The sequence below is a fragment of the Bombina bombina genome, chromosome 3 (assembly GCF_027579735.1).
Source record: "Bombina bombina isolate aBomBom1 chromosome 3, aBomBom1.pri, whole genome shotgun sequence".
NCBI lineage: Eukaryota > Metazoa > Chordata > Amphibia > Anura > Bombinatoridae > Bombina > Bombina bombina.
In genome coordinates, this window is record NC_069501.1 from 1,091,520,011 (window position 1) to 1,091,808,368 (window position 288,358).

The 288,358-nt window shown below is 38.3% G+C and overlaps 4 protein-coding genes across 9 annotated transcripts in view; 2 read left to right on the plus strand and 2 right to left on the minus strand.

The window, feature by feature from the left end:
• Positions 1-3,563: 3,563 nt before the first annotated feature.
• NHLRC3 (NHL repeat containing 3) lies at positions 3,564-82,739 on the minus strand. Of its 4 annotated transcripts, none has more exons than XM_053708410.1 (8): positions 82,718-82,739; positions 81,588-81,720; positions 61,691-61,843; positions 47,946-48,096; positions 45,575-45,775; positions 45,405-45,496; positions 6,614-6,726; positions 3,564-4,698 (listed from the first exon to the last, which is right to left on the minus strand). In XM_053708410.1, the coding sequence occupies exons 2-8, from the start codon at positions 81,681-81,683 to the stop codon at positions 4,440-4,442; spliced, it is 1,065 nt and encodes a 354-aa protein (XP_053564385.1). In that variant the 5' UTR covers positions 81,684-81,720; positions 82,718-82,739; the 3' UTR covers positions 3,564-4,439. The 4 variants fall into 4 exon arrangements, with proteins under 4 accessions (XP_053564385.1, XP_053564386.1, XP_053564383.1 ...); XM_053708411.1 differs by lacking the exon at positions 82,718-82,739 and adding an exon at positions 82,107-82,125; XM_053708408.1 differs by lacking the exon at positions 82,718-82,739 and adding an exon at positions 82,081-82,107.
• PROSER1 (proline and serine rich 1) lies at positions 82,629-167,959 on the plus strand. 3 transcript variants are annotated; one of them, XM_053708405.1, is made up of 15 exons: positions 82,629-82,761; positions 88,166-88,509; positions 89,483-89,548; positions 93,637-93,705; positions 100,076-100,170; positions 102,445-102,538; positions 109,398-109,508; positions 117,709-117,789; positions 118,639-118,717; positions 128,630-128,782; positions 148,497-148,589; positions 148,687-148,731; positions 152,854-154,489; positions 158,171-158,297; positions 165,310-167,959. In XM_053708405.1, the coding sequence occupies exons 2-15, from the start codon at positions 88,465-88,467 to the stop codon at positions 165,430-165,432; spliced, it is 2,817 nt and encodes a 938-aa protein (XP_053564380.1). In that variant the 5' UTR covers positions 82,629-82,761; positions 88,166-88,464; the 3' UTR covers positions 165,433-167,959. The 3 variants fall into 3 exon arrangements, with proteins under 3 accessions (XP_053564380.1, XP_053564382.1, XP_053564381.1); XM_053708406.1 differs by having other exon boundaries at positions 82,721-82,752; XM_053708407.1 differs by lacking the exon at positions 128,630-128,782.
• A 42,440-nt stretch (positions 167,960-210,399) lies between these two features.
• STOML3 (stomatin like 3) lies at positions 210,400-256,119 on the plus strand. The gene is made up of 8 exons (XM_053708412.1): positions 210,400-210,601; positions 213,713-213,800; positions 224,909-225,012; positions 225,089-225,161; positions 232,029-232,111; positions 234,801-235,004; positions 252,193-252,327; positions 255,175-256,119. The coding sequence occupies exons 2-8, from the start codon at positions 213,743-213,745 to the stop codon at positions 255,367-255,369; spliced, it is 852 nt and encodes a 283-aa protein (XP_053564387.1). The 5' UTR covers positions 210,400-210,601; positions 213,713-213,742; the 3' UTR covers positions 255,370-256,119.
• Positions 256,120-271,864: 15,745 nt separating this feature from the next.
• Positions 271,865-288,358, minus strand: part of FREM2 (FRAS1 related extracellular matrix 2) — a 305,213-nt gene continuing 288,719 nt past the window's right edge. Inside the window, exons 20-24 of the mRNA XM_053708413.1 lie at positions 286,642-286,776; positions 286,183-286,309; positions 283,387-283,574; positions 282,658-282,804; positions 271,865-280,176 (exon numbers count right to left, since the gene is read on the minus strand). Of these exons, the coding sequence (XP_053564388.1) occupies positions 279,664-280,176; positions 282,658-282,804; positions 283,387-283,574; positions 286,183-286,309; positions 286,642-286,776 (1,110 nt within the window). The 3' untranslated portion in view covers positions 271,865-279,663. The remainder of the gene's footprint in view (positions 280,177-282,657; positions 282,805-283,386; positions 283,575-286,182; positions 286,310-286,641; positions 286,777-288,358) is intronic.

Consider the following 288,358-nt stretch of genomic DNA (forward strand, 5'->3'; position numbering starts at 1 on the left):
TGATGTTGGATGAGTGGTCATTAGTCCAGGATTTGAATGCGTTGTGCCATTTTTTTTTTTTTTTTCATTTTTCGAAGAGGCTACCATAATCACATAAAACAGCAGGCTGTAAAAAGCCTTTATAATCAATATAGTTTCAGCATCATCTCTTTTCCAAACGGTTACTGGATCTCTGTATAAATACTATGTAGGTATGACAAACCCGATGCAAATCTACTAACAAATCCATATTTAATGCACAAGTAACTGTGGCTCCCTATTACTAAAGCTCAGTTATTACAAAGGAAGTAACTAAGTATGCAAGCAATAGCATTCACTTACAATCTAATGTTTGCTGGGTTTGTGTACACAGGATAACTATTCAAAGCTAGAAAAATACATCATGTAGTAACAATAGCAAGCAGCTGATGGCTTATTAGGATATAATTCCACAAACCAGCCTCAATTATTGGTATATATGATCAATACACTCTGCAAATTCTGTTGCCGATTTTTACCAGAGCTGTAAAACATTCTGCTTGCCAAAGGCAGTACAGGTATATCTCGCTCATACAGCGGGTTAGGGACCGGCGTCCCACTAATAAGTGAGAATCGCCTTAAAGTAAAACAAGGTGGTTTTAGCTTTCTTTTCACTTCCTATTGTGTTTAAAAACATGTTTGAACTAACATATATTAGGTTTGCAATAGCGCTAAGTTTATTTTAAGACTTGCACAGTACAGTATTCAATTAGTATTTAATGAAAACTGTACAGAACCTATAAAATAGTGACAATTACTGTAGTGAAATTTGCCAGACTACGACAATGAGAAACTGCAATGCTGTAAAGAGACCAAACTGTGCATAACAAAATGCTGCTAACCGCCTTTTTTGAATTCTCACGATAAGTACTGTACTGTTTAAAAATCCTTGGAGGTTGAACTTCAACGCGATATTAACGCTGTATTATTAAAGCTCTCTAAATGGAGGTATACCATATCTAGGACTAGTTTTTAAATGTAGTTAATTAACTTTAATTATAAAGATAACCATAATTGCCCCTAAAACATACCATATATGTTTACAATGAAGCCAAAATTTGAAGGTGAACCAAAATACAGTATTACTGATTAGTTTGCATCTATCTTAAAAATTCTATAAGCCTGGAGGGGTTTGTAACAGTTCTTTATATATAAGACTTTTTGATACATAGCTATTAACCCCTTAACGACCAAGGACGTACGCCATACGTCCTCAAAAAAAATACAGTTAGTGACCGAGGATGTATGGCGTACGTCCTTGGTCTGGAAAGCAGCTGGAAGCGATCCTGCTCGCTTCCAGCTGCTTTCCGGTTATTGCAGTGATGCCTCGATATGGAGGCATCCTGCAATAACCCCCCTTGGCCATCCAATGCAGAGAGAGCCACTCTGTGGCCCTCTCTGCATCGGACATCGATGGCCAGTATCGTTGGTGGGTGGGAGCTTACGTGGGAGGCGGCCATCGATGCTCTGTGTGGAGTAGAGGGGGCGGGACCTACGGGGGCAGCGGGCGCGTGCACGGGGCGGGAGCGGGTGGGAACCACTACACTACAAAAAAAAAAGTAATAAAAATTGCATCTAACGGATCTGGAAGGGGTGGGGGGTTGGTCTTGGGGGAAGCTACACTACAGAAAAGGGCATTTTTTTTTTTTAAAAAGGCAAAATTTTTTACTAAACTGGGTACTGGCAGACAGCTGCCAGTACCCAAGATGGCGCCCATTAAGGCAGAGGGGAAGTGTTAGAAAGCTGTTTGGTGGGGGATCAGTGAGGTTGGGGGCTAAGGGGGGATCTTACACATCAGCATATGTAAATATGCTAAAAACAAAAAAGGGCAAATACCTTTTATTTTAGTACTGGCAGAGTTTCTGCCAGTACTTAAGATGGCGGGACAATTGTGGGGTGGGGGAGGGAAGAGCTGTTTGGGAGGGATCAGGGGGTCTGATGTTTCAGGTGGGAGGCTGAGCTCTAAACTAAAGCTAAAATTAACCCTGCAAGCTACATAATTAACCCCTTCACTGCTAGCCATAATACACGTGTGATGCGCAGCGGCATTTAGCGGCCTTCTAATTACCAAAAAGCAATGCCAAAGCCATATATGTCTGCTATTTCTTAACAAAGGGGATCCCAGAGAAGCATTTACAACCATTTGTGCCATAATTGCACAAGCTGTTTGTAAATAATTTCAGTGAGAAACCTAAAGTTTGTGAAAATGTTTTTGAAAAAGGGAACTTTTTTTTTTATTTGATCGCATTTGGCGGTGAAATGGTGGCATGAAATATACCAAAATGGGCCTAGATCAATACTTTGGGTTGTCTACTACACGCAACTAAAGCTAAAATTAACCCTACAAGCTCCCTAATTAACCCCTGCACTGCTGGGCATAATACACGTGTGGTGCGCAGCGGCATTTAGCGGCCTTCTAATTACTAAAAAGCAAAGCCAAAGTCATATATGTTTGCTATTTATGAACAAAAGAGATCCCAGAGAAGCATTTACAACTATTTGTGCCATAATTGCACAAGCCGTTTGTAAATGATTTCAGTGAGAAACCTAAAATTGAGAAAAATTTAACTTTTTTTTTTTATTTGATCGCATTTGGCGATGAAATGGTGGCATGAAATATACCAAAATTGGCCTAGATCAATACTTGGGGTTGTCTACTACACTACACTAAAGCTAAAACTACCCCAAAAAGCTCCCTACATGCTCCCTAATTAACCCCTTCACTGCTGGGCATAATACACGTGTGGTGCGCAGTGGCAGTTAGCGGCCTTCTAATTACCAAAAAGCAACGCCCAAGTCATATATGTCTGCTATTTCTGAACAAAGGGGATCACAGAGAAGAATTTACAACCATTTATGCCATAATTGCTGAAGCTGTTTGTAAATAATTTAAGTTAGAAACCAAAAACTTGTGAAAAAGTGAACGATTTTTTGTATTTGATCGCATTTGGCAGTGAAATGGTGCCATGAAATATACCAAAATGGGCCTAGATCAATACTTTGGGTTGTCTACTAAAAAATATATATATATATATATATATATATACACATGTCAATGGGTATTCAGAGATTCCTGAAAGATATCAGTGTTCTAATGTAACTAGCGCTAATTTTGAAAAAAAAAAAAATGGTTTGGAAATAGCAAAGTGCTACTTGTATTTATGGCCCTATAACTTACAAAAAAAAAAGCAAAGAACATGTAAACATTGAGTATTTCTAAACTCAGGACAAAATTTAGAAACTATTTAGCATGGGTGTTTTTTGGTGGTTGTAGATATGTAACATATTTTGGGGGTCAAAGTTAGAAAAAGTGTTTTTTTTCCATTTTTCCCCATATTTTATAAAAAAAATTACAGTAAATTATAAGATATGATGAAAATAATGGTATCTTTAGAAATTCCATTTAATGGCGAGAAAAACGGTATATAATATGTGTGGGTACAGTAAATGAGTAAGAGGAAGATTACAGCTAAACACAAACACCTCAAAAATGTAAAAATAGCCTTGGTCCCAAACAGACAGAAAATGGAAAAGTGCTGTGGTCATTAAGGGGTTAAAGCAGAACTTTTTTTTATTTCTATTTTGAAGTTTATTAAACTAATATTGTAAGTAAATATATTTCCACCAGAATTATATAAATTTTCAGAAAATTATAATTTCTTTGCAATTTAAATACAAATTTTATTTTGCTATTCTTATAATAAATAGATTATACTTTACTCTGTAAGCTTTGTTGTGCAGTATTTAAATGCGTCAAATATTTATGTAAACACCATAAAACAATCTCTACTAGGAACTCTTTGGAAACTGGTATAATGGGTTTTCCTTTGTTGTTAGATTTGGTTTCCAAAAAATCATAATGTAACAAGTATAATGTAATGTCACTCACAATCTTTTGTAAATAAAGTATAACATTCTGTGCTTGTGTCGCTCTAACAAAACAATGGCACTGAATTGTCCAGCATGGCACAACCTCATTTACACAGGCAGTAATATCTTTAAGGCAAGGCGTACTGCTGAGACTAAAGGAAAGTGTGAGCTGCGCAAGTACAGAGCTGTCCGACAGGACATTCCACGCCCAAATCGGACTGATAGGTATCCTTCGGACACAGAGAGCCTGGTTAACAAACTAATGATATGTTGAGGTCTTCATCGACAACGATGGATGAACATCAGATTTGGCATCCAGAAAATCATAATGTAAAAAGTAAAATTCAATTTCACAAGCTTTTGTATATGCAGTATAACAACATTCTATCTGCATGTTTTGCTCCAACAAAACACTGACTACCAGTCTCCAAAAGAGGCAGAAGTTGTAAGATTAATTCCAAACACGCAGCAGCAGTTACAAATTTCTGAACCAGAGAGATATCATTTCGATTACTTTTGATTTAGTTATAAAAATAAATAAAAAAATATGATTATGTAATAAGAGCAGTTTTAATGTCCCCTCGTTTATATGGCACATATTTCTGCACTTGTTGAGCACCAATTTCAGCAACGTAAACAGATCCAGTTTTTACATTGACGTCTACAAGATGTGGTCGGACTCCTTCTGCCATTTGAATGCTGCTTACAATGTGACAGTCTCCTATATTCCCAACTGGCGGTAAAGCTAAGAATATCACTCGACTTATATTCAGCTGAGCCACAACAATATACTTCTTGTCAGCCGTAAGCCTAAAAAGGGATACATTTAAATGATAATGAAAATCAGATTATAGTATAGCAAAATACAAGGCTTAATGAGACACAAAGGGCTTGATTCTCTAACGTTCACTGGCATCGAGTGTGAAATCATGACTCTGACTCTCTCTTTGGCAGACCTTCCTAACTTCTCTATATGTTATAAAAAATAAAAATAAAAGTGTCTGAACCTGTATTTCTGGCAAACGGCAAGCTGCCTCCCATATAAAGAAGCTCTCTGCAATGCAGAATGTTAAATGGAACATGATTAAAAAACATAGTTTTAAGCAAATACAAATCATATGACCATTTTCAACATACTTTACCTTGCATTTGCTTCTAGTTCCACATATATGTGATTATCTAACACTGCAATAAGTGCATTGCATATTTTGAGACATATTTGCCATATTACATTTGTTGGTAAACCTGCAAGGCGTAACTTGCTTAGGGAATACAATGTATAAATTAAAAAAAAATAAGAAAAAGCAGTCACACTATCTGGCACTCACTTATAAATCCTGTTAGGAATACCCAAATGGTTAGCACAGAAATAAAACTTAACTTCTAATAATTACATTTAAAACACAGTATCAAAGTACCTATAACATAAAGCAATTAAAAAGAAATAGTCACTACTGAAAAAACTCAAATTATCTCAATCAATTGCATACAAATTACGTTGCATTCATCACTTGGTACACACTATAGAACTGTAAAGCCCATTGTGGCACAGCCTTTGAGTAAAAAAAGCCCCAATTCTTAATCAACCATAATTAGGTGAGCAATGTGGATACTCAGTTGGGCTTATCCTATCCTCTCGAGAGCTGTTGCCACAATTATGGGGCGCAGTTATACCTTGTTTGTAGCCATGTAATCACATTCAACTATGTGAAACACTGAGCTATGAGGTACAAAATACATATTAAGATGAGGGTTTTTACTGCAGGCGAACGCCTGATGCGCATCAGCTTTATCAAAGATATCTTTGAGAGATAGATATGGAAATTTCCACTAGTAAGACATGTAAGAGATTTCCTATCTTTAACATTTAGTGAACTAGTACATTTTCTCTTCTGCCTAGTAAACTATAGTATATATGCACATATACAAACACATATATATATATATGATAATTTTTTACTTTGTACACAAGTGCTGCAGTTAAAAACCTTGTAAATTACATCTTTCTGCTGCAGTGCGCACTCGGCTGCTATCCCCCTTCCTTAACAGCACTTTTCTCCTGACTGAACAACTCAAAAGTCAATGGACCTTAGCAATACTTGACAAATCTTTCCCTGAGACTTGTGAGGACTACTCTACTGTCTGAACCTCTCGATAACGATCTGGAAATAATCTCTGGGCAGGCCTCATGCTTCCTGTCTAAAGTTGCCTCCTGGACGGACTTCTCTAGTAGGTATGTTTAAGATTACTTCTGTAGTAGATGAGAAGCCTTAGACAGTTTTAATTTAGGCAGTTTTAGTTTATTTTGTTATAAAATGCAAGATTCTCATGTGGAAACAACGCCACAATATGCTTTGGTAACATCACCTCAATGTATTTCTTTTGAAATGTACTTACATTGTTACTATATTACGTCATGTAATGCGTCCGTTTTTCTTTGTGGTTCCACTTGGGTGATTGTTTAGGCTTTAGACAGGTTTAGCTTATTTTTGTTAGTCACTTTTGGATATAAAATGTAAAATTCTCAGGTGGAACCTACACCACTATTATGTCTTGGTAATATCATCTGCCATTTTCTTTTCTTTTGTAATGTACCTATATTTATACTATATTATGTATGTAATATATCAATTTCTCTTTGTAATTCTACTTGGGGATTTATAAATAGACACATTTTTTGTAAAATATTAAAACAAAATAATTCATTTTAAGCATAAAGCCCTACCTGACAGAATAAGGGCCATCTTCCGTGAAGCAGGAAGTCCACATTCCAATCCATTCTCCTGTGTCTTTGTCAAACACCTGAATCCTTTTGTTTCCTCTGTCTGCCACCCAAACCTAACAAATGAGAAAAAAACAAATTGTTATATTGTACCACAAATATAAGACAAGTATCCAGAATCACAAAATTAACACAGAATGATAAGTACTTAAAAGGACATTTATTAATTTGTTGCATCTTCACCTGAGAAAAATATATTTTTTGTGCACAAATAGAGCTGTGGGACCAGCTGTGAACAAATTTAAAGGGATGTGAAATTATATGCCCTGAATCGCAAAAGAAAACAATTGGGTTTCATGTCCATTTAACTGTAATATATATTTTTGTTAAAAGATTATTGCATTTTTACAAATATAAACTGAACATTAAGTAAATACACTAGATATATGCAACAAATATATATATATCCTAATCATGGCTACCTCTGGCACATTACTTCTGCCAATTATTGAAAACATAACAATAACTGGAAACATAAAGGTTAGCATAACACATCTTAGAAGCAAAGATAAAATTATCTGCATCTTAATAATATAGTCCATAAATACAGTCTCTTAAAAAAGTTCAGGTCTCCAGTGAGATATGTAACAAAACAACAAAAACTTGAATAAAGAAAACAAAAAAAAAGGAAAAGGAGAGCAGACAAAGGAGAAAGACGACAAGAAAATAACAGAAAGACAATGATCTGCGCATTCATTAGAAAAAATACCAGGAATAGTGTATAACAAAGATCTCACACATCATTCATGTCACATATTCAAACTATTTCTATTTTCCATATTCTTCCTGTCCTCCCAAATGACCCAATCTTCCAGTATTAGCTACTTATTCATCTCTCTTTTCTAGAAAGTTAGAACGGTCAGACATTTGATGATTAGACCTAATTTTAATGAAGTGAGGAACTTGCGTTTTCCAGTACTTGGCAATACAATTTCAAACTACTGAGCATATTAAAGCTACTAAATTTATGAGACTTTTTGGGTAACACTACTTATAGGGATATGTAAAAATGCTTGTTCAGGAGTGAGGACTATTCCCTATGAAACAATTCACTAAGCAACAAAGATGTTGCATACAAAATCCCTTTGACCTTTGGACATGTCCACCACATATAGAAGAAGGAGCCTCCCTCTGCACACCTTCTAAAACAATGAGAACTAATTTGACAATCTTTAGCATCCATGGAATGCTATAATCTAGATAGATGGAGATATCACCTATAAACTACTTTAAGATAATTTTCCTTTAGGTTAGCATTGCATGTAAATGCAGATACCCTTTGCTTATCATCAGCCCATTCACTCACTGACCTATATTTATGTTTCTACGGCCCTGACATTAAATTGAATACAGTACTGCTATTGCACCCTTGAGTCTACTTAAAGGGCCACTAAACCCAAAATCTTTCTTTCATGATTCAGATAGAGAATAGAAATTTAAACAACATTACAATTTACTTCCATTATTTATTTTGCTTCATTTTTTAAATATCCTTAGTTGAAGAAAAAGCAATGCACATGGTGAGCCAATCACACAAGGCTTCTATGTGCAGCAACCAATCAGCAGCTAGGGAGCATATCTAGATATGCTTTTAATCAAAGAATATCAAGAAAATAAAACAAATTAGATAATATAAGTAAATTAGAAAGATGTTTAAAATTGCATTCTCTTTCTAAATCATAAAAGAAAAAATGTGGGTGGAATGTCCCTTTAATGACATATACAGCCCTTCAAAAGTGACACTATCTCACGCAACTGCTGTATCTCTTTTTCTTACGAAAGTACCTGAAGATAATGGTACCAGGAATTTGAGATGACCGGAGAAAGGGCATAATATTGTTCAAATGTATGTATGTAGATATATATATATATATATACACACCTCTCTACCCTCATACATATGGGCTTAGTGTATATAGGTTTTAAAATATATCAACTTTATTAGTTTTATTTAAAAAGGGTTACACACAATAAAAACAGTTGCAGCAAGTAAAAGTGGTTTTCAAACTAATGTAGTGAAAAGGGTGGATAGTTACAAATTCTTATCCTGAATTGATATCATGGATAGTAACTCCCACCTTAAGAGGATTTGTGGTAAATCTTAATGGTAAGGTATGTTTGTAATCTGCTGTGGGCTAACATCCCTGCAAAATGGGGCCAAACTTATTAGGGGCCACTATTCAGTCGAAGTGTGTACTAATATATTGTATACCTGGAAAAAAGGTTAACACAAAACAGTGTAAATAGGGGCACTATCACTTTAAAATTGTGCAATTCTGTAAAAGTAAAGACTCAGATGCTTGGTGTGAATAGATACTCAAAGTGTCTATTAAACACAATAAAGTGTAAAAAGGGCACTATCACTTTAAGATTAACCAATCTGCAATGACTGGGGAAACAAATATTTGGTATAAATTGTTACTCAGAATTGCAATAAGTGATATGTAAATATGTAATGTGCAAATACAAATTACAATAATGCATATAAAATATAACCTACATAGATATACTTTAAGGTGCAAAAATTAGAAAAAAGGTATATATATATATTTGTTAAATAAAAGTCCAATTTAAAAACAGAATTTATGTTTACCTGATAAATTTCTTTCTCCTACGGTGTGTCCGGTCCACGGCTTCATCCTTACTTGTGGGATATTCTCATTCCCTACAGGAAATGGCAAAGAGAGCACACAGCAAAAGCTGTCCATATAGCCCCCCCTCTGGCTCCGCCCCCCAGTCATTCGACCGACGGTTAGGAGAAAAAGGAGAAACTATAAGGTGCCGTGGTGACTGTAGTGTACAGAAAAATAAAAATTTTTAACCTGACTAAAAGCCAGGGCGGGCCGTGGACCGGACACACCGTAGGAGAAAGAAATTTATCAGGTAAACATAAATTCTGTTTTCTCCTACATTGGTGTGTCCGATCCACGGCTTCATCCTTACTTGTGGGAACCAATACCAAAGCTTTAGGACACGGATGAAGGGAGGGAACAAGTCAGGTAACCTAAACGTAAGGCACCACAGCTTGCAAAACCTTTCTCCCAAAAACAGCCTCCGAAGAAGCATAAGTATCAAATTTGTAAAATTTGGCAAAAGTATGCAGAGAAGACCAAGTCGCTGCCTTACAGATCTGTTCAACAGAAGCCTCATTCTTGAAGGCCCAAGTGGAAGCCACAGCTCTAGTAGAGTGAGCTGTAATTTGTTCAGGAGGCTGCCGGCCGGCAGTCTCATAGGCCAAACGGATAATGCTTTTTAGCCAAAAGGAAAGAGGTAGCAGTAGCTTTCTGACCTCTCCTCTTACCAGAATAGACGACAAACAAAGAAGATGTCTGTCTGAAATCCTTTGTTGCTTCTAAATAGAATTTTAAAGCACAAACTACATCTAAATTATGTAACAAACGTTCCTTCTTCGAAACTGGATTCGGACACAGAGAAGGAACAACTATTTCCTGGTTAATATTCCTATTGGAAACCACCTTTGGAAGAAAACCAGGCTTAGTACGTAAAACTACCTTATCTGTATGGAATACCAGATAGGGTGGAGTACACTGCAAAGCAGACAATTCAGAAACTCTTCTAGCAGAAGAAATAGCAACCAAAAACAGAACTTTCCAAGATAATAATTTAATATCTATGGAATGCAAAGGTTCAAACGGAACCCCTTGAAGAACTGAAAGAACTAAATTTAGACTCCATGGAGGAGTCATAGGTCTGTAGACAGGCTTGATTCTAACTAATGCCTGTACAAACGCCTGTACATCTAGCACGGCTGCCAGACGTTTGTGCAACAAGACAGACAGAGCAGATATCTGTCCTTTTAGAGAACTAGCTGACAAACCTTTATCCAAACCCTCTTGGAGAAAGGAAATTATCCTAGGAATTCTAATTTTACTCCAAGAGTAACCCTTGGATTCGCACCAACAGATATATTTTTGCCATATCTAATGGTAAATTTTCCTAGTTACAGGTTTTCTGGCCTGAACCAGAGTATCTATAACTGAATCTGAAAACCCACGCTTAGATAGAATCAAGTGTTCAATTTCCAAGCAGTCAGTTGCAGAGAAACTAGATTTGGATGTTCGAATGGACCTTGTACTAGAAGGTCCTGCCTCAAAGGTAGCTTCCATGGTGGAGCCGATGACATATTCACCAGGTCTGCATACCAAGTCCTGCGTGGCCATGCAGGAGCTATTAGAATCACCGAGGCCTTCTCCTGTTTGATCCTGGCTACAAGCCTGGGAAGGAGAGGGAACGGTGGAAACACATAAGCTAGATTGAACGACCAAGGCGCCACCAATACATCTACTAGTGTCGCCTTGGGATCCCTGGATCTGGCCCCGTAGCGAGGAATCTTGGAGTTCTGACGAGACGCCATCAGGTCCATATCTGGAATGCCCCATAGTTGAGTTAACTGGGCAAAGACCTCCGGGTGAAGTTCCCACTCCCCCGGATGGAAAGTCTGACGACTCAAATAATCCGCCTCCCAGTTGTCTACTCCTTGGATGTGAATTGCAGATAGATGGCAGGAGTGATCCTCCGCCCATTTGATGATCTTGGATACCTCTCTCATCGCCAAGGAACCTCTTCCCGAGACCATAGACCCTGAGCTTTCAGGGAATCCCAGACCGCGCCCCAGCCTAAGAGACTGGCGTCTGTCGTGACAATGATCCACTCTGGTCTGCGGAAACTCATTCCCTGAGACAGGTGATCCTGAGCCAACCACCAGAGGAGTGAGTCTCTGGTTACCTGGTCCACTTGAATCTGGGGAGACAAGTCTGCATAATCCCCATTCCACTGTTTGAGCATGCACAGTTGCAATGGTCTTAAATGAATTTGAGCAAAAGGAACCACGTCCATTGCCGCAACCATTAGTCCTATTACCTCCATGCACTGAGCTATGGAGGGCTGAGGAATAGATTGAAGAACTCGACAAGCGTTTAGAAGCTTTAACTTTCTGACTTCTGTCAGAAAAATCTTCATTTCCACAGAGTCTATTATTGTTCCCAGAAAGGGAACCCTTGTGGACGGGGACAGGGAACTCTTTTCTATGTTCACCTTCCACCCGTGAGACCTGAGAAAGGCTAAAACAATGTCTTTATGAGCCCTTGCTTTGGAAAGGGACGACGCTTGAATTAGAATGTCGTCTAGGTAAGGTGCTACTGCAATGCCCCTCGGCCTTAGGACCGCTAGGCTAGAAGGAACCCTAGCACCTTTGTGAAAATTCTGGGAGCAGTGGCTAAACCGAACGGAAGAGCCACGAACTGGTAATGTTTGTCCAGAAAGGCGAACCTCAGAAACTGATGATGATCTTTGTGGATAGGAATATGCAGGTATGCATCCTTTAGGTCCACGGTAGTCATATATTGACCCTCCTGGATCGTTGGTAAAATCGTCCGAATGGTTTCCATTTTGAATGATGGAACTCTGAGGAATTTGTTTAGAATTTTTAAATCCAGAATTGGCCTGAAAGTTCCTTCTTTTTTGGGAACTACAAACAGGTTTGAGTAAAAACCCAGACCTTGTTCCGCTGCTGGAACTGGGTGTATCACTCCCATCTTTAATAGGTCTCCTACGCAACGTAAGAATGCCTGTCTCTTTATCTGGTCTAAAGATAAGCGAGACATGTGGAACCTTCCCCTTGGAGGAAGTTCCTTGAATTCTAGAAGATACCCCTGAGAGACAATTTCTAGTGCCCAGGGATCCGGAACATCTCTTGCCCAAGCCTGAGCAAAGAGAGAAAGTCTGCCCCCTACTAGATCTGGTCCCGGATCGGGGGCTACCCCTTCATGCTGTCTTGGTAGCGGCAGCAGGCTTCTTGGCCTGTTTTCCCTTGTTCCAGCCTTGCAATGGTTTCCATGCTGGTTTAGGCTGGGAAGCGTTACCCTCTTGTCTAGAGGCTGCAGAGTTAGAAGCCGGTCCGTTCCTGAAATTGCGAAAGGAACGCAAATTAGACTTATTCTTAGCCTTGAAAGGCCTATCCTGTGGGAGGGCATGGCCCTTTCCCCCAGTAATGTCTGAAATAATCTCCTTCAATTCTGGCCCGAAAAGGGTCTTACCTTTGAAAGGAATATTAAGCAATTTTGTTTTGGACGACACATCCGCCGACCAAGATTTTAGCCAAAGCGCCCTGCGCGCCACTATTGCAAAACCTGAATTTTTCGCCACTAATTTAGTCAATTGAAAAGCGGCATCCAAAATAAAGGAATTAGCCAACTTAAATGCGTGAATTCTGTCCATGACTTCATCATATGGAGTCTCCTTTTGGAGCGAATTTTCTAGTTCATCGAACCAAAAAGACGCCGCCGTGGTGACAGGAATAATGCACGAAATTGGTTGAAGAAGGAAACCTTGCTGAACTCTATAGGAATAGTTGTGCGCTTAGCTAACGTTGAAACTGCCCCCTCTACCTTAGGGACCGTTTGCCATGCATCCCTTCTGGGGTCGACAATGGGGAACATTTTCTTAAATATAGGAGGGGAAACAAAAGGTACACCTGGCTTTTCCCACTGCTTAGTCACTATGTCCGCCACCCTCTTGGGTATCGGAAAAGCATCAGCGTGCACTGGGACTTCTAAGAATTTGTCCATTTTGCACAACTTCTCTGGAATCACCAAAGTATCACAATCATCAAGGGTAGCTAGCACCTCCTTAAGCAGAGCACGGAGATGTTCTAGCTTAAATTTAAATGCCACGATATCAGGTTCTGCCTGCTGAGAAATTTTTCCTGAGTCAGAAATTTCTCCCTCAGACAGACCCTCCCTCACTGCCAACTCAGATTGATGTGAGGGCATAACAGATAAATTATCGTCAGCGCCTACTTGCTCATCCTCTGTATTTAAAACTGAGCAATCACGCTTTCTAGGAAATGCTGGCAGTTTGGATAAGAGAGCTGCTAGAGAATTATCCATTACTGCTGTTAATTGCTGCATAGTAACAAGCATTGGCGCGCTAGATGTACTAGGTATCCCCTGCGCGGGCAAAGCTGGTGTTGACACAGAAGGAGAGGATGATGAACTATCCCCACTACCTTCATTTAAAGAATCATCTTGGGCAACATTATTAAATGTGACAGTACTGTCCTTACTTTGTTTGGACGCAATGGCACAATTCGCACATACATTTAATGGGGGAACCACCTTGGCCTCCATACACACAGAACATATGCTATCTGAAGGTACAGGCATGTTAAACAGACTTAGGCAGGCTTTTAATGCAATAAAAACAATTTTAACCAAAACCGTTACTGTCTCTTTAAATAATAAAAAGGGCACACTTTATTTCTTAATGATCGAAAAACTATCAAAGAAATATCCGATCTTTATGAAATTTATACCCCAGTGTCTTAATGCTTTGAAAGTATTGCACACCAAATTTCAACTCTCTTAAGCCTTAAACGACCAAACCGGAGCTAATAATCCCAATTGACCGGTTTAAACACACTACAGTCCCTGCCACAGACTTTGCTGCGGCTTTTACCTTCCTTAGGGGTTATTCACCACAGTAATAAGCCTCTCTGAGTCCTTTTCTAAGCCACTGGACCCTCTCACGTGAAGCTGTGTGCACTGCCTAGAGAAAGTAACTGCGCAACTGAGGCGCGAAAATGAGGCCTCCTCCCTCTGCATTCCAGAGTGAAGGGGCCTTTCTGACAAGATTAGGCGTCTAAACAACTGCCAGGCGCAAATAAACGTTCCCAAAAGTGTTTCAAAGGTTGCAAAACACTCCAAATGTCATAAATATGATAAAAGTTAATCGATTTAGCCCACAATAGTGTCAACCAGCATAGAGCCCAAGTTATAAGCCTTAATTCTGTAACTGAGTCTAAGAAAATGGCTTACCTATCCCCTAAGGGAAAAACTGACAGTCTTCTAGCATTACTAGGTCTTGTTAGAAAAGTGACTGATCATACCTGAAGCAGATAAGCCTGCAAACTGTTCCCCCCAACTGAAGTTTTCTGGTTTCAACAGTCCTGCGTGGGAACAGCAATGGATTTTAGTTACTGTTGTTAAAATCATACTCCTCTTTTAACAGAAATCTTCATCACTTTCTGTTGTAGAGTAAATAGTACAAACCGGCACTATTTTAAAATAACAAACTCTTGATAGAAGAAATAAAACTACAACTAACACCACATACTCTTTACCATCCCAGCGGAGATGCTACTTGTTCAGAGCGGCAAAGAGAATGACTGGGGGCGGAGCCAGAGGGGGGGCTATATGGACAGCTTTTGCTGTGTGCTCTCTTTGCCATTTCCTGTAGGGAATGAGAATATCCCACAAGTAAGGATGAAGCCGTGGACCGGACACACCAATGTAGGAGAAATGTGTGTTTTTGGAAACACACACAGAGTTTAACAGGCTGCTCTCCTCATGGTAATGGCCATCCACTTCAAAACAGATCTATAGAAAAGGAAGAAGGTGCCTTCTCCCTTTTCTATAGATATATTGTATACCTCACTGAGTATTATATGGATACTAAAATAAATTGTACCCATATGTACTCTGTGATAGAGCATTGCAACAGTAGTAGAATGGCTAGGCATTGATACCTTGTAAGTATTTGTCCACAGTACAAATAACAAGCATATGATATGATATTTAACAACTAACAATAAGAATTTTTAGTGGCAACACTTGACAAACCTGGGGAAAAATGTACTGTATAGTGCTTAGATACACAGCAGTGCCCTGAGTACAATCCATATAAACAAGTTTAATTTACGCATACACAGGTTAAACGTTGAGTTAAATTTATAGTGGCCTCTGTATTCCTTAACTTGTGGAACACTGCACAATCTAAGTGTGACCTTAAGGCATATAGCTATTCCTTATTTATTTGCACTTTCAATACTAAGCGTTTACAAATCATAGTGTGGTGAGAGGCCTCTCTATAGGAGTCTTGCTGTTCGGGCATTTCTAAAACCAGCTGATTTAGGTTACTGCTGCCTGGTGGCAAGCTTTAGTGTTAAGCCTCCTCGCCAAGAATTACACTCCTTTGTAGGTTGTTGAAATTTTTTATAATAAAAGTATACAATATGTAATTTTTTAATTAATTAATAGCAATCGATACATAGTTAGTTGTGAGTCGTTGGTTACACTGTAACTTAACGTTTGAATACACGGTAACTCCTGTGGTTTCATTTATATACACAGGCTCCATTTTGGATATTGGGCTGTACAAATGACGGCGGAGAAACCAATATTCCAATTGTGACCCATAGGCACACTAACAAGTAATTTGTATATATAGGTCTAAACTACACGTAACTTACAAGGTATCAATACCCAGCCATACTACTACTGTTGCAATACTCTATCACAGAGTACATATGGGTACAATTTATTTTAGTATCCAAATAATACTCAGTGAGGTACACAATATTTTAGTACACACTTCGACTGAATAGTGGCCCCTAATAGGTTTGGCCCCATTTTGCAGGGATGTTAGCCCACAGCAGATTACAAACATACTTTACCATTAAGATTTACCAAAAATCCTCTTTAAGTGGGAGTTACTATCCATGATATCAATTCAGGATAAGAATTTGTAACTATCCACCCTTTTCACTACATTAGTTTAAAAACCACTTTTACTTGCTGCAACAGTTTTTATTTTGTGTAACCCTTTTTTAAATAAAATATATTTAAACTTTAATACATTTGAGACAGTACAGGCATGTATGAAAAATATGACAGGTTACATCGTATTACATGTTACATTCATAATATGAGTGAGGTTACATCGTATTACATGTTACATTCATAATATGAGTGATACATTTAGTAAGACTTATGCAATATCAATAGAATAATGGTATATCACAGTTTTGAATTGATGTGTAAATAAAGGGTTTACCCGTCTGTCTACCTTCATGTGTCTTTCATTTTTCTATTATACATAAAGCAAACAACAACAAAACAAACATAAAAAGAACCATATATAAGTAGGAGAGGAGGAGGGCTGAGAAGAAAAAAAAAAAGGAACTCAAAAAAAGGATTCAATATTTATCTCATTGTCTGATGTATCTGGGCATGCAAGAGAATTACGTAGTGTCCCCCATTCTCCCCTTAATGTTGCCTCTATCATTATCTCATGTTGCATGAAAGGTTTGAGGATTTATCTTTGTTTCCCCTAAGGGGATCTTTATATAAGAAGTTGTTTTTTATATGTTGCGGGAGGTCTCTTAAGGAGCAATATGGAAGTAAGGCCAAGGCTAAATGTGTTGTGACCGACTTCTCTAATAATTTGTCATAAAAATGTTACGTATCTAGTTGCCAGTCCATGACTAGCCGTAATAATGTTGCCCAATTGTAAAGTCTTATATTTGGGAGCCCTAATCCTCCATCAAGGTAAGCAAGTTGGAGTCTGTAAGCTGCCATTCTTGACTTTCACCCTCGCCATATAAAATGTTGAATAGCTTTCTCTATTTCCCTGATGCCTCTCTTAGTCATCACAAAGGGTAGCATAAGCAGCAGATACAAAATCTTCGGTAAGAGTGACATTTTGAAAGGATTAATGCGACCCAGGGGGAAATTTTCCATCCTCTCAGCTGGGAGCACACTGTGTTACACTGGGCCTCAACATTTAACTTGTACAATTTGTTGGGGTTCTTATTCAAATGCATGCCCAGATAGTTAAGCGAGTGGGACACCTCCACAAAAGGGTAGGTCGTAGTTTCAGAGTTATTTTTATGTAGCCATAGGATTTCCGATTTGGAGTTGTTTATCTTATAGCCCGAAAATTTGCCAAACATTTCTAGAGTATCTACAATTTTAGAAACATATAGTCTTGGGGATTCGACAAACAGCAGCATGTCATCCGCATAAAGAGCTAACCGCTGCTCACTGCTCCCGATCTTAACACCTGGGAAAGTCTGTTTCAGTTTCACCGCCAAGGGTTCTAAAGCCAAATCAAAAATTAAAAGGGAAAAAGGGCAACCCTGCCTGGTACCTGTCTCAAGGACAAAGTCCGGAGAGAAACTGCCATTGACCAGTATTCGGGCAGTAGGAGTTGAGTAAATTTTACGCTATGTTTGTATAAAGGGTCCTTGGAAATGAAAACGTTCCAATGCATCGAAAAGGTAGGGCCACTCCACTCGATCGAAAGCCTTTTCCGCGTTGAGGGATAAAAGAAAAGCTTCCGATTTTTTTATCATCAGGTGACATTTCCCCCTTCCCAATAATGGTTTATAACTTGAAGTACACATCTTAGATTTGTCACAGAGGAACGCTTATACACAAAGCCTGTCTGATCAGGATGCAAGAGAGTGGGTAAAATGGTTTTTAAGTGGTTTGCTAGAATTTTTGTAAATGTTTTGTAATCCGCATTGAGGAGTGAAACTGGACGAATGATTCCGGGGCTGAGTGGTCCTTACCCGGTTTGGGGATTAAAGTTATATGCGCGGAAGAGAAAGTGTTGGAAAGAAGAACATCTTCCCGAAGAAGACTGGGGCATCAGCATCCGATAGAACTCTATCGGTAGGCCATCAGGACCCGGTGCCTTACCCAAAGCTATTGATTTTATTGTGAATTGTATCTCATCCATCGATATGGGCGCATTAAGAGAATCTAACTGGTCTCTGCTCAGTTTAGGGAGTGTTATTGTACTCCAAAACTGCTTCAAGGTCTCAGCCACAACCGTAGGTTGTTTTGTGTAGAGATTTTTGAAGTATAATGCGAAACATTGTGCCACTTCTGCTGTTTTGCATGTAGTGCCTTTATATTGCAAAGCTGCCACCTCTCGTCGTGTCTCCTTTCTGTTTACCAATGAAGCTAAAAGTCTACCTGATCTATTTCTGAATCTATGGAATTTGCCTACTGTTCTCAAGAGCCCAGATGTTGCTTTCTGCTTTAAAAAGGTATCCATTTCCTCTTTAACCATGAAAAAGGTGTCATATGCCTCTCTAGATTTGTTGACACTGTATGCTTGGTAGGATTTCTCAAAATCCTTATGTAGATCATTATATTTCTTTTGGAGTTTATGTTTTAAAGTTGCCACATAAGAAATTATATGTCCTGTGAGGACTGCTTTAGCAGTATCCCAGAACAGGTGAGTTGTTTGTAGATGTTGTTGGTCATCAGTAAGGAAGTCGTTCCAGCAATTAATTAGATGCGTCTGAAAGGTCTCAGAGTGCATCAGGTAAGATAGGAATCTAAGTATGTTTCTGTTCGACTTGGGTCTACAAAGTCCCAGCATCAGTTCAATAGGAGCGTGATCTGATAATAGAATTGTGTGTATTTTCTCCTGTCTGATACATGGGATCAAAGAGTCCGATACCCAAAACATATCTATTCTAGAGAGAGTGAACCCGCAGTTTTTGAGAGACATGTATAATCTAATGTCTGTCGGGTGTCTCCTTCTCCAAATATCCCACACTTCTAGGTCTGATTGCAACTTCTGGAATACTTTGTGTTCAAATTTGCCCTTATATCTCTGGAGCCTGGGATCGACACTATGGGGTTGTAGCCAGGACATGTCCAGCTGAAGATTAGGCGCTAAATTAAAGTCCCCACCCAATATAAGTGGGAATCACATAAATGGGGTTAAGGCTTGATTGAGCCTATCCCAAAAGGGGAAGTCTTTGTTGTTTGGTGCATAGATATTGCATAGTATATATACTGTATTATGTATTTTGATTTTAAGAATTAGGAACCTGCCTTCGTCATCCCTGCTTGTGTGGAGGATATCCACTGTGTGTCTTTTCCCAAACAAAATGGCAAGTCCTCTGCTTGAACTTGTGTAAGAAAGATATGATAGTGATCCCACCCAAAGTCTCTTAAGTTTGTCATGTTCTGTATCTGTCAGGTGAGTTTCTTGTAAAAATGCAATGTCAGAGTCAAGTCTCTTCAGGTGAGTCAGAACCGAGCTTCTCTTCACTGGGGAGTTAATGCCCCCCCATATTCCACAAGGTTAATTTAAGTGTCATTTATTATACCAATAAAGGGAGAGAAAAAAAATTCCCCTCCTCCTCTCTCTCAAGGCAGAGCAAATTCTGGTTTCATTGAATAGCACACAATATCTTTTTTGTCTACACATAAGAGTGAGGTCGTAAGGATACTGAGACCCACATTGGGCAGGGCTCACATACGATTCATCTAGGGGGGCATGATGACTCGTACCTTGAGGTACACTGCATGTAGGCAAGAAAGGTACTCTTTAACAGTTAGTGAGTATAGATTATTTAGACTGTAGCCTCGGGATAACACTCTCCCTGGTATCCAAGAAATTATTAATCTAAGGGAAATACCTACCGTTAAGTAGGTGTAAATCAGTCTGGGGTTCCTTCGCCCGTTACTATTAAGGCGTTTAAAGAGAGGCACTTGCGGTTCGATAGCTATGTGAACTCGATCTATATGGGGCACCCACAGCTGTACTGGGCCTCTGTGTGTAAGGATCAACCCCGGGATATTGAAGATATGTAGAATAGGTAAAATATGCATTACGTTACCATATGATGTCTCTGAGAAAGGTTGAACATAAACTCTGGGGTAACATATTAATTTAGTTATCCCATCTGGTATGTTGCTATTTTTCGTATGTCTGAGGGTATTAATTGTTGATGGCTTGGAATCCGCTACCTGGGTTGCCCTCCCTTTTGTGTTAGTATATGTCAGAGTCAGTTCCCCAGGGGTCATATTAATGTTCAGATGGTGTCCCGTCGACCTCTGCCCTTTTAGAGATGAGTATATACATGGGATACAGTATGTGAATACGTGTGAACTAAAATCAGTAAATAACAGAAGATTAGAACTAGCACAAAAACATTTTCTTGAATAGACCATAGAGCATTCCTAGCTATTAATGACAGATTTTTAGGACAGAGATCCTCTTTTTTCAATGGTTTGTTTGACAAATACTTGCAGAGTGAAGCCAACCCCGCAGACCCATGATATTGAAACAAACATAGGCCTACAAAGGTCAGCAACACATTGAGAGGGAGAGTCACTACCCCCATAATATAGCCGGCACACAATCCCACCTCATTCATGGTTTGGCAATGCCCACTCCACAACCACCCATCTATTCTAGACCAGCATGTCTTCAGAACAGTCATCCCCCGTAACTCGCCACTTGTTGCATGCTCAAGATTAGTAGGTGCTATTACCCCAGGGCACACCACCCGATGTGTAAACAGTTTTCTGTGATCATGCTTCTGTGCCCATTCTCTACGGTTCATATCAGTAGTTGGAGTGTACTTATTCAACTTTTGCGTATGTAGACCCATAGACATGTATGGCAGACAGTGTTGGAACACAACTAAACCAACAATAACAGTTAACAATATAAAGATCAAAACAAAATCTCTTGTGTAATACCTGTTACACTAGTAGTCGCTGAAAATAGTTCTCGAGAACGAGAGTAGAAACTTATCGGTTTTTTGTCTAATCCATGCTTATGAAGTGGAGCTGACCCGACAGACCCACTATATTGAAACAGACGCAGGTCTGTCAAGGCCAGCAACACAAGGAGTATAGAGACCGAAATCCCCACAAAACAGCAGGGACAAAATTTAGGCTTCATCAAGGGTTGGTAATTTCCACTCTGGACCCCTTTAGTCCATTTAGACCATTGTTCATCTAGCATGAGCTGCTTCTGCAAAGTCAAGGTTATTTTAAAAGTACATTGCAATAACAGATAGAGAACATTGATATAGCTACGTGATGAATAGTGTGGGCGGTCCTCAGCCTGCCTCTTGTTTTTCCGATGCAAGGTAGCTTTCCACCGCCTGACGGGAGAGGAACAATTTGGGGCCATGGGCTGTTTGTAGTCGTAGTTTTGCAGGAAACAATAATGCCACCTGTCGTCCCTGTTCGTAGAGACGGGAGCATATAGGGGTGAAGTCTTTACGTTGTCTAGTGACTTCCGAGGAAAAGTCCTGAAATAGCAAAAGCCTGCTTCCATCATAGACCACTTCTTTTTTTAATCTGTAAGCCCTCAGAATTCGCAGCTTCTCTTGAAAGTTAAGGCATTTAAAGATGACTTGGTTTTGTATTGTTGATCTCCAAGTTGCGCTCCGGGTCTATCCTGTGTGCCCTCCCTACATCCATAGGTAGGATGTCCTACGGGATACCCAGGAGTTTTGGGAAGACCAATGCAGTGAACGCCAGAAGATCTTTACCTTTAACCTTCCCAGGGAGGTCCACTATGCGTAAATTATTACGCCGACTGCGGTTTTTGAGATCCTCCACTCGTTCCTGCAAGATTTTATTGTGGCGCAAAAGCTGTTGCATTGAGTTTCCGGCTTCTGCTTGTCTATCCTCCACCTCCGATATTCTGTTTTCAGCCATTGTGAGGCGAGTTGAGTTTTGTCTGACTTCGCTCATTAGAGTGTCTAAACCGGCTTGTATTTTGGGCAAAAAGAAGGCTTTAAGGTCTTTCATCAATTGACCCCTATCTTCAATTGAATTAGTCGTCTCAATAGAGTGCGGGGAGATCTCTGCACTAACTTCAGATTGTTGTTTGTTCTTTTTGTCGTTAATTTTATTTCTATGGCTCATGCTGCCTTCCCGGGGAGGTGTTAGCTTTTGAAAATATTTATCCACTTTCATGGATGGGGGTCACCGTGAAATGCCTGACTATAAGTGAAAAAGCCACACTGCTGTGGCGCTCAGTATCCAGATTGCACTGTATGTCTACGTGTTTTAGAAGCAGGTATCAATGTATCAGATAGTCCCCCACTTCCCCCAACACGTGGGGTGTATGGAGAAAGAGAAAAAAAAAAAATCAGCTGTACCAACTGTGCATGCATACAATCTTTGGGTTATAAAAGGGTGTGTAGATATATCAGCAAGAGGGCACCATAACCTCTTTCATTGGCAATAAGACATGTGCAATATTTGTCAACCAACTGTATGCTTCTTTTCAGTCGCTGATTCCAATCAGGGTTGTTCCAGTCAGGGTGTATAAGATTAGGTATGTCAGAGTGTAAATATCCTCACGTCTCTTGCCCACACTCCCTCTGCTCAGGCCTACTTCATGTGCTGGTAATACTATGTAGGTAATAGGGTGTAGGCTGCTTCAGCCCCCAGCGCTGTGACACCAATATTATAGTTATCTGTAAGCTGTATTTAATAACGGTATGAGTGACAAAGAGCCATGTCTACAGCAGATAGGAAGCCCATGCACAGCCGTGCGACCCAGTTATAAAGCCATGTAAGCTAAATGATCTGTAGGGGTTGCTTATGCCAGGCTCAAAATGGAGTAACGTTATGTAGTTTCCAAAGGCGTGCCTAATCAGTTATGCATCAAACACTGAGGTACTCACTTAATTCTGAGTCAGACACACATCAGATCCAGCTGTGGCGATGCAGTACTAGGAAATGGTCCGCTCCGTTGATCCATGCCAGGCCTCTCTGCTCTGGCAAGATGACGCCGATAGAATGGTGCAGTTAGTTCTGTAGGGTTCCGGAGGCCAGGGCCGATTGATAGTGCCCTTCACACTTCAATGAGCAGTCGGCTCGATGCAGTAACACAGCGTCCAACAAGCTCTGCGTGTGGGGGGGCAGATGGGGTAGCGTTAAGTTATTTTTTCCACTTTGGTGTTGCGGAGCTCTTCTCAACACCTCCATCTGCTAGTCCCGCCCACCGTAAATCTTCGTGTAACCCTTTTTAAATAAAACTAATAAAGTTGATATATTTTAAAACCTATATACACTAAGCCCATACGTATGAGGGTAGAGTGCTTTTCCGGTTAGTACCCTGTCTAGCTCTCTATACACAATTACATAGTATAATTATATATTAGATTATATTCCATACATTTAAATATAGTGTTCCCTCAAAGTAACAAGAGTGGTGCCATTGCTCATCTCTCAAATTATGAATCAAATAACCTTTTATTCAAGTGAATGTTTTCAGGTATTAGCCCGTCATCAGACATGAAGACATACAGTGTACTTACCCCATTTATTAACCAGATATCCCCCCAGTGACTAACAGCTCTGTCGGTTCAATTTGAGTGCTGCGGCATCCATTCTGCGCAACAGTAGGGGCAAGCCGCCCAGACCGTGGAGAAGAAGGTGAATACAAGCATAATAATGAATTTGAGTGATCATCAGTTGACATCTGTAGAAACAAAGGTACTTGAAAAAGGTTTTTCCTTTGTTCCAACAACTAAGGTTGATGATTTCTCTGTACAAGTTGATTTGTTCAAATTCAAAAGGAATTTACAGGTAAAAGAGCTTTGGTAATGACAGTGGAGATAGGGATTTATTCAAACGCAAGTCTAGATATGACCCCAAGTGTAATAATCATAGCATATATACATTCATGAGACGGGTGAATCAAGATTTACATGGTTTTATTCAAGAACATACCTCAAAAAGTCGCAATAATCTCAACAAGTAGGTGAGGAAAGCCCTGGAGGGCTTGATGAATAACCCACACCTTGCCATAAGGGAGGCGAACAAGGGGGGAGCCCTTGTACTGCTAAATTACAAAGACTACCGGGCTGAGGTTCAGTCACAATTATCGGATGTTAACACCTATCGCAAACTCCCAGGAGATCTGACTAGGATGATTAAGAAGAAAGTGGATATGTATGTTCAAATACTGCTCAGAGAGGGTCAGGTCTCAAAATCACTTGCTGAATACTTAAAAGTTGAATTTCCTAAGGTTCCGGTCCTATACACATTACCAAAGGTGCACAAACATCCCACTCAACCTCCTGGTAGGCCAATTGTCTCTTACAGCCCATTGAAGTATATCTGGACAGTCTCCTTCAACCAATAGTGCTCAACTGTGCTTCATTTCTATTGGTCTCTATGGAACTCATCAAGCTTATGAAAGATTAGAAAAACGTAGGGGCTGGTGACATCTTAGTGAGATTGGATGTCACCAGTCTTTATTTAGTGATTCCACACCAGGAGGGCTTAAATGCTGTACATCAATACCTACAAAGAAATCCATACATAGGCCCTCCCAGTGATGTCATTATTGAGTTAAGTTTTTGTTTAACCAAAAATAATTTTAAATTTGAAACAAACTTCTTTTTGCAAACTGTAGGGACGGCAATGTGGTTCAATGTGGCCCCATAATATGCCAATCTCTATATGGCATATTTTGAGGAAATACAATCACACTCTTATAAGGACAACAGGATCAACGTATTTAAAAGATACATTGATGGTCTCTTCATTATCTGGGGGAGTAACGGAGGACAACTTACAAAAAACAGAATTTATGTTTACCTGATAAATTACTTTCTCCAACGGTGTGTCCGGTCCACGGCGTCATCCTTACTTGTGGGATATTCTCTTCCCCAACAGGAAATGGCAAAGAGCCCAGCAAAGCTGGTCACATGATCCCTCCTAGGCTCCGCCTACCCCAGTCATTCGACCGACGTTAAGGAGGAATATTTGCATAGGGGAAACCATATGATACCGTGGTGACTGTAGTTAAAGAAAATAAAATATCAGACCTGATTAAAAAACCAGGGCGGGCCGTGGACCGGACACACCGTTGGAGAAAGTAATTTATCAGGTAAACATAAATTCTGTTTTCTCCAACATAGGTGTGTCCGGTCCACGGCGTCATCCTTACTTGTGGGAACCAATACCAAAGCTTTAGGACACGGATGAAGGGAGGGAGCAAATCAGGTCACCTAAATGGAAGGCACCACGGCTTGCAAAACCTTTCTCCCAAAAATAGCCTCAGAAGAAGCAAAAGTATCAAACTTGTAAAATTTGGTAAAAGTGTGCAGTGAAGACCAAGTCGCTGCCCTACATATCTGATCAACAGAAGCCTCGTTCTTGAAGGCCCATGTGGAAGCCACAGCCCTAGTGGAATGAGCTGTGATTCTTTCGGGAGGCTGCCGTCCGGCAGTCTCGTAAGCCAATCTGATGATGCTTTTAATCCAAAAAGAGAGAGAGGTAGAAGTTGCTTTTTGACCTCTCCTTTTACCGGAATAAACAACAAACAAGGAAGATGTTTGTCTAAAATCCTTTGTAGCATCTAAATAGAATTTTAGAGCGCGAACAACATCCAAATTGTGCAACAAACGTTCCTTCTTCGAAACTGGTTTCGGACACAGAGAAGGTACGATAATCTCCTGGTTAATGTTTTTGTTAGAAACAACTTTTGGAAGAAAACCAGGTTTAGTACGTAAAACCACCTTATCTGCATGGAACACCAGATAAGGAGGAGAACACTGCAGAGCAGATAATTCTGAAACTCTTCGAGCAGAAGAAATTGCAACCAAAAACAAAACTTTCCAAGATAATAACTTAATATCAACGGAATGTAAGGGTTCAAACGGAACCCCCTGAAGAACTGAAAGAACTAAGTTGAGACTCCAAGGAGGAGTCAAAGGTTTGTAAACAGGCTTGATTCTGACCAGAGCCTGAACAAAGGCTTGAACATCTGGCACAGCTGCCAGCTTTTTGTGAAGTAACACAGACAAGGCAGAAATCTGTCCCTTCAGGGAACTTGCAGATAATCCTTTTTCCAATCCTTCTTGAAGGAAGGATAGAATCTTAGGAATCTTAACCTTGTCCCAAGGGAATCCTTTAGATTCACACCAACAGATATATTTTTTCCAAATCTTGTGGTAAATCTTTCTAGTTACAGGCTTTCTGGCCTGAACAAGAGTATCGATAACAGAATCTGAGAACCCTCGCTTCGATAAGATCAAGCGTTCAATCTCCAAGCAGTCAGCTGGAGTGAGACCAGATTCGGATGTTCGAACGGACCCTGAACAAGAAGGTCTCGTCTCAAAGGTAGCTTCCATGGTGGAGCCGATGACATATTCACCAGATCTGCATACCAAGTCCTGCGTGGCCACGCAGGAGCTATCAAGATCACCGACGCCCTCTCCTGATTGATCCTGGCTACCAGCCTGGGGATGAGAGGAAACGGCGGGAACACATAAGCTAGTTTGAAGGTCCAAGGTGCTACTAGTGCATCCACTAGAGCCGCCTTGGGATCCCTGGATCTGGACCCGTAGCAAGGAACTTTGAAGTTCTGACGAGAGGCCATCAGATCCATGTCTGGAATGCCCCACAGTTGAGTGACTTGGGCAAAGATTTCCGGATGGAGTTCCCACTCCCCCGGATGCAATGTCTGACGACTCAGAAAATCCGCTTCCCAATTTTCCACTCCTGGGATGTGGATAGCAGACAAGTGGCAGGAGTGAGACTCCGCCCATAGAATGATTTTGGTCACTTCTTCCATCGCTAGGGAACTCCTTGTTCCCCCCTGATGGTTGATGTACGCAACAGTTGTCATGTTGTCTGATTGAAACCGTATGAACTTGGCCCTCGCTAGCTGAGGCCAAGCTTTGAGAGCATTGAATATCGCTCTCAGTTCCAGAATATTTATCGGTAGAAGAGATTCTTCCCGAGACCAAAGACCCTGAGCTTTCAGGGATCCCCAGACCGCGCCCCAGCCCATCAGACTGGCGTCGGTCGTGACAATGACCCACTCTGGTCTGCGGAAGGTCATCCCTTGTGACAGGTTGTCCAGGGACAGCCACCAACGGAGTGAGTCTCTGGTCCTCTGATTTACTTGTATCTTCGGAGACAAGTCTGTATAGTCCCCATTCCACTGACTGAGCATGCACAGTTGTAATGGTCTTAGATGAATGCGCGCAAAAGGAACTATGTCCATTGCCGCTACCATCAAACCTATCACTTCCATGCACTGCGCTATGGAAGGAAGAGGAACGGAATGAAGTATCCGACAAGAGTCTAGAAGTTTTGTTTTTCTGGCTTCTGTCAGAAAAATCCTCATTTCTAAGGAGTCTATTATTGTTCCCAAGAAGGGAACCCTTGTTGACGGAGATAGAGAACTCTTTTCCACGTTCACTTTCCATCCGTGAGATCTGAGAAAGGCCAGGACAATGTCCGTGTGAGCCTTTGCTTGAGGAAGGGACGACGCTTGAATCAGAATGTCGTCCAAGTAAGGTACTACGGCAATGCCCCTTGGTCTTAGCACAGCTAGAAGGGACCCTAGTACCTTTGTGAAAATCCTTGGAGCAGTGGCTAATCCGAAAGGAAGCGCCACGAACTGGTAATGCTTGTCCAGGAATGCGAACCTTAGGAACCGATGATGTTCCTTGTGGATAGGAATATGTAGATACGCATCCTTTAAATCCACCGTGGTCATGAATTGACCTTCCTGGATGGAAGGAAGAATTGTTCGAATGGTTTCCATCTTGAACGATGGAACCTTGAGAAACTTGTTTAAGATCTTGAGATCTAAGATTGGTCTGAACGTTCCCTCTTTTTTGGGAACTATGAACAGATTGGAGTAGAACCCCATCCCTTGTTCTCCTAATGGAACAGGATGAATCACTCCCATTTTTAACAGGTCTTCTACACAATGTAAGAATGCCTGTCTTTTTATGTGGTCTGAAGACAACTGAGACCTGTGGAACCTCCCCCTTGGGGGAAGCCCCTTGAACTCCAGAAAATAACCTTGGGAGACTATTTCTAGCGCCCAAGGATCCAGAACATCTCTTGCCCAAGCCTGAGCGAAGAGAGAGAGTCTGCCCCCCACCAGATCCGGTCCCGGATCGGGGGCCAACATTTCATGCTGTCTTGGTAGCAGTGGCAGGTTTCTTGGCCTGCTTTCCCTTGTTCCAGCCTTGCATTGGTCTCCAAGCTGGCTTGGCTTGAGAAGTATTACCCTCTTGCTTAGAGGACGTAGCACTTTGGGCTGGTCCGTTTCTACGAAAGGGACGAAAATTAGGTTTATTTTTGGCCTTGAAAGGCCGATCCTGAGGAAGGGCGTGGCCCTTACCCCCAGTGATATCAGAGATAATCTCTTTCAAGTCAGGGCCAAACAGCGTTTTCCCCTTGAAAGGAATGTTAAGTAGCTTGTTCTTGGAAGACGCATCAGCTGACCAAGATTTCAACCAAAGCGCTCTGCGCGCCACAATAGCAAACCCAGAATTCTTAGCCGCTAACCTAGCCAATTGCAAAGTGGCGTCTAAGGTGAAAGAATTAGCCAATTTGAGAGCATTGATTCTGTCCATAATCTCCTCATAAGGAGGAGAATCACTATCGACCGCCTTTACCAGCTCATCGAACCAGAAACACGCGGCTGTAGCGACAGGGACAATGCATGAAATTGGTTGTAGAAGGTAACCCTGCTGAACAAACATCTTTTTAAGTAAACCTTCTAATTTTTTATCCATAGGATCTTTGAAAGCACAACTATCTTCTATGGGTATAGTGGTGCGTTTGTTTAAGGTGGAAACCGCTCCCTCGACCTTGGGGACTGTCTGCCATAAGTCCTTTCTGGGGTCGACCATAGGAAACAATTTTTTAAATATGGGGGGAGGGACGAAAGGAATACCGGGCCTTTCCCATTCTTTATTTACAATGTCCGCCACCCGCTTGGGTATAGGAAAAGCTTCTGGGAGCCCCGGGACCTCTAGGAACTTGTCCATTTTACATAGTTTCTCTGGGATGACCAACTTGTCACAATCATCCAGAGTGGATAATACCTCCTTAAGCAGAATGCGGAGATGTTCCAACTTAAATTTAAACGTAATCACATCAGGTTCAGCTTGTTGAGAAATGTTCCCTGAATCAGTAATTTCTCCCTCAGACAAAACCTCCCTGGCCCCATCAGACTGGTTTAGGGGCCCTTCAGAACCATTATTATCAGCGTCGTCATGCTCTTCAGTATCTAAAACAGAGCAGTCGCGCTTACGCTGATAAGTGTTCATTTTGGCTAAAATGTTTTTGACAGAATTATCCATTACAGCCGTTAATTGTTGCATAGTAAGGAGTATTGGCGCGCTAGATGTACTAGGGGCCTCCTGAGTGGGCAAGACTCGTGTAGACGAAGGAGGGAATGATGCAGTACCATGCTTACTCCCCTCACTTGAGGAATCATCTTGGGCATCATTGTCATTGTCACATAAATCACATTTATTTAAATGAGAAGGAACTCTGGCTTCCCCACATTCAGAACACAGTCTATCTGGTAGTTCAGACATGTTAAACAGGCATAAACTTGATAACAAAGTACAAAAAACGTTTTAAAATAAAACCGTTACTGTCACTTTAAATTTTAAACTGAACACACTTTATTACTGCAATTGCGAAAAAATATGAAGGAATTGTTCAAAATTCACCAAAATTTCACCACAGTGTCTTAAAGCCTTAAAAGTATTGCACACCAAATTTGGAAGCTTTAACCCTTAAAATAACGGAACCGGAGCCGTTTTTAACTTTAACCCCTTTACAGTCCCTGGTATCTGCTTTGCTGAGACCCAACCAAGCCCAAAAGGGAATACGATACCAAATGACGCCTTCAGAAAGTCTTTTCTAAGTATCAGAGCTCCTCACACATGCGACTGCATGTCATGCCTCTCAAAAACAAGTGCGCAACACCGGCGCGAAAATGAGGCTCTGCCTATGATTTGGGAAAGCCCCTAAAGAATAAGGTGTCTAAAACAGTGCCTGCCGATATAATCTTATCAAAATACCCAGATTAAATGATTCCTCAAGGCTAAATATGTGTTAATAATGAATCGATTTAGCCCAGAAAAAGTCTACAGTCTTAATAAGCCCTTGTGAAGCCCTTATTTACTATCTTAATAAACATGGCTTACCGGATCCCATAGGGAAAATGACAGCTTCCAGCATTACATCGTCTTGTTAGAATGTGTCATACCTCAAGCAGCAAGAGACTGCTCACTGTTCCCCCAACTGAAGTTAATTGCTCTCAACAGTCCTGTGTGGAACAGCCATGGATTTTAGTAACGGTTGCTAAAATCATTTTCCTCATACAAACAGAAATCTTCATCTCTTTTCTGTTTCTGAGTAAATAGTACATACCAGCACTATTTTAAAATAACAAACTCTTGATTGAATAATAAAAACTACAGTTAAACACTAAAAAACATAATTTATGCTTACCTGATAAATTCCTTTCTTCTGTTGTGTGATCAGTCCACGGGTCATCATTACTTCTGGGATATAACTCCTCCCCAACAGGAAATGCAAGAGGATTCACCCAGCAGAGCTGCATATAGCTCCTCCCCTCTACGTCAGTCCCAGTCATTCGACCAAGAATCAACGAGAAAGGAGTAACCAAGGGTGAAGTGGTGACTGGAGTATAATTTAAAAGATATTTACCTGCCTTAAAACAGGGCGGGCCGTGGACTGATCACACAACAGAAGAAAGGAATTTATCAGGTAAGCATAAATTATGTTTTCTTCTGTTATGTGTGATCAGTCCACGGGTCATCATTACTTCTGGGATACCAATACCAAAGCAAAAGTACACGGATGACGGGAGGGATAGGCAGGCTCATTATACAGAAGGAACCACTGCCTGAAGAACCTTTCTCCCAAAAATAGCCTCCGAAGAAGCAAAAGTGTCAAATTTGTAAAATTTGGAAAAAGTATGAAGCGAAGACCAAGTTGCAGCCTTGCAAATCTGTTCAACAGAGGCCTCATTCTTAAAGGCCCAAGTGGAAGCCACAGCTCTAGTGGAGTGAGCTGTAATTCTTTCAGGAGGCTGCTGTCCAGCAGTCTCATAGGCTAAACGTATTATGCTACGAAGCCAAAAAGAGAGAGAGGTAGCAGAAGCTTTTTGACCTCTCCTCTGTCCAGAATAAACGACAAACAGGGAAGAAGTTTGGCGAAAATCTTTAGTTGCCTGCAAGTAGAACTTGAGGGCACGAACTACATCCAGATTGTGTAGAAGACGTTCCTTCTTTGAAGAAGGATTTGGACACAAGGATGGAACAACAATCTCTTGATTGATATTCCTGTTAGTGACTACCTTAGGTAAGAACCCAGGTTTAGTACGCAGAACTACCTTGTCTGAGTGAAAAATCAGATAAGGAGAATCACAATGTAAGGCTGATAACTCAGAGACTCTTCGAGCCGAGGAAATAGCCATTAAGAACAGAACTTTCCAAGATAACAATTTTATATCAATGGAATGAAGGGGTTCAAACGGAACACCCTGTAAAACGTTAAGAACTAAGTTTAAACTCCATGGCGGAGCAACAGCTTTAAACACAGGCTTGATCCTAGCTAAAGCCTGACAAAAAGCCTGGACGTCTGGATTTTCTGACAGACGCCTGTGTAACAAGATGGACAGAGCTGAAATCTGTCCCTTTAATGAACTAGCTGATAAACCCTTTTCTAACCCTTCTTGTAGAAAAGACAATATCCTAGGGATCCTAACCTTACTCCAGGAGTAACGTTTGGATTCGCACCAGTATAGGTATTTACGCCATATTTTATGGTAAATCTTTCTGGTAACAGGCTTCCTAGCCTGTATCAGGGTATCAATAACCGACTCAGAAAAACCACGTTTGGATAAAATCAAGCGTTCAATTTCCAAGCAGTCAGCTTCAGAGAAGTTAGATTTTGATGTTTGAATGGACCCTGTATCAGAAGGTCCTGTCTTAGAGGTAGAGACCAAGGCGGACAGGATGACATGTCCACTAGATCTGCATACCAAGTCCTGCGTGGCCATGCAGGCGCTATTAGAATCACTGATGCTCTCTCCTGTTTGATTTTGGCAATCAATCGAGGAAGCAGCGGGAAGGGTGGAAACACATAAGCCATCCCGAATTTCCAAGGTGCTGTCAAAGCATCTATCAGAACCGCTCCCGGATCCCTTGATCTGGACCCGTAGCGAGGAAGTTTGGCGTTCTGGCGAGACGCCATGAGATCTATCTCTGGTTTGCCCCAACGTCGAAGTATTTGGGCAAAGACCTCCGGATGAAGTTCCCACTCCCCCGGATGAAAAGTCTGGCGACTCAAGAAATCCGCCTCCCAGTTCTCCACTCCCGGGATGTGGATTGCTGACAGGTGGCAAGCGTGAGACTCTGCCCAGCGAATTATCTTTGATACTTCCACCATTGCTAGGGAGCTTCTTGTCCCTCCCTGATGGTTGATGTAAGCTACAGTCGTGATGTTGTCCGACTGAAACCTGATGAACCCCCGAGTTGTTAATTGGGGCCAAGCCAGAAGGGCATTGAGAACTGCTCTCAATTCCAGAATGTTTATTGGAAGGAGACTCTCCTCCTGATTCCATAGTCCCTGAGCCTTCAGAGAATTCCAGACAGCGCCCCAACCTAGTAGGCTGGCATCTGTTGTTACAATTGTCCAGTCTGGCCTGCTGAATGGCATCCCCCTGGACAGGTGTGGCCGATGAAGCCACCATAGAAGAGAATTTCTGGTCTCTTGATTCAGACTCAGAGTAGGGGACAAATCTGAGTAATCCCCATTCCACTGACTCAGCATGCATAATTGCAGAGGTCTGAGGTGTAGGCGTGCAAAAGGTACTATGTCCATTGCCGCTACCATTAAGCCGATCACCTCCATACATTGAGCTACTGACGGGTGTTGAATGGAATGAAGGGCACGGCATGCATTTTGAAGCTTTGTTAACCTGTCCTCTGTCAGGTAAATTTTCATTTCTACAGAATCTATAAGAGTCCCCAAGAATGGAACTCTTGTGAGAGGAAAAAGAGAACTCTTCTTTTCGTTCACTTTCCATCCATGCGACCTTAGAAATGCCAGAACTAACTCTGTATGAGACTTGGCAGTTTGAAAGCTTGAAGCTTGTATTAGAATGTCGTCTAGGTATGGAGCTACCGAAATCCCTCGCGGCCTTAGTACCGCCAGAAGGGCACCCAGAACCTTTGTGAAGATTCTTGGAGCCGTAGCCAATCCGAATGGAAGAGCTACAAACTGGTAGTGCCTGTCTAAGAAGGCAAACCTTAGATACCGGTGATGATCCTTGTGGATCGGTATGTGAAGGTAAGCATCCTTTAAATCCACTGTGGTCATGTACTGACCTTCTTGGATCATGGGTAAGATTGTCCGAATAGTTTCCATTTTGAACGATGGAACTCTTAGGAATTTGTTTAGAATCTTTAAATCTAAGATTGGCCTGAAAGTTCCCTCTTTTTTGGGAACCACGAACAGGTTTGAGTAGAACCCTTGTCCTTGTTCCGACCGCGGAACCGGATGGATCACTCCCATTATTAACAGATCTTGTACGCAGCGTAGAAACGCTTCTTTCTTTATCTGGTTTGTTGACAACCTTGACAGATGAAATCTCCCTCTTGGGGGAGATAATTTGAAGTCTAGAAGGTATCCCTGAGATATGATCTCTAGTGCCCAGGGATCCTGAACATCCCTTGCCCAGGCCTGGGCGAAGAGAGAGAGTCTGCCCCCCACTAGATCCGGTCCCGGATCGGGGGCTCTCGATTCATGCTGTCTTTGGGGCAGCAGCAGGTTTCCTGGGCTGCTTGCTCTTGTTCCAGGACTGGTTAGGCTTCCAGCCTTGCCTGTAACGAGCAACAGCTCCTTCCTGTTTTGGTGCAGTGGAGGTTGATGCTGCTCCTGTTTTGAAATTCCGAAAGGAACGAAAATTAGACTGTCTAGCCTTAGCTTTGGCTTTGTCTTGAGGTAGGGCGTGGCCCTTACCTCCTGTAATGTCAGCGATAATTTCTTTCAAACCGGGCCCAAATAAGGACTGCCCCTTGAAAGGTATATTAAGTAATTTGGACTTAGAAGTAACATCAGCTGACCAGGATTTTAGCCACAGCGCCCTACGTGCCTGTATGGCGAATCCTGAGTTCTTAGCCGTAAGTTTGGTTAAATGTACTACGGCCTCCGAAATGAAAGAATTAGCTAGTTTAAGGACTCTAAGCCTGTCCGTAATGTCGTCTAGCGTAGAGGAACTAAGGTTCTCTTCAAGCGACTCAATCCAAAATGCTGCCGCAGCCGTAATCGGCGCGATACATGCAAGGGGTTGTAATATAAAACCTTGTTGAACAAACATTTTCTTAAGGTAACCCTCTAATTTTTTATCCATTGGATCTGAGAAAGCACAGCTATCCTCCACCGGGATAGTGGTACGCTTAGCTAACGTAGAAACTGCTCCCTCCACCTTGGGGACCGTTTGCCATAAGTCCCGAGTGGTGGCGTCTATTGGAAACATCTTTCTAAATATTGGAGGGGGTGAGAACGGCACACCGGGTCTATCCCACTCCTTAGTAACAATTTCAGTTAGTCTCTTAGGTATAGGAAAAACGTCAGTACTCGCCGGTACCGCAAAGTATTTATCCAACCTACACAGTTTCTCTGGTATTGCAACGGTGTTACAATCGTTGAGAGCTGCTAAGACCTCCCCTAGTAGTACACGGAGGTTCTCCAATTTAAATTTAAAATTTGAAATATCTGAGTCCAATCTGTTTGGATCAGAACCGTCACCCACAGAATGAAGCTCTCCGTCCTCATGCTCTGCGAGCTGTGACGCAGTATCAGACATGGCCCTAGCATTGTCAGCGCACTCTGTTCTCACCCCAGAGTGATCACGCTTGCCTCTTAGTTCTGGTAATTTAGACAAAACTTCAGTCATAACAGTAGCCATATCTTGTAATGTTATCTGTAATGGCCGCCCAGATGTACTAGGCGCCAAAATATCACGCACCTCCCGGGCGGGAGATGCAGGTACTGCCGCGTGAGGCGAGTTAGTCGGCATAACTCTCCCCTCGCTGTTTGGTGAAATTTGTTCACATTGTACAGATTGACTTTTATTTAAAGTAGCATCAATACAGTTAGTACATAAATTTCTATTGGGCTCCACCTTGGCATTGGAACAAATGACACAGATATCTTCCTCTGAGTCAGACATGTTTAACACACTAGCAAAAAACTTACAACTTGGTTATAATCTTTTTTAGCAAAAAAACGTATTGTGCCTCAAAGAGGTACTAACGATTAAATGACAGTTGAAATAATGAACTGAAAAACAGTTGTAGCATCAAACTTTAAAACAACACAACTTTTAGCAAAGGTTTGTTCCCACTAGTAAAATAACAATAATTGAATTTGTACATAAAAATACAAAGCAACGTTTTTATTCACAGTCACTATAAGAATTCTCACAGCTCTGCTGAGAGAAATTACCTCCCTTCAAAGAAGTTTGAAGACCCCTGAGATCTGTCAGATATGAACCGGATCATGCAGGAAATATAAAAGTAACTGACTGGAATTTTTTGATGCGTAGCAAAGAGCGCCAAAAACGGCCCCTCCCTCTCCCACACAGCAGTGAAGAGAAACGAAACTGTCACAATTAAAGCAAAAAACTGCCAAGTGGAAAATAATGCCCAAATATTTATTCACACAGTACCTCAGCAATGTAAACGATTCTACATTCCAGCAAAAACGTTTAACATGAGAATAGTTATTAAAAGGATTAGTGACCTTTAACAGAGTAGTTCCGGTGAAATACCATCCCCAGAATACTAAAGTGTATACATACATGTCATTTTAACGGTATGGCAGGATTTTCTCATCAATTCCATTCAGAAAATAAAAACTGCTAAATACCTCAATGCAGATTCATCTGCCCGCTGTCCCCTGATCTGAAGCCTTTACCTCCCTCAGATGGTCGAGAACAGCAATATGATCTTAACGACTCCGGTTAAAATCATAGTAAAAATCTCTGTCAGATTCTTCCTCAAACTCTGCCAGAGAAATAATAACACGCTCCGGTGCTATTGTAAAATAACAAACTTTTGATTGAAGTCATAAAAACTAAGTATAATCACCATAGTCCTCTCACACATCCTATCTAGTCGTTGGGTGCAAGAGAATGACTGAGACTGACGTAGAGGGGAGGAGCTATATGCAGCTCTGCTGGGTGAATCCTCTTGCATTTCCTGTTGGGGAGGAGTTATATCCCAGAAGTAATGATGACCCGTGGACTGATCACACATAACAGAAGAAAACTCTAAGCCATCTCCGTGGAGATGTTGCCTGTACAACGGCAAAGAGAATGACTGGGGTAGGCGGAGCCTAGGAGGGATCATGTGACCAGCTTTGCTGGGCTCTTTGCCATTTCCTGTTGGGGAAGAGAATATCCCACAAGTAAGGATGACGCCGTGGACCGGACACACCTATGTTGGAGAAATAGTTTACAACTTTGAACACAGAAAATAATAATCTTAAATTCAATTGATTTCCTGGACTTAAGGCTGTTCAAATATGATGATGTGATATGTACTACACTGTTCAACAAACCAACGGACAGAAATTCCCTATTGGAGGGTACCAGTTGTCATCCGCGGAGTCTCAAAAGGGCATTGCCAATCTCTCAGTTCAAACGGGTGGTCAGGAATAATTCAACTAAGCCACTGAAGCGTGAACAACTGGGTGAGATGTATGCAAAATTTGAGGATAGAGGTCACAAGAAGAAACAGTTAAAAACAGCTATGGAGAATTGCCTTGCCCTCTCACAGGAACAAGCACTGATTAAAAAAAAGAGGATAATAAACAAGCAACCAGAATGACGTTCTATACAACCTTCAGACCAGCTTCGCTCGATTTTCCATGGATTATAAGAGAACATTGGGACATTAAGTTGGATACGTAATTACCCTTTGGATCCTATGAAGCACCTATGATTGGGTATAGGAGGGGACGTTCCCTAAAACACTTGTTACTACGACCGGATTACACACCAAGTTACATCCAGAAGACCTGGCTGGGGACAAGCAGAAATGGTTGCTATAGATGTAGTGGCTGCACCACATGTGGGGGACTTACCCAGAGAAAATATTTCAATCATCCTCTAAGAAACAAGAGATATGAGATACGTGCTAGGGTTACCTGTGCAACTAATTATATTGTATATATGTTGCATTGTCCCTGTGGGAAGTTTTACATTGGTAAAACGCAAAATGACCTAAGAACTAGGATGGCTAACCACCGGTCTGCTATCTGGACTGCTATCAATTCTGGCAGTTCGGAGCAACAGTGTCTGACCTGCGCTACATCATCATTGACCATATACGACCTCTGTCTAGAGGTGGGGACAGGGGCAGACAACTGCTACAAAACATAATTTATGCTTACCTGATAAATTTATTTCTCTTGTAGTGTATCCAGTCCACGGATCATCCATTACTTGTGGGATATTCTCCTTCCCAACAGGAAGTTGCAAGAGGATCACCCACAGCAGAGCTGCTATATAGCTCCTCCCCTAACTGTCATATCCAGTCATTCGACCGAAAACAGAGAAAGGAGAAACCATAGGGTGCAGTGGTGACTGTAGTTTAATTAAAATTTAGACCTGCCTTAAAAGGACAGGGCGGGCCGTGGACTGGATACACTACAAGAGAAATAAATTTATCAGGTAAGCATAAATTATGTTTTCTCTTGTTAAGTGTATCCAGTCCACGGATCATCCATTACTTGTGGGATACCAATACCAAAGCTAAAGTACACGGATGATGGGAGGGACAAGGCAGGAACTTAAACGGAAGGAACCACTGCCTGTAGAACCTCTCTCCCAAAAACAGCCTCAGAAGAAGCAAAAGTATCAAATTTGTAAAATTTTGAAAAAGTGTGAAGCAAAGACCAAGTCGCAGCCTTGCAAATCTGTTCAACAGAGGCCTCATTTTTGAAGGCCCAGGTGGAAGCCACAGCTCTAGTAGAATGAGCTGTAATCATTTCAGGGGGCTGCTGTCCAGCAGTCTCATAGGCTAGGCTTATTACGCTCCGAAGCCAAAAGGAAAGAGGTTGCCAAAGCTTTTTGACCTCTCCTCTGTCCAGAGTAAACGACAAACAGGAAAGATGTTTGACGAAAATCCTTAGTAGCTTTTAAGTAAAACTTCAAGGCACGGACTACGTCCAGATTATGTAAAAGACGTTCCTTCTTTGAAGAAGGATTAGGGCACAACGATGGAACAACAATCTCTTGATTGATATTCTTGTTAGAAACCACCTTAGGTAAAAACCCAGGTTTGGTACGCAGAACTACCTTATCTGCATGAAAAATCAGATAGGGAGAATCACATTGTAAGGCAGATAGCTCAGAGACTCTCCGAGCCGAGGAAATAGCCATCAAAAACAGAACTTTCCAAGATAAAAGTTTAATATCAATGGAATGAAGGGGTTCAAACGGAACTCCTTGAAGAACCTTAAGAACCAAGTTTAAGCTCCACGGGGGAGCAACAGGTTTAAACACAGGCTTAAATCTAACCAAAGCCTGGCAAAATGCCTGGACGTCTGGAACCTCTGCCAGACGCTTGTGCAAAAGAAAAGACAGAGCAGAAATCTGTCCCTTTAAGGAACTAGCTGATAATCCTTTGTCCAAGCCCTCTTGGAGAAAAGACAATATTCTAGGAATCCTAACTTTACTCCATGAGTAAGTCTTGGATTCACACCAATAAAGATATTTACTCCATATCTTGTGGTAGATTTTCCTGGTAACAGGCTTTCGTGCCTGTATTAAAGTATCAATGACTGACTCGGAGAAGCCACGCTTTGATAGAATCAAGCGTTCAATCTCCATGCAGTCAGTCTCAGAGAAATTAGATTTGGATGATTGAAAGGACCTTGTATCAGAAGGTCCTGTCTTAGAGGCAGAGTCCATGGTGGAAAGGATGACATGTCCACTAGGTCTGCATACCAAGTCCTGCGTGGCCACGCAGGTGCTATCAGAATCACCGATGCTCTCTCCTGTTTGATTTTGGCAATCAGTCGAGGGAGCAGAGGAAACGGTGGAAACACATAAGCCAGGTTGAAGAACCAAGGCGCTGCTAGCGCATCTATCAGCGTCGCTTCTGGGTCCCTGGACCTGGATCCGTAACAAGGAAGCTTGGCGTTCTGGCGAGACGTCATGAGATCCAACTCTGGTTTGCCCCAACGATGAATCAACTGAGCAAACACCTCCGGATGGAGTTCCCACTCCCCCGGATGGAAAGTCTGACGACTTAGAAAATCCGCCTCCCAGTTCTCCACGCCTGGGATATGGATTGCTGACAGGTGGCAAGAGTGGTACTCTGCCCAGCAAATTATTTTTGAGACTTCTAACATCGCTAGGGAACTCCTGGTTCCCCCTTGATGGTTGATGTAAGCCACAGTCGTGATGTTGTCCGACTGAAATCTGATGAACCTCAGTGTTGCTAACTGAGGCCAAGCCAGAAGAGCATTGAATATCACTCTTAACTCCAGAATATTTATTGGAAGGAGTTTCTCCTCCTGAGTCCACGATCCCTGAGCCTTCAGGGAATTCCAGACTGCACCCCAACCTAGAAGGCTGGCATCTGTTACAATTGTCCAATCTGGCCTGCGAAAGGTCATACCCTTGGACAGGTGTACCCGAGACAACCACCAGAGAAGAGAATCTCTGGTCTCTTGATCCAGATTTAGCAGAGAGGAAAAATCTGTGTAATCCCCATTCCACTGACTCAGCATGCATAATTGCAGCGGTCTGAGATGAAGGCGCGCAAATGGCACTATGTCCATTGCCGCTACCTTTAAGCCGATTACCTCCATACACTGAGCTACCGAAGGGCGCGGAATGGAGTGAAGAACATGGCAAGCATTTAGAAGTTTTGATAACCTGGACTCCGTCAGGTAAATTTTCATTTCTACAGAATCTATAAGAGTCCCTAAGAAGGAGACTCTTGCGAGTGGGGATACAGAACTCTTTTCCTCGTTCACTTTCCACCCGTGCGACCTCAGAAATGCCAGAACTATCTCTGTATGAGACTTGGCAACTTGAAAGCTTGACGCCTGTATCTGGATGTCGTCTAGATACGGAGCCACTGCTATGCCTCGCGGTCTTAGAACCGCCAGAAGTGAGCCCAGAACCTTTGTAAAGATTCTTGGGGCTGTAGCCAACCCGAAGGGAAGAGCTACAAATTGGTAATGCCTGTCTAGAAAGGCAAAACTTAGAAACCGATTATGATCTTTGTGAATCGGTATGTGAAGGTAGGCATCCTTTAAGTCCACTGTGGTCATGTACTGACCTTCTTGGATCATGGGTAGGATGGTCCGAATAGTTTCCATTTTGAAAGATGGAACTCTGAGGAATTTGTTTAAGATCTTTAGATCCAAAATTGGTCTGAAGGTTCCCTCTTTTTTGGGAACCACAAACATATTTGAATAAAAACCCTGTCCTTGTTCCGTCCGCGGAACTGGATGGATCACTCCCATAACTAGGAGGTCTTGCACACAGCGTAGGAATGCCTCTTTCTTTATCTGATTTGCAGATAGCTTTGAAAGATGAAATCTCTCTTGTGGAGGGGAAGCTTTGAAGTCCAGAAGATATCGCTGAGATATGATCTCCAACGCCCAGGGATCCTGAACATCTCTTGCCCACGCCTGGGCGAAGAGAGAAAGTCTGCCCCCTACTAGATCTGTCGCCGGATAGGGGGCCGTTCCTTCATGCTGTCTTAGAGGCAGCAGCAGGCTTTCTGGCCTGCTTGCCTTTGTTCCAGGACTGGTTAGGTTTCCAGGCCTGCTTAGATTGAGCAAAAGTTCCCTCTTGTTTTGAAGTGGAGGAAGTTGATGCTGCACCTGTCTTGAAATTTCGAAAGGCACGAAAATTAGACTGTTTGGCCTTTCCTTTGGCCCTGTCCTGAGGAAGGGTGTGACCCTTACCTCCAGTAATGTCAGCAATAATTTCCTTCAAACCAGGCCCGAATAAGGTCTGCCCCTTGAAAGGAATGTTGAGTAATTTAGACTTCGAAGTCACGTCAGCTGACCAGGATTTAAGCCATAGCGCCCTACGCGCTTGGATGGCGAATCCGGAATTCTTAGCCGTTAGTTTAGTCAAATGAACAATGGCATCAGAAACAAATGAGTTAGCTAGCTTAAGTGTTCTAAGCTTGTCAATAATTTCAGTCAATGGAGCTGTATGGATGGCCTCTTCCAGGGCCTCAAACCAGAATGCCGCCGCGGCCGTGACAAGCGCAATGCATGCAAGGGGCTGTAAAATAAAACCTTGTTGAATAAACATTTTCTTAAGGTAACCCTCCAATTTTTTATCCATTGGATCTGAAAAAGCACAACTGTCCTCAACCGGGATAGTAGTACGCTTTGCTAAAGTAGAAACTGCTCCCTCCACCTTAGGGACCGTCTGCCATAAGTCCTGTGTAGTGGCGTCTATTGGAAACATTTTTCTAAATATAGGAGGTGGGGAAAAAGGCACCCCCGGTCTATCCCACTCCTTGCTAATAATTTCTGTAAGCCTTTAAGGAAAAACATCAGTACACACCGGTACCGCATAGTATTTATCCAGCCTACACAATTTCTCTGGTACTGCAACTGTGTTACAGTCATTCAGAGCAGCTAATACCTCCCCAAGCAACACACGGAGGTTCTCAAGCTTAAATTTAAAATTAGAAATCTCTGAATCAGGTTTCCCCGATGTCACCCACAGACTGAAGCTCTCCATCCTCATGATCTGCATATTGTGACGCAGTATCAGACATGGCCCTTACAGCATCTGCACGCTCTGTATTTCTCCTAACCCCAGAGCAATCGCGCTTGCCTCTTAATTCAGGCAACCTGGATAATACCTCTGACAGGGTATTATTCATGATTGCAGCCATGTCCTGCAAGGTAATCGCTATGGGCGTCCCTGATGTAATTGGCGCCATATTAGCGTGCATCCCCCTGAGCGGGAGGCGAAGGGTCTGACACGTGGGGAGTGTCAAAATTTGAAATAACAGTGAAAAAAGGCAGTTACACTAACAAAATTTTTACAGTGTATGTAACAAGTTAGCAGAGCATTGCACCCCCTTGCAAATGGATGATTAACCCCTTAAAGTGAAGGTAAACTTAGCTTGTGTTGATGCTTGCAAATGTAAATAGCATTAAAAATAATGGTAGTTTAAGTCATCAATTTTCGTATTTCTCAATATTTACCTATTTATCCGCTTTTCTAATCTTGAAAATATTCGTTGTGTAATCTGCCCGTTTTTTTGTTTTTTTTTCGGAGCCAGGTCACGTTTTTCTAGTACCCAATAATATGTCTGGCCGTTAGGCGGCCGTCATTTGACGTCACTGCATTAGTATAAATTGTGCGCATGCGTTAGTTTCACTTATGTCTTGTGAGCCGTGCTCGTTCCAGCTTAGCGCATGCGCAAATCGCAGTCAATCAAGCTACTCGCCTGAACGCAGTGTGTTTACACACATTTGGCAACAGTGCGCATGCGCAAACATTCAGAGAATCGAGAACGCGCAAAGACAGTACGTATAGAGCGGGTGGGAACGCTCTATACGTAATACAGAAGAAAAACCAGGAACTAGATGGAGGGAGGAGCTATAAGCAGCCGAACAAGGAGAAAAAAAGTATTTATTTTATATTGATATGTATACAAAAATGAGTTAAAAAATTAGCGATCTTGGTATATATCAACTAATTAACAAACTACTGCTTTCACTTGCGCTAAACTTTACCTTCACTTTAATACCCAAAACTGAATAATAAAAGACAAAAACGTTTTTTTTCAAACAGTCACAACAACTGCCACAGCTCTACTGTGGCTTTTTACCTCCCTCAAAAACGACTTTGAAGCCTTTTGAGCCCTCCAGAGATGTCCTGGATCATGCAGAGGGAAGCTGAATGTCTGTCAGTATTTTTATCTGCACAGAAAAGCACTAAAAAAGGCCCCTCCCACTCATATTACAACAATTCAAGCCAGCCATGTGGAGAAAAACTAGGCCCCAATAAGTTTTATCACCAAATACATATAAAAACGATTAAACATGCCAGCAAACGTTTTATATTACATTTTTATAAGAGTATGTATCTCTATTAATAAGCCTGATACCAGTCGCTATAACTGCATTTAAGGCTTTACTTAGATTAGTTCGGTATCAGCAGCATTTTCTAGCAAATTCCATCCCTAGAAAAATATTAACTGCACATACCTTATTGCAGGAAAACCTGCACGCCATTCCCTCTCTGAAGTTACCTCACTCCTCAGAATATGTGAGAACAGCCATGGATCTTAGTTACTTCTGCTAAGATCATAGAAAACGCAGGCAGATTCTTCTTCTAAATACTGCCTGAGATAAAAAGTACACTCCGGCACCATTTAAAAATAACAAACTTTTGATTGAAGAATAAACTAAGTATAAAACACCACACTCCTCTTACGACCTCCATCTTGGTTGAGGCTTGCAAGAAAATGACTGGATATGACAGTTAGGGGAGGAGCTATATAGCAGCTCTGCTGTGGGTGATCCTCTTGCAACTTCCTGTTGGGAAGGAGAATATCCCACAAGTAATGGATGATCCGTGGACTGGATACACTTAACAAGAGAAAGAGAGTAAATGGATTTACATCCTTGAGACTCTGATCCCTAAGGGGCTCAATAATAATTTAGATCTACAATGGTATCTTTAATGTTATCTTTAATACTTTAACTTTAAAAAAATTGCCTCAGGATGTATTTATATTGTCCAAATGTGACATACTACTGTTACGTTTATGTGTTAGTCTGGACATTATCTATAAAATCAATGCGACCAATGATTGATAATATGTCCAACTTAGATAGTACTAAGTCAGTGCTTTCCAAACTGTGTGTCGGGACACACTAGTGTGTCGGCAGCAGTGTGTAGGTGTGTCCCTGCTTCAGCAAAAAAAAATTTTATATTTTTTTTTGGTTTCTGACTTTCCGCATGGTTGACACGTGATTGATAACTAGTGGGTCACAGATCATCTTAACCTATTGGCGCAGCTCAGTGGGAACTGAAACTATTGCCATTGGTGGCTTTGGCAGCACATTGGCTCCTGACTGCACATGTAGTCTCCTCAATCGGCTCGTGACTGCATGTGTAGTCAGTGAGTGGGACAGCAGTGTGTTTGCAGTGTGGGCAGTAGTCAATCGGACTCACCGAGCTCTGAGGGCGGCAGCTTAAATGCTGAGCTGAAGACAGAAGTCAGTGGGGTTTTTTTTGCAGCTAGCTACCAGTAGTGCATTGCTGCTCCTGCTTTTGATATATGGATAGGAAGTGGAAGCTCAAAAATGCTTGATGATGAAATGCGAGTGTCTTTATCTAATATTCCACCAAATATTCAGAAATTGTGTTCATCCCATCAACCTCATAACATCCCATTAAAATAGTAAGTAGTTATTGGTGTTATTAAACTTTTTTAAATTCTTGCACATACTTACATACTGTTACTTATACATAAATTATATAATAACTAAATGTATTTACGTGTCCATATCTCTTAAAACAAGTTAGTGTAACCTCCTGTTTGCTAGTACAACTGAATTACTGTGTCGTGAAATGATGTAGGTCTAAAAAGTGTGTCACCAACATGAAAAGTTTGGAAAGCTCTGTACTAAGTTATAGGCATGTTTCTATATGATGTTAACAGTTACTTTGTACTAGGGGGTTGCACTGATCAGTATTGTACCCTTTGCCTTGTTTCATCTTAACCTGTGTTCCTCGCTAACTTTGCACTGTAATGTTTACTGTTTTGATTTTTTCCTATAGTTGCCCGGAACGGGTTGCCATAGTTTACTTTCGCGCATGGACGCCACGGCACTCAAATTGAATCGGCAGAGCTGTTAGTCACTGGGGGGATATCTGGTTAATAAAGGGGGTAAGTACACATTATGTCTTGATGTCTGATGACAGGGTAAAATCGGAAAACGTTCACTTGAATAAAAGGTGATTTGATTTATAAGTCCAGCGAGTGTGTTTCCCTGTGGTTAACTTGGATATGCCTTGGTGATGCACCCCTGCAACTGATCGCTTAGTAAGTGTATGCCAGCTTCTCTGTGGGATTATATATATATATATATATACACATACATACAAACATTTAAGAATAAATATTGAACCATAGTGGATAAATTAGTTTCTAGCACAAATAATTGATACTATTACCAGAATGTTCAATTTTTTAGGAAAACACAAGACGTTTAAAATTGCTAATAATGATAAATTGCATATTTCTAAGTACATAGTGCAGACATAATCTTACACGTGCAAAGTCATCCACAGTCACACTGTGCGGTATATAGAACTGCCCAGGATTTGTGCCGTTGCCACCCATAGTCCACAGAAGCCCTAAATCTAAACATATACAATAAAAAAAGATTAATGAATCAGAAACCAAAGCATTTCATGTTATATTGAGAGCATTGCATTTACCTTTGTGAAGCTTGAGAATTCTGTTGTTAAGTCCACCATCCCCATCCACAATATATACCTCCCCAGTTCTTTCAACAAATATTTCTGCAGGTTGATCAAACTGAAGTGGATTTATACTGGAACCAGATTTACCACCCATGCCAAGGACTTGAAGAAGACTTCCAGAAGGAGAATATTGTTTTACTGTGTGCCCATAATCTCCTAGAAATGACATTACAGCACAAAGATTAAACAGCTGTGTTGTACAATAAAAAATACACTCTTAAAATTAGTTTAAATGTAAATTTCTAGGCCAGGGCGGTTAATCTATGACTTATTGAAACACATAGCAAGCAGATTTCTAGCGAAAAATGTAAAATGCTCTATAGACTACTGAGTAAACCATACATTAAAAAGATCTGAAAATGTATTCACAAAATCCAAACAATTACCAGTACAACTGATATCATTAAGATTTCGTTGTTACCCTTCTGTATAAAGCCAAATCCACAGCTTATTTAGTGAAATCAATATAGTATAGTATAGTATAGTATAAATTGAAATTTTCCTCCCTTAGTCTAAACCAGGAGTAGTTTCCTTGTTTGTCTCAGGAGTTCTCGCACACATGCATAGTTCAGCTTTACCAAATACACTGAAACCAGCCTTCCTCCTTACTTTCTGTATTGTGATTTTGACAGCTGTAAACACTGTTGATACAAGTAGCTGTCAAGCTCACACTGCAGAAACAAAACAATGCAAGGCCGCTGCTCATAGCAACAAAAATATGTAAGTAAAAATGTGTACTGTTGAGCGCTATGGTATCCGACATGCATGCACTATTCTCAGGGACTTTAACTCTAACCTACAAAGCACTCAACTACCTCATTGATCTCCAAATACTCCCTGACCCGCCCTGTTGGATTAACCTCTGACCTATGTCTCTCCAATCCTATTACTACTTTTCTCTTTCACCTCCAAGACGTCTCACATGTTGCTCCCATCCTCTGCAACTCTCTATCCCATTCCATCAGACTGTCTCAAACATAGTTTTAGGTGCTCTTTAAAAAAAAAAAAAAAAAAAAAAATATTTAGAGAGTCTTACCCTCTCTCCTTTAATTGTTTCCCTTCATCCTAACCAAAATAAAATCTTGAACATCCTTGTCTTGCCGAGCTACTCCAAACCTTATGTCTCTATCCTCAACGTGTAGACTTTCAGCTCTTTGGAGCAGACCTCTCCTCCTTCTGTTTTGTATAGTCTTTGCTGTATCTTTATTTTAGCACATATCTTTGTCATTGTATACCCCAGCTCTATAGAATTAGGTGGCACTATACAAATAATTATTAAATAATTATTGCGGCTTTACAAGCTAGGTTATGCAAAATGAACTACACCATGTATTGCAACCCAGCATAATATTAGACCAAAAAATAAAAATAAAGAGTGCCTGGCACTTGAGTGACTCTTACCTGCCTTTTAGTAATGCTTACTCATTGTCTAGGACATGGTTCGTGCTGTAGGAGAGTCTGTGTGGTTTGTGTGTGTTGTGTGTATGTTGTATGAGAGTGTTTGTGTGTTACCACCTTTTACAACACTTTCAGGTTTGACTACAATCACGACTAAAGTATGCACACATTTTAGTCACTTTGACAAAAATTGCAACTATCTTGTTATATATTACTTCAGAAATTCTCAGACCAAGCATAAAAAGGGTCACAAATGTATGTGGTATCATGGCACTATTTTTATTTTTATGTTAATATTTCAGGGTAATACATAGGACTGCTTGTTACAATATTCTTTAAAATTACACTAAAGTCAAAATCTAAGTTTCTTAATTCATTCATTCAATTTACTTCTATTATCAAAAAATGTTCAATATATTTATGTGCACACTTTGTAAAGCACTAGCTCCAACTAAAAGCTTACAGTACTATATATGCCTTTTGTGATTAACTGTTATTACATGGTACAAGGGTAGGGAAAATAGAAGTAACTTTGTCAGAAAAAAATCTACTACTCATTTGCCTTTTTTTAGAATTGTATTGTAATGTATGTGTCTTTCCTTCAAACCCAGAATTTTGCATAGCAAGATAAACAGCTCTCAAGCTAAAATTTGCCTTTCTAATTTTTTTTGAGGGATCTTGCATTACTGATGAGGCTTCTTAGATAAACTCACCAGAGAGAAAAGCTTTAGATCATCAGGCCATGAGTGTTATTGCATTGTTTTTTTATTGTGCATTTGTTGATTATGCAGATCTATTTTATTTAATGGTCCTTTAAATATATATAACAGTGTCACCAAATACATCACACTAGTAAAGCACTTTACGGTTTTCTCTGTCATTTCAGTTTAGGGCTTAGAAAATGTGAATATATGTTTCATGTTCTTACCTTGCCCAACATCAGTTATCCATATAGAATGTTCATTAGCTATGTTGACTGCAAATATACCATGAGGCATCTCAATTGTTTTTGTATTCCAGTGTTCTTTAAAATATCCATCTTCTGTAAACACTAGGACTTTGGACACATTGTCCCCTCTCTGACAAAGAACATGTATATTTATATTATATTGTATTCATAAACTTTCAAGACAATTTAAAAACATATAAAAGAAAAAAAAAAAGGATGCATTAGATAAAATGTCAGTAATACAGAAAGTTTCCAGGGTTGGGACTTTTAACATAAGGCAGATGAATGAGATAAAGTTAGTCAAAGACACAATATAATATAGAGAATTAAACATGGAGGATACTAAACATTGTTAGAAATATTTTGCAAGGAAACAACATTCGAACAGCAGCTAGGCAAGATGACATTGATAAGTGATTAGCATTTATTCCAAAGAATCATCAGGACATGGCAAATGGATTTTCAAACAATACCCATACATACTATTTAGCGCTATTGATACTTAACTTAATTTTTAAGTTTACATATCAGATTAGGAAATAAGTGCAGTTAGGCATTTAGCTGTATTATTTTTATTAAGAATTGAGACCAAAATAATTGTATTTGTGGGCAGGACCACTAAATGTGCAATAAAGAACCTGTGTGCCTCCAACGTCTTGAACGGAGGTCTCAGGTAATAGAAAACAACCTACTCGCACGCAAACCTGATCACATATACTCATGTGCGCTAACCCAACATAAAAATATGAATATTTCACATTCCAATGTTCTTCACATAGAAGAATATGTTCTATTTATTCAGAAATACAGAGAGAGAAATACACAGAGAGAGAGAGAGAGAGAGAGAGAGAGAGAGAGAGAAATACACACAGAGAGAGAGAGAGAGAGAGAGAAATACAGAGAGAGAGAGAGATCTATTTAAAAATACTAAGAACATATTTTGCTATGTGCAAAACATTGAAATGTGAAATATTTACAGCAAATACATAGTTAAACATTTATTAAATATGAACATTACAAAAATATGTTTTTTCCATCTACTTAATTTCAAAGGGCTCCAATGCACTTATATATATATATATATATGTGTGTGTGTGCATATGCATATATGTGTATGTCTGTAAATACATATATACACATAAATACATATATACACAGACACATACATTCATCTCTATGTATCTCTATTTTAAAGACCTTTGACTGCCTTTTTTTCTAAAACCTGAGACCTCATATCTTTGAGTCCTTATAACTTTTTTGTGCAATATTTTGAATATTTTTTATTAGATGGTGATATTATGAGTTTAACTGTACTTTGTCATATATTTTTGATGAGTTTTGTGACACTTTTTTGTTACGTGAAACAGTTAACCAGAGCTGAGGTTGCACTAACCAGACGAGCGTGAACTTCAATTACGTTAGCTTTCAACTCGTAATACGAATGATAAGCACGATGAGCGCAATAAACCCCTTATCGCTCGTGTGCAAACGTTTGTGCTCCACTCATAATCTGGTCCATAATCTTTTTTGAGCAAGGTACTATTCTGCTGAAGATATTGTATTTGGTATTTTAGAAGAAACAGAAGATTTGTCACTATGACAGAAAGTAGATTACCCCTGTTTGTAAATAAAAAGAAGAGTTCCATGCTTTACCATATGAAGTTGGGTAAGTAGCTCTGTAAAGTTTTGGAATAACAGTTTAAATAAGCAGAGATGGATTGCAATGTGTAGGTGAGATGTTCCCTTTTATCTATATGTGGAGACAAAATTATTTAGTTGAGGTTTTCAAAGCCATGGTTTCTAGAGGTCAGCACTTGGAATCTCAATGTAACAATTTTTTATTTGTACCGGACTCCAAAAGAAAGAGAAAAGTTATGTTTTAGTGATATTGTGGAGGAGATACAAGGCCCACAGAGAAATCTGGATTGTGTAGTGTAGGTTATAAGGGGGATAATTATGTGAGGTCTGTTAAAGGGATATAAAACCCAAACTGTTTCTTTTGCTATTCAGACTGAACATACAATTTTAATAATGTTTACTTCTATTATCAAATTTGCTTTGTTCCTATGGTATTTTTTGTTGAAGCGATACCTAGGTAGGTGTCTAGAGCACCACATGGCAGGAAACAGTGCTGCCATCTAGTGCTCTTGCAAATGGATAACATTATTGCTGCCATATAGTGCTCCAGACATATGCATGCTCCTGAGCTACATCCCTGCTTTTTAACAAAAAGATAACTAGAGAACGAAGAAAATGTGATAATATAAGTAAATTAAAAAGTTGTTTAAAATTACAATCTGAATCTATCTGAATAAAGAAAGAATAAACTTGGGTGTTATGTCCCTTTAACAGATTTAACAGGTGTTCTTCTGATTCAAAATCAGCAAGAGTCTACCACTCAAAAAAGTTGCAAAATTAATTAAATGAAGATATGGGAATATTCAAAACTTGAAGTACTAATTTGGTGGTATGTTTTTATTTGTTGGCAAAGATTTTGAAGGTCATTGTTGAGGAGAGAGATGAGGTGTCTGGGGAGGATGGTGTGGAGTGTTGTCAAGTGCAGATGTTGCAGAATTTGTGCAATATCTAGAAATACATTTTTCTGGGCTTTGGATTTAACCAAGCTTTAGTCAACGGAGAGTGTCCAGAACTTCTTGCAAAGATATGGGAGGTGGGGTAAGAGACTGGATCCTGTACTGTGAAAGAGTGGGAAGATTTCATTGATCTAGGTAAGTAGTGCGCTTGGCAGCATGTGATTTTCTTTATAGAACACTAGCTAGAAATTCCCATGCCATATTGCCCTCATAATATGTTTGTTGGAGGAAAAAAAATAATTTTTATGAATTTTGATATCTAGTACTTCATTCTTTTTGCAAACTCTCAGAAGGTTTTAGTTGATCAGAGACGTCTAAGTTTTGTATCGATTGTTCAAATGACTGAACCATAAGAGGATCATGAAAGACTTTATATGAAGGGGTAAAGTAGAGCTTCTATTCAAGATAGGACGCTGATGACTACAGAATGTGAGAAGGATAGAAGTTTGTAAGCCAATATTCAAATAAGTCCAAGTAATAAATGTTACATGACCAGGCTGTATTTAGAGTTGATTTAGAATTTTTGAGGTTCAAATTAGAACTGTCCATAGGAGGGAAAAAAGGAAGATTATGATCTCCTCCAAGAAATAATGTACTTTTTACAAAGTCTATTATTAGGGGGTTTGTATATTTGATGGATTTTATATGAAAGTTTTATAAAATTGTTGTTATGAAAATGTCTCTCGATATGTTAATATTTTCATTGGTCAATGTTCCTATATACTAATGGCGTTTCTTAAAATATACATAAAAGTAAATTGGAGTAGGAGTCAAATTTAGTTATTAAATGGAAAAGGATAAATGATTTTAAATATCTGAGGATGGATGACGATTATTAGATCCTATAAAAGCCTGAACTGATCCTTGAAACTATCTTCACATCCCCAGGAGAGGTTGATCACATGGGACTGAGCCCCAATGCAAATTGACATTTAACCACAAGTGAGTTTTAAATGTTTTTCTTACATATTAATAAAAATAGGTTCTAATTTTTTTCATGAAATGTGGAAAACACAATAGAAAGCCTTTAACATTTTTTGCATTACATAAATGGGTTGCATAGGTAAAGAAGTAGGTATGCGAGGGATACTGTGTTTGTAATCAAAATTCAAGGGTTAATTTATTAGTACTTATTGCCCACAACTCAAATTGAGTTGTGGGCAATAAGTATGCATAGTTATGTACTGAAAATGCAAGAAGAATTGCAAGAAAGAAACAGGTTACCCAACTATATAAGTATATATGTAAGGAAACAAAATTACATTCAAATTGGCACATACATACTAAATAATTTTATTATAAAGTTGCCGATAGATCAGAGTCCAGCCGGACTTCTGCACACACGTAAACATACACTGTTAAAAGTAGCTTAAACTCAGTACTGTAGATCTCAGCCTTCTAAATAGTAATATTGCAGAAAATAATGTTTAATACGATGTACTCCAGTGGTATTGGTGAATACCCCTCTTATAAAGTTATGCCATTGAATACTGTATCAAGTGAAATCATAGGCAGATTTTGAGATTTGCATTTGGTGAGAACAATTGAGCTATCACTTACTACCAATATATCTAATCCAATATCATGAATAAGGTAATCACTCAACAGTGGTAATGTGAGTGAACATACAATGAGAAATACTCAATTTCAGATATTATATATGTATCGGTTCAAAAGAAAAAATGTTTTTATCTCAATCAAACTGCAGATTTCATTCACATACTTGCAATAGCAAAGCTAAGTAAGATACATATCTTGTGCTTGTAAATAGTAGCTGTGATATAACAGATTGTAAAATTTAAGTATCTTAAAATGTACAGCAATACCAAGGCTAGAAATAGCCTACCCACAATTGTTTGTATATTCAATCACAATGACATCTATTATAGCTAAGTGGTTTGGTGCGTCTTAAATATAGCGAATATTGCTAGTGCTGTCAAGACAACCAACAATTTCTAATAGCTATCAGTGCCGACAAATCCCACTGCTAAATTGTATCACAACACACACACAAAGCTGAAAGAAGTCCCTTCTATAGCGGGGACTTGTATTACTTTTATGCTAACTGCAGATGCATTCAAATTGAATATTAAATTAAAGTACTGAGCAAGCGATTTTAAAAGAGAGGAGGTACTATGACCTCATGAGAGTGCCCCTGACGCGCGTTTCACATAACGATTCCTCGGAGGAGAAGGGACTTCTTTCAGCTGTGTGTGTGTGTGTTGTGATACAATTTAACAGTGGGATTCGTCTGCAACTTTTTAATAAAGTTATTTAGTATGTATGTGCCAATTTGAATGTAATTTTGTTTCCTTACATATATACTGATAGAGTTGGACAACCTGTTTCTTTCTTTCAATTCTTCTTGCATTTTCAGTACATATAAATGGATTGCATACTGGGCTTTACATAAGAGATAGGCTGGTACGTAGTGGCTGTGTGTGTATAAAATTAAGTAAATGGTTTGTATCAGATAAAATTTGAAGATCTTTAATAAGAACCAACAAAAACAAGAAATAGCAATAAAAAGTCAGGTAAAACATGAATAAAACAATAAACAATATACTAAAATAATAAAAAAAAAAACGTATGAGTAAATATTTTCAGAGTTTAAAAACGCAATATGTGAAAGAAATAGATCTTGTATAAACAGAGATAACTAGCCCCTTTGTGTGTTTTTAGGTTCAAATTACCTAAAGGAAGGGAAATAGCTACAACCCACAGAAAAGACCAATAAAGGTTATCATGATTCACTAGCATGACGTAGTACAAGTGTATGCTTACAACAAACAGAGCTGACTCATCAATTCTGGGGAAGAAGTCTATAAAGAGATGAAGGTTAGGATTCTTAAAGGGACAGTAAACCTTAAAAATAATGTTATATAATTCTGCACATAGTGCAGAATTATATAACATTATTTAGGTGCTATAGCCATAAAAGCATTTTTTTACCGTTTAATTTGCTAAAATACGGCGCTTTTACAGACCCGCTCTCTGCCCTCTGCTGAGCGGGTCTGTTATTTTTAGTCAGCGCATCGGGCCAGCTGTATAGTCACAGCCCGGCCCGACCGCGCCATAGCACTAAGTGCAGCTCGCTCCTGTCACAGGAGCGAGCTTCACTTAGTCTTATGGCGCGGTCGGGCCGGGCTGTGACTATACAGCTGGCCCGATGCGCTGACTAAAAATAACAGACCCGCTCAGCAGAGAGCGGGTCTGTAAAAGCGCTGTATTTTAGCAAATTAAACAGTAAAAAAATGCTTTTATGGCTATAGCACCTAAATAATGTTATATAATTCTGCACTATGTGCAGAATTATATAACATTATTTTTAAGGTTTACTGTCCCTTTAAAGTAGGTGGGCTGCTGCACCCTAGCCTGCTGCATGGCTTTCTATTTATCCTTTTAGTCTTGGAATTTAACTATCACTTGCTGGGCATATTATATGGTTTAAAGAAACAGTAAAATCAAATTTAAACTTATGATTCCGTTAAAGCACGCAATTTTAAACAATTTTCCAATTTACTTCTATTATCTATTTTGCGTTGTTCGCTACATATCCTTTTCTGAAAACCATACCTAGGTAGGCTCAGAAGCGGCAATGCACTGGGAGCTAGCTGCTGATTGGTGGCTGTGCATGTATGCCTCTTATTGGATCACCAGATTTGGTCAGCTAGCTCCCAGTAGTGCAAATATGCTCCTTTAACAAAGGATACCAAAAGAAAGAAGCAAATTTAATAAGAGTACATTGAAAGTTGCTAAAAATTGTATGCTTTATTTGAATTATGAAAGAAAAAAAATGGCTTTCATGTCCCTTTAAGCCATATAGCCCTTTCTAGATAGATTGGGGATCCATCAAGCATGCTCTTTAGGTATTAAAAGAGGTTTTGCAGGTAGGAGCCCATGTTAGTAGTGGTAATGGTTTGTGTTATCCCTTTGATCATGAGATGCTTACAGCAGCTTGTTTTAAAGATGCAGCTTATTTTCAAGATCCTGAAGAGATGGAAGTAGATTTTGACATTTATATTGAGCAAGAAGGTCATAGCCCCTCTCTAGCAGATTTACCCTTAGAACAAAATTGGTGGCCTCTCTTTTTAGGTCTGATATTTATTCTCTAATGCAGAAGTGAAGTGGGAGACATTTGACGAGTCTTGCTTAGACTTGAGGGAGTCAATAATGGTTTTAGAGTTTTGAATGGTGTCATGCAAAGATTTGGTATCGAGTTCAGAGTTAGATGAATGAGATCTTGGATGAGTGGTAGGAGTAGAAGAGGAACGTGCTGGGATCCATAAGTTAAAAAAGGTATTCACTGAAGAAGTAAATTTATTTTGGCACTTACAGGTTTTCTCTGATTTGGCTATGATATGAGAGCTTTTACATACCACTTTTATAAGTAATAAGAGTATTTTAATCTGTTGTTATGATGAGCCTAAAAGGTATTAGGATGGGTTCCAAATGCAGAGAAATAAGTGTGTACTGAAGCAGGAGCAGATAGAGCAACTAGATTGCAAAGGTACCTCCTGGATGCAGGTAACTCAGTAAAATAGCAGACATCTGTGATACATAGACAAGGTTTGGCACTACTACCCCTTTAAGAGGTGCCTAGGACACAGTAAAGGGTAAGCTTCCAAATATACCTGGGGAAACACAGATAGGTAAACAATGTGCTGCATTACCCCTATTTGAACACATTCTTGTACACATTTTAGATTAATCTATATTTAAGAAATGGAATGAAAGGCATTAAAGTGAAAGTAAATTTTGATGCTAATGTGCCCGGTTTTTAAAATCCGATTAAAAACAGGGGCACTTTAATTCATCAAAATTTAAATTTCCCTCCTGTTGTGAAAAAAAAATTACCTTTTAAACTTGACAGCTGCTCCAGCTTCTCCCGGTCGTCGCAAGCCATTTATGTCAGAAATTATGGATCGTTCATCTTCCAATCAAGGGTTCCCCCCGGGGAATCAGTGTCTGATGCAACGCCGTGATTGGAGGAAGTCGGATTCATAATTTTAGACCCAGGAAGAGGCTTGCGACGGGCGGAGGAGGCTGGAGCTGCTGTCAAGATTCAAAGGTAAGTTTTTTTTTCACAACAGGAGGGAAATGTAAATTTTGATGAATTAAAGTGCCCCTGTTTTTAATCAAATTTTTAAAAACCGGGCACTTAAGCATCAAAATTTACATTCACTTTAAGTTCAGTTTTTCCTTCATTAATGAAAATAGTCATCCAGTTTCTATACAAGAGGAACCTAATTTGTATACTATAATCAGTCTGATGGCATTATTTGATAGTGAAGTACATTTGGAATTCTCAGACACCTTAATAAATGTAACGTCAACATGTATGAAGTTGCCAATTTGCTTTATCCTTTTCTGGGGTGAAACCACGAGTGCTACTTTAAATAAATAAAAAACAAAATTTATGCTTACATGATAAATTTCTTTCTCTTGTAGTGTATCCAGTCCACGGGTTAATCCATTACTTGTGGGATATTCTCCTTCCCAACAGGAAGTTGCAAGAGGACACCCACAGCAGAGCTGTCTATATAGCTCCTCCCCTAACTGCCACCCCCAGTCATTCGACCGAAGACAAGCAAGAAAAAGGAGAAACTATAGGGTGCAGTGGTGACTGTAGTTTAAAAATAAAAAACACCTGCCTTAAAATGACAGGGCGGGCCGTGGACTGGATACACCACAAGAGAAAGAAATTTATCAGGTAAGCATAAATTTTGTTTTCTCTTGTAAGGTGTATCCAGTCCACGGGTTCATCCATTACTTGTGGGATACTAATACCAAAGCTTTAAGACACGGATGAAGGGAGGGACAAGGCAGGAACTTAAACGGAAGGCACCACTGCCTACAAGACCTTTCTCCCAAAAATAGCCTCCGAGGAAGCAAAAGTATCAAATTTGTAGAATTTAGAAAAAGTATGAAGCGAAGACCAAGTTGCCGCCTTACAAATCTGTTCAACAGAGGCCTCATTTTTAAAAGCCCTAGTGGAATGAGCTGTAATTCTTTCAGGAGGCTGCTGGCCAGCAGTCTCATAAGCTAAACGGATTATGCTTCTCAGCCAAAAAGAAATAGAAGATGCCGAAGCCTTTTGGCCTCTCCTCTGTCCAGAGTAGACAACAAACAATGCAGATGTTTGACGAAAAATCCTTAGTAGCTTGTAAATAAAACTTTAAAGCACGAACCACGTCAAGGTTGTGTAATAGACGTTCCTTCTTTTAAGAAGGATCAGGACACAGTGACGGAACTACAATCTCCTGATTGATATTCTTATTAGATACCACCTTAGGAAGAAATCCAGGTTTGGTACGCAACACTACCTTATCTGTATGGAATATCAGATAAGGGGAATCACACTGTAAGGCAGATAACTCTGAAACTCTTCGAGCCGATAGCTACCAAAAACAGAACTTTCCAAGATAAAAGCTTGATATCTATGGAATGCAGAGGTTCAAACGGAACCCCTTGAAGAACTTTAAGAACTAAATTTAAACTCCATGGCAGAGCAATAGGTTTAAACACAGGCTTGATTCTAACTAAAGCCTGACAAAACGCCTGAACGTCTGGAACATCTGCCAGACGCTTGTGCAGAAGAATAGACAGAGCAGAAATCTGTCCCTTTAAGGAACTAGCTGACAATCCCTTCTCCAATCCTTCTTGGAGAAAAGATAATATCCTAGGAATCCTGACTTTACTCCATGAGTAACCCTTGGATTCACACCAATGAAGATATTTAAACCATATCTTATTATAGATTTTCCTTGTGACAGGCTTTCGAGCCTGAATTAAGGCATCAATGACCGACTCGGAGAAACCACGTTTTGATAAAATCAAGCATTCAATCTCCAAGCTGTCAGCCGCAGAGAAATTAGATTTGGATGTATTAAAATTTTCTTAAGGAGACCCTCCAATTTTTTATCCATAGGATCTAGGAAAGCACAACTGTCCTCGACGGGGATAGTTGTACGCTTAGCTAGGGTGGAGACTGCTCCCTCCACCTTAGGAACCGTCTGCCACGAGTCCCGTATGGTGGCATCTATGGGAAACATCTTTTTAAAAGCAGGAGGGGGAGAGAACGGCACACCTGGTCTATTCCATTCCTTAGTAATAATTTCCGAAAACCTCTTAGGGACTGGAAAAATATCAGTGTAAACAGGTACTGCAAAGTATTTGTCCATTTTACACAATTTCTCTGGAACCACAATGGGGTCACAGTTATCCAGAGTCGCTAAAACGTCCCTAAGCAATAAGCGGAGGTGTTCAAGCTTAAATTTAAACGCTGTCATCTTAGAATCAGACTGAAGTAACGCCTTCCTTGAGTCTGAAATGTCACCCACAGATAGAAGCTCACCTGCCTCGGCTTCTGACCATTGTGAGGGTATATCGGACACAGGCAATAAAGCGTCAGAAAGCTCTGCATTAATTCTAGCCCCAGAGCTGTCTCGCTTTCCTTGTAGCCCTGGCAGTTGTGATGGTAGCATTCATAACTGCCGCAATGTCCTGTAAGGTAAAAGAATTAGACGCACTAGATGTACTTGGCGTCACTTGAGTGGGAGTTATAGGTTCTGACACATGGGGAGAGTTAGATGGCATAATCTCCCTCTTTTCAGTCAGAGAATCCCCTGGAGATAAATCTTTAAGCGCCATAATATGGTCTTTATAGTTTATAGAAATATCAGTACATTTGGTACACATTCTAAGAAGGGGTTCCACAATGGCTTCCAAACATATTGAACAAGGAGTTTCCTCTATGTCAGACATGTTTAACAGACTAGTAATGAGACAAGCAAGCTTGGAAAACACTTTAATAAAGGTGAAACAGCAATTAAACAAAAACGTTACTGTGCCTTTAAGAGAAAAAAAATAGCACTTAAACTGCAAAACAGTGAAAAAATACAGTAAAATCTTTGAAATTTTTACAGTGTGAATAAGAGACTAAAGCAGCATTGCACCCACTTGCAAATGGATGATTAACCCCTTAGGCCCCAAACCGGATTGAAAAACGTTAAAAATCAATTGAGCACCATGCCACAGCTCTGCTGAGGCTCCTACCTGCCCTTAAAAACGATTTTGTGCAGAAATAACCCCTTTGAAATGGTTCTTAGATGCCAAAGGACTCTTCTAGGGAAGCTGGATGTCTCAGTCTGTATTAAAACTGCACAGTTAGAGCACTAAAATAGGCCCCTCTCACCATGTACTGGATGTCAGAGGGGCCTTAAGAAAATACTCCTAGGAGTATCTGACTAGCCATGTGGAAACTAGGCCCCAAATAAAGACTTATCTCCCTCAGAGAAAAAATGTCCTATTTATTTGAAATCATATAAATGTTTTGTCACTAAGCAATATGAATATTAACATGAGTATTACCCTGTTATGCAAGCATGATCCCAGTCGCTGTTAAATCACTGCATCAGGCTTACCTCAAATATACAAGGCTCTGTCAGCATTTTCTAGAACTTATTCCTCTCTCTAGAAATAAAAATACTGAACATACCTCAAAGCAGGTAATCTGCAGGCCGTTCCCACAACTGAAGTTTTCCCATATTCATCAGTTATGTGTGAGAACAGCAATGGATCTTAGTTACAAACCGCCAAGATCATCAAATCTCCAGGCAGAACTCTTCTTCTAATTTCTGCCTGAGAGAAAAACAGTACAACGCCGGTACCGTTTAAAAATAACAAACTCTTGATTGAAGGTAAAACTACACTAAGTCACCACATATCTCTTGATACTTCCTTTCTTGTCGAGAGTTGCAAGAGAATGACTGGGGGTGGCAGTTAGGGGAGGAGCTATATAGACAGCTCTGCTGTGGGTGTCCTCTTGCAACTTCCTGTTGGGAAGGAGAATATCCCACAAGTAATGGATGAACCCGTGGACTGGATACACCTTACAAGAGAAAGGATATTTTAGATATATTTATAACTAACAAATGTGTATTCACAGGTGATAATGCACCAACTTAGTTTTAAAATCAATATAAGAACTGCCAATAATACATATAAAATACATAGGAAGTTGTGCTGTTTAAAGGGCCATTATGCACTCATTTTTTCTTTGCATAAATGTTTTGTTGATGATCTATTTATAAAGCCCATAAAGTTTTTTTTTTTTTTTTTTTTTAAATGTATTATTTTTAAATAACATTGCTCTGATTTTCAGACTCCTAAACAAGCCCCAAAGTTTTATTTGAATACTGTCAGCTACCTTCTCCAGCTTGCTCCTGTTTGTGTAAAGGGTCTTTTCATATGCAAAAGAAGGGGGAGGGGGAGTGTCTTATTTCCCACTTGCAGTGGGCTTTCCAACTACCTTTTTAACAGAGCTAAACTGAAAGCTTCTAAGTAAGTTTTTAAACAGTTTTATACTGGATTTTTATATCAGTATCTGTGCATCTTATTCTTTATAGTAGTGTCTATTACATGCAGTTATATGAAAATGAGTGTATACTGTCACTTTAAGGACTGATACAGTGTACCCCTTACACTGTTAAGGAAATCAAACATAAAGAGAAAATCAATAACTATATAAGCGCACAGAAATAGTCTCTACGTGTAGTTATAATATAAATTCTGTAGATACTATCCCTTTTTTTACAAAAAGTGCAGGAAATCACAAGCAGGTGAGTATAATACTGCTTACCAGATCTCACCTCCATCGTATGAGGTAAGTTTGAAGCTCAGTGTAGGAAGAAAAATACGAATCCACCCTTCAATATCCTTGCTGTGGTATTCTTTAGTGGTGATCTCTGCTCACTTGGCTCTCGGGTGTGGACAATATAATCCGGAAAAGTGGATGAAAAATTAAAAAAAAATTTAAAAAAAAAATCACATAGCGTAACACTGTATAGGATTTATTTTAAGACAAATACACACTTACAGCAAGAAACCTCAATCCATAATGAGGTAAGCTATAGGGCATAGAAATATCCCAGTTATCTCCCAATCAACAGAGTAGAGAGATAGATATATAAAGTATAAAAGTAGACTCACCTATGATGAAGAAGTGAATATAATACTTTGAAACGCGTAAGGTTATACCGAGTGGGCTTTCAGAACCATATGTACCGGCAGTTTTTATTCAAAAAGCGACACAGCTTATTTTAACAGCGATTAGTTTTTATACTTCATATATCTATCTCGCTATTCTGTATGAGGGACGATTGATTGTGAATAAGTCTCTGTTGATCGGGAGATAACTGGGATATTTCTATTCCCTATAGCTTACCTCGTTATGGATTGAGGTTCCTTGCTGTAAGTGTGTATTTGTGTTAAAATAAATTCTATACAGTGTTACACTATGTGATTTTTTTATTTTTCATCCACTTCTGCGGATTATATTGTCCACACCTGAGAGCAGAGATCACCACTAATAAATACCACAGCAAGGATATGGAAGGGTGGATTCAGATTCCTCTGCCCTACACTGAGCTTCAAACTTACCTTATACGATGGAGGTGAGATCTGGTAAGCAGTATTATACTCACCTGGTTGTGATTTCTTGCACTTGGAGTTTTTTGTAAAAAAGGGATAGTATCTACTGAATTGCAACATTTGGACTTTATATTATAACTACACATAGAGACTATTTCTGTGCGCTTATATAGTTATTAATTTTCTCTTTATGTTTGATATATATATATAGATATATTAGATATCTCAAAACAGATCGCACTCCAGACATCCAATAGGTAAAAACACAGGGTGCAGCAAAAGGTTATAAACAATCAGCAAAAGACGCGCACTCCAATAGGGATAATGTTATAATCCTGTCACTTTTATTGTGAACGTTTTCAGACCATAGGTCCGTCCTCAGACAAATAACAGTGTACACTTATTTGTCTGAGGACAGACCTATAGGTCCGAAAACTTTCACAATAAAAGTGACAGGATTATAAAATTATCCCTATTGGAGTGCGCGTCTTTTATAGATACATACATATACACATGCATACATACACAAACATATAGATTTGTTAGCTATATATAAAGGTATGATTCACAATTTTTACTGCAACTTCATGGTTCAACATGCAACTGTATAACTGAATAAAAATGACACAAATGCAAATGGTAAAATTAAAGAAAAGAAAGTCTGATAAAATAAAGTGCAGTTAATAAACAACATACCTGAGCTACATAAATTAATGAATTTAATGGGTCAACAGCAACTCCATAAGCTGTACCAGTAAACAGTCCAGGATTTCTGGGCCAACTAACATCCAGCTTATACAGGATTGTAGGAGGCTCCCAAAGACTATTAAAGGCTACCACATGAAATATCTGCAAAACAAAAAAATACATCAAATATCATGTGTGTTTATATTTCTTTTATTTTGCTGAAAAGGGTATTAAAAGCTCTTTTAAATTTAAATTAATACAATAATGGAATACAGGTTTCATACTGCAGCATTTACTCCTTTTGGCAGAAAAGGTCAGTTCTTATGGCAATATTGGTATAAACAATTTAGGAAAATAAATATTTCCCAGAGACCTTGAATGTGTATGTTCCTGGAATGCAAATCTATGTAACTTATGCTATCAAAACAACATGTTTTTAATATGACTAAAACATGTATTGTGTACGCAGATATGGCCCTATAAGAAGTAACATTTTCATAAACAGACCTAGCACATTCCTTCAAATAGCAACAATTTATAGTAAAGCCAATTTCTAAATACACTAAGGGCTAGATTTATCAAAGCTGAGACGGAGAGGGGCACGTATACACGCCCCTGTACATCTCAGCTCGCCTGTGACGGGGCAAAATTACCCGCAGGTAATCACCATTGCACACGAGCGCCATTTTGGACTAACCCTAAGAGGTTAGGAAAGCGGCGGTCTGGTGACCGCTGCTTGTTAAATTACGGCGAGCAAGTTCTTGTGAGAACTTGCAGCCGTAGGGCTTTGATAAATCGAGCCCTAAGGGCAAGATTAAAATAAGAAAATTGTCACATTTGTTTTCAAGAACACCTCACAAATGATATCACCATATTTATGAAAGGTTATGCGCCAATAAAGTCGCAACTTTTCATATGTGCGAACAAATTGACTCATGACCATTCACAAGTCTTAAATATATGTTAATAGGTTGTCTGGAAATGCCTAATTCTTGTATTAATCTCTATTAGCATTTTAAAATGCCTGTATATATTCGCAGTTCTCATATTTATGAAAAGTGGTGCATGCAATATTCACTGTTTTTAATCTCGCCAATTTGTAGGTTGCGAGGAGTGAAAAATAAAGAATGATGTTTGTCTGGAGGGAAAATGGAAATATGTATTTTTCTTGCTGTATCTAGGGTTAGAAATTGCCCACAACAAGGCGCAGAACCTGAATAATATTAATAATTAAATAACAAAAAGGTATACACAAATTTATAAAAAAGTAAATTAATTTAAGTGCAATTGAAATAAGTATTAAAAAGAACGAAGATAAGCTTCAAATAACGGCAACTTTCCTCAATGAAAGAGAGCCAAAGAAGGGGCAAAATAAAAATAACTTTTATATAAAAGAAATAACATTCTTACAAATGATTAAAACAAAAAACCATTTACCGGTGTCTAAAATTAAGATTGATAAAGTGTAAATGAACTTTTCGCAAGAAAACTAGGACGAGCCATTCGCTTGACATCGCAAAAAATGTTTGCCTCAAAAATGTCTCTAGAATTTTGATAAATACTGGCGACATTGTTGACTTTAATCGCATTTTTTGGGGCTTGATCAATTTTGCCCTAAATGTTCTATGCGGAAGCCTGGGAACTGTCCGATTCAGATAATTTTTACATTTTGCTCCATCAGTCTTATGAACAGGAACACAGTTTTGTAATTTGACAATTTTCATTCATCCATAATCAAATATCTAATGATGCTGGTCAAGGTATTTTTTTTCTTGGACAAAAACAAAATTGGTAGAACAAACGTGGAGGAACACATCAAGATCTAATCTGCCTTAGAAAAACATAATAAAAAGTAAACTGTTGCAGTTGTAAATGATATTCTTTTCTACCATTGGGTTAAACACATAGGTAAAATTGTAAACGCTGTACAGCTTTTCTGTCACTGCCAGTCACATAAAGATATGAGTGGATCAGTTAACCAACAGAGTCTCTCAACAGCCATTGATTGGCTGATCTGTGCGTATCCTTCCTGGAGCTGGATTTTTATTATATATATTTAAATAGTTCATATGCTAATCTGAGATTTTGTATAAAAAAATTATACCAATAATCAGCTTCTAAAAGCTTAGACAAATCTACCCCTTCATCTGACCTTAAAGGGACACTAAACCCAACTTATTTCTTTAATGATTCAGAAAGAGTATGTAATTTTAAGCAACTTTCTAATTTACTACTATTATCAATTTTCTTGGTTCACTTGCTATCTTTATTTAAAAAGCAGGAATGTAAATCTTAAGAGCCGGACCATTTTTGGTTGAGAACCTGGGTTATGCTTGCTTATTGGTTTGCTAAATGTAGCCACCAATAAGTAAGCGCTATCCAGGGTGCTGAACCTAAAATGGGCTTTAAATTACTGCTTTTTAAATAAAAATAGCAAGAGAAAAATTGATAGGAGTAAATTAGAAAGTTGCATGCGCTATCTAAATCATGAAAGAAAATATTTGAGTTTAGTATCCCTTTAAAGACGGATAAAAATCTTGTCCTACCTGGAAACACTATTTTTCAGCAAATATTCTGACTATGCCATCCCTTTTAAAATAGATGATGTCATTTCTTTTATAACTATACAAAACAATCAAATGCCTCATATCAACAAATATGTCTTTTGGCATTGTAATATCTATGTTGCTAAAATACTACAAAAATTAAATATGGGGATAACTGTTTAGGATTAGGTTTATGATAAACACTTTCTTCAGTTGAATGTTTAGATTATTCAGAAAAAAAAAATACGTTGATAAACATAGCAACATCTTAAAAAGGATAGAAAGGTCAAAATTGAATTGTGCATGGGGGCATTTAAATTTGAAAAAGAAACTTTTTGCAAAATACTTCCATTAGCAAAAATGCTTCAAGAAAAAGTTATTACCCCTCCCCCGTCGGCATATGCGCATATGCTGTGAGTGCCTGTGGACCAGTATTCAAACACCATACCTTCTCACAAAGTCAGTGGTGGCTTGTATGGCACAAATTAAAGGGACAGTCTACTCCAGAATTTGTTATTTAAATGCTCTGCACTATACATTTATAGAGATATTTTACTTGGAAATGCTTATTGTTTAAAAAGATAGATAATCCCTTTATTACCCATTTCCCAGTTTTTCAAAACCAGCACGGTTATATTAATATACTTTTTACCACTGTGATTACCTTGTGTATAAGCCTCTGCAGACTGCCCCCTTATGGCTTTAGCATTGCTTTTTGGTAATTAAAAGGCCGCTAAATTCCGCTGTGCACACTTGTATTATGCCCAGCAGTAAAGGGGTTAACTAGGTAGCTTGTTGGGAACTTGAAGGGTTAATTTTAGCTTTAGTGTAGAGATCAGCCTCCCACCTGACATATCCCACCCCCAGACCCCTCTCAAACAGCTCTCTTCCCTTTCATATCTCACAATTGTCACCGACATCTTTAGTACTGGCAGAAAGTCTGCCAGAATAAAAATAAAAGGTTTATGTTCTTTTTTTTTATTTGAAAAAATGTAAATAATATATTTTCCGCAGTGTAGGATCCCCCTTATCACCCAACCTCCCTGAACTCCCCAAACAGCTCTCTAACCCTCCTCACTCTATTTGCCTCCATCTTGGGAACTGGCAGCTGTCTGCCAGTACCCACTTTTCAATAAAATTGGCTTTTTTTTTATAAATCCCACTTTTTCTGTAGTGTAGCTGTCACCCCTCAATACCCCTCCCAGATCCCTTTTTCCAACATTATTCCCCCCTCCCTCTCCCACCACTTGTTGTTAAGTGTGCGCGTGCATGACTCGGCCCCCCCAACCCCCCGTGTGCTCTCCCGCAAGTCAGATCCCCCGCTGGCTGGAACTTCTCCAGCGATGGGCCACCCACCCGCCTCCTTGCAATGGCCTCAATATCAAACTTCACAGCAATACCCCAAAAAACGTCTGGGAACAATCATGATCACTTGAAAACCCTGAGGAAGTACAGGGTACATCCTTGGTCATTAAGTGACAGTTTTTGTAGGACGTACCCTAAGGGGTTTATTATCACATTCCCCAGAAAAAAAAAATCCTAAAAGGTGTTCATTGGCATCCTGATTCAGCTAAGGCCACATTTTTTGCATTATTTTTGATCAATAGTGAGGTCGCGAACCATTTGGGTTCGCGAACAGCGAACTTCCCCAAAAGTTTGCGAACCGGCGAACCGCCATTGACTTCAATGGGCAGGCGAATTTTTAAACCCACAGGAACTCTTTCTGGCCACAATGGTGATGGAAAAGTTGTTTCAAGGGGACTAACACCTGGACTGTGGCATGCCGGAGGGGGATCCATGGCAAAACTCCCATGGAAAAATTACATAGTTGATGCAGAGTCTGGTTTTAAGCCATAAAGGGCATAAATCACCTAACATTCCAAAATTGTTTGGAATAACGTGCTTTAAAACATCAGGTATGATGTTGTATCGATCAGGTAGTGTGACACTGTGCCCTGGCAAGCAGGCCCTGAAACGCACATGTGTGAAGGAAACTGACTGCTATTATTTAACACAGTCAAAAAAGTGTTGTTTTTTTTTAAATCTACACTACTGTTACACCAGATATGAGTTGCACTGGGGTGACACTGTGCCCTGGCAGGCAGACCCTGAAACGCACATGTGTGAAGGAAACGGACTGCTATTATTTAACACAGTCAAAAAAGTGTTTTTTTTTTTAAATCTACACTACTGTTACACCAGATATGAGTGGTGGCACTGGGCAAGTAGGCACAGTATACGCTGTGAGACTGACACACACGCTGGCAGGCAACTGCAATTAGATTACACAGGGAAAAAAAAAAGCAGACTGATGTTCTAGCCCTAAAAAGGGCTTTTTGGGGTGCTGTCCTTACAGCAGAGATCAGGTGAGTCCATCAGGACTGTAGTGGACACTGAATTGCCGCTAATTGCACCTGCGCACCACACTTCTGAAAGAGGCTGTTTAGACACGTTATGCCAAAGGATGCAGGGCCCAAATGGAATAGCATAATAGCTGGAATTCTCAAAACTGAACCCCTAAACTATATATTTTTAAAGTAGACAACCCAATGTATTGATCTAGGCCCATTCTGTCATTTAATGTGACCAGTTGGCAGTCAGTAAAGTAAGCTGTAAAGCTATTGATTTCCCAGCCTTTATCTTTTGGAGATTAGCTGTTGTGGCAAACATTTTTGTATTTTTCTTACTGTTCCACGGGCCAGTGTGTCACAGCACTATAATATTTTAAAGAGTGGGATGCTGGGCTAATAATTGTTAACATACAGATGGTAGCCATAGCCTAATAAAAGCTGAACAAGGTCCCATACAATTTTCTCACTTATACCTAGATGAGGAGGACAGTCAGATGGATCCAGTTTACAATCTTTCCCTTCATAAATCCTGGAACTGTGGATGTATCCTTTGAAATTCTCACTCATTTTATAATATGTAATGCCATAATGTGATCTTTTGGAGGGGATATACTGTTTAATAAAGTAGTCTGCCTTTGAACAGCACCAGGGCACCATCTTAGATGGGGTATAAACTTCTGGAAATAATTTATTTAAATATTCAATATGGGGTCTGAGTTTATATAAAAAGTCCAAATTAACTCACATGTAGGGCCTGTGAGCTTGTAAAATGCAGAAAACTGAATTCATATCTTTTTCCGGGCATTACTTCTGGGAAGAGAGGCGTTGAATATATAGGGTGGGTAGGATATATACATTTGAACTCTTTACAAGCACTGTGAAGAAACATTGGGGTATTGAGGCGGTGATTTTGGCCCTAAAATTGGGATTTATAAGACGCTATTATGCCAATACTTTTGTCCACTGTTGTTGTGCCTCTCAGAGTTCTTTTTAATATATGTTTTAATAATAAAAGCTTTTAACGGGGGTGGGGGGGGGGGGTGGAGTCTGGCCACACAGGGAGATGGCCGCAAGCTAAGAGGGCTCCTAATACCCATGTTGGCAATCATAGCTTAATCCCAGTGCTATTCCCTTGAAAGCTCTCCCAAACCAGGGGATATTTCAGGCAGAAGCCATAACGCAACAGAGATTGTGTGGGAAGTTCCGACGAAACGATCGCTGCACATCAGGAAGCTTGACATACCTGCTACGCAAGGACGGCTTTAAATGGCGGCGGCTCCGACTGCAGAATAATACGGCACACAAAGCTACAACCTTCACAGGAGTGACTACCGCTCTACTCTAATACTCCCCAGAGCTGAAGATCAGTGCCTATATAGAGCAGAGGGTGGCAAGTGGAGAGTGGAGGCACGGTAAAAGAAAAAGTGAACAGCGCAAAGTGTCATAACCGGATCAGATACTACGCTGCAGACCAAAAGCGAGTCCTCCGGAAGTATAAGTCCCAGATTGGGGTAAGTAGCTGGTCTACAACACTCGGACAGCTAGCATACTCTGACATAAAAAAAAAATTCTTCTATTGGAACATTGGGGCAAGGGGCCTTGGGGCAGACACAGAAACATCCACAACAGGATACAAAACATACTGCATCACCGGTACAGGCTGCAAACAGGCTCTAGATTTGCCAGTCTTATAAAAAGACACTAAAGATCTGTTGGTTCTGATAAAGAAAAGGCAGGTACAATATTCACTTCTGCAACCCTCTCCTTTTGAATATCAGAAGTAATAAGAGACAGGATTTCAGTATATTCTGGGGCAAGGAGATATTTCAGTATTTCGCTCAGGAGCTTCGATGAGGAAAGGAAGCAACTACATCAAATAGAAAGACATATATATATATATATATATATATATATATACCCCCAAGTGACTGCCCCAAATGTAATGCCGTGTAAGAGACACAATAAGTCTGGGAAGACTAATCCCTCTAGTTCACTCAGCCAATATTTAAAACCAATTGAGTCCAGGATAGACACTGTTAAGGATAACATGGCTAGCAAGCAGAGTGCCACATCCGCTCAGATTACCCAAGCTGACACCTTACAATCCTCATATGTCACAAAGGATGATATTCAACATCTATCTTCAAAAGAAGACATACAAGGCATACTTATGGAAATGAGAAATCTATTTGGGGATCTCAGAAAAGATTTGAGCGCCTTAGACAATAGAGTCCTGGCCATTGAGGATCAACATAGTTCCATCAATGAAAATATAAAACACACCTCAGAGGAATTACAGAGTCAATCAGAACAAATCTTCTTCTTAACAGACAAAATGGAAGATCTAGATAATCGTTGCAGACGCAACAACCTCAGATTTAGAGGCATATCAGAATCGGTTCATCCCCCTGCGATTGAGGGTTATCTTCAGGCCCTATTCAGGGTAATAAAGGGTTCCCCCATAGCAAAAGAGGTCCCTATTGAAAGGGCCCACAGGGCACTCAGACCCAAGCCCCCTCCGAAAGCTCTACCCAGAGACATCATTGTAAAATTCCTGAGTTTTAAGGACAAGGAAGAGATCCCTAAAGGTGCCAGAGCTAAACATCCCATCACACACGTGGGAGAGGAAATACAAATATTTACAGACCTGTCACCAGTCACCCTTCAGAAACGTTGTGAGCTGTCACACATAACCTCTCATCTTCGCAGAAATAAGATCCAATACTGGTGGGGCTTCCCAGTGTCGATAATTGTTAAAAGGACACTGAACCCAATTTTTATCTTTTGCGATTCAGATAGAGCATGCCATTTTAAGCAACTTTCTCATTTACTTCTATTATCAATTTTTCTTCGTTCTCTTGCTATCTTTATTTGAAAAAGAAAGTCCAGTACCTTGGACAGCACTTGTTTATTGGTGGATGAATTTATCCACCAATCAGCAAGAACAACCCAGGTTGTTCACCAAAATGGGCTGGCATTTAAGCTTACATTCTTGCTTTTCAAATAAAGATACCAAGAGAATGAAGAACATTTGCTAATAAGAGTAAATTAGAAAGTTGCATGCTCTATCTGAATCACAAAAGAAAAAAACTGGGTTCAGTGTCCCTTTAATCACAACAACAAAACATGTTATCTACAAGCCTGGTACCAAACCTCAACTCTTCTATAAGGATTTGGCTATGCCGAGCAACAATGAAGAGACTCTGTCCCATCCTCCTGAGGAGAAGAGGCCCAGACCTTTGGCTCCTGCAGTAAATTCTTCCCCAGATGCTTAGATAAGTATAATGTCTTTTTTGCAAAGCGGGGAAAATGTTGTTGGCAAACTTGAGACTGTAAATCAAGGGGAATATATTGTAAAACAAACCTCTCAGGTTTCTCTTTTCGCTGCAAAGGGAGGTATGAAAATTTGATACTATTGGACTTTAGACAGCTTTAACCCCTTAATGACCGAGGACGTGCAGGGTACGTCCTCAAAAAAAAGGCAGTTAATGCCTGAGAACGTACCCTGCACGTCCTCGGTTTGGAAAGCAGCTGGAAGCGATCCTGCTCGCTTCCAGCTGCTTTCCGGTTATTGCAGTGATGCCTCGATATCGAGGCATCCTGCAATAACCATTTGTAGCCATCCGGTGCAGAGAGAGCCACTCTGTGGCCCTCTCTGCACCGGACATTAACGGCTACGTTCGTTGGTGGGTGGGAGCCGGTATGGGAGGTGGGTGGCGGCCATCGATGGCCTTTGTGATGCGGAGGGGGGGCGGGATCGGGGGCGGGGACGACCGGGGGGACGCGCACGGACGCGCGCGCGTGCACGGGGAGGCCGGGCGGGCGCGTGCACGGGGAGGGAGCGGGTGGGAACCACTACGCTACAGAAAATGTTTATGTTAGAAGTGGGGATCAAAGGGGTTAATATGGTTTTTTTGGTGATCGGTTTGGCTGGTGGGGTATTGGACTGTGGGGGGGAAGCTACACTACAGAAACAAAAAGTAAAACATAAAAAATAAAACATTTTTATTTGCAAACTGGGTACTGGCAGACAGCTGCCAGTACCCAAGATGGCCCCAATAAGGCAGAGGGGGAGGGTTAGGGAGCTATTTTGGGGGGATCAGGGAGGTTGGGGGCTAAGGGGGGACCCTACATAGCAGCATATGTAAATATGCTTAAAAAAAATTTTTTTTTTTATACCTTTTATTTTAGTACTGGCAGACTTTCTGCCAGTACTTAAGATGGCGGGGACAATTGTGGGGTGGGGGAGGGAAGAGTGCTGTTTGGGAGGGATCAGGGGGTGGGATGTGTCAGGTGGGAGTCTGATCTCTACACTAAAGCTAAAATTAACCCTGCAAGCTCCCTACATGCTCCCTAATTAACCCATTCACTGCTGGGCATAATACACGGTTGGTGCGCAGTGGCATTTAGCAGCCTTCTAATTACCAAAAAGCAAAGCCAAAGCCATATATGTCTGCTATTTATGAACAAAGGGGATCCCAGAGAAGCATTTAAAACCATTTGTGCCATAATTGCACAAGCTGTTTGTAAATAATTTTAGTGAAAAACCTAAAGTTTGAAAAAGTGAACAATTTTTTTTTATTTGATTGCTTTTGGCGGTGAAATGGTGGCATGAAATATACCAAAATGGGCCTAGATCAATAATTGGGGTTGTCTACTACACTACACTAGAGCTAAAATTAACCCTAGAAGCTCCCTACATGCTCCCTAATTAACCCATTCACTGCTGGGCATAATACACGGTTGGTGCGCAGTGGCATTTAGCAGCCTTCTAATTACCAAAAAGCAAAGCCAAAGCCATATATGTCTGCTATTTATGAACAAAGGGGATCCCAGAGAAGCATTTACAACCATTTATTCCATAATTTCATGAGTTGTTTGTAAATAATTTCAGTGAGAAACCTAAAGTTTGTGAAAAAATTTGTGAAAAAGTAAAATAATTTTTTTATTTGATCGCATTCGGCGGTGAAATGGTGCCATGAAATATACCAAAATGGGCCTAGATCAATACTTTGGGATGTCTTCTAAAAAAAAATATATACATGTCAATGGATATTCAGAGATTCCTGAAAGATATTAGTGTCCCAATGTAACTAGCGCTAATTTTGAAAAAAAGTGGTTTGGAAATGGCAAAGTGCTACTTGTACTTATAGCCCTATAACTTGCAAAAAAAGTAAAGAACATGTAAACATTGGGTATTTCTAAACTCAGGACAAAATTTAGAAACTATTTAGCATGGGTGTTTTTTGGTGGTTGTAGATGTGTAACAGATTTTGGGGGTCAAAGTTAGAAAAAGTGTGTTTTTTCCATTTTTTCCTCATATTTTATAATATTTTTTATAGTAAATTATAAGATATGATGAAAATAATGGTATATTTTGAAAGTCCATTTAATGGCGAGAAAAACGGTATATAATATGTGTGGGTACAGTAAATGAGTAAGAGGAAAATTACAGCTAAACACAAACACCACAAAAATGTAAAAATAGCCTTGGTCCCAAACGGACAGAAAATGGAAAAGTGCTGTGGTCATTAAGGGGTTAATTCTATGTGTAATTTTTTTTTAAAAAAATTCCAAATGGGAGTTTAGAAGAGTAAAACTCTATAGTATCTGAAGAAATATGAGATCAAAGCACTTCATCACTCCTCCTAAACAAAGCTGTCTTTGTGTTGTTTTCTTAGTTCACTTTAAATAAGAGGTTATTCAACTACTACAGATCACAATATACCCTGGTGGATCTTTCCTTCTAAGCCTATCCCTTTCTTCCTTCTTTAACCTCTTCTCTCTCCCCCCCCCTCCTTTTTTCATCCCCTCTTCCTCATCCATCTTACCCGCCCCTTCTTCCCTTCTCTTCCCACCCTTATACAACCCCCTCCTTTTAGTCCTACCCCTCCCATTACCCTCCTTTTCTCGCTTTCCCTTTCCTTTCCCTCTCCCCCCCTCCTCCTTTCCTTTTTTCCTACCTCTTGTCAAAACTGGGATTTTATCTCACATTATGTTACTATTTATTGCTTGCTATACATGGGTGTACTACCCCCATTTGTCACATTTGTTATAATTGATGTTTGTTTGAATTAATATTGTTCAAAGACCTTTGTTTTACATTTTTTTGTTTGTTCTTAACAACTTAAGATTTACTCAGTCTACATCTAAAAAAGCGCTACTACTCGCTCACTCTTCTCTAGATATCTCTTTTTTCTAACTTTTCTTTACAACTTTATAGTTCTCGTACCTCACCCCCCCCACACACACACACCCTTAGCAGCTTTTTTTTTTTTTTCTCTCCTTGACCTACATCAATATGCAACCAAAACCCAGCAAATTTCAATTTCACTCTATAGAAATAACCACAATTAATGCTAAAGGCCTAAATAATCCCGGTAAACGCTCCATTGCATTTCGAGACCTGAACAAACTCAATAGCCACATCCTAAAGCTCCAAGAAACCCATTTTCAGAAGGGAAAATAACCCAAATGGTACAATACGCAATACCCCATGGCCTATTTTGCCTCCGGACCCAATAAGAAGGCTGGAGTTGGTATTTTATTTCACCGAACCCTACCTGTAAAAACCAATCAAATTATAAAGGATCCTGAAGGTAGATACATCCTACTGACAGGCTTACTCTATGGTCATCAAATTACACTCATTAACATCTATGCTCCAAACCAGACACATATTGGGTTCTTCAAAAAAATAGCTAACTTGATTCTTGACCACTCCCAGGGAGTGGTATTCATGGCGGGGGATTTTAATGTCTCCCTAGATCCACACTTAGACTCCTCAAGGGGGACTTCCAGTATCAATAAAAAGAAACTAAATGTTATAAAAAATATATTTCAAAATCTCACACTTCATGACACATGGAGGACATTACACCCTCTAGACAGGGATTATACCTTTTTCTCTAACCCCCACAATTGCTATACACAGATCGACCATATATACACTGATTCACAAGGCCTATCTATCACATGCGAATGTGATATCGGATCTATCACTTGGTCTGATCATGCCCCGGCAACTTCTAGAGTGTTATGGCCGGATGTCCCGATCTCTCACAAAGTCTGGAGATTGGATGATTCCCTATTGAACGACACACTGTTTCTAGAGACGGTTCAAAAAAACATTGCCGAATATTTTACACTAAATTCTCAGACCTCCTCATCTCGACAGATAGAATGGGAAGCTCATAAGACAGTAGTTAGAGGATTACTAATAAAACATAAATCCAAACTAAATAGGATAACAAGGGAAAAACATACTATTACAAAAAATCAGTGCATTAGAAACTGTCCATAAGCAAAACCCTTCTGACGAAAAGACCACATCCGAACTTAATGACACTAGACTTTTGCTCAAGCAACACCTGACTGAAATACACCAACGTAAGGCTCTTTTCCTTAAACAATACTATTTTGAAGGGGGAAACAAACTTGGTAAAATATTAGCTAGAAATTTAAGAAGGAAACAATTGAACACTTATATACACTCTCTTGACACTCCAGACAGTAAAACAGTAAAGGATAGTCCTGCAATTGCTGCCACTTTCAGAAATTATTATAGTAACCTATATAACTTAGGGGAGAGCAATCCAAGAGATAACTCCCTACTGGATGAAGGCCTGAACCAATACTTTAAAGATCTAAAGGTCTAAAGGTCCCAATAATAAGCACACAAGCAGCTGACTCTTTGTCTGCCCCTATTACCATAGAAGAACTTCACAAACTTAAATACCTAGGGATACATTTAACACCTTGCGTACAATACCTTTTTAAATACAATTATACCCCTTTAAAAAACGACATTATAAGAGATTTGTCAAGATGGAAGAATAAACCTCTTTCCTGGCTAGGGAGGATAGGTGTATTTAAAATGAACATCCTTCCTAGGATCCTTTATGTCCTTCAGGCGTTACCAATCCCTTTGCCTGATGGATATACTCACCAACTACAAACCATAATAGAGAGGTACATTTGGGCAAACATTAGACCTAGGGTTCCAAAGAAAATGATGTACGTGCCAAGGGATAGAGGGGGGTTGGGGCTGCCTAATTTGTCAGCATATAGGAGAGCGATCTTTCTACAAAGATTAATAGAATGGTCCCAAAATAGCACTGATAAGGCCTGGCTGCACTTAGATAGGCAAATATTCTCAATGAATAACGTAGGCACATTAGCATGGACTTCTCCATCTTACAGGCCTAGACACTTAAATACATCATAACGGCAGAAACACTGGCAGAATGGGATAGAACATTGGCAACAAGCACTCATGTCTCATCTAGAAACTCACCACTTACACCGATAATTGAGAATGTAGACCTCCCATACCACAAACTGGGCTCCCGTATTAAAAAGCCCTACAGCCTTAGGGTGGGATCTATGCAGTTTCTTAAGGATAATAACATTATTAAAACCCAGATCCAATTGGCCGAGACTCATACAGAAATTTTCTCCTCGTGGCTAACCTATAACCAGTTGCTCCATTATATCTCCCTCAGGCACAGGAACGTTTTGGGTAGAGAACACCCTTTGAAAAACGTTGTATCCTTCCAAACACGCCTAGACATCTAATATCTATTTTATATAAAATAACTTCTACTGCAGATCAAACAACACTACCTTCATACACTTTGCTTGGAATAAAGAGTTACCGCAAGAAATTGACTCTGACTCATGGTTAAGGGCTTTTGAACTCACTCATCAGGGTCTGCCAACATACAAGAGATTCATATTCAATTTTTGAGTCGTTGGTACCTCACCCCGGTCAGACTACATAAAATGTTCCCATCTCTGAGTAGCACATGCTGGAGAGGATGTGGAGGGGAGGGCTCCTTGACACATATATGGTGGTCTTGCCCTAGATTACATACCTTTTGGGCGAGTATTTTTTCCATTCATCTCTAACTTACTGAACACACATATACCAAATACCCCAGACAGTATTTTATTTTGTTAATTGCCTAAAATTAAAGAACCAACTAAGCTAGCGCTCCTTCTGATAATGATCACGGGAGCAAAAAAACTCATCCCCAAGGGGTGGAAAACACAAAATGTCCCGTCTGTAGAGGATTGAAAGAGACAAGTCTTGGAGCTTATCACTTTAGAAAGATATCATTACCTTAAAATAGATAAATTAGATACTTATGAAATGATCTGGGCGGTTTGGACTGGTACTATATAAAGCGTCCCTTCCCCCCCCCCTTTTTTTCTCTCTCTTTTCTCTCTTTCCTCCTTTCCCTACCTCTCTATCCCATATTCTTTAGATATTATTAAGTGCGTTTTGTATTGACTGTAATTAAATTAACAATGGCTACCTTGTTATATATTCTAAACTATAAAGATTACAGATATTAAAGATAAGAATTTACAGAAAGTAAGAAAATTGTATAAAAGAAGAGAGCTATTCAAATGAATATGTGTGGGTTTACACATCCTTATATAAATTTTGATATTGCTGTTTATGTTTTGGTGCGAATATTGTAAACCTGAATTTATACCAATAAAGCTCTTTTGAAAGAAAAAAAAAAAAAAGCTTTTAATGGATGTTACTATATTTGACTGAGCTTGTCTAATAGCTCAGAATCATGTGCGTAATACCATGGAAGGTTTTTAAGGTCTCTCTCTTTTTTGTGTCCTTGAGAGACAAAGCAAATAAATGTTACTGGACAGTGTATCCTCTTTTTAATTTTTTCAATATGTATTGCTGTTTATGTCACAAAACTATATTGATATAGGGTGGGTAGACTAATAGGATTTTATAGATGGCTTACGTACAATGCCATAATGAGAGTGAGACCCCAAAAAATGTTACACCTACATGGCTGGAGGATTTCTGGGCTGCGCATTGCTGTGCACATGAATTTGTTTGCACAACCAAATCTTCAATTAATTAGGGAGGGGGAAAAAAATGTAGAAAAATGCTGCTGGGGTGAAATTAGTTACATTTATACCCGCAGAATTACAAAATTAGACATTTCTGGGCAATATGATTCAGGGGAATTGCAAATTAAAGTGCTTTCTACAGGAGGTTGGGCCAATCATCAAATGGGATTTCTCAGTTTTTTTGGAAGGGGCAGTTGGAGTTCATCTTCAATATCACTTTGTTCACCATTGGCTAGATTACTAGTTTTGCGGCACAGCTATACCGCTGAAAAATTGGCCATTGCGTGTTGATTGGCTGGGAACACATAAATATTACGAGTTGCGGCGGTATAGCTATAACGCAAGCATTTTAGCCTCTAACGCAACGTCCATTCTGCACTCAAATAGGTTTATTTAAGTGTCGGCGATGTCGGGGGAAGCGGATTAGGGGTTAATAACTTTTATTAGTGTCGGAGAGCGACGGAATAGGAGTTAATAATTAGATTTAGTGTCGGCGATGTCAGGGAGCGGCGGATTAGGGGTGTTTAGACTATGGGTTTATGTTAGGTTGATGTCTATGGGGGAAAGAGTGCACGAGCACGTAAACTCAGCCCTTGGCTTTTGTGCGGTATGGAGCTTAACGCACAGCACAAGGAGGTTTTTGTGTAACTTTTAATGGCAGCGCTATGAAGAGTGCAATAATGCAAATTTTTTGCCATTCTTTTCGCACCCTGTTTAGCGCAAAACTAGTAATCTATGTGTATCTGAGTTATGCTGGTATTCAGATCCAGAAGGGTCAATATCTGAATCTGATTTATTAAGAAAATCATACGCTTTTTTATACTTTTCCTAGTGGGGAGCCCAATTACTACTGGCTGATCAGTGCGGACTCATAAGTAACTCCACAGGAGTCAGCACAATGTTACCTATATGACACACATAGACTAGCGCTGTCTAGTTGTGATAAGGGGCAGCTTTCAAGGGCTTAGAAATTAGCATATGAGCCTACCTAGGTTTAGATTTCAACAAAATACCAAGAGAACGAATCAAATTTTTTTCTACAAATATATATATATATATATATATATATATATATATTATCGGTAGATAGGTGAGCAGATCTATAGATCTAACACTCAAAATAAAAAGTTGCCTACTCAAAAGCTCCTCCGCAACAGTAACGATTCTGCCTGCTTTTATGATTATATATATATATATATTTATTATACACACATATATAGATATATACATTATACATATACATTATACATATAAAAAAATGTAACTAATTGAATGGGGACAGGAATAATCTTACAATTTAATCCATATATTTGTATGTATATTATATATTCAATTTCACCTTCGATATCATCTAAGGTTAACTGGTGCAGACCCTTAAAAATGAATTTTGTTACTAAATGAAAGAAAGGATTGCGAAAAGGATAGATTAAACTCTTTTCTAAAAGTAAGGAATACAGCTCTCTTTTAATACTTAAAAACGTATCCGTTTATTATCAATATTTATACATCTCTCAGCTATGGGTGAATTCCACTGTGGAAAAAAACAAACAATGCCTCAGTGTACATAAGTTACAAAATTCCTTTTGAAAAAACATAAATTTTAACACATAATATATTCCTTTAAACCTTCACATAATATATCCCTTTAAACCTTATAACACAAATCTATTGGCATAAATCGGACAGTCCATCCTTTATATTCACAGATAATCGGATTGTCCAGCCTGATTTTAATAGAACCAAAAGCAGATTCTGTTTGTTTGATAAGAGCAGATTCCTCAGCTTCCACACTAAGGGGCCGATTTATCATGGCCCGAATGGGGCCGTATACCCGTTTCCGCGCGAACCTTCAGGCTTGCCGGAAACAGGAATTAAGAAGCAGTGGTCTTAAAACCGCTGCTCCTTAACTCATATGCCTCCTCTGAGGCGGCGGACATTAATCCGCCCAATCTCATACGATCGGGTTGATTGACACCCAATGCTAGTGGCCGATTGGTCGTGAATCTGCAGGGGCGGCATTGCACAAGCAGTTCACCAGAACTGCTTGTACAATGATAAATGCTGACAGCGTTTGCTCTCAGCATTTATCGATGTCTGGCAGACATGATTCGCTACAGCGAATCATGTCCGCCAGACACTTAATAAATTGGCCCCTAAGGATGAAAATTGCAGGCTATATTTCTCAACCATGGTCCTCAAGTACCCCTAACAGGCCAGATTTTCATTAGAGCTGAACTAGAGCACAAGTTAAATAATCAGCTGATGGGTGAGAGCTGATTATTATCCATGGTTACTGATCAGCTGATTATTTCACTTGTGCTCTAGTTCAGCTATAATGAAAACCTGGCCTGTTAGCGGTACTTGAGGACCGCGGATGAGAAACATTGGTCTAGTGAACCGTGCTAACCCTCTCCCCCAAATCCTTATTTCCATTTTATTTTTGTATTATAGGGAACAAAGATGTATTCTGTAGCTTAGGTGCTCCCACCACCCATCATCACGTTTTTGTGTAAGGGCCGCCCCATCCATCCAACTCCTATGATTACAGCACCAATTTTTTTCTAGTATAGTGAACCCCTACCTACCCTGTAAACATAAGGGCCACCCCATATCTCTCCCACAGCCCATGATTACAGCACCATTATTTTTTTCTGTAGTATAGGGAATAAGAACCTACCCCACCCCTGTAAACATTATTTTAAAGTTTTTTACCTGTAGTGTAGCGGTTTTCCCTCTTTCCCACCGGCAAGCCTTTGTATGTAGTATAGGGGCACTGCCCACCCTCTCCTAACCCACACCTCTACCCAGAGTGATTGACAGCACACACACAAGAGCAGGGTGCAGCACTGCACAAGGAAATACTTGTTTGCTAGTAAATACAGGAAACAAACATGGTGTCCACTGCCAGCTCACCATGAAGGTGGGCAGATTCCCAAGTGTGGAACCTTGCACATGGGGCCCTACGTTTGCAGACCCCTTGAGTACAAATTATTTTATAAGCTCACTTGTTATCTTTTAAGAGTCTGTGTTCAACTATGTTGACTACCATTGCTATTGTGTCAGCAGTGTATGGTTTTAGTAAACTTAATTTTAACATATAGATACAATGATCTATTGTGCCATTACTATTAATGAAGCATTTCATAATATTAGTCTTTGATCTTAAAGGGACATAAAACTAAAAAATGATTGCACTTTGTTTCTAATGATGCATAGTAAAAAAAAATGTGCAATGTATTTGATTTATGTTGTCCTTTCTCCAGTAGTTTACTTTTGAAATTGTGTTTTTTACACTTTTCTTTTGAGAGGCTGCAGGACATTTAACAGGTCAGAAGCCCCTACAACATTCTACACAGAGATTGCATAATCAGCATACGAATGTATTTACTTAGATCACAAACTGCCAAGGTGTCTCTGGAAAACAACAATTCATACTTTAACATGAACGTTTAAGCATTTACAACTTACATTTTGCTTGTGGATCTTTTGCAAAGTAGTCCTTAATACAAGCATATATAGAAATGGGGTTGAAGTCCCTTTAATCTAGGGTGACCAGACGTCCCCGATTTTAGGGGACAGTCCCCGGCTCCTGTTGTACTGCAGCCAAGCAATGGGTGGAAGTGACCGTCCAGATAACTTCACTTCGTCCCAGCATATGGCAGGCAGCGCACAGGTCAGAAGAGAAGAGCTTGTGTATGTGTGTATATGTGCGTATATATATATATATATATATATATATATATATGTGTGTATGTAGGCGTGTGTGTGTGTGTATATGAGTGAGTGTATGTGTGTGTATGTATACTTGTGTGTGTGTGTGTGTATACATGTATGCTTGTGTGTTTATGTGTATATGTGCACGTGTCTATATGTATGCTTGTATGTGTATGTTTATATATGTATGCTTTTGTGTGTGCATGCATGTATATATATATATATGCTTGTGTGTGCGCGCATGCGTGTATGTGTATATATGTATGCTTTTGTGTGTATGTGCATGTGTGTAAATGTTTGCTTGTGTGTGTGCATGCATGTATATATATATATATATATATATATATATATATGCTTGTGTGTGCGCGCATGCGTGTATGTGTGTATATATGTATGCTTGTGTGTGTATGTGCATGTGTGTAAATGTTTGCTTGTGTGTGTGCATGCATGTATATATATATGTGCTTGTGTGTGCGCGCATGCGTGTATGTGTGTATATATGTATGCTTGTGTGTGTGTGTGTATGTGCATGTGTGTAAATGTTTGCTTGTGTGTGTGCATGCATATATATATATATGCTTGTGTGTGCGCGCATGCGTGTATGTGTATATATGTATGCTTGTGTGTGTATGTGCATGTGTGTAAATGTTTGCTTGTGTGTGTGCATGCATGTATATATATATATATATATATATATGCTTGTGTGTGCGCGCATGCGTGTATGTGTGTATATATGTATGCTTGTGTGTGTATGTGCATGTGTGTAAATGTTTGCTTGTGTGTGTGCATGCATGTATATATATATATATGCTTGTGTGTGCGCGCATGCGTGTATGTGTGTATATATGTATGCTTGTGTGTGTGTGTGTGTATGTGCATGTGTGTAAATGTTTGCTTGTGTGTGCATGCATATATATATATATATATGCTTGTGTGTGCGCGCATGCGTGTATGTGTATATATGTATGCTTGTGTGTGTATGTGCATGTGTGTAAATGTTTGCTTGTGCGTGTGTGCATGTGTATACTTGTTTGTGTGAAATAATGTATATATATATATATATATATATATATCATACAATCACTCCATAAACCCATACCAAATACACTGCATACATAATTTGAGGAAAATATGCTATAAAATAGTTTGCCATTTGTCAATAAAAAAAAATGTCCCAGCATTTCATTTAAATAATGTGATCACCTTACTTTAAACAACTTGTATAATAGTTTCCCACAAGAGACGTACATAAGAAGCAACTGAGTCAATGAAGAAAAATAATTGTTGTTTTCCCTATTGTGCGTCATCAAGTGTTTAGAGGCAACAACCATAGGAATCGCTGGTAGGTGCATAAACATTACAATCACAAAGCTTGTGCACTAGTCAAAAGAGGTTTGTCATTCTCACCTCTACTCGTATCTTGCAGCAGTGTAGCAGCAGCAAAGCCAGCCACAGGCTGAGTATTGTGATAACACAGAGCCAGAAGTTCGGCTTGTACTTCATGTTGATTACTAAATTATTCCTGGGAGCCCTTCATGACCTGTAAATAGACAGAGGCGGATATTTGCATAGTTAGCACTTCTTTTCCTGTTTCCAGTCTTATGATTATTACAAGAGAGGACTGCTCCTCCCCCAGTAGTGATCATTAGTTCCTATACATTTATTTTATGTCCTGATAATATGAGCAGATATTGTGATGATAAACTGCTGTGGGCACCAATGCACTTTCTCTGAATATTAAAAAAATGTCGCAATCGAATTTAGAATGTTTTTTATTTAGCCTAAAAGAACATATCGTAGGCACATTGCGTATCATGTTCTGTATAACAAACATTATACAATACTGCACAGAATGATGGCCTGTTACATCTAGGGACATTAGCAGGTTTACTGCACATACAGATTCCCAGTGTGTGTGTTATCTACCCAGCACTGAATTAGTTAAACCTTCAGACACACTGGGGACTAAAGCCCAACGCGTCATTGTCGTCACTGCTTGGTTTCGGAATGAAACGACATATAAATTACATGCTAAACATATAATTCTTATTTTCAATTCCACTTTTGAAAATAAACGAATGCTATTCTATATAGCAGTAGCATAAATAATATGCCGTTTAAAGATATACAATGTAAATGGAATTGGGATACCCCTTAAGGGAGCCCCAGTTAATATGCCCCGGAAGCTTTTTCTATTCCGGATACACAGTAAACCGAAGTACAACAGGATTTTAACCCTATGTGTCGCAACCCAGAACTCAACCAAAACTAATTATCTCAGTCAGCAGCAGGAAGATTGCAAGCTCACGCCCCCTGCAATAAAAGCTTTGGAATGTACCATGTTTGCTCAAAACACAGGCAGGACTCAATATACCCCAACAGTTTTGTGACACCTAAGATAAAGTTTATCTGGTACATGGTATTCTGTTATAGTATTTTAAAGATATTATTATATTAGCTATGCAAAAAGGGGACAATATTTTAAAGAAATTTCCTATACATATTTGACCCCCCCCGGAACCAGGATAACTTGGTACCTTCTAAGTTTACTCATCAACAGATCCCAAGCGAGGTGAGATGGGTAAGCTCCTTATATTGGAATATTTTACGCGTATTGCTATGATACAGATAGGATACATTTGTTTCTTATCTCCTCGAAGCGTGCACGTTGCGATGTTTGTTCAGCGCACGGTTCTTAAAGGGGAAAATCTTGACAAAACCTTTGCGTCATTGTCTTAAAGGGACTTTTTTTGTAGAGCAATATTGTATTTTTTCAGAACGCAAAATATTTCTGTGTAAGTTAAAATAAAACATAGGTGCAGTTATTAATCCCTCACCGTTTTGTTGTTTTAACATTTTAACTTTTCAAATCTTAAGACATCACACATCGCCTCCTCTTAACTGGTTTAATGAATGAAGACATTTAAATTGGTACAACATAAACTTTATTTTAAGAGTCCTATGATTGTTTTAATTGCCTGCTACATAATAATATATAATTATATAACTTTTCTGACTACCAGTGCAATTTGCAAATGGACAAGTGTTACACCAGCATATCTTGTGCATAACACCATGTTCACATGCACCCAGCCTGCACATTATGTAATGCAGTGCATGTGCATGCCCAGAAGTTCAATGCACTGGGGTGGGTAGTAGAGGTGCAATTTATAATGTAATATTATTACTTATAGGGACATACATAGCTGGAAAATTGTGGGGGGAAATACAGGAACAGGTTGCAGCATAGCAATCAAGTAATCATGATACAAGAATGCTGACCTAATGTGTAAAGTGTAGGTAGGGTGTTCACAGATGCCGGACAGTTGATCAAAATGAGATATATTATCATAATCCTGTTTAAATGTAAAGGTCAGCAGATTAACATGAAGCACTGTGGAAACAAAAATATACACATTTACAACAAAGGTCTCATTATTATCATTATTATTATTATTCTCATTTATTTTTATAGCACCAACATTTTATGCAGCGCTATACAAAGGTATATTACAATCATAAGCGAACAAAACAATAAATAACTTACAATGAGACATTATGTAAGGCTATACACTGAAGATTAGCGCTGCAGAATCTGTTGGCGCTCTACAAATAACCGATAATAAATAATTACTACAATTTAAAAACATAAGTAAAAGGAGAGTAGTGCCGCGCTAGGATTTACTATTGAAACAAATAAAGGGCACTTTCATTCAGGAAGTATAAGATACTTCATGTAGAGCAGCCCACGGCTAAAATAAATTTTGGCTAAGAGGTGACGTTTTCACCTCTTAGCCAATAGCCATGCAGCAAATCTGGCTTGGCACCCATGGGAGCCGGATTTACCGCACAGCTATTGGCTAAGAGGTGAAAAAGTCACCTCTTAGCCAAAATTTTTTTTAGCCATGAGCTGCTGTAGGAGCTAAGAGCGGTGATCGGTTGAAACAAATAAAGGAGATTTCTACATGAAGTATCTTATACTTCATGAATGAAAGTCCCCTTTATTTGTTTCAATAGTAAATCCTAGCATTTGTAAAACGCTAGGATTTACTTTCACTTTAAGCACAATCAGCTGTAGAAGCACTTTTATACAAAGGGCCTGATATTCAAAACCTCGCTATCATGGAGAGAAATCACAGAAAATCTTAGGGATTTTTTAGACCTTGTATTGTAATGTGGGAGTCTCTGTTTCACATAAATAACACTACATAGCAATAAAAACATTTCTCGAGATAACATTTGTGTTTCTAAAATTCTCAGTGTACTACAATACATCTTAGATCACCAGAGCAGTGAGTTTTTGAATATCAGGCCCAAAGTGAGCTACAGTTAGAGAAGCTCTCAAGCTTACAATCTAAAGGAAATCAATTGGGACATTAAAGGAGAGGGAAACATAAGCGGTAGAGACATCTTATAGTAAGTTGTACATGTCCTTGAAAGTATATGTTCTTAAAGGGCCATAATACACAAATGTTTAAACACTTGAAAGTGATGCAGTATAGCTGTAAAAAGCTGACTAGAAAATATCACCTGAACATCTCTATGTAAAAAAGAAAGATATTTTACCTTAAAAGTTTCTCAGTAGCCACATCCCATTGTAAAGGACTTCTAAGCAGCAAATCAGTATGTCTGTCCCGGGACAGCAGAAGGAGCGAGCTTTCGTGCACACTTATATTATTTCCCTATTCAGTGTAAGGAAGTTTACAATGAAATCTCATGAGAGTTAAGTGAAATCTCATGAGATCACAGTAAAAGAGTTCATGACCTCAGCACTGTTGATGCTGATTGGCTGCTGTTCATTTCTTCATTTATTTATTTTTACCTGCAGCTGGGCTGCAGCTGAATATAACTTTTTACACAGAACTAACTCTGCTGAGCTGAGGAGATTGTGAGGTAAAATATCTTAATTTTTTACATAGAGATGCTCAGGTGATATTTTCCTGTCAGATTTTTACAGTTATACTGCATCAGTTTCAAGTGATTTAGCATATGAGTATTATGTCCCTTTAAGGAACACTTGATGTTTTTGAGACTAGAGGAAAGTCTGACTGAGCAAGACAAGTAGTTCCATATGATAGGTTATATAATTATATTAATATTTAAACTGGTATTATTCCTCAATAAAGGCTGCTAGATCTATATCCCTATTCATACCTCTTGGTTCCAAAGTCCCAAGGGTATGAATCCAATAAGTCTCTCTCTTTCTAAGGACCAGAAGTCGATTTCCGCCCATTTCTTCCCTTTTCACAGGTTCTATTGCTTTTATGTTTAGTTGATTCTTATCTCTATTGTGTGCTTCAGCAAAGTGAGAAACCACTCCATGTGATATAATCCCTGCCTCAATATTTCTTAGGTGTTCTCCAAACCTTGTTTTTATACTTCTTTTTGTTCTACCTATGTACTTTTTGTTACATGAACACTCCATAAGGTAAACAACATAATTAGAATACAGTTCATTAGATCCTTAAAGTACTTTAGTAACTTTTATATAACTGCTACTTCGCTACTGCACGCTCCGGCAGCCCGACACTAAGACCTTTTTTTTTTTTTTTTGACTGACGTTTTCGACGTTGTCCACTCCAAATTGTGCTATGCTTCAATGTAAAAAAAAACCACAGATCTTTTGGGTATGACAATGGTAACGCATGTGCAAAAGACCCAGTTTTTTCTTTACATTAAACATGCCAAAATGCCAGGATATTAATTGGTCAACGGCAAAAACGTCTGGGGGGGGGGAGTGTCTTAGTGTTGGGGCTTCCGGAGCATGCCGTAGCAAGGTAGCAGTTATATAAAAGTTACTAAAGTACTGTATGTTTTTAAAAAAAAAAAAAAATTTCAGCAGTTAAACTAATTTTATTTTTAAACTTCACATCGAATGCCAAAATATAAAGGTGTCAAATTTACCATCACTTTAATATTATAGACCTCTCCTGTCTTATCTGATTTAAAAGTTTTGTTGTTTCCATGTATATGTTCGCAACAATTGCAATTATGTCTCCCACATCTATTAAAGCCTTGACTAAACTTATTTAGCCACATATGTTTCTGCTTGTCTTTTCTCAAAACACTAGGGGCTATCATGTTCTTCACAGAAAAACTTTGTTAACCTTAGATTCTAAATACAATTGTATATTAAATTGTTTGATAAGAAACTGTTTTGTGCCTTTATTTATAGTGAAAATACTTTTTTATTTAAAGAGACATAATACTCATATGCTAAATCACTTGAAACTGATGCAGTATAACTGTAAAAAGCTGACAGGAAAATATCACCTGAGCATCTCTATGTAAAAAAGGAAGATATTTTACCTCACAATCTCCTCAGCTCAGCAGAGTAAGTTCTGTGTAAAAAGTTATACTTCACCTGCTCCCAGCTGCAGGTAAAAATAAAAAAAAAATGAAGAAATGAACAGCAGCCAATCAGCATCAGCAGTGCTGAGGTCATGAACTCTTACTGTGATCTCACGAGATTTAACTTAACTCTCATGAGATTTCATAGTAAGCTTCCTTTACCTGATTGGTGAAATAATATGAGCGTTCACGAGGCTCATCCCCTAAGCTGTCCCAGGACAGACACACTAAAATGCTGCTTTGAAATCCTTTACAATGGGATGTGGCTACTGAGGAACTTTTGAGGTAAAATATCTTTCTTTTTTACATAGAGATGTTCAGGATATATTTTCTAGTCAGCTTTTTACAGCTATACTGCATCACTTTCAAGTGTTTAAACATTTGGGTATTATGGCCCTTTAAGGGCCCTTAATATCATTATATCAATCTCCCTCTGAACTGATACAATTTCTATCATGTAAATATTTTCATTGTTAAATGCCATGTAACCTATTGACACTTTCTAAATGAAAAATAATAATAGGAACTCAATCCTGAGAAAACTTTTATGGCGACTGAGATTGACCCTACAGAGCGCCACATTATTTATGATCAGTATCAAATGTACAGAATAAGGGCTGTAGTGATACAATAAATAGCGAAAAACAAGGATGTTAAGAACTGAGAATAGGTGGGAAGTAAAAAAAAAAAGTCTCTAATTTAGCAAATATGTCATCATATTGTCAGTATAAAATTTAATTTACACTGACAGAGCTGATTACAAGTTAATATATTTTATTTGACACACTCATCCTCTGCACTTTTTTAGAGTCCAGTGAAAAGACTCAGTGGAAAAAAATATTTACAGACAGATCATTATAGCACCTGAGAGTAGAGTGTATGTATAATGGTCACAGAAGTGATGAGTTAACGATAAAATTTACATTTCAACTAGTAAAAAGCAAAAATGTTTATTTGCTAATGAGTCATGTATGTATGTTTTGCATAAAAGAAAGGTAAATTTGCCCTTGCACAAGTAGAAAAGCAAGACCTGCCTATGATCAGCTGTTTATTTGACTGGTGCTGCTTATTTAAGAGGGAACTTGAAGCACTACTGTGCCTGTTTGTTTCTCCAAATTTTAGTGCATTTAATTGCTAATATGCATGAAATATTTTATAGATGTTACCCACAGTAGCTCCTCATTCTATCATCCTCTGTAGTCTAAATTTTAACATCTACTTTCAGTGTTCTCCACAGAAAAGTTTTCCAGCCGGATTGTATTAACAAGTATTTGGGTGGGGTAGTGTAGTAATTTGCAATATTATAACGTTTTCTGTCATTTATAAATTTTACTCAAGCTATCCAAAGCACAAATTAATTGCATAATTTATTCTAAATTGATTAAATGATAATTTGAGCAAGAATCATTGAAAACATTTAACATTAACTAATGTTAGCTAAATATTGGCTTACCTTTTAGCCAGATGGTCGGTAAAATCAGCCGGGTGGTGCGCCCACTAAATAGCTCTGGGTAGAACATTGACTTTGATTTAATTCTTGATTTTGAGACATTATAAGTCATGGTTGACCTAGACATTGCTTTGATTGCTAATGGATGTTTGTATTGATTTCTCTCTATTTTTTTCTTTATTAGACTGAGACTGAAGTGTCAGACTGAGACAGCCAGAGCAGACCTCAACTTCACACAATGTTAAGGACCAAAAAATGAAATAGTTTATATTTGGATTCCTATCCACTTTTACAGGCTACTAGAAAGGAGATAGTAAAATCTCCACTCACACCAATGGCTTCTCTTCGCTCATCTTGATATTTAGGATTACAACCCTTTTTATTCAGGGTTAATAAAGTATTCTGTTAAGGAGCATAAGAGCATTTTGTTCTGACATTTAGCCATTATTTTTAACCTGGGTAAAGGCAAAACAGACGTAAATCATGGACAAGAAGTCGTTTGAAATCGTGCTTGATGAAGTACGAAAGGTAATGACAGCTTCTTGATTTCTAAAAAAACACACTGAAGTGGCAAATGTATAATATTTTGCCTGTGGATGATTAAAGGGACAAGGAAGTCAGAATTAAACTATTATTAAACTTTCACGTTTTAGATAGAGCATACATTTTTATCTCTTATCAACCTCTTTCTCTTGTTATCCTTTGGAACTTACCTCCTTTTCATGAAACCATACTGAGGTAGGCTCAGGAGTGTGCATGTGTTTGGAGCAGTATATATACAACATTATTAAAAAAAATGTTACAATGTTGCCATATAGAGCTCCAGACAAGTGCACAAACATTAAAAGGACACTGTACCCAAATTTTTTCTTTTGTGATTCAGATAGAGCATGCAATTTTAAGCAACTTTCTAATGTACTCCTATTATCACATTTTCTTCATTCTCTTGGTATGTTTATTTGAAAAGCAAGAATTTAAGTTTAGATGCCGGCCCATTTTTGGAGAACAACCTGGGTTCTCCTTGCTGATTGGGCAGCACCAATAAACAAATGCTGTCCATGGTTCTGAACCACAAATTTGCTGGCTCCTCTGCTTAGATGCCTTCGTTTTCAAATAAAGATATCAAGAGAACGAAGAAAAATTGATAACAGAAGTAAATTAGAAAGTTGCTTAAAATTGCATGCTCTATCTGAATCAAAAGAAAAAAAATTGGGTACAGTGTCCCTTTAACTTTCCTCAGAATGCTGTCATGTAATGGACCTGAGCTTTAACAAAGAATATCAAGACAAAGAGGCCAATTTAATATTATTGATAATTAGTTAAGTATCAGTAATACAATGTTCTAAAATATACATATATATAATAATGATATAATTCCCTGTATGAAAAAATGTGTATAGCCAGTTAATTTAATATCATATCTGTTAAAAATATATTATATACCCATAACTAGACTATTAATTACTTATTTTTTTATTTATCTGATATTTGTCATTTACAGGCCGTGACGACAGATTACAAAGTGAAAACTTTGGAACATGTACATGGATATTTTTCCAGTGAACAGGTAAAATTTGTAAGAACTGCCCAGTAGTTGATGACAATGTTTATATGTAATGTATACAATAAAAGACACATAAGCAATCCTGCATTGTAAATGTAACCTAATTTATCAGAAAGATAACCAACAAGTTAATGTACCGGTTCCAACTTATTAGTACAAAACTTTATTTTTTACAAACAATTATGAAAAATAATCAATGTAATCTCAGAACTAGCATGGTTAATCAACCCTGCAACAGTCACTTGTTTGGCACAGAAAGTTTTAAGAGACACTTTCCACCTTAACCAATTTGTCACAGTTTAGCCACCCCAAGAAAGCCTGTGGCTTAGTTCAGTGGGTGCAAGGGTTAACAAACACTTTCTACTCTGTTCTAGACCTAGACAAATGCCCAAACTCCCCTTTAATGCTACCCACGCTAAACTATATCTAAGCTGCCTCCACTTAAGATTTATTATATGGGAAATCCTTAGTAAAACCCAGACTCACAAATTCAAATCCAATAATACAATTTAGAAAAAATTAAGCTAAAGAAAAACACAGTATTAGTAATACCAGTCTCGTGGTTCAAATATTATACAAAGGCAAAACTTAAAGGGACATTAAACACTTTGAGATGGTAATATAAAATGATAAACTGTATTTATAAAAAAAAAAATTCTAATATACTTTCATTTTTTATTTTGCCCCCTTTTCTTGTAATTCCATAATAAAATCGTGAGCTTTTCAGTTCCTGTTAGAAGTGTAGAATACTGTTATATTCCACATAGCCATTGGCTATACACTCTAGTGATCTATTTATAACTGTCTCTAATTGGCCACAGCAGAGAAGACAACCTAAGTTACAACATAGCAGCTCCCATTTTTCGGAACAGCCAATAGAATGCAAGCTCAATCTGATTGGCTGATTGGATCAGCCAATCCGATTGAACTTGAATCTGATTGGCTGATTCAATCAGCCAATCAGATTTTTCCTACCTTAATTCCGATTGGCTGATAGAATCCTATCAGCCAATTGGAAATTCAAGGGACGCCATCTTGGATGACGTCACTTAAAGGAACCTTCATTCGTCGGTAGTCGTCGGTAGAAGAGGATGTTCTGCGCCGGAGGTCTTGAAGATGGAGCCGCTCCTCGTCGGATGGATGAAGATAGAAGATGCCGCTTGGATGAAGATGTCTGCCGGTCCGGATGTCCTCTTCTGCCCGGATAGGATGAAGACTTCTGCTGCTCCGGATGTCTTCTTTTGGTCCATCGTTGCTCGGCTGAGTGAAGACGACTCAAGGTAGGGAGATCTTCAGGGGGGTAGTGTTAGGTTTATTTAAGGGGGGTTTTGGTTAGAGTAGGTGTATGTGGGTGGTGGGTTGTAATGTTGGGGGGTGGTATTGTGTTTTTTTTACAGGCAAAAGAGCTGATTTCTTTGGGGCATGCCCCGCAAAAAGCCCTTTTAAGGGCTGGTAAGGTAATAGAGCTTTTAACTATTTTAATTTAGATTAGGGTAGGAAAATTTTTTATTTTGGGGGGGGCTTTGTTATTTTATTAGGGGGCTTAGAGTAGGTGTAATTAGATTAAAATTCTTGTAATCTTTTTTTATTTTTTGTAATTTAGTTTAGTTTATTTAAGTGTAGGTAATTGTAGGTACTTGTAGTTAATTGATTTAATTTATTTATTGATAGTGTAGTGTTAGGTTTAATTGTAACTTAGGTTAGGATTTATTTTACAGGTAATTTTGTAATTATTTTAACTAGGTAGCTATTAAATAGTTAATAACTATTTAATAGCTATTGTACCTAGTTAAAATAAATACAAAGTTGCCTGTAAAATAAATATAAATCCTTAAATAGCTACAATATAATTATTCGTTATATTGTAGCTATATTAGGGTTTATTTTACAGGTAAGTATTTAGTTTTAAATAGGAAGACTTTAGTTAATAATATTTAATTTATTTCGTTAGATTAAAATTATATTTAATTTAGGGGGGTGTTAGGGTTAGGGTTAGACTTAGCTTTAGGGGTTAATACATTTATTAGAGTAGTGGCGAGGTCCGGTTGGCAGATTAGGGGTTAATACTTGACATTAGGTGTCGGCGATGTTAGGGAGGGCAGATTAGGGGTTAATACTATTTATTATAGGGTTTTTGAGGCGGGAGTGAGGCGATTTAGGGGTTAATACATTTATTATAGTGGCGGCGAGGTCCGGTCGGCAGATTAGGGGTTAATAAGTGTAGGTAGGTAGCGGCGACATTGGGGGGGGGCACATTAGGGGTTAATAAATATTATGTAGGTGTCAGCAATGTTAGGAGCAGCAGATTAGGGGTACATAGGGATAATGTAGGTGGCGGCGGTGTGCGGTCGGCAGATTAGGGGTTAAAAAAATTTATTAGAGTGGCGGCGATGTGGGGGGACCTCGGTTTAGGGGTACATAGGTAGTTTATGGGTGTTAGTGTACTTTAGAGCACAGTAGTTAAGAGCTTTATAAACCGGCGTTAGCCCAGAAAGCTCTTAACTACTGACTTTTTTCTGCGGCTGGAGTCTTGTCGGTAGAGGGTCTAATGCTCACTTCAGCCAAGACTCTAAATACCGGCGTTAGGAAGATCCCATTGAAAAGATAGGCTACGCAATTGGCGTAAGGGGATCTGCGCTATGGAAAAGTTGCGGCTTGGAAGTGAGCGTTAGACCCTTTCCTGACTGACTCTAAATACCAGCGGGCAGTAAAAAGCAGCATTAGGACCCCTTAACGCTGCTTTTGACGGCTAACGCAGAACTCTAAATCTAGGCGTTAGTGTTTAACATCCCTTTAATAAAGAAAACTTTATTATGAGCAAAAACAAGTCACATTGCATTTAGCGCTGTGGAATCTGTTTAGCACTCTACAAATAACCAATAATAAAAATAATAATATTATGAGCAAAAAACAAGTCACATTGCATTGATATAAAAAAGTTAACAAACAATTTACACTCAAACAGTTTTAAAATAAAACGTAGAATTAACAGAAACCTGTGACTTTACCCAAAGTCCTATAGTTTCTGTTTCCAAGCAGATGGAATGAAGAATAGTAAAACACACTGTTCAGACAGTCTCCCACATAGAATTACATGAAGTTATATTGTTGAAATTAAAGTTCTATACACTGTTATCAGATTTATTGACAAAACCTCCTTCCAGTGTGTGCCAGGAAAGTGCCCACCCCTCTCTTTTATGACCTGTCAGAAAGCTCTGAATCCCTGGCTGAAACTATAGAACACCTTATAACTTCTGTTATGTATATCAAGTTCATATATACAAATGGGCAATCCACTTGTGACATCATGAGGATTTGTTTTATTAATATGGCTGTCATATTTCTGTCATCCAGTGTAATATGTGATAAAAGCATGTTTCCAGATAAACTAGGGTCACCTCTGGTTGACCTCATCTCTCTCTGTGTAGAGGGCACAGGTTTTTATCATGTCTCTGTTGACGTCTCTGTTCCATAAAAATCACTGTGCACAGAAGTAATTACCCCCCATCCTGTTGCACTAGGTGCAAATACTAAAAGTCAGTGGTCCCATAAAGGTTGCAAACAGCAGAGAAGAAACGCAAAGGAAAATTTAACCCCTAGGATGCTGATAGCATTTATTAAAGAGATAGCCACACCTTCAGAGTTTAATATAACATGTTTAGCTATGCATAGTAAAACAATTTTGCAACATAGTTTCAATAATGTTACTCCCTTTTCATGTAAATTAGCTATGAAAATTGTGAACTCTCTAATTTTCAGAATTGAAACAGCTAACCCTGCTACACATCTGTCCCTAATTGGCATAATAGATAAGAACTGTCTGCAAAACAATGCTAATTTGTATTAAAACATTTTTAGAATTGGCTAGTATAATATTCCTTTTGAATGAAAAAAAACGATCTTCTGTCTCAAAAATTTATCTTTGTCACTTATCACATTTCTCATACAGGAATTAATAAGTGTTGACATAATGAAAAACATGTTTTTCATACTAAATCATTTTGTTAAACGAATAATAGAGAACCGGGAACTTTGTATATTAAAGTTCTGTTTTTTAGTGATTTTAAATTGCTGCTTTTTTTTCTTTTCAGGTTATTGAATTATTGAAATACTTCTCCTGGGCTGAACCACAGCTAAAAGCAGTGAAAGCTATGCAACATGTAAGTGTATTTCATTTGCCTCTAGTTATTCTCTTATTCTCAGGACATGGTATCTATTGGTGGATACATAAGTATGCTGCTTTTTTTTTTTAATTCAGTAAAATGTCAAGCTCAGGGCACCCATAACAAATTTTCAAAAACAAAAAAGGGGGTTAGTTGCACTCTCAATCAATATTAAATTATGATTAAACAGTCACAAAAATTCATGTATACAAAAGAAAAAGTAAGAAGCAAATGACCAAATAATCAATGCCAAAGTGTGACCCAGGTTGCACTAGAATTTGGCGTTTATTCAAAAAAGTATTGTGTGTGCATAATAATGCCCTAGACTAGCCCATTTTGTTGGAGGGGCCTAACGCATCTTCTGGCGCTCTATACAAACATTACTGTCACAGACTAAATTTTGGAGTCGGTTGGCTATCAACATGCTGCATGATACATGCTGAAGGACCGGGATATGTGGCAAAGCGAAACGGTCATGGTATGTAACAGATAATTTGGAGTTCCTCTTTGTAAAAGAAAGGAGTGCACACTGGTAAAAGTTAGAGGATCCATGGTATGCTCAGTAATTGAGTGTGTTCAAGCTGCCCCATCAGCATGTATCATAAGTGGAGCTTGTACGGAGGAACTGGTATGACAACCAATTACTGTTATTTTTAAGTTTGCTAACAGTATATTTTCCTGTATGTCTTTACAATATCAATTGGTCTCTCTGGTGTGTGCAACATAGCATTAAGTGCCCAGATGAACACCAAATAAGGAAAATAGAGCGGAATCATTGCCTTGTGTTGATATAAAATCGGATACTCTGGAGTGTGCATAATAGCATTAAGAGCCTGGAGTATACAAGGAAACAGTTTCCTTTTTGTTTCTGTCATGAGCCAGCATGTATAAAATGTATCTATAATGTATTTATTTTTGCATTATTAAGTAATTTTGCTAAATATGGGGGTTTGTTATGTGCACACAATAGTTTTTGAATAAACACCAAACTCTAGTGCAACCTGGGTCAAACTTTGGCATTTATTATTTGGTCATTTGCTCTTTTATTCAACTCTGCCTCAAGGCTGCCACAATGCTGTTCAGTTTTACTGACTGCAATTGCACTGCTTGCTAATTTATTTTTTTATATGACTCCATCAATTATGCCATAAAGGATATTAAACACCTTTTGCTTTTGTGTAAAACTTATGCTTTATTTATTCCTCCCTAAAGAAGCCAAAAAGCAAAATCTGTAGCATAGGTCTTTAAAATGCTGCAAACAGGTGGATGTCCGGTAAGGGTCATCTTAACGGATGGCTTCTCTGCGGGCTTGTGCAGTGTGCGCATGAAATCTACAAATATCTCTGTCTTCAAGCACATTTGAGCTGTGTAAAGAGCAGAAATAGTATGCTAAACACCTTTTGCAGCTGAGAAGATATGTTTTGGTGCAGCAAGATACTGCGCCTTCTCAGATCGAGTATAGTCACAGACGAGGCCCGGTCTTCTAAAGAAAACAAGCAGGCAGCCTAAGATCCTACACCCTTTCTCAATGAGATGTTCTGTAGTTCGATAGGAACTATTAAAGAAATACAACAGGACACCGAAACTGGATGCTCTTTCAAGTTTTTTGCTAATCAAGTAAATCTTAGACATGAGGCATATTGTACGGGCAATAATTTTATTTCACAGATGGCGACCTATATTCACGCTCAATTTGGTGCAATAGAGAGCCTTTTGAATATTTACTATAATCATTTCTGTATACAATTGGAGGCAGAATGTGGACGTTTGTCTGATTTCCTACCCTCACACAAGTCTAAGTTGCAGTGTCTGGTGGTAGCATTTTCTGGACAAATGGCTTCACCAGGGACACCAGTGAGATCAGCTATGGGCTGCAAACCATAACAGAGAGGATCAGAAAGAGACTGGATTATTTGAGATACTTATTATGCCTGGAGAACTGATCCCTGTAGCCTTGGTGGAGATGATGGCCAGCTATAGGATATTATCCAATACAGGACAGATTGTATATGAAAGTACTGGCCTTATACAGCCATCTGTAAGTTTACAGTTGCAAAGAGCATTAGTCCATAACCCTGCAGAACATTGTGGCAGAGGGGCAGAAATATCTGAGTTGTTGTGAGATGAAGTTGGTGGTACTTGGGGGGAAAGACATTGTAAAAGTATATCGCTCTCTGCACTGGATTTTTGAGGACTTTCAATGCTGTCTGAGTAAGACCAATGGATATTTTGGGACCCTGGTAGGTGAGATCTTTGGCCTAGAGATGGTCAGGGGTGTCCTGAGTCTCATTTCTACTAGATGGAAGATTTGATCTTGCGTAACTAATTTTTACAACAGACTACCTTACCGGTAATTCCCTTTCTTCATTAGGTTAAGAAGATAGTTTTCGGAGGACTTAAACTGTTCATAAAATTTATCTCTCTGTGCACTTAGAATCTGAACCGATACAGATACAGTTGACTCTCCCACTAGAAAGCAATACTGAGACTTACTCCAACATATTGTTATTATTCACACCCCTTAAAATGCTAGGTTGTGTTCCTGTTTACTATTTGTGTTTTTTCATTTTATGTGTGATATTTGGGTAAGCCATGGTTAATCGTGGTTCTCCCCTGTCAGCTAATACAAGTTATATTTTACTATAAGGGTCTTCGCTAATGGGGGTGTCCACATTTATGAGGACTCTTTTTGTGATTATTAATAGGATGTTCTGATACTTTTTTTTATTATATTTTGACTACTTTTCTTTTCAATATATATATTATATGCTCTAATTATAGTACATATATATTTGAAATTATGGCGTACGAGCACTCTTTATATATTATTTAAAGGGATAGAAAAGTAAAAATTAGACTTGCATAAATCAATAGAACGTGTAATTTTAAGACACTTTTTAATTCACTTCTATTTTTAAAATGTACTTTGTTCTCTTGGTATCCATAGTTGAAAAAGAATATGTACATATCCGACACTAGTGTGAGCTAGCTGGTGATTTGTGCCCGCACACATTTGTCTCTTGTGATTGGCTGACTAGATGTGTTCAGTTAGCAGTTAGCTCTCAGTACTGCAGTGCTGTTCCTTCAGCAAAGGATATCAAGTGAATCAAGTAAATGTGATAATAGAAGTAAGTTGGAAAGTTGTTAAATATCATATGTTCTACCTGAATCCTGAAAGAAATAAAAGGGTTTCATGTCCGTTTAGTATCCTCTGTTCTGTTTTTTTTTCTCACACCCTTTACATTGGGTATTTGGCCAATTGTCAGTGGCTGAGGCATTGTGGTTTACTGTGTCTAATTTTCTAAATTATTTAATTACAGAATGGGATTGAACCTATTTTGCCACCTTAAATGGCCGTTATACTTAAATGTTGAAACACTTGAAAGTAATGCTGCATAGCTGCAAAAAGCTGACTAGAAAATATCTCCTGAACATCTCTATGTAAAAAAGAAAGATATTTTACCTCAAAATGTCCTAAATATTCACACCCCATTGTAAAGGACTTTAAGCAGCAAATCAGTATGCCTGTCCCGGGACAGGCAAGGGAGCGAGCTTAATGCACATAATCTTATTTCCCTATTCAGTTTAAGGAAGTTTACTATGAAATCTCATGAGAATTAAGTGAAATCTCATGAGATCACAGTAAAAGAGTTCATGACTGCTGATGCTGATTGGCTGTTGTTCATTTCTGCCTTTTTTGTAACCTGCCACTGGGCAGTAACTGAAAGATACATTTTTACACAGGCCTTACTTACTCTTATTAGCTGAAGACATTTTGAGGTAAAATATCTTCCTTTTTTACATAGAGATGTTCAAATTATATTTTTCTGTCAGCTTTTTACAGTTATGCTGCATCACTTTCAAGTGATTTAGCATATGAGTATTATGTCCCTTTAAACATTATTTAGCATTTTATTTTGTTTTAGAGGTGGACATTTAGGCTTTTTAGAAACTTCTATTAGTTGATCCAACAATAGCTATAATAGGAATACTTTAAAGGGACAGTATACACTCATTTTCATATAACTGCATGTAATATACTCTACTATAAAGAATAAAATGCACAGATACTGATATAAAAATCCAGTATAAAACTGTTTAAAAACTTACTTAGAAGCTCTCAGTTTAGCTCTGTTGAAAAGGTAGTTGGAAAGCCCACTGCAAATGGGAAATAAGACCCTCCCCCTTCCTTTGCATATGAAAAGACCCTTTACACAAACAGGAGCAAGCTGGAGTAGGTATCTGTTGGTATTCTCCTAAAACTTTGGGGCTTGGTTAGGAGTCTAAAAATCAGAGCAATGTTATTTAAAAATAAGCAAAACTATACATTTAAAGAAAAAAAAACTTTATGGGCTATATAAATCTACAACACATTTATGTAAAGAAAAAATGAGTGTATAATGTCCCTTTAAATACTTTGCGAGTGAACTCTAGCTTCTATATGCATACCAAATTGTTATATTGATTACAGCTCATGCTTTTATGTCTCTATATTGTCTAAGTAAGCCTGGGTTTATTGTTTCATTTACTTTATAGTGTATTACTGTTTCATATGCAGAATTTATTGCATTCTTATGCCAACTACTTGTTTGGGTCCATGGGTGACCCTAGATCTGTTCTATCACCAGTGCGATTATAGGTCCAAAAGTGGCCTTATGAGTAATTAGAGAATAGTTTATCCGTAAAATATAGGTTTCATATTTGATTAATTATTTATTCCATGTAGACACATTTGTAACTTTATCTCTTATGAAGATATTTTTTTTTACATAATATCATTGTAAAACTCTTATGCTCTACTATGTAATGTCTGTACTCAATATCCTTGAAATCTCAATAAAATAATTATAAATAATTAAAAAAAATGCTGCAAACAGCATAAATTAGCTATTTGATTTTCAGCATTTGCAGGTTACAAAGTGTGTGAGACATGCACAATTTAACGCAAAAAATGTGTTAAATTCCTTTTGTATGTATATATATATATTAATTAAAACCAATTACTCTAATATTTCTTTATGTCCAATTATATTTTTGAGAAAGGTAACAGGACATTTAAGAGAAGTTTTTTAGAAGATTATTGTCAGTTTGGGTCCACACTCCTAAAAAGGTTAACCACCCTGGTTCATTTGTTCATATTTTTACATGTTACGTGATTTTATTATTGAGAGCATCATGATTTCCTAAAGTCTGAAAATTCTTTCACAACAATGATGTCTGTATAAGGAATCATAGAACTAGAAATGAAATAAATACACTACAGGTAATGACATTTACATGCTTAAAAAAATAGTGTTCACATACAATAAAATGTAAATAAGATCCTGTTGTGTCCTATATCAGTAGCATAAATGCAAAGATGTATATCAAGTGCAGGAGAGAGGTTTATTAGCCAAGATCTATCCAATTTATGTCAAGGAGTTGGTGTAAGGAAATTGGGAGTTTTAAATGCGGTTACATTGTTAACGGGATATTGTAGTGCAAAAATGATATGCTCTTATTCATTAGAACATATAATTTTAGCACTACTGACCCTGCACGTCTATGCCCGTGCATGATATAGAAAGGGTGCAGGAGGCTATTTGCAGCTTAATCTAGGGTAAGACTTTAAGATGACTAAGGTGTAGACTGTCCCTTTAATTATTAATCATTTTCTAGATTAATGTATTTTTTTTTAGTCCTGTTGTATATGTCTGATAAAAAATGGTTTCTACCTTCCTTCAGTTCCATGTCTTTATTTATTGAAATTAAAGGGACAGTATACATCAATTTTTATTTAACTGCATGTAATAGACACTACTATAAAGAATAAGATGCACAGATACTGATCTAAAAATCCAGTATAAAACCTTTTAAAAACTTACTTAGAAGCTCCCAGTTTAGCTCTGTTAAAAGGATTAGTTAGAACACCCACTGAAAGTGGGAAATATTCAGACACCCCTCCCTCTTCCTCTGCATATGAAAAGACTCTTTACACAAACAGGAGCAAGCTGGATTAGGTATACATCAGTATTCTCCTAACACTTTGGGGCTTGGTTAGGATTCTGAAAATCAGCGCAATGTTATTTAAAAATAAGCAAAACTATAAAAAAAAAGCTTTATAGGCTATAACATGGATCATCTACAAAACATTTATGCAAAGAAAAAACGAGTATATAATGTCCCTTTAACAAAAGCAAAGACCAACATGTAAAATGATTATGTGCAACTGACGCTGACCTCTTTAGTTGGGAGAAACGGTTCTATGTTCCAAAAGAATAAACATGTAGGAACTGCTGATAAGTCAAATATTAAAATAATATTAGGTCAATCAAATAAAATGAATAACTAATGTATGTTTCCTCTCTTTATTCCTTCTTTCCTCTAGAAAATGGTTGCAATTACTGCGGCAAAAGTGGTGAATATACTTAATTGTTTTACATTTAGTAAAGACAGACTAAGTGCTCTGGAACTTTTGGCCATGTAAGTGTTTTTAAGGGTATTCAGTTAATATATTTCAAGAAGAATAACATTTGTATTGTATTTATGTACAGCTTGGTTAGAATATATTATGTATCTGCCAGTGGTTCTAAGTAGTTTCTGTACACCTGGGGCACCACATAGCATTTAGCTCAGAGTATACAGACAATGAGGGCTGAGAGGTTTGCCATGAATTCTGTTATTAATGAAATAATTTAGGTACCTATTGGCCTAGATTCAACAAAACCTGTGTGCGAAACCAATATTTCACATAACAAACGCTTGTCACAATATTGCATGTAAAGAGTTTTGTACCTACTCCTTGTCACAGCTGCGAGTTGCATGTTATGTTCAATTATAATAAATGGAACCGCATCTATAACGTTATCATAGAATAAGCTCCACTGAGAAGGATACCGGCATCACAAAAACACCTTAAAAACCTTACAGAACAAATACATTAAAATGAAAAGAAAAACTCCCTCTTTCAAACAATCCTCTGATATATGCAGGAAAATAAAACTTTGGAACAGAGAGAATTTTTTTTTTAGTTTTTTTAAAATATAGATGAGACAACCTCTTTATCTTTAAAATAGTGAGATATGACCGTGAGATAAGAGACATTACAGGGGCAATAAAGTCTTTATGAATTCCACAAGCTGAGGTGTAGGTGAAAATACCCTTAGCCACTCCTCTAGAATTCCCTGGATAGCAATCGATAGTCATGTGCCGGTGAGACAACATTTATACACTTGCACCTACTTAAAGTGATTCTAAACCTTCTTTTCTTTAATGATTCAGATAGAGCATGCAATTTTAAGCAACTTTATAATTTGCTCCTATTATCAATTTTTCTTTGTTCTCTTGTTATCTTTATTTAAAAAGCAGGAATTTAAAGCTTAGGAGCCGGCCTATTTTTGGTTCAGAACCTGAGTTATGCTTGTTTATTGGTGGCTAAATGGACCGGCTCCTAAGCTTTTTACATCCTGCTTTTTAAATAAAGATAGCAAGAAAATGAAGACAATTTGGTAATAGGAGTAAATTAAAAAGTTGCTTAAAATTGCTGCTCTAAAAATTGGGTTTAGTATCCCTTTAACTGGCCTTCCTAGATTTTTAGTAGAACTAAACTAGACTAAACAGGTTTGGCATTTTTTTAGAATCAAAACTGATTCTTTTCTGTCCTGCTTTCTTTTTTCTTCTTTCTTTCTCTCTTTTTTCCTCTTCTTTCTTTTCAAAGCTGTCAGGTATTTTGTTTTATAAGTAGCTGATATTATATCACAATAAACAGAGGCTGCTAATTGGATTGTTTTGGTTGAACCTCACAGTCACATAATTGCAGTACTATCCATAGAGGATGATTTGTTTGTTCCCTTATGGGAGTAATACCTGTTTAGTAATGTTCTTATCTTGGAGAGGATGTATTATTTTACATTGATGAACCTTTTTTGTTATCCAGTACTTTATAACTGAGTTTACATTTCTTAAAGGGATATGAAACACAAATATATTCGATTGTAATTCAGACAGAGCAAACTATTTTTAAAAAGTTTCCAATTTACTTCTATTATCAAACTTGCTTTGTACCCATGATATTCTTTGTTGAAAAAAATACCTAAGTAGGCGTCTGGAACACTACATGGCAGGAAATATTGCTGCCATCTAGTTCTCTGGCAAATTGAAAAACTGCTTCAGATTTGTGCATGCTCCTGAGCTTATGTCCCCAACTTTTCAACAAAAGATACCAAGAGAAAACTGGAAAATAACACCCTTAACTCTCTCTTTAATATTATGTTTCCTTGCATCATGTTTTTCATTACCAAGTATTTAGTGTATTAGTTATTTACATAACTGCAGTTTATTGCGACACATCAAATAGCTATATATTTAATGAAATCAAATTCAATTCAGATTCCTGTTTTTATTAAGATACTGACATTTATCTGTATCTCTATTATATTATAGCCTGATAATGGCAGATGCCGACAGTCACTTTTTAGTGATCTGTAGTGTATAGTGCTGTGTACCAGAATAGTTTATTTTCCTATATATATCTCTTTGCTTATTAGTGAGCAGTTCCTAAACAAGCAACCAGGTGACATAATGAATTAGTAATACAATGTTTTCTTGTGCTAACCCATGACAGCATTCATGCTGCACAGTTGTCCTTTTAAAAATGTCTAACACCGTGTACAAGCAGTTTTTATATTCTGTGTAAGCACACGGTTTATTTTATTAGTAATTGTATCCTTTTAAATGATCTGATTTTATTTGTTGTAGAAATATCAATGATGCTTCAAATTATCGACCTATTGAAGATCTTTTTAAAACAAATCTCACCGAAAAAAAGCGCTGCCGTAGAATTTTGGAACAGGTCAGTATTTCAGCTTGTGATGAGTGCTTATTTAGTGTAGCAGAACTATCAGTCAGAACAAAAGATTTAATCCTAGTAGAGAGAATAAACCAAGTGATCTGCAATTGCTGTCACATTAGATGCTTCTAATATATACTTAAGGCTAGATTACAAGTGGTGTGCTAACTGTTTCGCACGAGCGATATTGGGTTTAGAATGATTACCGCAGCTCTGGTTAACTATTACTTGAGACAAAAAAGTGTCACAAAACATACCAAACAAAACTATCAAATACAGTGGGGCAAAAAAGTATTTAGTCAGCCACCAGTTTTGCAAGTTCTCCCACTTAAGAAGATGAGAGAGGCCTGTAATTGTCATGGGTATACCTCAACTATGAGAGACAAAATGTGGAAACAAATCAAGACAATCACATTGTCTGATTTGGAAAGAATTTATTTGCAAATTATGGTGGAAAATAAGTATTTGGTCAATATCAAAAGTTCATCTCAATACTTTGTTATATATCCTTTGTTGGCAATGACAGAGGTCAAACGTTTTCTGTAAGTCTTCACAAGGTTGTCACACACTGTTGCTGGTATGTTGGCCCATTCCTGCATGCAGATCTCCTCTAGAGCAGTGATGTTTTGGGGCTGTCGCTGAGCAACACGGACTTTCAACTCCCTCCAAAGGTTTTCTATGGAGTTGAGATCTGGAGACTGGCTAGGCCACTCCAGGACCTTGAAATGCTTCTTACGAAGCAACTCCTTCGTTGCCCAGGCAGTGTGTTTGGGATCATTGTCATGCTAAAAGACCCAGCCACGTTTCATCTTCAATGCCCTTGCTGATGGAAGGAGGTTTGCACTCAAAATCTCACGATACATGGCCCCATTCATTCTTTCATGTACACGGATCAGTCGTCCTGTTCCTTTTGCAGAGAAAGAGCCCCAAAGCATGATATTGCCACCCTCATGCTTCACAGTAGGTATGGTTTTCTTTGGTTGCAACTCAGCATTCTCTCTCCTCCAAACACGAAGAGTTGTGTTTCTACCAAACAGTTCTACTTTGGTTTCATCTGACCATGTGACATTCTCCCAATCCGCTTCTGGATCATCCAAATGCTCTCTAGCATACTTCAGACTTGCCCGGACATGTACTGGCTTAAGCAGGGGGACACATCTGGCACTGCAGGATCTGAGTCCCTGGCGGCGTAGTGTGTTACTGATGGTAGCCTGTGTTACGTTGGTCCCAGCTCTCTGCAGGTCATTCACTAGGTCCCCCCGTGTGGTTCTGGGATGTTTGCTCACCGTTCTTGTGATCATTTTGACCTCACGGGGTGAGATCTTGCGTGGAGCCCCAGATCGAGGGAGATTATCAGTGGTCTTGTATGTCTTCCATTTTCTAATTATTGCTCCCACAGTTGATTTCTTCACACCAAGCTGCTTGCCTATTGCAGATTCAGTCTTCCCAGCCAGGTGCAGGTCTACAATTTTGTTTCTGGTGTCCTTCGACAACTATTTGGTCTTCACCGTAGTGGAGTTTGGAGTGTGACTGTTTGAGGTTGTGCACAGGTGTCTTTTATACTGATAACAAGTTCAAACAGGTGCCATTAATACAGGTAATGAGTGCAGGACAGAGGAGCCTCTTAAAGAAGAAGATACAGGTCTGTGAGAGCCAGAAATCTTGCTTGTTTGTAGGTAACTAAATACTTATTTTCCACCATAATATGCAAATAAATTCTTTCCAAATCAGACAATGTGATTGTCTGGATTTGTTTCCACATTTTGTCTTTCATAGTTGAGGTATACCTATGATGAAAATTACAGGCCTCTCTCATCTTCTTAAGTGGGAGAACTTGCACAATTATTGGCTGACTAAATACTTTTTTGCCCCACTGTATATATAGAAATATGTATTTATGAATAAATAGAATATTTTCTGCTATGTGGAAAACATTGGAATGTGAAATATTAATATTTTCATGTCAAGTTAGCGCACTTGAGAAAATGAGATTGGGATTTGCTTAAGTCAGGTGTGAGTCACTTTTCCTGCTCCATTGATTTCTATGGGGGAATACTGCTCCATTTGTAATCTAACCCTTAGTTGATTTTTTAGTTACAAATTTTGCAGATGTGCAAAAGAAATAGCAATTTCTGAAAACACAAATATAGGAAAAACTTTCATTGTGATTTTTTTTTGCTATAAATATACAATTTTAAAGGGACAGTAAGCACCTTGTAATTACAAGACATTTCTGTTGTGTTGCTATAGTATCTGCACATATCCAGATATATGTCTGTTGCACTTTTTCTTAATAAGGGCTAGATTATAGGAGGGATATCCCTGCTGAATTGCATGTTTCAACATCAATAAATCACTCTGCTGAGTGGCTTTAAGGACTCAGTCTCTCTTATTGTTGTCTCTAGATTACGTGTGGCACGTTAACAGTTACGCACAAGCGAAAATGGGTGTTTGTGTGCCTCGTGTTTTCAGCTCGTATAACAAGTAAACGTGATCGCTTGAGCTCACAATTCAAGTGTGTGTACATATGTATTTACAGACATATATACACATACTGTATAAACACATCATTTCATATGTATAAATATATAGACATATATCAGAGCCCTTTGTAGTGATGTAGTTTTTTTTAGATTTTCTTGCTCCATTGACTTCTATGCGGAATAGGTTAAGTATGCGCAATATTGTAAGTTCAGCTTTTTACTTTTGTCAGGTTAGCACACAAGCAATACCTTTTTATTTTCAACTTTCAATACGAGCGAAAAGCGTTAAATAGAGCTCCACTTGTCATTTGGCCACAAATCTGGTGTAAAAATAGTCAAATGCTTTGGACTGCAGTGATTTTTAGCTTTTGTTTACCTAACAAATTGCACATTTTTATTTCTAAACCATATTGACCAAACAAACACCTAGATTTAGAGTTTTGAGTTAGAAGGGGTGCGTTAGCTATGCATGTTTTTTTTCCCCCGCACCTTTTAAACAACGCTGGTATTGAGTGTTCTCTGAAGGGCTGCGTTAGGCTCCAAAAAGGGAGCGTACAGGCATATTTACCGCCACTTCAACCCTCAATACCAGCGTTGCTTACGGATGCGGCCAGCTTAAAAAACGTGCTCGTGCACGATTCCCCCATAGGAAACAATGGGGCAGTTTGAGCTGAAAAAAAAACTAACACCTGCAAAAAAGAAGCATTCAGCTCCTAACGCAGCCCCATTGTTTCCTATGGGGAAACACTTCCTAAGTCTGCACCTAACACCCTAACATGTACCCCGAGTCTAAACACCCCTAACTTTACACTTATTAACCCCTAATCTGCTGCCCCCGCTATCGCTGACCCCTGCATTTTATTATTAACCCCTAATCTGCCGCTGCGGACACTGCCGCAACCTACATTATCCCTATGTACCCCTAATCTGCTGCCCCTAACATCTCCGACCCCTATATTATATTTATTACCCCCTAATCTGCCCCCCCCCCCAACGTCGCTGCTACCTTACCTACACTTATTAACCCCTAATCTGCCGACCGGACCTCGCCGCCACTATAATAAATGTATTAACCCCTAAACCGCCTCACTCCCGCCTCAAAAACCCTATAATAAATAGTATTAACCCCTAATCTGCCCTCCCTAACATCGCTGACACCTAACTTCAAGTATTAACCCCTAATCTGCCGACCGGACCTCACCGCTACTATAATAAATGTATTAACCCCTAAAGCTAAGTCTAACCCTAACACCCCCCTAAATTAAATATAATTTAAATCTAGCGAAATAAAATAAATATTATTAAATAAATTATTCCTATTTAAAGCTAAATACTTACCTGTAAAATAAACCCTAATATAGCTACAATGTAAATAATAATTACATTGTAGCTATTTTAGGATTAATATTTATTTTACAGGCAACTTTGTATTTATTTTAACCAGGTACAATAGCTATTAAATAGTTAATAACTATTTAATAGCTACCTAGTTAAATAATTACAAAATTACCAGTAAAATAAATCCTAACCTAAGTTACAATTAAACCTAACACTACACTATCATTACATTAATTCAATAAATTAACTACAATTATCTACAATTAAATCAACTAAACTAAATTACAAAAAAAACAAACACTAAATTACAAAAAATAAAAAAAATTACAAGAATTTTAAACTAATTACACCTACTCTAAGACCCCTTAAAAAAATAACAAAGCCCCCCAAAATAAAAAATGCCCTACCCTATTCTAAAATAAAAAGTTTACAGCTTTTTTACCTTACCAGCCCTTAAAAGGGCCTTTTGCGGGGCATGCCCCAAAGAATTCAGCTCTTTTGCCTGTAAAAAAACCATACAATACCCCCCCAACATTACAACCCACCACCCACATACCCCTAATCTAACCCAAACCCCCCTTAAAAAACCTAACACTAAGCCCCTGAAGATCTCCCTACCTTATCTTCACCACGCCGGGTATCACCGATCCGTCCAGAAGATGGTCCGAAGTCTTCATCCTATCCGGCAAGAAGAGGTCCTCCAGAGGGTCCAAAGTCTTCATCCTATCCGGAAAGAAGAGGACATCCGGACCGGCAAACATCTTCATCCAAGTGGCATCTTCTATCTTCATCCATCCAACGAGGAGCGGCTCCATCTTCAAGACCTCCGGCGCGGAACATCCTCTTCTCCCGACGACTAGACGACGAATGAAGGTTCCTTTAAGGGACGTCATCCAAGATGGCGTCCCTCGATTTCCGATTGGCTGATAGGATTCTATCAGCCAATCGGAATTAAGGTAGGAAAAATCTGATTGGCTGATTGAATCAGCCAATCAGATTCAAGTTCAATCGGATTGGCTGATCCAATCAGCCAATCAGATTGAGCTCGTATTCTATTGGCTGTTCCGATCAGCCAATAGAATGCGAGCTCAATCTGATTGGCTTATCCAATCAGCCAATCGGATTGAACTTGAATCTGATTGGCTGATTCAATCAGCCAATCAGATTTTTCATACCTTAATTCCGATTGGCTCTGCGCCGGAGGTCTTGAAGATGGAGCCGCTCCTCGTCGGATGGATGAAGATAGAAGATGCCGCTTGGATGAAGATGTTTTTCCGGTCCGGATGTCCTCTTCTTGCCGGATAGGATGAAGACTTCGGAGCCTCTTCTGGACCTCTTCTTGCCGGATAGGATGAGGACTTCGGAGCCTCTTCTGGACGGATCGGTGATACCCGGCGTGGTGAAGATAAGGTAGGGAGATCTTCAGGGGCTTAGTGTTAGGTTTTTTAAGGGGGGTTTGGGTTAGCTTAGGGGTATGTGGGTGGTGGGTTGTAATGTTGGGGGGGTATTGTATGTTTTTTTACAGGCAAAAGAGCTGAATTCTTTGGGGCATGCCCCGCAAAAGGTCCTTTTAAGGGCTGGTAAGGTAAAAGAGTTGTAAACTTTTTATTTTAGAATAGGGTAGGGCATTTTTTTATTTTGGGGGGCTTTGTTATTTTTTTTAGGGGGCTTAGAGTAGGTGTAATTAGTTTAAAATTCTTGTAATCTTTTTTTTATTTTTTGTAATTTAGTGTTGTTTTTTTTTGTAATTTAGTGTTTGTTTGTTTTTTGTAATTTAGTTTAGTTGATTTAATTGTAGATAATTGTAGGTAGTTTATTTAATTAATTTATTGATAGTGTAGTGTTAGGTTTAATTGTAACTTAGGTTAGGATTTATTTTACTGATAATTTTGTAATTATTTTAACTAGGTAGCTATTAAATAGTTATTAACTATTTAATAGCTATTGTACCTGGTTAAAATAAATACAAAGTTTCCTGTAAAATAAATATTAATCCTAAAATAGCTACAATGTAATTATTTGTTATATTGTAGCTATATTAGGGTTTATTTTACAGGTAAGTATTTAGCTTTAAATAGGAATAATTTATTTAATAAGATTTATTTTATTTCCTTAGATTTAAATTATATTTAACTTAGGGGGGTGTTAGTGTTAGGGTTAGACTTAGCTTTAGAGGTTAATACATTTATTATAGTAGCGGTGAGGTCCGGTCGACAGATTAGGGGTTAATACTTGAAGTTAGGTGTCAGCGATGTTAGGGAGGGCAGATTAGGGGTTAATACTATTTATTATAGGGTTTTTGAGGTGGGAGTGAGGCGGTTTAGGGGTTAATACATTTATTATAGTGGCGGCGAGGTCCGGTCGGCAGATTAGGGGTTAATAAGTGTAGGTAGGTAGCGGCGACGTTGGGGGGGGCAGATTAGGGGTTAATAAATATTATGTAGGTGTCGGTGATGTTAGGGGCAGCAGATTAGGGGTACATAGGGATAATGTAGGTTGCGGCGGTGTGCGGTCCGCAGATTAGGGGTTAAAAAATTTAATTATAGTGGCGGCGATGTGGGGGGACCTCGGTTTAGGGGTACATAGGTAGTTTATGTGTTAGTGTACTTTAGAGCACAGTAGTTAAGAGCTTTATGAACCGGCGTTAGCCCATAAAGCTCTTAACTCCTGACTTTTTTCTGCGGCTGGAGTCTTGTCGGTAGAGTTCTAACGCTCACTTCAGCCAAGACTCTAAATACCGGCGTTAGAAAGATCCCATTTGACGTAAGGGGATCTGCGGTATGGAAAAGTCGCGGCTGGAAAGTGAGCGTTAGACCCTTTCCTGACTGACTCTAAATACCAGCGGGCGGCCAAAACTAGCTTTAGGACCCTCTAATGCTGGTTTGGACGGCTAACGCAGAACTCTAAATCTAGGCGAAAGAAAAGAAAAGAATACTGGTATGTAACTGGTTCTATGCTGGGAACATTTGAAGCTAATCTATTTTTTGCTTGCATTTATATTCTGTGTTGTCTGAATGATTAACATTTTGTGTCTCTTCCAGGCATCAAAAAGTGGCTGCAAAGCCCCAAATGCCATGATTTCATCCTGCGGAATGATACCTGGAAATCCTTATCCCAAGGGGAAGCCTAGCCGCATAAATGGAATATTTCCTGTAGGAATTTGTATTTTTATTTTGTTTTAAAGTTTAAGATTTATTCTATGATACATTGCTGTTGATTATCATACAGTGCTAAAGGGTCTTCTTCATTTTGAGTGGAGTGGTGAGGTAGAGAAGATTCTATATTATATTAATTTACATCAGTTCAGGTAATATATACACACAAAATTAGTATTACAGGGTCATGAAACCCAAATTTCTTTCCTGATTGTGATAGAGCAACAGCTTTACAGTTTACTTTTTTATCAATTTTGCTTCATTCTCTTGTTATCCTTTCTTGAAGGAGCAGCAATGCACTACTGGGAGCTAGCTGAACACATTGGTATGTCAATCCCAAGTGGCATATATGTGCAGCCATCAATCACCAGCTAGCTCCCAGAGCCTACCTTGGTATGCTTTTCAACAAAGGATACCAAAAGAACAAAGCAAATTCGCTAAAAGAGGTTAATTGTAAAGTTGCTTAAAATTGTATGCTCTATATGAATCATAAAAGAAAGGTTTTGGGTTGCTTGTCCCTTTAATGGGGGCTAGACATGGTCCTGTAAATAAATAATGATGGATTTTGCGTTTCATGTTCCTTTAAGGGGGGGTGGGTAGACATGGTACTGTAAATAATGATGAAAGAAAGATTTTGAGTTTCATGTCCCTTTAAGGGTAAATAATGATAAATCACTGTATTTATAAATAGTTTTTATCAAATGCAGTTACAAAGTTTTTTGAGGACTTGACAATTTAATTTACCTGTATCCAGTAGTAATATAGCCAGTCATGCATATTTTATGTTTATTTAGAGTAATCAAAGAATCTTCTAGCTTTCCATGTTTTACAAGCTCTGCACTTTACAGTAAAGGGACATCCTAGTGGTATTTGATGCACAGCATTGTGTTTCAGATCCTGTTAGAAGAATTTTTGCAATGTTATTTACATTTTAAGTGGCCACGGTAAAGTAAATAATAGTCAGCAGCCTGTTTTGAGAAAGCTATTGATGTTGTTATTTGTTTTGATTTTGGCACTTCTGGTGCTGCTGGTTAAAGAGAATGAACCATAGATGACGGTGGTATAGTCAATTACACACCGGCTCCATTACAAATAAGCAGGGTGCATTTTGGGAGGCTCTGCTACAGCAGCTGATTTTTATTTAGACTGATTCATCAAGAAAAATTCTAGCAGGATCAACAGACGAGCAGCCTTTTTTTGCCGTGGAGCAGGGTGTATGACTTTCAATATTTGCTTTATGGCCTGGCTCATCTTATATGGTGACCAGAGACTAAGCATCCGCAAGGGAGGTTTAAAACATACCTAGAAGTATGAAGATACAGTAACACTGCAGTCGATAAGATGAAGTGTAAAATTACTTTTCTTATGTCCACTGTCCCTTTCACTAATGGATTCCATACAGTATGTCTCTGGCATATAAAATAATTTAGGGATGTTGTATGAATTTTAGATGTACTCTAAGGATGTTTTCAAAGCAAAACAGATTGGGAACCACTGATTTAGGCTTTTAAAATTTTATTTTAAGCAATTCTTTTTTTCATACAGGTGTTGAGAGTTCACAATCCATTTCTCCTGGGAATTACCTTTCTTGACCACTAGGAGGAGGCAAAGATTCCCAAACGACAAGAGCTCTATAAAACCCCTCCTACCTTACCAGAAACTAGTCTTGTCTTTACCTCCGCTGGAGGAAGGTGAAGAAAGAAGATGTGAAAATGATTCTTCAGTGAGAGGTGCTTTCAGTCTATGTTGAAGCCTGTTTTCTCCCCAGAGTACAGTGTTTGTCAGAGGGATGTATATAATAATATATAATTTTGTCCCAAACCTTCTATAGTGGTCCCAGGGACTTGTCTTTTGCCTCCTCTTATGGATCTACAATATACTCCTTTAATGCCCTTTAGTATGCAAACGTCAGCTTTTGGCACACTAATTTCCTTTTTAACAGTGTAGTTTCCATGCGCGTTCTTGGCTTAGTGTAAAACTGTAAATTTTATTAAGCTCCTTAAGGAAGGGGCACGTTTTCCTATTCCATTCCTCAAGAGCTTTTTTTTTAAAGGGGATTTAATTGTTTATGCTATTGTATTTCACTCCTATAATGAAGCCTTCTCATTCTGTCCCTAAATCTAGCTGAGAAGCTAGGTCCTCTGAATGCTTTTCTACCAATTTTAAGTGTGTGTATTGTAAAAAAAGGTGAGGTATCTTCTCTATATTATTTATGTGACTCATGTTTAAATATGGTAATGCATTCAGACCAACCTAATGCTGCTTCTATTTGTATTACTGCTTCTTCTGTTTGTTCCTTGCTGCAGAGTTCTACAGATATCTAATCAAATCTACAGTTTCTGAAAGTTTGGCAGCTCTCCTGTCTTCAAGTAAGGGTTAAAGGTAACTTCAGAATTTACCTTCTACTAATACCATGCCTTCTGAGGTTAGGATTCCTGTTGATAATCCTGTTGTGTCTTCAGAAGGAGAGGTTTCCTCTGATGATGATGAATTTTCTTCTGACGTTGAACCTGATTCAAACTCTTTTTTATTTAAAGTTGAACATATTAATTCTCTTTCAAAAGAGGTTTTGCTTACTTTAGAGGTTAAAGATTCTAACGGTACTGAGGATACGCTTTTTAAATGTTTGTTTTTAGTCTTTAAGATTGATGCTAAAACCCCTGAGGTTTTTCCTATTCCAGATGTTGTCTCAGAGTTTCTAGGGAATGGTCTAAACCAGGTACTTCTTTTAATCCTTTTACAAGGTTTAAGAAGTTATATCCCTTACCTGCCTGTGGGAGACTGTCCTTAAAGTAGATGGGGCCATTTCCACTCTTGCTTAGCGTACTGCTATCCCTTTGGAAGACAGTTCTTTTAAATACCCTTTAGATAGGAAGTAATAGTCCTTTTATAGAAGGGCCTTTTTGTAAGCACGTTATTTTTTTAGGCCAGCTATCTCTATTGCTAGTGTAGCTTCTTCTTTTTCTTACTGGTTAACTAGTCTTTCATAGCAGTTTTCCAATGATTCTGCCAGTGAAGATTTTTGAACCTCTTGGGATTACTCAAAATTGCTTATTCCTTCATTTGTGGTACTGTTTTTGACATTGTAAAGATTTATGTTAAAAACATGTCCTTGGCAGGTCATTCCAGGAGAGCTTTATGGCTTAAATACTAGTTTGCTGATATGGTGATAAATCCAGACTTTTATCTCTCTCTTTTCAGGGAAAGAAATTGTTTGGTTCTGATTTGGATTCTAAAATTTATTGTGTTACTGGAGGTAAAGGGGCTTTTCTTCCTCAGGACAATAGGTACAAGGGGAAATCTAAAGCCACCAAAAGTTAATTCCTCCTCTCAGAAGCAAAGCACCTGTGGCCGAGTCTTAAAGCCTAGTGCTACTTGGAACAGACCAAAGCAAGCCAAAAAAACCCACCCTTACTTCCAAATATGCATGAAGGTGCGGTCCATGATTCAGAGGCTCTGGTAGGGGGCAGGTTATGCATTTTTCAGCAGGCTTGGTTTTAATCTGTCCAGATCCCTGGGTTCTGAATATAGTTTCTCAGAGCTATCAAATAGGTTTTAGAACAAGGCCTCCCAGAGGAAAGTTTTTTCTGTCCAATGTTCCAAGGAATCCAAGGCCTTTTTTTTAGTCAGTTTCAAATCTACAAACTATGGGAGCGATTGCTCCAGTTCTTTTGAAAACAAGAGATGGTATTGTATCCAAATCTCTTTGTTGTTCAAAAAAAGGAAGAAACTTTTAGACCAGTTCTGGATTTGAAAGCTTTGAACAAGTTTGTCAGAATTCCTACTTTCAAAATGGAAAATATTTTGTAGAGCAAGATCAGTTTATGTCCCCAATAGATTTAAAGGATGCTTATCTTCATGTTCCAATTTAGGGAACATTACTAGTTTCTGAGGTTTGCCTTTCTAGACAAGCATTTTTAATTTGCTGCTCTACTATTTGATCTGGCTACATCTCCAAGAATTTTCACAAAGGTTCCGGGTGCCCTACTGTCTGTGATCACATCTCAGGGTATTGCAGCATTTCCTTACCTGGACGTTATCTTGTTTCAAGCTCCATCTTTTCATTTAGCAGAATCTTATGCCAAAAGACTGTTGTTGTTTGTTAAACAACATTGTTGGAAGATTAATTTTCCAAAGAGTTCTTTAGTGCCTGAGACAAGTGTTACTTTTCTGTGGTTTCAAATATATTTAGTTTCCGTGAGTCTTTCTCTAACAGATCAGAGTTAGGTGGCATTGGTGTCAGCCTGTCTGAGCCTTCAGTCTCTGAGGCCTACTTATCAAGCTGTCAACATACTTGCATTCGACGGCACCAATACGCTCGCCTGACATAGCCTAACATCGTGGCCGCGGACCTGAATATGCTCTCCATATTTATATAAAAAGCTGTCAAAAAGCCACGCACCAAGTACGGGGCGATGAGCAGCGGACTTTTTTAACTAAACCGTCATCGATCTCGCTGCTATTCGGCTTTTTCCCAGCTTTATTTATATACGGTCACTAAACACCGCCACTACACTAAAGTGTTTAACCCCTATCCCGCCGCTCCCCGACCCCACCGCAACTAAACAAAGTTATTAACCCCTATCCCGCCGCTCCCCGACCCCACCGCAACTAAACAAAGTTATTAACCCCTATCACGCCACTCCTGGAGCCCACCGCAACTCTAATAAACTTATTAACCCCTATTCTGCCGCTCTCGGAGCCCACCACAACTCTAATAAAGTGATTGGAATAGCCAATAGAATGCGAGCTCAATCCTATTGGCTGATTGGATCAGCCAATAGGATGAAAGCTCAATCCTATTGGCTGATTGCAACAGCCAATTCGATTTTTCAACCTTAATTCCGATTGACTGATTAGAATTCTATCAGCCAATCGGTATCTAAGGGACGCCATCTTGGATGACATAATTTAAAGGAACCTTCATTGTTGAAGAAGACGTCGAAAGAAAAGGATGCTCCGCATTGGATGTCTTGAAGATGGAGCCGCTCCGCGCCGGATGGATGAAGATAGAAGATGCCGTCTGGATGAAGACTTCTGCCGGCTTGGATGAAGACTTTGGACCGCTTGGATGAAGACTTCTGCCTGCTTCTATGAGGACTTCTGCCGCTTCGTTGAGGATGGATGTCGGGTCTTCAGAAACTGTAAGTGGATCTTCGGGGGTTAGTGTTAGGTTTTTTAAGGGTTTATTGGGTGGGTTTTATTTTTAGATTAGGGTTTGGGCAAGGAAAAAGAGCTAAATGCCCTTTTAAGGGCAATGCCCATACAAATGCTCTTTTCAGGGCAATGGGGAGCTTAAAGGGACACTGTACCCAAAAATTTTCTTTCGTGATTCAGATTGAGCATGCAATTTTAAGCAACTTTCTAATTTACTCCTATTATCAATTTTTCTTCGTTCTCTTGCTATCATTATTTGAAAAAGAAGGCATCTAAGCTTTTTTTAGTTTCAGTACTCTGGACAGCACTTTTTTATTGGTGGATGAATTTATCCACCAATCAGCAAGGACAACCCAGGTTGTTCACCAAAAATGGGCCGGCATCTAAACTTACATTCTTGCATTTCAAATAAAGATACCAAGAGAATGAAGAAAATTTGATAATAGGAGTAAATAAGAAAGTTGCTTAAAATTTCATGCTCAATCTGAATCACAAAAGAATTTTTTTGGGTACAGTGTCCCTTTAAGTTTTTTTTAGATTAAGTTTTTATTTGGGGGTTAGTTGTGTGGGTGGTGGGTCTTACTGTTGGGGGGGTATTTGTATTTTTTTTACAGGTAAAAGAGCTGGTTTCTTTGGGGCAATGCCACGCAAAAGGCCCTTTTAAGGGCCATTGGTAGTTTAGTGTAGGCTAGGTTTTTTTTAATTTTGGGCGGGCTTTTTTATTTTCATAGGGCTATTAGATTAGGTGTAATTAGTTTAAATATTTGATAAATTATTTTTTATTTTGTGTAACTTAGTGTTTTATTTTGTGTAACTTAGTGTTTGTTATTTTGTGTAACTTAGTGTATATTTTTTTTGTAACTTAGTGTTTGTTATTTTGTGTAACTTAGTTGTTAGTTTTTTGTAATTTAGTAATTTTTAATAGTAGATTAAAATAATTTGAGTAGGGTTAGGTGTTTAAATATGTAATATAGTTAATTTAATTTGTAGTTTAATGTAATTTTAGTCTAATAGTTAGGGTAGGTTAATTATTAGTTTGATATAGTTTATTGTAATTTTAGTCTAATAGTTAGGGTAGATTAATTAATAGTTTAATATAGTTTAATTTAATCTTAGTATAACAGTTAGGGTAGGCTAATTATTAGATTAATGTAGTTTAATTTAAATCTAAAGGTAAGTTTAAATTTATTATAAGATAGGGATGAGTTAATATTTAATGTAAAGTTAAGGGGTTGTTAGGTTTAGGGGTTAATAGGTTAATTTAGTTTATGGCGATGTGGGGGGCTGGCAGTTTAGGGGTTAATAGGTGTAGTAAGTGGTACTGATGTGGGAGGCCAGGGGTTTAGGGGTTAATAACTTTATTTAGTTGTGGTGGGCTCCAGGAGCGGCGGGATAGGGGTTAATACTTTTATGTAGGTGGCGGCGATGTCGAGCGGCAGATTAGGGGTTAATATGTATAATGTAGGTATCGGGGTGGCAGATTAGGGGTTAATAAGTATAATGTAGGTGTTGGGCGGAAGATTAGGGGTTAATAAGTGTAATGTAGGTGGCGGCGGTGTCAGGGCGACAGATTAGGGGTTAATAAGTGTAATGTAGGTGGCAGCGGTGGCAGGGCGGCAGATTAGGGGTTAATAAGTGTAATTTAGGTGGCGGCGGTGGCGGGGCGGCAAATTAGGGGTGTTTAGACTTGGGGGTTATGTTAGGGTGTTAGGTGTAAACTTTACTTTTATTCTCCCATAGGAATCAATGGGATATCGGGCAGCAGCGAACATGAGCTTTCGCTGCTTTCAGACTCCCATTGATTCCTATGCCATCCGCCACGGCGGCGGATTGAAAAGCAGGTTCGCTGGGCCTGAATAGTGGCGAGCGTACCTGGTAGATATTTGTTAACTAGCAAAAGTAGTCAGATAGTGCCGAATTTGCATTTGGAACATCTGCAATGACGTAAGCATTGATCTGTGTCGGACTGAGACCGGCGGATAGTATGTTACGTCACAAATTTCAACTCTTGCCGGTTTGTAGGCTTTGATAAATGAGGCAAATCAAGCTCGCCACAATTACGCTGCGGAATTCTAGCGTATTTGCGGTTGATGGCTTGATAAATAGGCCTCTCTTTTCCCTCTATTGCTCTTTGTATAGAAGTACTGAGTCTTATGATTGAAGCTTCTGATGAAATTCAATTTTCTCGATTTCACATGAAACATCTTCAGCTTTATATGCTTCGTCAGTGGTGCAGAAATCATAGTCATCTGTCTCAAAAGATTCTTCTGGATCACAGGATCACAGAACAAGTCAGGTTGGGGGTCTCTTTGGGGGTCTCTGAGAACATAAGGGGTTTGGGCTCCTTGAGGGGCAAGGTTGCCAATAAATATTCTAGAACTCCGTGCTGTTTTCAGGGTTTTTTAGACTTTGCCTCTTTTGAGAAGGGAGTCTCATCTCCACTTTCAATCATCAGGGGGAACCCACAGTTCCCTAGCCATGAGGCAAGTGTCTCAAATCTCTCACGGCAGAAGCCAATTCTTGTCTGGTTTCTGCAGTTCATATTCTAGGAGTGAACAACCAGGAAGCATATTTTTTTTTCAAAATATTTTATTTTTTTAAATGTGGCCTTTTCTGTCTCATTACTCGTGGACCCCGCAGCTTGGGTATTAGTTCCTAGGAGTAATGGATCACCACCTGTATGAAAGAAATATGTTATGCTTACCTGATAAATTAATTTATTTCATGGTGGTGAGAGTCCACTAGACCCCACCCTGTTGTTATTTATTTTTTGGCACATCTTTTTTCCATGCTCCTATTTTTTGGCCTCTTAATGTCTTTTCCTACCTCTTTTGCTTGGCTATATGTCAGATTAGTTTCTAGTAACGTGGAAAGGTTTTATAGAACTCTTTGGGTTTGGGAATGTTTTCCTTCTCCTAGTGGTCAGGAAAGGTAATTCTCTGGAGTAATGGATTGTGGACTCTCACCACCATGAAAGAAATTAATTTATCAGGTAAGCATAAATTATGTTTTTGTGGTTTAATAAATTCTTTTTTTGTAGGGTACACCAGTGCGAAAAGATGAAGAATCCACAAACGAGGGCAAAGGATTAGCAGCACGATTTCTTGGACCATCCAAGCCAGTATGTATTTGGATATTTTAAGGTAGTATTATCTAAAGAACTTCATTTGGAGTGGAATAGTTCTAATAAGTCAGCAATACAAACCCTTTTAGTAAATGAGTAATCTTTAATGCTGTTTAATACAATATGCAGGGTACTGATGTTTAATGATCAAAGATACATTATTTCTTGATATTAAAAGGACATTAAACAGTCAAAGTTCATGTTATTGGTAATGTGAGCCACACACAAGTGCTTACAAAAACTGCCCAAATATAATTATTTTTTAAATATTTTAATTAATAGCCACGTCTCTTACCTTAAATAGGTCTTTATTGTCTACTGCATTTTTCTATATCTGAACAAACCCTTCAACATATTGCACAATTATTGCTTAGATTAGTGCATGAGCTTATTTTTAATTTGATCCTAACTAGCTACAACTTTTAGAAAAGGATAAGGCAAACATGTTGATGTATCCATGGTAGCAAAACCACAACAATTTTATTTACAAGAGAACATGTTTAAAGGCTTAGAAAACAATTAATCTATGTATCTGTGCTGCAATGCAGTTTGTAATTACTATACTGTAAATATAGCAAATGTCACTTTAGAAGCTTCCCTCATATAGAGGAGCTAATCCAGGCTAGAGTATGTAAAAGAGAAACTTAACCATGATCATTATGCTAGTATAAAGTGTATTGCTTTGCAGATGTTATCTACTGCAGTCAGTTAGGGGAAGATATGAAGCAGGGTTAGCATTGAGAAGTTTGCAGCACATATCGACTATGCCTATCTTTTTTCCCTTAATGTTATTATACAAAAAACAGCTTGTACACAATTCAATTTTGTTTGTTTTCTATAATATAGGCTCCTTCAACATACAACCCACACAAACCTGTACCATACCCTATACCACCATGTAGGCCACATCCAGCTATTGCACCAAGTAAGAATGATTTTATTTCACTCTGTATTCTCCTCTGCAAATGAAGTAGGTGAGTGCTCCGAAAATATTTCAAAACTAACAGATGATGTTAATGTGAGTGTAAAAGTTAAGGTAATTCCATTTTTGAATAATTAATATTTATGTTCTAATATATGTAAAATCATTGTCTACAGTTGAGGCTATGTATCCAGATCCTCTTGCTTTCTTTTTTTTAACAAATTCTAAAATTACTATTCTTTAAGCATGTTGCTTTGGCATTATATTCAATGCCTTCCTCTCCTCCTCTTTGTCTAAACTCTGGTCTTCCTTTAAAATTTTAAAATACGTAATGCATGTTTTCTCACCGTTAACCTTGCAATCTGTTTCTCCTGTGCAACAGGAATTATATATTAAAATCAGGGTGTGGTCCAGATCAATTCTATATTAATTTTCCTTTATTCTATACACCTTCAGAGCTCCTTTTTCTTTTTATGAGCATTAATCACCTTATTATTTTTCCTGCTCAGTGTTCTGCACAAGACAAGTGTTTCCCCTTTGATCCTATCTATTTATTCATATAAAATATAAAACATATTTACCACAGTCACTTAATTTTGTTTATTTAGTCTTATAATATAGCACATGTATATTATTTTATAAAAAAATATAACAAAATAAATCAATTACATAATAGCAGATTATTGGGGACAACTTAATCATAACTTTATAATCATTTTAATTTTTAAATGCAGGAACAATGAAAATAAATAATCAATATATTGCTAGAACTTGGTTCAACTTTGTGAGTTGCTTCAATAAAGGGAGTTGTTTGTCTTTCACTTCTTATAGTGTTGATACATTTTGACCTTCTCCAGTGGTGTGTGAAAAAAAATGCTTTTAGATAGTTTATCTGTGCTTTTTGTGTTTTGTGTCTTGTTCGTTAAAATATCCTCCAGTGGTTTCTTAGATGCATATGTGTAAGGATAAAAACTCAAAGAATCACATTGTTCTCTGGCATAACTTTACTCAGACATTTATCAAATAGTTTGTGGACACAGCAACACAATTTTTAGAAGCCTAGAACCATGTGCATATGCATATATAGCTAGAATAATTATGTGACATATTAAAACTAAAATACTAATACAGGATTTACCGTACAAGATCTAAAATACTAATACAGGATTTACCGCACAAGATCTAAAATACTAATACAGGATCTATCTTGTCCCGGAGCTAAATATTTATGAAGTATATAGTAAGAAGATGTAACTCACTTTATTGACCGAACACTGTAATTTGCACAGAAGGCTTTAAATGGTCTTGACTGAAACCTGTTTTAACAAGTGAGTGCTATGGTTTTACTTTACCAGCCATTTACCTTCTCCTCAGTTTTGTTTGCCATCACAAATGGAAGATTTCCACATTGTAGTAGCATAAATATCTGGAATATGGCATGACATTTTTGATTAAGAATTAGATGCAAGAGAAACTGTGACACATTTTGAGAGTTCATCTGAAGTAGGGTATAATGACAAACCTCCTAAACGTTGGGTTGTGGTATGCCTATTTCTAATAATACAAGAACATTTAGTCTAATAAATGAAAACCACGGATCGCCAAGGGGAATTCAGGGATACTGTTGACATCACCAGGCCCCCAGAAACCACTTAAGGGACTTAAGGGTGCTGGATGTGGGATAATTATTTATATATTTTTTATATATTTTAATTATATATATTTATTTTGACCACATTGATACATCCAATTTTTTAAATATTTCTTCATGACTAGGGTTGCACCGATACCGATACAAAGTATTTGCATGAATACGTGTACTCCTGCAAATGCACCGATACTTAAACCGATACATCCACTTCCTACCCAAATGCCATCCTGTGGAGTTTTTTCCAACTGCATGTTCCCATTTCATTTTAATCTGTAGTGGATTAACTAAAAATTGTTAACTTCTGTTCTGCCAATACAAATTGCTATTTGTATTATTGTAGGAGAGATCACTGTACCTCGTTCAGACAAACCCCTGAAGTACTGGGCAGTTGATAAACAGAGATTTACAGCTCTGGCTAAAATGGCCCAAAACTATCTTTCTGCCCCATGCAGTAGTGCTGAAAGTGAAAGACTGTTCAGCTTAGTGTCAAACGTCCTTAATGATAGCAGAAACAGACTTATAGCTGAACATACAGAGATGCTTCTGTTCCTTAAAAATAACTTTTGAAAAATTATTATAATTGCTAGATTGCCTGTTATACTGCTAGTTCTTGTCTTGCTTAAATAATTGCAGGAAGTGCATAGGAAAAATGTAGTTAATTCCTATGAACACACATCTTACAATAATAGGACTAGATTTAGATTACATTTGATTGGCAAGCTTTACCAATGCTCTGTTCACATTTCCAACTCCATAGCCTTTAATGGAGTTGGACGTGCAATGAGAGCATTGGTAAAGCTTACCAGTCAAATGTAATCTAGCCCATAATGTTGTTCCCCATGATTAAACAATGCACTGTTCTATTTTTTACTGTATGGCACTTTTGGTTGGTTGTGATATTACATTTGTTATTTATTGTTGTTTTTATGAATATATTTTATTGTAATATTTTTATTTATAAACATGTTCTGTGAAATTTCTTCAATTTTTTACAACTTTGTGACAAAAAGCAAATACAATTGTTTTATTATTTCATAATGTCTTTTGAGTTACAGTTCTTCATAATTATAAAGAAGCTATCTTAAATCATTAGTCTGTATTGTGCTTGGGACACTGTAAAAGATATTAAAAAATCAGTAATTGGTATTGTAGTGGTTCACACCTAATTCACTTATAAGGTCTTAAAGCACAGTTATATTGAAATATAAATTCCAAGCAATGAACTTTAAATATTATATCAGTGAAACAGGTCTCATTTCTTACAAATAAAGTTTTGAGTACAATAAAGAAATGGTACTTGAGAAGATAACATTGTTTTAAAAATAAATTTTATTATACAGAAAAATCAGCTTACAGAAGTAATATAAAATTAAATTAATTTAAATCCAATATACACACAGAGTTAAAAGATTTTTAGTTTAAACTTGCTTTCAATAACAATTATTACATACCACTCGAAATGACTTCTTTGCAACCAAATCTTATCCTTAGAGATGCTCTATAATATCCTGTCAGAGTCACCTGCCTCATGTTTACAACAAGGTGTTTTTATAGTTTTTTATTTGGATGACGTCATCATTTATTGTTTTCTTTTTATATGTATTTTTAGCATCATTTTTAAAAAAAAAGTATCGGTACTTGTACTGGGTCTTAAAAAAATGGTATCGGTGCAACCCTATTCATGATAGTGGTACTATGAGCAGGATTTATTAAAGCATTTTTCCTAAAATTGCACCTATAAATCAGTATACAACTGAATCCTCTGATTTATTAATGCAAGTTGCACCTAAAATTGGGCAAGTTCCGACTATACATTCCTCTCACTTGATTCGCATTCGCCAAGGCACACCGGTGCGTTTAAAACACATTTCCTAAAGTCTGTCTTAGCATTACTCCCAGTTGCCAATTTATCATTTTTTTGCGCCTTTAGAGACTGCAAAGTTCTCCTACAAATACTGGCATTCTTTGTAGGTACTGAGGAGCATGGCGTTAGAAATCATCATGTCTTTGAGCGTGTGTCGTCTTTACATCTATTTCTGATAGAGTACTTTCTGATTCTAGCAGGTCTATCTTCGGCTAATCACATACGCCAAATATAGAATGCAAAATTGCCCCCTAAAGAATGAAAATTCTATTAACAATTTGAATGTGTTATGGTTATAAAGGGTAATTATTATAACAAAGTTAAATTAAAAATGTATTGTGGTAAATTTTGGTCTCACAAAAATTAATGTGCAAATTTGTCCCATGTATAACGCAAATGTAATGGGTTACTTGAAGAGGGCAAAAAATACTACCTAAAAAACCCCACAGGTTTGAAATGATAAATCAGTAGAACTTCCTTTTTTTCACATGGAGAAATTAACCATAATTCACCCAGTTCACCTTCACAGCGCAAATTAATACGCATTTTTTTTATATAAATTTGTGTGCGCAGATAACTCAGACCAGAATATAAAGGAGCATTCTCCTAGCCCTTGATAAATCTAACCCTATATATGAAACAGTGACATTTATGATATAATTAATGAGTTCACGTGTGATGTCATCAATAGTATTAAAAAAAATATCTCCTAGGAGGTAGGAAATATAAGTTTGTAAAGTCCTGGAATGTGGCCAATAGAATAGAAACTTAGAATTGACATTAAAGTGAAAGTAAATCCTAGCGTTTTACAAACGCTAGGATTGACTTTTGAAACAAATAAAGGGGACTTTCATTCATGAAGTATAAAATACTTCATGTAGAAAGCTCCTTTATTTGTTTTAACCGATCGCCGTTTTTAGCTGCCACAGCAGCCCATGGCTAAAAAAATTTTGTTTGCTAAGAGGTGACGTTTTCACCTCTAAGCCAATAGCCATGCGGTAAATCTGGGCTATTGTAATTGTATATGAGCAATAGCTTAAATTTAAATAATAATAGTTCACTTGTCTCAATCTTCATATAGAATGCTACAACACCAGGATTTTTGTTCTGCTTTAAATATTGTGGATATTTTGGGTGGTATACCTGAAACCTCTGAAAATAATATTAACCAGAGCCGGCTCAAGTTATTGTGCTTTCTGGGTTCAAGTACAAAATGACACCCCTCAACTCTCAGCCTAAACCCAACCATGGTAATCCATCTCAAAGAATGCTCAGCAGATTCAAGTTTCACACAAAAGCCAGACGATGGACCCCATATGAGAGTAATTGCTATAAAAAAATAATAACTATAAGCTCTTGATTTGTGCCACCCCAGTTAAATGCTGCCTGGCTCTTGTGGTACCACTTGCAGAGTTGGTTCCAGATGACCCAACTGTCTTGGATCCTACATGAGTTTCATAAGTTGCAGTGTCTCAAGCCAGGGCAAATGTCTCAGGTTTTAGGGACTACACTTGCTTCAACCAGGACATGCCCCAACTCTTCCTGGTTCCACCCACAACCCACACATCAATTCTGCCCTAATCACATATGCTTCCTGCCCCTCCAGCCATGGCCCTTGCCCACTGTTGGACCACTGCACACAAGGCTTCTCTACTCCATGTCCAAGGAAGAATCTGGGAAATGTTGGGAAGTATGCAGCGCTGATATTAACAATACCTTATCACTTGCACACTGTGATTTTTGTTAAAGGGATAGAAAGGTCAAAATTCTAATGTGCATGGGTGCATTTCAATTTGAAATTAAGCATTTTTGCAAAATACTTCTATTAGTAAAATTGCTTCTTGTAAAAGTTATTACTGTGTTTCTGCAACATACGCACATTTCCTGTGATGGCCCTTGCAGTAGTATTCAAACACCACACCTCGGAGAGCTAGCTGTGGTGTGTATTGCTTTTGAAGATATAATTTGTGTCAAACAATCCACTGCTCTCTGAACAGACATGGTATTTGAATACTGGTGCACAGGAGCTCGCAGAATATGTGCGTATGCTGCTTAAACACAGTAATAACTTTTACTAGAAGCATTTTTACTAATGGAAGTATTTTGCAATAATGATTATATTTTAAATTGGAATGCACCCATGCACATTTAATTTTTGACCTTTCTATCCCTTTAAGCATAAATGCTTGAACTTTAAAAGAGATCTTTTGAAAGCTAAATAATTAATCTTTGTCCAATTAAAATATTGTCACCAAAAGCCATAAATAATCCTCATTTTCTGCTATTATATTGAGACTAATAAATTTACTACAACTAAGTTGTTGAATTTGTTTAGCCTTTAAACTGATGACATTCCTCTTCCCTACACAATATATCACCTCTCCTCCTACCATTATATGTATGCTGCATGTTTTAGACATCATGATGTCATCCTTTGTGCATGTTCCCTCCATATTAAAGACAAAGAGGAGGTGGGGAAGGTATGTCGTCAATCAACACCCATAAGGGTGTTCAAATGGTAAAGAAGACAAAAAAATATCTTCCAAGTTCCAGTTAGAAAGCACTGTATTTTTATAAATCAGTTGAAAGTTACCCAAAAATAGTTTGTGTTTATTTAGGACATTAAAAATGTACTATACATTTGTGTTCATTTAAGTAAAATATTAAATAGGGACATTAAATTCACAATTTAATTATTCAGAAAATGTTTATTTTGTTCACTATATTGTAATTTAACTTTTTTTACTCACTGCCTCCAGGAAGACCAAAGTGCACCCAGCCAGAGCAAAGTAGATGAAATAAAGAGAGACTTTTTTTTGTCAAAATAACAAAATTCTTTTTTAAAACATGATTTTGTATATAGGTTTTTACAATGCAGTACTTAACCAAAATATAAATGTCTTTAATGTCCCTTTAATTGTGGCATTCTATATACTGTGTGGCACAATGTGCATATTTGTTTACAGTGCGGCCAGAAATATTCCCTCCCTGTTATCATATAGTTATGCTGCATCAGCTATTCTAATCACACACACACTGTGTCATGTGACTTCATGAAGATAAAAGTATATTATATGTGTACAACCCCATTTCCGAAAAAGTTGGTGCAGTATGGAAAATGCAAAAAAACTAACAAAAAGAGTCATTTGAAAATTAAATTCACCCTGTACTATATTTAAAACACATTATTAACACATTATTTGATGTTTTACTTTGTGAATTTAATGTATTTTTTTTAAATATACACTCATTTCAAATCTTCAACACATTCCAAAAAAGTTGGAAAAGGGGCAATTTAGGACTAATAGCTATGTGACAAGTTGAAATAAGAAGGTGATGTGAAACATATTAGGCAATTGTGTAATCATAGACATAGTATATAAGGAGCCTCCAAAAAAGGCCTAGTCCTTCAAGAGCAAGGATGGGTCGAGGCTTGCCAATCTGCCAACAGATGCTACAGTGAATGATCCAACTCTTTGAGAGCAACATTCCCCAAAGACAAATCGGTAGGATTTTGGGCATTTTGGGCATTTCACCTTCTACAGTGCACAATATAATTAAAAGATTTAAGGAATTCTGTCAAATCTCAGTGAATAAAGGGCAAGGCCGAAAACCACTTCTGAATGCACAAGATCTCAGATCCCCCAGACGTCACTGTCTCAAAAACTGTCATGAGTCTGTAATAAATATCCTGACATGGGATTGGGAGTACTTTGGTAAACCTTTGTCAGCCAACACCTTTCAGCGCTGCATCCACAGTTGCAAGTTAAGGCTTTACTATGCAAAGCAGAAGACATACATCAACACTGTCCAGAAGCGCCGCCAACTTCTCAGTCTCATCAGTAGCACAGTGGAATCATGTTTTGTGGTCCAACGAGTCAACATTTTTAGTCGTTTTTGGAAAAAACAGCCGTCGTGTTCTCTAGGCCAAATAGGAAATGGACCACCCAAGCTGTTATCAGCATCAAGTCCAAAAGCCAGCATCTGTCATGGTATGGGGGGGGGGTCTCACTGCCCATGGCATGGGTAACTTGCACATCTGTGAGGGCACCATTAATGCAGAAAGATATGTATATATTTTGGAGCAACATATGCTACCATCCAGACGTCTTTTTTTCCAATATAATAGTACCATATTCTATTGAATGTGGAATCTATATAACATATTTTCTTTTCTTAAAGTAGTTATAATAGTATGATAATAGATTCACATTTGGTCTCTCTTCTGAGCGCCCCCTAGAGGTTGACACAAGTCATTGTGCATCAACAGAATAGGAGAGGTAAACGGTTGACTCTCTCAGCTTTTTTGGAGTGTGTTGCAGTCATCATATTTGAAATGGGTGTATATTTTCAAAAATGTTTTAAATTCACAAAGTAAAACATCAAATAATGTGTTAATAATGTGTTTTAAATATAGTACAGGGTGAACTGAATTTTCAAATGACACTTTTTCGGAATTGGGGTTGTATGTGTATATTCAGATTTGTATGTATGTGAGTGTATATATACAGTATATATGTGTTTGTGTGTATATATATATATATATATATATATATATAGTATCTCACAAAAGTGAGTACACCCCTTACATTTTTGTAAATATTTTATTATATCTTTTCATGTAACAACACTGAAAAAATGACACTTTGCTACAATGTAAAGTAGTGAGTGTACAGCCTGTATAACAGTGTAAATTTGCTGTCCCCTCAAAATAACTCAACACACAGCCATTAACGTCTAAACCGTTGGCAACAAAAGTGAGTACACCCCTAAGTGGAAATGTCCAAATTGGGCCCAATAAGCCATTTTCCCTCCCCGTTGTCATGTGACTCGTTAGTGTTTCAAGGTCTCAGGTGTGAAAGGGGAGCAGGTATTGTATATTTGGTGTTATCGCTCTCACATTCTCTCATACTGGTCACTGGAAGTTCAACATGGCATCTCATGGCAAAGAACTCTCTGAGGATCTGAAAAAAATAATTTTTGCTTTACATAAAGATGGCCTAGGCTATAAGAAGATTGCCAAGACCCTGAAACTGAGCTGCAGCACGGTGGGCAAGACCATACAGCGGTTTCACAGGACAGGTTCCACTCAGAACAGGCCTCACCATGGTCAACCAAAGAAGTTGAGTGCACATGCTCAGCGTCATATCCAGAGGTTGTCTTTGGGAAATAGACGTATGAGTGCTGCCAGCATTGCGGCAGAGGTTAAAGGGGTGGGGAGTCAGCCTGTCAGTGCTCAGACCATACACCGCACACTGCATCAAATTGGTCTGCATGGCTGTCGTCCCAGAAGGAAGCCTCTTCTAAAGATGATGCATAAGAAAGCCCGCAAACAGTTTGCTGAAGACAAGCAGACTAAGGACATGTATTACTGAAACCATGTCCTGTGGTCTGATGAGACCAAGATAAACTTATTTGGTTCAAGCATGTGTGGCTGCAACCAGGTAAGGAGTACAAAGACAAGTGTGTCTTACCTACAGTCAAGTATGGTGGTAGGAGTGTCATGGTCTGAGCCTGCATGAGTGCAGCCGGCACTGGGGAGCTACAGTTCATTGAGGGAACCATGAATGCCAACATGTACTGTGACATACTGAAGCAGAGCATGATCCCCTCCCTTCAGAGACTGGGCCACAGGGCAGTATTCCAACATGATAACGACCCCAAACACACCTCCAAGATGACCACTGCCTTGCTAAAGAAGCTAAGGGTAAAGGTGATGGACTGGCCAAGCATGTCTCCAGACCTAAACCTTATTGAGCATCTGTGGGACATCCTCAAACGGAAGGTGGTTGAGCGCAAGGTCTCTAACATCCACCAGCTCTGTGATGTCGTCATGGAGGAGTGGAAGAAGACTTCAGTGGCAACCTGTGAAGCTCTGGTGAATTCCATGCCCAAGAGCGTTAATGCAGTGCTGTAACATAATGGTGGCCACTCAAAATATTGACAATTTGGGCCCAATGTGGACATTTCCACTTAGGGGTGTACTCACTTTTGTTGCCAACAGTTTAGACATTAATGGCTGTGTGATGAGTTATTTTGAGGGGACAGCAAATTTACACTGTTATACAGGCTGTACACTCACTACTTGTGTCATTTCTTCAGTGTTGTCACATGAAAAGATATAATAAAATATTTACAAAAATGTAAGGGGTGTACTCACTTTTGTGAGATACTGTATATATATATATTTATATTGCACACATATATATGTATGGTTATTGCCTAGGACAATATATAGCCAGGCTTTAATGATAATAATATTAAAAAATGTAATGTGCTTATCTGTATCTTTTATTGATGATCCTACCATCCCTACAGTGCATTATCAATGCTCATATTTTCACACTAGAATGAAAATGTGACAGGGTTGTGTTTGTATTACTGCTGTTTTGTTTTCTAGATTACTATGGAAAGACATCTACAGTAAAGAAGGAACAGACAATTTTAAATACCTCTGGAGATGGTCAAAGTTTATCTACCCTTTCAGAAGGGGGAGGGGCAACAACTTATAATATGAATTGTCGTGATTGGCCTAAAAGAAACTCAAATGACAGTAACTAAGTTTATTCTGTTATTAGTAAATTATGCTGATATATCATACACATTACCAAATTAAATACCGGATACTTTAAGAGGGTATTTAAAGTCATAAAACATCTTAATACCAAAGTTCAAGTTGTCACTGAAACCTAAAAAAAGGCAGGAGTACCCCCCCAACAGCATATATTCACTCAAATATATTCACACTGCATGTGAATATATCTACAAACGTTTAAGCCTTTTTACAAATAACTATAAAGGTGGTCAGAAGTGCTTGAACTGAAAACCTTGTCAGCACAAATTTAATTACCTGTTACATTATATGAGCTGTGAATGTTTCAAAATGATTATTAAATGTTGTGTTGCGATAGGAAATAGTTTAAAAAACTTTCGCCTAGATTTAGAGTTCTGCGTTAGCCGTCAAAAGCAGCGTTAAGGGGTCCTAACGCTGCTTTTGGCCGCCCGCTGGTATTTAGAGTCAGCCAGGAAAGGGTCTAACGCTCACTTCCCTACCGCGATTCCAGGCTACCGCAGATCCCCTTACCGAGGCCCCCCCACATCGCCACCACTCTAATAATATTTTTTAACCCCTAATCTGCCGACCGGACACCGCTGCCACCGCTGCCACCTACATTATCCCTCTGAACCCCTAATCTGCTGGCCCTAACATCGCCGACCCCTATATTATATTTATTAACCCCTAATCTGCCCCCCAACGTCGCCGCTACCCAACTACACTTATTAACCCCTAATCTGCCGACCGGACCTCGCCGCCACTATAATAAATGTGTTAACCCCTAGACCGCCGCACTCCCGCCTCGCAAACACTAGAATAAATAGTATTAACCCCTAATCTGCCCTCCCTAACATCGCCACCACCTACCTACAATTATTAACCCCTAATCTCCCGCCCGCACCGTCGCCACTACTATAATAAAGTTATTAACCCCTAAACCTAACCCTAACACCCCCCTAACATAAATATAATTTATATTAAACGAAATAATATTCCTATAATTAACTAAATTATTCCTATTTAAAACTAAATACTTACCTATCAAATAAACCCTAATATAGCTACAATATAATTAATAATTACATTGTAGCTATTTTAGGATTTATATTTATTTTACAGGCAACTTTGTATTTATTTTAACTAGGTACAATAGCTATTAAATAGTTAATAACTATTTAATAGCTACCTAGTTAAAATAAATACAAAATTACCTGTAAAATAAATCCTAACCTAAGTTACAAATACACCTAACACTACACTAGCATTAAATTAAATGAATTAAATAAATTACATACAATTAGCTAAAATAAAATACAATAAAATAAACTATTCTATAATACAAAAAAAACACTAAATTACAAAAAATAAAAAATAATTACAAGCAGTTTAAACTAATTACACCTAATCTAAGCCCCCGTATAAAATAAAAAAGCCCCCCAAAATAAAAAAATTCCCTACCCTATTCTAAAATACAAAAGTAATCAGCTCTTTTACCAGCCCTTAAAAGGGCTTTTTGTGGGGCCTTGCCCCAAAGTAATCAGCTCTTTTGCATGAAAATAAAAATACAATACCCCCCCACCTTACAACCCACCACCCACATACCCCTACTCTAACCCACCCAACCCCCCCTTAAAAAAACCTATCACTAACCCCCTGAAGATCTCCCTACCTTGAGTCATCTTCACCCAGCCGAGCCGAATTCTTCATCCAAGCAGAGCAAGAAGATGTCCTCCATCTGGTAGAAGTCTTGATCCAAGCGGCAAAGAAGAGGTCTTCCATCCGGGCGATGTCTTCTTCCAAGCGGCATCTTCTATCTTCTTTCTTCCGGATCCATCTTCATCCCGCCGACGCGGAACATCTTCCTTCCCCGACGGACTAACGACGAATGAAGGTTCCTTTAAGGGACGTCATCCAAGATGGCGTCTCTTCAATTTCCCATTGGCTTATAGAATTCTATCAGCCAATCGGAATTAAGGTAGAAAAAATCTGCCAATCGTATTGAACTCACATTCTATTGGCTGTTCCGATCAGCCAATAGAATGTGAGTTCAATACGATTGGCTGATTGGATCAGCCAATCGGATTGAACTTCAATTTGATTGGCTGATTGCATCAGCCAATCAGATTTTTTCTACCTTAATTCCGATTGGCTGATAGAATTCTATCAGCCATTCGGAATTGAAGGGACGCCATCTTGGATGACGTCCCTTAAAGGAAACTTCATTCGTCGTTAGTCCGTCGGGGAAGGAGGATGTTCCGCGTCGGCGGGATGAAGATGGATCCGGAAGAAAGAAGATAGAAGATGCCGCTTGAAAGAAGACATCGCCGGGATGGAAGACCTCTTCTTTGCCGCTTGGATCAAGACTTCTTCCGGATGGAGGACATCTTCTTGCTCCACTTGGATGAAGAATTCGGCTCGGCTGGGTGAAGGCGACTCAAGGTAGGGAGATCTTCAGGGGGTTAGTGATAGGTTTTTTTAAGGGGGGATTGGGTGGGTTAGAGTAGGGGTATGTGGGTGGTGGGTTGTAATGTGGGGGGGGGGGTATTGTATTTTTATTTTCATGCAAAAGAGCTGATTACTTTGGGGCAAGGCCCCGCAAAAAGCCCTTTTAAGGGCTGGTAAAAGAGCTGATTACTTTTGTATTTTAGAATAGGGTAGGGAATTTTTTATTTTGGGGGGCTTTTTTATTTTATTAGGGGGCTTAGATTAGGTGTAATTAGTTTAAACTGCTTGTAATTCTTTTTTATTTTTTGTAATTTAGTGTTTTGTTTTATTTGTATTATAGAATAGTTTATTTTATTGTATTTTATTTTAGGTAATTGTGGGTAATTTATTTAATTAATTTAATGATAGTGTAGTGTTAGGTGTATTTGTAACTTAGGTTAGGATTTATTTTACAGGTAATTTTTTAATTATTTTAACTAGGTAGCTATTAAATTGTTATTAACTATTTAATAGCTATTGTACCTAGTTAAAATAAATACAAAGTTGCCTGTAAAATAAATATAAATCCTAAAATAGCTACAATGTAATTATTAATTATATTGTAGCTATATTAGGGTTTATTTGATAGGTAAGAATTTAGTTTTAAATAGGAATAATTTAGTTAATTATAGGAATATTATTTTGTTTAATATAAATTATATTTATGTGAGGGGGGTGTTAGGGTTAGAGTTAGGTTTAGGGGTTAATAACTTTATTATAGTAGCGGCGAGGTCCGGTCGGCAGATTAGGGGTTAATAAGTGTAGTTAGGTAGCGGCGACATTGGGGGGGCAGATTAAGGGTTAATAAATATAATATAGGGGTCGGTGATGTTAGGGGCAGCAGATTAGGGGTTCATAGGTATAATGTAGGTTGCGGTGGTGTACGGAGCGGCAGATTAGGGGTTAATAGTATAATGCAGGTGTCAGCTATAGCGGGGGCGGCAGATTAGAGGTTAATAAGTGTAAGGTTAGGGGTGTTTAGACTCGGGGTACATGTTAGGGTGTTAGGTGCAGACTTAGAAAGTGTTTCCCCATAGGAAACAATGGGGCTGCGTTAGTAGCTGAACGCTGCTTTTTTGCAGGTGTTAGGTTTTTTTTTAAACCAAAAATGCCCCATTGTTTCCTATGGAGATATCGTGCAGGAGCACGTTTTGCCAGCTTACCGCTACCGTAAGCAACGCTGGTATTGAGGGTTGAAGTGGAGCTAAGTTAGGCTCAACGCACCCTTTTTTGAGCCTAACGCAGCCCCTCAGACAACTCTAAATACCAGCGTTGTTGGAAGGGTGCATTGGCAAAAAAAGCAGCGTTAGCTACGCAGCTTTTTACCGACAAAACTCTAAATCTAGCCGATAGTTAAATGTCTTAAATAGAGCTTGAACCTTGGACATACAGGGCTAGATTAAGAGTGGAGCACTATTTTGCCCGTTTACAGGCGCACCTTAAATAACCAGCTGTTACAAGTGGCTGGTTAATGCTCCCACAAGCTTGAGGCTTCACTTTGTGCTAAGCACACTTAACCAGAGATCAGACCTCTGGTTAAATTAAAAAAAGTTGCCCAATTTCCCACAAAATAAAAAGGATAGTTATTTTAAATTAAATAAAAATATGAGCATCTTTATTTAAAAAAAAAAAACTGCACAAAGCAGTTATAAAGGGTTAAAGTTGTTTGCTAGAAAGAAAACGGCACTAAAGTGCCTTTACATAGAGGTGAATGGGACTGTGTTTTTACTCTAAATATACAGGGAGTGCAGAATTATTAGGCAAGTTGTATTTTTGAGGATTAATTTTATTATTGAACAACAACCATGTTCTCAATGAACCCAAAAAACTCATTAATATCAAAGCTGAATAGTTTTGGAAGTAGTTTTTAGTTTGTTTTTAGTTTTAGCTATTTTAGGGGGATATCTGTGTGTGCAGGTGACTATTACTGTGCATAATTATTAGGCAACTTAACAAAAAACAAATATATACCCATTTCAATTATTTATTTTTACCAGTGAAACCAATATAACATCTCAACATTCACAAATATACATTTCTGACATTCAAAAACAAAACAAAAACAAATCAGTGACCAATATAGCCACCTTTCTTTGCAAGGACACTCAAAAGCCTGCCATCCATGGATTCTGTCAGTGTTTTGATCTGTTCACCATCAACATTGCGTGCAGCAGCAACCACAGCCTCCCAGACACTGTTCAGAGAGGTGTACTGTTTTCCCTCCTTGTAAATCTCACATTTGATGATGGACCACAGGTTCTCAATGGGGTTCAGATCAGGTGAACAAGGAGGCTATGTCATTAGATTTTCTTCTTTTATACCCTTTCTTGCCAGCCACGCTGTGGAGTACTTGGACGCGTGTGATGGAGCATTGTCCTGCATGAAAATCATGTTTTTCTTGAAGGATGCAGACTTCTTCCTGTACCACTGCTTGAAGAAGGTGTCTTCCAGAAACTGGCAGTAGGACTGGGAGTTGAGCTTGACTTCATCCTCAACCCGAAAAGGCCCCACAAGCTCATCTTTGATGATACCAGCCCAAACCAGTACTCCACCTCCACCTTGCTGGCGTCTGAGTCGGACTGGAGCTCTCTGCCCTTTACCAATCCAGCCACAGGCCCATCCATCTGGCACATCAAGACTCACTCTCATTTCATCAGTCCATAAAACCTTAGAAAAATCAGTCTTGAGATATTTCTTGGCCCAGTCTTGACGTTTCAGCTTGTGTGTCTTGTTCAGTGGTGGTCGTCTTTCAGCCTTTCTTACCTTGGCCATGTCTCTGAGTATTGCACACCTTGTGCTTTTGGGTACTCCAGTGATGTTGCAGCTCTGAAATATGGCCAAACTGGTGGCAAGTGGCATCTTGGCAGCTGCACGCTTGACTTTTCTCAGTTCATGGGCAGTTATTTTACGCCTTGGTTTTTCCACACGCTTCTTGCGACCCTGTTGACTATTTTGAATGAAACGCTTGATTGTTCGATGATCACGCTTCAGAAGCTTTGCAATTTTAAGAGTGCTGCATCCCTCTGCAAGATATCTCACTATTTTTGACTTTTCTGAGCCTGTCAAGTCCTTCTTTTGACCCATTTTGCCAAAGGAAAGGAAGTTGCCTAATAATTATGCACACCTGATATAGGGTGTTGATGTCATTAGACCACACCCCTTCTCATTACAGAGATGCACATCACCTAATATGCTTAATTGGTAGTAGGCTTTCGAGCCTATACAGCTTGGAGTAAGACAACATGCATAAAGAGGATGATGTGGTCAAAATACTCATTTGCCTAATAATTCTGCACTCCCTGTATATGTATATGCTTATATACATAAATATTTATGTGTTAATATGTGTATATACACATATAAATAAATATATTATTATTATTATTATTATTATTCTTTATTTATAAAGCGCCAACAGATTCCGCAGCGCTGCCCATGGGTACAAGGATAACAGTACAGTGGAGAAACAATACGATAAGACACAAAATTTTACAGACAAATACAGGGGGAGTTGAGGGCCCTGTTCCCGTGGGAACTTACAATCTAGATGGGTAGGAGGATTGGAAACAGGAGGTGGGGACTGCAGAGGTGAGAATGATATTAGTGAGGAGATAGAGGGCAACTGTTAGTTAGTTGGTTAGTTTGTTAATAAGTCGGGTGATAAGCTTCCCTGAACAGAAAGGTCTTTAGGGAACGTTTAAAGGAGGAGAGGTTAGGGGCAAGTCTGACATCTCGAGGAAGTGCGTTCCAGAGGGTTGGTGCAGCACGAGAGAAGTCCTGTAGTCTAGAATGAGAGGAGGTGATGGTAGAGGACACAAGAAGCAGGTCGTTGTTGGATCTTAGGGGACGGGCAGGAGTATATTTGTTGATGAGTGAGGACAGGTAGGGTGGGGCAGCATTGGTGAGGGCTTTGTAGGTCAGGGTGAGAATTTTGAATTTAACTCTGTTGTGAATGGGGAGCCAGTGAAGGGACTCACAGAGAGGCGCAGCAGAAACAGAGCGTCGAGAGAGGTGGATTAGTCTGGCGGATGCATTTAGGACGGATTGGAGGGGAGAGAGGCGGGAGAGAGGGAGGCCAGTTAGTAAGTTGTTACAGTAGTCAAGTCGGGAAATTACCAGGGAGTGGATGAGCTGTTTGGTAGTTTCAGCACTCAGAAACGGGCGAATTTTGGAGATATTGCGTAGGTGGTTGCGGCAGGATGAAGAGAGCAGTTGGATGTGGGGAATGAAGGACAGATTTGAGTCAAGCGTGACTCCGAGGCAGCGGACTTGGGGTGATGGGGAGATAGTGGTGCCGCCAACAGTGATAGAGAAATTAGAGACGGGAGTGGAGCTAGAGGGGGGAATTAGAAGTAGTTCGGTCTTGGACATATTTATTTTTAGGTGGTGAGAGGCCATCCAGGAAGAAATGCCAGATAAGCAGTCGCTGATGTGAGAGTTGACAGAAGGAGAGAGTGCAGGGGTGGAAAGGTAGATCTGGGTATCATCAGCATAGAGGTGATAGCTGAAGCCATAGCTGTTGACAAGTTTACCCAGTGAAGAAGTGTAAATAGAGAAGAGTAGAGGACCCAGGACAGAGCCTTGAGGTACTCGAACAGACAGGGGCAATAGAGAGGAGGAGTCACCAGCAAAAGAGACTGAGAAGGATCTGTTAGAGAGATAGGAGTGAATCCAGGAGAGGGCAGTGTCACAGAGACCAAGAGAACTGAGAGACTGTAGGAGAAGGGGATGGTCAACAGTGTCAAAGGCAGCAGATAGGTCAAGTAAGATGAGTATAGAGTAGTAGCCTTTGTTTTTAGCAGAAAGGAGATCGTTAGTAACCTTGGTGAGAGCAGTTTCAGTTGAGTGTTGGGGGCGGAAGCCAGATTGCAGGGGGTCAAGCAATGAGTTGGACGACAGGAAGTGGGTTAGGCGATTGAAAACTAGTTTTTCGAGGAGTTTTGAAGCTAGTGGGAGCAGTGATATGGGGCGGTAGTTTGCAGGGGAGTTAGGGTCGAGGGAGGGTTTTTTGAGGATGGGGGTGACCTTCGCATGTTTGAAGGAGGCAGGGAATGAGCCGGTAGAAAGGGATAGGTTAAATATGTGAGTAAGAGCCGGAGTGAGGGTGGTAGATAGAGGAGGAATTAGATGTGAAGGAATAGGGTCAAGTGGGCAGGTAGTGAGGTGTGAGGAAGACAAAAGGGAAGCCACTTCACTCTCAGTGGTTGGGAGGAGGGTGCAGAGAGTGGCAGAGGGGGTGACTGGGAGCGGAGTTGGGAGATTGCAGGTTTGTGTTGGGATGTTTCCTCGGATTGCAAGTGTTTTATTGTATATATTCATATACAAATATATTTTTTTGATGTTCAAAGCTGTGCGATTTGCCCCCTGCCCTGCGCTAGGTAGTTTGTTGTGTCTGACGGCATGAAAACAAGGCTGTAGCCTATGGAAGCATGCTTTCGTGAGTTGTAATACCAGCGCTCATTTACGTGCGCTGGTACTACTAAGTGGAGCACAAATATCGTGCTCACGTAAGCGCAATATTGCGCTCCACTCCTAATATAGCCCACAGTTGGAATGTTTCATACTATTCACGGCACTATACATTTTCTAATTTTGAACCATATTGAAGTGAAGAAAACACAACTTTAGCGACCATATAAGTAAAATAAATATACTTTAATCTGACAAAGTCAGTCAACTGGCTCATTGTGTCTTCTAGTGCTAGTAAAGCTGTTTTACATTTGCACCAAAAGCTGGTGTATTTTTTAAGCAAAAAAACTCACTAACTCATAATATTTTGACGTTCTGTTAAAAATATATCCATATCTTATAAATAATCTAGGGCCAGATTACAATTGGAAAGCAAATTAACACTTGAACGGGAAGTAAGCTTTTTGCGCACGTCAGTTTACGCTCGTATTATGAGTTGAAAGTAAACTTTTTTCGCTTGTGCGCTAACCAGACGAGTGCAAAAAGCCAAAATTAGAATATTGCATGCACATTCTCATATTCCCCTGTAGAAGTTATTGGAGAAAAAAAGTGGAAAATATACCTAACTCTCGCGCCAACATGAAAATATGAATATTTCACATTCCAATGTTCTTCACATAGCAGAATATATTTTCTATTTATTCATAGATAACTATTTCTACATATATTTGATCTACAATATATATCTAAATTTTGTGCTTTGCTGTATCACATAATTTTCACGTTGTCTGATTAAGGGGTGAGATCCCCGAAACATCACATCTAATTTTTTGTGCACATTAAAGCACATTTGAAAAATTTCCAGAGAGTGCATACCTGTTTTGGATTATTTAATACTTTTTACCTGCACCCTGGTAGATGAAAAAAGAAGTGAGAGTGCGCTTTTTGCCACTATATATATATATATATATATATATATATAGAGAGAGAGAGAGAGATAGATAGATAGATAGATAGATAGATAGATACACACACATGATTATATATAGGTATACATATATTTAGAGCAGAGCTTTCCAAACTTTTCATGTTGGCGACACACTTTTTAAACCTACATAATTTCGCGACACAGTAATTCAGTTGTACTAGCAAAAAGGAGGTGAAACTAACTTGTTTTAAGAGATACGGACACATACATAAATTATATAATAACGAAATGTATTTACAAGTAACAGTAAGTATGTGCAAGAATTAAAAAAAAGTTTAACACCACCAATTGCTACTTACTATTTTAATGGGATGTATGAGGTTGATGGGATGAACACAATTTCTGAATATTTGGTGGAATATTATATAAAGACACTTGCATTTCATCATCAAGCATTTTTAAGCTTCCACTTCCTATCCATATATCAAGAGCAGGAGCAGCAATGCACTACTGGGAGCTAGTTGAAAAAAAAAAACCCTACTGACTTCAGCTCATCGTTTAAGCTGCCGCCCTCAGAGCTCGGTGAGTCCGATTGACTACTGCCCATGCTGCAAACACACTGCTGTCCCACTCACTGACTATACATGCAGTCACGAGCCAATTAAGGAGACTACATGTGCAGTCAGGAGCCAATGTGCCGCCAATGGGAATAGTTTCAATTCCCACTGAGCTGCGCCAATAGGTTAAGATGATCTGTGTCCCCCTAGGTATCAATCACATGTCAATCATGTGATATGCGTAGCAGGCAGGTGGAAAGTCGGAAACCAAAAAAAAAAATTAAAAAAAAAATTTGTGCTGAAGCAGGGACACACCTACACACTGCTGCCGACACACTAGTGTGTCCCGACACACAGTTTGGAAAGCACTGATTTAGAGGTATATAGGAATATCTATATATAAATAGTTAGAACATATTCTGCTATGTGCAGAACATTGGAATGTTAAATTTTTACAGTAAATACACAGTATAACACTTTATTAAATTTGAATATTGCATAAATTTGCTTTTTCATGTTTTCATCTACTTAACTTAACTGCAAATGGCTCAAATGCACATATATATATATATATATATATATATATATGTGTGTGTGTGTGTACATATGTATTTATGTGTTTATATGTGTATATATGTCTGTAAATACATATATACACATATAAATACACATGTACACACACACACATATATATGCATACATACATATACATCTTGAGAGATGTATATGTATGTATCTCTGTGTTAAACCCTTTGCCTGCCTTTTTTTCTTCATAAATGGAAAGAGTCCACAGCTGCATTCATTACTTTTGGGAATTCAGAACCTGGCCACCAGGAAGAGGCAAAGACACCCCAGCCAAAGACTTAAATACCCCTCCCACTTCCCTCATGCCCCAGTCATACTTTGCCTTTCGTCCCAGGAGGCTGGCAGAGAAGTAACAGAGTTTGCATTTAGTCTCTTATGGAGGGTAGTACTCTTCGGCATGGGACTGGAGTTTTAAGTAGTCCTGTCAGCCTTTCAGTGAAAGCATGGATGAAAGTCCGGATTTGCAGGGAGAATCTTTCTGCGAAACCATCCAGACTCATTTTAACAGCTCCTCAAGCAATCGGTGTTGATGAATTTCGCTGCCTGCTTTTTTCTCTCAAGTCCATGGCAGAAGTGATGCTACTATCTGTCACGCTTGAAGGGCCGTGTTCCTGTTCCATGACTTAAATTCCGTTAAGATCGTTTCAGTATACTTTCGTCATGATTGTATGATATTATAAATGTTTTCCAGAGAAGCTACAACCTTAAGGGACTAACTATAAATCAGGGTCTCAGTGAAGTTCCTTTTGTATCTTGGAATCAAGGGTTATTATCTCCTGAGGGGGGTTATTTAACAGGGTTTTTTTAAATCATGTTTGTTATGTGATTCGATCTGCTTATGTGTAGTGTTACTTAGGCTCATGGCTTGTGGAACATAACGGCCTTTGGAAATGACGCAGCCTTTACAGTCAGGCGTGCTTTTTCTGGACTGTACGGTTCACCGGGCGTGGTCATGTTTTTGACTCTCCATATCCACATTCCTGACTGTGTGACGACGGAGAAATTCTGATCTGCTGGTGTCGGGCTCTTAGGAGGTGGTGAGTGCCCCAGGTATTGTAGGTGTCAGGTGCAGTTTAAGTTTTTGGTCCAATTTTTGTATCAATATCCTAGCTATGGAGGAGTCTGATATTGTGGAGATGGACGTCTCTGTTTCAGTTTCTACTCCTTGCGCAGAATGCGTATTGCCCAGGATGATACTAGCCTATCAGTTATGTTCTGAATGTCGTATTAGAGTGCTCAACTCCTCGGCATCGGGGAATCAAGGGGCCGCTGAGCCATCCGCCTCTGGAGCCTCTGTCCTCCGAGTGGCGAGTTCCCTTCCACCATTGCTTACTATGCATGAAGGTAACCCAGACTTTGCTTATCCTTTTCTGGAAGGTAGCTTCTTCCCGCCAGGGGTTTCGGCATGATGTTGCATGTCCATAATTTTAGCACTGGCGCGTATGCAACTTCCAGAAGTTGGTTTTAGATACTGTTCGTGTTTCATTATCCAGGGCATAAGGTATGCTGTGCTATTTGGTATAGACTGACGGTATAGACTTTGGCCTTCTTGGACGATCCCATCTTTAATGGATCTGAGACTTCTCAGTCGGCTTCTTCGAATAGCTTGCAGAATTAGACATAAGGGGATGAAGTAATCTTCTTATAGTCTTGTTATCGAGTACTCCTTCCAGTCTGAGCTTGGTAGAACAGGGTCCCTGTTGGGCCGTTCATGCGGGTGCGTCTATTCTTTTTAGGCGATAAACCTGCGAGTTGCCTTATCTTTTATTTTATTTGGATTTCAAGCTCATGTTGGTTTTATATTTCCTTCAGGAAGTTTGTCTGGAATCGATACTCATGATTGTTTGTTCGCACTGTTACTTCTAAGGAAGTGTGTCATGGACGTGTTTAGTCCTATGTGTGTCTGCTGTTTTTCCCTCTCTAGGGGGGTTTCTGTGCAGCCTTGACACTGATGACCCTTGGTTTCAGGCTTGTCCTAATTGGGTTCAGATCCTTCTGTCTCGAGGCCTAAGTCAGACACGTGGCACCTGTTCTGCCTGGCTGGTCTGGTTGGGCGCCAAGTGCCTCACATATTATTGTGTTATTCTTGTTTTCTTTTACAAGTTCCAGCTAAACATCTGAGTGGACCAGAGGGTCAGTGAGGCATGGGGGATTGGTTAATTCCTTATTGGCCTCTCAAGCTGGTCGACTGGGACTCAGAGGAGTTCTGCTGCGACTCTCTCTTTGATTCTGACTTTACGTTGGGATGTGGCGTGTTTCCTTCCCCGTGTGGGTTGGAGGTTGGGAGGATTTAGGACCTCTTTGCCGCCAGTTCTGGCGGTCTTGCCTTCTGCAGCTCTTGAAATTGTCCTTTCTGGATTTTTTCCTTTTGAGGTTCTCTTCGGATGAAATTTCGGAACTTTGTCCGTTGCTCCTTAGTGGTTTTGGCTGCCTTATGGGGGGCCTTGTGGCCTTTTTCCTACTTCGGGATTTTAGTTGTTCCCTATCAGGGACGATAGGCGTTTTGTCTCCTTCTACAAACTTCGCTTAGGGGTTTTTCTACCGGGGTTTGGGATGCTCTGCATTCTTTTTCCTTGGGTACGGTCCTCTGGTACTCCTGAGGAGATTAGGGAGACTAGCTTTTGTTTTTCTCACTCTTCGGGGTCCTCGATGTTTCTCTCTGTTGTTTTAACGCCTTTTTGGGCTCTTTATTGCGACTCTGTCGTACGTTAGCTCCTTTTGGAGTGTTGGACTCCTGCAAGGGTTTTCTCTTCCTTTTGGGTTGGGATTTTTAAATGAGTCTTGTTCCCTTTTTTCCGGGTTAGTCCGGTTATGTTCCCTTGAACGATCTGGGGCTCAGGCCTATAGTTTTGTTGTGGATCTTCTGGATGTCTGGAAGACTTACGATCCTGTGGCTGGTTCGGTGTGATCCAGTTTTTCCAGGGAACATAGGCTATGACCTTCAGTCTAGACAGTTAAGCTGTTGGCAGCTTGGCCAGGTTTTCTGTGGCTTTTGACTGAGGTGTGCTCCCCTTTTTGGGGAGTTCCTTGATGTTCATCTATGACGTCTGGATGATTTTCAGTTGGATTTGTTTCTCAGACTATGGCTTCATGTCTTATGAGCTTGTGTGCTGTTCTTTCCGTCCTCTCCCTTTGGGGGGGGTAGTGGTCTTCTTTATAGGGGTGGGGTTTTCCTCTCTCTGGAGGTTGGTGTCCTGTTCTGTGTGCAGGTTGTTGGAACAGGTGTTTTTATTCTCTAGAGGAGAGCGATCCGTTTCATCTGGGGAGTTGATGTCTCCATGTTTGCGACTGTCATGGAGTGTCGTGCTGGGTCTTCTGAGGGCTCGGTTGCATTTTCTCTGTTCCTCTCCTATGGGGTTCTCTTTAGAGTTCCTATTGTTAGAGCTCTTGGGTTGGCACCCAAGCTCCATTGGGGTTGCTGAGTCCATCCTTTTCCGTCCTCTTTCGGGGTATCGGTGTTTGGGGTCTTTTCTATTCCCCTGTCTTTCATACCTGACAGCCAGCTGTAGTGGCCTGTGGGATACTTTGCTGCCTAGCAAGCAGAATGTTTGCGGTTTGAAATCAGTTGCAGCCGTTTGTACCTTGTCTGTGTGTTGGCAGACTTTTGCCAAGACTCTATTGTTCGCCTTGGGTCCTTTGTGGTACGGTGAGCCCTTTTGAGGTTTCTGTGCTTTTTCCATGTTCAAGATATGTGAGTAGAACTGGTGGCTTTTTGGTTAAGCCTGTGATGAGTCCACTGCTTAGTGGATGTTTTGCAGTCTGTTGGTTACGGTTTGTGACTTATCCTCTGCTACTCTTACTTGTCTGCAAGTATTTTACTTCAAAGTCATCCTGGTATGACTGTAGCGTGTGGTGTTGACCCAGGGCTTTTCCTTCTGGGTTTGCTGCACGTATATCGGTTTCTGAAGACTTCAATATTTTGAGTTTCCTTGCGTCTGAGGACTCTGTCTTCAGTTGTTTTTTAGGGTGCGGTTGCACTATCTTTGGGAGAAGTTCTTCTCTGTGTTGGATTCCCAGTTTTAACCTTGGGGTTTCTGTACATTCTGGGGTCTGGGCGTTGCCTCCCCTTGTTCTCTCAACTGGTTTTCGGTCTCTGTGAGTTTGACTTGGTTCCCGGTGTTTTTCTTTTCTTGGAAACTGTTATGCCCCTTTTTAGTGTCTTCCGGGAGTACTTGCTTGTTCCTCCATATCCTTTCCCCTTTGGGAATTTATGTTAGTTGATCCCTTCTCTGGTACGGGTTGTTTTGTTGAGGACCGCTTACTGGGCGACAGTGTCTCCTGGAAGCGTGCTGGCTCAGTTTTGTTCCTCTCTGCAATCTCTAGCAAGTCTTGTGGACTATCTGCGGGTCAGTGTCCTTGGGGCTTTTCTTTTTCGAAATTTCTCGGCTTCGAACGAAGCAGGGTTTTTGTTGGGTAAGGGTTTTTCAAGCCTGATGCCCTCAGAATGGACCTTCTTTTGTACCTTCCCGTTTGAGCTTTCAGTGTCCTCTATAGGTTGGGTATTGTTTTCCGAAAAGTAATGAATACAGCTGTGGACTCTTTCCATTTTTGAAGAAAAACTTAAATTATGCTTACCTGATAATTTTCTTTTCTTCAGATGGAAAGAGTCCACAGCTCCCCGCCCGTGTTTTTCTGTGGCGTTATTTTTCTTCTGGCACCTTTTCACCCTAATATTTCTTCTACTGTTCCTTGTTCCTCGGCAGAATGACTGGGGGATGAGGGAAGTGGGAGGGGTATTTAAGCCTTTTGCTGGGGTGTCTTTGCCTCCTCCTGGTGGCCAGGTTCTGAATTCCCAAAAGTAATGACTGCAGCTGTGGACTCTTTCCATCTGAAGAAAAGAAAATTATCAGGTAAGCATAATTTAGGTTTTCCCTAATACCTGAGATCTCCTATCTTTGTTTCCTTATAACTTTTGTGTGCAATTTTTTTTATATTTTTTATTAGATAATTTTATTATGAGTGTAACTATACTTTGTAATGTATTTTTGATATGTTTTGTGCAACTTTTTTGTTTTGCGAAACATTTAACCATGAAAAAAACACTTTTTCTAGCATAAATCGCGATTGACCTCAAGCGATTGCGTTTACTTTTAACTCGTAATACCAGTGATAAGCCCAACAAGCGCAAATACACGCGATAAACCCCTGTGCTTCACTCGTAATCTGGCCCTTAGTGTCAAAAGCCTCAAAAAGTGGCTAAGATCTATCTTACTGAAAAAATTCAACCATATGGGGTCTATTTATTATAGTGCGGACGGACATGATACAATGTAGCGTATCATGTCCGCCGCACATTTATAAATGCAGACAGCATACGCTGTCAGCATTTATCATTGCACCAGCAGTTCTTGTGAACTGCTGGTGCAATGCCGCTCCCTGCATATTTGTGGCCAATCGGCCGCTAGCAGGGGGTGTCAATCAACCCGATCGTATTCGATCGTGTTGATTTCTGTCCTCCGCCTCAGAGTAGGCGAACAGGTTATGGAGCAGCGGTCTTTAGACCGCTGCTTCATAACTTCTGTTTCCGGTGAGCCTGAAGGCTCGCCAGAAACACAGGGCATCAATATAATTGGTAGTACACAAAAACTAAAGATTTGCATTGTGCTATATTGGGAAACAAATTATGAATTCTGGTGAATTTGCTAACCTATATTTTTAGACAAATTGGGTACTGTGTTCAAAAACATTTAGGGCCGATTCTCGATTGCTAGGAGAGAAATCAACTTATTGTACTCATCATTATATTGTAAAGTGTCTCTCCTTTACATTAAGGGTATTAGTAAATCTCTCTTACTGCCTAATGATCAAAAACTCGCACCCATGGAGAGAAATCACACACAATCTATGGGAATTTTTTTAGACTTTATATTTTGATATAGGAGTCTCTCCTTCACATACAGAACCCTGTATAGTGAGATAAACATCTATCAATGTAAACTTTGTGTTTCTAAAACTCTTTCTTTAATCTTAAACAGTAGCTGCTGTACCATGTGTCTGTATTTTCAAAAGTGCAAGGGGCTTAATAAAAGCAGTTTTTATTTAAATTATTATTATCAATAAGTACAATACAAGAAAAACTGAATGATTATGTAATTTAGTAATCTTTTAAAAACATCCTTGATGTAAAATACATAAACATGCATGTAATGTAAAAATACATTAAAATGCTTATATGTTTAGTAAAAAAAATAAAAACTGTTTTGAAAGTGGTGAGGCTTACAAGCTCTCAAGGGTAGCAGATTTAAGCTTCTCTTTTTAATCAAATCTTTACGGAAAGGGAGATCATGGAATATAGAAGTGGTAAGCACAAATACTTTAAATGTATTCAATAATGCCTAGGATATGCATATGGCTGTACTGTGACTTAAAGGGACATGTTACCTATATGCTAAATAGGATTGCCCCCTGTCTGGGAATGACCCGGACAGTTTGTGTTTCCATATGTTTATCAAGAATTGAAGCTAAGTCAGGCACAGACATGCAAATGTCAGGTGGAAAATAGCCACAACCAAAAAGGTGACGACATGCATTTGCAACATACTGCACATGCCTACAGTTATTTCTCTCTTGCGTGTGTGGGAGAGTGCCTGCGTGTGAGAGTGTGTCTGTGTGTGTATCTGTGTGTAAACGTGTGTGTCTTTGTGTGGGAGAGTGCCTTAGTGTGAGACTGTGGGGTATATTTATCAATGTGCGAGCGGACATGATACGAAGTAGCGTATCATGTCTGCTGCACATCGCTGCACATCGATAAATGGCGACAGCATACACTGTGAGCATTTATCATTGCACCAGCAGTTCTTGTGAACTGCTGGTGCAATGCCGCCCCCTGCAGATTCGCTAGCAGGGGGTGTCAATCAACCCGATCGTATTCGATCGGGTTGATTTCTGTCCGCCGCCTCAGAGCAGATGGACCTGTTATGGATTAGCGGTCTTTAGACCACTGCTTCATAACTTCTGTTTCCGGCGAGCCTCAAGCTCCGTACGGAGCTTGATAAATATGCCCCAGAGTCGGTGTGTGTAAGTGTCTGTGTGTGAGAGTGTGTTTGTCAGTGTTTTTCTGTGTGTGAGTCTGTGGCCCCTATTTATCAAGCCGTCAACCTCAAATACGCTGGAATTCCGCAGCGTATTTGAGGCGAGGCTGATTCGCCTTAGTTATCAAAGGCTAGAGATCGGCAAAAATAGAATTTTGTGACGTAAGCTTCGATCCGCCAGACTCAGTCCGACACAGATCGATGCTTAGGTCACTCCAGATGTTCCGCACACAAGTGCGGCACAATCTGACTACTTTTGCTAGTTATCAAAAAACTAGCAGGTACGCTCGGCACTTTTCCGGCCCAGCGTACCTGGTTTTCAAACCGCCGCCCTGGAGGCGGCGGATCCCATAGGAATCAATGGGAGTCTGACCATAGCGAAAGTTCATGTTCGCTGCTGCCATACATCCCATTGATTCCTATGGGAAACGTCTGCACCTAACACCCTAACATGTACCCCGAGTCTAAACACCCCTACACCGCCGCAACTAAATAAAGTTATTACCCCCTACACCGCCGCTCCCGGAGCCCACCGCCACTATAATAAATATGTTAACCCCTAAACCGCCGCTCCCGGTCCCCGCCGCAACTCTAATATATGTATTAACCCCTAAACCGCCACTCCCGGATCCCGCCACCACCTACATTATACCAAGTAACCCCTATCCTGCCCCCCCTATACCGTCGCCACCTATAATAAAGTTATTAACCCCTATCCTGCCCCCCCTACACCGCCGCCACTGTAATAAAATTATTAACCCCTAAACACTAACCCTAACACCCCCCCTAACTTAAATATTAATTAAATAAATCTAAATAATATTTCTCTTATTAACTAAATTAATCATATTTAAAACTAAATACTTACCTTTAAAAAAAAAACCTAATATAGCTACAATATAAATAATAATTATATTGTAGCTATCTTAGGATTTATTTTTATTTTACAGGCAAATTTCAATTTATTTTAACTAGGTACAATAGCTATTAAATAGTTATTAACTATTTAATAGCTACCTAGCTAAAATAAAGATAAATTTACCTGTAAAATAAAAACTAACCTAAGTTACAATTACACCTAACACTACACTATACTTTAATAAGTTATTCCTATTTAAAACTAAATACTTACCTGTAAAATAAAGCCTAAGATAGCTACAATGTAATTAATAATTACATTGTAGCTATTTTAGGATTTATATTAATTTTACAGGTAACTTTGTATTTATTTTAGCTAGAATAGTTATTAAATAGTTATTAACTATTTAATAACTATCTAGCTAAAAGAAATACAAAATTACCTGTAAAATAAATCCTAACCTAAGTTACAATTAAACCTAACACTACACTATCATTAAATTAATTAAATAAATTAGCTACAAATAACTACAATTAAATTAAATTAAATTAAATAAACTAACTAAAGTACAAAAAATAAAAAAAGCTAAGTTTCAAAAAAATAAATAAAATAAGTTACAAACATTTAAAAAATATTACAACAATTTTAAGCTACTTACACCTAATCTAAGCCCCCTAATAAAATAACAAAGCCCCCCAAAATAGGGGTTAATAACTATTTACAAACATTTAAAAAATATTACAACAATTTTAAGCTACTTACACCTAATCTAAGCCCCCTAATAAAATAACAAAGCCCCCCAAAATAGGGGTTAATAACTTTATTGAGTTGCGGGGGGCTCCGGGGGCGCCGGTATTGGGGGTAGAACAGTGTAGTTAGTGTGGGTGCTTAGTGACAGGGGTATCAATAAAGCTGTCAAAAAGCCGAAGAGCAGTGAGATCGGATGAGTGATAACTCTCACAGTCCGCTGCTCATCGCCCCGTACTTGGTGCGCAGCTTTTTGACAGATTTTTTGATAACTTAGACGAAATTTTGCAGGTCCGCGGCGGCGATGGTAGGCGAGCTTAGGCGGGCGTATTGAACCGGCGAAGGCAGGTAAAGTAGACACGTTGATAACTAGGCCTCCATGTGTGAAAGAGTGAGTGTATTTGAGTGTGTGTGTAAGTGTGTGTGTATGAGCGCGAGCGTTAGTGTCTTTGTATGTGTAAATGAGAGTCTTCGTAAATGAGAGAGAGCGTGTAACAGAGAGTATGTGTGTGTTAGTGTGTGTATGAGATAGAGAGTGTGAATAACTATGTGCGAGTTTGTGTTTATGTGCTATTATACATAGTTTGTACTCTGCAAAAACAAATTTGCTGTGCTGTGCACAGCACAAGAGTGTTCGGTTTTGGTTTTTACTAAAGTTGGCAACCCTAATGCTAAATCACTTAAAGATGTAACATTTCGACTTAAAACAGATCATGTGAATATCTCTATGTAAAAATAAAGCTATTGTACCTCAAAATGTATTCAGGAAATAAAATAACTGTGTTGCACATGTCAGATGTACGCTCCCGTGCTAGTCCCAGGACAAGCATCCTGATTTGATTTGAGAAAATTTTGAAGTAAAATATCTTCCTTGTTTTACATAGTCAGCTTTTACAGATAGGCTGCATCACTTTAAGCTATTCAGCATTTGTCAGTGACACGTCCCTTTAATTAACCTTACACCTCAGATAGATGTGTAGACTTTTTGTTTCTTATCTGTCATGAAAAGCTTTATTAGTATAATCAAATTAATAATATTTAGCCATTACTGGTTGATTCTAGACAAAAATGCGTTGCATTCACTTAACCAGTGCTTTTTTTTATTTGATAGGTGCATATAGCAATGGTGTTCTTATTGCCAATATACCTCCTGGAATTTTGCCACCACCCCCTTATACTCCCAATGCCGCTGCAGTGCCCTCTGGTAAGAAGACTTTTAATAAGAAGAAAAAAAAAGAAAAAACATTAAAATAGTTATATATTGTGCTACCGTAATTATTATTTTAACTTTACTTTATTAGGAATTGAAGAGAATGCTGCTGAAGCAAAATCTAACCAGCATCAATGTGAGTTTGGCTAATTAATTTTAGTTTGGGCTTGGTTTGCCATTGTAATAATCTTACTAAATTAAAGGAACAGTTTCCCCCCTTTAATTTGTTCCCAATTATCTATTTTACCTGTTGGACTGTATTAAATTGTTTACAAATAGCTGTTTTGCCTTTATATCAGCATTTTAAATAGCTGATTTTGTCTGTGGTATCCCTACCTATACTGAAAGTTTCTATACTTAAGTATAGGCTCTTGACAAGCTATCGGCTAGATTTAGAGTTCTGCGGCCAAAGGGGTGCGTTAGCTACGCGTGCTTTTTTCCCCCCGCACCTTTTAAATACCGCTGGTATTTAGAGTTCACAGAAGGGCTGCGTTAGGCTCCAAAAAGGGAGTGTATAGTATAATTTACCGCCACTGCAACTCTCAATACCAGCGGTGCTTACGGACGCGGCCAGCTTAAAAAACGTGCTCGTGCACGATTCCCCCATAGGAAACAATGGAGCATTTTGAGCTGAAAAAAAAAACTAACACCTGCAAAAAAGCAGCGTTCAGCTCCTAACGCAGCCCCATTGTTTCCTATGGGGAAACACTTCCTAAGTCTGCACCTAACACCCTAACATGTACCCCGAGTCTAAACACCCCTAACCTTACACTTATTAACCCCTAATCTGCCGACCACGCTATCGCTGACACCTGCATTATACAATTAACCCCTAATCTGCCGCTCCATACACCGCCGCAACCTACGTTATCCATATGAACCCCTAATCTGCTGCCCCTAACACCGTCGACCCCTAGATTATATTTATTAACCCCCTAATCTGCCGCCCCCAACGTCGCCTCCACCTACCTACAATTATTAACCCCTAATCTGCCGACCGGACCTCGCCGCTACTCTAATAAATGTATTAACCCCTAAAGCTAAGTCTAACCCTAACCCTAACACCCCCCTAAATTAAATATAATTTAAATCTAACGAAATAAATTAACTCTTATTAAATAAATTATTCCTATTTAAAGCTAAATACTTACCTGTAAAATAAATCCTAATATAGCTATTTTAGGATTAATATTTATTTTACAGGTAACTTTGTATTTATTTTAACCAGGTACAATAGCTATTAAATAGTTAATAACTATTTAATAGTTACCTAGTTAAAATAATTACAAAATTACCTGTAAAATAAATCCTAACCTAAGTTACAATTAAACCTAACACTACACTATCAATAAATTAATTAAATACAATACCTACAAATAAATACAATTAAATAAACTAACTAAAGTACAAAAAATAAAAAAGAACTAAGTTACAAAAAATAAAAAAATATTTACAAACATTAGAAAAATATTACAACAATTTTAAGCTAATTACACCTACTCTAAGCCCCCTAATAAAATAACAAAGCCCCCCAAAATAAAAAAATGCCCTACCCTATTCTAAAATAAAAATAGAAAAGCTCTTTTACCTTACCAGCCCTTAAAAGGGCCTTTTGTGGGGCATGCCCCAAAGAAAACAGCTCTTTTGCCTGGAAAAGAAAAACATACAATACCCCCCCCCCAACATTACAACCCACATACCCCTAATCTAACCCAAACCCCCCTTAAATAAACACTAAGCCCCTGAAGATCTTCCTACCTTATCTTCACCATGCCGGGTATCACCGATCGGTCCAGGCTCCGATGTCTTGATCCAAGCCCAAGCGGGGGCTGAAGACGTCCATCCTCCGGCTGAAGTCTTGATCCAAGCCGCGGCTGAAGAAGTCCATCATCGGGCAGAAGTCTTCATCCTATCCGGGCAGAAGAGGAGATCCTGACCGGTAGACATCTTCATCCAAGCGGCATCTTCTATGTTCTTCCATCCGACGACGAGCGGCTCCATCTTCAAGACCTCTGGCGTGGATCCATCCTCTTCTTCCGACGACTAGACGACGAATGAAGGTTCCTTTAAGGGACGTCATCCAAGATGGCGTCCCTCGAATTCCGATTGGCTGATAGGATTCTATCAGCCAATCGGAATTAAGGTAGAAAAAATCTGATTGGCTGATTGAATCAGCCAATCAGATTCAAGTTCAATCCGATTGGCTGATTGGTTATTTTTTGTAACTTAGTTCTTTTTTTATTTTTTGTACTTTAGTTAGTTTATTTAATTGTATTTATTTGTAGGTATTGTATTTAATTAATTTATTGATAGTGTAGTGTTAGGTTTAATTGTAGATAATTGTAGGTATTTTATTTAATTAATTTATTGATAGTGTAGTGTTAGGTTTAATTGTAACTTAGGTTAGGATTTATTTTACAGTTCATTTTGTAATTATTTTAACTAGGTAACTATTAAATAGTTATTAACTATTTAATAGCTATTGTACCTGGTTAAAATAAATACAAAGTTGCCTGTAAAATAAATATTAATCCTAAAATAGCTACAATATAATTATAATTTATATCGTAGCTATATTAGGATTTATTTTACAGGTAAGTATTTAGCTTTAAATAGGATTAATTTATTTAATAAGAGTTAATTTATTTCGTTAGATAAAAATTATATTTAACTTAGGGGGGTGTTAGTGTTAGGGTTAGACTTATCTTTAGGGGTTAATACATTTAATAGAGTAGCGGCGAGGTCCGGTCGGCAGATTAGGGGTTAATACTTGAAGTTAGGTGTCGGTGATGTTAGGGAGGGCAGATTAGGGGTTAATACTATTTATTATAGGGTTATTGAGGCGGATTAGGGGTTAATAACTTTATTAGAGTAGCGGTGAGGTCCGGTCGGCAGATTAGGGGTTAATTATTGTAGGTAGGTGGCGGCGACGTTTTGGGGGGCAGATTAGGGGTTAATAATTGTAGGTAGGTAGCAGCGACGTTGGGGGGCAGATTAGGGGTTAATAAATATAATATAGGGGTCGGCGGTGTTAGGGGCAGCAGATTAGGGGTACATAAGGATAACGTAGGTGGGGTCGCTGTGCGGTCGGCAGATTAGGGGTTAAAAAAAATTAATAGAGTGGCGGCGATGTGGGGGGACCTCGGTTTAGGGGTGCATAGGTAGTTTATGGGTGTTAGTGTACTGTAGAGCACAGTAGTTAAGAGCTTTATGAACCGGCGTTAGCCTAGAAAGCTCTTAACTCCTGGCTTTTTTCTGCTGCTGGCGGTTTTGTCGTTAGATTTCTAACGCTCACTTTAGCCAAGACTCCAAATACTGGCGTTAGAAAGATCCCATTGAAAAGATAGGATACGCAAATGGCTCAAGGGGATCTGCGGTATGGAAAAGTCGTGGCTGGAAAGTGAGCGTTAGACCCTTACCTACACGACTCTAAATACCAGCGGTAGCCCAAAACCAGCGTTAGGAGCCTCTAACGCTGGTTTTGACGGCTAACGCAGAACTCTAAATCTAGGCGTATGTAAACACAGCCAGCAGAAGAAATTACACTCCCAGTGGGAGATACAAATCTAAATTTTTTATTTTCAATTGTTCTTTCAAAGTATTGCATAGAGACAGAGATAAGAAAGGAAAGAATTTGAGTGATAAGATAAGGATGTCTGCTCTCTTTGCAAGCTTAGCCTATTTTGATGGGTTGTGGTTTCAAAGAGCAAATCAATCTATATAATTTGCAAAAAATAAACATTAAAAAGCAATTTCTCATACTTTATACTTTGCAGCTGGTCCAACAAGTCATTGGGAACACATTAACGGGAAACCAGTTTTACAGTACACTGGCCCTCTAAGTACAATTTCTGTAAAATAAAAATCAGAATTAGATCATCTTTATAATTTTTTTCATGGAACAATCATGAACAATTGTTGGGTGCAAAGGTGTTAAAGAAACTAGAACTAACGCCCTGGCAAGAAATACAAAATATAGATAAAATTACATTTTGATCATAACATAAATTCTGTACTTTAAAAAAACAAACAAACAAACAAACAAACAAAAAACAAGCAAACTTAGACATTTTAAAATACCCTCTTTAAGTGGGAACAGAGTTTTTATTTTCTGTGTTTATATGTTTATATATATATATATATATATATATATATATATATATATATATTGTTATGTCCTTGAAAAGAATGATTAATATTATTGCCTTTTTGTTGAAAGTTCTGAAATAAAACTGTCTTAATATAATGTTTCCTACAGCTGTTATTTCTTCGATTCAACATACACCTCCTCCAGTGACCAACTCATCAGCTCCTCCAACACCTTCTGCTACACCAGCTCCTTCTCCTGCTAAGTCTATGAATCCTCCTTCAGCTCCAGCAACACCAGCTCATTCAGGAATAAGCATGCCCACTTCTCTTTCTGCCTTTTCTGGACAAGCTGTGCATTCCATATCTTCTCCTAAGCCATCTACTCCAACTCCAACAGTTATAAAAAGTCTTCAAATATCCTCCAGTACTCCTACAACAGTTAGCAATGCACGTTCCACCCCAAGTCCAGCAGTATTCCCTGGGCTTTCACCTTCTGCTATTCCAACACAGCAAAGTTCATCTACTCCATATGCAAATCCTGGCCTAAATGATATCATACCATCACTACATTTTCCAGGGCTTCCTTTTACTACCACAACTTCTTCCGCCTCTGTTAGTACTGCCAATATGATGCCATCAATTTTTGCGGGTCTTCCATTGTCCTTAAATCCTGCTTTGCAGGGCATGCCTAGTCCAACATTATCTGACTTCGCTGGTGCTACTGGATCACTTGGTATAGGCAATCCACTGTTATCTGTGTTGAAAGGGTTTTTGGCATCAAATGATCCCACACTGATTAATTCACCTACAATACCTTCTATGGCTGCGTCTGGACTTCTGCCTTTGTCAAGTTTGCAAAACTCAGACGCAACATTAAACAAATGTTATACTCCTTCATCTACACCTCAGAGTACATCAACTCCAGGAATGTCCATTTTTTCAGACTCTGTTTCCCCTTCAGTTGCAAATCCAATTTCCACAACAGCTACAGTACCTGTACAATCATTGTTGGCCACACCCTCTCCTCTTAGTTGTGTTCCAGTTGATCATCGTCTTTCATCATCCCCGGCAGCTTCAAATGTTCCACATTTAGTCAAAACTGAACCAACAAGTCCATCACCCTCTGCCTTCAAGGGTCCATCACGTTCTGCAACACCTTCCCATAGCTCTCTAGGATTACCTTCTCTACTTGGCCATGTTTTTCCACCTGGTCCAGGAAGCTTGCCTAATTCAATGACTCCAGGCTTGTCAGGACTAACTTCAATGAATGGAAACCTTAATAGCCCTACACTTTCTTCAATAACACTTGCTCAACATGGATCTTCTACACCAATCCCCCCTGTTTTTACTGCACTTCCTCCTTTCACTTCTCTGTCTAATGGATCTCCGTTCACTGGTAGCCCAGTCCTTACTCCTACAGTAGCAATGTTAACATCCACTAGTACTGTTGCATCAACAACACCTTCTCTGGCTTCTACAGTTTTTCCTGGTTTGTCTGCCCCTGCTGCAGCAGCTGCTGCTTCACCATTTCCACTAAATTTATCCACAGCTGTTCCTTCTCTTTTTCCTGTAACACAAGGACCTCTAATATCATCAAATCCATCTTTTCCTGGATTCACCGTTTCGAGCACACCGTCAGTAAGCTCTTCTCTTCCATCCTTTCCTGGGCTTCAGGCTTCTTCTTCAGTGGCGTCAATCCCTCCTGTGCAAGCAGTTGCTTCTGCCCAATCTCCAGCTTCAGTTCTACCCGGATTTGCTTCTGCATTTAGTTCCAACTTTAACTCTGCTCTTGTTGCACAAGCTGGGTTAGTATCTTAATATATTTATTTTTCAAATATGCTTTTAAAATGATCATGTGATGTTTGTCTTTCTTTTTAATTTACAGATAAGTATTTGCATTTATTAATAATGTGAACACATTGTTATCTATATGGCCCACATAGCTAGCAGTCTCCTATTGGGAAAAGCAAATAAAAAAGCATGTGATTAAGAGCCTTTGAAACAGGCATACATTTAGAGGTTTAAATGTTATAGTAAGTATATTAATCTAACAATGTTGGTTGTGCAAAGCTGGGGAATGGGTAGTAAAAGCATTATCTATCTTTTTAAACAATAAAGATTTTAATGAAGACTGTCCCTTTAACACAGCATTGGGTAAAGTATTGTTTTTCATATTTCTGAAAAAAATAAGTTGTATCAACACAAATGCCTGAGTTGCACATAAGAAAAGGCCTCAATTTGAACACAGGGCATGCAGCGTCATGAACAGAGCTCCAAACGTTTTTTTCTTTTTTTTGCTTGGTCCTTCTACACTGAAGGGGCATTGTAATAGAAAAATAAAATGCTCTAATTGTTATACTGATATCCATAGCTTGCTATGTATTTACCCACATCGCAAGTCCTAACAAAATGGGAACTAGATTTATTTTTGACAATGTTTTGATACATACTGGAAGTGTAATTTAAAAAAAAACAAAATGTATTGTATTTTCAAAAACAAAAGTGTAATTCCAACAAAAAAAATTGTATTTGCATTGCCCCAAAGTAATCAGCTCTTTTACCTGTAAAAAAAAATACAATACCCCCCCCAACATTAAAACCCACCACCCACACACCCAACCCTACTCTAAAACCCACCAAATCCCCCATTAAAAAAACCTAACACTACCCCCTTGAAGATCACCTTACCTTGAGCCGTCTTCACCCAGCCGGGCACAAGTCTTCATCCGATCCGGCCAGAAGAGGACCTCCAGACCGGCAGAAGGCTTCTTCCAGGCAGCATCTTCTATCTTCTTCCATCCGGAGCAGAGCGGGTCCATCTTGAAGACATCTGACGCGGAGCATCCTCTTCCATCCGACGGCGACTGAAGAATAAAGGTTCCTTTAAGGGACGTCATCCAAGATGGCGTCCCTTCAAATCCAATTGGCTGATAGAATCCTATCAGCCAATCGGAATTAAGGTAGGAAAAATCCTATTGGCTGATGCAATCAGCCAATAGGATTGATCTCGCATTCTATTGGCTGTTCCAATCAGCCAATAGAATGCAAGCTCAATCCTATTGGCTGTTTGGATCAGCCAATAGGATTGAACTTCAATCCTATTGGCTGATTGCATCAGCCAATAGGATTTTTCCTACCTTAATTCCGATTGGCTGATAGGATTCTATCAGCCAATCGGAATTGAAGAGACGCCATCTTGGATGACGTCACTTAAAGGAATCTTCATTCTTCAGTCGCCGTTGGATGGAAGAGGATGCTCCGCGTCGGATGTCTTCAAGATGGACCCGCTCCGCTCCGGATGGAAGAAGATAGAAGATGCTGCCTGGATGAAGCCTTCTGCTGGTCTGGAGGTCCTCTTCTGGCCGGATCGGATGAAGACTTGTGCCCGGCTGGGTGAAGACGGCTCAAGGTAGGGTGATCTTCAAGGGTGTAGTGTTAGGTTTTTTTAAGGGGGGATTTGGTGGGTTTTAGAGTAGGGTTGGGTGTGTGGGTGGTGGGTTTTAATGTTGGGGGGGTATTGTATTTTTTTTTTACAGGTAAAAGAGCTGATTACTTTGGGGCAATGCCCCGCAAAAGGCCCTTTTAAGGGCTATTTGTAATTTAGTATAGGGTAGGGATTTTTATTATTTTGGAAAGCTTTTTTATATTATTAGGGGGATTAGATTAAGTGTAATTAGTTTAAAAAAATTGTAATTATTTTTTTATTTTCTGTAATTTAGTGGGGGTTTTTTGTACTTTAGTTTATTTTATTTAATTGTATTTAATTGTAGTTAATTGTAGGTAATTTATTTAATTAATTTAATGATAGTGTAGTGTTAGGTGTAATTGTAATTTAGGTTAGGATTTATTTTACAGGTAAATTTGTACTTATTTTAACTAGGAAGTTATTAAATAGCTAATAACTATTTAATAACTATTGTACCTAGTTAAAATAAATACAAAGTTGCCTGTAAAATAAAAATAAATCCTAAGATAGCTACAATGTAACAGTTATATTTAGTTTTAAATAGGATTAATTTATTTAATAGTAGTAAATTTATTTTGTGTTATTTAAATTATATTTAAGTTAGGGGGGGTTAGACTTAGGGTTAGACTTAGGTTTAGGGGTTAATAAATTTAATATAGTAGCGGCGACGTTGGGGGCGGCAGATTAGGGGTTAATAAATGTAGGTAGGTGTCGGCGATGTTAGGGACGGCAGATTAGGGGTTAATACATTTATTAAAGTGGCGGCGATGTCCGGTCGGCAGATTAGGGGTTAAACATTTTAGTTAAGTGTTTCCGATGTGGGGGGGGCCTCGGTTTAGGGGTTAATAGGTAGTTTATGGGTGTTAGTGTACTTTTTAGCACTTTAGTTAAGAGCTTTATCTTCCGGCGTTAGCCCATAAAACTCTTAACTACTGACTTTTAAATGCGGTAGGAGTCTTGCCAGGAGAGGGTCTACCGCTCACTTTTTCAGGCGATCGTAATACCGGCGTTAGGCAAATCCCATTAAAAAGATAGGCTACGCAATTGACGTAAGGGGATTTGCGATATGCTAAAATCATGGAAAAAAAGTGAGCGGTAGACCCTCTCCTGCCTGACTCGTAATACCAGCGGGCGTTAAAAAGCAGCGTTGGGACCCCTCAACGCTGCTTTTTAAGGCTAACGCAAGACTCGTAATCTAGGCGTTAGGATACAGCACAGACAAACAAAGGATCTTTTGCTTTGTAAATGTAAGCACTGCAGAACATTAAAAAGAACCAGCAAGTGTGTTTTCAAATTTAAAAAGGCTATTAAAGATTAAAACAAATGCTGAACCTCTGTGTTATTTGGTATGAGATATAAACAACATACTGGAATGTCTTTTTCAGAGGAGTAAAGATCGGTGTTCATTTTCAGAAGTCATTAATTATGGCCACTGTTTTATTTTTTACAATAAAGTCTAGTTTTTATATGAAGGATATTACTATTAGGTTTATCAAAGGCTCCAAATCTATTGTTAAAGGGATAGTCTAGTCACAATTAAACTTTCATGATTCAGATAGAGCAGGCAATTTTAAGCAACTTTCTAATTTACTCCTATTATAATTTTTTCTTTGTTCTCTTGGTATCTTTATTTAAAAAAGCAAGAATGTAAGCTTAGAAGCCGACCCATTTTTGGTTAAACATCTGGGTAGCGATTGCTGATTGGTGGCTTCATTTAGACATCAATCAGCAAGTGCTACCCAGGGCCTTAACCAAAAATGGGCCGACTCCTAAGCTTACATTCTTGCTTTTTCAAATACAGATACCAAGAGAACGAAGAAAAATTGATAATAGGAGTAAATTAGAAAGTTGCCTAAAAATTGCATGCTTAATTTGAATCATGAAAGTTTAATTTTAACTAGACTATCCCTTTAATGAAATTGAGTTAAGTAGTGTAAATATTAGTGTTTGGTAATTATGACCCTGATATATCTATTTACCAGCCCTATTATTTAAGTTATTTGCTATTCTTCTGTTTCAGGCCATCCGCTTTTCCACTTTTATCTCTTTCGGGTCTTCCTGGATTTCCTCAAAGTCCTTCTCAGTCATTACAAGGACTACAGCAAAGTGCAGCTGCCGCAGCAGCTGCACAAACTGCTCTTTTACAGGTAAAGTTCACTATTTATATTTCAGAACTGGTCAGCTTGATTAGGTACAGTGAATATATCAGGTTCCTGGTTTCTTGGAACTCGCCTTATTGCTTAAAACAGGGCTCAACAAACACTTGAAGATTCAAAGATCTTGCCTGACACCAATATTACATCCACACATTCCAAACCACATTTCAAAGGACACATTTTCACGTTAGGACCACTGGCATCACAGGGCATGATAAGCAGTTCCCATCATACTGGATGATTCAGTTTGCTACCTGTAGCCATAGTTACCTTTATACCAAGTTAAATAACACACATGCCATTAAAATAGTGAGATGACAAAAATAAAATAAATTCTAAATTCAAGCAAATGTTTAAGGTCAGAATATTAAAGAGGGGATTACTCATTTTAAATGAGAGTTTTCATACCCCTTTAGATCACAGTTTAATTGCCATAGAAATTGCAATCAGCTCTCTACTAGGTGCTTTTTACAGTGCTTTTATAGTGTTTTTTTAAAAAGGGACAGTAGGGTGGTAATAATGGTTACTGCATGAATATAGCTTTAAATGGACATTGTAGTCAACTTTTCTTTCATGTAATTGGCAAGAGTCCATGAGCTAGTGACTTATGGGATATACAATCCTACCAGGAGGGGCAAAGTTTCCCAAACCTCATAATGCCTATAAATACACCCCCACCACACCCACAATTCAGTTTTACAAACTTTGCCACCTATGGAGGCGGTGAAGTAAGTTTGTGCTTGATTTTTATGATTTCTTTTATGATAAGCGCTTCTAAGCATTCTGAAGCCCAATTCCTCTCAGAGTACAGTGTTTGTCAGAGGGATGTGAAGAGAGTATAGCCTATTGATTTTTTTATGGTTTCCCTCACGGGAAATCTTTTCAAGGGTTCTCTGTTATCGGTTGTAGGGATTCATCTCCTACCTCCCTTTTCAGATTGACGATTTACTCATATTTATTGCATCATTCTTGGTGCGAGAATTTTTTTGGCGCGAATATGCATTTATAATGGCGCAAGTTTGTCATTTCCTGCGTCTTAGTTGACGCCAGGTTGTTTGTCACAAAATTTGTTTCTTATGACGCGAGTTGTGTCATTTCCGGATGTTTTTGGCGGCAAAAAAAATTTTCAACTTCCTTTTGCATTGTGCGTCATACTTGGCACCAAACATTTTAGTTTATTTTACCTCACTTCCTATATGCTTCTTGCCTTCTTTATGCTTAGAGGGCTATGCTAGTTGCTTTTTTGTCAATTTTAGCATTTGCATTTTTTCCCATTTTTTCATTTGCTATATATGGAAATAAGATATTTTTGTTTAAATGTTATTTTTTCTTTTACATTTTACAAGATGTCCCAATCTGATCCTGTCTCAGAAGCTGCTGTAGGAACCATGCTGCCTGAACACAGTTCTACCAAAGCTAATTGTATCTGTTGTAAGCTAGTGGAGATTATATCTCCAGCTGTAGTATGTAACAGTTGTCATGATAAGCTTTTGCATGCAGAAAAGGTTTCTATTAGTGCTAGTACAGTATCTGTTGTTCCTTCAACATCTAAAGTACATGATATCCCTGTTGATATGAACAATTATATTTTTTAAAAACTTCTTATACTACTGATGAAATTTGTAATGACTGACAACATATTGATATATCCACCTCTGATGAGGATCTCTCTGATTCAGAAAATCCTACTTCAGACATTGACATAAATCATCTTATATTTTTAAGATTGAGTATATTCGATTCCTTGTTAAAAGAAGTGTTGATCACTTTGGATATTGAGAAGTCTGGTCCTCTTGATAATAAATCCAGTAAACATTTAAATTCTCTTCATAAACCTCCTGTGACTACTCCTGAGGTTTTTCCTCTAAATCTAGGTTGCTATCTCTATCATTCCAGGGTAATAATTTATTTGGTTCCCAATTGGATTCTATTATTTCCACTATTACTGGAGGGAAGGGAGTTTTTTTGCCCCAAGATAAAAAGTCTAAGGGTAAATCTAAAGCTTCTAATCGGTTTTGTTCCTTTTGTCAGAATAGAGAACAAAAAACACTCCTTCCTCTAAGGACTCTGGCTCCAATTGGAAGCCATCTTCAAGTTGGAATAAATCCAAGCCTTATAAGAAGCCAAAGCCAGCCCCCAATACTGCATGAAGGTGCGGCCCTCAATCCAGTTCTACTGGTGGGGGGCAGATTGAAATTATTTCAAGACATTTGGGCAGGTTCCATTCAGAATCCTTGGATTCAGAATATTGTTTCTCAGGGGTATCGAATAGGTTTCAGAATAAAACCTCCTGTGAGTAGATTTTTTTCTCTCTCACGTTCCATCAAATCCTGTGAAAGCTCAGGCCTTTTTGAGGTGTGTTTCAGATCTGGAGCTTTCAGGGGTAATTGTACCAGTTCCACTTTTGGAACAGGGTCTGGGTTTTTATTCAAATCTATTCATTGTCCCGAAGAAGGAAAATTCATTCAGACCAGTTCTGGATCTGAAGTTTTTGAAACAATTTGTAAGGGTCCCAACTTTCAAGATGGTGACTATAAGGACTATTCTGCCTTTTGTTCAGCAAGGTCATTACATGTCCTCAATAAACTTACAGGATGCATATCTTCACATTCCGATTCATCCAGACCACTATCGGTTCCTGAGATTCTCTTTTCTAGACAAGCATTACCAATTTGTCACTCTTCCATTTGGCCTAGCGACAGCGCCAAGAATCTTTTTGAAGGTTCTAGGTGCCCTATCTGTAATCAGAGAGCAGGGTATTGCAGTATTTCCTTATTTGGACGATATCTTGGTACTGGCTCAATCTTTTCATTTAGCAGAATCTCACATGAATCAACTTGTGTTGTTTCTTCAGAGACATGGTTGGAGGATCAATTTACCAAAGAGTTTCTTGATTCCTCAGACAAGGGTCACCTTTTTAGGTTTCCAGATAGATTCAGTGTCCATGACTCTGTCTTTAACAGACAAGAGACGAATGAAATTGGTTTCTGCCTGTCGAAACCTTCAGTCTCGATCATTCCCTTCAGTGCTTATTGCATGGAAATTTTAGGTCTCATGACTGCAGCATCGGACGCGATCGCCTTTGCTCATTTTCATATGAGACCTCTTCGGCTTTGCATGCTGAATCAATGATGCAGGGATTATGCTCGGATATCACAATTTATATCCTTAGATCCCAACACTCAACTCTCTCTGACTTGGTGGTTAGACTATCATCGGATTATTCAAGGGGCCTCTTTTTGTTCATCCTTCCTGGACTGTGATTTCAACAGATGCAAGTCTCACAGTTTGGGGAGCTGTTTTTGGGTCTCTGACAGCACAAGGAGTTTGGAATCCTCAAGAGGCGAGGTTACCAATCAATATTTTAGAACTCTGTGCTATTTTCAGGGCTCTTCAGGCTTGGCCTCTATTAAAGAGAGAATCATTCATTCGTTTTCAGACAGACAATATCACAACTGTGGCATATGTCAATCATCAGGCTGGGATTCACAGTCCTTTAGCGATGAAAGAAGTATCTTGGATACTTTTTTGGGCGGAATCCAACTCCTGTCTAATTTCTGCGATACATATCCCAGGTGTAGACAATTGGGAAGTGGATTATCTCAGTCATCAGTCTTTACATCCAGGGCAGTGGTCTCTCCATCCAGATGTATTTTGTCAGATTGTACAGATGTGGGGTCTTCCCAAAATAGATCTGATGGCTTCCCATCTAAACAAGAAGCTTCCTAGGTACCTTTCCAGGTCCAGGGATCCTCAGGCGGAGATGGTGGATTCGTTAGCAGTTCCTTGGTTTTACCAATCTGCTTACATTTTTCCGCCTCTGGTTCTTCTTCCAAGGGTGATCTCCAAGATCATAATGGAACAATCGCATGTGTTTCTGATAGCACCAGCATGGCTTCACAGGTTTTTGTATGCGGATCTTGTTCGGATGTCCAGTTGCCAACCTTGGCCACTTCCTTTAAGGCCAGACCTTCTGTCTCGAAGTCCATTTTTCCATCAGGATCTCAAATCGCTAAATTTGAAGGTATGGAAAAGAGGTGATTAATACTATGCTACAGGCTCGTAAGTCTGTTTCTAGGAAGATTTATTATCGGGTTCGGAAAACCTATATTTCATGGTGTTTTTCTCATAAATTCTCTTGGCATTCTTTTAGAATTCCTAGAATTTTACAGTTTCTTCAGGATGGTTTGGATAAAGGTTTGTCTGTAAGTACTTTGAAGGGACAAATCTCTGCTCTTTATGTTTTATTTCATAGAAAGATTGCTAAACTTCCTGATATTCACTGTTTTGTTCAGGCTTTGGTTTGTATCAAGCCTGTTAATAAATCAATCTCTCTTCCTTGGAGTCTTAATTTGGTTTTGAAGGCTTTGCAGGCTCCTCCTTTTGAGCCTATGCATTCTTTGGATATTAAACTACTTTCCTAGAAAGTGTTGTTTCTTTTGGCTATCTCTTCAGCTAGAAGAGTTTCTGAATTGTTTGCTCTCTCTTGTGAGTCTCCTTTTCTGATTTTCCATCAGTATAAGGCTGTTTTGTGGACTTGGTTTAAATTTCTTCCTAAGGTTGTGAATTCAAAAAAACATTAGTAGGGAAATTGTTGTTCCTTCCTTGTGTCCTAATCCTAAGAATACACTTGAAGGATCTTTACATTCTTTAGATGTTGTAAGAGCTTTGAAATATTATGTCGAAGCTACTGAAGATTTCAGGAAGACTTCTAGTCTATTTGTTGTTTTTTTCTGGTCCTAGGAAAGGTCAGAAAGCCTCTGCCATTTCTTTGGCATCTTGGTTAAAGCTTTTGATTCACAAGGCTTATTTGGAGGCGGGACAGTCTCCACCTCAGAGAATTACAGCTCATTCTACTAGATCAGTCATCCCACTTCTTGGGCTTTTAAGAATGAAGCTTCGGTTGATCAGATTTGCAAATCAGCAAGTTGGTCTTCTTTGCATACATTTACAAAATTTTACCATTTTGATGTATTTGCTTCTTCTGAAGCAGTCTTTGGTAGAAAAGTTCTTCAGGCAGCTGTCTCAGTTTGATTCTTCTGCTTATGATTTAAGTTTTTTTCTTTGAAATTTATGTTAAATTTATGAGAGACTTATTTTTTTGTGGATTAATTTTTTTCAGTGAATATAGCTGTTTTTATTTTATCCCTCCCTTTCTAGTGACTGTTCTGTGGTCTTCCACATCTTGGGTATTTCTATCCCATACGTCACTAGCTTATGTACTCTTGCCAATTACATGAAAGAAAACATAATTTATGTAAGAACTTACCTGATAAATTCAATTCTTTCATATTGGCAAGAGTCCATGAGGCCCACCCTTTTTTTGGTGGTTATGATTTTTGTATAAAAGCACAATTATATTTCCAGTTCCTCTTTTTGTATGCCTTTTTACTCCTTATTTTATCACCCCACTACTTGGCTATTTGTTAAACTGAATTGTGGGTGTGGTGAGGGGTGTATTTATAGGCATTTTGAGGTTTGGGAAACTTTGCCCCTCCTGGTAGGATTGTATATCCCATACGTCACTAGCTCATGGACTCTTGCCAATATGAAAGAAATTAATTTATCAGGTAAGTTCTAACATAAATTAAGGTTTTTCTTTGTTTCACCTAAAACTTGACTGAAACAAAAAAAACAGCACAACCCAAATTCAAGGAAACAACTTATATTAAAAAGGGCACATATACCCTTGCACTTACAGGCAGAGATTTAGCTACAGCTCTCAACAACTGAGAAATGTTGTTGATTGGAATTTCAGAATAACACATTCAAAATACATTAACAAGGAGTGAATGATGTTAAGAAGGTGGATTAGGAAAGTGTATATGTGTTTGGAAAATGACAGAGTAATATGGAGAAATGTGCTTCAGGGCTTCTCTGCAGTTTCCAAAACCTTAGATTAATCAATCTGCAAAGCCCTCTTACCCCAATAATCAATAGATATATATTTAAAGATATCACAGCTTCTGGAAGGTATAAAGTGAGATTGGCAGAGATGGTGAGTGACAGGAGGAAGACAAAGAAGCAGTAGTTTTAACAGAGGGGACTCTTGTTCCCTGTATGTGGGGTGGGGACTACTATGCGGGTTTTCAACTCCCCCCAGCTTTACTAACAAGGAGGTTGTTACTAAGCCATCATAATGTGCATGAGGGGTGACATGAAGGGGGTTTCTCACTGCCTCTGGGGATGGGGAAGCAGATTAAAGTCCCCCAGGATCACATGATCCAATTCTGAAAGGGGACCCTCAGGTGTACGACATGTGGGCTATCATTTGTACCCTGAGTTTAATCTGGATGATGATCACATGTCATTCTCCGCACTCAACGGGTTATTAAGAGCTGATTCCACAAATTCATATTTTGTTTTTCATATCAAGCATATTGGCAAATGAGGATTATTCCAACTTTCACAGTTTTAATTTTCAGAGACCATCTTATGTGCCCAATTCCATCAATACAAGTCAAAAACTAAATGGTAGATACTCACAGGTGCGAACTATTTTTCTATTATTGTTACAAATGTTAGCTTCACAATCGATTTTGTTTAACATGTTTAATCAAATTAACTGGGTTTGTTTCAAGAGCAGTTGAGTTCTTTTACTCACTTGCATTGATTGAAGTACACTGTGTTGCCTGGAAGTGGGACGTAGTTACGATGGACGCTGGAAATAAAAATTATTTGTGCAATATCATTATTGATGTCTAAGTAATCCTTATTTCTACAACAATGTTTGTTGCTTCATTTGCAAGCTATTCAGCAGTCAGGCTGAGCCCTGATTTTGGAACATTGGTTTAGATACTCGTTTTTGTAGAGACTGAGAGATGTTTGGTTATTAATTGCTTTTATTAGTGTTTTAGTTATTCTATTTTGTACCACTGTATTTTTGGACTTATTTTGTATGTCTACTGAACAATAAAAAGTTTCCAGTCTACTGCACTATTGTAGTTGATATTTTTTAAGGATTAATTGATAGTAATTATTATTTTTTCTGTCTCTAAATTAGGCTCATTCTGCATCAGCCCTAGAAGGTTTTGCTTCACAGGCCGATGCTTTTGCCGGGTTTTCCACTGGACCTGGAACACCATTTCCTCTACAGCCGGGGTTACCACAGCGTGGATGGCAGTAATTGGGTTAAAACTTGGTGTGAGAGCCATGATTCCATTAAAAGGGCATTTAAAACCTCTTGTTTTTTTGTAAAAAATTTGCTCCCGAGTGAGGCCAAAAGCAAAATCCGTAACCTAGTTTTTTAAAATGATGCAAATTGCTTAAACAAGGTATCTGATTTGCAGGTTACGTAATTTGCTTTTTGACTTCTTAGGGATGGTGGGACAAGCACAATTTTTGCACATAAACAAGAGATGTTTAAGGCCTTTTTAAGTTGTATTGCTATAAAGACAACAAGCTGATTTTATTTGCAAAACATCCAAGCAATACCATTTTTAAGGACAAACGTTAACTTATTTTCTTAGATTGTTTTTTATACCAATCACTTTTTATAAAATGTGCTATATTTTAGAAAAAGAACAAAAGTAACATAACCATTGCTGCATTTTAACTGTTTGTAAATTATGTAACATGGATAATGATTTTTTTTGTGATTGCTCACTCAATTCATAGGAAGGATTTTCAGATGCCTGGAGCAGAATATTATGTCATGACAATATAATAGGAAATGTTCCTAAAATATGGAAAATTGTTTACAGCTATTACTCATTGACAATGGTGGCCCTATTAATTTATTTGCAAGATGTATTGCACTTTATGTATGATTCATCTTACCTGTGTAGCCATAGGGGCCGATGTATATAGCCCTTTGCCTGCCTACGACTGCGGGTTCTCACAAGAGCCTGCAGTCAGTATTTATCAAGCAGCGGTCATCAGCTCCTGCCTATGCGTGATTGACTGTGCGCAGGCATGAGGTGGGATTGCACGCGAGCGCAAAACAGCACTTGCGTGCAATCTTAAATTCTGGCGGCGGATTGCTTCCCGCCAGAGGTGAGCTGGGGCGGACAGGGGCCAATATGTACGCCCCTGTCCGCCCTAACTTGATAAATCGAGCCCATAGTGTGTCTTTTGTGTAATCTCTTTGCATATAATCTATACAGTTATTTCAACAGATTGATTGCAACTCTAACTGAGGAAGGCAATTAATGAACTAAATACAATCTGTTGAAAAGGTATAAGATTTGTGATCAGCTGTATATTCCTGTTTAGAGGCACAACCGGTAAGGTATATGTTTATGTTCAGGACGGGAATATCTATATGAAAAAATAAACAATTGCAATGCATTTTGAAATCACCTCATTAATTACACTGTTGTGCAAAAGATAACCTCTTCCCCTATAGAAGTCAATGGAGAAAAAAAAGTGGAAAAAACCCTAACACCCGGTTTGCACGCTTACCCAAACTCATATTCTCATATGCGCTAACTCGACATGAAAATATGAATATTTCACATTCCGATGTTCTGCACATAGCAGAATATGTTCTATTTATTAAAAAATACATACGGTATTTCTATATATAGGTGATGGTATTTTGGTACAATATATATTTATACACATATATATATATATATACATACAGAGAGAAGCACACTCACAGGAGCGAACAACCGGCTCAATACCATTGTTAGCCTGTTCTCTGGCGATTTACCACCTGGGTGCAGCTTCTTTTTAGCCCAGTAATGCTTTTCACAGAGTAGAAGGCTAAAATGATCGTCTGGGGTTGCTGTGATCCTTATTCAGATAGAAATTGCCTGGTATTTCGGCACTGGACTGACCGTAATAGGCGGGATCAGACTGATATACTACAGGAAAGTTCTACTCTGTGAAAAGCATTACTGGGCTAAAAGAAGTGGCACCCAGGTGGTAAATCGCCATAGAACAGGCTAACAATGGTATTGAGCTGGTTGTTCGTTCCTGTAAGTGCACTTCTCTCTGTGTGTATTTAGTCTCCCTATGGGAAAAAGGGGCAACCAGACGTGGACTCCTTGCTTAGTGTCCTCACTGAGGAGGTCCAATGAAGGCCGAAACGATCGTCTGGGGTTGCTGTGTTCCTTGTTCAGAGAGGAATTGCCTGGTATTTCAGCGCTGGACTGACCGTAATAGGCGGGATCAGACTGATATACTACAGGAAAGTTCTACTCTGTGAAAAGCATTACTGGGCTAAAACAAGTTGCACCCAGGTGGTAAATCGCCAAAGAACATGGTAACAATGGTATTGACCTGGCTGTTCGTTCCTGTGAGTGCACTTCTATCTGTATGTGTGTGTATATATATATATATATATATATATATAAATGTATATATATATCCTATAATATAAAAGGCCAAGTGTGTTTGTCCGAAGCTGTCATGCGCAGTAGAGACAGCACGAGGACAAACACACCTGGCCTTACCTGACATGCTGTTTGCAGCGAAAGTGGACGTGGACGGGCGGGAGAATGGGCGTGACCGGGCGGGAGCTTGTCCGGGCATGACCGGGGTGTGGCCGGGCGCGTTCGGCATGAGAGAGAGGGGAAAGAAATAGAAAGAGAGGGGAGAGACAAAAAGAGATAGGAAAGAGTTAAAGAGAGGGGAAAGTGCAGAAGAGAGGGGGGAGAGAGAGCAAAATAGAGGGGAAAGAGCAAAAGAGAGGGGAAAGAGCAAAATAGAGGTAAGAGAGAGCAAAAGAGAGGGGGGAGAGAGAGCAAAAGAGAGGGAGGAAAGAGAGATCAATAGAGAGGGAGAGAGAGCAAAAGAGAGGGGGAGAGAGAACAATATAGAGGGGGAGAGAGAGAGCAAAAGAGAGGGATGAAGAGAGAGAGCAAAAGAGAGGGGAGAGAGACAGAGCAAAAGAGGGGGGGAGAGAGAGAGCAAAATAGAGGGATGGAGAGAGAGAGCAAAAAAAAGGAGAGAGAGACAGAGCAAAATAGAGGGGGAGAGAGAGCCCAAAAGAGAGGGGGGGAGAGAGAGCGCAAAAGAGAGGGGGGGAGAGAGAGCGCAAAAGAGAGGGGGGAGAGAGAGCAAAAAAAAGGAGAGAGAGACAGAGCAAAAGAGAGGGGGGAGAGAGAGAGCAAAAAAAAGGAGAGAGAGACAGAGCAAAAGAGAGGGGGGGAGAGAGAGAGCGCAAAAGAGAGGGGGGGGAGAGCGCAAAAGAGAGGGGGAGAGAGAGCGCAAAAGAGAGGAGGAGATAGAGAGCGCAAAAGAGAGGGGGAGAGAGAGCGCACAAAAGAGAGGGGGAGAGAGAGTGCAAAAGAGAGAGAGAACACAAAAAGAGGGGGAAGAGAGGGAGAGAGCGTAAAAGAGAGTGGGAGAGAGAACGCAAAGGAGAGGGGGAGAGAGAGAGCAAAAGAGAGGAGGGAGAGAAAGCAAAAGAGAGGGGGAGAGAGAGCGCAAAAGAGAGGAGGGAGAGAAAGCAAAAGAGAGGGGGAGAGAGCAAAATAGAGGCGGAGCGAGAGAGAGCGCAAAAGAGAGGGGGAGAGAGAGAGCAAGGGGTGGGACCGCTGTACTGCAAAAAATGGCCCGTGTGAACGGGCTTTAGGACTAGTATATATATATATATATATATATATATATATATGAATATCTATTTTAAAATACATAGAACATATTCTGCTATGTACAGAACAATGGAATGTAAAATATTTACAGTAAATATAAACTATATATTACAAGTAGCTGGTTATTGCCACCCCGTGCTCGCAGTAGCAATTAGAGCTCAGAAAATTAACCAGAGATTAGATCTCTGGTTAATTTTCTAAAAGTGCCCCAAATGCCCACAAAATAGAGGGCATTATAGTTTTTTATTAAAAAAATGTATCTTTTTTTCTTATATAAAAGAACTGCACTAGGCAGTTTTGGGGCTTTAAAGTTGGTGGGAGTGGGGTGTTAGAAAAAAGAAAAACAGCACTGAAAAGTGCCTTTACATTGCGGTCTATGGGAACTGTGTGTTCCCAGTAAATATATGTACACATATTAACACATAAATGTATATAAACATATACATATATATTTACAAATTCTGCAGTCCCTGCACTACTTACCACCCTCGCTGTGCTTAGCGAGGCTCCCATTGGAGCCTATGGAAGCGTGCTCTTGTGAGCTCAATGCTTCCCAGCAATGCGAACACTAGCTTGCATTCGCATTGCTTTTAATTTGTAATATCAACGCACATTCGCGTGCGCTGGTGTTACAAAGTGGATCGCTAACATTGCTTGCTCACAAGCGATATTTAGCCCTTCACTTATAATCTGGCCCTTAGAGTTTTGTACCTACTCCTTGTCACGGCTGCGAGTTGCATGTTACGTTCAATTAAATATATTTATAAACGCGATATTTAGCGCTCCACTTATAATCTGGCACATAGTGTTTAATGTCCCTTTAATGAGCTAATGTGGCTATATTGTGAGTGGACTTCTGTCTTATTGTCTGATTAAGATTTATTCAAAGCACAACTGACTCATCTCTGTCAAATAAATAACACAAGCTAATAATTACTCAAACGACTGGGATTTCCATACACTACATTCTTGAGTCTGTAGTAGAACAAAGGAGTGCTCTAGTCTTTCCTTAGTATGACCGAAACCGGCTTAACACGCTTGATTTCACTGTATGTTTAACAACATTTTTTCAGTGTTTATCAACATTTCTTTAACTGTTTGATTTTTTTTTTGCAATTTCTCTAGAGATTCAATTTACGTTTTCAAGGGACACTAAGTCAAAATTAAAGTTTCATGATTCAGATAGAGCACAGAGTTTTAAACAACTTTCCAATTAATTTCAATTATCTAAATGTGCACAATTTGTAATTTTTCTTTCTAAGGTACCAGCTCCTACTGAGCATGTGCAAGAATTCACAGTATATACGTAAATGTATTTTGTGATTGGCTTATGGCTGTCACATGATGCGTTGGGAAGGAAAATGTAACTAACTTTGAAATTTGTCAGAAAAAAATCTAAGTTTTATTGCATTGTTTTTTTATTATGCATTTATTGATTATGCAATTCTACTGTTTAGTGGTCCTTATTGAAATTATGAATAATAATATGACATCATATTCTGCTATGCTTTTTTAAAAAATGGGACATCGTAGGGATGTAAACAATCATGAAATAAATATTAGAGTATAGAACCCGGATTCATTAGAGCATGCAATATTGTTGTGATATTTCTCTAAATAATCTTTAATAATCAGTGCAATGAAAGCATAGTAGCTCTTATTGACTAAACACCATTGTTTCTAGAATACAGTATTTTTTTAAAAGTATAATGAATTCTGTATTAAGGTTTTTTTTTTTTTTTTTTAAAGGTTGTTTCATATTAAAATATGGCAATTGTTATTTTAGTTAAATGTAATATAAATATATATATTTATTATTTTAATACATTACAAATATTCAGCATTTTTAGTACATTAATGTGTTTTGTGTTAACATTTTAAATGGGTTGGTTAATAAGAATGTTCCAATATAATATTAAACAAGATAACAATAGTTTTTAGATATCAGATTCACATAATTCTGAAGAGTGAACTACCCTGACTAATTAAAGGGGCAATAAACCTCGAAAATAATGTTATAATGCATTAGATAATGCAGAATTAAATAACATTAGCTTAGCGCCAGCTTTGTAAAGCAAAGGGTTAGATAGATATTTTTCAACAAAAACAGAACGCCGCTCCTGGCTCTACTGACCGGGTCTGTTTTCTTACATTACATTTTCATAACATTATTTGCTAGATTTACTGCCCCTTTAAGCATATTCATAGAAAATGTATAACATTCTCCTGTACTGTCCTAAATTTTGAATGGTTGGCTTTTATTTAAGCAAAATAGGTGCTTACAATATTACAATAGACATATTTCTCCATTTCTTACAAATGAAACACTAAACTAACACATAACTTGATGCATGAGTTTTGAATAAAACCAGATAATACCCATTGCTGTACAAATTCTTTTAACCATTACTTAGTGTAGTGTATAGCTCTTTGGGATAATGACATTGTTTTGTGCGATTATAATGAATTGTGTAACATAATGAAGTGATGGTTTTACTTAAACGTGTAATTAATAAAAAAAACCTTTGTAAGTGTGGTGCTTTTGTTTTTTTTAATTCTTAGAAACACACACACCAATATTTTGTAATGTAAAATTTTCATATCTCGCTTCGTATTACGCGCTTTAGGTCTAATACGGTGTCGGGTTAGCGCACATGCAGAATTGCTAACCTCAATGCGTTATTGAAATATTAATGATTAAATACTAAAAAAAAATAATATTAATCATTAAAAATTATTATACATAGTGTAAAAAATATAGATATATTCTATGGATTATTTGCTTTTACTTTTAACTTGTAATACGTGCTAAGAGATCAAAATAAAGGTCAGTTTTAAATTAATAAAGTTTGTCTGGACTGATATTTGTGTGTGTAGTTCTATAAATCAGTATCAGTATTCGTGATAGCTGCAGATGTCTAGAAATGTTTAAAAGTGGCAGTTTACTGAAAGTAATTTACTGAGAAAAAACACACCATCCTGTAAAGAATAAGAAAACCCTCTATATTGAAAATGCAGCTTTTATTGATATAAATGTCGAAATCAAGGTAAATCATGTTAAACGTTTTTCTTTATAAAACCATGCCTATCTATATGCTATAGTTCAATGAAGTTCTATATGGACAGCTCATTTTAGTTAGGTTTAATCAGAATCGCATTTCTTGATGTTAGGTAAATGCAAATAAATTCTGCACAGTTCTATCTTATATTATCCTAAATTACAAGTGGAGCGTAAAAATGGTAGCACTGTGGTGCGGTAATATTGCTAGAGCGCAATCCATACCATTTCCCATATTTACTTCTATATTACAAGTGCAGAGTAAAATGTTAGCATTTGAGCAAAAGCCTAAGGGCATGCTTACATCAGGAGGTTGGATAGACTTCTATGGCACACTCTGAAAAGGTCAGGTCCTAGCTATCGCTCAAGAGCTAACCAGAAGGTGTGATAATCTAGTGGAGTTCTTCAAAATTTGAACTGGGACGAGTAGAGAGGGTGATAAATGCTGTCTATACCCTGTGCAAAATGTATATATTTGTAATAACTATTAAAAGGACTTAATTTGTTATGATTAGATATAAAATAAAAAAATGACTACATAATAAGGTGTTTCATAACGGCTAAACATATGCAAAGATGGGGTGGGGAAGTGAGTTTGCATTGGGCAGGTGATGGTTGGGATCAGAAGTGGCGAGTGACATTTTGGCATGGCCAGTAGCTTTTGACTTGTAATTTTGAACCCAGAATATATATAATGCACACAGTTATATACTTATGATTAAAAAAAGGGTTCACAGTGATTTAAAGGGATATGGTTTTTGACAAGCTGGACTGAGAATGGTTCAGAGGTATATATGTATGTGTGTGGATTTGTGTGTATATGTATATATATATATATATATATATATATATATTATGTGTGTGTTTATGTATGTGGGCAAACATATATACATACACATACAGTATACACACACACACACACACATACATATATTTATATATATATATATATATATATATATATAAAAATACATAAACACATACATATACACTTTTGAGCCATTTCCAGTCTAACACCTTGCCATATACCATATCCCTTTAAAACACTTTTAACATATTTTGTTAATCATAAACCACTATTTTACATTGAATATATATATATGTATTAAATACTTTTTTTAAATATATTAAATATGTGTTTTGTTATACTTTTATTCTAGCCCTAACTTTTTACTTTAAATCTCCAGTTCTAAAATTTTCAGTGCTATTATGTGTTGCAACACATAACTCACCACATGTAATATGAGCAATGATAGCGCATCCCACACTATCCATTGAATGTACAGAGTGCTCTAGTCCAGGTTTGCAATATTGATAGCACCCCCCCCCCCACACTATCACTATCAATAGCACGCCACTTGTAAGCTAGGCCATTAGGTGTACACAAACCAAAGCATCAACATGTTTTGTTTTGGGGTTTTTTTTTGGGGGGGGGGCAAATTACCCATATATTTTTCACTTAAATATTTTGAATTACTAGATGTTATTGAAAGTTAGGACAAAGTCTGACGGGATGTGTTTTGATTTATTTTGAGTAAAATAGTTGTGCTATGCAATAAATCTAGCTGTAATTTACTGTATACCACAATGATCATGTACTCAGTGCTGATGGATACACAGGCATCTATTTATCAAGCCGTCAACTTACTTGCATTCGACGGCACCAATACGCTCGCCTAAGATCGCCTAACATCGCTGCCGCGGACCTGAATACGTTCTCCAAAATTATCAAAAAAGCTGTCAAAAAGCCGTGCACCAAGTATGGGGCGATGAGCAGCGGACTGTTGTTAACTAACAGTCATCGATATCGCTGCTCTTTGGCTTTTTCACAGCTTTCTTGGTATACTGTCACTAAAACACCCACACTATACTATACTGTTTACCCCCTATACCGCCGCTCCCGGAGCCCACCGCAACTCTAATAAATGTATTAACCCCTAAACCGCCGCTCACGGACCCCGCCGCAACTAAATAAAGTGTTTAACCCCTAAACCGCCGCTCCCGGAGCCCATCGCCACCTACATTATACTTATTAACCCCTAATCTGCCGCCCCCTACACTGCTGCCACCTACATTATACTTATTAACCCCTAATCTGACCCCCCTACACCGCCGTCACCTACATTATATTTATTAACCCCTAATCTGCCCCCCCTACACCGCCGCCACCTACCTACATTTATTAACCCCTAATCTGCTGCCCCCAACGTCGCCGCCACTATATTAAATGTATTAACCCCTAAACCTAAGTCTAACCCTAACCCTAACACCCCCTAACTTAAATATAATTTAAATAAATCTAAATAAATATTCCTAGCATTAAATAAATTATTCCTATTTAAAACTAAATACTTACCTATAAAATAAACCCTAAGCTAGCTACAATATAACTAATAGTTACATTGTAGCTAGCTTAGGGTTTATTTTTATTTCTTCTGTTAAGTGTGATCAGTCCACGGGTCATCATTACTTCTGGGATATTACTCCTCCCCAACAGGAAGTGCAAGAGGATTCACCCAGCAGAGCTGCCATATAGCTCCTCCCCTCTACGTCACTCCCAGTCATTCTCTTGCACCCAACGACTAGATAGGATGTGTGAGAGGACTATGGTGATTATATTTAGTTTTATACCTTCAATCAAAAGTTTGTTATTTTATAATAGCACCGGAGTGTGTTATTCCTTCTCTGGTAGAATTTGAAGAAGAATCTACCAGAGTTTTTACTATGATTTTAGCCGGAGTAGTTAAGATCATATTGCTGTTTCTCGGCCATCTGAGGAGAGGTAAACTTTAGATCAGGGGACAGCGGGCAGTTTAATCTGCAAAGAGGTATGTAGCAGCTTTTATTTTCTGACAATGGAATTGATGAGAAAATCCTGCCATACCGATATAATGTCATGTATGTATATTTTACACTTCAGTATTCTGGGGAATGGTACTTCACTGGAATTACACTGTGTACATAAGACTTTAGCCTATTTTGCAGGGACTAGCAACAGGCTTTTTAATAACTCTTAATTTATGTTAAACGTTTTTGCTGGAATGTAAAATCGTTTTCATTTTCTGAGGTACTGGGTGAATAAAATGTTTGGGCACTATTTTTCCACTTGGCAGTTGCTTGATCTAATTCTGACAGTTTACTGATCTCTCTCACTGTTGTGTGTGAGGGGGAGGGGCCTTTTTTGGCGCTTTTGCTACGCATCAAAAAATTCAGTCAGAAGCTCATTGTATTTCCTGCATGATCCGGTTCATCTCTACAGAACTCAGGGGTCTTCAAAACTTGTTTTGAGGGAGGTAATCATTCACAGCAGAGCTGTGAGATTGTAGTTGACTGTGATAAAAAACGTTTATTCTTTAACTTTTTTTCTGCTATCAGGGTTAGTTATCCTTTGCTAATGGGAACGAACCTTTGCTAAAATTGTGTTTTTTACAAAGATTGATGCTATAACCTTTTCAATTTATTAATTTCAACTGTCATAAATCTTTCTGTGCTTCTTATAGGCACAGTACGTTTTCATAGTATTTTACTTGAATAGTATTTCCAAGTTGCAAGTTTAGTTGCTAGTGTGTTAAACATGTCTGATTCAGAGGAAGATAGCTGTGCTATTTGTGCTAATGCCAAAGTGGAGCCCAATAGAAATTTATGTACTAACTGTATTGATGCTACTTTAAATAAAAGTCAATCTGTACAAAATGAACACATTTCACCAAACAGCGAGGGGAGAGTTATGCCGACTTACTCGCCTCACGTGTCAGTACCTGCATCTCCCGCTCGGGAGGTGCGCGATATTGCGGCACCCAGTACATCTGGGCGGCCATTACAAATAACATTACAAGATATGGCTACTGTTATGACTGAACTTTTGGCTAAATTACCAGAACTAAGTGGCAAGCGTGATCACTCTGGGGTGAGAACAGAGTGCGCTGATAATGCTAGGGCCATGTCAGATACTGCGTCACAACTTGCAGAACATGAGGACGGAGAGCTTCATTCTGCGGCTGACGGTTCTGATCCAAACAGATTGGATTCAGATATTTTAAATTTTAAATTTAAGCTGGAAAACCTCCGTGTATTACTAGGGGAGGTGTTAGCGGCTCTGAATGATTGTAACACAGTTGCAATACCAGAGAAAATGTGTAGGTTGGATAAATATTTTGCTGTACCAACGAGTACTGACGTTTTTCCTATACCTAAGAGACTAACTGAAATTATTACTAAGGAGTGGGATAGACCCGGTGTGCCGTTCTCACCCCCTCTGATATTTAGAAAGATGTTTCCAATAGACACCACCACACGGGACTTATGGCAAACGGTCCCTAAGGTGGAGGGAGCAGTTTCTACTTTAGGTAAGCGTACCACTATCCCGGTGGAGGATAGCTGTGCCTTTTCAGATCCAATGAATAAAAAGTTAGAGGGTTACCTTAAGAAAATGTTTGTTCAACAAGGTTTTATATTGCAACCCCTTGCATGCATTGCGCCGGTCACGGCTGCGGCGGCATTCTGGTTTGAGTCTCTGGAAGAGACCATTAGTTCAGCTACTCTGGACGACATTACGGACAAGCTTAGAATCCTTAAGCTAGCTAATTCATTCATTTCGGAGGCCGTAGTACATTTAACTAAACTTACGGCTAAGAATTCCGGATTCGCCATTCAGGCGCGCAGAGCACTGTGGCTAAAATCCTGGTCAGCTGATGTTACTTCTAAGTCCAAATTACTTAATATACCTTTCAAAGGGCAGACCTTATTTGGGCCCGGTTTGAAAGAAATTATCGCTGACATTACAGGAGGTAAAGGCCACGCCCTGCCTCAAGACAGAGCCAAACCTAAGGCTAGACAGTCTAATTTTCGTTCCTTTCGGAATTTCAAAGCAGGAGCAGCATCAACTTCCTCTGCTCCAAAACAAGAAGGATCTGTTGCTCGCTACAGACAAGGCTGGAGACCTAACCAGTCTTGGAACAAGGGCAAGCAGGCCAGGAAACCTGCTGCTGCCCCTAAAACAGCATGAATTGAGGGCCCCCGATCCGGGATCGTATCTAGTGGGGGGCAGACTTTCTCTCTTCGCCCAGGCTTGGGCAAGAGATGTCCAGGATCCCTGGGCGCTAGAGATAATATCTCAGGGATACCTTCTGGACTTCAAATACTCTCCTCCAAGAGAGAGATTTCATCTGTCAAGGTTGTCAACAAACCAAACAAAGAAAGAGGCGTTTCTACACTGCGTACAAGAGCTTTTGTTAATGGGAGTAATCCATCCAGTTCCACGGTCGGAACAGGGACAAGGGTTTTACTCAAATCTGTTTGTGGTTCCCAAAAAAGAGGGAACTTTCAGACCAATCCTGGATTTAAAGATCCTAAACAAATTCCTAAGAGTTCCATCGTTCAAAATGGAGACTATTCGGACAATTTTACCCATGATCCAAAAGGGTCAGTACATGACCACAGTGGATTTAAAGGATGCTTACCTTCACATACCGATTCACAAAGATCATTACCGGTACCTAAGGTTTGCCTTCCTAGACAGGCATTACCAGTTTGTAGCTCTTCCATTCGGATTGGCTACAGCTCCAAGAATCTTCACAAAGGTTCTGGGTGCTCTTCTGGCGGTACTAAGACCGCTAGGAATCTCGGTAGCTCCGTACCTAGACGACATTCTGATACAAGCTTCAAGCTTTCAAACTGCCAAGTCTCATACAGAGTTAGTACTGGCATTTCTAAGGTCGCATGGATGGAAGGTGAACGAAAAGAAAAGTTCTCTCTTTCCACTCACAAGAGTTCCCTTCCTGGGGACTCTTATAGATTCTGTAGAAATGAAGATTTACCTGACAGAAGACAGGTTAACAAGACTTCAAAGTGCTTGCCACGCCCTTCATTCCATTCAACACCCGTCAGTGGCTCAATGCATGGAGGTAATCGGCTTAATGGTAGCGGCAATGGACATAGTACCCTTTGCACGCTTACACCTCAGACCACTGCAATTGTGCATGCTAAGTCAGTGGAATGGGGATTACTCAGACTTGTCCCCTTCTCTGAATCTGGATCAAGAGACCAGAAATTCTCTTCTATGGTGGCTTTCTCTGCCACATCTGTCCAGGGGGATGCCATTCAGCAGGCCAGACTGGACAATTGTAACAACAGACGCCAGCCTTCTAGGTTGGGGTGCCGTCTGGAATTCTCTGAAGGCTCAGGGACAATGGAGTCAGGAGGAGAGAATCCAACCAAAAAACATTCTGGAATTGAGAGCAGTTCTCAATGCCCTTCTGGCTTGGCCCCAGTTGACAACTCGGGGGTTCATCAGGTTTCAGTCGGACAACATCACGACTGTAGCTTACATCAACCATCAGGGAGGGACAAGAAGCTCCCTAGCAATGATGGAAGTATCAAAGATAATTTGCTGGGCAGAGTCTCACTCTTGCCACCTGTCAGCAATCCACATCCCGGGAGTGGAGAACTGGGAGGCGGATTTCTTAAGTCGTCAGACTTTTCATCCGGGGGAGTGGGAACTTCATCCGGAGGTCTTTGCTCAAATACTTCGTCATTGGGGCAAACCAGAGATAGATCTCATGGCGTCTCGACAGAACGCCAAGCTTCCTCGTTACAGGTCCAGATCCAGGGATCCAGGAGCAGTCCTGATAGATGCCTTGACAGCACCTTGGGACTTCAGGATGGCTTATGTGTTTCCACCCTTCCCGATGCTTCCTCGATTGATTGCCAGAATCAAACAGGAGAGAGCATCAGTTATTCTAATAGCACCTGCATGGCCACGCAGGACTTGGTATGCAGACCTGGTGGACATGTCATCCTGTCCACCTTGGTCTCTACCTCTGAAACAGGACCTTCTGATACAGGGTCCTTTCAAACATCAAAATCTAACTTCTCTGAAGCTGACTGCTTGGAAATTGAACGCATGATTTTATCAAAACGTGGGTTTTCTGAGTCAGTTATTGATACCTTAATACAGGCTAGGAAGCCTGTTACCAGAAGGATTTACCATAAGATATGGCGTAAATACCTATATTGGTGCGAATCCAAAGGTTACTCTTGGAGTAAGGTTAGGATTCCTAGGATATTGTCTTTTCTACAAGAAGGTTTAGAAAAGGGTTTATCTGCTAGTTCATTAAAGGGACAGATCTCAGCTCTGTCCATTCTGTTGCACAAACGTCTGTCAGAAGTTCCAGACGTTCAGGCTTTTTGTCAGGCTTTGGCCAGGATTAAGCCTGTGTTTAAAACTGTTGCTCCGCCATGGAGTTTAAACCTTGTTCTTAACGTTTTACAGGGCGTTCCGTTCGAACCCCTTCATTCCATTGATATAAAGTTGTTATCTTGGAAAGTTCTATTTCTAATGGCTATTTCCTCGGCTCGAAGAGTCTCTGAGTTATCAGCCTTACATTGTGATTCTCCTTATTTGATTTTTCATTTGGATAAGGTAGTTCTGCGTACTAAACCTGGGTTCTTACCTAAGGTAGTCACTAACAGGAATATCAATCAAGAGATTGTTGTTCCTTCTTTGTGTCCAAATCCTTCTTCGAAGAAGGAACGTCTTCTGCACAATCTGGATGTAGTTCGTGCCCTAAAATTTTACTTACAGGCAACTAAGGAATTTTGACAAACGTCTTCCCTGTTTGTCGTTTACTCTGGTCAGTGGAGAGGTCAAAAGGCTTCTGCTACCTCTCTTTCTTTTTGGCTTCGTAGCATAATTCGTTTAGCTTATGAGACTGCTGGACAGCAGCCTCCTGAAAGAATTACAGCTCATTCCACTAGAGCTGTGGCTTCCACTTGGGCCTTTAAGAATGAGGCCTCTGTTGAACAGATTTGCAAGGCTGCAACTTGGTCTTCGCTTCATACTTTTTCCAAATTTTACAAATTTGACACTTTTGCTTCCTCGGAGGCTATTTTTGGGAGAAAGGTCCTTCAGGCAGTGGTTCCTTCTGTATAAAGAGCCTGCCTATCCCTCCCGTCATCCGTGTACTTTTGCTTTGGTATTGGTATCCCAGAAGTAATGATGACCCGTGGACTGATCACACTTAACAGAAGAAAACATAATTTATGCTTACCTGATAAATTCCTTTCTTCTGTAGTGTGATCAGTCCACGGCCCGCCCTGTTTTTTAAGGCAGGTAAATATTTTTTAAATTATACTCCAGTCACCACTACACCCTTTGGCTTCTCCTTTCTTGTTGGTCCTTGGTCGAATGACTGGGAGTGACGTAGAGGGGAGGAGCTATATGGCAGCTCTGCTGGGTGAATCCTCTTGCACTTCCTGTTGGGGAGGAGTAATATCCCAGAAGTAATGATGACCCGTGGACTGATCACACTACAGAAGAAAGGAATTTATCAGGTAAGCATAAATTATGTTTTTACAGGCAACTTTGTATTTATTTTAACTAGGTACAATAGTTATTAAATAGTTATTAACTATTTAATAACTTCCTAGTTAAAATAAATACAAATATACCTGTAAAATAAAACCTAACCTAAGTTACAATTACACCTAACACTACACTATAATTAAATAAATTCCCTAAACTAAATACAATTAAATACAATTAAATAAAATGATCTAAAGTACAAAAAAAACAAACACTAAATTACAGAAAATAATAAACAAATTACAAGATTTTTAAACTAATTACACCTAATCTAATCCCCCTAACAAAATAAAAAAAAAAACCAAAATAAAAAAGCCCTACCCTACACTAAATTACAAATAGCCCTTAAAAGGGCCTTTTGCGGGGCACTGCCCCAAAGTAATCAGCTCTTTTACCTGTAAAAAAATTACAACCCCCCCAACATTAAAACCCACCACCCACACAACCAACCCTACTCTAAAACCCACCCAATCCCCCTTAAAAAAACTAACACTAACCCCTTGAAGATTATCCTACCGTGAGAAGTCTTCACCCAACCGGGCCGAAGTCCTCAACGAAGCCGGCAGAAGTGGTCCTCCAGACGGGCAGAAGTGGTCCTCCAGACGGGCAGAAGTCTTCATCCAGACGGCATCTTCTATCTTCATCCATCTGGCGAGGAGCGGCTCCATCTTCAAGACATCCGACACGGAGTATCCTATTCTGACAACGTCTTCTTCAACAATGACGGTTCCTTTAATAGATAGATAGATAGAATTCTATCAGCCAATCAGAATTAAGGTAGGAAAAAAAAATCCTAATTCTATCACCCAATCGGAATTGAAGGGACGCCATCTTGGATGACGTCACTTAAAGGAACCGTCATTGTTGAAGAAGACGTCGTCAGAAGAGGATGCTCCACGTCGGATGTCTTGAAGATGGAGCCGCTCTGCGCCAGATGGATGAAGATAGAAGATGCCGTCTGGATGAAGACTTCTGCCCGCCTGGAGGACCACTTCTGCCCGTCTGGAGCACCATTTCTGCCAGCTTCGTTGAGGACTTCTCACGGTAGGGTGATCTTCAAGGGGTTAGTGTTAGGTTTTTTTAAGGGGGTATTGGGTGGGTTTTAGAGTAGGGTTGGTTGTGTGGGTGGTGGGTGGGTTTTATGTTGGGGGGGTTTGTAATTTTTTTTTACAGGTAAAAGAGCTGACTACTTTGGGGCAATGCCCCGCAAAAGGCCTTTTTAAGGGCTATTTGTAATTTAGTGTAGGGTAGGGCTTTTTTTATTTTGGGGGTGCTTTTTTATTTTGTTAGGGGGATTAGATTAGGTGTAATTAGATTAAAAATCTTGTAATTTGTTTATTATTTTCTGTAATTTAGTGGGGGTTTTTTTGTACTTTAGATAATTTTATATAATTGTATTTAATTTTATTTAGTTTATGGAATTTATTTAATTATAGTGTAGTGTTAGGTGTAATTGTAACTTAGGTTAGGTTTTATTTTACAGGTATATTTGTATTTATTTTAACTAGGAAGTTATTAAATAGTTAATAACTATTTAATAACTATTCTACCTAGTAAAATACAAAGTTGCCTGTAAAATAAAAATAAACCCTAAGATAGCTACAATGTAACTATTAGTTATATTGTAGCTATCTTAGGATTTATTTTATAGGTAAGTATTTAGTTTTAAATAGGAATAATTTATTTAATGCTAGGAATATTTATTTAGATTTATTTAAATAATATTTGTTAGGGGGTGTTAGGGTTAGGGTTAGACAGGTTTAGGGGTTAATAAATTTAATATAGTGGCGGCGACGTTGGGGGTGGCAGATTAGGGGTAAATAAATGTAGGTAGGTGGCGACGGTGTAGGGGGGGCAGATTAGGGGATAATAAATATAATGTAGGTGGCGGCGTTGTAGGGGCAGCAGATTAGGGGTTAATAAGTATAATGTAGGTGGCGGTGGGCTCCGGGAGCGGCGGTTTAGGGGTTAATAAGTTTATTTAGATGCGGCGGGATCCGGGAGCGGCAGGATAGGGGTTAATAACTTTTATTTAGGTGTCGGCAGATTATGGGTTAATAAGTATATTGTAGGTGGCGGCGGTGTAGGGGGACAGATTAGGGGTGTTTAAACTCGGGGTACATGTTAGGATGTTAGGTGTAAACATTCCCATAGGAAGCAATGGGATATTGGGCAGCAGTGAACATAAGCTTTCGCTGCTTTCAGACTCCCATTGATTCCTACGGTATCCGCCGCCTCCAGGGTGGCGGATTGAAAACCAGGTACGCTGGGCCGGAATAGTGGCGAGCGTACCTGGTAGAAAATTGATAACTAGCAAAAGTTGTCAGATTGTGCCGAATTTGCATTCGGAACATCTATAATGACATAAGCATCGATCTGTGTTACGTCACTAAATTCTACTTTTGCCGGTCTGTAGGGTTTGATAACTAAGGGTAATCAGGCTCGCCACAAATACGCTGCGGAATTCCAGCGTATTTGCGGTTGACGGCTTGATAAATAGATGCCAAAGCATTTAATAGAGTGGAGTACCCAAAAATTTTTTAAAACACTTGAAGTTTTAGGATTCAGTAGCAAATTCCCAGCTTTAATTGCCAGAAATGGAGGCATCGCTCCCTCATTCAGCTAACAGTGAGGCATAAGACAAAGCTGCCCATTGTCTCCTCTTCTGTTCGACTTAGCAATAGAGCCCCTAGCACAAAAACAGACAGGAAATGGAGGGCATTAAAATAGAAGGTTGTGCAGTCAAGTTGTCGCCTTAAGTTGATCATTTGCTCCTATTGGAAAACAATATTTAGACGTACCTCGTTTTATTGTACTTTGCTTTAATGCGGTTCGCAGATATTACGTTTTTTACAAATTGAAAGTTTGTGGTAACCATGCGTCAAGCAAGTCGGTAAGCGCCATTTTTCTAACATATATACACAAATAAACACATAAATACACATGCATACACATATATACAGTATACATGCACACTATCAGCAAAAAGATTACAACTAGCTATAGGTTCAAATGATGGTTAGCATTTTTAGCAATACAGAATTTTTAAATTAAGGTATATACTGTACATTGTTTTTTTTTAGTTTTATTGCTATTGCACACTTAGGGCTAGAATATGAGTGGGGCACTATTTATTGCTCCTGTATGAGAAGAAGCTATATTAAAAACTCCCAACAAGTGCATGATAAAAATGTACATTTATTGAGAAAACAACACACTTAGGCCTAGATTTAGAGTTCGGCGGTAGCCGTCAAAACCAGCGTTAGAGGCTCCTAACGCTGGTTTTGGCCGCCCGCTGGTATTTGGAGTCAGTGATTAAAGGGTCTAACGCTCACTTTTCAGCCGCGACTTTTCCATACCGCAGATCCCCCTACGCCATTTGCGTAGCCTATCTTTTCAATGGGATCTTTCTAACGCTGGTATTTAGAGTCGTTTCTGCAGTGAGCGTTAGAGCTCTAACGACAAGATTCCAGCCGCCTGAAAATAGCAGGAGTTAAGAGCTTTCTGGCTAACGCCGGTTTATAAAGCTCTTAACTACTGTACCCTAAAGTACACTAACACCCATAAACTACCTATGTACCCCTAAACCGAGGTCCCCCCACATCGCCGCCACTCGATTAAAATTTTTAACCCCTAATCTGCCGACCGCCACCTACGTTATACTTATGTACCCCTAATCTGCTGCCCCTAACCCCGCCGACCCCTATATTATATTTATTAACCCCTAACTTGCCCCCCACAACGTCGCCGCAAGCTACTTAAAATAATTAACCCCTAATCTTCCGACCGCAAATCGCCGCCACCTACGTTATCCCTATGTACCCCTAATCTGCTGCCCCTAACATCGCCGACCCCTATGTTATATTTATTAACCCCTAATCTGCCCCCCACAACGTCGCCGACACCTACCTACACTTATTAACCCCTAATCTGCCGAGCGGACCTGAGCGCTACTATAATAAATGTATTAACCCCTAATCCGCCTCACTAACCCTATCATAAATAGTATTAACCCCTAATCTGCCCTCCCTAACATCGCCGACACCTACCTTCAATTATTAACCCCTAATCTGCCGACCGGAGCTCACCGCTATTCTAATAAATGTATTAACCCCTAAAGCTAAGTCTAACCCTAACACTAACACCCCCCTAACTTAAATATAATTTACATCTAACGAAATAAATTAACTCTTATTAAATAACTTATTCCTATTTAAAGCTAAATACTTACCTGTAAAATAAATCATAATATAGCTACAATATAAATTACATTTATATTATAGCTATTTTAGGATTAATATTTATTTTACAGGCAACTTTGTAATTATTTTAACCAGGTACAATAGCTATTAAATAGTTAAGAACTATTTAATAGTTACCTAGTTAAAATAATTACAAATTGACCTGTAAAATAAATCCTAACCTAAGTTATAATTAAACCTAACACTACCCTATCAATAAAATAATTAAATAAACTACCTACAATTACCTACAATTAACCTAACACTACACTATCAATAAATTAAATAAACACAATTGCTACAAATAAATACAATTAAATAAACTATCTAAAGTACAAAAAATAAAAAAGAACTAAGTTACAGAAAATAAAAAAATATTTACAAACATAAGAAAAATATTACAACAATTTTAAACTAATTACACCTACTCTAAGCCCCCTAATAAAATAACAAAGCCCCCCAAAATAAAAAATTCCCTACCCTATTCTAAAATACAAAAATTACAAGCTCTTTTACCTTACCAGCCCTGAACAGGGCCCTTTGCGGGGCATGCCCCAAGAATTTCAGCTCTTTTGCCTGTAAAAAAAAACATACAATACCCCCCCCCCCAACATTACAACCCACCACCCACATACCCCTAATCTAACCCAAACCCCCCTTAAATAAACCTAACACTAAGCCCCTGAAGATCTTCCTACCTTGTCTTCACCTCACCAGGTATCACCGATCCGTCCTGGCTCCAAGATCTTCATCCAACCCAAGCGGGGGTTGGCGATCCATAATCCGGTGCTCCAAAGTCTTCCTCCTATCCGGCAAGAAGAGGACCCGCGCTGGAGGTCTTCAAGATGGAGCCGGTCGTCATCGGATGGAAGAACATAGAAGATGCCGCTTGGAGAAGATGTTTGCCGGTCCGGATGTCCTCTTCTTGCCGGATAGGAGGAAGACTTTGGAGCACCGGATTATGGATCGCCAACCCCCGCTTGGGTTGGATGAAGATCTTGGAGCCAGGACGGATCGGTGATACCTGGTGAGGTGAAGACAAGGTAGGAAGATCTTCAGGGGCTTAGTGTTAGGTTTATTTAAGGGGGGTTTGGGTTAGATTAGGGGTATGTGGGTGGTGGGTTGTAATGTTGGGGGGGGGGTATTGTATGTTTTTTTTTACAGGCAAAAGAGCTGAAATTCTTGGGGCATGCCCCGCAAAGGGCCCTGTTCAGGGCTGGTAAGGTAAAAGAGCTTGTAATTTTTGTATTTTAGAATAGGGTAGGGAATTTTTTATTTTGGGGGTCTTTGTTATTTTATTAGGGGGCTTAGAGTAGGTGTAATTAGTTTAAAATTGTTGTAATATTTTTCTTATGTTTGTAAATATTTTTTTATTTTCTGTAACTTAGTTCTTTTTTATTTTTTGTACTTTAGATAGTTTATTTAATTGTATTTATTTGTAGCAATTGTGTTTATTTAATTTATTGATAGTGTAGTGTTAGGTTAATTGTAGGTAATTGTAGGTAGTTTATTTAATTATTTTATTGATAGGGTAGTGTTAGGTTTAATTATAACTTAGGTTAGGATTTATTTTACAGGTCAATTTGTAATTATTTTAACTAGGTAACTATTAAATAGTTCTTAACTATTTAATAGCTATTGTACCTGGTTAAAATAATTACAAAGTTGCCTGTAAAATAAATATTAATCCTAAAATAGCTATAATATAAATGTAATTTATATTGTAGCTATATTATGATTTATTTTACAGGTAAGTATTTAGCTTTAAATAGGAATAAGTTATTTAATAAGAGTTAATTTATTTCGTTAGATGTAAATTATATTTAAGTTAGGGGGGTGTTAGTGTTAGGGTTAGACTTAGCTTTAGGGGTTAATACATTTATTAGAATAGCGGTGAGCTCCGGTCGGCAGATTAGGGGTTAATAATTGAAGGTAGGTGTCGGCGATGTTAGGGAGGGCAGATTAGGGGTTAATACTATTTATGATAGGGTTAGTGAGGCGGATTAGGGGTTAATACATTTATTATAGTAGCGCTCAGGTCCGCTCGGCAGATTAGGGGTTAATAAGTGTAGGTAGGTGTCGGCGACGTTGTGGGGGGCAGATTAGGGGTTAATAAATATAACATAGGGGTCGGCGATGTTAGGGCAGCAGATTAGGGGTACATAGGGATAACGTAGGTGGCGGCGGTTTACGGAGCGGCAGATTAGGGGTTAAAAGTGTAATGCAGGGGTCAGCGATAGCGGGGGCGGCAGATTAGGGGTTAATAAGTGTAAGGTTAGGGGTGTTTAGACTCGGGGTACATGTTAGAGTGTTAGGTGCAGACGTAGGAAGTGTTTCCCCATAGGAAACAATGGGGCTGCGTTAGGAGCTGAACGCTGCTTTTTTGCAGGTGTTAGGTTTTTTTTCAGCTCAAACAGCCCCATTGTTTCCTATGGGAGAATCGTGCACGAGCACGTTTTTGAGGCCGGCCGCGTCCGTAAGCAACTCTGGTATCGAGAGTTGCATTTGCGGTAAAAATGCTCTACGCTCCTTTTTTGGAGCCTAACGCAGCATTTGTTTGAACTCTCGATACCAGAGTTAAATTTATGGTGCGGCCAGAAAAAAACCCGCGGAGCGTTAACAGCCCTTTTACCGCCGAACTCTAAATCTAGGCCTAAGAATACTCAAAATATTAATATGCCACTTAAAAAAATATAAGCAATACTAGTGGAAAAAATGGTCTTCAAGTAAAGAGCTCGTAAAAAATGTGCTAATCCAGTTCATTTGTCATAGCAGGTATAGACAGATGTAGGGGTGCCCAGTGGGAAATGCAGCATAGAAGCAATCAGTCAGAGACACTTGTATACACAAAGGGGCCGATTTATCATTGTCTGTCCGACATGATATGGTGTCGGCATTTAACATTGCACAAGCAGTTCTGGTGAACTGCTTGTTCAATGCCGCCCCCTGCAGATTTGGCCGCTAGCAGGGGGTGTCAATCAACCCGATCGTATAGTATCGGCCGGATTGCAGACTGCAGCCTCAGAGGCAGCGGACCAGTTATGAATACTGCTGCTTCATAACTGCTGTTTTTGGCGAGCCTTTTTTCTTTCTAATACCTTTTTTTTTTATTAATTAATTTCCTATGCCTCCGTGCACCCCAAGATATATAGATTTGATATAGTTATCCTGGGCACCCTAAACTAAATTAATAGTTTGGGTTTATGGCTGGTGTAAATTTTTCCATTTTTCTTTATTTATATATATATATATATATATATATATATATATAAAACAATAAAAAAAGTGTTTTATTGGCACACAAAAAAAATCAGTGACGTTTCGGGGACTTCACCGCTTTCTCACACAGTGGGGCCTATCTATCAAGCTCCGAAAGGAGCTTGACGGCCCGTGTTTCTGGCGAGTCTTCAGACTCGCCAGAAACAGCAGTTATGAAGCAGTGGTCACAAAGACCGCTGCTCCATAACCTGTCCGTCTGCTCTTAGCAGGCGGACAGACATCGCCGGAAATCAACCTGATCGAGTATGATCGGGTTGATTGACACCCCCCTGCTGGCGGCCCATTGGCCGCGAGTCTGCAGGGGGCGGTGTTGCACCAGCAGCATGCTGAATACAGAGAGCGTATTGCTCTCCGTATTCAGCGAGGTCTGGCGGACCTGATCCGCACTGTCGGATCAGGTCCGCCAGACTTTGATAATTAGGGGCCCTTACCTCAACTGAAGAAGGGGTGAAGTCCCTGAAACGTCGCAGATTTTTTTTGTGCCAATAAAGCACTTTTTAAAAAAAGCCAGAGTGTGCTTGCTATTTATGAACTTGTGTGTGTATATATATATATATATATATATATATATGCAGAGCACCGTTATTAAAACGGACATACATAAATATTTTGCTGCATATCAAATCATAAATATATGCGTTCGTCATCACGTATATGTTTATATGAGCGGTGAATATCACTAGTCAGCTATGGAGGGGCGTATGCGTCTATATGGAAGTGAAATATTACACACGCAGCCTAGTAGGATAGTATCACTGTTAAGAGTAAAGCCACAATAATATGCGGATGTTGCCTGTCAGCACTTCTTACACTCTGATTATACACGTATGAGCTGCGTGATCACACATTCTGGGTACATCTAAACACTTTGGCAACGTTTATGTTCATATGGGTTTAAGTTTTTTAGAGATTGATATGCGGTGCCCTGCATTATGTTCCACTATGGTCAATTGGTGGATTTTATATATAGCTATGTTGATTCCTAATATTATCACAAACATTATGATTTTAAACACTTTTTCTTTACAGTGGCATGGAGAGTCCACAAATCCATTCAATCACTCCTGGCCACCAGGTGGAGGCATAGAACACCCCAGCTAAGCTTCAAATATCCTCCTATTACCCACAATCCACAGTCATTCTTTGCCTGTGTAACATTGTAGGTGAAGTGCGAAGGTGTCTGAAGAAATAAAGGTGGTAATCCTTTAAATGGGTACTTTTCCCTGCAAGCAACGATTGGGGTTATGCTGTGTCCATGTAATTCTCTTTAGTAAGAGTAATGGTGGTTTTTAGCAGTTGGAAGATGGTGAGATGGTCTTTGCTTACCTTCCAACATTTTTCTACCCCTATATAGAAAACCAGGGTTAGTTACTCTGTTTTTTCTTTATCTACAGGTCTATGTCAGTGAGGATTCTGTCACACCTGTTTGCTGTACCTGCCCTACAGCGGATCCACAGGTAAGTGCTTTTACCTTCTAGGTGAGAAGGATGCAGCACTTAGGAGTTCCTTGTTTTTAAAAGAAGAAGAAAAAGGGATAGTTTGAGAACAAGGTGGATCCTTATGGGACTGAATATCCCTTTTAAATTTTGGGGATTTATTGGGCAGCAGTTCAGGGCACTGTTCTGTCATGTGAAGGCTTTTTTGATTTTGGCTATAGAGATTTATTTGCACAAAGTTACCTTTTATTTTATTTGGGTAATATCTCTTTAGGAAGATTGTTCATTGGACAGGTATAGATGTAGGGATGCCCAGTGGGCAATGCAGCATAGAAGCAATCAGTCAGAGACACTTGTATACACAAAGGGGCCAATTTATCATTACTTTTGAATTTGCGATCATGTGACCGCTCAGTTACTTTCTGAGTCCTGAACAGTTTGTTTTGTAGCCACCTGTTTTTTAAGGAGTCAGAGTGGTTTTTCTGCTATAAGATCATTTTTCCTGCCTGTCGCTTCTCTCTGATGGTTGCAGCTTTCTAGGATTTGCAGTTTAGATTGGATTCCTGGTTACCGGTTGGGTGAGTCTCTACAGCGTGGCTGGGGTGTAGAGGTGCCAGTTTTATTAATTATTTAATATCTATGCATACAATTTTTATATTCAAATTTTCTATATAGAATTTAGAGTATAAGGAAAATAAAGGGCTATTTTATTTTACTATGGATGCCGATCCCAAGCTTTCTCTGTCATTTGATAAATGTCTTTATTGTGCAGATGCCCAGGTTTTTCCTGTGCAATTTTGTTCCCCTTGCCTTAATAAGGTTTTATTATCTAAGGATAAGGATTCCTTACCTGAGCCTTCTTTTTCTCAGGATAATGCTGTTCAGGGGTTATCTCAGCCTTCCTCTAACATGTCCCAGTCTTTGACAGATTCACATGCAGTGCCCCGTGGTTCCTCTCAGTCAGTTTCTGGGAGTGTTTGTTTGCCTAAAGATTTTTGCTGTGCAGTTGACTTCTGCAGTTTCTGCAGCCCTAAGTGCTTTACCTAGTTCTGGTAAAAGGAAGAGGAAATCTAAGAACATTTCTATGGGTTCTGTTTCTGACAAGACTTATTTGGTTAGTCTTTCTCAGTTATCTAGTGAGGATCATTCCTCTGCATTCCTCTGATTCAGAATCTGCAGTCCCTTGTACAATAGATTCTGAGGAGGTTCATTTTAGATTTAAACTGGAGCATCTCCGCTCCGTTTACTTTTGAATGTTTTAGCTACTTTGGATGACTCTGAAACTGTTGCAGAGGCTCCTAAAAAGGCTAATAAACTGAAGAGTTTTTTATGTCAAACCTAAATTTGTGGAGGTTTTTCCTGTTCCAGATCGCATGTCTGATATTATATCTCAGGAATGGGATAAGCCGGATGTTCCTTTTAACCTGTCTCCTGTGTTTAAAAAGATTTCCTGTGGCTGATTCAGTGCAAGATCTGTGGCGCACTGTTCCTAGAGTAGAGGGCACTATATCTGCCAAGAGAACTACTATTCCTCTTGAGGATAGTTCCTCTTTTAGAGATCCTATGGATAAGAAACTGGAGGTTTATTTAAGAATGAAATTTCTTCATCAGGGTTTGCAATGGCAACCAGTTGCTAGTATTGTGATAGTTGCTGGTGCAGCCTCTTATTGGTGTGACTCTTTGATCTAATTTCAGAAAGACTACTATAGAGGAGATCCAGGATAGGATCAAGGCTCTAATGCTGGCTAATACTTTTATCTGTGATGCCAGTATGCAAGTTGTTAGGCTGGGAGCCAAGATTTCTAGTTTTGCAATACTAGCCCGCAAAGCCCTTTGGTTAAAGTCTTGGTCTGCGGATGTGACTTCTAAATCCAAGCTTCTGTCTTTACCTTTTAAGAGTAAGACTTTATTTGGTTCTGGTCTAGCAGACATAATTTCCATGGTTAATGGTGGAAAGGGAGTTTTTTTTTTACCACAAGATAAGAAGAATAGACCCAAGGGTCGTCAGACTTCTAACTTTCATTCCTTTCATAACTTCAAGGGACAGAGATCTTCATCGTCTTTTAAATCTGAGCAAGCCAAGACTTCTTGGAGAGCTAGCCAGCCCTGGAACAAAGGCTGAGGCTAAGTCAGCATGAAGGGGCTGCTCCCAATCCAGTTCTGGATCAGGTAGGGTCAGGCTTTTCTTTTTTCAGCAGGCTTAGATTTGCAACGTTCAGATCCTTGGGGGGCAGGCTTTCCTTTTTTCAGCACACTTGGATTCGCAACGTTCCATATCCTTGGGCAGTGTATGTAGTCTCCCAGGGATACAGTATAGGATTCAAGTCTTGTCCCCCCAGGGACAGATTCCTATTATCAAGATTATCTGTAAACCAGGTAAAGGGAGATGCCTTCTTAAACTGCATAAGAGATTTGTCCTCTCTGGGAGTGATTATCCCAGTTCCTCTAGCAGAACAGGGTCAGGGATTTTATTCAAATCTTTTTGTAGTTCCCACAAAGGAGGGACCTTTTAGACCCATTCTAGACTTAAAGTCTCTCAACAAGTTTCTCATGGTCCCGTCCTTCAAAATGGACACTATTTGTTCTATTCTCCCTCTAGTTCAGGAGGGTCAGTTTATGACCACTATAGACCTAAAGGATGCGTATCTTCATGTGCCTATCCACAGGGAACATTTTAAGTTCGCTTTTTTAGATCAACATTTCCAATTTGTAACCCTGCCTTTCGGCCTCGCCACTGCTCCTCGAATCTTTACAAAGGTTCTAGGGGTTCTTTTGGCTGTGGCCAGATCTCTAGGGATACCAGGTGTCATCTTTTCAGTTAGCAAGATCCCATACAGATTCTCTGTTAGCTATTCTCCGCTCTCACGGGTGGAAGGTGAATCTAGGGAAAAGTTCCTTGGTGCCATGTACCAGGGTATGTTTTCTGGGGACAATCATAGGCTCAGATTTTTTTTGACGGAGATCAGAAAAATCAAACTTCTGGAGGCCTGTCATTCTCTTCAGCCCTCTGTTCGTCCATCAGTGGCTGTATGCATGGAATTAATTGGTCTCATGGTGGCATCCATGGACATTATTCAGTTTGCTCGCTTCCATCCGAGACCTCTACAGTTATGTATGCTTAATCAATGGAACAGAGACCATTCGGATCTCTCTCAGAGGATAGTTTTAGACTCCGAGACAAGGATGTCTCTGTCTTGGTGGATCTCCCAGGACCATTTGTCTCAGGGCTCTTGTTTCCTAAGACCTTCTTGGGAGATTGTGACCATGGATGCCAGCCTGTTAGGCTGGGGAGCAGTTTGGGGGTCCCTAAGAGCTCAGGGACTTTGGACTCAGGAGGAATCTGCCCTACCTATAAATATATTAGAATTGAGAGCAATTCTCAATGCTCTATCAGTTTGTCCTCAACTGAGTTTAGTCCGGTTTATCAGATTTTAATCGGACAACATCACTTTGGTGGCGTATATCAACCACCAAGGAGAAACTCAGAGCTTGTTAGCAGTGATGTCGTGAACCTAAAATTTTCGGTTCGCGAACGGCGGACTCAAACTTCCGGTATTGTTCAATAGGCAGGCGAACTTTAAAACCTACAAGGACTCTTTCTGGCCACAATAGTGATGGAAAAGTTGTTTCAAGGGTACTAACACCTGGACTGTCGCATGCTGGAGGGCGATCCCTGGCAAAACTCCCATGGAAAATTACATAGTTTATGCAGAGTCTGCTTTTAAGCCATAATGGGTCTAAATCAACTAACATTCCCAAAGTGGCTGTCTCAAAACATCCCGGACAGAAGATAGATTGATAGATAGGATAGATAGATATACATAGATTGATAGTTAGATAGAATCGATAGAAGAGAAATAGATAGATTTGTTAGATATATAATTACCCTAATAAATTCTAATAATCAAACATGCGTTCTTGGACCCAACTAGCTTGTGTTAATTAGTACTTTTCTTAGCACTTTAATCCCTGTTCCCCCCCCCCCTATCGGGGGTGTTCTATATGGCCTGCCAGATTACCCTGAAAAATTATAATAATAAGACATGTGGTCTGCTACCTATTTTAACTAGGTTGTGTTTTAAGTACTACCATTCTTAGCACTTTAATCTCTGTAACTCCCCCTATTTGGTGAGGTCTATACGGCCTGGATGATTACCCATACAAAATATAATAATAAGACATCTGCTCTTGGTCTGCGACCCATGGTAACTATGTTGTGTTAATTAGTAATGTCCTTCGCATTTTAATAGCTGTTACTCATACTCACCCTATCGGTGGAGGTCTATATGGCCTGCATGATTACCCTTACAAAATATAATAACCAAACATATGCTCTGGGACCCATGGTAAGTAGGTTGTGTTAAGTAGTACTGTTCTTTGCAGTTTAATACCTGTTACAACACCAAATGGTGGCAGGTCTATCTGGCCTTCATGATTAGCTGCACCCAAACCCCAAAAAAAGCCGAGTGGTCTTAGACTAACACCCATGGCTAACTCGGTTGTTTCAATTAGTACTATTCTTAGCACTTTCATCCCTGTTACGGGTGGTCTACATGGCCATCATGATTAGCCGAACAAAATACTACAATCCAACCTTTGCTCAGTCTTCATAGGCCCTTCATTGTCTGTATTTTGATAGTACAGTTCTTATTATTTTTATAGCTGATACAACACCGAATGGTGGCAGCTCTATATGGCCTGCATGATTAGCCGCACCCAATACAAAAATAAATCCAAGCGGAAAAGTGCAATTCAAAGGCACGAGCAAACTGAGGATTAAGATCATCAACAATCAAGATTTTTTTTAATTGTAATTAGTAACTATACTGTGACAAAAAATTAGGATTGGTGTAAATAGTTGGCAAGACGGCCTGGCACAAAAGGATGGCAGGCAGGAGGTAGATGCAATTCAAGGACACTAGGAGACTGATTACTGACAGTCTAAACAGTGATGATTGACAATTTTTGCAATACTGTTAACAGAAATATGATTGCTGACAACAATTGGCTAGGTGGGGGCCTGGCTCACAGCAGGCTGCAAGGCAGGAGGAAAGTGCTATTCAATGGCACCAGCAAACTGAGGATTCAAATCAAAGCAACTATTACCAAAAATTTTAATTTTTAATTATTAGAATACTGTCACAACAAATATGATTGGTGTTAATATTTTTTAAGTAGGCCTGGCACACAGGCTTGGAAGGCTGTAGAAAAGTGCAATTCTAGGGCACGAGCAAACTGAGGATTAAGATCAACACTAAAAAATTTTTTTATTTAAATTAATAAATATACTGTCTGTGACAACAATTATGATTGGTGTAAATAGTTGGCTAGACGGCCTGGCACAAAAGGCTGGCAGTGGCAGGCAGGAGGTAAATGAAATTCAATGGCACTAGGAGACTGAATATTTGCAGTCCAAAAAATTATGATTTTTTTTTTTTTAATTACTGTTACAAGAATTGTGATTGGTGCCACTAATTGGCTACTTGGGCCTGGCAGACAGGCTGGCAGATATGAGTCGTGGATGGTAGGTAGGGCAGCAATTTAACACAGTATGCTGTGTAAGTGACAAAAACACAGGACTGATAGAAAATTAAGTTACATTACACTAGCAAAATATTTTAAAATTTTAGATTTTAATATTAAAATTATGTTAAGAAGTGCAATGCACATATGACTCTATGAGTGGTCGCACTGGCTGGCTGCTACGTAGGGCAGCAATTATAACAAAAGTATGCTGTGTAAGTCAGATAGACAGTTAGACACAGGCCTGATAGAAAATACAATTAGATTACACTAGCATAATGATTTAAAGACTTTTTTTTGGAAATTTTAAGAAAAAGGTTAAGCACATACATATGAGTCGTGGCTGATAGCCTTGGAAGGGCAGCTATTAAAAACAGTAGGCTCTGTAAGTCGGATACACACACGCCTGATAGAAAATACTATTAGATTACACTAGAAAAATGATTGAAATTATTTTTTGGGGGGGGGAATTAAAAAAAGGTTAAACACATATGAGTCGTGGCTCATAGACTAGGGAGGGCAGCAAGTAAACACAGTAGGCTCTCTATGTCAGCAAAACACACAGGCCGGATAGAAAATTATATTGGATTACACTAGCAAACAAATTTAAACTTTTTTTTTTTATATATTAAAATTAAGGTGAAGGAGAATAGATATGAGTGCTTGGGTGGCTGCCTGGCACAGACCAATTAACCAAAAGACTGAAAAAAAGAGGTATATTAATGCTGAGTGAGCCTGACAGACACAGGCATGATAGTAAATGTAATTAGATTACACTAGAAAAATATTTTTTTGTGTTTTTTTTTTTAAATTAAAAATAATGTTATAAACGGATATTAACACTGGTGGCTGCTGGCTGGCACAGAGCAATGAACCAGAGTATATGCTGTGTGACACTGGCCTGATAGAAAATGAAAAAAAATTACACTAGAAAAATAATTATATTTTTGGGTTAGTTAAATTTAAACTAATGTTGTTAGGGAGATATCAGTGGTGGCAGTAGTCACAGCATATGCTGTGAGCCTTAAACACACAGCTGAAAGCCAGGCAAATGCTAATAAAAAAAAAACGACACAAAAAAAAAAAAGGCACGAAATATAGCCCTAAAAAGGGCTTTTTGGGGTGCTGTGCTTGCAGCAGAGATGAGTGGAGTCCTTCTGGACTGTAAATACACTAGCCTAGCTATGTTTTTCCTATTAATGTCAGGAGCAAAAACACAACACGTCCTCTCATTAAGAAAGCAAGGTCGTTATGAGTCTAAAATGGCGGATTCCGAGTAGCTGGGAGTGTCTGTGAGGGAGTGTCTGATGTTGATTGGCTCTAAAGTGTCAGGCGGCTGTGACATAAAGGGTCAAAGTTTCCACAATGATGACACATAGGGGCGGATCGAACATCGCCATGTGTTCGCCCACAAACGCAAACGCGAACAAGCTATGTTCGCTGTGAACCGTTCGCGGGCGAACAGTTCGGGACATAACTACTTGTTAGCTATGAAGAAGGTGAATCACATTCTTCATTGGGCAGAGTCGCACAACTGTTATCTCTCTGCCATTCATATCCCAGGGGTGGACAACTAAGAAGCAGGCAGACATTTCATCCAGGGGAATGGGCTCTCCATCCGGAAGTTTTCTCGATGTTAATCCTCAAGTAGGGAGTTCCGGAGCTGGATCTGATGGCCTCTTGTCTAAACGCCAAGCTTCCAAGATACGGAGCAAGATCAAGAGATCCAAATGCAGCTCTGGTAGACGCCCTGGCAGTGCCATGGGACTTCAGTCTAGTTTATCTGTTTCCTCCGGTTGCCCTCCTTCCTCGGGTGATAGCTTGTATCAGACAGGAGCAGGCTTCATTGATTCTAACAGCTCCAGCGTGGCCTCGCACAGTTTGCAGACCTAGTGAGGATGTCGTCATTTCCCATGTGGAAATTTCCTCTGAGGAAGGATCTTCTACTTCAGGGTCCCTTCCTCCATCCGAACTTAGTCTATCTGAAGCTGACTGCTTGGAGATTGAATGCTTAGTATTGTCCAGACAAGGTTTTTCTGTGAAAGTTATTGAGACTATGAATCAGGCTCATAAGCCTGTTACTCGCAAGATTTATTATAAGGTAGGGCATAAATAGCTTCATTGGTGCAGATTTAGGGTTTTTTCTTGGAGTCAGGTGAGAATTTCCTGTATTCTGTCCTTTCTTCAGGAGGGCCTGGAGAAGGGTTTTTCAGTCATTACCCTAAAGGGTCAGATTTCGACTCTGTCGATTCTTCTGCAGAAGCATCTGGCAATTTTGCCAGATGTTCAATCTTTTGTCCAGGCTTTGGTTAGAATCAGGCCTATTTTTAGCTTAATTGCTTAATCTGGTTCTTAAAGTGTTGCAGCAGGCTCCATTTGTTGATATCTAATTAACCAAGAAATTGTTGTTCCTTCATTTTGTCCTAATCCTTCCTCTAAGAAGGAGTGGTTATTGCACAATCTGGATGTTGTGCGTGCTTTTAGGTTCTATTTACAGGCTACAAAAGATTTTTGTCAATCTTCTGCTCTTTTTGTTGTCTTTTCTGGTAAATGTAGAGGTCAGATTGGCTTATGAGACAGTTGGACAGCAGCCTCCAGAGAAAATTACGACTCACTCCACTAGGTCTGTCGCTTCCTCTTGGGCCTTTAAAAATTATGCTTCTATGGAACAGATTTACAGGGCGGTCACTTGGTCATAATTGCATACTTTTTCCAAATTTTTCCAAATTTGATGTTTTTGCCTCAGCTGAGGATTCTTTTGGGAGGAAAGTTCTTCAAATGGTGGTGCCTTCTGTTTAGGTTTGCCTGTCTTGTGTAGCCCTCCCTTCCATTCTGTGGACTCTAGCTTTGGTATTGGTTCCCACTAGTAATTGAATGGATTTGTGGACTCTCCATGCCATTGGAAAGAAAACATAATTTATACTTACCTGATCAATTATTTTCTTTCCTGGGGGAGGGGTTATTTGCTATATAAGCTCACAATATTGTTCACTTTTGTTTGGTCTGATGAAGAGGACGGTTTGAATCCCGAAACGTCACTGTTCACAATAAATTGCTAAATTTTGAAAGTCCAGCTAGTGCGGATCTGCCACTTCTTCTATGATACTTGTGTTCCTGTGTCAGAGTTTTTCCCTGTTTTGTTTGCCATGTGCTACTGGCAGCCATTTTACTCACCTCTCTTCCTGACTATAGTGCAATGTGGGGGATGCTGCTCATTTCCTGCACTTCCTTTTATGGCCAGACTGGTGTGCATCATCCGTGTGAGACAGGATGCAGTCTCAGAATTGTGATGTCATCATTTATTATTTAAAGGGCCTCTGTTCAGTATGCTTTGCCTTTGCGTTGTCTCAGACCTGTTTGTGAGAGCTCCTGTGTATTACCTGGCTACCTGACGTCCTTCCTGGTTCCTGATCCCTGGCTTGTTCCTGACTCTGCTGATTTCCTTGTTCTTGATTCCGGCTCGTCTGACTATTCGCTTTGGCTCCTGACTCGGCTCATCTGACTACCAGCTCTGGTTTTGACTCCTGGCTTGTTATTTGACTTGTGGACTTTTTATTATTTTTTGTTATTAATAAAGGTGTGATTATTTTTGCACTTCTCGTCTCAGTCTGATTCCTGGCACCCTGACATTACGCAAAGGCCATGAATCCTGATGGTGCTAATTATCCACCTTTACCTGCCATCATTTCCAGGATGGATGTACAGGATCACCGCTTGGATCAATTTGCACTATCCCTGCAAACCCTGCTGAGTCGCACTGCACATTTGGACCAAAGTGTCCTGCAAGTTATGGCTGCTCCTGTTTTCGCTGCTGCACCTATGCCTACCAGGAGCATGTCCGGTTCTGCACCTCTACCTCAGCGATATGGAGGTGATACTTTTCAGTGCAGAGGGGTTTTGAACCAGTTGGGCATTTACTTTGAGATGTTACCTCAGGCGTTTCCCTCTGACAGCTAAGTTGAGATTTCTCATCTCGTTACTCTCTGACACAGCTCTTGCCTGGGCTAATCCCTTGTGGGAGACTAATAAACCTGTGATTTCAAATTACCCTGAATTTGTGGCCTCCTTTCGAAGGGTATTTGATGTTCTGGCTCGCTCCTCCTCTGCTGCTAAACGACTCATGTCCATTAAGCAGGGTACAAGATCTGTTGCTCAGTATGCTATTGAGTTCCGTATGCTTGCCGCAGAGGTAGGTTGGAACAATGAAGCCCTTGTTGCCGCCTTCTCTCATGGGCTCTCTGATGCGATTAAAGACAAAGTTGCTGCCAGAGATTTACCAGAGGATCTTGAGGCAATGGTGTCTTTTTTTATCCTAATTGACATCAGACTCAGAGAGAGGCCCTCTTTCAAGGAGCGCTTGCGGAAGCCTCCTGTTCCGTTGTCTCCTACGTGTTCGTTCCCACCCATGCCTCCCTTTCCTCCCATGCCTCCTGGTCCCGAGTCACCAGGTACTGCTGAGCCGATGGAGTTGGGATTCACACATCTCTCTGCGGCAGAGAGGGCCTTTAGGAGGAGGGAGGGGCTCTGCCTCTATTGTGGGTTACAGGGCCACCTTTTGAAGTCTTGTCCTACACGGCCGGGAAACGCTCACACCTAAGGTCCTGTTGGGGGCAGACCTTGGGTGGTTTATCCTCGTCCCCAGAACCGCTTAAGGAGAAACCTGGTCACGGTTGTCCTTTTCTGGGTGGACTCCTCCATAGTCACTCAGGCTCTTGTTGACTCCGGTGCTGCGGGCTATTTCATTGACAGTGGTTTTGTATCAAAGCACTCCATTCCTGTTTTGCCTCGGTCTGTTCCGCTTGCTATTGAGGCCATTGATGGCGGGCCCCTTCAGCCTGCACTCGTTACTCACGAAACTGCTCCGTTGTCCATGGCTGTTGGGGCTCTCCATTTTGAAACCCTCCAGTTCCAGGTGATAAAATCTCTGCATTTTCCGGTTGTTCTGGGTTATCCCTGGCTCCAAAAGCACAATCCCAATCTCGACTGGCGCAGGTCTGAAATTTTGTCGTGGTCCCCGCAATGTATTTCCTCTTGTCTTCGGAAACCAGTTAAAGTCTTGTGCACTTCTTCGGTATCTCAATTGCCAGAGGAGTACCAAGAATTACTAGACGTTTTTGACAAGGTGCGTGGCGGTACGTTGCCTCCTCACCGGTCTTACGATTGTGCCATAGACCTGCAACCCGGAGCCATTCCTCCGCAGGGCCGGGTTTACCCTCTGTCTGTTGCAGAGAATTGTGCTATGGAGGAGTATGTTGCCGATGCTCTGTCGCGGGGGATCATCCGCAAATCCTGCTCTCCTGCAGGGGCTGGCTTCTTCTTTGTGAAGAAAAAGGGTGGCGAGTTAAGACCATTCATCGATTATAGGGGTCTTAATCGTCTTACCATTTAGAATGCTTACCCTATTCCGCCCATTACGGAACTCTTTGACCGCCTCAAGGGAGCTACGGTCTTTACTAAACTTGATTTGAGAGGAGCGTACAATCGCGTTAGGATTAAGGAGGGCCATGAATGGAAAACAGCATTTAACACCAGGAGCGGGCATTATGAGTATCTTGTAATGTCCTTTGGCCTATGTAATGCTCCTGCTGTTTTTCAGGAATTTATTAATGATGTCCTACGAGATATGTTGCAACATTGTGTTGTGGTGTACTTAGATGACATCCTCATACACTCACCCACATTTGAGGCTCATCGTTCTGATGTTACACAGGTTCTTCAGAGACTACGTGAGAACAGCCTGTTTTGTAAACTCGAGAATTGTGAGTTCCATCAGACTCAAGTAACCTTCCTAGGTTATATTATCTCAGTTGCAGGGTTCTCCATGGATCCTGACAAGTTTTCTACAGTTCTGCAGTGGCCTCGCCCAGTTGGTCTTCGGTCTATTCAACGTTTTTTGGGGTTCGCCAATTACTATAGAAAGTTTATTAAAAACTTTTCTTCCTTGGTAAAACCTATCACAGACATGACCCATAAAGAGAATGATCCACTCCATTGGTCACTTACTGCCATTAAGGCCTTTGATAGTCTTAAGACTGCCTTTGCTGCCGCTCCAGTTCTGGCTCATCCTAACCCTGTCCTGCCTTTCGTTCTTGAGGTTGATGCATCTGAGACTGGAGTAGGTGCCCTTTTGTCTCAACATCCTACGCCTGACGGTTCCTTGCATCCATGTGGTTTCTTCTCTAAGAAATTGTCTCCAGCGGAGTGCAATTATGAAATTGGCGACAGGGAATTACTGGCCATAATTTTGGCACTCAAGGAATGGAGGCATCTTCTCGAGGGTACTAGCGTGCCTGTGCTCATTCTTACTGACCACAAGAATTGAACTTATCTATCTGAAGCAAAACGTTTGTCGCCCCGACAGGCCAGATGGGCGCTATTTTTGTCTCGGTTTAATTATGTGGTCTCCTACCTGCCTGGTAGTAAGAATGTTAGGGCTGATGCCCTCTCTTGACAATTTTCGCCTCTGTCAAAGGAGGAGTCTGTACCTACTCCTGTTATACCTACTGACCAAACCAATGCACCTCCTGAGAAACCTAGTGGTAAATGTTTTGTTCCTGAGAATCTTCGAACTAAACTTTTGCACACTTACCACTATCCCAAAGCCGCAGGTCACCCAGGCAAGAACCAAATGATTTGGTCTGTCACTCAACAATTCTGGTGGCCAGGTCTTCGTTCTGATGTTGCTGCGTATGTTGCCTCCTGCTCAGTTTGTGGTCAGCAGCATTATTGACTCTTGTATGTTCAGGGGCTGTGTACAGTATTTGGTTCACTGGAGGGGCTACGGTCCGGAGGAGCGTTCTTGGGTTCCCTCCTCTGATGTTCATGCCTTCCATGCCCATTTCCCCAATAAGCCTTTTGTCCTCCCGCGGGGGAGGGGTCGTTGAGGGGAGGGTACTGTCAGGGTTTTTCCCTGTTTTGTTTGCCATGTGCTGCTGGCAGCCATTTTACTCACCTCTCTTCCTGACTATGGTGCATTGTGGGGGATGCTGCTCATTTCCTGCACTTCCTTTTATGGCCAGACTGGTGTGCATCATCCGTGTGAAACAGGATGCAGTCTCAGAATTGTGATGTCATCATTTATTATTTAAAGGGCCTCTGTTCAGTATGCTTTGCCTTTGCGTTGTCTCAGACCTGTTTGTGAGAGCTCCTGGCTGCCTGACGTCCTTCCTGGTTCCTGATCCCTGGCTTGTTCCTGACTCTGCTGATTTCCTTGTTCCTGATTCCGGCTCGTCTGACTATTCACTTTGGCTCCTGACTCGGCTCTTCTGACTGCCAACTCTGGTTTTGACTCCTGGCTTGTTATTTGACTTGTGGACTTTTTATTATTTTTTGCTATTAATATAGGTGTGATTATTTTTGCACTTCTCGTCTCAGTCTGATTCCTGGCACCCTAACATCCTGACACCCTGGCATTGACTTTTTAAGTGAGAGTGCTAATCCCTTGCAACTTTGATTATATATATATATATATATATATATGTTTATATAATAATAGAAAGAGGAAATCAATAATACAAAATTAGCACACAGATACAGTATATCTATAAACAAAAACGGAAGCCTAAAGAAAATAAATCTAAGTTTCTTCAAAGTCACTTGATTCACTGTCCCAATCTGAGCAGATCTGGGTAAAACGCTTTCTGCTTACCAGATGAAACCTCAATCCTATGAGGTAAGCTGTCAGCTCTGTGGGGGTGAGGGAAAGTCCTCCTCTATCCTCTGGTACTTGAGTGATGCCTCCACCTAGGGTCCCTTTTCTGGATCCCGTGTCAATGTGTAGTAGAGTGGGGATCAACGTCAAACGTATGCTCTGTTAGGCCCTTGGGCTGGTATGATTCTTTCGTATGGTAATGAGAATCCTGGTGACCTCAGGAGTATGGGTGATAGGACTAATGTCCCAATGGTAGAAACATGGAAGAAAGAAAAAATCACATAGCGTAATTCTGTGACAAATTTCTAACCAATTTATTTAGAACAATAGTTATTGCACTTACAAAGTATAACCTCAATCCATGATGAGGTAAGCTTATTTGCATATAAAATATAATATGTAGTATAAGATGATCCCCAGGGTTACCTCTGATCAACAGAGGCTGTAACAGTAGTCTCTATTTGTTAGGTATCTTTAATGAGTCCACAGTTTGTGAGCCGTGGGGCATATACAAAACACAACGATAATACATAAAAGAGTGACTATAACGACCGCTTGAGTGGGCTAACAGGGAATTTTGCATACTGGTAGCCGTTTAATTCACGTTTAGGAAGCGGTGACTATATTTGTTATAGTCACTCTTTTATGTATTATCGTTGTACTTTGACTTGTTTTTATATGCCCCCCAAACTTTCATACCCCAACCTCCCTCTTTGATATTCTTTATGTATGACTGCCCTAAAATTAATAGATTTTGAATTGAGCAAAACATCAAGTGAAATGTTGGGAAACAGCAGAAAAACAGTTGTCCATTTCCTGGTTTCAAAAAAGACAAATTAAATGGGAGGTATGAATAGATTAGCCAGAAATGCCAATAATTACCTTGGAAAGAATTCAATAAAGCAAACTCAAGCATGGTTGATGATTGTTTGAGTTTGCTATTTTGCATAGAAAACTTGGTAACTAACACCAAGTAGGTGTGACAACAATGACTGGCCAACATCTTGTACTGATGTGAAATTTAATAAAAGTGTCAGTTGGAGCCAGTAAAACTTCAAAATTTAAGACCAAAAATTGGCAAATGGAAAGCTATTTACTGGAAAAAGTCAAGGATGGTATCTAAATGCACTAAAGATTGATGTTAACATTGGGAATTTCTGGCCAGTTCAGCCATGGGAAAGAGGTCATACCAATTATCATGCTGAGGATTGGTGTAGATACATAAGTATTGTTCTGTTGTCCATGAAGGAATATCATTCTGTAAAGATTATGGAACAAACAGCCCATTAGGAGGAAGTTGTATATTACTAGGTGCATTGTCTTTGGCATGTTTTAACTGAAAGGGACATTGTACATTTTTATTTGCATAAATGTTTTGTAGATGATCCATTTATATAGCTCATCTGGTAGTGTTTTTGTAAAAATTTATAGTTTTGCTCATTATTTAAGAACATTGTGCTGATTTTTTTTTTTTTTTATAATAATTTTTTATTGAGGTTGAAGATGCAATATAACAGATAAGTGATTGTACAAAAATCATAGAAATATGTAAAAAAAAAAAAAAAAAAAAGGAACATATCGGTCACTTGAACCGCAGCATATAATCAAATCTGTTACAGCACAAAAAAAAACTGGACATGTTGAAGATTAACCTCACAATTTTGCTTTTTTAACATTTATATTATAACATAAAAGGAATACATCTAGGAGCAATATAAACAAGAAAATGTAAAACAGCATACACTCATAGACAAAAGGCATGACAGGTAGCAGCCAAAAAGTCACTAAACAAGTTTTCTTAAGTATGAGTGATATGGTGAAATATTGAGATATAAAGTATTGAATTTAAGAGCTTTAGCTCAACTTGTAGGTAATGCTAATCAGTCTTGCTGAGCTAGGTAGGTAGGGGAAATAAGGTCAGCATTATGTTGTACAGCAAGAGTTACTATAAAGAGAGTAGTTAGGGTGCGGTATAGACAAGATAAACCGCATAGTTAACCCTCCTAAACTAGAAGAATTATTATGTGGGGGTGGGGGGGAGGTGGTTAGTTAAGTGTGATAAGCAACATAAAAGCATATCTAATACATCAAAGTAAAGCTACGCATCACAGTATAGCGATGGCCATGCCATCAGGTTGCAAGTTTTCCATATACTGTTGCATACTAAAAAATGGAGAATCAAACACATGTGCGCTGTCTGTTCCTCTCCTATACTTTCAAGGCATCTACTATAACATATCAAACTTTAGTAGTAAACAGATATCTGGTATTATTTTGTAAAGGTATAAACACATATCAAGTATTAAATGCTAGTATTACCTAGGTGATTATGGAGTCCCCAATTTGTATGTAATCTACATTTTATATCTAGACATAAAAAAGTGGAAAGGCTCAGACGTCTCGGCCGCAGACATCCAAGCCCCTAGGCACATTCAAAAACAAGAGCGTTATATGAGTATATACCTAGGGACACTAGGTCAAGCATCATTTTAGTCGTTTGTGTCTATTATTTGTGTAGGTTAAGTAATGCAATTGATATGTATAACAGACAAGCACATATAAAAATTGTTAAGTGGTCAGCTGAGCCAAGGGAGATACTACAAAACATATTTTATGCTGAACTGTAGAGGCTTCCCCTAGGAGAAACACTTGTAACTAATACCTTTCTTAGCAAACTTGGACATTGATAAACAGAGTGTGATAGATAACATTTCTTTCACTCATAATACTTATAGACTTAGCCAAGTATAATATAAAGAAGGGTAGATGAGCCTCATTTTGCATTTTAGAATATTGGAGACAATATAACATATCTGGCAGAAAACAAACTGAACTATGTAAATAAAATAGGATTCAAGTTTGTTAATATCCTTCTGAAGATATGGCCTCCAGAACTGCACACAATACTCAAGATGAGGCCTAACTAATGATCTATAAAGTGGCATAAGAACCTTACTATTTCTGCTGCAAATACCTCTACAAATACATCCAAGCATTCTGCTAGCCTTACTCGCTGCATTACTACATTGTTTACTAAGTTTTAAATCATCTGAAATAATAATTCCCAAGTCCTGTTCCTCATCTGTAACAGTCAGTAAAGTGTCATTGAGTCTGTAATTAACATTTGGATTTTTCTTCCCTAAATGCATTATTATACACTTTGCTGTGTTAAACTTTAGATCCCAGTCGTTTGTCCAATCCTCCAATTGTTGTATATCACTTTTCATTTTGTCTACCCCCCCCCTGGAACATCCACTCTGTTACAAATTTTTGTATCATCTGCAAAGAGACATACTTTCCCCTGTAGCCCTTTGCTGATATCACAGATAAATATGTTAAACAAAACAGGCCCCAGAACTGACCCCTGAGGAACACCACTAGTAACACCCCCTCTGCTAAATGAACTCCATTTACTAAGACACTTTATTTTCTGTCCTTAAGCCAGTATTCCACCCAGTTCACAATTTTTGAATCTAGACCAAGGAGATATAGTTTGTGAATTAGTTTATTGTGTGGGACGGTGTCAAATGCTTTGCTGAAATCTAGATATGCTACATCAACTGCTCCACCCTTGTCTAATACTTTTGTTACATAATCAAAGAAGTCAATTAGATTAGTCTGACATGATCTCCCTGAAGTAAAACCATGCTGATTTTGGTCCTCTAAACTGTTTGTCTTTATGTAAGTCATAATTCTTTCTTTTAAGAGGCTTTCCATTAATTTCCCTACTACTGAAGTTAAACTAACTGGCCTGTAGTTGCCAGATTCTTCTCTACTGCCCTTTTTATGAAGAGGTATTACATTTGCTATTCTCCAATCATCTGGGACAGCTCCTGTTAATAGTGACTGATTAAACAGATCAGTTAATGGGACAGTTAGCACTGATCGAAGTTCTTTTAAAACCCTTGGATGAATATTATCAGGACCCACTGCCTTTTTAACATTTATTTTTGATAATGCTAACAAAACCTCATCCTCTCTAAAAAGATTACTGTTAAGCTTGTTTCTATTTTTCGTAGCATCCCTTAATGTAGACATTGTATCTTCACAATCTTTTGTGAAAACAGAACAGAAGTAATCATTGAGACAGTCTGCAATCTGCTTATCTCCTTCTATTATTCTACCATCAACTGATTTCAATTTTACTATTCCTACCTTATTTTTTCTTCTTTCACTGATATATCTAAAGAATGTTTTGTCCCCATGTTTTACTGACTGTGCTATCTTCTCTTCTGCATGAGCTTTAACCTTCCTAATTAACTGCTTAGTCTTTTTTGTTGGAGTCTCCATATTTTTATATCATCATCTGCTTGTGTGTGTCTGTAATTTTTATAAGCTATCTTTTTTGTCTTTACAGCATGTGCTACTTCTTTGGAAAACCAAATTGGTTTCCGCTTTCTTTTACTTTTACAGACATGTCTAATACAGTGTGCGGTTGCATCTAAAATGGCACCTTTCACAAATTCCCACTGTTCTTGAACCCCTGTAATAAGAGTTTTCCCTTTTAAATAGTTTTTTAGGTATTCTCCCATTAATGAAAAATCTGCCGTCCTAAAGTCTAAAACGTTTGTTTTAGTCTGGGTGGACAGTTCCTGCACATGAATACTAAACCAAACAGATTGATGATCACTGGATCCTAAGTTCTCACCTACAGACACATCTGAAACTGTATCACTGTTTGTAAGTATTAGATCTAATATAGCTTCCTTACGAGTTGGTTCCTTGACTAATTGCTCAAGTGATTCCCCTAGCAGAGATTCAAGAATATACCTGCTTCTAGCTGATCTAGCAGAAGGAATCTTCCAGTCTATGTCTGGCAAATTAAAGTCCCCCAGTACTATAAGCTTACCCTTCATGGTCATTTTGGTTATTTCTTCTAATAACAGATTGTCCAGTTTTTCCTCCTGCAATGGAGGCCTATATACAACCCCTATTCTAAAAACATTTTTATCTCCAATTTCCAAAGTCACCCAAATACTTTCCACCTCATCATTTGTTCCTACAATTTCAGTAACCTTTATATTTTCATTTACATACAAAGCAACTCCTCCACCTTTCTTTCCTACTCTGTTCTTTTTAAATAACCTGTATCCAGGTATGACTATGTTCCAGTAATGCAAATCATTGTACCATGTTTCTGTTATAGCTAATAAATCCAAGTTGTCCCTAGTCATTATTGAAATGAGTTCAGGTAATTTATTTCCTAAGCTGCGAGTATTTGTGCTCATGGCACGAAGAATTTTTCTACTAGAATTTCTAGAATTGTTACTTGGACTAACAGTTTTGGCATGCTGTGGGGGGCAGGTGGATATATTAATGCTACCCCCCTTTATTAGTTTAAATGATTTCTAATAAAGCATTTGAACTCCTCTCCCAGATACTCTGTTCCTTTAGCATCCAAATGCAAGCCATCTCTCCTAAATAACCTAGTATCTTTCCAAACAGAGCTATAATGGCCAATAAAACCAAATCCTCGTTCCCTGCACCACTGATCTAACCAAGATGTATACATGCGTTTACAGAATTGTGCTGGCTCCTGTTTATGTTATATTTCTTTTTAGGGAGGGGGGGGTGTCTACTCTTCTTGTTTTCCCAGCCCCTTTCAGTGGGTGTCCCAGACTAACCTCATCAACAGTGCTAAACTGGGAATTTGTAAAAGGTTTTATACTGGATTTTTTTATCGGTGTCTGGCATATTCTTCTTTATTGTAGTGTCTATTACATGCAGTTATGTGAAAATTGGTGTATACTGTCCCTTTAAGCAAAATAGTTGTAGTAAGTTCAGCAATTCTATGATTAAATGGAATCATAGTAGCTGAAGTATCATCAGCCTCTGTAGAAAAATGACTTGAGAGTGCATCCATCAACTTTGATAATTTTTGTTCCTGGAGTAAAGGTAAGTTAGAACTATGAGAAAAATAAAGCCCAACAACCTAGTCTACAAATACACAAAACCGTTTAGGACTTAGCACTATACCCTAAAGCTAACCCACAATACTCTGAGATCTCCCAATTCTTGGAACTAAAACAAACAGATAAAAACAAGAAACTAGAAAGTGCAAAAAGCTAGGGGTTAATGGACAACACTATATGGTTTAATTAGTTAAAATATGTAGTAAATGTATTTATAAAACAATATCACTTAATAATTATGTATAAAATGTTTTGTCCACAACAACCTAGTCTATCATTTAGGGGAGGAGCAGATTCAAGATATGATTTTTTTTATACATGTGCATATAAGCATAAGTATGGAAGGGCCTTCCTTAAAGGGACAGTATACACTCATTTTCAAATAACTGCATGTAATAGACACTACTATAAAGAATAAGATGCACAGATACTGATATAAAAATCCAGTATAAAATGGTTTAAAAACGTAATTAGAAGCTTTCAGTTTAGCTCTTTTGAAAAGGTAGCTGGAAAGCCCACTGCAAGTGGGAAATAAGACACTCTACCCCTCCCCCTTCTTTTGCATATGAAAAGACCCTTTACACAAACAGGAGCAAGCTGGAGAAGGTAGCTGACGGTATTCAAATAAAACTTTGGGGCTTGGTTAGGAGTCTGAAAATCAGAGCAATGTTATTTAAAAATAAGCAAAATTATAATTTTTTTAAAAAAAAAAACTTTATGGGCTTTATAAATAGATCATCTACAAAACATTTATGCAAAGAAAAAATGAGTGTATAATGGCCCTTTAAGATGTTCCCCATACTGTTACAGCCAATTTCAGTGCCAAAAGTTCCTTGTTTCCTATATTGCATATACGGTGGAAAGAAAAAAGTTTCTCAGAAATAAGGCAACATGTGGATGGATCCTGAGGTGACAATTGCAGATCATTGTCCTCTCTCCCATACTTTGGGACATAAATCATTCCATATTTGGAGCAATTTTGTAATCCATTTGTTTCAAGATTTATGGTCTTTCAGAGAGGTGTCTTGTCCCATTAATGTTATTGAACGTCTGGAGCTTTACAGGGTTTTCTCCATTATGCAATGAGGAATTGCCAAAACGTAACTAGCTTAGCTCGTCCATTGTGATGGTCCTGAACAAAATCAAGCCAAGTCATCAGTACTTTGTTCTCTTTACCCCTTTGCGGCCCTGAGTATCTTGGTTTGTGAGTGGTCTCTGTGTGCTCCATCGTCTGTCTTCTTCTATATCTTGTATCTCCTATCTCAAGGTAATTTTTTAAGTCTGACTTACCAGACTGCTCTGATGGCCAGGTTTCTAGTCCCCTAAATCTATCAGACATAAGCTTCTCCTGATCAGTGTCTTACTCCCTGAAGAGTGCAATACACTTACCCTTTTTCAGGGGCCTTGGCTGGACTGCTAGGCTTATAAATACATACAAAGTTATGCACAATTATATAAACAAAATACCTATACATATGCACACTCTCATATATCCACATATACAGTCACACACAATACCCAGTAATGCATTAATGCAGTACAGATTCATCCACAGTTTTATTGATTTTCCAGTGTTTTACTTAATATATTTATTCCTTATTATAGATTTTTTGGTATTCCAATTAAAAAGTGACCACAGTATAACTCACATTAATAATAAGTGGGGTATTAAAAATGTATATCAGATAATTTATCTAAATTAACTAGAAAGAAAAACATATGAAAGTTACAGTATTATTCTATTATTTTAGTTTATAGCTTAGAAGGATGTAAAACTTAAAAAGTATGCTGTAGCTGTATAGCCTCAGTATAGAATTTTAATAAACTCTGCAATATAAATGAAGTTTATAAAAAATGAACCTTTTGTACCTTGTGTACACTCACTGCTGATTGGTGCACACACATTGGGCACTCTGACAAACAAGCATGTTGTGAACACATTATACATACCAATCAGAGCTGTCATTTATATCATGAGTTGCCTGGTGAGAATTAGTTTAGGAAAATGCATTGTATTTGAAAAGTTACTTTCATGTATGCATTTTGGTCTTTTGTTGCTGGCTGTGAGTAATCTCATTCTGTGTATTGTGTATGATGTACTAAGTTTGCAATGCTCAAGTCACCCTGGAGTTACTATAGAAATGAGCTCCCATGACAGAGAGGCGGTCTAAGCAGAATTATGACAACAAAAGGGGCGTTAGTTAGTCTTCGAAAAAAAGTCAGGTCTGAAGGAAACATTAACTGCACCTTCAGAGAACAATAAACTGGTTCCAGGATATCTTTCTACAGGTATGTAGAATAAGACATATTGTAGATGTATTTATGCAATTGTGGTTCTGTTGTGATTGAAATGCATATCATACAATGTCATACATCTCCATAGTTATTAATTAGTTATTAATGACTATATTGAAAAAAATATATCTCTTGCCTTTTCAACCCAAATATAATCAATTTCTTTGTTAATAAAAGCAACCACTAGATAACTGCAACCAAGACCAAGTGTCCTGTGTGCTATTTTGATAGATTATTATTTACTTATTTAAATATTTATTTAAGAAAAATGTTGATTACAAATTATGAAATGTGTTTTTCTGTTTATGAAGACAGTAAATTAGTTTAAAATAACACAGAAAACACGCATAGTATTTCCCCTACACTACGTAAGGTAAGATATGTTTAGCTAAATATTTTTCATGGGTAAGCACTTCTGATAAGCTTGTCTATTAACATACACTTGTTTTACACATCTCTGATTATCAAAATATAGGTTATACAGCAAGTGTACAAGCAGGACATAAATGATTGATGCTCAAAGAGGTATTTTGTCATTCGGTGTATGAATGCTATAGCCTGCAAATTTAACTGCCTCATTCCCACATATGTAGCACTCTAATTTGCAATTTTTTTTACATTTCTTCCATCTTTGTATTTCAGTTCCTCAATTTACCCCAGATTTTGTATATTCCCTTCAAACTATATTTAATCTCACAATGTTTAAGTTATCTCCCAGCTGCCACTATATTAAATCCCTCTATCCTGGACTATAATTGATATCTGTCTCCCACTTCCCATAATGATACTTGTCACCTTTACCCTTCTTTACTCCATGAACAGACACATAGACGTAGAGACACATGTACATGCATATACACATAGCTGTCATACAAATGCAGATAGTTGCATACGTACACAATCACATGGATATATACAGTCACAAAAAATTACAGTCACGCATACACATACACGTAGAGCATCACACAGATATAGATATACACAAAGCTCTCTACATGCACATTTATACACATAGTCACACACACATATGCACAAAAAATGAGAAACCTGAACACACACACATTCAGTCACATATACAGAGTTGGTCCACAAAACAACTTCATCCACTTCTTTTTATTGAGATTTTAAAGTTGTACTTTAACATCAGAGTCTAGTGGGAATACACTGAGGCCAATGAAATACCCTACAGAGAGCATCCATCCAATGAAAAGTCCCAGAGAAACCAAGGAAACACTTTGGAAACCTCCCACCACCATAAACATAGTGGGTGGTATTTGTTTTATATATATATATATATATATATATATATATATATATATATATATATATATACAGTATCTCACAAAAGTACACCCCTCACATTTTTGTAAATATTTTATTATATATTTTCATGTGACAACACTGAAGAAATGACACTTTGCAACAATGTAAAGTAGTGAGTGTACAGCCTGTATAACAGTGTACATTTGCTGTCCCCTTCAAAATAACTCAACACACAGCCATTAGTGTCTAAACCGTTGGCAACAAAAGTGAGTACACCCCTAAGTGGAAATGTCCAAATTGGGCCCAAAGTGTCAATATTTTGTGGGCCACCATTATTTTCCAGCACTGCCTTACCCCTTTTAGGCATGTAGTTCACCAGAGCTTCACATGTTGCAAATGGAGTCCTCTTCCACTCCTCCATGATGACATCACAGAGCTGGTGGATGTTAGAGACCTTGCGCTCCCCCACCTTCTGTTTGAGGATGCCACACAGATGCTCAATAGGGTTTAGATCTGGAGACATGCTTGGCCAGTCCATCACCTTTACCCTCAGCTTCTTTAGCAAGGCAGTGGTTGTCTTGGAGGTGTGTTTGGGGTTGTTATCATGTTGGAATACTGCACTGTGGCCGAGTCTCCAAAGGGAGGGGATCATGCTCTGCTTCAGTATGTCACAGTACATGTTGGCATTCATGGTTCCCTCAATGAACTGTAGCTCCCCAGTGCCGGTAGCACTCATGCAGGCCCAGACCATGACACTCCCACCACCATGCTTGACTGTAGGCAAGATACACTTGTCTTTGTACTCCTCATCTGGTTGCTGCCACACACGCTTGACACCATCTGAAACAAATAAGTTTATCTTGGTCTCATCGGACCACAGGACATGGTTCCAGTAATCCATGTCCTTAGTCTGCTTGTCTTCAGCAAACTGTTTGAGGGCTTTTTTTTTGTGAATCATCTTTAGAAGAGGCTTCCTTCTGCGATGCAGACCAATTTGATGCAGTGTGCGGCGTATGGTCTGAGCACTGACAGGCTAACCCCCCACCCCTTCAACCTCTGCAGCAATGCTGGCAGCACTCATACGTCTATTTCTCAAAGACAACCTCTGGATATGACGCTGAGCACGTGCACTCAACTTCTTTGGTCGACCCTGACGAGGCCCAATTTGGACCTTTCCACTTAGGGGTGTACTCACTTTTGTTGCCAACGGTTTAGACATTAATGGCTGTGTGTTGAGTTATTTTGAGGTCACAGCAAATTTACACTGTTATACAGGCTGTACACTCACTACTTTACATTGTAGCAAAGTGTAATTTCTTCAGTGTTGTCACATGAAAAGATATAATAAAATATTTATAAAAATGTGAGGGGTGTACTCACTTTTGTGAGATACTGTATATGTTTTTATATGTTTTCAAATAAAAGGGAACATTTAAATTGTCCACCCATATGGCTAGATAACATATGGTTACAAAACAAAACATAAACAAAAATATATGTCTATACAAATTATGTAAGATATACGTTGGTTGTGTGTTGCAGATATGAAGATGTAGAGAAGCTGAATTTGAATACAGCTAAATGCTTCAGTGAATTGGCACACAACAGTGCTTAAAATAATCACAAAGATTAAATGTGTATTTATTGTGTATTTCATAGGCTTATTGGAAATTGAAGCATTAATTTGCACATAATTTTATAATATATATATATATATATATATATATATATATATATATATACTGTATATATATATATATATATATATATACTGTATATATAATGTTGCAAATACATATATTGTTTAATATATAACGTATCAATAATATTGTTTTGTTACAGTACAGCATTCGTATAATTTAATTTAATTTTATGGAGATGGAATCGCAGGTTTCCTTCCCAAAGAAACAAAGGAAAGAGGATTTAGTTGGTAAGTAAATCTGAGTTATTGAACTGGTTTGCATTATCCTAGTAGTATGTATTACAAGAATGAGAGCTGCATGTGGGGAATTAATATACTGTAAAATATTATAGCTTAAAAAAGTCAGTATGAAGACACAGATATGTTGGCTCATCAACACGCATACTCACATAAATACATATACAGTGTGTGTGTGTGTATATATATATATATGTATATGTTGTGTGTAAAAATATATATATATACACTGTATATGGTGGTGACCAGTGGGCGGTGATGGAGGGAAGAGAGCTGTTTGGGAGGGATCAGGGAGTGGGAGGTGTCAGGTGGGAGGGTAATCTGCTACTTCTGAACAAAGGGGATCCCTGAGAAGCTTTTACAACCATTTGTCTTGTGACTGCAGTAGTTATGTGTAAATAATTTCAGTGAGAAACCCAAAATTTGCAAAAAAGTTAGCAACTTTCTTTTTTATATAATCGTATGTGCCAGCCAAATAGTGGCATCAAATATAACAAAATGGGCCTAGATCAATACCTTGGGTTGTCTACATTAAATATACTGTATATACTGTATATATAGTTTTCATGGGTAACTAAAAAAACATATGCTCTATTTCTGTTTAACAGAGTGATAGCAAAAATGATAAAAACTTCTCTGGTACTTTGGGCAAGTTTGCGAAGGAGGTTAAAATAATCAAACCTGATTGGAGAGCTTTAGAGAATTGAGATGGAAATGTATACTTGTATGAATTCAACAATACATCTGTCTGTCTCTCTGAGTACATAAAATTGAAGGCCTGACCTTGTGGAACACTTACTATAAAATAAGATGACACTGACTTTCCTATTTAGATTGTAAACAAAACTCATATTTTCCATTCAGCTTGTCATACTAGCTAGACCGGTGAAACCATACATATTACCTGCATCACTCCTTCCAAGCATTGAATCATGAAGTATGCAAAAAATGTACCTGACATTGAAGCAAAAATTCAACTTTTAGAAAGAGCTAACAATTAAAAAGAAAAAAATAATTCTATTTTCAAATGTACCACTTTCTCTTATTATCCTTTGTTGAAGCTTTCCATGAGAGCATATGGAGGAAGGTTTTGGACCATGTATCTATAACACTATATTGCAGCAGTATTTGCAATAATAGGCTATTATAGATGCAGTGAGGTTAACAAGAGGCCTCACCATGAAAACAAAATCATGTTCAGGATTAATTGAGCCTTGTTTCGTCTATTTTTTTCCACTGATTTGTTAGTAGACATTTCTACCAGCAGGGGCAGACTGAGACCAATCAGGGCCCCGGGCAAAAATTAGGGAAGGGCCTCCACTGTCTCACACTGACCCACATTTATTCAAATAAATGCAAATGCAAATGAACATGGTAGCCCCCTGCCCCCACCAGCCCCCCCAACCTCCAGGGCCAGGACCCCCAATGTCAAGGGACAGAGACAGGGCCCCCAACCTCCAGCACCCACCCCACAATTTAGGGCCCCCAAGCAACAAATCCCACAATCCAGACACAAGGCCCCCACTCTGGGGCCCCCAAACAACAAACCCCACATCCAGACCTAAGACCCCACTAAACCCACACTTAACTGCTTAGTTGCTGATAGGGCAGCTGTCAACTCCAGGTTAATTAGCACACCAGACACATGGAGATGGCATTTGTGGGCCCCCCTACATGCTGGGCCCTCGGTCCAGGTCCTATTTGCCCGGCTGATTAGTCCGCCCCTGTCTACCAGTAATGTACATAGTTGTGAGTGATGTGCAATTTATGAAATTTGGCACATGAAACAATATATAAATATATTAATATGTAACTATTTGAATATATAGGGGCAATTTATTAACAGTCAGACGGACATGATCCGCTGTAGCAGATCATGTCCACCCGACATCGCTGAATGCCGACAGCATATGCTATCAGCTTTTAACATTACACAAGCAGTTCTGGTGAACTGCTTGTGCAACACCGCCCCCTGCAGATTTGCGGCCAATCGACCGCTAGCAGGGGGCGTCAATCAACCTGATCGTATGAGATCGGGCAGATTGATGTCCGCAGCCTCAGAGGAGGCGTATGAGTTAAGGAGTAGCGGTCTTAAGACTGCTGCTTCTTAACTCCTGTTTCCGGCGAGCCTGAAGGCTCGCGAGGAAACAGCGCATTCAAGGCCATTCGGCCCTTAATAAATCTGCCCCATAAAATGTAAACATTTGGATGTGCGGGGAGGTCTTGACTGACATGTTTCCCAGGGGCCTAGTAGTCTATTAATGTCAATTAGTTTATGTGGACTGCTATGAATACATATGGAAATATATTGATGTGTAAATGTTTTGTAAGATAAATTTGTCTAAGAACAAATTAGTAATATTTACAATGTATAGATTTAAAGTCATGATATAATCAAAAATCTACATGTTTCATGTACTCCATTGGCTGGCAGTTTAAAGCTAATGATTCATTATGTACTACTGTCAATAGTAAGAAAAGTATATTAATATTGTTTTGTTTAATGTCTGACTCTCAGCTTGCAAGCTTCCACGTCTTATGTTCCTTAAAACAAATTTAACATCTGCACTTCCCTACCGCCCTGCATCCTGCAGGATTGTCACAGATAGGGAGGTATGTCTGCTTCCCGACTGCAGCCCTATGTGTGTGGGGGGGGGTTCTTAATCTTTTTTCTTAATTTTTCACAATTATACACCATTGACAATAGTACTATACGATTATTACATCCATCATAATCATTCATATTCAACAAATCAAAAAAAGAAAAATACCTTTTCCATTCTATATCTGATATCTCAAAAGCTTAATCAGAACATATGAGTAAATAATACATTATATATATATACAGTATATATCTATCTATAATATATATATATATAAACACATATATATATTTATATATATATATATATACACAGTATATATATATATATATATATATATATATATATATATATATACAGGAAAAAAGGAGGAAAAAATCCTCCCCCTCCTCACTCGCTACACCCCCCCCCCAACCATTACCTCATCCTCTCCACCTACTGAAACATTCCAGGTTAAATAACTCCCATAATTCCACCTGAATAGATTAGCTTGTTTTGAATAGGAATGGAGAAAATGACCACTTCTAAAAGAAGATAATCAGAAAAGATGACCACTTCTAAAAGAATTTCTGAGATACCAAATCATTATTAAATGGGGTATCATAATATGCTATTATTGGTTCTTGAGAAAGTTTAACCATTCACCAAATGTTGGTCTCTGTCTATTTTTCCAGTTCTTAAACATGATATATCTGCCTGCTAAAATGTATATATTTGGAATTTTAAAATGATCTTTAGATTCCCTTTTACTAAATAAAAAAAAATATCTGTCTCAGTTTAAGATAAATTATATTCTTAAGAATTATTGAACAGGACCACTTGAGGTGTAAAAAGTCTGCAGCATATGGATTACATTTCTGACAACAGTAAACAGTTGATTACCCCATATGGCTCCTTGCTTGGGAGTATAGTAAGTCCTATATAGTATTTTAACTTGAGACGCTCTCTAAGAGGCAAGTAGGGTTACCTTACCTACTCTTTCAATGGATTTGTTTATCTATTCTATGGTTAGGTTATCATCCTCTGGTAATATCCTCCATTTACCCACTATATCTTCCATATTGGTTGGCCCTTCCAAAGACGTTAACATTTTATACGAAGGAGAAATTGCATATACAGTCATGACCTGTTTGTTGTTTAAGCTCAAATATATAGGGCCAGATTAGGAGTGGAGCACAAAATATCATTTTCGTGAGCGCGATATTTGCGCTCCACTTAGTAATACCAGCACACACAGATGGTTGCGTTTGCATTGCAGGGAAGCGTTGCACTCACAAGAGCGTGATTCCATAGGCTCCAATTGGAGCCTCGTTATCTCATGCCGTGAGACATGGCTGGGATCCTAGCGCAGCAAAGGGGGTAGGTCACACAGTGATGGGCAGCAAATGTTAAATATATATGTATATAAGAATTTACATATATATTTACAGTGAGTTCCCCATAGACTGCAATGTAAAGGCACTTTTCAGTGCTAATTTTTTTCAACACCCCACACCTGCCAACTTTAACCCCTAAATACTGCTTTGTGCAGTTTTTTTTTGTATTATTATAAAAAACTACGATATACTTTATTTTGGGAGCAATTGGGGGATATTTTGAAAATGAACAAGAGATCTGACATCTGGTTATTAATAGCACGCCCGTAAATGGGCAAATTTTCCCATTTACGGGCGTGCGATAAATTAGCGCTCCACTTGAAATCTAGCCCATTGTGTCTTAATTGGAGGCACCCAAAAAATCCGTATTACTTAAACCAAATTCTTGTTTTAGATCTGAAAAAAATTAATAATTTTTTGTTTTTTTAATTTTCTAAACTTTATTAAACGTAAGATCTTACAATGTTGAACATTTAAAAAGAGTATACAAAATAAAGCTATACCCACAAGTTAAGCTTAGTTGTTATGTGTTATGTAAAGAAGCAGGAAGGTAAAAAAAAATGCTTGAGTTCTTTTATAATGTCCATGTTTATATATAGATGTATGTAGTGTGAATTTTGGGTATTAAAAAGTCTGTTCTTCATGCTTTTAAATGGGTGGTTCTTCCTCAAATACAGTAAGCTCCTTGAGGTTTTAGATGTTATCCCATGGAGGGGGTTAATAATGTTGAAGGTGGTAATTTTGTAACATAGAAGAAAATAAATAAGAAAAGATATCACAAAAGAAAGGAAGAATATGAGGGAGAAAAGGAGGGGAGGGGATTAACTCATCCATTAAGGTTTTTTCAGTAAAGGGGTCTATATTGGCCATGTGCGGTAAGTTGTCGGGAGTGACAGGTAGATATCTATAGGTTATATTATGTTATTGTAGCCAAATACTGCTACCATATAAATGTAAAGTCAAGGAAATAGGAATGTTTCTTGCATTTCATATAACTGTATTCCTCTAGGGATAGTAATACAGTTGTTCTATCTAACCACATCTGAAGATTTAATCGTTTTATCCCCCAAATTCAGAACTTGACTAACCTTATTTAAACCCATATCCTGCCACTTTTTTAATACTACAGAGTCAATCTTGGGATTTTTCTTAGACCACAGAAATTAAATTATTATTGCAGAGTGAAAACTTTCTATGTCCTATCTTTTCAGCAAAAGTTAAATATTTTGTATGATATAAAAGGTTCTTGGAAGAACTATTATTTTGACCAGACCAATTCTACCAGATAATAAAACTACAAATTTTAGCCAATTTAGAAAATCTTGTTTTGCTTTTGCTAAAATAGGTTTAATATTTAAATTGTACCACTTTTCTGAGTCACTTGAGTAATTTATTCTAAGGTACTTGAGTGAGTTTATGACTTCTTTACATAGAACTTCTTTAATCAAAACTGAATTCTTATATACCCACAATATTTTGGATTTTGAAATATTCACCTTATACCCAAAAAAAGAACAGAACTTAGTTATAATATAATATAGAATATAATATATTCTTATGTTTACCATAAGAATCCCATCAATCTTCTCTCTAAATAGAATAGCTAAGGACTCAATAATTATATTAAATAACAATGGGGATATTGGGCACCCCTAATGAGTGACCCTACCTAATTATTTATTCTTTGATAGCTGACTGTTAATTGTAAGAAAGGTGATAGGTTTATTAGATATGTTTTCTTTTATAAATTCTAATATCTTATATAATGAAGTAAATAAGTGATCCCATATAACCAAATCAAAAGCCTTTTCGGCATCTATTGATATTATAACCATGTCTTTAATACTGTGATTCTGTGCTTTTTGTAACTTACTAACGTGATCTAAAACTAAAAATACTTTTCTGATATTAAAAGAAGAGTTTCTGCCCTTCATAAATCCTGTCTGGTCCCTGTGTATTATCAAGCTCAATGGTAATTGTAAATGGAGAGTATAATTGCTAAAAACTTATAATCAGAGTTTAAAAGGGAAATTGGTCTATATGATTCCAATTTTTCTGGATTTTTATTTTGTTTTATGATCAAAGTATTCCAAGAGGTGGATAAATTTGCAGACATTTTTTAATATAGTAACAATTAGACCGGTTCTTCAAGTAAGGTTATTATATTTTCTAATACTCATTGGGCAAAAGGTCTGAACCCAGAACTTTATTCCTTGCTGACTCTTTGATTGCTTGGGCAATTTCCTCTTCTGAGACAGGTTCATTAACTTTTTCCAAAACACAGTCACCCATTTGATCACAAATCTTTTTTTCCTGTCTTGATCTAGTTCCCTAAACTCATATAATTTCTGATAATATTCTATATAAAGATTACCTATATCTTCCTCTTCATATTTAATAGTATCTATACCATTAGAATTATTGAAATTCCCAGTTAATTTCAGCCACGCCCATTAAATGCCCCTTGCAGCCTACTAGCAGAGAAGGGGAAACTTATTTTACCATAAGGAAAAAAATGCTTTTAATTTCATAATTATAAGTACGATTTTCACAGTGTTTTTTTTTGCATTCTGCAGTGTAGTTTTATTAGTATATCTATTGTGTGCTGTAAATAATTTTTTTTCCAGTGTAATTATAATATGAATTTTAATATTTCCATAATTTTTTTTTAGCAGAAACATTTTGTGAACTGGTTGTGCAATGCCGCCCCCTGCAGATTTGCGGCCAATCAGCCGCTATCAGGGGGTGTCAATCAGCCCGTTCGTATAGGATCAGCCTCAGAGCAGGCAGACCAGTTATGGAGCAGCGGTCTTAAAACCGCTGCCTCATAACTGCTGTCTTGATAAATTATGCAATTTTTGAGCATCAAAGTTGCGCAAAGTTTTTTTTTATCAAGATATTAGTTTCACAAAGGGGATTTACTGAATTTAGAGCATTATTTTATTGTTTGTGGAAGAGTAGTTAAAGGGAACCTAAAAACATTTCATGCACCCCCCCCCCCTTTAATCATAATTTCGGCCATTATGGGAGAATGGGAGCCTCGTTTTCATGCTGTCAAACATGGCGAACCACCTAGTGCAGCACAGGGGGCAAATCACGCAGCGTTTGGCAGCAAAATACTAATATATGTATGTATATATATATATTTAAAGTAAAAGTACAGTCACCCATAGACAGCAATGCAAAGGGAATTTCAGTGCTGTATATTTTTAAACACCCCACATTCCTTCACTTTAACCCCTTATAACTGCTTTGTGCATTTTTTAAAAAAAACAATAAAGATGCTTATATATTATTTTTTTATTGAAAGGAATGTCCACTTTATTTGGGGGGCAATTGGGGCACATTTTTTTAAATAACCAGAGGTTGCAGGATCATTAACCAGCCACTTGTAATGGCTGGTTATTTAACTTGCACCCGTAAAGTAGGGTGACCAGACATCCCCGATTTCCGGGGACAGTCCCTGGATTGAGAAGACTGTCCCCGGAAAAATTATGTCCCCGGAAATGTCCCCAGCTCCTGTTGCACTGCAGCCAAGTGCTGGGGCACTAACCATAGACACACTATTATCTACAGCTGCGCTGACAGGTAACGCTGCATTTTTATAGCGCAATGTTTTTTTGTCCCACAGCCAAGACAATATTAGCTGTGCAGCGTAGAATTAGCCTATCTGTTTGTGACGGCAGTAACTTGTCACTTGTGTAGAGCTTCAGGTTTTTCAAAGATGTATTACACTGGTAAGGAAGGCACTGTCAAGAAGCCAATTGCATTTCTTCAAAAGCTTAAAGGGACTGGAAATTTAAAAAACAAATTCCAGTTTATTTCTATTATCAAATTTAGTTAATTATCTTGGTAGGGTAGGCTCAGGAGCGTGCATGTGTCTGGATTACTATATGGCAGCAGGTTTGCAAGAATGCCTTTAAAGGGATAGTCTAGTCAAAATTAAACTTTCATGATTCAGATAGAGCATGTAACTTTCTAGTTTAGTCCTAGTATAATTTTTTCTTCGTTCTCGTGGTATCTTTATTTAAAAAAGCAAGAATGTAAGCTTTGGAGCCAGCACCGTTTTTGGTTAAGCCCCTGGGTAGCACTTGCTGATTGTTGTCTAAATGTAGCTAACAATCAGCAAGCGCTAACCACGTGCTGAACCAAAAATGGTGCCGGCTCCAAAGCTTACATTCTTGCTTTTTCAAATAAAGATACCAAGAGAATGAATAAAACTATATTATAGGACTAAATTAGAAAGTTGCTTAACATTGCATGCTCTATCTGAATCACGAAAGTTTAATTTTGACTAGACTATCCCTTTAAAGGCATTCTTGCAAACCTTTTTTTCAAATAAAGATACTAAGAGAAATAATGTGTGTATATGTGTATATATATATATATATATATATATATATATATATATATATATATATATACTGTATATCATACAATAACTCCATAAACACATACCACATACACTGCATATATAATTTGCAGAAAATATGCTAATAAAATGGATTTTTACCATTTGCCAATAAAAATAAAAAAATGTCCCCGGATTTCATTTTAAAAATCTGGTCACCTTACCGTAAAGGGGCAAATTTGCTCACTTTAAAATAGCACTCCACTTGTAATCTACCCCAAAATATTCCCCTAAAAAAAATGTGCACAGTAAGATTAGCTTTAAAAATGTGAACTCACTTTAAACTTTAATAATATGACTTGAATGATTTTCAGGTTTACTTAACTTAGGAAAGAACAGGAACTGACTTACAGTAAACCTCTCATATTTTATGAAGTCACTGTAATGAGAGATGTGTTCACTGCATGTCGCATAAGGAAAAACAAATTTAAATTGTTTGCTAATTTAGGTGCAAAATAAAGATTTCAAAGTAAAAAAACAAACACACAATAAATGAATACAAAAATAAATACATTTCATGTTTGTCTTGTATTTCAGAAATATAGAGCATGGTCCTAAGCAACCTTAACAAACAGGATTTTAACCTTTATGAATTTTGCAAAGTGCCTTTGCCTTGCATAACCAGTGACTCATGCAATAGAAGTTTAAATACAAGTTATTTGCTAGAGATAACAGGGGTAAGAAATCTAAAACAAAGACACTACACATCTTAAAGGCACCTTCTAATGTTTCAATTTTATTAGAGCTATTGGTTTTTGCGTAATTTCCTTCTTTTTACTATTCAAACTTGTCAGTGACTGGAGCGTACGCTGCTCATTTGCTCACCAAGAGTATCCACATCTGACACAGGAGAACACCTTTAACTTGCAGGAGTTACTCACATAGTAAAAAATGGAACTTATTTAAAATGTTGTAATGAAATAGAGCATTTTATTTGTATACTATAATCCAGTGGTGGTTATAGGGGGTTAATTGGAGGATAACAAAGGTGGTGAAAAGGTTTAAAGACACAGCACAGATAATATATGGAGCCCTTTGCAGCTCAACGAGGGTGCTACACTGCCACTTGCTTTTGGATGTCCATAGCACCCGCCAGCTCCCCCCATAAAACCACCACTTACTATAATGTTACTTTAATTGTAGAATTAAAAATCACATATATGTTAAAACAAGATAAAGTGATGGTGTTATATTACAGTCAGTAACTAACATTATTAATACAGTTTTTATTTTAAATGCATTAGCTGACACTACTATATAAATACCCCTTTGTCAAAAGACAAAATGCACCTCAGTTTATTCAAATACACCAATTGTGACCTAATATTGGATAAAAGTTGACAAGGTTGCTGTTATTCAGATATTTAGATATAGCAATCTCTTATAATAGGATAACAGTTATGCTGTCAAAGCCACCTCTAACCTTACAAAATAGTTAAAAGTTTATGTTTCAATGTCTCTACAGCACAAGTAGATAAGATCAAATTCAAAACACACAATTGTATAAATAGGGTTGGGAACAGTGAGCATTCTGGGATTTTTGTCCTCAGTGCTCCTAGCTGAGAATGTCATAAAGCCAAAGCCCATAGAAATATGTTGTATGTTGCTATTCAAAGATGGTGGCTGCCACATATCAGGACTGGTGAATTTCAAATAACCAGATTGCTTTTGTAAAACAAGTCTTTCAGTTTGTGGCTTGAATTAGTGTTTTAAAAGCAGTTTATATCTATAGGAAAGGGACACAAAACCCAAAATGTTTCTTTTATGATTCAGATAGAGCATATCATTTTAAACAAATTTCCATTTTACATATTGAGACCTATTTATCAAATGTCTGTTGGACCTGATCCGACAGTGCGGATCAGGTCCGACAGACATTGCTGAATGCAGAGAGCAATACGCTCTCCGTATTCAGCATTGCACCAGCAGCTCTTGTGAGCCGCTGGTGCAACGCCGCCCCTGCAGATTCGCGGCCACCAGCAGGGGGTGTCAATCAACCTGATCGTACTTGATCAGGCTGAATGGCAGCTTCAGGCTCGCCAGAAACACGGGCCCAGAAGCTCCATAACGAGCTTGATAAATGGGCCTCATATTATTAAATTTGTTTAATTCTAGCGGAACACATCAGGTGAGCCAATAACAAGAGGCATATATGTGCTTTGAGTAGTGCAAATGCTTTTCAACAAAGGTAGTTAGAAGAAAGTTGTTTAAATTAGCACACTCTATCATACTCCAAATCATGAAAGAACAAATTTGTGTTACATGTTTCTAAAAGTACTGCTGATTCATTGCTTGTGCAAGCAAATTTCCTGAGGTCCAAGCTCGATTACATTTCTACGGTTGACTCTCATGATCTGTTGAACTATCACTGCTAAAGTCCATTCTATAGCCCTGTAATCAATTTTGGATATGTCTGCTCAGTTGCTTTGAAGAGTCATTTATAGAATTCACAAGCCTGTGAACTCAAGATGTCCATAATGACATTTATGTATCACCAAAACAGAGCTGGACATTGTTTGTTCCTTTGCCACTGATTCATTGAGAAAATGTGTGTTACATATGATGTATGTAACACTTGATGTAAACATGTTAGGGGAAATTGCTAATATGAAGATGAATATAATATGAAGAACCTATTTATATCACAGACTCAAAAAGGTCTATAAAATGTAAAATCTGTATTATTTTTCTTCCTTCTGTTATTTTTAGATGCTGTTAAAGAAGGAATTGGTGCCTGTGGTTGGATCCTACTAATCTTGTCCGCAATATTTGCAGCAGTTACCTTTCCCTTATCTATATGGTTCTGCTTTAAGGTAATAAAAGCTTAATTAGTGTGATGAAGTCTTCTGACACAGACACTGATGATTTTAAGATTTTCCTGTTTCCTAGGTTGTTAAAGAATATGAGCGTGCTGTGGTATTCCGACTAGGCCGAATCTTGAGCGGAAGAGCAAAAGGGCCGGGTAAATATTGACCTTGAAAATAGTTGACATCCTGATATACTGGAGATGTGAGTTCCATGACCACAATGATGTCATGCATTTTCTAACTGTATGTTACATGTTAAATTAATATGTGACATCAAACTTAAAATTCTTCATAAAATGTTTCATTATACATATTACAAAATTGCCAGCTTTTTTTATGAATCATACTAGAGTTTTATGATTGATTAAAATGGCTTCTTATTTGTAAGCACAAAGAAAAATTGTGCAGATTAGTCCCCCAAAATAATTTAGAGCATTTTATAATAAAAGGACTATAAAAGTCATTTTAATTCACTTTAAAGGGACAGTCTAGTCCAAAATAAACTTTCATGATTCAGATAGGGCATGCCATTTTAAACAACTTTCCAATTTACTTTTATCACCAATTTTGCTTTGTTCTCTTGGTATTCTTAGTTGAAAGCTCAAAGCTAATTTCTTAGACTTTGAAGGCCGCCTATCATCTGAATGCATTTTGACAGTTTTTCACCACTAGAGTGCATTAGTTCCTGTGTGTCATATAGATAACATTGTGCTCACGTGCATGGAGTTACCTAGGAGCCAGCACTGATTGGCTAAAATGCTAATCTGTCAAAAGAACTGAAATAAGGGGGCAGTCTGCAGAAGCTTAGATACAAGGTAATCACAGAGGTAAAAAGTGTATTAATATAACTGTGTTGGCTATACAAAACTGGGGAATAGGTAATAAACTAATGATCTATCTTTTTAAACAATAAAAATTCTAGTGTAGACTGTCCCTTTAAAGAAGACTTTTAAAAATATTATTACTTTTATTATTTTTCTTTACTCAAATGCTGTTTTTATTTACTTCCCCTGGCTTTGCAATACCTGTGTCATGTCACATAAGGTCACACCCTAGTCCTTGCAGGCCCTTAACTTAACGAGACATGAAAGTCAGAATAAGGGGCGCAATCCCATTTACGGCGTGGGAACCTGCGCCACCCGTAATTTCACCTCGCACATTGGGGTATTACATATACCCCATCGGCAGTTCCTAAAGTGCCGTAAATCTGATAAACTAGCGATGTCCAGAAATTAGCGTAACTACAAATTTCTGGAGTCGCTAGTGAGTTACGGCACTTTAGAAACTGCCGGCGCCTAAGAAAAAAGATAATTTTAAATCTCCCGTAACAGTCTAACCTGCCTCCCAAAAATAGCCCGACACGTAAAACCCCTATATCCGCAATCCCCCTTCTCACTACTAATAATAAATGTATTAACCCCTAGACCAACAACCCCCCACAACACAATAAGCCTAATTATTAACCCCTAAACCGCCATAGCCCACATAGGCTATTAAATGTATTAACCCCAAATCTGCCACCGCCAACGTCGCCGCCAATATAATAAAGTTATTAACCCCTAAACCTAAAGTCTAACCCTAACCCTAACACCCCCCTAACTTAAATATTATTTAAATACATCTAAATAATATTACAATTATTAACTAAATTATTCCTATTTAAAACTAAATACTTACCTGTAAAATAAACCCTTTGATAGCTACAATATAATTAATAATTACATTGTAGCTATTTTAGGATTTATTTTTATTTTACAGGCAACTTTGTATTTATTTTAACTAGGTACAATAGCTATTAAATAGTTAATAACTATTTAATTGTTACCTAGTTAAAATAATTACAAATTTACTTGTAAAATAAAACCTAACCTAAGTTACAATTACACCTAACAGTACACTATCATTAAATTAATTAAATTAACTACAATTAGCTAAAATTAAATACAATTAAAAAAAAATAAACTATAGTACAAAAACAAATAAACACTAAATTACAGAAAATAAAAAAAAATTACAAGAAGTTTAAACTAATTAAACCTAATCTAAGACCCCTAATAAAATAAAAAGCCCTCCAAAATAATAAAATTCCCTACCCTATACTAAATTACAAATAGCCCTTAAAAGGGCTTTTTTGCGGGGCATTGCCCCAAACTAATCAGCTCTTTTACCTGTAAAAAAAGAAATACAACCCCCCAACATTAAAACCCACCACCCACACCCAACCTTACTCTAAAACCCACCCAATCCCCCCTTAAACAAAACTAACACTACCCCATTGAAGATCACCCTACCTTGAGCCGTCTTCACCCAGCCGGGCAGAAGTCTTCATCCGATCCGGGCACAAATGGTCCTCCAGCCGGGCAGAAGTCTTCATCCGATCCAAGCAGAAGAGGTCCTCCATCCGGGCAGAAGTCTTCATCCAAGCAGCATCTTCTATCTTCTTCCATCCGGAGCGGGTCCAACTTGAAGACATCCGACGCGGAGCATCCTTCCTGGCCAACAGACTAACGACGAATGAAGGTTCCTTTAAATGACGTCATCCAAGATGGCGTCCCTTGAATTCCGATTGGCTGATAGGATTCTATCAGCCAATCGGAATTAAGGTAGGAAAAATCCTATTGGCTGATGCAATCAGCCAATCGGATTGGCCTTGCATTCTATTGGCTGTTCCAATCAGCCAATAGAATGTGAGCTCAATCCTAATGGCTGATTGGATCAGCCAATCGGATTGAACTTCAATCCGATTGGCTGATTGCATCAGCCAATAGGATTTTTCCTACCTTAATTCTGATTGGCTGATAGAATCCTATAAGCCAATCGGAATTCAAGGGACGCCATCTCGGATTACGTCATTTAAAGGAACCTTCATTCGTTGTTAGTCCGTCGGCCAGGAAGGATCCTCCGCATCGGATGTCTTCAAAATGGACCCTCTCCGCTCCGGATGGAAGAAGATAGAAAATGCTGCTTGGATGAAGACTTCTGCCCGGATGGAGGACCTCTTCTGCCCGGATCAGATGACGACTTCTGCCCGGCTGGGTGAAGACGGCTCAAGGTAGGGTGATCTTCAATGGGGTAGTGTTTGGTTTTTTTAAGGGGGGATTGGGTGGGTTTTAGAGTAAGGTTGGGTGTGGGTGGTGGGTTTTAATGTTGGGGGGTTGTATTTCTTTTTTTACAGGTAAAAGAGCTGATTACTTTGGGGCAATGCCCCGCAAAAAGCCCTTTTAAGGGCTATTTGTAATTTAGTATAGGGTAGGGAATTTTATTATTTTTGGGGGCTTTTCTATTTTATTAGGGGGCTTAGATTAGGTGCAATTAGTTTAAACTTCTTGTAATTTTTTTATTTTCTGTAATTTAGTGTTTGTTTTTTTTGTACTATAGATTATTTTATTTAATTGTATTTAATTTTAGCTAATTGTAGTTAATTAATTTAATTAATTTAATGATAGTGTAGTGTTAGGTGTAATTGTAACTTAGGTTAGGTTTTATTTTACAGGTAAATTTGTAATTATTTTAACTAGGTAGCTATTAAATAGGTATTAACTATTTAATAGCTATTGTACCTAGTTAAAATAAATACAAAGTTGCCTGTAAAATAAAAATAAATCCTAAAATAGCTACAATGTAATTATTAATTATATTGTAGCTATCTTAGGGTTTATTTTATAGGTAAGTATTTAGTTTTAAATAGGAATAATTTAGTTAATAATAGTAATATTATTTAGATTTATTTAAATAATATTTAAGTTAGGGGGGTGTTAGGGTTGGGTTTAGACTTAGGTTTAAGGGTTAATAATTTTATTATAGTGGCGGCGACGTTGGCGGCGGCAGATTTGGGGTTAATACATTTAATAGCCTATGTGGGCTATGGCGGTTTAGGGGTTAATAATTTAGTTATTACTTGCGGTGTGGGCTATGGCGATTTAGGGGTTAATAGAGTTTATTAGTTATTGCGGTGGGGGATTGCGGTTGACAGGTAGATAGACATTGCGCATGCATTAGGTGTTAGTTTATTTTTGCAGGCATTTTCGGGAGTTACGGTGCTCCCATACTCAGCGCAAGGCCTGCTACGGCTGCCTTTTTCGGCGAGGTGAAGATGGAGTAAGATTTCTCCATTTTCGCCACGTAAGGCCTTACGCTGGATATTAGGATACCGATTTACGACGCGGTCCCATGTTAGCCTATGGTAGTAAAAATTGCGAGCGACGGGTGAAATATACGGTCATAACTTGTATGCTACACCGTATATGTAATACCAAAATCGCGCAAAATCTGGCGTCGCCGGCTTTTGCGGGCGACGCTCTATTTGTAATGGAGGCCAAGATGTTCATTGTTAGTAGAGAGCAGACAATTAAAAAAAAAAGCTTTCCAGATTACTTCTGTTATCTAATTTACTTTTATTTTCACTATATTTTTATTTTAAGAACATATTTAGATATGCTTGAGCACTATATGTAATTAGTGTTTGCAAGGTTTGAAAATATTGCGAGACACGTGCCTTTTGTGCTTTGTTTGAAAGTTCTGTGCTCTAGCTGAATCATAAAAGTTTAATTTTTACTTTTTTTTCCTTAAATGTCCTAGGGCTAGATTACGAGTGGTGCGCTATTGTTGGCGTGTGAGCGATATTGGGTTTTTGTGGCCGTTTGCATGCGAGTTGAATTTTGCCCATATAACAAGTTGAAAGTAAATGCGAACGCATGAGTGCAATCTCGATTTACAATAGGATGATTACCGAGACTTAAGAGCTCTCTGGTTAACTGTTACGCGAGTTGAAATTGTGTCACAAAACAAATAAAAAATAGATTTAAAGGGACAGTCTACAATAGAATTGTTATTGTTTTAAAATATAGATAATCCCTTTATTACCCATTCCCCAGTTTTGCACAGCCAACACAGTTATATTAATACACTTTTTACCTCTGTGATTACCTTGTATCTAAGAACCTTCTTCCAGCCCCCTGATCACATGACTGTGACTGTTTTTATCTATTATCTTGCAGCTAGCATTGTAATGTGCTAAATATTAAATAACTCCCTGTGCCTGAACACAGTGTTATCTATATGGCCCACGAATACTTTCAGTCTCTTTGTGTTGAAAAGGATTTAAAGAGCATGTGATTAGGGGCAGCCTTCAAGGGCTTAGAAATTAGCATATGAGTCTACCTAAGTTTCGTTTCAACTAAGAATACCAAGAGAAAAAAAGCAAATTTGATGATAAAAGTAAATTGGAAAGTTGATTAAAATTACAAGTCCTATCTGAATAATAAAAGTTTAAATTTGACTAGACTGTCCCTTTAAAAGTAGAGATGGAACTACTGGATTTTGGCTGGCCACTAACAACTTAGGAAAGGAGAGAAGACCAACCTAATAATAGGAAGAGTGGGTAGGGGAGGAGGTTCACAAGATGACATATGTAGTCCATTAATTTAGAGATTTGGTTTGTGCCAAACACTGGGGGGGTTCCCTCTCCCGGATTCGACGCAGGAGGAGTGACGTGGCAGGCAAAGTGGATGAAGTTTTGAGGTAAAGTTATTGTTTGTTGAAGGGGTGTTAGAGGGAAGGGAATAAAATATACACAAAATAGAAATCGGGCGTGGGGAGGGGAGAAAGGGGGGAAATGATCTTGTATGTCTTTTTTTTCTGCTGTTCCCTTTGTCCTAATCTCCAAACTCCGGTTGTATTGTATTGACAAGTGACATTGCAGGCTTTACAGTCTGGACTGAAGAACTTTTGTTTGATGGTTTTGTCGAATCAATGGACTTTTAAATAATATCTCCACATTAGCATAATGAATGCTGGACTTTTGATCTTTATTAGAGGTCAAGGGGGGAGATATGATACGCAAGAAGAGATACTGTGGCTTGTAATTTCTATGTGTATGACAATAAAAAACTATTTCAACTAAAAGTAGAGATACACTCAGAATAACACTATGCATATAAAAGTTATAAGGGCTCAAAGATATGAGATATCAGGTGTTAGAAAAAAAAAAAAAAAAAAAAAAAAAAAAACGGGCCAAAGTGCTTCTACATAGTGATCCATAGGAACACATGTATAAATATATGTATGTATATAAATATATAAGCATGTATTTCTATACATATGTATATATGTATTTATATGTGCATATATTTATTTATTTATATGTGTATATATGTACTTATATGTGTATATATGTACATATATGTGTATATATGTATTTATATGTGCATATATGTATTTATATGTGTATATATGTATTTCTATGTGTATATATATATATATATATATATATATATGTATTTATATATGTATATATGTATTTATATGTGATATATGTATTTATATGTGTATATATGTATTTATATGTGCATATATGTATTTATATGTGCATATATCTATTTATATGTGTATAGATGTATTTATATGTGCATATATGTATTTATATGTGTATATATGTATTCATATGTGCATATATGTATTTATATATGTATTTATGGATTTATATATGTATTTATACGTGCATTTACAGATATTTATTCACATATAAATATAGATATACATATGAATATATAGAAATACATACAGATATCTCATTGAAATCCTGCGCTTGAGTTCTGTTAATTTTTTTTTTTTCAAAACGAGGCTCCCTTAAGGTCTATGGAGGAATACGATCCTGCATTCGCAACTTTGCTTTTCTTCTGTGTGAGAATGCGATCTTGCAAAACTTTTACTTGTGACCTGTAATACAGCCACAACCTGTGGCACAATGGTAAAGAAAGCTGAGTGCAAATTTATGCTTCACTCGTAATCTAGCCCAATAGGTGCGTCTGGGCCTGCAAATAGCCCATTGTATCTGCTGACATTTTCTTCTAAAGTATATGCTTACTTTCTTAAAATAGCTTTATGCTGTGTTATATTGTAGCAATGATAGGAGAAAATTAATAGTCAGAAATGTTTCCTGTGAAAACCTTATTTCTTGTTACGTTTGTAGCTATTTCTGTCAGCAATGCACAGGACAATAACGTTTCTCTCTGTGTACACAGGGTTGATATTTATTTTACCATGCACAGATACATTTGTAAAGGTGGATCTTAGAGTTATTTCATTTGCAATTCCTCCACAAGAGGTAAGTTTTTGTTTTTTAAAGTAACCAAATATGCACTTGATATTAAAGCAATAATATTTTATAGTACACAATCACACAATTATAAAATATGCTATGTTTTCACAACAGTTTAGCAATCTGGGTAGCAGTAGTGGTTCTAGTGGGGTGTTGTGGGGTGCTAAGCAGTCCAGACATTATATATTAAAGCACCAAGTGCTGTCAACAGATAAACATTTCCAAGTGTTCTACTTAGGACAATACAAAAATAAAAAATGTATTTGGTGGAGAGGGGTTAAAAGAAACTTTGTGGTTACCCCCCAGTGTGTGAAAAGTAACTTTTGTTGTAGATAACTTCTGCAGTGTCAAAGGTTCATCATACATTGTTGTTATAAAGTGGTACAATTGTAGTTTTAACAAGTGTTGTACCTATTCTTGTGATTATTCTAACCATGTGCTTGCTTGATGTGGTCTATAAGGATAAAGCACATGCATACATCATTCTGGCATTAACGCAAGAACATTCAACAGAAAAAAAGAACATTTTCTGGATTGTACAGGTCTACTAGGATTTATTTTCTCTGTATCAATCATAACACTATTCTGACTGTGTGGTTGTTTCAGTTTACAGATACAGCATCAGTGATACATTGTAACTAATCACTCCTAGACTTTCACCTGAAGAAAGGGTGAGATAGTGGATGGAATGGTTTTTGCTAAAACTGATAGGAAAGCTTGTGCCTCTTACTTCAGGTCATTAGTCTAGGTGTAGGACTTATCCTTCCCACTGACTGGAGCATGTTAGTGTTTATCCCTCCTTGTTTGGGTTTATTGTATGTTCTTTTTCATTTTGTGATGCTCTTATGAAGTTTGACGTGTTGTTAATAAATAAGAGCAATATATGTATGTTTTTAAAGGTTGTTTGGATTTAAGAGAGCATTTAAACAAGCAGATAAACAGGAGATAGCAATGATGCTTTCACTTTGTTGCCGGCTTCTTTTGTTTTGTAAAAGCTGACAACATGGTCCTATCTACCACAAAATATGTCACTTCCCTAATGTACCTGATGATCACGTGCACTACTGTATCACAAACTCCAAAGAGGTCAATGAGGATCAGGGCCATCTCTTAACATTAGGTTGTTTTTATAAAACACAAAAACAAGGTAAGACCTGGATTATAAATGCACTTAAAAAATGTCTGGCATTAAACTCTGCAGCACAGTAATAAAATAATTATATTTATGTTTGTGTTATACATACACTGCTTTTCTTCACACAAGTAACTATCAGCAAACTAATTAGCCAATACCTTTACAACAGATATAAAGTGTGTTTAGAAATTATATGGGGAAATGACACAGGGTTTTGTCTTTCATAATTTCCATTAACCAAGTACTTATACTCAGGTGTATCATTCTCTCTGGAAAAAGCTATTGTGAAACGAACATGTGATTCGTTCTTACTTCCAATTAGAATGTTTCTATTGGGTATATACAGTATGTAGGACAATCTGATTGGTTATATTTAGTGATGTTAAATGTTATTAGGAGTTTACTAAGAGACATATATATTCTTTCAGGCATTTAAAGTTGGAGTCTCAGGTCAAAGTCCTTCTCATGAACCATTATATAGTAAACTAAATATCTACCCGGTCCTTATCTTTATGTCTGTGTGTAAATAGCAAATGAGTTGTGCAAAAAATAAGCATTCACATTCTGTTCAATATTGATTTAAATGTATTCACTGAAATTAATCTATGCATTAACAATCAGGTGAAGGCCAATATATAATTTATAAAAAGCAAGGCATCTACTAGAAAAAAAAAGTATCACATTGAGGGTAATGATTATATTAAAAGTTACCTTTTTTGAAGAAAAAATCAACATATTAAAGGGACACTAAACCCAATTTTTTTCTTTCGTGATTCAGATAGAGCATGCAATTTTAAACAACTTTCTAATTTACTCCTATTATCAATTTTTCTTCGTTCTCTTGCTTTCTTTATTTGAAAAAGAAGGCATCTAAGCTATTTTTTTTGGTTCAGAACCATGGAAAGCACTTGTTTATTGGTAGGTGAATTTACCCACGAATCAGGAAGAACAACACAGTGTGTTCACCAAAAATGGGCCAGCATCTAAACTTACATTCTTGCATTTCAAATAAAGATACCAAGAGAATGAAAATAATTTGATAAGAGGAGTAAATTAGAAAGTTGCTTAAAATTGCATGCTCTATCTGAATCACGATAGAAAAAATAAGGGTTCAGTGTCCCTTTAAGTGTCATATTTATCAAACCATCGAATAAACTGCTCTACTGACTAAAAATATTGACAGAGCTTCAAGATCCTATAATTTCTATTTAGGAGACCAAAACCAATTTCCTACTCCTTAATTGATTTAAAATGGTTTCCATGAGTGTACAACAACAGCATATTCCTTCTTGCCCTATGCAATGCTCTCTCCACAGATAAGAAACCATTGGGATTTACTTTTGTGTAACCCATAATCATGAAAACATAAATACAAGGGTTCCAGGAAACCTGGGTTAGAAAACATTGATGAAATGTGTTCCAATGTGAATCTCTGCAAAGATTCACAATAACTGTAGTCTGTTTCCATTGTGTGCTTATATATTGCTTTTTTATGTGTTGCTATGTTAGTTTTCCTGGTAATTGCAATTCCTACCTTGCTAACTTATCTTAATTTCTTAGATCCTTACCAAAGACTCAGTGACTACAAATGTTGATGGAGTTGTGTATTACAAGATTGAAAATGCGATCAAGTCAGTGGCCAATGTCAGCAATGTGCATCTAGCTACTCACCAATTATCTCAAACTACTCTGAGAAATATTCTGGGAACACAGACTCTCTCCAGTATTTTGTCCAATCGTGAAGAGATTGCTCACAATATTCAGGTACTCGTACTGTGATTGATATCTGTATGGGGTTGACATTAATCAGGTCCCGAAAAATATTTAAAAGACAATATGTTTGTTATGGTAAAGTTTACCCCACATAGTTTGCAAAAAAATTACAAAAAGGGCATTGTTACATAGACTTACATTCTCATCCATCTTTTTTAGCTGATCACTCATGTATTTGTGGTGTAGTAAGCTATTTTGATTTGAATGAACAAGCCAAATCTGATCACCAGCACACCAATTAGGCATCTGAATCCTTCTCTACCAAATGCTCAACATAACACCACCATTTTACCCCATAAATAGCTACTACACTATTATTACTACACCTGAGACCTTCACACTCCAAATCAACTGTAAAAAAGATGTTCCTCCCTACTATCTGAGATAGCTCTGTACTCAAAACCATGTTATATTTCTTATTTGAGGCTATATTATTTAGAAACATAGTGACTAAGGTCCCCATGATGATGATCGTAAGTTCTCCACTCTGGCAAGATGATCCAAGAAGTCTTGTGAGTACAGTGAGGTTCCTTAAATAATTTTATAAAGGCAAGTTTCTCCAACATTGTTGTGTCCGGTCCACGGCGTCATCCTTACTTGTGGGATATTCTCTTCCCCAACAGGAAATGGCAAAGAGTCCCAGCAAAGCTGGTCACATGATCCCTCCTAGGCTCCGCCCACCCCAGTCATTCTCTTTGCCGTTGCACAGGCAACATCTCCACGGAGATGGTTAAGAGTTTTTTGGTGTTTAAATGTAGTTTTTATTCTTCTATCAAGTGTTTGTTATTTTAAAATAGTGCTGGTATGTACTATTTACTCTGAAACAGAAAAGGATGAAGATTTCTGTTTGTAAGAGGAAGATGATTTTAGCAGACAGTAACTAAAATCGGTTGCTGTTTCCACATAGGACTGTTGAGATGAAGTAACTTCAGTTGGGGGAAACAGTTAGCAGACTTTTCTGCTTAAGGTATGACTAGCCATATTTCTAACAAGACTGTGTAATGCTGGAAGGCTGTCATTTCCCCTCATGGGGACCGGTAAGCCATTTTCTTAGTCAAAAACAAACAGAATAAAGGGCTTATTATGGGCTAAAAAACTGGTAGACATTTTTATGGGCTAAATCGATTGCTTTATTTGTGCATATTATTCAGATTTAGGCTAATAATTGGCATTTATAATCTTGGGGAACGTTTATAAAATGGCAGGCACTGTATTGGACACCTTTTTCAGTCAGGGGGCCTTTCTAGTCATAGACTGAGCCTCATTTTCGCGCCATTAATGCGCAGTTGTTTTTTGAGAGCAGGGCATGCAGATGCATGTGTGAGGATCTAAGAATCTCTGAAAAAGCTTTTAGAAGGCGTCATTTGGTATCGTATTCCCCTCAGGGCTTGGTTGGGTCTTAGCAAAGACTATATCTGGGACTGTATAGGGGTTAAATTGAAAAACGGCTCCGGTTCCGTTATTTTAAGGGTGTGCAATACTTTTAAGGCTTTAAGACACTGTGGTGAAATTTTGGTAATTTTTGAACAATTCCTTCATACTTTTTCACATATTCAGTAATAAAGTGTTTTCTGTTTGAAATTTAAAGTGACAGTAACGGTTTTATTTTAAAACGTTTTTTGTGCTTTGTTGACAAGTTTAAGCCTGTTTAACATGTCTGTACCTTCAGATAAGCTATGTTCTATATGTATGAAAGCCAATGTGTCTCCCCATTTAAATTTATGTGATAATTGTGCCATAGCGTCCAAACAAAGTAAGGACAGTACTGCCACAAATAATGATATTGCCCAAGATGATTCCTCAAATGAGGGGAGTAAACATGATACTACATCATCTCCTACTGTGTCTACACCAGTTTTGCCCATGCAGGAGGCCCCTAGTACATCTAGTGCGCCAATACTTATTACCATGCAACAATTAACGGCTGTAATGGATAACTCCATAGCAAATCTTTTATCCAAAATGCCTACTTATCAGAGAAAGCGCGATTGCTCTGTTTTAAACACTGAAGAGCAAGAGGACGCTGATGATAATTGTTCTGTCATGCCCTCACACCAATCTGAAGGGGCCATGAGGGAGGTTTTGTCTGAGGGAGAAATTTCAGATTCAGGAAAAATTTCTCATCAAGCTGAACCTGATGTTGTGACATTTAAATTTAAATTAGAACATCTCCGCGTACTGCTTAAGGAGGTGTTATCTACTCTGGATGATTGTGACAATTTGGTCATTCCAGAGAAATTATGCAAGATGGACAGGTTCCTAGAGGTTCCGGTGCCCCCCGACGCTTTTCCTATACCCAAGCGGGTGGCGGACATAGTAAATAAAGAGTGGGAAAAGCCCGGCATACCTTTTGTTCCTCCCCCTATATTTAAGAAATTATTTCCTATGGTCGACCCCAGAAAGGACTTATGGCAGACAGTCCCCAAGGTCGAGGGGGCAGTTTCTACTCTAAACAAACGCACTACTATTCCTATCGAAGATAGTTGTGCTTTCAAAGATCCTATGGATAAAAAATTGGAAGGTTTGCTTAAAAAGATTTTTGTACAGCAAGGTTACCTTCTACAACCAATTTCATGCATTGTTCCTGTCACTACGGCAGCGTGGTTCTGGTTCGAGGAACTAGAAAAGTCGCTCAGTAGAGAAACTCCATATGAGGAGGTTATGGACAGAGTTCACGCACTTAAATTGGCTAACTCTTTTATTTTAGATGCCGCTTTGCAATTAGCAAAATTAGCGGCGAAAAATTCAGGGTTTGCTATCGTGGCGCGCAGAGCGCTTTGGCTAAAGTCTTGGTCAGCGGATGTGTCATCCAAGACAAAATTGCTTAACATTCCTTTCAAAGGTAAAACTTTATTTGGACCTGATTTGAAAGAGATTATTTCAGACATCACTGGGGGAAAGGGCCACGCCCTTCCACAGGATAGGTCTTTTAAGGCTAAAAATAAACCTAATTTTCGTCCCTTTCGCAGAAATGGACCAGCCTCTAATTCTGCATCCTCTAAGCAAGAGGGTAATGCCTCACAACCCAAACCAGCCTGGAAACCAATGCAAGGCTGGAACAAGGGTAAGCAGGCCAAGAAGCCTGCCACTGCTAACAAAACAGCATGAAGGAGTAGCCCCCGATCCGGGACCGGATCTGGTGGGGGGCAGACTTTCTCTCTTTGCTCAGGCTTGGGCAAGAGATGTTCAGGATCCTTGGGCGCTAGAAATAGTTTCTCAAGGTTATCTCCTGGAATTCAAGGAACTACCCCCAAGGGGAAGGTTCCACAAGTCTCACTTATCCTCAAACCAAATAAAGAGACAGGCATTCTTACATTGTGTAGAAGACCTGTTAAAGATGGGAGTGATACACCCAGTTCCAATAAAGGAACAAGGAATGGGATTTTATTCCAATCTGTTCGTAGTTCCAAAAAAGAGGGAACGTTCAGACCAATTTTGGATTTGAAGATCCTAAACAAATTTCTCAGGGTACCATCGTTCAAAATGGAAACCATTCGAACGATTCTACCCACCATCCAGGAAAGTCAATTTATGACTACCGTGGATCTAAAGGATGCGTACCTACATATCCCTATCCACAAGGAACATCATCAGTTCCTAAGGTTCGCTTTTCTGGACAAACATTACCAGTTTGTGGCTCTTCCATTCGGATTAGCCACTGCTCCAAGGATTTTCACAAAGGTGCTAGGGTCCCTTCTAGCGGTTCTAAGACCAAGGGGCATTGCAGTAGTACCTTACTTGGACGACATTCTAATACAAGCGCCGTCCCTGTCAATCTTGGGGAACGTTTATAAAACGGCAGGCACTGTATTGGACACCTTTTTCAGTCAGGGGGCCTTTCTAGTCATAGACTGAGCCTCATTTTCGCGCCATTAATGCGCAGTTGTTTTTTGAGAGCAGGGCATGCAGATGCATGTGTGAGGATCTAAGAATCTCTGAAAAAGCTTTTAGAAGGCGTCATTTGGTATCGTATTCCCCTCAGGGCTTGGTTGGGTCTTAGCAAAGACTATATCTGGGACTGTATAGGGGTTAAATTGAAAAACGGCTCCGGTTCCGTTATTTTAAGGGTTAAAGCTCTGAAATTTGGTGTGCAATACTTTTAAGGCTTTAAGACACTGTGGTGAAATTTTGGTAATTTTTGAACAATTCCTTCATACTTTTTCACATATTCAGTAATAAAGTGTTTTCTGTTTGAAATTTAAAGTGACAGTAACGGTTTTATTTTAAAACATTTTTTGTGCTTTGTTGACAAGTTTAAGCCTGTTTAACATGTCTGTACCTTCAGATAAGCTATGTTCTATATGTATGAAAGCCAATGTGTCTCCCCATTTAAATTTATGTGATAATTGTGCCATAGCGTCCAAACAAAGTAAGGACAGTACTGCCACAAATAATGATATTGCCCAAGATGATTCCTCAAATGAGGGGAGTAAACATGATACTACATCATCTCCTACTGTGTCTACACCAGTTTTGCCCATGCAGGAGGCCCCTAGTACATCTAGTGCGCCAATACTTATTACCATGCAACAATTAACGGCTGTAATGGATAACTCCATAGCAAATCTTTTATCCAAAATGCCTACTTATCAGAGAAAGCGCGATTGCTCTGTTTTAAACACTGAAGAGCAAGAGGACGCTGATGATAATTGTTCTGTCATGCCCTCACACCAATCTGAAGGGGCCATGAGGGAGGTTTTGTCTGAGGGAGAAATTTCAGATTCAGGAAAAATTTCTCATCAAGCTGAACCTGATGTTGTGACATTTAAATTTAAATTAGAACATCTCCGCATACTGCTTAAGGAGGTGTTATCTACTCTGGATGATTGTGACAATTTGGTCATTCCAGAGAAATTATGCAAGATGGACAGGTTCCTAGAGGTTCCGGTGCCCCCCGACGCTTTTCCTATACCCAAGCGGGTGGCGGACATAGTAAATAAAGAGTGGGAAAAGCCCGGCATACCTTTTGTTCCTCCCCCTATATTTAAGAAATTATTTCCTATGGTCGACCCCAGAAAGGACTTATGGCAGACAGTCCCCAAGGTCGAGGGGGCAGTTTCTACTCTAAACAAACGCACTACTATTCCTATCGAAGATAGTTGTGCTTTCAAAGATCCTATGGATAAAAAATTGGAAGGTTTGCTTAAAAAGATTTTTGTACAGCAAGGCTACCTTCTACAACCAATTTCATGCATTGTTCCTGTCACTACGGCAGCGTGGTTCTGGTTCGAGGAACTAGAAAAGTCGCTCAGTAGAGAAACTCCATATGAGGAGGTTATGGACAGAGTTCACGCACTTAAATTGGCTAACTCTTTTATTTTAGATGCCGCTTTGCAATTAGCAAAATTAGCGGCGAAAAATTCAGGGTTTGCTATCGTGGCGCGCAGAGCGCTTTGGCTAAAGTCTTGGTCAGCGGATGTGTCATCCAAGACAAAATTGCTTAACATTCCTTTCAAAGGTAAAACTTTATTTGGACCTGATTTGAAAGAGATTATTTCAGACATCACTGGGGGAAAGGGCCACGCCCTTCCACAGGATAGGTCTTTTAAGGCTAAAAATAAACCTAATTTTCGTCCCTTTCGCAGAAATGGACCAGCCTCTAATTCTGCATCCTCTAAGCAAGAGGGTAATGCCTCACAACCCAAACCAGCCTGGAAACCAATGCAAGGCTGGAACAAGGGTAAGCAGGCCAAGAAGCCTGCCACTGCTAACAAAACAGCATGAAGGAGTAGCCCCCGATCCGGGACCGGATCTGGTGGGGGGCAGACTTTCTCTCTTTGCTCAGGCTTGGGCAAGAGATGTTCAGGATCCTTGGGCGCTAGAAATAGTTTCTCAAGGTTATCTCCTGGAATTCAAGGAACTACCCCCAAGGGGAAGGTTCCACAAGTCTCACTTATCCTCAAACCAAATAAAGAGACAGGCATTCTTACATTGTGTAGAAGACCTGTTAAAGATGGGAGTGATACACCCAGTTCCAATAAAGGAACAAGGAATGGGATTTTATTCCAATCTGTTCGTAGTTCCCAAAAAAGAGGGAACGTTCAGACCAATTTTGGATTTGAAGATCCTAAACAAATTTCTCAGGGTACCATCGTTCAAAATGGAAACCATTCGAACGATTCTACCCACCATCCAGGAAAGTCAATTTATGACTACCGTGGATCTAAAGGATGCGTACCTACATATCCCTATCCACAAGGAACATCATCAGTTCCTAAGGTTCGCTTTTCTGGACAAACATTACCAGTTTGTGGCTCTTCCATTCGGATTAGCCACTGCTCCAAGGATTTTCACAAAGGTGCTAGGGTCCCTTCTAGCGGTTCTAAGACCAAGGGGCATTGCAGTAGTACCTTACTTGGACGACATTCTAATACAAGCGCCGTCCCTGTCAAAGGCAAAGGCTCATACGGACATCGTTCTAGCCTTTCTCACATCTCACGGATGGAAGGTGAACAAAGAAAAGAGTTCTCTGTCCCCGTCAACAAGAGTTCCCTTCTTGGGAACAATAATAGATTCCTTAGAAATTAGGATTTTTCTGACAGAGGTCAGAAAATCAAAACTTCTAAGCTCTTGTCAAGTGCTTCATTCTGTTCCTCGTCCTTCCATAGCGCAGTGCATGGAAGTAATAGGATTGATGGTTGCAACAATGGACATAGTTCCCTTTGCACGAATTCATCTAAGACCATTACAACTGTGCATGCTCAAACAGTGGAATGGGGATTATACAGACTTGTCTCCAATGATTCAAGTAGATCAAAAGACCAGAGATTCACTCCGTTGGTGGCTGACCCTGGACCATCTGTCTCAGGGAATGAGCTTCCGCAGGCCAGAGTGGGTCATTGTCACGACCGACGCCAGTTTAGTGGGCTGGGGTGCGGTCTGGGAATCCCTGAAAGCTCAGGGTCTATGGTCTCGGGAGGAGTCTCTTCTCCCGATAAACATTCAATGCTCTCAGAGCTTGGCCTCAACTAGCAAAGGCCAAATTCATAAGGTTCCAATCAGACAACATGACGACTGTTGCTTATATCAATCATCAAGGGGGAACAAAGAGTTCCCTGGCGATGAAAGAAGTGACCAAAATAATTCAATGGGCGGAGGATCACTCCTGCCACTTGTCTGCGATCCACATCCCAGGAGTGGAAAATTGGGAAGCGGATTTTCTGAGTCGTCAGACATTTCATCCGGGGGAGTGGGAACTCCATCCGGAAATCTTTGCCCAAATAACTCAATTATGGGGCATTCCAGACATGGATCTGATGGCGTCTCATCAGAACTTCAAGGTTCCTTGCTACGGGTCCAGATCCAGGGATCCCAAGGCGACTCTAGTAGATGCACTAGTAGCACCTTGGACTTTCAACCTAGCTTACGTATTCCCACCGTTTCCTCTCATTCCCAGGCTGATAGCCAGGATCAATCAGGAGAGGGCCTCGGTGATCTTGATAGCTCCTGCGTGGCCACGCAGGACTTGGTATGCAGACCTGGTGAATATGTCATCGGCTCCACCATGGAAGCTACCTTTGAGACAGGACCTTCTTGTTCAAGGTCCATTCGAACACCCAAATCTGGTCTCCCTCCAACTGACGGCTTGGAGATTGAACGCTTGATTCTATCAAAGCGTGGGTTTTCAGATTCGGTGATAGATACTCTGGTTCAGGCCAGAAAACCTGTAACTAGAAAAATTTACCATAAAATATGGAAAAAATATATCTGTTGGTGTGAATCCAAAGGATTCCCATGGAATAAGATAAAAATTCCTAAGATTCTCTCCTTTCTTCAAGAAGGTTTGGAGAAAGGATTATCTGCACGTTCTCTAAAGGGACAGATCTCTGCTTTATCGGTCTTACTACACAAAAGACTGGCAGCTGTGCCAGATGTTCAAGCTTTTGTTCAGGCTCTGGTTAGGATCAAGCCTGTTTACAGACCTTTGACTCCTCCCTGGAGTCTAAATCTAGTTCTTTCAGTTCTTCAAGGGGTTCCGTTTGAACCCTTACATTCCATAGATATTAAGTTACTATCTTGGAAAGTTTTGTTTTTGGTTGCAATTTCTTCTGCTAGAAGAGTTTCAGAGTTATCTGCTCTGCAGTGTTCTCCTCCTTATCTGGTGTTCCATGCAGATAAGGTGGTTTTGCGTACTAAGCCTGGTTTTCTTCCTAAAGTTGTTTCTAACAAAAATATTAACCAGGAGATAGTTGTACCTTCTTTGTGTCCGAATCCAGTTTCAAAGAAGGAACGTTTGTTACACAATTTGGATGTTGTCCATGCTCTAAAGTTCTATTTAGAGGCTACTAAAGATTTCAGACAAACATCTTCCTTGTTTGTTGTTTATTCTGGTAAAAGGAGAGGTCTAAAAGCGACTTCTACCTCTCTTTCCTTTTGGCTTAAAAGCATTATCCGATTGGCTTATGAGACTGCCGGACGGCAGCCTCCTGAAAGAATCACAGCTCACTCCACTAGGGCTGTGGCTTCCACATGGGCCTTCAAGAACGAGGCTTCTGTTGACCAGATATGTAAGGCAGCGACTTGGTCTTCACTGCACACTTTTGCCAAATTTTACAAATTTGATACTTTTGCTTCTTCGGAGGCTATTTTTGGGAGAAAGGTTTTGCAAGCTGTGGTGCCTTCCGTTTAGGTGACCTGATTTGCTCCCTCCCTTCATCCGTGTCCTAAAGCTTTGGTATTGGTTCCCACAAGTAAGGATGACGCCGTGGACCGGACACACCAATGTTAGAGAAAACAGAATTTATGCTTACCTGATAAATTACTTTCTCCAACGGTGTGTCCGGTCCACGGCCCGCCCTGGTTTTTTAATCAGGTCTGATGAATTATTTTCTTTAACTACAGTCACCACGGTACCATATGGTTTCTCCTATATATATTTCCTCCTGTCCGTCGGTCAAATGACTGGGGTGGGCGGAGCCTAGGAGGGATCATGTGACCAGCTTTGCTGGGACTCTTTGCCATTTCCTGTTGGGGAAGAGAATATCCCACAAGTAAGGATGACGCCGTGGACCGGACACACCGTTGGAGAAAGTAATTTATCAGGTAAGCATAAATTCTGTTTTTACCTTGTCAGCTGTTTATCTTGCTCTGCAGGGTAGTGTGTGTGTGTGTGTTTGTGAAAGAATGACACATGCATTACAAAAAAAATGCCCATGTTTAAATGCTGCCCTTTCATATCAGTAATAATTAGAAGGATTTTGAGGGTCTATGCTTCATTATTAGATTTTTTGGTGTAGTAAGGGCGCTAGCTGCTAAAGATACCAAGAAGTTGTGTTATTTGAAAAATTAATTAATGTGAGGAAAATTTATATAGACTATATGGTACAGGCATAAAATTATTTAATTTGCATAAAAATATTTGATTTCACATAAAAATGAACACCATCATATAATTAGACATAAAATGTATAATACAATATTTAGTAGAGACGTCTCTGACATAAAACCATTGTAATTAATTATTCGAGATAACCTTAATAAATTGCTACGGAGTGGACAGAAAATAGAGATACTTTGTACCTTTTCAGAAAATTTGATTTGTTTTTAGTTGTTAGATACAATAGTATAAATGTATTAAATACTATTTTCTGTGTTCTCTGTATATTGGGTTGTATTCCTTACAAGAAAACATATAAAAATACATATAAGAACACCTTGACAAAATGACTTTCCTGTTTTGTCAGTGTTTACATAAAAAATCAATATTAAAACACTTAGAGAATGTTCATCAATGAGCTCAATTTTATAGATAGATAGAAGTCCGTTTCAGCCGACAGTAAGATATAAAGTGTTAAGTCTGGCAAGTTCTTTCTTAATAGTGAAGCTGTGCAATATTAGCTAACATCAAGATTCTTGTCAAGGATCGTACCTTTAAGCTTTAACACTTTAACACTTTATTCAGCACACACACGCACACCACACACACTCTCATACAACACACCACCTCTCATATAACACACACACAAGTTATGACCCAGTAAACCTAGTGTTGCACCCCAGTAATGGGTCCTGACCTGTGGTTTGAACCCTGTTCTATCTGTGTCATGAAAGAAAGAAAAAAATGTTTATGTCCCTTTAATTAGTTCACTGTAGCTTCATAAAGATATCTGTATGTGAATACCATATAAATCTGGCACTGTGTGGCTTGGTTATGAGTCTAAAAATCAGCATAATGTTCTTAAAAATAAGCAAAACTATACATTTTTATAAAAACACTACCAGATGGGCTATATAAATGGATCATCTACAAAATATTTATGCAAATAAATATCTTGTATACAATGTCCCTTTAAACTAATCACAAGATAATCGGAACAAGCTGGACTAAATAAAATAGATGAAAAAATCTGATGTTTGCTAACATGGCTAATGTCACATTTTAAAGGGACATAAAACCCCAAAAGTCTACAATTTACTTATATTTTCAGTTTTACTACATTGTTGAAGAGACTACCTAGGTAGGTAGGGTGCACTTGTATGAAGAACTATATGGCAGCAGTTTAGCAAGAATACTTTTGAGCACTAGATGGAAGCAGTTTGTACAATGCTTTTGAACAACAGATAGGAAGAGCAAGAGTAAAAAGTACATTTGAAAACAGAAATATATGGGAAACTTTCTTAAAATTGTATGCTCTATCTCAGGGTTCTTCATACTTTTTTCCCAAGACCAGTGAATTGATAGCACATACCTTTGTGACCCAATTTTTATGTTTAGTCTGAAAATTTCTGAAGCAATATACAAGATAGTTACATTTTGTTGGCATAGTGACTTTATTCCTGGTTGTAGTCAAACTTGAAAGTTTTGCAAAAGGTAACACACTCTGATATCACACACACACACACACACAATATTTACACTTTCCTACAACACACACACTCTCATACAACACACACACACACACACTTTCATACAGCACACACACACACAAACCATACAACACACACACACACACACACACTTTCATACAGCACACACACACACACACACTATTTACACTTTCCTACAACACACACACTCTCATACAACACACACACACACTTTCATACAGCACACACACACAAACCATACAACACACAAACACTCTCATACAGCACACACACACCATACACACTCATACAACACAGACACACACACCATTTACACTCTCCTACAACTCACACACACACTCTCATACAACACACACACACCATACATCACACACTCTCATACAGCACACACACCAAACACACTCATACAATACGCACACACACTCTCATACAACACACACACACCATACAACACACACACACTCTCATACAGCACACACACGCACACCACACACACTCTCATACAACACACACTCATACAAAACACACACACTCTCATACAGCACACACACACTCTCATACAGCACACACACACACTCTCATACAGCACACACACTCTCATACAGCACACACACGCACTCTCATACAACACACACTCTCATACAGCACACACACATTCTCATACAGCACACACACGCACACCACACACACTCTCATACAACACACACTCATACAACACACACACACACTCTCATACAGCACACACACACACACACACACTCTCATACAGCACACACACACACACTCTCATACAACACACACACACACACACTCATACAACACACACTCTCATACAGCACACACACACACTCTCATACAGCACACACATGCACTCTCATACAGCACACACACACTCTCATATAGCACACACACACTCTCATACAGCACACACACGCACACCACACACACTCTCATACAACACACACTCATACAACACACACACACTCTCATACAGCACACACACTCTCATACAGCACACACACACACTCTCATACAGCACACTCACACACACTCTCATACAGCACACACACGCACTCTCATACAGCACACACACACACACTCTCATACAGCACACACACATTCTCATACAGCACACACACGCACACCATACACACTCTCATACAACACACACTCATACAACACACACACACTCTCATACAGCACACACACACACTCTCATACAACACACACACACTCATACAACACACACTCTCATACAGCACACACACACACTCTCATACAGCACACACACGCACTCTCATACAGCACACACACACACACACACACACACTCTCATACAGCACACACACACGCACTCTCATTCAGCACACACACACACACCACACACACTCTCATACAACACACCACCTCTCATATAACACACACAAGTTATGACCCAGTAAACCTAGTGTTGCACCCCAGTAATGGGTCCTGACCTGTGGTTTGAACCCTGTTCTATCTGTGTCATGAAAGAAAGAAAAAAATGTTTATGTCCCTTTAATTAGTTCACTGTAGCTTCATAAAGATATCTGTATGTGAATACCATATTCCTTGTGAATGTTATAGTCAGCTTTTGTCTTCATGTAAACTGTCAAGAAAATTAATTTATAAAGAAAATTAAAAAGATAGTTTCATAGAATAAATTGTTTCAATTTACATTTAACAAACTAATTGCTGCATTTAGATATTTAAAATACTGAGGCCTAGATTTGGAGTTCGGCGGTAGCCGTCAAAACCAGCGTTAGAGGCTCCTAACGCTGGTTTTGGCCGCCCGCTGGTATTTGGAGTCAGTGATTAAAGGGTCTAACGCTCACTTTGCAGCCGCGACTTTTCCATACCGCAGATCCCCCTACGCCATTTGCGTATCCTATCTTTTCAATGGGATCTTTCTAACGCTGGTATTTAGAGTCGTTTCTGAAGTGAGCGTTAGAGCTCTAACGACAAAACTCCAGCCGCCTGAAAATAGCAGGAGTTAAGAGCTTTCTGGCTAACGCCGGTTTATAAAGCTCTTAACTACTGTACCCTAAAGTACACTAACACCCATAAACTACCTATGTACCCCTAAACCGAGGTCCCCCCACATCGCCGCCACTCGATTAAAATTTTTAACCCCTAATCTGCCGACCGCCACCTACGTTATACTTATGTACCCCTAATCTGCTGCCCCTAACCCCGCCGACCCCTATATTATATTTATTAACCCCTAACTTGCCCCCCACAACGTCGCCGCCAGCTACTTAAAATAATTAACCCCTAATCTTCCGACCGCAAATCGCCGCCACCTACGTTATCCCTATGTACCCCTAATCTGCTGCCCCTAACACCGCCGACCCCTATATTATATTTATTAACCCCTAATCTGCCCCCCTCAACGTCGCCGACACCTGCCTACACTTATTAACCCCTAATCTGCCGAGCGGACCTGAGCGCTACTATAATAAAGTTATGAACCCCTAACCCGCCTCACTAACCCTATCATAAATAGTATTAACCCCTAATCTGCCCTCCCTAACATCGCCGACACCTAACTTCAATTATTAACCCCTAATCTGCCGACCGGAGCTCACCGCTATTCTAATAAATTGATTAACCCCTAAAGCTAAGTCTAACCCTAACACTAACACCCCCCTAAGTTAAATATAATTTTTATCTAACAAAATAAATTAACTCTTATTAAATAAATGATTCCTATTTAAAGCTAAATACTTACCTGTAAAATAAATCCTAATATAGCTACAATATAAATTATAATTATATTATAGCTATTTTAGGATTAATATTTATTTTACAGGTAACTTTGTATTTATTTTAACCAGGTACAATAGCTATTAAATAGTTAAGAACTATTTAATAGTTACCTAGTTAAAATAATAACAAAATTACCTGTAAAATAAATCCTAACCTAAGATATAATTAAACCTAACACTACCCTATCAATAAAATAATTAAATAAACTACCTACAATTACCTACAATTAACCTAACACTACACTATCAATAAATTAATTAAACACAATTCCTACAAATAAATAAAATTAAATAAACTAGCTAAAGTACAAAAAATAAAAAAGAACTAAGTTACAGAAAATAAAAAAATATTTACAAACATAAGAAAAATATTACAACAATTTTAAAATAATTACACCTACTCTAAGCCCCCTAATAAAATAACAAAGCCCCCCAAAATAAAAAATTCCCTACCCTATTCTAAATTAAAAAAATTACAAGCTCTTTTACCTTACCAGCCCTGAACAGGGCCCTTTGCGGGGCATGCCCCAAGAATTTCAGCTCTTTTGCCTGTAAAAGAATAAATACAATACCCCCCCCCCAACATTACAACCCACCACCCACATACCCCTAATCTAACCCAAACCCCCCTTAAATAAACCTAACACTAAGCCCCTGAAGATCTTCCTACCTTGTCTTCACCATCCAGGTTCACCGATCCGTCCTGAAGAGCTCCTCCGATGTCCTGATCCAAGCCCAAGCGGGGGCTGAAGAGGTCCATGATCCGGTCAAAGTCTTCATCCAAGCGGGGCAGAAGAGGATCTTCCATCCGATTGAAGTCATCATCCAGGCGGCATCTTCTATGGTCTTCCATCTGGAGCGAAGCGGCAGGATCCTGAAGACCTCCAGCGCGGAACATCCATCCGGACCGACGACTGAACGACGAATGACTGTTCCTTTAAGGGACGTCATCCAAGATGGCGTCCCTCGAATTCCGATTGGCTGATAGGATTCTATCAGCCAATCGGAATTAAGGTAGGAATTTTCTGATTGGCTGATGGAATCAGCCAATCAGAATCAAGTTCAATCCGATTGGCTGATCCAATCAGCCAATCAGATTGAGCTCGCATTCTATTGGCTGTTCCGATCAGCCAATAGAATGCGAGCTCAATCTGATTGGCTGATTGGATCGGCCAATCGGATTGAACTAGATTCTGATTGGCTGATTCCATCAGCCAATCAGAAAATTCCTACCTTAATTCTGATTGGCTGATAGAATCCTATCAGCCAATCGGAATTCGAGGGACGCCATCTTGGATGACGTCCCTTAAAGGAACAGTCATTCGTCGTTCAGTCGTCGGTCCGGATGGATGTTCCGCGCTGGAGGTCTTCAGGATCCTGCCGCTTCGCTCCGGATGGAAGACCATAGAAGATGCCGCCTGGATGATGACTTCAATCGGATGGAAGATCCTCTTCTGCCCCGCTTGGATGAAGACTTTGACCGGATCATGGACCTCTTCAGCCCCCGCTTGGGCTTGGATCAGGACATCGGAGGAGCTCTTCAGGACGGATCGGTGAACCTGGATGGTGAAGACAAGGTAGGAAGATCTTCAGGGGCTTAGTGTTAGGTTTATTTAAGGGGGGTTTGGGTTAGATTAGGGGTATGTGGGTGGTGGGTTGTAATGTTGGGGGGGGGGTATTGTATTTATTCTTTTACAGGCAAAAGAGCTGAAATTCTTGGGGCATGCCCCGCAAAGGGCCCTGTTCAGGGCTGGTAAGGTAAAAGAGCTTGTAATTTTTTTAATTTAGAATAGGGTAGGGAAATTTTTATTTTGGGGGGCTTTGTTATTTTATTAGGGGGCTTAGAGTAGGTGTAATTAGTTTAAAATTGTTGTAATATTTTTCTTATGTTTGTAAATATTTTTTTATTTTCTGTAACTTAGTTCTTTTTTATTTTTTGTACTTTAGCTAGTTTACTTAATTTTATTTATTTGTAGGAATTGTGTTTAATTAATTTATTGATAGTGTAGTGTTAGGTTAATTGTAGGTAATTGTAGGTAGTTTATTTAATTATTTTATTGATAGGGTAGTGTTAGGTTTAATTATATCTTAGGTTAGGATTTATTTTACAGGTAATTTTGTTATTATTTTAACTAGGTAACTATTAAATAGTTCTTAACTATTTAATAGCTATTGTACCTGGTTAAAATAAATACAAAGTTACCTGTAAAATAAATATTAATCCTAAAATAGCTATAATATAATTATAATTTATATTGTAGCTATATTAGGATTTATTTTACAGGTAAGTATTTAGCTTTAAATAGGAATCATTTATTTAATAAGAGTTAATTTATTTCGTTAGATGTAAATTATATTTAACTTAGGGGGGTGTTAGTGTTAGGGTTAGACTTAGCGTTAGGGGTTAATCCATTTATTAGAATAGCGGTGAGCTCCGCTCGGCAGATTAGGGGTTAATAATTGAAGGTAGGTGTCGGCGATGTTAGGGAGGGCAGATTAGGGGTTAATACTATTTATGATAGGGTTAGTGAGGCGGATTAGGGGTTAATAACTTTATTATAGTAGCGCTCAGTTCCGCTCGGCAGATTAGGGGTTAATAATTGTAGGTAGCTGGTGGCGACGTTGTGGGGGGCAGATTAGGGGTTAATAAATATAATATAGGGGTCGGCGATGTTAGGGCAGCAGATTAGGGGTACATAGGGATAACGTAGGTTGCGGCGGTTTACGGAGCGGCAGATTAGGGGTTAAAAAAAATATGCAGGGGTCAGCGATAGCGGGGGCGGCAGATTAGGGGTTAGTAAGTGTAAGGCTAGGGGTGTTTAGACTCGGGGTACATGTTAGAGTGTTAGGTGCAGACGTAGGAAGTGTTTCCCCATAGGAAACAATGGGGCTGCGTTAGGAGCTGAACGCTGCTTTTTTGCAGGTGTTAGGTTTTTTTTCAGCTCAAACAGCCCCATTGTTTCCTATGGGAGAATCGTGCACGAGCACGTTTTTGAGGCCGGCCGCGTCCGTAAGCAGCTCTGGTATCGAGAGTTGCATTTGCGGTAAAAATGCTCTACGCTCCTTTTTTGGAGCCTAACGCAGCATTTGTTTTAACTCTCGATACCAGAGTTAAATTTATGGTGCGGCCAGAAAAAAGCCCGCGGAGCGTTAACAGCCCTTTTACCGCCGAACTCTAAATCTAGGCCTATGTTTGCATAGGTGAACTCAGGGAACCATGACTTATCTAAACCTTCCTAAAACTACTGTCATCTCCATAGGTATATGCCATCTGTTGTTTTATACTAAAAGTAGGAACACAGATTAACTGGTCTATCTTCTGACTTTTGGTGAAAGAAGATAGACATGCAAAACTAAAACAAACCATGGGAGGTGGGGGTGGGGGGCACCTACAATACAGGTATGAATATAACTTAGTGAATGTATTGAGCAATTTTAATGATTTATCCAGAATGTAATGGTATAACCTAATAAGCAACTTCCATTACTTTACAGATTGTGAAAAAGAGAAATAAATGGAAAATTTGTTCTAAATCTTTTTCCTACCATTTTATAATTTTTATTAGTCATTGCTGGAGGCTGCTACACATGACTGGGGAGTGGATGTGGAACGTGTTGAAATGAGGGATGTGCGACTACCAGTACAGATGCAGAGGGCTATGGCTGCGGAAGCAGAAGCTGGGAGAGAGGCCAGAGCCAAGGTAATGCACCATTAACATAGCATTTACATGTAAATCATAACATCAAATAATGTTAGCTTGCAGAAAGTCAAGTACAATCTGCACTCTTCCAATATATATCTATATCTATCTAAACTTAAACGGTCTAAAAGAATATTCTCTCACACTGCACCATTGGCAGCTTCTTGTGTGTCAGGAATGGATAGAAAATAAGCTGGTAAATCATCTGCTCTCTGTATTAAATTCATTCAATTACTTGCATAAAAGTATTCTTGTTTGAAAAAATCCAGAGTGCAGATTATATACCTGTATCTATCTATCTATCTATCTATCTATCTATCTATCCAGATACGCACACACACACATATATATACACACCCACACATATATATATATATATATATATATATATATATATATATATATATATATATATATATATATATATATATATAAAAACAGGTAGGTAGACTGCTTACTCAGATAAGAGTGGGAACTCATTCCACTTCCAAAACTCACAGCTCTGGGTGCTCATCAGGCACTCAGACATCAGGATTTACATCCAATGCACCAGTAACTTAATCCTAGACAAGTCTGGTCGGAAACCCCTGTAGAAAAAAAACATTTAAATATTAAACAAAACTCACAAAATATACAGCACTCGCTTAGATGCACAAATGATGATAGTGATAGACCCAGGTGTCTTGTCAGGGCTTCTTCTTTCCTGGGTCTCTAAGCTACAGCCACACATACTAGCTTCAAACCAAACAAACTGAGATGCAAATAAGGGTGTCAATCCTATTGGTAATTTCATAATTTTCATAGTGAATATATATTTGTACAATTTAATTATGAAAGAACTTACCTTATTATTACTAATAAGTTTGTTAATGACCAAAAGGAAGTCTTGATCTAACTATAGTTAGATATCATATGGGCCAACTCACTAATCAAACGTTAGTAGTGGAAAATAATGTAAAGTTCATTTCCCAATCAGCTGCTGATTGGAGCACTGTTGATCCTAAGAGGTACTTCTACTGTGGGTTTAACAAGGGTTAAACACACAATAGTGTAGGATCGCTTTGTATTTGTTTAAAAAGGCAAAATAAGCTGCCCCTTTAACAAATAGTTGAACAAACAAATGCGCATGACACAATTTTAGGTAATTTGTTCATACAGTTAAAAACATTACTCCAAAGGTGGGAAAGACTTTTCTGCAGATGGCAAAGGATTTAACTTTACACCATATTCAATGATGCTTCAGAAATGTCTTTGATTTCTGTGTCAGTCATTATTATGTAAGGTTCACTTTTGTTCTTGGTAATCCTGATTAATCTTATTGATTTCTTTTTGTTCAAGATGAATGATTTGTCTAAAACAAATTTATTTTTATATTTTATATAATACAGTGACAACTAATGTATGTAATGATCTACAGGGTTAGATTACATGCACATATCTGATAAAATCTCCCAGAAGCTTTCTGGGACTGGGAGGTGAGAGGAACTTGTGAAAGGTGACCTTCTGGTGTTCTGTGGGTGGAGCAATGACAGGAGGGATGAGTCCATGGGTGTGTCATGGGTGAGACAGGCATGTCCAGGGTACCACCAGGGCAGTCCCTGAAAACTGTGTAGAACTTCCAACCCTTGACAATTATACAAGATCAGTAATGGTTAGGAGGACAATTCAAGCTTAAAAGGGACAGTCAACTTTTGTTTATTGTTTAAAAAGATAGATAATCCCTTTGTTTTGAACAGCCAACATGGTTATAGTAATATACTTTTAACCACTGTAATTACTTTGTATCTAAGCCTATTTTGACAGCCCCCTGATCACATGACTTTTTATTTATTATCTATTGACTTGCATTTTAGCTGTGTTGTGCAGAACCTACGGGCGTGAGCACAATGTTATCTATATGTCCCACATGAACTAGAAGTGTTCTGTTGTGAAAAGCAAATAAAAAACGTGATTAAGAGGCTTTCTGTAGTGGCTTACAAACAGGCAGATGTTTAGAGGTTATATAGTATATTAATAAAACAATGTTGGTTGTACAAAGCTGGGGAATGGGTAGTAAAGGGGTTATCTATCTTTTTTAAACAATAACAATTTTAATAAACTTGAGCAAAAGGAGAGGAGAACTGTGGCTGTGAGCATTAACTGTTGATAACTTTAGTTTATTGAAAGTGCACTGCAGGTTAAGAGGATATCAAACTTACAATTTAAGCGGATCATTTGAAATGAAAGGTTGGGGAAGATATAGCAATTCAGAGGATAGGTCAGAATGATGAATACAGTTTGGGTAGAAGGAAGTTAGATGGGAAGAACTTAAAGGAGTAGGAATGAAAATGAAACCTTTTTCTCCTTATTACTTTCTTTATATAATATCACTGAGCTATGAGAAACAGAAAAGGTGTTTACATACAGTAGTGCAGGGAAATGTTCTAGATGTTTAGAAATCAGAGGGGTTAGGAAAGTAAGGGAATAAAGGACCGTTACTTTTTAGTGTGTCTTTGCATAGGTGTCCTAGAAAAGTGAGTGGAGAAACTTTACTTTTGCCTGTATTGTTACAATTATGTGGTTGCATCCTAGCTATAGATTCAAAGGGATGTTTTAGTCCCTATTAAACAAAATAGAATATAAGAAGTGTGACTTTTAGCTTGAAAAAAATGCATCTCTGGTAGCTGCTTCTGTATTTGGCTTGAAAATGGTGAAGGCAACACTGCGTCTGGTGCTTATCAATGTGATAAAATAGGTTCTCTATTATATTACAGCCATAAAAACTCTTTGTTGGATTTATACTAAAAAATACAGAAGACAAAAAAAAAAGATTTCTCTTATGAGTTGTGTTTACTTTCTCATTTGTAGATTGTAGCTGCTGAAGGCGAGATGAATGCTTCACGAGCACTGAAAGAAGCCTCCATAGTGATGTCAGAGTCTCCAGCTGCTCTCCAACTGCGTTACCTGCAGACTCTTACCACAGTGGCTGCTGAGAACAACTCCACAATTATATTCCCTCTTCCCATTGACATGCTCCTAAGCTTCATGCACAAAACAAAGTGAATACTTTACTTACACTATAATCTACTTCTTTCTATTATAGAAAATATGTACATTTGTAATAATGCAATATTATACATTTAATTTTAGAGAAAAGAGAAAAAAAAAAAATGTGTACATTCACCTTGTCCAGAAATAAAAAATTCAGCACTTAAACTCAAAATAAAAATAAAAAATACATTTCCTAATAAAGTGTTTTTTTCAAATTAGTTGGATAGTTTATCAACAATAATTGAAGAGCAGAACTTAATGTATATTTAAAGGGGCATTAAAGCACACACAAACACACACACACACACACACATATATATATGTTATATAAAGTATATATATATATATATATTCATATATATTCATATACATACATACATACACACACACAGTATACATAATCTATGTATCCTCTAGGCTTAATTATTATATGAAATTATTTTATGAAACTTTTTAACTGTATTTTTTATTTTTGGATAAATATATGATGCAATAAATCAGAAAAATTAAAATAATGTGTTTATTCATATCATGCAATGTCGGATTTTCTCTCACTGAAAGTAAACATTATTATCTGCCTCATTAATCTTAGTGTTTTGTAATTTAAAAATGAAATCAACAAACAAAATGACAATCTCATGGGTTTAGCAATTACATCACAGGTTTAAGGGCCTGTATGTTGATTGGTCCCTTTTTATAGTGTATACCGATGCTAATAAGTGACATAGGTGTGCAATTAAATTGTTGTGCTCGAAAACCATAGAGATATGTGTTTATGTTTCTTTAACAAAGCTGAAAAGGGGCATTATTGGACTAGCGGGCAAATGTATGTGTGTTTTTGGTTTATATAATTTGCTCATTTTTAGTAGTGTAAACATACTTTTATTCATTTTTTTAATTATAATTGATCAAGTAGGAAGCATTTTTATGTAACGGTAAATAAAGGTTTTTAGCTTTTTCTGGGAATGGATTCAAATGTGTAGAGGTAAGTTAAGGCATCTACAGGACAGGAACAAGTCAGGAAATCAGTCAGTATAGCAGCAAAGGTGCCTGAGGATAATTCAAAAGGGTAAACATATTTCATAAGTTAACATTTATAATCCAAAGATTGAACTCAGGCTTATAAACAAGGGTTGAGGAAAAAAACAAGGTCCAATAACCAGTCCAAGATCAAGACAGACAGAACAAACAGGAACAAAAGTTACTAAGATCATCACACAAGAATAACTAAGCACCAAATGAAAGGAACTACAAGTTTTTAAAGGGTGCTTGATTAGTAACAAGCTCCAGCTGGAAATTTAGGTTAGCAATGTGGGTGGAGCCATGACAGGAGGGATCATCCATGTGTGTAATAGGTGAGACAGGCATTTCCAGGGCATTTCCCCTTATGGGACATTGTGTAGAACTTCCAACCCATGATTGAGTTACGAGAAACAAGAAAGGTGTTTGCACACAGTTATTTCACTGAACCATTCTTGATATTTAGAAATCAGAGGTGTTAGAAAAGTAAGGGAATAAAGGACCGACACTTTTTATCCTTTCCTTGCATGGGTGTCCTAAAGAAGTAAGTGGAGAAACTCCACTAATAATTCATCAATATACGTTGATTAAAAAAAAATATTAATAGTTAGTATACTTACCTTAGATTTTTTATGATTTCCAAGCCCTCTGTGAACTCATTATTTAAACTTGCACTGTGCCGTCAGTATGCACTGCACACTCAATCTGACATGACTAGGATAATAGCATACGCACATCAACTGAGCTAGAATCATCAATGATGAGCTCGCCTTTAGATAAGAACCTTGTAGTAGAGCCAGAAAAAAATGGGGAGTGAATAAAAAAGGATGTTCTGCAATCCACTTGCAATGTGCATATGAGCTTCATAAACATCAACCTCACTCACACATTACAAGTGGATTGCTATACATCCTCTAGTCCTGTCCATGACCACTCCACATCATCTTAATAAACAATTTTAATCTGGGAAGGGAAATACACCAATCAACATTTACTGTTGATAAATCTATATTAAAGTTACATGGCATGCACCTCACTAGACAAGCAAGGGATTTGGAATAAAATTCATAACTAAAATATTTAAAGAGTATTGAACTGGAAAGGCATCATACCATGTAATTAAACCTCAGCATTTGCTATGTACTTTTATTCTAGGCACTAATTGGCTATGCCAAAATATGCCCTGGTACTAACCCAATAGTAATGGATCATTTGCTTCATGTGCATTCAACATAAGGGCTAGATTATGAGTGGAGCACTATTTTGCACTCCTGCTGATGCATTATCTTTGCTAGATGGAGGCTTTTTCTGAGCATCGGGTTGCGCTCATATGGCAAGCATTACAAGGCGTGCGCAGAAAGTTCAGCTTCGAATATTGCAACCGCTTTAACAAATTCTTCCATAGACTTCAATGGAACACAGAAAATGCATAAAAAAAACCTAACAATCATACTCATGAACTAACCCGACCGCGTTTATTCAAGAGGGCTAAACCCGAAATTAAATATTAATATTTTACATTACAATATTCTTCACATAGAAGAATATGTTCTATTTATTCTTAAATAAATATTTCTATTTATATCTGGTAATTTTTTGGTAAAATACACATATATACCTTTTTATATATATATATATATATATATATATATATATACAGTATCTCACAAAAGTGAGTACACCCCTCACATTTTTGTAAATATTTTATTATATATTTTCATGTGACAACACTGAAGAAATGGCACTTTGCTACAATGTAAAGTAGTGAGTGTACAGCCTGTATAACAGTGTAAATTTGCTGTCCCCTTAAAATAACTCAACACACAGCCATTAATGTCTAATCCGTTGGCAACAAAAGTGAGTACACCCCTAAGTGGAAATGTCCAAATTGGGCCCTGTTAGCCATTTTCCCTTCCTGGTGTCATTTGACTCAGTGTTACAAGGTCTCAGGTGCGAATGGGGAGCAGGTGTGTTAAATTTGGTGTTATCGCTCTCACACTCTCTCATACTGGTAACTGGAAGTTCAACATGGTACCTCATGGCAAAGAACTCTCTGAGGATCTGAAAAAAAGAATTGTTGCTCTACATAAAGATGGCCTAGGCTATAAGCAGATTGCCAAGACCCTGAAACTGAGCTGCAGCACGGTGGGCAAGACCATACAGCGGTTTCACAGGACAGGTTCCACTCAGAACAGGTCGACCAAAGAAGTTGAGTGCATGTGCTCAGCGTCAGATCCATAGATTGTCTTTGGGAAATAGACGTATGAGTGCTGCCAGCATTGCTTCAGAGGTTGAAGGGGTGGGGGGGTCAGCCTGTCAGTGCTCAGACCATATGACGCACACTGCATCAAATTGTTCTGCATGGCTGTAGTCCCAGAAGGAAGCTTCTTCTAAAGCTGATGCACAAGAAAGCCCACAAACAGTTTGCTGAAGACAAGCAGACTAAGGACATGGATTACTGGAACCATGTCCTGTGGTCCAATGAGACCAAGATAAACTTATTTGGTTCAGATGGTGTCAAGCGTGTGTGGTGGCAACCCGGTGAGGCGTACAAAGGCAAGTGTATCTTGCCTACAGTCAAGCATGGTGGTGGGAGTGTCATGGTCTGGGCCTGCATGAGTGCTACCGGTACTGGGGAGCTACAGTTCATTGAGGGAACCATGAATGCCAACATGTACTGTGACATACTGAAGCAGAGCATGATCCCCTCCCTTCGGAGACTGGGCCACAGTGCAGTATTCTAACATGATAACAACCCCAAACACACCTCCAAGACGACCACTGCCTTGCTAAAGAAGATGAGGGTAAAGGTGATCGACTGGCCAAGCATGTCTCCAGATCTAAACCCTATTGAGCATCTGTGGGGCATCCTCAAACAGAAGGTGGGGGAGCGCAAGGTCTCTAACATCCTCCAGCTCTGTGATGTCATAATTGAGGAGTAGAAGAGGACGCCAGTGGCAACCTGTGAAGCTCTGGTGAATGCCATGCCCAAGAGGGTTAAGGCAGGACTGGAAAATAATGGTGGCCACACAAAATATTGACACTTTGGGCCCAATTTAGACATTTCCACTTAGGGGTGTACTCACTTTTGTTGCCAACGGTTTAGACATTAATGGCTTTGTGCTGAGTTATTTTGAAGGGACAGCAAATTTACACTGTTATACAGGCTGTACACTCACTACTTTACATTGTAGCAAAGTGTCATTTCTTCAGTGTTGTCACATGAAAATATATATTAAAATATTTACAGAGATGTGAGGGGTGTACTCACTTTTGTGAGATACTGTATATATATATATATATATATATATATATATATATATATACACAGTGGGGCAAAAAAGTATTTAGTCAGCCACCAATTGTGCAAGTTCTCCCACTTAAGAAGAAGAGAGGCCTGTAATTTTCATCATAGGTATACCTCAACTATGAGAGACAAAATGTGGAAACAAATCCAGACAATCACATTGTCTGATTTGGAAAGAATTTATTTGCAAATTATGGTGGAAAATAAGTATTTGGTCAATATCAAAAGTTCATCTCAATACTTTGTTATATATCCTTTGTTGGCAATGACAGAGGTCAAACGTTTTCTGTAAGTCTTCACAAGGTTGTCACACACTGTTGCTGGTATCTTGGCCCATTCCTGCATGCAGATCTCCTCTATAGCAGTGATGTTTTGGGGCTGTCGCTGGGCAACACTGACTTTCAACTCCCTCCAAAGGATTTCTATGGGGTTGAGATCTGGAGACTGGCTAGGCCACTCCAGGACCTTGAAATGCTTCTTACGAAGCCACTCCTTCGTTGCCCGGGCGGTGTGTTTGGGATCATTTTCATGCTGAAAGACCCAGTCACATTTCATCTTCAATGCCCTTGCTGATGGAAGGAGGTTTGCACTCAAAATCTCACGATACATGGCCCCATTCATTCTTTCATGTACATGGATCAGTCGTCCTGTTCCCTTTGCAGAGAAACAGCCTCAAAGCATGATGTTGCCACCCCCATGCTTCACAGTAGGTATGATGTTCTTTGGTTGCAACTCAGCATTCTCTCTCCTCCGAACACGACAAGTTGTGTTTCTACCAAACAGTTCTACTTTGGTTTCATCTGACCATATGACATTCTCCCAATCCGCTTCTGGATCATCCAAATGCTCTCTAGCATACTTCAGACGGGCCCGGACATGTACTGGCTTAAGCAGGGGGACATGTCTGGCACTGCAGGATCTGAGTCCCTAGTAGAGTAGTGTGTTACTGATGGTAGCAGCAACCTACCTACACTTATTAACCCCTAATCTGCGTCGCCTCCACTATAATAAACATATTAACCCCTAAACCGCCGCACTCCCGCCTCACAAACATTAGTTACATATTATTAACCCCTAATCTGCCGTCCCTAACATCGCCGCCACCTACCTACATTTATTAACCCCTAATCTTCTGCCCCCAACATTGCCGACACTATAATAAACGTATTAACCCCAAAACCGCCGCACTCCCGCCTTGCAAACATTTGTTAAATATTATTAACCCCTAATCTGCCATCCCTAACATCGCCGCCACCTACCTACATTTATTAACCCCTAATCTGCCGCCCCCAACGTCGCTGCCACTATACTAAATGTATTAACCCCTAAACCTAAGTCTAACCCTAACCCTAACACCCCCTAACTTAAATATACTTTAAATAAATCTAAATACAATTCCTATCATTAACTACATTATTCCTATTTAAAACTAAATACTTACCTATAAAATAAACCTTAAGATAGCTACAATATAACTAATAGTTACATTGTAGCTAGCTTAGGTTTTATTTTTATTTTACTGGCAAGTTTGTATTTATTTTAACTAGGTAGAATAGTAACTAAATAGTTATTAACTATTTAATAACTACCTAGCTAAAATAAATACAAAAGTACCTGTAAAATAAAACCTAACCTAAGTTACAATAACACCTAACACTACACTACAATTAAATAAATTAACTAAATTAAATACAGTTACCTAAATTAAATTAAATTAGCTAAAGTAAAAAAACAAACAAACACTAAATTACAGAAAATAAAAAACAAATTACAAGATCTTTAAACTAATTACACCTAATCTAATAGCCCTATCAAAATAAAAAAAATCCCCTAGCCTAAACTAAACTACCAATAGCCCTTAAAAGGGCCTTTTGCGGGGCATTTCCCCAAAGTAATCAGCTCTTTTACCTGTAAAAAAAAATACAAACAACCCCCCAACAGTAAAACCCACCACCCACACAAACAACCCACCAAATAAAATACTATCTAAAAAAAACGAAACTCCCCATTGCCCTGAAAAGGGCATTTGGATGGACATTGCCCTTAAAAGGGCAGTTAGCTCTTTTGCAGGCCCAAACCCTAACCTAAAAATAAAACCCACCCAATACACCCTTAAAAAAACCTAACATTAAGCCCCCTGAAGATCGACTTACAGTTCTGAAGATCCGACATCCATCCTCAAGGAAGCGGCAGAAGTCTTCATCCAACCAGGTCGAAGTCCTCAACGAAGCTGGGAGAAGTCTTCATCCAAGCTGGTCAAAGTGGTCCTCCAGACTGGCAGAAGTCTTCATCCAGACAGCCAATCAGAATTAAGGTAGAAAAAATCCTATTGGCTGATGCAATCAGCCAATAGGATTGAAGTTCAATCCTATTGGCTGATCCAATCAGCCAATAGGATTGAGCTTGCATTCTATTGGCTGATAGCACCGCATGGCATCTAACGCAAAACTCGTAATCTAGCTGAGTATTTGCTTATAATAAGAAATATGTATAATAAATAAGTGTATCTTTGTTTTTGTTTCTCTAGAGGTAATCAAAGGTAAAAAGCACAGACGTTAAACGTAAATTTTATAGTTTAAGGTCGGGTTACTATAGCAACTAATTGATTTACCAGAAATCCGAAGTCTCATGGAAGAGTTAACACAATGTTAACTTACACCTACACGAAAAGAGGGACTGCACGCAATGCACAAAATATTTCAATGGAAACCTGGTACGGCTTAATGGAAATACAGAGTATTTGAAAAAGCAAAAGATTTCAACTGATTGAACAAACTTATGGTATACAAAGCAAAATCAAGAATATACGACTGCATACATTTTTTTAGGATAATATGCAGGCATTTAATAGGGAATTATGCTTATATAAGATTCAGAATATTAATATGTATATTAATATACAACTGACTGTGAAATGGATAATGTCTATAAATGGTCAACCAATTGTCAACAGTTTGCATTTCAAAATTAGTGACATAAAAAAGAATTTGAAGCCTGAAAACAGTAGAATTGTAAGCTTTAGTGAGATAGAGTATGATTATGATTCCTCAGTTACACCCTCTTCATAGGATTCCGCTGACAATATGTTAGCTCAACATGAACCTGTTGTTGCTGAAGCTTCACATTCAAAACACAGGACATCACATGCTCTACCAATTTTAAAAGTAAAACAAAAATACATAGAGGGGGCAGAGGCAGAAAGTATCACAATACAGGTAGGGAGATATCCCCCACATGCTGAGATGACCTTAAAGGTGTCCAGTAGAATATTTAAGGGGCATTGTACCCTGGATATTTCTTTGCATAAATCTGTTGTAGATGGCACATTTATATAGCCAATCTTGGAGTGTTTTGTAACAATGTATAGTTTTGCTTCTTTTTTAAGAGCATTGTGCTGGTTTTCAGACTCCTAACCAAGCCCCACAGTGTCAGATGTATACACGCGTTTACAGACCTCTGCTGGCTTCTGTTTATTTGATCTGTCTTTTCATAGGCAGGGAAGGGGGGAGTGTCTGCTCTTTTTTTTTTTTTTTTTTTTTTAAAATACTCTTTATTGAGGTTTCAAATAAGGAAAACATACAAAAAAAAAGATGTCATTGCAAAAAACACAAATACAGTGTATAGTTACATAATCTTGAAATACACAACAGTTGCCTTTAAGACTCCAAACCCACTGAACAATTTAACGAGCCACTCTAGGGGCCTATAATGATGTATTGTGGATACAATTATAGTAGGTAAATTCAAATAGATTGAGATCACTCTTGGATCTCAGCTGTGAAACCCTGTTAAATTCTTTTATATTGTTATATTGTTTGTAAGACTGTAATATCTAAATATTATTGTTACAATTATTGAGATTAAAACTTGCTATCGATTCATGTTAAATTGCCCTTGTATATATAGAAAGATTTTTTTGAAGTTTGTATAAATTGTATTCATTTTTAACAAAAGTGCTATGTATCTCAGGGCGACACCCTGTAATCAGATAGTACACCTGAGCAAGGGAGGTGTGTGAATTTTCAGGGTTTTGATTGGTCCTGTCAGTCCTTTTAAGTCAGCAAGGTAGCTCTTAGAATTATGTAGCCTGATGAAACGGCATGTTAGCCGAGAAACGCGTTGCTAAGTTATTTTTATATTTTTAATAAATACTTTTATTTTGTCTACCTTGCTGGTGAATTGTTCTATTTGCCTTATTGATCCCTTGCTTGGATTAACCTCTATCGGCATATCCACCTTTATTTTCCACCACTCCTCCAACGATCCAGGAGCAGCTGTACAGGCCTCAGGGAGTCAGCCGAACGGCTCTTTAAGATTCGGCACGCCTGATATTGCACTGCTTGTGCAACTCCGTTTGTGAGTATAACTTCTCGACATCTGTTGTATGTGTATTCTGTGCCTGGGATAATCTGCACCAAGGGCGGTATCTATATTTTATGTCATAGGTATCTTTTTTTTCCCCACATCGTTGGTGAAGTGATTACCCAGTGAACAGCTGATTTCACCCTCTAGCGAGTCAGCCGAGCGGCTCTGAAGCTTCGGCTCACCTGTTATTGCACTGCATGTGCAAACATCTTTGTGAGTATTACTCTGAACTGTTAGTTTAGAATCATTTGTAGCCAAGGATCATCTGCACCAGAGCGCCTCTTCTTTTTTTGTTTCTATACAGAACGCAGTCATCTCTTTTTCAACATCTTTGGAGAGAGCAGCTATCGTTTGGGACATCATTTCCAGATTGGACATCACTCTATATTGGGACTTTCACTTGCATCTATGGATGTATATTTCCTAACCATATGACTGTGGTGACTATTGTTATGTATTTGTATTTATAATTATACAGTTCATATTGTTTATTTTTTGTAAGATATAAAACTTAGGATCTATCCATATTATCACTTTTTTGAAATAGCATAAATTAGGCGCACCTTATTTCTGGACACACTACTTAGATATAGTAGAGTCCCATTGTTTTTGTATTCAAAAAAAAAGATGTCATTGCAAAAAACACAAATACAGTGTATAGTTACATAATCTTGAAATACACAACAGTTGCCTTTAAGACTCCAAACCCACTGAACAATTTAACGAGCCACTCTAGGGGCCTATAATGATGTATTGTGGATACAATTATAGTAGGTAAATTCAAATAGATTGAGATCACTCTTGGATCTCAGCTGTGAAACCCTGTTTTACTCTTTTAATTGTTTTATGATTAACAAGAGAATGCTGAACAAACCTGCAAGGCCGGGGAGGGAAAATATTGTCATTGTCGCATTGCACTGCAGGATATATGAATATGAAAGTAATTAGGGTGCGGTACAAGCAAGATACACTGCTCAAATAACCCTCCTAAGTTAGGAGGTATATTATTTGAAAATGGGAGGGGGGGGGAGGGGGGGGAGGTGGTCAATATAAAGTAGTAGGTTACCAATATGTTGAGTATATGCTAGGTCAAAGGAGCATCTAAATCAAGGGAGCCAAAAGTTCTATGTTTACATAGTTGGCAAGATTTGTAGGGCTCATCTAAAATATAGTGCCTGAGAAGGGCATAAGTGGTAAGAGTAATGATGCAGGGCCTGCCTGCACAAGAAACACTGTATTAATCTGCAAAGTCTCGCTGCACCTCATGTTATAACATTTTAGCGATTGATAATATACTTATAAACTAAGGAGGCACAACTATTGGCCAGTGAGTGGTACCCTCATATAGTAATAAATATGCCCGCTGGGATAAGTAAGCCAACACAATGAGCGCTACATTTTGTCTCTGGATACACTATGTAGGTAACAGATAAAGTCTGATACTATGCAGGTTGAGCCAGAGCCATTATAACATAAAACATACATATCTATAAGAGGCTACTGATAGAATGGTAGGAGGTCTTGTAACTTGGAGTAGTGTGGGAGCAGATGACACACTTTGTATAAAATAACTGTCAATAGTGGGGGAACATCACGGCAGTAAAGGGATGAATCTACTGAACATAATGGAACGCCTATAATTCTAGACATATTGATTGTGAAGGCGCACCCCCCGGCCGCTGGCTACGCCTGTACCATTAAGGTAAAGAAAATAAGGAAATGCAAACAGTACCACATATATACATGTGTCTATCACATAAAACAAAATATCCCAGTGAAGGCAGAAAAATCTCCAAAAGTAAACACAGAATTGCAACATGTTAAACTGTAGAACTCCCAATTGTTAAGTGGCCAAGACACCAGCCCTCTGGGCCCAGCTGTGGCGCATAAACAGTGTCAACTAACTTGGTAACTTGCTATATATGACAGTTATAGAACTCTTGGGGTAACTTGCCACTGAAAACATACGTGAAACTGTTAGGGTGATTGAGGTTGACACAAACAAATATACATAGACCAGCATTTTGGTAGGTGCGCCTAAAACAGTAGACAATTATTACATAAAGTGACGTACAGACTTATTGCTAACTGTAAGCAGATATTGTGGAACAGCAGACTGATAAGCAGATGATGCTATGTAATTATTTAGAAGTTATTTTCAACATTATTGAGACTGGTAAACTGCATCATGTATGGGGTCCTATTGTGTTGAAACGATAGTCCAAGCTGAAAAAAATAATAGCCATTACATGTGTACCATTTAGTGCCTGAGAAATATAGACATAAGCAAAACAATAGGAAGGGACATGTGTTAGTTCGCAGTAGCAATTATCCTGTCTCTTGGCAAGATCCCAATTTCTCAAATAAAGATTGGGAAAATTTTCAGGGATGCCCAAGTTATCTGGTAGGCCTAAAGTTTAGGAGAGTTAACACTTTTGCGACAACCTTCCTCCAGCATCAACAGTGCTCTTATGTTGCCTTGAATTCGTTAAGAGAGCTAACCGGTAGAGAAAGTTCACAAACATGAAACCCAGTCAGCGAAGCCCATCACCAGCCATATAAAACTCAAACAAGGCATCAGTATGTATGCAGCCTAATAATTAGCCAACTCCGGCTCTTGAGGCTCTTACCGCCAGGGCTAGGTCGTAAATCTTTTGTGGCTCACTTGTTATAGGATCCCTCAGCCATGGAGCAATCTCGCAATCTGTGCCATGTACTGAAGAGGAGTGTCGGCAGGTTAGTAGATAGACGGCAGCCACGCGGGGGTCTCTCATCCAGCGCCATCTGTTAGTGCGGTAATAAGTATCTGTCAGCGTTACCGCTTCTGAGCCCCTGCAATGCACTTGTGGTGGTGGGTCCTGAAACATATAGGCAGAATCCAGATCTCTACCGGTATCTCGCTCTGCAGACCCCTTCTGACCGTGATGAGGTAAGAGATATCCTGGTGTGGGGAGTAAAGATGGCGACTGCCGTGGGCCAATTACAGCTGCTGCACACTGATCTTCACAAACAGGTAGAGCAACCGAGGTTGTAGTAAGGGCAATAGAAGGTTGGAAAGCTTCAGCCACCGACTCCAATAGGGCCTCATTGTGTCGATCCAACGAATCTTTTAGTTGTGCAAGAAGGAGCGCGGCCATGATATCAAATGCTCGGTATCTCTATAGAAGGTAGAGACCCGGGATTGAAACAATTGAGACGTGTCCTCTGCTCCTGTCTCAATCTAACCGTCAATGTCAGTTGTATTAAGCCCCTTTAGGTTGCTGGTTAGCAGAGTCAACTCTGGCTCAAAAGTCCATTATACATTTCCCTTAAAATGCAGTTTTTGTGCTATTATGTACAGAGCTCTTGATGCTTGCGACCATTCCGTTTGGCGGTTGGCTCCGCCCCCCGTGTCTGCTCTTTTTGTTAGCCAGACCATTTCACTGGGTGTCCCTGCCTAACCTCATCAACAGTGCTAAACTGAGAGCTTCTAAGTAATTTTTAAAAGGTTTTATACTGGAATTTTAGATCAGTATCTGTGCATACTTTTCTTTATAGTAGTGTCTATTACATGCAGTTATAGGAAAATGTGTGTATACTGTCCCCTCCAAGCCAATAAACCCCTCTTTTAAACTCCTGTGAAAGTTTGAATAGCCAGATAATCACTGTGGTGATAGTGATCCTTAGAGATGTGCTTTCGTGCTTCAGGTGAATCCAAATTTTCTTGAATTTTGCTGATCTCGTCAAGTTGGCTGATATACGAAAGGTTGAATATATTATTGGACAAAATAAACAAAAAACCTATAATTGCTTATCAAAATAGATTTGTGCAGGAAAGGAGTTATTTTTTTTGGTTAATAAACTGCTTTCTTTATAATGACACTGAACAACAAGTCTCTTAAAAGCTTTACTAAATAATAAGCAATAATAATGCAGCAGACTCAGGTGGCTTGAGGAACGCTGTTACTGGTATAGCAGACACAGGAAACTAAGCAGGCACGGGAATATGGTGAGCATATGCTGATAACAGGTAAGTATGCTTGGCTTCTGGAACAAAGTGAGCATACACAAGTATCAGGTAAGTATGATTGGCTTTCAGGAACCAAGTGAGTATAAGCAGGTGCAAGGTCAGTATGCCAGACTCCATCAATAAGGTAGGTAAGGCAATGACTCAGCCCATTGTGTGGGCTGAGTGAGCTTTTATAGGAACTCCCACACCTTTAGGTGGGAGTTCCAGTAATTAGGACATGGCCCCTAGAAGAATACAGATATAAGTGCAGAAGCCGAGTCTCTGCTTTGAGACTAGGGGAAGAAGCATCTGCATTTACCGGACAAGCCTGATAACAAAGGTCTCCATTATTCTTCAGGATATAAAAAAAAAAAAACACTCAGCTTCATAGCCTCCCATTATACTGCACACCCTTCACATCTTATCTATATTAAAATACTGCTCAAGCTACCTCTTTTGCGCTGCTTCCTATTCTTACCTCCTCCCACTCTTGTTCTTCACCTGTCCTTTAAACACTGCACATTATGGCTATTTGCAAAAATTTAAATCAGAATAATCTACCACCTAGCTGTAAAAGTCCCTAACACACACAAAACCAGTTCTGTGTGCAGGATCACTTGCTAAGCTTAATAGATTGAGATTTATCTCTATTGAGAGCAGGAGCCACTGCTTCTTCTATTTATTCTTGACATTTCTTTTTTACTGTACCACCCATATAGTGCTAGCACATAAATATATATATATATATATATATATATATATATATATATATAGCAGTTAAAGGGGATTTGCAATGTCACTTCACAGGTAAATTTCCAGGGTGTCAGGAACGTCAGTATTCAATCATAAATTAAGGATCCACACTCACTCACTCACTGGACTTTCCACAAAAGGTTTAATGTATAAAGTAAATTCTTAGACCACAATTAGATTTGTTGTCTTAGCAATGGTATAATGATCATATATAACTATTTCTCAGTTGCTTTATTAGAATACAATCAGAAAATACAGGATATTTGTCTTCAGTATTAAAAAATTTAAAAAAATCAGATAAAACAGCTTCTATAGGCTAAAGTGGCAAGTATTTAGTGTGACCTCCCATTACACTTGAGCAATAGTAGGAACCTGGCTGCTGTAAACCTAAATGTAACCCTAATTAATGTCATTGCTAACACCTTTATTTGTCCTACTATTTCATGTCAAAATGACTGCTGTGAAAAAGGTCTATTACACCAGGTTTGTGCAAGACATGCTTGAGCATTACATACACATGTGGTACGAGTTTAATTTATTGTAAGAAGAAGAAGTCCATCAAGGACATGGCTCAGCATCTGGCAGCTTCATTGGGATAAAAATGTTAGGAATAAAGAAGATCAGCTACACAGCAAACCACACTCAGTTGGGTATAAGAAAAATGTATATTTATATTTAAAAGATTGGATTCCTCATGTGAGTACAACATTTAAGCAAAAACAGTAAAAACAGTTAATGTCTCAAATAAAATACAATTTATATACTTTAAAACTAAAATTAAACCACCGGTAGTAATGACTAATATTGATACATAATATATATAGGGTCACTTAAAATTCGCTATAATATAAGCTAATGAGCACACAAATGCTTATAAACAAGCCCAGAAATTCACAGTACTTTCTCAAGGGTTTTTTGAAGTAGAAATGGGGTTTCCCAGAATAACTATACTGCTTATTACTGGACAATTGCAGATGTCTAAGCCCTCAACGGCTTTCGGATTGACACAGTCAGTTCGATGTAGGTAATCTTATATGCCACTGCTGTAAGATAGTGATAGTTGAAAAAACAATAACTTTTGTTATGTAGAATCACAATGAGCAAATTAGCCCGGTATACTTTACCACTATTTAAGTTTCTGTTGTGCCAGCATTTTTCCTTGCGCTCGTATCCTTAGGCAGACCTGCTCAGACACGCTGTATCTTCGACTTGAGGCTTCCTTCCGCATTCAGCGCTCAACTGTAGTAGATAAACGGGTTTCCTCAGCGTTGAGTTTGAACTGTTGGTTATGTGTCCAATGTACTTTGTAGAAATGTAAAAGACCAGTTTTTTATTTTAGAGTGCTCTGATTTTCACTAACTGGCAAAGGTTCATCGGGTGCATCTACGCATTTCAGTCTGTATGGTGGCCTTTATCAAGATGGCTTTACTCCTTAAACGGCATTCTTTTATAATCCAAAAGCCGTTGAGGGCTTATATACATCTGCAATTGTCCATTAATAAGCAGTATATTTATTCTGGGAAACCCCATTTCCACTTCAAAAAACCCTTGAGAAAGTACTGTGGGTTTCTGAGTTTGTTTATAAGCATTTGTGTGCTCATTAGCTTGTATTAAAGCAAATTCTAAGTGACTCTATATATATATTATGTATCAATATTAGTGATTACCACCAGTGGTTTAATTTTAGTTTTAAAGTATATAAATTGTATTTTATTTAAGACTTTAACTGTTTTTACTCTTTTGCTTAAATGTTGTACTCACATGAGGAATCTAATCTTTTAAATATAAATATACATTTTTCGTAAGGGGAACAGAGTGAAAAAGCTAAGATATGCTAAAGATTTGAATGAATTTAAGTGGAAAAGAGTGTTATGGAGTCACAAATCCAAGTTTGAAATTTTTGGGTCCAATCATCGACAATATGTGAGAAGAAGAGTTGGAGAGAGATGGAAGAATGAGTGCTTGCAGCCTTCAGTGAAACATGGTGGAGGGCCTGTTCTGGTTTGGGGATGCATTTCTGCCAGTGATGTTGGTGATATTGGCCCATATTTATCAGGCTCCATACGGAGCTTGAAGGGCCGTGTTTCTGTCGAGTCTTCAGACTCACCAGAAACACAAGTTATGAAGCAGCGGTCTAAAGACCGCTGCTTCATAACCCTGTCCGCCTGCTCTGAGCAGGCGGACAGGAATCGCCGGAAATCAACCCGATCGAATACGAGCGGGTTGATTGACACCTCCCTGCTGGCGGCCAATTGGCCGCGAGTCAGCAGGGGGCGGCGTTGCACCAGCAGCTCTTGTGAGCTGCTGGTGCAATGTTAAATGCGGAGAGAGAGTATTGCTCTCCGCATTTAGCGAGGTCTTGAGGACCTGATCCGCAGTGTCGGATCAGGTCCGCAAGACCTTTGATAAATTGGGGCCATTGTCTAAATTGATGGGATCATGAATGCTGGAAAGTATAGGCAGGTTTTAATTCATCATGCAATTCCTCCTGGAAAGCGCCTGAGTGGGAATGATTTTATTTTTCAGCATGATAAAGATACCAAGCACACTGCTAATGCCGTGAAATCATATTTGGAGAGAAAAACAGCTGAATAAACACTGACAGTCTCGGATTAGCCTCCACAGAGTCCAGACCTGAATATCATAGGGGAAGTATGGGATCAACGGGACAGAGAAATAAATAAAAGACAACCTAAATCTAAAGAAGAACTCTGGGAAGTGCTGAAAGAAGCCTGGTATAAGATACCAGAAGATTACTTCAGAAAACCTCTGGACAATCTCCCCAAAAGATTTCCAAACGTGCTTAGTGCCAAGGGAGGTCACACTAAATACTGACATTTGACTAAAGAAGTCATTTTGTTGTGAATTTTTATTTTTAATAATTTTTGTACCTGTATTTTCTGTTTGTATCTTCATAAAGAGACCGAAAAATAAATATGGATGGTCATTAAAACTTTGCTAAAACAACAAAGCTGGTGGTGGCCTAAGACTTTTGCACCGTGCTGTATATATATTAAATGCTATAACAGTATGACAGGAAGCTGCTAACTTTATAAAAGAAAACAACAAAGAAATTGAAAAAAGAAAGACAATATTTTATTGCAGACCACATTGTGGTGATGGGTCCATGTTACATTTTTAAAATGACACTTTAAAAAAATGGGTGTAGACATGAAAAGGCTGCCCTTATTTTTATTTTTTTCAGCATTATATAGACTTATCAAAGTACTTTATAAAATATTTGTTAATAGAAAATTTAAACAATTTAATGTTTTAGAACATTGATTTAAATACGGTTAACTAACAGTTTACCTCTGGATGAATGAAACAAAGCAGTTATTATAAAATGTACAAATAACATTGTTTATAAATTCTTTATACTGTATATAATATGTATATTAAAAAAGTTTATTTGAAATGTTAACATAAAAGTTAAAAATGTGGATTTGTCCAACCATTAGGCTACAGTTATTTTTGACTAATAGGATGCACAATAAATCTTCAGAAGGGTAAACATTTGATATATTGTGCAACGGTCATATTTGTTAAACAGTATTACTATAAATGGCACCTTTAAGGATTTAACAAATTGTTCCCTAAAATAATATTGTGCTGAAACTTTTATTTTGGTGAATCTAAAAAGATGGCAATTTTCATAGTTTTGCTGTTTTTTTGTTGTTGTTTTTTTAAATACTTCTATAAACTGTGGAGACTTTCCCCTATCAACCAGAGTATGCTTTGATACATTAATAATTTAATTTCAATAATGAAGCTGTGCATCATGTAAGCAATTTACATTACTACAAATGTAGAGAAAAAAATGTACCCAGTTGAAACAGAGAATAAGCAAAACGATTAACTAAACCTTGGGAAAATGTATATGAATACTTATTAATATAAATATGAGTTCACCTAGCAAGCTCACGATAAGGCATTTTACTTGAGGATGTCACAATATTATTGACAACCTAATATTAACTTATGAAAGTAAAATCATTTTAATGTTTTAGGAGTACATTAATGTAGTATTGGTCTAATATTGCCATTAAAGGGGGGACATTCTAGTCAAAATTTCATGATTTAGATAGGGCATGACATTTTAAGCAACTTTCCAATTTACTTTCATAATCAAATGAGCTTTCTTCTCTTGGTATTCTTTGTTGAAAGCTAAACCTATGAAGACTCATATGAAAATTTCTAAACCCTTGCAATTCAACTCTTATCTCAGTCAGCACTGATTGGCTAAAATGCAAGTCTGTCAAAACAACTTAAGTAAGGGGGCAGTCTGCAGAGGTTTAGATAAAAGGTAATCACAGAGGTAAAAGGTGTATTAATATAACAGTGTTGATTGCAAACTGGTGAATGGGTAATAAAGGGATTATCTATCTTTTAAAACAATACAAATTCTGGAGTAGACCCTTTAATTATTATTAAATGCTAAATGTTATACAATATATTTGAAGAAAAGTCCATAGTAAAAACATTTTTTTATAAGTTAAAGGGACAGGAAACCCCAACATTTTCTTTCATGATTTGGATAGAACATACCATGTTAAACAAATTTACTTCCATTATCAAATTTGCTTTGTTCCTTTGGTATCCTTGGCTTAAGGAACAACATTGCACTACTGGCAGCAAGATGAACACATCTAGTTAGCCAATCTCAAAAGACAAATGTGTGCAGGCACCAATCAGCAGCTAGCTCCCACTAGTGTAGGATATGTGTGTATTCTATTTCAACAAGGGATACCAAGAGAACAAAGCACAATTGAAAATAGAAGTGAATTTAAAAGTGTCTTAAAATGACCTGCTCTATCTGAATCATACAAGTTTCATTTTGACTTTCTGATCTCTTTAAAGGTAAAAAAAGTGTACTTTATTTTCTCCCACTCATCTGATATTTAGTGATTAACTAATCAGTTGAGCCCAATGGCTGCATTCCTAAAAGATGTATCTGATGACTAATAAAGTTTATGTTAATTTCTACAAATAAGAGGGAACCCCATAAAAAGTCCAGACCGTGGTGAGGAAAAGGACATTGAGGGAGCATTTTCTGCTGACCAGATGAGTTTAAAGAAAGGTCTTCCGGTAGGACCATTTTGGGGTTAAAGGGACAGTAAACACCTTGTAGTTACAAGACATTTCTGTTGTGTTGCTATAAAATATCAGCCAAGTCTATATGTTTTCTAAATCTTTTTAAAGCAAATTATCATATTTTTAAAAACTTTGTACTGCAATTCTTTATCAGTAGCAAAACTCCAGCTACCATTTACTTTATTTGAAAGAGGCAATCTGGCCTTTAGTCCACAGACAACGAGAGTAGCCACGGTCATAAAGTTAGTATAAATTGAATTGTTATGCAGTTGTTATCTGATAAAGCCAATTATGTAAAGACATGTAGCAAGGTTAGCCTTGATAAGTCAGCAGGTGCATTTCAAGTTCTGAGAAGAAATTGCTTAATTTTCAGAGCTAAATTACATTAAAAGGGTGCAAAATAATTAATGAAAATATATTGCAAAGTTGTTTCATTACACATAACTAAATATTCTATATAAAAATCTCAAGGAGTTTACTCTAATTTGTATTTTTTTTGTAATCACAATTGTTTTATTTTTTTATTTTGGGGAACTTGTAGTGTTGAGGCCTTAATTACATGTTGAGAGTTGGATTTTTTGGGGTATTGTGATCTAGTAAGCTTTTCATGCAATGTTCATTAAACTGAGCTTTAGCCATAAAAAGCATTTTTCAGTGTTAAATACTGAATTTTTGGAACTGTGTTTAATTACGCATATTTTTTAGAAAATTACAAATAAGTGCATTAAAAGTCCAAAGGATTAATGCTGCTTACAGAGAAAGTAAAGACAAAAAACATATCTAGGTAGGCTCAGGAGCAGCAAAGCACAGATATATGACTCTTGTCATTGGCTCACCTGATGTGTTCTGCTAGCTCCAAGTAGTCTACTGCTTCTCCTTCAACAAAGGATACCAAGAGAATGAAGTAAATTTGTTAATAGACGTAAATTGGAAACTTTTTATTTTAAATTATATGCTTTATCTGAATAATGAAAGAAAATGTTTGGGTTTCATATCCCTTTAAACTAAAAGCTGATTAAAGGGATAGGAAAGTTAAAACTTGCATGATTCAGATAGAGTATGTAATTTTAAGACACTTTAAATTCACTTCTATTTTTAAATGTGCTTTGTTCTCTTGGCATCCCTTGTAGAAAAAGAATATGCACATGTCCTACAATAGTGAGAACTTGCTGCTGATTGGTGCCTGCACACATTTGTCTCGTGATTGGCTAACTAGATGTGTTCAGATAGCTGCCAGTAGTGCAATGCTGCTCCTTCAGCAAAGGGAAATAAGAGAATGAAGCAAAATTGATAATAGAAGTAAATTGGAAAGGTGTTTAAAATTGTATGTTCTATCTGTATCATGAAAGAAAAAAATTGGGGTTTCCTGTCCCTTTAAGGACCAAAAAGAAATATGTGAACGCTTGACAACATAAATTTGAAAGGGAGAGACCGTTGTCTTTACATAAAAGAAGATTTGTAAAATACAGACTAACTGTAGCTTTACCAAAACAGAAATAATACATTTGTGAACACATTAAAACAAAGAAATATCATTTAGAAAGTTTGAGATCATATGGCAGAAGCAGTTTTGCACTGTGTTTTTTGTCAAGATGCCGTGATACCGAAGAAATAATCAGGCAAAACATATTTATTATAAAAACTCTTTCCATATATAATAAACACATAGCAAAAGAATTTTGCTGAATACTAAATAAATGACTTGACTTTGCATTTCTAATACATGTGCTGAAATAAGAAATTCTAGACATTATCCTATATTTAGTTCACAAGAACATTGTAGTCTCATATTTGTTACAAGCGTTTGGTCTGTTTCTTAAAGAGACATAAGGGTTAAATGTGAGATGCACAGTAAAACATTTCAGATTCCATTACACACATCTATACAATATATTTTCTTTTGCAAAAAGCTTTGTTTAATACTAATGCTTCAGTAATAAATGTATTATGCAAGTAACTTGCTGCCAATATGGCAGTAGACAGAGCATAAGTGGCACATGTATAACTCATAACAATTACTGGCAAGTGTGCTGGACTTGCAGACTAGGGGTAGGATCTCAGTAAATGTGAAGTCCTTGAGCATCAAGGAAGGAGTCAATGTCATATTTTTCTGATTGATTTTGAATTACAATCCTGTGTGCTTCAAATAAAAGGTATATGAAAGCACACATTTTGAATGTACTTTTAATATCTAATTTGCTGTGTTCTTTTGGTATCCTTTGTTGAAAAGCATGGTCACTATTGAGAGCTAGCTGCTGATTGGTGGCTGCACATATATGCGTTCTGTCATTGGCTCATCTGATGTGTTCTGCTAGCTCCCAGTGCATTGCTACTGCTTCAACAAATAATACCAAGAGAATAAAGCAACATTTCATAATAGAAGTACATTGGAAAGTTTTTTTTTTTTTTTTAAACTGTATGCTCTATCTTAACTGTGCAAGACAAATTTGGGGATTCATGTCCATTTAAACTTATCTGGCCCCTTTAAAAGGGCCATTAAACACCTTTTATAATGTATAGCTTGTTTATGAAGAAAATAACATGGAAGTTAAAAGTGCCTATAAATGACAGTTGCTGAAAAATGGAAAAAAGAAAACAAAACTACTCTTATGCTGGTAATTTTATCACAAAACTTATAAAGCAATACAACCAAAAATAACCACATTGTGTAATTCTTGCTAATTTTTTTTTTTTTTTTTTTTTTACAGTTTCTCAGTTTTAGCCTTTCATAGTAAAGCTTGTGTCATGTGACTACCTGTTTCAGTTGTCTTTTTTACAGTTAATAAAGTAATGGAATTTTATATAGAATATTTATAAAAATGTAATCTCAAAAATAATAAAGAGCTCATCATTTAACATGGTATAATAGTAGTGATGTGAAAGAACTTAAAATAGCATTAGTTTCTAACCAAAACTGTATATATATATATATATATATATATATATATATATATATATATATATATATATATAGATAGATAGATAGATAGATAGATAGATAGATGGATAGATGGATATATAGATAGAGATATATAAAACACTTTGCTAAATATAATTAATAGACACAAATGCTCTATGCATTGGCACATTGCAGGATGGCAATTTCCCCTGGAGCAGATATGTTTGTCATTAGGCTTTTATGACTGGTCTAAAGTGCAAATTCTCACAATTTTACCTCAGGACTGTTAATCTAACGCTTACCTTGGTACTTATATTTCCTTTCTAACTAAATATATATTTAGATATATTATTGTATTGGCAGAAGTACACTTAAACACTGTAGTCATCACATTATTGGACTCGGACTAATGTGGGCCTAAAATGTTGCCAAAAGTTGGAAGGGTAGGAGATTAGTTTTAATGGCTCTGTCTCCAGCTGAAGAAGCGGTATGAGACCTGGAGCATATTTTGGTCAAGGTCTGTACGTAGGACAGCATAATTCAGGGGGAGGCAAACATGAAGGGTAAGTCTATGGCATGATGATAGTCCTTTGCTTCCAAAATGTTTTATTTGTTAATATTATTACAAATCAGTGAATGTCACCTCTATGACTTCTCCAAGCATCTCTGGCCTCCAGTTGTGAGAAATATGAGGACCTGTTGAGGGTTTAGGGGAGACTGAGAGCAGCATATTTTTTTGGTATCTAGGGCAGGGATGAGGAACCTTGGCCCTTCAGATGTTTCAGAACTACATTTCCCTTGATGATCAACTGGACTTCAGAGTGCCTAAGCATCATGGCTAATTTAGTTCTGAAACATAAGGAGTGCCAAGGTTCCCCATCCCTAGTCTAGGACATCACAAAAACTAAATATATTTCGAACCCAGAATAATACAATAATGTAATAAGACACCTTGTTTTGTTTTTATTTTATTTTTCTTACTAGGAGGCTGTCAATTAAAGGGACATTAATCATTTCATGCCCCTCCCTCTAATTATTGATGCTGCCATATTGGAACCTAGGTTACACTGTAGGTATCTGAAGGAGAGTTACTGCACACGTGCAAACACGGCAGCAATAGAATGTAATGAGAGCTAGATTTCAACATAGCAGCACCAATGACTAGGTGTAGGCCGGGAATAACATCAATACTATGTTTATAAGTGTTTAATGTCCCTTTAATGTGACTCTGTAAAATTATTAAGAAAATTCATTGATTCAAAAGTTTCTTATATCTAAAAGTTCAGCAGATTTATCAAACTTCATATTTCATGATAATAACATATTCACTTTGGTTTCTAACTTTGGGGTCAATCATAATATTTTATAAAAATGTATCTAAAGATTAGAAACAGAAAATCACCATAAAAGTCTATGGGTTATTTTGTAGATAATCTTTTGATAAACTTTTCTAAAGAATTACGATCGACCCTTTAATTGCTACCAACACTTTGAAAAAACTGGATAATACTAAATCCATATAATGACCTATTAAAAAACCCTAACATTATTTTTTTAGTACAAAAAAATCAAGTGTAATGTACTTTAAAACACTTCTTTAAATGAACATTTCTTTTTAATTTCTAAATAAAATTGAGCATCATTTTTTTTTTAATTTAAGCACCTTATTTCCTGTATTTGTCCAGTGAGTGCAGTTAAGACAGAATTTTTTTTTGGGAAGGATTATGAGTAGAACGCAAAATTGCGCTTTCGCAAGTGTGATATTTGCACTCCACTCAGTAATATCAGCAGAGTGCGCTTCCAATGGGAGCCTCCTTCTGATGTCGATAGACACAGCGAAGGGGGGTAAGTCGTGCAGCATTGACTTTTCAGTGCCTTTTTTTCTAACACCCCACATCCCCTCACTTTAACCCCTTATAACTGCTTTATGCAGTTATTGTTTAAAAAAATAAAGATGATACCATTTTTTATTTTAATAAAGGAACCTTACACTTTATTTGGGGGGCAATTGGGTGACATTTTTATTCATTAACCAGAGATCTGATCTCTGATTAATGAATTAGAGTGCAAAGTGTCAAATTTGCCAGTTTACGGGTGCACGTTATATTAGCGCTCCACTTCTAATCTAGCCCTTTATATGCTATTTGGTGCACAATAACAGGTATTGCTGTTCACTACAACTAAATGAAAAATACTGCCGGCAAAAGCATTGTCAGATTTCAAATCTACAAAATTACTTTGAAAACAAAGAAATCTTTGGTTTGCTGCAAAATAACACAGTTTTAAATGCACAGTTATGTAAAATTGCCTCAATTTTCAATATTTAAGAACTTCACTTTCCAATAGTCACTCTTTTCAGTCGTTTACATTTTTTATGTAATCTTTAAAATACAAAAAAAAAAAATACAAGTTATGTGAAATTCTTCATTATAATAATAATAATAATAATAAAAATCCCTTAAAAAATAATTACGGATTAAAACATATAATGTGATCATTGAACCTCGAAAAGTAGAATTAGAAAAGGCTCTCCCTATAAATAGAGACAAGCTTTCAGCACCTTTGCATATCTTAAGTTTTAAATACTATTAAAAAAAAATAATAAAAAAAAATCTAATTTTACAGTTCTGGTGAGCAGCACAGCTTTATATGCAGGGTATGAATGAAGACTGTCTTGGTTGCTTTATGAGTTTTGCTTAATGTCCTGTTGAAACAATCCATTCTTACAGTATTTTAAATATGCATACAGCCTTTTGGCGACGGTGGGACAGTTTATGTGAAGAATGTTCCTTGTCAGAAGAGACATGCACCTTTATTAAAATACTCATATTTTGTTTTTGAGGCACTTTTGGTTTGACTATAAATCGTATCATACGTATATCAAACTTCTGAGCTGTCGGTACTATCGCCTTTTGGTGTCATCATGGGCTCACTGCAACCAGAATTCTTTCTTTCTTCCTTCTTTTTTGACTTTTGCTTGCGTTTCAGTAATAAAATTATTATGACAATCAAACATATGGCCAGTAATATAGCTGCAATAGCTACCACAATAGTTACAATATTGACTTCACTTTCTTTATTGTTCAGCTCTCTAGGAATAATTCCATCAAGGGTAACTTCCTTTTTAGGGATATGTTTCTTGTTGCTACGATCCAAAGCAATATGTTGGATGTTGGTCCCTCTATTGTTATCAATGCCGATTTCTTGAGCAATTCCTGGAGCTTCATTGACGTCCCTTTTCTTACGATTTTTTACCAAACTTCCTCCAGATACAGCACTAGCTAGAGAATGATATTGCATCTCCACACTTCTTTTACCAATTCCCCTGTTTGCATTTTCTTTTGACCTTACAGTATATATTGTGTGTATATACCACTCACGTCCCAATGAAACCTAAAAAGCAGAAGACATAATACTTAAAATGGAAAATAGTTACATAATAGGTAAATAACAGTAAAAATATTTAATAACTACCATAATGGCCAAGTTACTAATACCAGGAAACAGGAGTTAAAATAATATTATTTAATTGAAATGCTTAGGATCTCTAAATGCAATCTTCTCTTAAAGAATATTTTTAAATGTGTATTTAAATGGGAATTATATTACCATGCTAAATTCTATCTAATTTTTCTACTTCTGACTCTAATTTCCTATATAGCATGCCATGTTGTATTTATTGCAGTTTTATAAAATATTACAAAATATCTGCAATCAAATTAACAGTGCATAATAAAACACAATCAATCTTACAATAGAAGAATTGGTTATAAAATCAATACCTCTATACAGTGTAGATGAGGTTTAAAGAAGACAAAAGTGTGCTTAACCTATAGAGATATTTCTAATTTACAATTGAGGTTACATTAATACAATTAAAAAAGGTGGACCATTTAACACAAGCAATCATATCATTGAATTCTGTTTTAGCAAAAAATGTATCTAAGCCATTTTTCAAAATGTATCTATGGTATTGGCATTCACTATCTCCTTAGGCAATGAGTTCCACAATGTGATTGTTCTTACAGTGAAAAAAAGTTTACTTTGCTGGAGATTAAATATCCTTTCCTCTGGACAAACTATGACTCTTGTTGCTAACAATTGCCTTGGAATAAACAGTGTTTCCACCTCTGTATATGGGCCTCAACTATATTTGTATAAAGTATTCATGTTACCTCTCAAAAAAAGACCCTTTTTTTCTACATATTTTTGTACTTAATGTAAAGAGACACCGGAAAGTTATAGCAAGATAATAAGTACAAGACATTTTGGTCAAGATTACAAGTCACGCTACAAATCAGTTGCGAAAACACCATGCACATTATGGCTTTTTTGCATTTGGGGTTGGGCAGCTATTACAAGTTGTAAAATAATATTAAGCTGCGTTATCTAAACAGCCAAATCGCATGTACGCTCACGTATTCCCCATAGAAGTCAGTGGAGAAGACAAATAGAAAAAGAACCCCACAAAAAAAACTATTATGTTGCACAAATCCCATGACGTATTCTCCTTGAAAAGTGTACATGAAAATGCAAATATTTCATATTGCGAAAATGTTTTAGTAACGGAATATGTTCTATTTATGTCTAAATAAATATTTCTCTATATATGTGATGATTTTTGGACTGATATATCTATTTATCGAGAGATATGTATATGAATATATATTTATCGAGATATCTAGAGATCTATATGCGAATATCACTTTGAAAATCCCTCTGAGATATTGTTTAATATACATAAGATTGTAATGTAAAATATTTTTATTATCTCCATTGTTTAACATATCTTTATACCTATAAAGCCATGTTTCTCTATATATATGCACACCCGAGATCTCATATCTTTGATCCCTTATAATTTTTGAGTGCCATATTTTTTTTTAAAATAATTTTTATTAGACAGTGTTAATATGAGTGTTAGTGTACTTTGTAATGTATTTTTTTGAAGTGTTTTGTGAAACTTTTATGTACAGATCTTTAAGCATGGAAAGGATTGTTGCGTAAAAGGCAAATGCGAGTGCGCAATTGCGATTTTTCTAAACTTGTAATAGCTGCACAATGGAAATTGATTGCGAAAAGACCACATTCCGCGAAGAAAAGTCATAAAACGCTTCTTGTAATTTTGCCCTTTTAAAGGGATGTTAATCAGTCTGTCTCATTGTTGTAATAAAAAGCACTAAGCAGTGGCTTATACTTAATAGAGGTCATTACAATATGTAGTATTCATCATTTTAAGTGGATTTTAACTTTTATTTCTTTTTTTGTACATTATATTTGTGCAGTGTCCATTACTTCCTGTCACAGCCCTACAAGAAGGTGGTGGTCTCTAAAGGAAGCTTATTTAGCCTGATGTCATAAATCTTCTAGAGTTACATGAGATGGTTTATTATAAAGGGAATAGACTAGATAAACATGGAGTCAGATTTGCTCATGCTCAGATCGGTCAGAATGTAACGTAAGTTGCCAATTATCAGCTCTCTTATCACACTGAGGGCAAGGGCTACAATTATAATTTCTAAGTGCTAGTTTTGCAAGAAAACAAGTAAGCTATTTGTTGTTTTTTACTTCCATTTAACATATTTTTTTTTTTTTACCAAAGGAGCACTGTTTATTATCACCTTTAAAGTAACAATTGATGACAATTTCCATAAGTTCTGCACATTGGGTTTCTCGAAAATATAAAAAGTTATATATTGTACAAAAAAGAATGCAAAGCTTCTGTCTTTCATTAACCAAAGTATATGCTAAATGGTGCTTGTGGACCAGCTGTGTATCGGGGTGAATGAGTGCATATAGTAACCAAATACTTTATTAATAGTTTTTATTGTCTGTATGTTTGATACAAGAACTGTATTGAAAATGATCACAAACCTGGAATAGAGGAGTAGATTCAACTTTAAATCCATCAGACCCTGGCTGTTTGACTAGAGGTAAGGCCTCAGGATCATCCACAGCCAGCCTGGCATTAAATTGAACATTTCCAAACGTACCAGCTTGCGTCTCTGGTTGAGCTTTGTCCTATAAAAGAAGTTTATTTAAGAATGAGCTAAAATTGTATTTTCTTGAGTTATTACATTACAGATACATTCTCAATAGGCTAACTGCAATAAAGTTTACAGGAGTAACGCTTATGGGCTTTGCCAAGCTTGAAACTTGCCAAAGATTGTGCTAGAGCGATGTCGGCCATGCTAACCCTTATCTGGTAAATGAGATTTACCATGGACTTGTAATATCAAGTTGCTCGATAATGTTAGTGCGGTTCAGTGATAGTGTACATTGTGACCCGCGTTATCATTATATATAATGCATGCAAAAGAAGCTGCACCCAAGTGGTAAATCACCATAGAACAAGCTAACAAGTTATTGAGCAGGCTGTTTGTTCTTGAAAGTTGCGCTTCTCTCTTTGTGTATTTTATATATACTGTATATATTTACTTAGAGGAACACCTAGCTCATTGGTCAAGTTTGAAACTTTACAATCCTTTAGTCCTTAATTGTATGTGCTTCCCCCTGTGACATGATTATGATGATAATGAAGATAGATACATTTTGGAATACAAAAACTATGTTGTAGCCAAAAGAAAATAGCAGTAGTCTTACCAATATTTTAAACCTATACAGGAGAGATGTAGCATCTGCAAGGCAGCCATATTCGTTATCGGTTGGATTGTACTTTGGAACATATCCATCGGCTCCGGTGCAGAGGAAAACCTTTTCAATGCTGCAAAAAAAGGAATTTCCCAAGTTCTGGACAGGATCCACCATCACACGACCATAAATCATATCACCTGGAAAAAACATGGTAGCTGGAATTCAGTTGCTGCAACAATCTGTACATCAGAAGGTGAAGGAGAAGGGAAAATAACTCAGATAAAAGGGAAGGTAAGTTCATCTCAAATGGGTGGTTATATGTGGAAAAATTAAAAAGAAATTAAATTTTTTTCCAGGTGGAGTGTTCAAATAAAGTTTTGTGAAAAAAAAAGCAAACATACATTATTATAAAAGAATCAGATAGAAATTGTAAATCTATCATGATGAGGTTGGCTTAGAATATGTCTCTAGCAAATAGATTGGGTGGAAGTGTGCAGAATAATATTTTTTATAAAAAAAAAACCATGGCATTTTCAGCTAGAAACTAACTATCCATAAAAAAGTTGGATAATTGAGCTAGCTGTTGGTATTTGTATAAAGTCCTTGAATAACGGAGATACAAAATGTATGTTTGCTTGTCAGAGATATCAATCAATCAATAGCAGCTACGGAGATTAAAGAGACAATAAACTGACAACAAAAGTATAAACAAAACTTTCAAGGACTAGTAAATACAGTAGATTTGCATAATCAACAAATGCATGATAAAAAGACAAAGCAATAGCACTCAGTTTGAACTTTAAATTTGTTAGCTGAACACATTGGGTGAGCCAATGACAAGAGACACAAATGTACAGCCACTAATTATCAACTAGCATCCAGAAGTATAGTGCTGCTCCTTAGCCTATGCTTACCTAGAACTAACCTGCAGAACTAAGCAAATTAAACAATGAAAGTCAATTGGAAAGTTGTTTAAAATTGCTTGAGCAATCATAAACGTTTTATTACATTTTTAAATAATATGGGTACAAAAGTGGCCCCTTTCCCCCTCCATTCTTATACCTGTTAGACCCTAACTTCCTCACATTCTTATTAGAACTTCTCGGCCCAAAAGAGGCTGATTTCTATTTATGGAGGGATTCTTTATAATATCATTGTTTAGCAATACAAATTATGAGGTTTTCTAATAAAATAGTCAAAATTAATGTTGATATAATAAAACATGTGCACTAACTTTCTGTTTAATATCACGTTGTGACCACATCATTATATTGGGAGTTCTATGTCTTATACAGAGAGTGCAGTCAGGGGAGGCCGAGCCTCACCTGTCATGTAAAGAAAAACGAAAATAATGGGAAAGTAAAATGAAAATAATAAAAAACTCACTAAATGTTCTGAGCTTCACTGCAAATACAGAGATAGAGGCAGCAACAAGCTCAGACTCCCTTGATTGCCCAACACAACAAGACCTAAACAGCTAATGGAGTAACAGCTTTTCACACTATAGATCCGATACTATCTATACAAAGACAATTAAGACCCAGAAGTGACTAAGACTGTTTGCCTTCATTGTGTTTATGAACAAGGACTCATTTTCTTGTTTTTTAATATATTCACATTGTTTTATCAAATAAATAGGGGAACCCTCTGCACAACTACTGAGTTTGGATCCATATGTACTGAGCGCACTACTTAGAGCTATAGTAGCTCTAGATCATGTGAGCAAAAATTTAATCTATTCTCTAGGGGAATTTTTTAAACAGTATTACACTATGAACGTTTCTCTCCATTTTCTTTGAGGTACAAGGAAGATCTGAGAATATCCCATCTGCACACATTTCAGTGCACGGTGTTGTATTATATCATTTTATTTTTTCATGTTTTTCCTTTGTTTGATTTTATAACACTGTCAATTATATAATTACCATTTCTTATAAATATTTTTGTTTTTAGGTATAGAGGACCATTTCCAATAGGCAACTGTCATGTGATTGGAGACATGATCAAATGAACACAGTACATGAAAGAGCCATTCAGCATAAATATAATAGACTTAAACAAACTGTTTTCATATTATATAGGTATAACAAGAGCTCCCAACTGTATTCTTCCACTACTTCCCTTTTAGGGTATATATACCCAGAGCAAACCCAGGGACTGCCCCCGGCTTTCCTCACCACCTGCCCAATACCCTTGAACATGTCTGACCCAACCCCCAGCACTCCTGTTTCCTGCCTCTTCTTGTAGCTTCAACCACAGAACACCCATGTACCACCACTTACAAGTTCTCCTCACCTCCCAGTCACAGAAAGCCCCTGGGAAATGTTGGGAGGTAGGATTGGAAAATAGCTGGCCCCACAGGTCCTATATGGAGGTAGCAGGCTCAACATTTTCTAAAGGCAGGTAGAAGGTCCAGCATGCCATATACTATAGGCTAGATGCAGATAAAATGCCCTGGGGTTCCTTTAGGTAGGTGGCAGGCACAGTAGAAACAAGAAGTACTATAAATGGCTTTTCTTTCCATAATATTTGTGGTGTTTTTTTTTTGTTTTTTTACAAATGCAAATATATTATAAAAAATCTTAATTTTTAACTGGACTTTTAAATGTAGCTTTTATATTCCTTTAAATTCTGGTCAATATAGGGTCCTTACAATTCAGTATTTAAATAACAAGTAGCATGACAGAAAGATGAACATTTTCAAAAATCAAGAGTAGTTTCTCGGGCTTTTGAAATTTAATTTGTTATTTAAATGGTTGTGATACAAATCAAACACTAATTAATTAAAAATAATAAAAAAAATACCTTCAGAAAAAGAAATGTCACTTTCTTGCCCAAATCCCATCGATCCATCCGACAACCATAAAGATTTCTTAGACAAAAGCAACATCTGGGTGTTCAAGCTAAACTCAGTAGCCACTGGATCGCTCACCTGATGCAGAACAGGAAGTTACAGGAAGGAATCACAAACTAACACTGCATTGAAGGGTCATTAAAATCAAATCTGTCATAAAATTATTAATTATGTATATTAATAACTGTCCAGAGAACGTCTAAGTTATTTTTGCCTACTTTTCATGTAATCCACCACTGAAAGTCTTTTTTCCATTACCCCAACTAAGCTAGAGTGTCTAATTGCACACATATATATATATATATATATATATATATATATATACACTGTATACATACTGCATATAGACAGTTAATAATTTCCTATAGTAAAGAAAGAACATATTTGTTATACTCAAATTCTTGACACACCTGCTGAAATCGGATATCAACATCAAATGTGATTGGTTCCCGAGGGTTGCACATAACTGGCAAGTTGTATTCTTGATAGGGAGCAGTAGTGCAAGGAACAAGCTTGATTGTGTATGTCCCAGAATAGTCTCTGATCTATAAAAAAGACATTCAGACAATAATTTTCGAAAATAACTATTTACCATACTATAAATTTGTTTTAATGATAGTGAGCAAAAGAGCTAGAGAAATCTTCCACTACATCATGATAAAATACAACAAGCAATTTTTCAGCTAAATATCTAAAATGAGTCAGGGAACCTATTTCCAACTTAAAATCCTAAGAAGATACCTGGGAATGCAAATTAAGTCATGCATTTTTATCCCAATTTGATTACAAAACAATTTCAAAACATGGTTCCTGTAATGTTTATGCTGACATAATTTCAGATACAGTTAAATCATGAAGAATTTTATTAGCAAGGTATGTAATAGATATATATGTCTAGGAAAAATATCTCATTGGTCAAAGCTTAAGTTTCAGTCTATCATGAAGCTTCATGATTTTAGGATTTTTTCTTTCTTTGCTTTTTCTTCTCTGCTATTTACAGTTGTTTTTCTTAAATTAGTCCATAACTCTAAAAGTCAAATCATGGGACCACTGATTTTCACTACCTACATCTGGTTCAACAGGAAACAAGAGGCCAAATAAGTCTTCTCACCACAATTAATTTTATGAGTAAAAAAATATCAGCCTGGGGTGACATAAAACAGTGTCCTAGGAAGACACCAGCCTAAGGTCGATCAGAGGTGACACTTTGGGATATCTTAAAACATATTTTAATCACATTATGGGATTGCCTATAAGTGTATGTGTACTGTATTTATGTAATATACGTTATAAGTTATTATATAACTTCAGCCAGGGCTGCAGGGCTTTTTTTGGCTTGTCATAAAAGAGGGGAGGCTATCTTCTTGACCACTCTGGAAGGGGCTTGGTTAGAAACCTGATATTTAACTGTGATTTCAGCAAAAGAATATGGTCATTCAACATGGGTTCTATGTGCACAACATGTTTGACTATTTTTCATTCCATCTCCCTGAAACAGAGGCTATTCTAGTAAAGTTATATGTTCTGTAAAATGTATCCTTTTTAGTTTAAACTGTTTCTGTGCATAATTTTGTTTGTTAATTCCTTTTTTTATATAAATACTCTGTGACTCTTTTTCATTCATACTTTACCCTTATCATTTATTATAGTTAAAAATCAAGCACATTCCAAACTGACTAATATATGGTATATGGTCAAAATACCTCAACAATAATGACAAAATATTTTAAACACACACTATAAAAATGCTAGATATTTTTTAAATGAATTAATTTCCACTTATTATAAGATAATACATTTTTAAAATGTAATAGGAAAGTGTAGTACTCTTTTATACCTGAGGTGTCTAATGCTAGTTCTTAATAACCAGAAAAATGAAACTATGGGTTTTACTTCTATTAACATAACAAATATAGTTTGTTTCATGAGCATTCAGTAGCTATTATGAAGATGTAATGTATATTTATTTAATATTGTGTGCATCATAAAGATTGTTATATGGTGGTGGGATAGGTAGTGGGGATGCAATGTTTATGAGGACCCATTTTTGGTATCTGGACAGGGATGCCCTTGTGTCTTCATCCAGTTACACACCAACAGCTAAAAGCAGTTGTCAAATTCACTTAC

Bases quoted from the DNA above. Each gene is read 5' to 3' on its own strand.
- NHLRC3 (XM_053708410.1), bottom strand. From the start codon at position 81,683: ATGAAGTACAAGCCGAACTTCTGGCTCTGTGTTATCACAATACTCAGC. The intron at 45,776-47,945 runs GTAAGAACATGA...TGTCATTTCTAG, and splicing joins GATAACTGATGTTGGGCAAG to GAGATTATGGGCACACAGTA. The intron at 4,699-6,613 runs GTAGGGCTTTAT...ATCCCTTTTTAG, and splicing joins GATGGCCCTTATTCTGTCAG to GCTTACGGCTGACAAGAAGT.
- PROSER1 (XM_053708405.1), top strand. From the start codon at position 88,465: ATGGACAAGAAGTCGTTTGAAATCGTGCTTGATGAAGTACGAAAG. The intron at 118,718-128,629 runs GTAAGAATGATT...TTTGTTTTCTAG, and splicing joins ACATCCAGCTATTGCACCAA to ATTACTATGGAAAGACATCT. The intron at 148,590-148,686 runs GTAAGAAGACTT...TTACTTTATTAG, and splicing joins TGCCGCTGCAGTGCCCTCTG to GAATTGAAGAGAATGCTGCT.
- STOML3 (XM_053708412.1), top strand. From the start codon at position 213,743: ATGGAGATGGAATCGCAGGTTTCCTTCCCAAAGAAACAAAGGAAAGAG. The intron at 225,162-232,028 runs GTAAATATTGAC...CTGTGTACACAG, and splicing joins CGGAAGAGCAAAAGGGCCGG to GGTTGATATTTATTTTACCA. The intron at 252,328-255,174 runs GTAATGCACCAT...TCTCATTTGTAG, and splicing joins GGAGAGAGGCCAGAGCCAAG to ATTGTAGCTGCTGAAGGCGA.